General features: G+C 44.0%; 5 protein-coding genes across 5 annotated transcripts in view; 1 reads left to right on the plus strand and 4 right to left on the minus strand.

Annotated features, from left to right (window-relative positions):
* LOC310987549 (NACHT, LRR and PYD domains-containing protein 3-like) overlaps positions 1–31,181 on the minus strand; it is a 50,802-nt gene extending 19,621 nt beyond the window's left edge. Inside the window, exons 1-7 of the mRNA XM_083973861.1 lie at positions 31,105–31,181; positions 30,614–30,742; positions 20,708–20,931; positions 20,206–20,483; positions 18,245–19,989; positions 3,513–3,686; positions 1,276–1,452 (exon numbers count right to left, since the gene is read on the minus strand). Coding sequence (XP_083829987.1) covers positions 1,276–1,452; positions 3,513–3,686; positions 18,245–19,989; positions 20,206–20,483; positions 20,708–20,931; positions 30,614–30,723 — 2,708 coding nt within the window. The 5' untranslated portion in view covers positions 30,724–30,742; positions 31,105–31,181. The remainder of the gene's footprint in view (positions 1–1,275; positions 1,453–3,512; positions 3,687–18,244; positions 19,990–20,205; positions 20,484–20,707; positions 20,932–30,613; positions 30,743–31,104) is intronic.
* The window catches only part of LOC310987540 (NACHT, LRR and PYD domains-containing protein 12-like), a 427,459-nt gene extending 359,914 nt beyond the window's left edge, over positions 1–67,545 (minus strand). Inside the window, exon 1 of the mRNA XM_083973848.1 lies at positions 67,364–67,545. Within this exon, the coding sequence (XP_083829974.1) occupies positions 67,364–67,497 (134 nt within the window). The 5' untranslated portion in view covers positions 67,498–67,545. The remainder of the gene's footprint in view (positions 1–67,363) is intronic.
* On the minus strand, positions 55,510–60,860 carry LOC310987247 (NACHT, LRR and PYD domains-containing protein 1b allele 2-like; the record flags this gene model as incomplete). Its single annotated transcript, XM_083973436.1, has 10 exons — positions 60,821–60,860; positions 60,661–60,734; positions 60,260–60,474; positions 59,908–60,167; positions 57,916–58,044; positions 57,513–57,654; positions 56,831–56,860; positions 56,474–56,518; positions 55,977–56,008; positions 55,510–55,773 (listed from the first exon to the last, which is right to left on the minus strand). Exons 3-10 carry the CDS (start codon positions 60,366–60,368, stop codon positions 55,510–55,512), a joined length of 1,011 nt encoding a protein of 336 aa, XP_083829562.1. The 5' UTR covers positions 60,369–60,474; positions 60,661–60,734; positions 60,821–60,860.
* Positions 67,546–100,739: 33,194 nt separating the features above from the next.
* LOC310987963 (NACHT, LRR and PYD domains-containing protein 14-like) lies at positions 100,740–178,905 on the minus strand (the record flags this gene model as incomplete). Its single annotated transcript, XM_083974432.1, has 20 exons — positions 178,842–178,905; positions 178,354–178,482; positions 177,820–177,930; positions 176,060–176,253; positions 175,552–175,805; positions 174,433–175,467; positions 173,753–174,279; positions 158,009–158,182; positions 155,118–155,294; positions 152,890–153,063; positions 145,622–145,795; positions 143,262–143,433; positions 142,675–142,736; positions 140,260–140,433; positions 136,749–136,922; positions 110,965–111,138; positions 107,752–107,917; positions 105,313–105,434; positions 101,788–101,961; positions 100,740–100,749 (listed from the first exon to the last, which is right to left on the minus strand). The coding sequence occupies exons 2-20, from the start codon at positions 178,461–178,463 to the stop codon at positions 100,740–100,742; spliced, it is 4,158 nt and encodes a 1,385-aa protein (XP_083830558.1). The 5' UTR covers positions 178,464–178,482; positions 178,842–178,905.
* Positions 178,906–183,522: 4,617 nt separating this feature from the next.
* On the plus strand, positions 183,523–242,236 carry LOC310987580 (neuronal acetylcholine receptor subunit alpha-7-like; the record flags this gene model as incomplete). The annotated part of the gene is made up of 10 exons (XM_083973902.1): positions 183,523–183,577; positions 185,588–185,727; positions 193,255–193,299; positions 216,244–216,353; positions 219,572–219,651; positions 223,327–223,494; positions 228,021–228,215; positions 231,904–231,990; positions 232,788–232,897; positions 241,646–242,236. The coding sequence occupies 10 exons, from the start codon at positions 183,523–183,525 to the stop codon at positions 242,234–242,236; spliced, it is 1,581 nt and encodes a 526-aa protein (XP_083830028.1).
* Between the last annotated feature and the right edge of the window lie 24,530 nt (positions 242,237–266,766).

A 266,766-nucleotide genomic window follows, 5' to 3' on the forward strand; every position in this document is an offset into this window, starting at 1 on the left:
ACAGACTAACTCTATATTATCCCACTTATTACACAGTTTATGAATTAATTAATTAATTTGAGACGTAATGTTGATCAAAGTCCTTAGTCCGGTCACTTCTCCGCTGTTTGCTCCTCACCCTCCTCTCGGTCGACTCGTGTGTAGTTGTTTTCAACGAGCTTTTGATAATCAATCAGTAGATTGATGAATTATCATGTAAATGTTACGATGTGCATTTATGTCGTCCTGTCTGTCATAAGAGACTACGATACGGGACACGTTTGTGTCACAGACTCGCAGTGTCACAGACACAGCTGGTCACAGCTGTGACACTGCGCTGGCCCGTCCGCTCTGTCCGCTCTGATCGCAGGTTTGATTCCAGCAGCGGTGAGGGAGGCAGAGAGCCTCCACTCTCCCTCTAACAAGCTACAAGTCATGTTTCTAACATCACAATTAGTCTGAAGCTGGTAAAAATGAAACACAAGGTAAAAATCCTTGATAGTTCTTCTGCCCTGCTCCGCTGATCAGAGCGGCGTCCCTAGCAACGGCCCGTTTTACTTAGCAACGGTCTGTTATACAGAAATAAAAGACCCTAAATGCAGAATCAGTGAGTAATTAATAAGAAAGTAATCAAAATGCAGAATTCAATATATCCATGTTATTAAAAAAAAAGTGAATCCCCTCTTTTTGTGAGACTTGTCACAGCCCATGCTGCCACTGATAGATGCCTGCAGTCAACTATTTATTCCGTCTATAACTTTACGTCTTTTGGGATGAAATAAAACTGCAGTCCGGGGTTTTTCTGGCGACTGCTATCACAGTCAACAGCACAATATAATCCTGGCATCTTTCAAATAACGTCAATTTTCGGTCTCTTGCTGATTTCCTCCTACTACTCCACTTGTTCTGGTAACGTGACGCTGGGATCTGTGTCCAGATCGCCCTGATTCAGACACAAATATGGCGGCGCAGAAACACAGTGACGTCATGTGAATCTAATGAATAACAGCTGATGTCAGGACGGCATGGATTGTGGGGAAAAGGTGTTGCACATGTTTAAGACTTGGATCTGTGTAAACCATTGTGCATGAATGTGTTTGTTGTGAGGTTGTTGTGTGATGAGCTGTCTGAGGTGCCGACCCCCCACAGCCCTGGTCTTGGTCTGTGAGCGCCTGCCTACCCTGTCCTACAGCCTCAGTGTGGATCAGTAGAATATCAGCCTCATGTCTGCAGCTCAGTATCAACACAACTTTCACATCACATTCATCTGAGCACAGAAATAAAACAGAGTCTGACCTCAGAGTCTCCAGTCTACAGTCTGGACTCTCCAGAAAACCACTCAGATGCTTCACTCCTGAATCCTGCAGCTTGTAGTTGTAGCTCAGGTTCAGTTCTCTCAGGTGGGAGGGGTTGGACTTCAGAGCTGAGCCCAGAGAAGAACAGCTGATGTCTGACAACCTGCAGTCCCTCAATCTGAATAAAGAATAAAAGCAGTGAGTTGAGGACAAAGCTCCTTGTTGACAGCGTTCAGTGTCTCATCATCTGTTCAGAGCTGAAGAAGCTTCAGAAAGAACAAGTTTAGAAAATCAAAGTCCAACAGCTGAAGCAACAGGAAGCAGGTTAAACAGTCACATAGAGAGAAAACAGCTCATTAATATTCATGAGAAGCTGCTGCTGCTTCAACACTCATTGCGTACATGAACTGATGAAGCCTCTTGGATGAGAGGTGAAACGTCTTCCTAGACAAATAACTAAGTCTAGTTGCTTTCGATTTAATCTCCTTTGAAATACTATGACCTGGGCAAATGAGAATATGCACCGGCTTAACCCCTAATTAAAACACACACACACAGGCGCTGTCTTTCTTTTATATTTCTTGACTAATTGTATATATTTTTGGCTTTTATGCCTTTATTTGATAGCCATAGTAGAGATAGAAAGGAAAGGGGAAGCAGAGAGAGGGGGAATGACATGCAGGAAAGGTCTGCCCGACGCGGGATTCGAACTGGGGACGCGAGGGGTGAGGACTGTAGCCTCTACATGGAGCGGCCGCCTTAACCACTATGCCACGCACCGCCCCAGACTTCTTACTCTTTTAATTTATACACTTTGAGTTGGAGTTGTTATTGTAACAAAAAGAAATTTCTCCCTTGGGGATCAATAAAGTATTCTGAATATCACGAGCCAAAAAAAGTTGGAACTAACTAAGGTTAGAATGACTGCAGTTATTTTAGTTTAATTGGGAATAATTACTTTATTATTTATTTCATTATTTAGTTGATTCTGTCACGAGGCCAGCGCCATGACAGTTTGTGTTGCATGTTTGTCTGTTTTGTTTTGTCACTCTACCTGTTTGTATGTCTATGTCTCGTTCCCCCTCCCCCTTGCGCTCTGTCTCCTCTCCTGGACCTGCCTGCCTCCCACTCCACACCTGCCCTGCTGCTGCAATCAAGCCAGCTGGTTCCCATCAGCTCATCACCCAGTCCTGCCTCGACCATCAGTCTCCGCCGAATCGTCGTTCAATCCACATGGTTTGTTGTAGTCGAGTTCCAGCCGAGCCAAGCCTCAGAACCTCTGCTTGCCAGTCTGTTCTTGTTGCTGACTTGTTTTTTCCTGCTGCAGTCTCTGCCCTGCCTGCCTGCCTGCCTGCCTGCCTGCCTGCCTGCCTGCCTCCCGTCTTCCAGTCCTCCCGTCCGCCTGCCACCCCAGCCATCACCTCAAGCCCCCCTTCAGCTGTCCCCCCCCTGGATCCACGCTCCAACCCATCGCCCCCCCTTTCCCTCACTTCCCTAACCTCAAATAAACATTTCATTTTTTCAGTTGGTGTCTGTCTCTGGGTTCCTAGCAGAGTCGTGACAGATTCACCTTTACTAATGATCCAAATGTTCTATATGTTGTTATGTTGTGAAAAATAAAATAAAAGTGTTTTCATTTCAAAACTACACATTTCTAGAGCTGTAACTGCAACACCGCAACACCGTGAAACCCTGATGTTTGTGCTCAAGGTTCTCACACCGTCAGGATCTCAGAGCGGCCCATGCCTAGTTGTGGATCATCATCATGTGGCCTTCTACACACATCATCCACATGTCAGCACAGATTCACCAGCTGCTGCTGACCTCAGATCAGTCTGTCAATATACAATCAATATCTGATCAATACCTGTTGGACTAAACACTGACTACAACTTTCTGATTCAGGACTGAACTGGATCAAAGGTTAAAGGTCATCATCATCATCATCATCATCATCATCATCATCATCATCATCATCATCATCATCATCATCATCATCATCATCATCATCATCATCATCATCATCATCATCATCATCATCATCATCATCATCATCATCATCATCATCATCATCATCATCATCATCACCACCACACTGACCTCTGAGTGACCTCTTACCCTTCACCTTCTACCAGCTGCAGTAACATGGAGTCACAATCAGTCGCTGCTTCAAACTGAACTTCACACATTTGAACTGAACACAGACAAAAGTCCAACAGGTCCAGTCAGTGAACTCACCTCAGAGTCTCCAGTCTACAGTTTGGACTCTCCAGTCCAGCACACAGAACCTTCACTGATGAATCACTCAGGGTGTTGTCACTCAGGCTCAGTTCTGTCAGGTGGGAGGGGTTGGACTTCAGAGCTGAGGCCACGACTTCACAGTGACTCTCTGAGAGCCAACAACCAAGAAGTCTGTGAAGAGAGAAAATATCAAATGTGTCAGAATCACACCAGATGAAAGCTGCAGTAAAAACACAGTTGATGCATCTGATGACAGGACGTGATGATGTGATGAACATCTGAGCTTCAGCTCATCTTCTCTGACTGAGTTTGACAGGAAACAATGATCCTCATCACTCTCACAGGATGGACGGGACCCTGAAGCAAAGCCTGCTCACTCTATATCAGCCAACCCCAACAGGCGGCCCATGGGCCACATGCGGCCCGTGACGATCTGCTGGCCCTGACACACCTGTCCTAGTATGAAACTAAGTGAGCGACATGAGAGATAAGGTGTGTGTAACGGATGTGCACTCACTCCACCCATAAAAGACGTGCTAACCAACCTGCCAAGCGGTTGTCAACCTCTTGGCGAAGAGGTTAGCATCGTCGCTTCCGGTGCGGGAGGTCGTGGGATCGAACCCCACCTAGGGCAGGCCGTGAGAAACACAACGCAGAGGGCCAGATATGACATCGGCTACATGTGCACTGCTCTACGTTATTTTGATCTCAGCCCACACTGTAGGTAGACCTACGCTTGAGCGCGTAAACATGACAAACAAGACGCACCGTTCGATGGAGAGAAAATAAGGACCTAACCATGCTGTCGTGTTGTTTCACTAAACACTCAGGAATAAAGCAATAAACAGGAGTAGTCTCAACCTTCTTTACTGAGCATGCATGTTTCATCAACAACCTTCTTCTTCTCTTGCATATACACAGCACATAATTTCCTCAGTCAGGTAATCACAACAACATAGAATCGCCACCTACTGTCCTCGAGTGGACCGGGGGAGAGAAAAAATGTGTATTTCTTTTACTCTGTGGAGATCTCCCACAAGGGAGTGGGACAGTTTCGGAACAGTCGGAATGGAGAGCTGTCCCCAATGTTATAAACTGCCCCCGGAACGCAGTTAACTCATTGAGTGCCACGCTCTTTTCCAAAGTCAAGTGTACCGGCAATTTAGACCATTTGACGATTTTTGTAGAGCCACAGTGTATTCTATATTATTGCCACCAACACATACTATGGGTCATTTGAAAGGTGACAAAGGTTTATGCTTCAAATGGCCACAAACCGTTTGTCTCTACGTGCCTCCGTTCCTGAGAAAACTCAAGCTAAACATGAAAGGTGCTCTGTTTGTGCCTGTTGCTCTTCTGACACTTGCACATCTGGATCAAAGGGCTCGTGTAAGATAAATATATACAACAATTGTTGTTCTATTCACAAATCCACCATCGGGGGCAGGGGGGGGGGGGCGCCACTAAACAACAATAACACAGACGCACCGTGCCGTGTCACAGCCTCTCGCCGCGGAATGTGAGGGTCTCTGGGCCACAGCGGCTCGGGAACACCCCACCGGTGGTCGCGGTTCTTCTGTGGTACGGGTCGGTGCCGGTCTGCTTTGGCCGAGGGATCATCACATTTTACCGCGGGAGGACTTTGGGGAGGACACGGTGTTGCTCCAGATGAAGACCGGGTGGGACTGTCGACTGAGAGCTTCCTGTTCAGCTCCGAGCTGCTGGAGCCTCGCGGGTGACAGCGGAGCAGCTGCTGTATCCACATGCAGAACTTGGTTTGCAAAAGCTGAGTTATGATAAAAACTTCCAGATCCTGAGCTGTCATGAGTTTTTGATCGTCATCTATTTCATTTCTGCTCATCGTAGAGTCCCCAAATTTACACATAAGGTGTGTTAAAGCAATTCTTACCTTTCTGGCATTTCACTCAGCACAGCACAAACATTTGAAAGTCTCACCCACCTCTCCCTCCTGCCGCACCTCCACGTGCCCCCCTCCCTCCCCGCTGCATGCGTTGGCATGGCAACGGTAAACAGAACAGGAAAGCGAGTGAAACAGGAACAACACAAACAAACCGTATAAACGGACTCAGTGATGACTGATGAGTTTTATAATAAACTGTTGTTAGCCTACTGCTACTGGAGACGCAGAGGAAGCGATCGTTACAGATTACAGTTCTCAACGAGCCGGGCTGGCGGCCGGACCAGCGCCACCTGATGCGCTGGTTCAGGGCCAAAATAAATCCGCGACCGGGTCGAGTCGAGCCGCGCCGGTCCGGAGTTCAACCGGGTCCAGACCGTTGAGAACTCACAGAGCTAACAGTAGCCTAGCCGTTAGCACTGGATTAACTCACAGAGCTAACAGTAGCCTAGCCGTTAGCACTGGATGAACTCACAGAGCTAACAGTAGCCTAGCCGTTAGCACTGGATGGTTAGACCTGGTTAGACACATGTGACTTCCTGTGTTTACGTATCACTCGGGGCTGCTCACTATTAACGTTACACTATATCAGACATGAAACTCTGCGACCAGCTGCGGCTGCATAGGAAAGCAAAATCCAAGAAGAGATCTCATTGTTGTCTCTTTCATTTCTCCTAGACTCAAATGAGCTATATTTGATACAAAGGTGAGACTAAAGGCTTTTTCTCCTGCTTCTCAACTTAAACTCAGGAGAAATAAGCATAATATAGATCTCAAAGAAAACTCAGCCAAGACTCCCAAGATCTCATCATTCTTCTCAAATATGTCTCAGTTTTCTCATAGTGACCTCAGAAGAAAATAGCTCATCTGTGTCTCACTCTGATCAGACGAAGAGATCTCTAAATACGTCTAATCTCCTAAACATGAGACCATGTCAATCAAAGAATGATCTCAAAGAAAACTCAGCTATGAGACTCCCAAGATCTCATCCTTCTTCTCAAATATGTCTCAGTTTTCTCATGGTGACCTCAGGATCTACTGCTCATCTGTGTCTCACTCTGATCAAAGGAGGAGATCTCAAAATTATATTAAATGGGTCTCATTTTTTTAAATTACCAAAGACAGTTAAAGTGCAAAGGATTGTGGGAAAATTAACGGTCACTGCTGTCAGACTGCTGTATTCTTCTGCCCGTGAAGACGCTGGACAAAGGACTGGAGTTTTCCTTCATAATAGTTTGTGAACTCAACAAAAAAGGTCAGTATACTATTATACATTTTTCATTAACATATGAGATTCACTGTTAACATTTGTATTAGCCGAGAAAAAAAGTTTGAAGCTATGGTTTGAAGTTTACTAAACCTAGCTAACAAGATAGGGCTCTCAGATAGGGGCGGTGAATCTGTTCATCTTGCACTTCATTCATTCACTAACACATGCTACTGTGGCCATATAGCAAACGCCATAACCAGCCAACATAACCAACACCGTGACAAATTCCCTAAACTGTCAGGAAAGACTCATCTTGCTCTGTGTCAATCATTAAGTTAGCCGTTTGCTTCACAATCGTTAACACGCATTCACTGCCAACAAAGAAAACGCTGCTGAAAATCAGTCGTTTCTAACTTAACTGAATTGAACACTCTCAACACACTATCTGTATAACATAACAGCGAGGTTAATGTTATTAAATCATGACGTTTCACTGTCGTTTTTGTCCTATTGTTGTTTGAGTAGATCAGATTAAATGTCATTGATTTTAAGGTCGTTGGTAACCTAGCAACACGCAGACACGGCACTAGGGCAGACAGCGATCGGATCGAGCAGAGAAAAGAAAAAGAGAGAAGAGTTTTTAATTTTGCCAAAGTTTTAAACGTGTGTTAATTCCATCTAGGTTCATGGTGGACTTCTGATGGCTGGTCGTAGGTGCCCATGGTGACCAAATGAAGCCGGTGAGTAATTTATTTACGCCTACCATAAAATAATACCGGATTAATTTTTTTTTTTTACCGGCATGGGGGTGGGAGGTGGGGAGAGCTCTGTCATACAGGAAGGTTTTCAGCCTGGACTTACAAAATAGTTTTTATTGTATTGGTTTTCTCCATTGCTGTCTATAATTTCAAATCGACCTGTATCCTAGTCATTATGGAGTGGGATTTTTCTTTAGCATCTTGATTATACACTTAGACCATTAGGCCTATAGGAATGTCATTTTACAGATAACTGAATTGACATAGTATTAGTGTAATAAAATATGCTTGGAAAAAATCTAAGCCCATTTTCTCTGTTTTGTTTGCAACCTACAGTACGTGAGGCGGTGTACGACGATGGAGAACTACCAGTAGGAGGAGGTCAAGCTTAAGAAGGCCCTCATAAATAAGCCATCAGAGGGTCAGTAAAGTGACTGGCTTTTCGGTGTCACATTTACTTGTTCACCAGTAGTGATTTTTTTTTCTTCTTTTTTTTACCGTTGATTGATATGTTTTTACACCAGTGGTTCTCAACTGGTGGCTCAGGACCCAAAGGGGGGTGCCATTTTCAGTGGGTTGCAGATTCAATAATCCTTTGTAACTTTTTTCAAAATTACAACTTGTTTTTATTATGACAGTCATAATGACAGTCATAGAATTGAGAAAGATAGTCAGACTATCTTTTTTTCTACAGACAGGAACGCAGTGCATGGAGTGCTTCTTGGGTGTTGCAGAAAAGTGTATCCCTCAGGTGCTCTTCAGTTGGGGAGATCCATAAAGGGTTGCAGACAGAAAACCGAGGCACTCGTGAGGGTACGACCAATTAAAATGCCTTTATTGGTACATGGCTAATCTATTTAAAAGCGAGTCAACGCGTTTCAGCCAAACTGGCCTTCGTCAGGACAAAAGTGAAAATGTTTGTCAGTCTCAGTTCACAGTTAAGTAGGTAATTGCAGACAGCTGCTCAGTGTGAGCAGGTAGGAGGTCACATGACCTGAACAGCAAGACCTGCCAATGACAAGCAGACTCTGTACAAAAAGAAAGAAATAATAAAATCAGAGTCAATAAATCAGCATTGCACATTACATAATCAATTAAACAAATCAGAAATGCATACAATATAAGTATTGAGCCTAATAAGAGACTGAGGAACCGTCATCAGAGTCAATCTTAAAGGACAACAAAACACACTAATAGTCACAAAATATACTCACAGAAAAGGAGAAAAATCGAGTTCTCCATTCAAAAATATCTTTTTTTCTAGTCTCTTGTCAACTCGTATTCTTAAACGTAACGTTTTAATTGATGAGATCGCCTCGTAATGACTGCATTTACTGACGTTTTACATTACTGCTCCTGTAAAACTCATATTTATCAGTAATTTTAGCTTGATAAGTCATTTATGCTGTATGTGTGTGTCAACAGTGTCTCATCGCGGCGGATGTCCAACACCTGTTGCTCCGTTCACAACGTCCACATTAATATATTTTTACGGCTTAATTAATGCCACGGTGGTAAAATGTAAAGCGAGACTTCTCCAGACTCCTCCATGGTCGGTGTGTGTCGTGTGTGTGGCCTGACGGTGCAGCTGCTCCCCGTCTTCCACCGGGGCCGGAGGAAGAACCGTGGAAGTCCTCCTCCTCCTCCTCCTCCTCCTCACCGTCGTCAGTGTGTGTTTGTTCAGTGTCAGTATGCTAAATGATCACTTAAACTCATAATCATATTATTAAATTGTTCTGAAAAAAACAAACATGCTTGTGACTTTTTTCTTCTTCTACCAAATCCAACATCTGCAACTGTGTCTGGGGCATCGTGTTTAATTAAAATGTCTGGTTCTGTAACAGAATGGAACAGAGACAGAATTACAAAGAGTCTCATCCACCTGAAGGCTTAATGATGAAACTATGAACACAGCCAGTACAGACAATTATTAAAAGGATGATGCATTTGCCAAAGAGCTCTAACTTTCTTTAATCACAGTGTGGTTGATAAAAACAAAACACGTGTGACTAAGTTTATAATACCTCCACCAACATCCTGTAGATACAACTGGTGAACTGTGCAGCAAGTTAAATACTCTTCAATATAAAAAAAAAGGTAAGAGTAAAGCCCTCATTACATTATTTGAGGTGTTCTGGGGTCATCTCTGTCATGTTTAACAAAATATAGTTAATTATGATTTATTTTTTATAATGCAATAATGAGTGTGTTGCTGTATGTATAGAGGAATGTGCAATAATGAGTGTGTTGCTGTATGCAAAGAGGAAAGAGTAATGTGCAATAATGAGTGTGATGCTGAATGTAAAGAGGAATGTGCAATAATGTTGCTGTAGCAAGGGGTCAGATGGGCATCATGTTATTATTATTACTATTGTCTTTTTATTTTTATATGTATAGGTGATTTCAGGACATTGTGGGGGGACGCGCAAGGAGCTGGGGGATATGATGATGTGTTTGTTTATGGTCTTATAGATGTATTGTTTTGTGTATATGTGTTCATGGCGCCTGGAGTCTCTGGTCTGTCCACGACGAATTTCTCCCAAGGGAGACAATAAAGACAAACTAACTAACTAACATTTTCCATTGTGATGTAAGCTTACAGGTTCGGACTAACTTGTTTTCAGTGTAACATCGTATATTAATTAACTGTCAAAACGATTTAACGATCATATAAACGACCGTAGTAAACCTACGATTGGCCGTCTTTTTACTTTTTAAATCATTATCTTTGTTTTAAAGTCCGTGTGAGTCCTGTAAAAGTCTTAATACTCATTCATTAAATCCACAACTAACACACACATGAACGCGCAGCGCCAAAACTAGAACGGCGGTTGCTCGTTCTCATTGCCCCAGTGCATGATGGGAGGCCGCAGAGCATCATGGGGGGTGACTCAACTGCGCATGCTCTATGGGCCGCATAACGCGGAAGTAAACCCGGAAGTCAGAAACTTTTTCGGCGTATGCGCCAGGCGAGCAACTTCCATTGAAATGAACGGCGGCCATTTTCCGGTCCGGTATCCAGTTAATATAATACATCCATGGTCAGAGCCCACAGCCTCTGGCTGCCATGCACCCGGAGCCGGAAATACGCCACACAGACACGTGAGGAAGAACAGATGCATGGTGGGAGTTGTAGTCCTTCAAACTAAACGCTGTTTATAGTTGCAGAATCACTTTTCGCTCCGAGTTTTTCCAAGGTAAGACTGCTTTTCTGGTTGTGTTTACTAAATGCGCTTGTTGTTGTTTATCGTATTAGGCTGCTGGATCAGTGAAACTTGGTCGTAGAGGGATACAAATTGTATTTTTGGAATCTGTGTCTGCTATCGTGCTCATAGCTGTCTAGCTCTTTTTTCGGTGTTTGTTCGTGTTTTCGCGACAAATTGTTTGATCGCTCGGTGTTGTAACTGTGTTTGTTGGTCCTACGAATGGGCGTATGAGCGTTTAGCGGAGATTCTCAGCTTTCTGTTGATATGTAGCATGTCTGTGTGTGTGCTACGGGGTTGTTGCCTGTGCGGACGTTGTGTTGTCGGACAGCCCCCGGATACGGGGGCTTCAGGGAAGAAGAGTTAAACCAATAGCGGTTAGTGTTACAATAACACACTAGGGATGGAGTGATTTTCGATCGGATCGTCTATCAGCGATCGAAGGGGACGATCGTGATTTTTTTTTCAAATGGCGATCTTTAAGGTGATCTTTAATTAATTTACTGCCATAAGATGTTAAAGAAATAATCTCTAGAACCTGCGCTCTACTGTGTATTTGAAAAATGTTTCGTGGAGCAACATGTCTGCATACAGAGCCTTTGGATCTGTGCAACAGAGTGAATATTAAACACACACACACTGTTGCATCTTTTTTTTTCTTCTCACTTTTTTTCGGAGGTGCATGCCGCTGACACAGGCTGTGCGGGGGGCGGGTCATTAAAAACACTGATGATGAAGTCCAGAGTGTGTTATCAGGGGCGCGCTGATGTTGACGGGAAAGCCGGCGGAGGTGTGAGGGAACCGGGTGAGACGGCGGCTGGGCGCATCAGCAGAGCGGGGTTGAAGCAGAGAGCAGAGCGGGGAGAGTGAAGGCGGCGGCGGCGGCGGCTGCTGCACTGTGACTCTCCTCCTCACGAGCTCCACACTGACAAGCTACCGGCAACACAGCGCCTCTGTCTGCCCTTTCAAAGTAAAAAAGCCGCTGTCTGACGTTTAATTGCGGCGGGATGGGTTGTGAAAATAGATGCGGTGGGGCGGGTCAAAATACTTCATAGATGCGGGACCGGCGGGTTGGAAAAAAAAAACCGGGCCCACGCGTCATGCATGCGGCTTGTCTGTGTGTGTGGACGACAATAACGGAGAGTGAGCGCTATGCGGAGATGAATGAACGGAACTATATAACAAGTTTTTTTTTTTTTTTTTTTTTTAAAGCTGACGTAATTGCACCCCCCCCCCCCCCCCCCCCCCCCCGCGCGATTGGATCGCCTATCGGCGATCGACGGTGTCCACGATCGAATGATCTGAATATAGGGCCCGATTTCCCATCCCTATAACACACTCAACTATAATACTCACAGGCATATTTCAAAGGAGGTTAAATCGAAAGCAACTGGACTTAGTTATTTGTCTAGGAAGACGTTTCACCTCTCATCCAAGAGGCTTCATCAGTTCATGTAGCATCTGACCAGGCTGGGACTGGTCCAACTATCTGGTGTGGAGACTCACTATTTACTTTTGTGGGTGTGTGGTGTCTTGGGATGTATCAGTCTCTGTCTGAGTGTGTTGCTGGGTTTGAAATACACAGGGATACGACACAAAGATCCTCCTGAGTTTTTCTGATACTCCAGACACATATGGAATGACTATGTTGTTTCTCTTGTTTTGTCTTCCTTTCTCAACCACTTTGCTGGTTTTCTTTCTGGAAGCAGCTGCAGTTTTCACAAAGGTCCAGTTAGGGTAACCACAAGTTGTGAGGGCGCCTCTCAGGTGCTTGTGTTCTGCCCCTTGGGCCTGTGAGCTGGTGGGCACGTTATCAGCTCTGTGTTGCAAGGTTCTGATAACACCAAGCTTATGTTCCAGAGGGTGGTGAGAGTCGAAAAGTAGATATTGGTCAATTTCAAAGGAGGTTAAATCGAAAGCAACTGGACTTAGTTATTTGTCTAGGAAGACGTTTCACCTTCATCAGTTCATGTAGCATCTGACCAGGCTGGGACTGGTCCAACTATCTGGTGTGGAGACTCACTATTTAGGCCCAATCCCATTTCACCCCTTGGCCCTACCACTTACCCCTACCCCTCCGTTTTGCGCGTTCACGTGTAGGGGTAGGGGTGTCCCAATCCCCGTCAGGACAGAGGGGTAGGGGGAAGTGGTAGGGCTACATAGCCCTCCAAACGGAGATTTTTCAGAGGCACACTCCAAACGGAGGGGTATGAAAAGTTTCCCAGAATGCATCTTGCGGCAGCCGGCAGCGGTGGCTGTAAAACGAAAAGCTGTTTTATTTCTCACTGTAGCGCGGTTATTATCAAGTTTTAATATTTTTTCTTGCGAGAAAGTAACTGTTTAGGTCCCAAATGTGCGGTTAGTTTACCCAAATGACGGCGGGTTAGAAGTTTGCTCCGACGATTTTTCGGAGAAATGAAGCTCCAGGAGGAGCGGCTCCTCACAGAGGCAGCAGCCGGTCTGCAGCGCTGCTCCGCCGGCCAAATTACGTCCTCGTCCCGGTCCCGCCGGGAGAGAAGAAGGCGGTCGTTAATTAACTTATCCGCGGGTTTTTAGAGGTTTACCACCGGCATGTTAAATTCTTTTCAGCATTTAAATGTTGGTCTCATTGATGAAATCTGACAATTGTGTCAGTAACATTAGTTTATTTGGATGAAAAGTGAAGCTTCATGTGTGTATCAGACAGAGGAGCAGGCAGCGCTGCCTCTGGGCTCTGTGTACAGAAATCACCACATTTACATCAGCAAATAAATGTTTTACAATGAACTGATCAGCCTGCATTACGTTTTATCTTATTTTATTAAGTTATATGGTACACGGCTATTTGCAAAAGCTCGCCGCATCAGCTTACGTAAAAGCCAGTGAGACTACGTGATGACGTATGTGATTGTTGAAGGGGTGTCCCAATTCGGAGGGGTTGACTTTCTACCCCTACCCCTTGTAGCTCCGTTTCAAGGGGCGAGGGGCAAGGGGTAGGGGAAGGGGTAGGGGTAAAAAAGAGAAATGGGATTGGGCCTTAACCTCTTGTGTGGGCGTTCACAAGGGTGATGATGTCACTGGTTCCCTTTTGTGCTCCAACGACAGTCGTTTAAATGACTGTCTTTGATGGAAGTTGGTTTCGACTTCGTTAGTGCCCTATGTTGTTATAACGACAGTCGTTGGAGTCACTTGCCACTTGTGAACAGTGGTCGTTCTAGGCTAGATTGTTGAATCTCCTGGGAAGGGATGAAAGGGCAGCATTGTAAATTGGAGATAGGTGGTGTCTGAGACCTCCTCCCCTGTTGAGGGATGGTTCGACTCTCACCACCCTCTGGAACATAAGCTTGGTGAGTTACTATTTCCACCGTTACAACGCCATTACCGTTACCAACAATTAAATGAGGCACGTTACAAACTACTCAGTGAAGCCGTTGTCCTCCGACTTGGCTCACTCAGCCACAGAAGCTGCAAAACTGTTTTTTTTTTCCTTCTCTCCTTTGATGAGGGGAGGGGGGAGGAGGGAGGGACGAGACAACCGCATAAGTGATGATGATTGGTTAACTGTGCGTTCACACCAAAATCTTCCAAAGCTTCAAAATCGCTCGAGGGTGGGCGTCAGACAAGACAGCTTCCAAAACGGCAAATATTTTCAGCCGCTTTGGCCGCTCGTCACGTGACTGACGTCAAAGTTCGATCGCGCTGGTCATTGGGGAGCAGAAGGACAAAAAAAAGAAAAAAAAGGCAGCCGATGGACATCTCTATTCTGACAGGTTGAATACCCTAAAGTTAACCAGGGCTCAACTTCTCGTCTGGTGATGCTTTGGATGCTTTGGAAACGCGGCGGCGCATGTTGACGCTTTGGACGCTCAGTGTCACCGGGCTCTCGTTGAAAATGAATTGACTTCCGGCGTTTTGACGCTTTGGAAGCTTTAGGGTTAACGCACAGTAAGGCAGAGTAAGGTTTCATGCTAAGCCAATCAGAGGCAGTGTTCAGTTTGTACACAAACCACACACGCACGCAGACACAGAAAAGAAACTAGCAGAGCACCCGATTGAAGTTAACTGTAAAACTGCAATACATGAGGATTAAAATAATATATCTTTAAACAACAAATATGTTCAAACAACACCATTTGAAACAACATTCACACTTAGAGTAGCCATTAGCATTCCCATTAAATAGCTAGGAATAATGTCAGCTAGCCCAATGACCAATGCAAAATGTTAACAAAGGCTAACAAACTAGCATTGTTACAGCGGCAAAAATATAAAACGACCACCATCTTAAACCAATAGCGGTTAGTGTTACAATAACACACTCAACTATAATACTCACAGGCAGCGCAGGAATTTCACGAGGGCCACGAGGGCCGATCTGGCCTTGTGCCCTTGAAAAAATTATCTGCCCGAAGGCCACAGTGGCCTTGATGCCCCACCCGCATTGCTCCGGTTGATTTTGCGGTTTTCTCCTTTTCCTCTTTCCTGTAAACATGGCTTTGACACTGCGTCTTTGAAGAAAAAACAATGCGTATTTTGATGACATTCTGGCAGCAGCATCGCCAGGGGTGGGTTTGATTCGAGGCTTGCATAAACCGCTTGGGCGGGCTATAACAACAGTTTGACGACCAATCTATCACTGGCCAACCAGGTGACTTCATCAAACAGGACCAATCATGTGGCTGGAAAAGTCAAGCCACAACACGTGCTAAGTGTTTGGGCTGCTACAGCTGTGCACGTCAGCAGAGGGACACCGCCAGTAGAAAAAAAAAAAGAGTTTTGCCTCGGAAGAAAATTTTAAGGACAACTCGGATGGCTGACCGTGAAAAGATGCATGGTGCATCATGTTTACATGATCCAATTGAAACTCTGACAGGTAACGCTAAACTTTCACAATGGAGACACTGACAGTTGTGTCCGGCCGCGTTCACACAACAAACGGCCTACAGTCACGGTGCGGCCGCTCTGCTGCTGCTGCTCAGCCCAGAGCGACTGTTGTGTTCACACCGACACAAACACACCGCACTCGGGCATAAAGTTCAACTGTGCCGACCTGAACACTGCCCAGACCCAGGCAAGCTACTGTACTAACATCTGTTTTATTATGATACTGTTGTATAATGTTCATTATACAACAGTTAGTTCCGACCGGTCCCAACCGAGCAATTTGATTGGACAAGAGACGTTCCATGAGTGCTGATATACAGTATAACAGCACTGCGACTTTTAACAGACATAATCACTCCGCTGTTCAGCTGGACAGGAGCTAAGTCAGAGCCAGGCTCCCCATACAGGAGCTGCCCCATCTCTCTGCTACTACAGTTAGAAACGGACCTGAACATTAAAACCCGGACCTGACCTGGTCCGTCTAATTGGCGATAAATCTCTACTAAACCCGGCAGGAAAAAAATCGCCACGGGGGCAACTACGTTTTGACGGCGATGTGTTTTGATATTAGCGTTAGCTGTTGTTAGCCACATAGCTCAGCTACTTAGCTTCAACTGTGTTTATATTGATTACATAGCAGATAAACAAATGTAATACGGTATCGATAACGTCTCTGTGTCTTCACGCTGGTCCTGTTGCTCCGGTGCTAATCAGACACGGGCTCAGAACCAGAACCAGCACTGAAGCAGCTCGGTGGAAAAGCTTGTAGCTAGTAGCAAGCTAGTTTAATGTTTATGTGTTGCCTGGCAACAGCCTTGTCTCCCTTTGCAGAACTATTTCTGTTGGCGGAGCCAAATAAATGATTAAATAAACAAACAAATCATAATCTCTTGTAGTTTATTACTGTTCTAAAATGCGCTCGTAGCACTGTTGTATAAAAGCAATATCACACTCGAGGTCGTGCTGTTGTACTGTATATCAGCACGGTGTGATTATCTGCGGCACTCGGCCTGCGGCCTCGTGCCTACGACCGAATCACAGCCGTGCTGATATAGGGGCTGTGTCCACCAGACGCGTTTTCAGCACTCTGGGCGTCTATTTTACATTCAAACCCTATTGAGTTGGGCGCTCACAGCTCTCAGCGCCCTCGGCGGTAAAACGCCCTGGGCGCTTGCTTCTTTTTGTCGCGGCGCTCAGAGCGCTTCGAGTTGAAATCTGTTCAACTTTTAGAACAGCGCTACGCTCGTCAATGTCACTTTTCCCCGCACTGACCAATCAGAATCAAGAAGGGGCGGGACATACGTTACCGACAGCAACACAACCGGAGACGTGGCTCGGTTTATATCATGACCCACACTTGTATTGAAGGTAGGCCGACTTCAGGCTCCATGTCAAAAGCTGCCGCTAATGCTATTGTGTATTTCTGACACTCGTTGTAGTGTTTACATTAAACAAAGCAGGAACACGGAAGTGTCAGAGGACTCGTTTTGTAACCTAGCAACAGCGGCATTCTGACGAGGGAGAGAGAGAGCGCTAAGCGCTGGGAAAGCAGCGCTGAGAGCGCGCTGTCAGAGCTGAAAACGCGTCTGGTGGACACAGCCCCATACAGTACAACAGCACTCCCTCTCGTGTGATATTGCTTAATCATTACATCTGTCATGTTCAATTTTTGACATGGGGAAAAAAAAAAAATCACAAATAACCTTCTGATAACTTCAAATCCCACTTGTGACAATAAGGGAATATTTAAGCTTGACCAAAATAGTGATTTGAGTTATATCGTGATATAAATTTATGTCGACTGATATGAAAAAAAAATATCGTGATTTTTTCTCATATCGCCCAGTGCAATAGTGAACGAATAAGATAGGAATTTAAAAACATAGCCGCATAGGACTGGACCCTTGTGCAAAAAATTAAATGCATAAATGAATTTAAAGTTGAAAATTTCTAGTTTGCTTGAGCCCGTTTTATGTATTCATTTAACAGATAGTTATTAAATTCATTAAAGACGTGGATTTAAAATCATTGTTTTATTTTATGGCCTTGCTGCCCTGGCTTTTGGCCTTTGTGCCCTCAAAAAATTGGCAACACGAAAGGCCAAGTGGCCCTGCCCCTAAAATGACAAAATTCCAGGCCTGCTCACAGGCATATGTTCTCTTAACTCTTGAATTGGCACTGCTGAAGTTCGGCTGCAGACTGACTGCTTCTGCTAACATTTAACTCTCTACCTCTGTCACAGTACTACCACCTACAGGCAGAGACGTGCATGCCAGAGAGGGCAGCACACATGGGAATGAAAAATTTAAAATTACGTGGTTGGCACTCAATGAGTTAAACTGGCTATTGGGGAGAAAGTTTCACCATAATCTATCCCCATCTTCTGACTGTAACCTTGTGCTACAAATCTGGCTTTGTACTTTTCTTTACCTTCACTGTCAGTCTTAACAGAATAAACCCACTTACCCGCCACTGTTTTCATGCCCTTTGGCAGAGCAGTCAGAGTAAACATGTTATTATTTTTTAATGAACTTCTTCGTCCATTGCTTTAGTCCACTGTTTTGAGTTAGCTGACTCCATAGCTTCTTGAAATACATTGCTCTATAACAGTAATCAATGGTAAAATGAATCCCATCACTATCATTGTTGTCAGTTACAAAATCCCTTAAATGACTTGGTTTTCTCCCTTACAGGATAGCATTCACACTAATAAGTTTAAAGAAATAAAATGGCCGAACTGAATAACAACTAATTATATTGATCATGTCTGGACTCACCGAGCCTTCCTGCAGTTCCTCACAGCTGGGATCAGTCTCTGTCGTCCCTCTGGTGACGTATTGTACTTGTGCAGGTCCAACTCGTCCAGAACCTGCTCTGACATCAGCAGCATGTAGCCCAGAGCTGAACACTGGATCACAGAGAGTTTCTCCTCTGTTCTGTTCTCTGACTTGAGGAACTGTTGGATCTCATCATGAACTGACTGGTCCTTCATCTCCGTCAGACAGTGGAAGATGTTGATGCTTCTGTCAGGAGAGATTTCATCAGTCTTCATCTCCTTCAGGTTGTTGATGGTTCTCTGGATGGTTTCTGGACTGTTGTCTGTCTGACCCAGCAGACCTCCTAACAGCCTCTGGTTGGACTCCAGAGAGAGGCCATGAAGGAAGCGAACAAACAGGTCCAGGTGACCATTTCTACTGCTGAGGGATTTCTCTAAGACTGTCTTCAGGAAGTCATCCAGGGGTGGAGGACTGTTATTGATCGATGGAGGACTGTTATTGATCTGTGGAGGACTGCTATTGATCTGTGGTTGACTGCTTGCATTGAATCCCAAAAAATTCTTAATCTTCTTAAAAAAAGACTTCTTTTTTGGTTTCTCTCTCTGTCTGTAGTCTTCTTCTTTTTCTTGTTTTCCGCCGCTGCCATCGTCGTCTTCTTCTACTGAAGACAAGTGACTGAAATCATGTTCCCCAACTTGTTCTCTCAGGAACTTCTTGAGGACCTGTGTGTTCCTGTTGGTGAAACAGTGGAACATGTAGACTGCAGCCAGAAACTCCTGAACACTCAGATGAACAAAGCAGTAGACTGTTTTCTGGAAGATCACACTCTCTCTTTTGAAGATCTCAGTACAGAGTCCTGAGTTCACCAAGGCCTCTGTGACATCCAGACCACACTGCTCCAGGTCTTCTTGGTAGAACATGATGTTTCCTTTCTCCAGCTGTTCAAACGCCAGCCTCCCCAGCTTCAGAAGAACTTCCCTGTCGGCCTCCGTCAGCTCCTGTGGACTCGTCTCATGTCCTTCACTGTACTTGTTCTTCTTTCTCTTTGTCTGGACCAGCAGGAAGTGTGAGAACAGGTCAGTCGTGGTCTTGGGCAGCTCTCCTCTCTGGTCTGTGGTCAACATGTGCTCCAGAACTGTAGCACTGATCCAGCAGAAGACTGGGACTTGACACATGATGTGGAGGGTCCTGGACGTCTTGATGTGTGAGATGATTCTTCTGGACAGATCTTCATCACTGGACCTCCTCCTGAAGTACTCCTCCATCTGGGCGTCAGTGAAGCCTCGGACCTCTGTTACCCTGTCAACACATGTAGGAGGGATCTGATTGGCTGCTGCAGGTCTGGAGGTGATCCAGACCAGAGCCGAGGGAAGCAGATTCCCCTGGATGAGGTTTGTCAGCAGCACGTTGACTGATGACGTCTGTGTGACATCAGACACAACCTCCCTGTTGTTGAAGTCCAGTGACAGTCGGCTTTCATCCAGGCCGTCAAAGATGAAGAGAAGTTTACAGACAGCCAGCTGCTCTGCTGTGACCTTCTGTAATGTTGGATGGAAAACATGGAGCAGCCTGAGAAGACTCAACCGCTGATCTCTGATCAGGTTCAGCTCCCTGAACGAAAGCAGAACCAGCAGACTGACATCTTGGTTCTCCAAGCCCTCGGCCCAGTCCAGAGTGAACTTCTGCACCGAGAAGGTTTTTCCAACGCCAGCGACGCCGTTGGTCAGAACCACTCTGATGGGTCCCTGTTGGACAGGTGAGACCATAGAGACGTCCTCTCTCTGTTGGACAGGTGAGACCGTAGAGACGTCCTCTCTCTGTTGGACAGGTGAGACCGTAGAGACGTCCTCTCTCTGTTGGACAGGTGAGACCGTAGAGACTTTGTCTTTCTGTTGGACAGGTGAGACCGTAGAGACGTCCTCTCTCTGTTGGAGAGGTGAGACCGTAGAGACTTCCTCTCTCTGTTGGACAGGTGAGTCTTTAAAGATGTCGTTGCACTTGATTGTAGTGTCATGGAGGGTCTTCTTCTTGGACGATGTCTCCAGCTGTCTCACCTCATGTTGGGTATTAACCTCTTCACTCTGTCCCTCTGTGATGTAGAGCTCAGTGTAGATCCTGTTGAGGAAGGTTTCACTTCCTGTTCCACTTCCTGTTGTCTCAGCTCCTTCAGTCACTCGTTCACATCTGCTCCTCAGACTGATCTTATGTTGATCTAAAACCTCCTGCAGACCACGATCTGCTGAGAGACAAGAGACAGAGTCAGACTGAAGACAGAGAGTCTGACAATCTGATCAGATTATTTTCATCAGCTCCAGAAAAACTACAGACAACAAAGAGAAGGTTTGAATCATCATCTTAAATGTCAGTGCTGTGTGATGGAACAATGACTCTGGAGAAAACAACAGGTCCTGGTTTCACAAATGACCACATCAGCAGACAGATGTTCAGTCTCACTTTGTCCACAGCTGCTCTGATTGGCTGTCTGCAGCTCACCTCTGGTTCTGGGTCTTTGTCCACACTGGGGACAGGAGGGGGGTCCTGAAGAACCAGACTGGTCCCAGTCTGAGGTGAAGCACTGTCTGCAGAACCAGTGTCCACAGCTGGTGGAGACTGGATCCTTCAGGACGTCCTGACAGAGACCACAGCAGGACAGCTGCTGGTCCACAGAGACACCACTCCTCTTCCTCCTGTCAAGACATTTCTGGATCAACAACATGTCACAGCTCCACATCTGAGCTCTGATTGGTTAACCACCTCAAGGGGGCGGGGCTTCAGTAACCAGAGGAGCAGAGAGAGAGAAAGTAGAGGAAGACGAGTGTAGAGAGACGAGCTGAATGAAGACCTGGTCCTGAACTGGTCTGGTTTCTGTCTCTGTTTATCTGTTGACCTTAAATCTGGACTCGAAGGCCCCGTCCAGACGAATACGCGGCTTCACCGAATCCGATCTTTTTCTTAATCATTTTGAAAAAAATCTCCGTAAACACGGCATTGCTTTCAAAAATACCTGCGTCCACACGGATCCAGTGAAAACGACCCAAAACACTGTAGGACATACTCCAGGCTTGTGAGCGTGTGTTGCGCTGCAGCGCTGCCACACATAAACACTTAAAGCAGAACTATGCAGGAATTGGGCTGTAATTATTGTGGCTCAGAGTCACTGTGATGGTAGAGTGACCTGTTATGAAGTGAATGGGGTCTAGGCCAATGCGCTCACCCCCCCCACTGGCTGAAAACCGCACTTGCAAGATCAGTCGTCCGTCTCGGTGTTACAAATCTCGTCAATGGATAGAAGTATCGCGAGAAACTGCCTTACGGCAGTACGAGATAAGAACGCATATGACGTCATGCATGTCACGAATCGTGATTGGTTTGAGTTCGGAAAGTCGGAGGAAACCATGGAAACATGAAATGTTTACTGATGAAGTTCAGCTTGTGGCTAACGGGGAGCTAATGCTAACACAGATACACACACCATGGGTCTTTTATAAGATAATGTAATACATCATGACACACACACACACACCTTCGCGTTATGGAACCTTTATTCCTGTGTGTGTATGTCTGTGTCTTTGTGCCTGTGTGTGGCTGTATTAGCGTTAGCTCCGTGTTAGCATAGCGTTAGCTCGGTGTTAGCATTAGCTCCGTGTTAGCATTAGCTCGGTGTTAGCAGGGCTTAGCAAACAGCAGTAAACACAAGCACGTGTAGGGGGGGTGGAGGAGGTGGCGGCGGCAAGTTTTTTTTTTCTTTTTTTTTTACGACAGTGACATGTGCCTCCCAGAACTGCGGGGGAGCTCCGGAGAGGGAAAAAAAGAGAAACCAACGAAGGAGCGAGCTATTTCCGGCCGACTTGCAAAGTTCTGCTTTAAGACAGAGAAGAAGACGGGAAGTCCCCGCTGTAATTCAATAGAAAAAGAAGTCCCCCGCTGTATTCAAACTCAAACATGGGATTAAATGTTGACAGGGAGTCGTGTCATAGTAAATATGACGATCAGTGATGATTAAACAGCGATTCAGCCGCAGCGTCTGAGCGACCCGACGGAATCGGCCGTTGTTGTTGTTGTTACGTCCATAGACTGTGTAGCTGCTGCAGCGGTGTGTGTGTGTGTGTCTCAGGTTACAGGTAGAGTGGCGGGGGGTATGACATCATCGTTTTAGAAAAAATCCGTTTTGGCCGTCCAGACGAAAACGCTGGGGTGGCGGATTTGTGTGGACGGGGCCTAAAACAAACTCCCTGTTAGTTTGAGTCTCTTCAGTTCTGCGTTGTCTCATCTGGTTTTTACACCAAATGTGTGAAATGATTGAGAAGCTGTTGGTGGTGTTTTCCTCTTTCAGACACTGATCATGTGTTTGATGTTGGTTCTGGACTGAGTCCTATCAGCTCTTTAACTAATGAGCTCCTCATCCAGACGCTGCTGTGTGGCTCTAATCAACCTGTGTTGGAGCTCTGATCCAGTGTGAGGAGACTGAAGCTGACAACAGAAGCTTCAGCAGCTCCACCTGAGCTTCACTACGGCCCAATCCCAAACCAGCCCCTATCCCCTCACCCTATCCACTACCCCTCCGTTTGCGCGTTCACGCGGAGGTCCGCCATATTAAGGGCCGTCCCAAACCAATTACCACTGAGTGGAAGTGGCTTGTCAAGCCCTTAAATAGCGAGTCTGCACCGGTGCAGGCTCGCTGGTGGTTGCAGCAGAAATTACGTCCGGACAATGGAGGAAACGTCATTCAAGTGTAGTTCCGTCTACTTCTTCCAAGTATTTTAGATCAAACACACACCTTTATCCGTGGACGTCGGAACTCGGCTATTTTCTGAGAGGGAGGGGGGATTTTTGTTGGGAGAGTTGGGGGAGAGACGCACGCTTATCAATGATTATCTGATTTTAAGTTATTTTATAATAGCATACGGGATTACCTCAAATAATAGCCGGTATTCAATTGTTTACACAGACAAATAAAGGCCGACCCTAAATACAAGCTGGGTAAAAAAAAAAAAAAAAAAAAAAACTCAGTCGCCTGGAACAAACTGACAACGATCAGAAACTCTTTCAACTTTGTGGACTGTTTGCATGTGAAGACTGACTGGAGTAAAGCTGACCTCATCCTCTGCTTTAGAGAGGGACAAGTTGCACTATCGGACCTGGGTCTCTGCTCCTCTCCGGTCCCGAACGGACTCGGACACGGAGCGGGGGGGGGGGGGGGGAACTGCCCATTGGTCCGACCTCCCATTGGTCCGACCTCCCATTGGTTCGACCTCCCGTTACTCCGACGAAATCAACCACAAGTCGGACCAATAGGAGGTCGAACCAATGGGAGGTCCTGTTAGTTCGAACTGTCATCGCTACTTTGTGACAAGCTCTTCCATTGATAGGAGCATGCAGCTTTCTCTCTCTCTCTCTCTACGCACATCACACACATACACTCGCGGCCCAGAATATCACCATATTCAGTCAGAGAGCCAGATCATGTCAGATCGCGCACAACCATCATAAATGCTGATCAAGATGTGTAAACTGATAATCAAAGCCCCCCCTCCCGGAGTACAGAGCAAAAGAAATACACTTTTTTTTTCTCTCCCCCCCTCCGCTCGAGCACGGCTGAACCTGGCCAGCTTGAGCTCACTTCACGGGCGCGAGCCTGCTGCAGCCGCTGCTGCTGCTGACAGCAGACTGAGAGAGAGAGAGAGAGAGAGAGAGAGAGAGAGAGAGAGAGAGAGAGAGAGAGAGAGAGAGAGAGAGAGAGAGAGAGAGAGAGAGAAAAAAAGTAAATTTGGCTTTGGTTAGGTTCAGGCAATTAGTAGGAGCCCCAGGAGGGGTCCACGTGCACCCCCCTTATTTTTTTTTCTAGTCTGGATTTTTTGCATCCTTGGAACCTCTAAAATAGAGATTTGGGTGATCCCCGGAACAAAACCTGTCCAAAATGTGTTTTTTGCTATGTTTTAGTACCCCTATGATACCTGTGGAATTGTTGCCGGGAATGCCAGTCAGACTGTCTTTCAAAGACTGTAGCACGCTCAAATTTCGAGCGAGCCCAAAGATAGAGATATCAATGTATTCGGGACAACCTCAGGTTTCCAGTGTGACCAAGTTTGTTAAGCTACCTTGTCAGAAAGGGAGCTAAAAACCTAATGATTTAAAGTCAGATGAAAATTTTGTGAGGGAAAAACAGCCATCTACATGTTTTCAAATGGTCCCTTGACCTGTCACCTAGATGTATGTGAATGGAAATGGGTTATATAGGTACCCACAGGCCTCCCCTATCCAGACATACCTAATTTGTGTGAATCTAATGCAGTTTTGGGGGAGAACCATGCAGTAATTTGCATGCAGTAGCCTACAAATATGTCATTTTCGCCTATATACAAAATGGTGTATTTGACTATTTCTGCACACTGGGGGTTCATAAACAGTCACAGAATTGCATGAATTGGGTATGACTGGATAGCTGAGATGCTTGTGCATCCAATCAGCCTATTCAATTGTGATTTTAGTCCATTAAGTAGTGTATTGGCACAAATGGTGCTTATTGCTTGTCTTGAGCAATAAAGCCGATAAGAACAAGTTGAAGGATTACATGTTAAACAACAACCCCAGGCAAGTGTGGGAAGGCCTAAAACACATATTATCAGGGCAACATGGCTGGGTCTGTAAGGTCATTTTAACAGAGGAGCTAAACCACTTCTTTACCCGCTTTGAGAAACCCAAAGCATTCCAGCCTCCCACACACCGCTGCCCATAGTTTCCTCTGAGCATATCCACGCACACTCTCCCTCAAAGAACATCAGGTTCACAAGTGTGTTTAAGTCAGTGAATCAGAAGACAGCTGCTGATCCTGACGGAGTTCCTGGCAAAGTATTTTAAGTGTGTGCTGATCAGCTGTCTACTGTATTTACAAAAATATTCAACCTCTCACTGACATAAGCCACTGTCCCTCACTGCCTGAAATCAGCCACCATAATCCCTGTTCCCAAATCCACCACCATCAGCGGCCTCATTGACTTCAGACCCATCACCCTAACACCCGTGGTCACTAAGTGCTTTGAGAGGCTGGTCCTAAGGCACATCAAGGACCGCTTCCCATCAGTTTGCCTACAAGACAAGCAGGTCCACCGAGGACGCTACCTGGAACATCCTTGGACTTCTGTTACAAATACGAATACAAATTACTTAACAAATTAATTTGTCTGTGATCGACCATTCGCAGAAGAATCTTCTGACAATTTGCAGAAGAGAAGACTCTTTGTAGCTACCTTCAGCCTGATGGCTTTCTTCGTCCTGCAGTGAAGACAGAGGAGCCGTCCACCACCACTGCTTTCCTGGTCCATCAAGGTGTCATGAAGAGGATGATCCAAGTTATTCAGAATGGCCTCCTCCATCTTCAGTGTGCATCTCTCCACCACATCCCCCAGTGAGTCCACCAGGGAAACGTCATTGAGGTCAGTGCCTCAGGATGTTTGGCCTGTATCCTAGCAACGACTGCATGGAAAACTTTGCATTGAACTTGAGCAGCAGCCGTTGGTGGGATGTACACAATTGTTATGATTTTGAAACAATCTACTTTCTGAGTCCAATATCTCCGGCTCATCACTCTTGATGGGCAGGGAGTTGACATTTCCCTTGATAATTGACGGCAGAAAGGACCCAGTTCATCTCCACTTCCAGGCCTTTAACCTTTACTCCACTAGCATGGCAACCACGAAAGCACATCTTCATCTAGGGTGGCATCCTCCACACTTACTCAATTTTCAGGAAAAGTTAGGATGCTTTTCGACTACAGCTCGGCATTCAATACCATCATACCAGACAAGCTGGTCACACTAAACCTCCCTCCTACCACCTGTGCTTGGATTAAGAATTTTCTTTCTAACCATCCACAGTCTGTTAAAGTTGGTGACAAGAGCTCTTCCATCCTGACTTTTGGAGGCACAAGACTGACCCCCCCCCCCCGCCCCCCCCCCCCTCCTGACCTTGCGGAAAGGGTTTCCACCTTTAAGTTTGTAGGGATCCATATCTCAGAGGATCTATCGTGGTCAGCTGACATAACTGTCCTCGTCCAGAAAGCCCAGCAACGTTTCCCCCTCCGAGGGTCTTGAGATGGAACAAACTGCAGGAAGACCTTCTCATCTCAATTGAGAGTTTGCTGGTGTATGCCATGCCATCTGTATGGTATGCTGGCTGCACTGTGACTGACAGGAAGAGACTGCAGAGAGTGATAAGGTCTGCAGAAGAAGTGATCAGCTGTCCACCTCCCTCCCTGGACTATATTGCTAGCTCTGTTGCCTCTCCAGAGCTACAGCAATTCTCAGTGATCACTTCCATCCAAACCATCACCTGTTCAGCATGCTGCCCTCTGGGAGCAGGTACAGGTCCATCAGGTCCAGGACAAATCATGAACAGTCATTACTCTAAACACACAGTAACTTAACACAATAATATCCTCAAGAGCTCATGTATGAAATGCAATAACTAATGGTATAGGAGGAAGAAAAATTGCAAACATAAACTACTGTAGGAACCAGGGACATGTCCCATACATAATTCCTCTTGCAGAGGAAGCTTGATTTTAGTATTCCTCTTTATCATCAAAAGTCTCTGCTTCAATGGTCTCATCTTGTTGTTCTTCCTCTTCTTCGCTATCTGCCTCCTGTGTGAATATGTCAACCAGAGATGGAGGCATTATCGGTCCAGCAGTCCAAGGTAGCTGCCCGCTTGTAACCTGCAACTCTATGGTTGCAGCGATCAATGTGGGTGGAGAGACAGCACTGTGGTGGATGGCGACAGCATTGTGATGGTGGGAGGTGTCTAAGGTCCACTTCAGACTTAACTGAGAGGGACTCATCCTCTCTGACCATCTTGTGTATCATCTTCACATGCACTGCATTAACTTTCTTTTGGAGTGGCAGGTTACAAACAGGCAGCTACGCCCATCTCTGAGCAGCCTAAATGACCTACATCTGGTAAATAATATTATATTGTTAACTGTGTTTGCTTTTTTATGTATAACAAGAACATATATTACAAAATGATTTTCACCAGGGATGAGAGAAGAATGAAGATGGAGTACTGTGGAGTACTATGGAGTACTATGGAGTAGTGTGGACTGCTAGACCCATAATGCCTCCATCTCTGGTTGACATACTCACACAGGAAGCAGATAGTGAAGAAGAGCAAGATGAGACCATTGAAGCAAAAATGTATGATGATGAAGAGAACTACTAAAACCAAGCTTCCTCTAGAGGAATTCTATAGGGGACATGTCCCTGGTTCCTACAGTAGTTAATGTTTGCAATATTTCTTGCTCCTATGACCATAAGTTATTGCATTTCATACATAGTTACTAAATGGATACATTTGGTGAAATTACTGTTTAGCACACGTGAATATATCCTCCAATGTTCATTTAAAAGAGTGATTGAAAGCACCATTTGTGCCAATACACTACTTTATGGACTAAAATCACAATTGAATAGGCTGATTGGATGCACAAGCATCTCAGCTATCCAGTCATACCCAATCCATGCAATTTTGTGACTGTTTATGAACACCCAGTGTGCAGAAATAGTCAAATACACCATTTTGTATATAGGCGGAAATGACATATTTGTAGGCTACTGCATGCAAATTACTGCATGGTTCTCCCCCAAAACTGCATTAGATTCACACAAATTAGGTATTTCTTGATAGGGGAGGCCTGTAGGTACCTATATAACCCATTTCCATTCACATACATCTAGGTGACAGGTCAAGGGACCATTTGAAAACATGTAGATGGCTGTTTTTCCCTCACAAAATTTTCATCTGACTTTAAATCATTAGGTTTTTAGCTCCCTTTCTGACAAGGTAGCTTAACAAACTTGGTCACACTGGAAACCTGAGGTTGTCCCGAATACATTGATATCTCTATCTTTGGGCTCGCTCGAAATTTGAGCGTGCTACAGTCTTTGAAAGACAGTCTGACTGGCATTCCTGGCAACAATTCCACAGGTATCATAGGGGTACTAAAACATAGCAAAAAACACATTTTGGACAGGTTTTGTTCCGGGGATCACCCAAATCTCCATTTTAGAGGTTCCAAGGATGCAAAAAATCCAGACTAGAAAAAAAAATAAGGGGGGTGCACGTGGACCCCTCCTGGGGCTCCTACTAAATGAAGAAAGGAGTTGGTTAAGTTTAGTAAAAACACCAGGTAGAGGCTAGACCGGCTGGAAGCATAATGAGCCTTATATGTTATTAATATGAAGTGCTTGTTTTGCAGTTAATTATGCACATGATCCGTTTGATCCCAGAAAGGAAAAAAGGATCAATGCGCAGTCTCTGTTTCCTTTCTGATTGCGTCCGTCTGTCTGTTCGGAGTGGGAGAGAGAGACAGAGAACCCAATCCACCTGTCTGTATACCTGTCTGTAATGTAAGTTTGATTTGATATGAGTGTCAAGGTTTAATTATGGACACTAATGAGCGCGCAGCAGTGCGTAAAAGTCGTGCGTAATGACAGCTCCTCGTTGGTGAAACACAATAAACTGCACCTCTTCTTCCACGTGTGTCTTATTGACAGGTGGAGCCTATGAATAATGATATAAATGCATAGTGAACGGTAAGAATGGAGAGTTTGACTAATAACTAGTCCAGTTCGATCTAATGAGGACCTCCCATTAGTTCGAACTCTCATTACTCCGATTGTCGGACCAATGGGAGTTCGAACCAATGGGAGGTCGGACCAGTGCCATGGACCCGGGGGGGGGGGGGCTACAGCGCAACAGTGACAGAGCTGCAGGTCCGACAGCGCAGCGAGGACAGTACGTGAGGATGAAGATGAACTAATGAACGATGAGCTTGGTCACTAATGTGTAAAAAATAAACTGAGGGATTTAGAAATTGAAGGCTGAGCTGTCACGCTGATGCAGGCTGCTGTATAGAGCCAGGCACCAGCAGGCTGCATATCACATCAAAAGCATAGATATATGCATTAGATGAAATAAATGTTAGTCAGACAAATTGAGTTTAAATTCAGATTCTTTCTTTTCTTTTTTCTTTTTTTAAGCGTAATGCTGTGGGTATAGGGAGGCTGATTTTAGGTTTTATGTTATTATGTTATTCTTGAGTTAACCCATTCCAATTCCTATGTAAATATTTTGTCCTTCATATTGCACTGTTTTGCTTCTACCCTCTGTCCTCATGTCTGTTCTTAATTTATATAAAGCACTTTTAATTGTCTTGAGTTTAAACTGGTAAACGGCATGACAGCTGCAGCACAGGCAACGCGTCTCCATGATAACGGTTCTTTCCTGTTTCCGGTAAGGTAGCGAGGGCGTCCCACTTGTTTGGCTTTACGTTTATACCCTCCCCCTTAATCAGGAGTGCCCTCCGCAGCTGGGAGTGGAACTCCATTTGGAGTGACACTCGTAGTGAAGTGGTAGTGAGTAGGGACTAGTTTGGGATTGGGCCTACATGTTGTGGAGAAGCTCAGACAGTCACAGACAGGAAACAGGAAACACTGATCACTCCTGTCTGGTTCCTGACTTTTCAAAATAAAAGTCTGTGTGTATCAGCTGCTTTAATCTCTACTGTGACTTCAGTTTAAAGGCTCAGACGTGTGGATCATTAAAGTGTTGGTGCAGCAACGTTCACACTGACTGAGGCTGATGACACAGGAACATGAGGACGCTGTGCTTCATCAGTCTGATGGACAGAGTGTGTGTGCATGTTTCTGTCTCTGAGGTTTGTTGTGAACCTTCAGAGTCTGATGGATCTGGTTCCTGGTTTCTCTCTGTTTCCTTCACATGAGTCTAACGACTGAATCATCTTCAGCTCAGTTTATACTAGAAACTGTCTCTTACTGTGACTCTGAAGGTCCAGGTCCAGGGCTGAAGTCTAGTGGTAGATCAATGGACCGGTCACTCTGACAGATGGATCCTGGAGACTCTGCTCTCAGTCTGCAAACACAAACATGTTTTTATTCACATCACATTGATCACTGATCAGTTCTCTGATCACTGATGCATTGTGGGAAGTCTCCAGTGACGTCAGCGTCCAGCACCACACACTGTAGTGAAGGATGGAAGCAACACAGCAGCATCATAAACAACAGTGTAGAGTCAGTCAGTCATTAACTGTGTCCAGTGTCCAGCTGCTGAACATCTGTCTCACATCAGCTCTACACAGGATCACACACACACACACACACACACACACACACACACACACACACACACACACACACACACACACACACACACACACACACACACACACACACACACACACACACACACACACACACACACACACACACAAACAAAGAAGAACCAGGAAGTAATTTCCTGTTCACTAACATCACACACACTCAGGTTCAGGTTTTTTATCAGCTCTCTTACTGTGAGTCTGGAGGTCCAGGTCCAGAACTGAAGTCTGGAGGTTCTCCTTTGGTACGGTGACTCTTCAGAGACTTTGATCTGTTCTCCTGTTCCTCCACATTAACACTCATCTTCAGGACTTCAGTCAGTCTGAGAGGGAAACCAGTAACACACACACAGAATTAAGACACACCCAAATCCATCGAGGACAAACTCTAATCACTTCCTTGTTTGATCCAGTTGTTGACCTCCACCACTCATAGTACTTTGACATTAAATCCATGTTCATCCAGTCACCGTGACCTTTGACCTTTGGTGTTTGTTCTGAGTTTGAAGAAGTTGTGTGGAGGTGAATCTGAGAGAATGTGCTGACGTATGTACGGACTACGTCTGACTCTTCTTCCCTCCACAGTCCACACAGACACACTGACTCTCACACTCTGACACAACAACAACAAAAACAACAACAACAACAACAATAATATTAATAATAATGTTGTGTCGACACTCACTCGTCTCAGACTTCAGTTTCTCTCCTTCTGCTCCGTTCACTCTAAAATGGCATCTGAACATCTTTACTTCCCCTTCCTGACTCTACGTTTACAGGAAACCACAATAAACCATAAACTTTAAACTGAGCACGACGCTGACACCATGAATAAACCGTGAGCTGAGATCCAGCTGTGGTAGAAGAGCTGCTGAGAGATTTAAAGACACTCCACTACAAGTTACAGCTCAGTCTGTTCTCTGTCTTATTCATCACACATGTTGTCATCAACTTTGTGTCTAAGTGTTGTAACTTCAACTTATAATGGAATTGTAGCCTACATTTTTGCAAATACAATTAAAAAAAGGACAGACTTATAAACTCTTAATTTTGAGTTTAAAGTTGAATTAAATGTCAAATGAAAAATTAACTGAAATTGAAGGATTGAAGGATGAAGCTGCAGTTCTCTGTTTCTCCACCAGGTGGCAGCGCAGCCTCAGTGAATTTCCTTCACGTCTTCTCAGTGTTAAACATGAACCTGCTCCTTATGTTCCAGATGTTGACTTGATTTGAGCTGCAGATGTTTGAATCTGTTTCTGTTCTTCTTCTTCTTCTTCTTCTAGTGTGTGTGAGCAGGCTGAGGGTGTGTGCGTGCAGCCTGCTAGTGTGTGTGAGCAGGCTGAGGGTGTGTGTGCAGGAGCATCAGGCTGGAGGCCAGTGGCGTCTCGTAGGAACAGTAAACGTAAAATCACGGCGCAGGGGGAGGGAGGAGCGAAGGCTGTACGGCTGGAGGTTGGTGTGGCGGCTGCTGCGGATGTAGACAGCAGCGACAGTGAAACCTCCATGTCAGACGGCAGTGACCTCGCCCTCTCACAGACGCAGACAGTCACTGGTGGTCAGGTGAAAGAACTTTACACATCTCAGATGGTTAAGAGTTTTCTGCAGAGAACAAAAGGTGTTAAAAACCTCAACTTTGATCAACATTTCCCTGACAAGTTTACCTTTTTCCTGACGGCCAAGCACGTCATAAAGCACAGAGCATCATCTGACTTAACTGATCAAGAAATCTTTAGGTTAAGAAAACATATGTTAAAAGTCAGAAAACAACTACATCTTTGAGTATGATGATGCGTTTTGTGTTCCCATTTTTTATTATTTTTTGTATTTTTTACTTTTCCTTTATCTCCCATATGAATGGTTTTAGAGTAGGAACGCTGAATGTGAATGGAGCGCGGGAGGTGAAAAAGAGGGCACTTGTGTTGGACACAGCAAGGAGTAAACGTATTGATGTGTTATTTTTGCAAGAGGTTCATAGTGACCAGGGTAATGAGGGGCACTGGGAGAAAGAATGGGAGGGGCAGGTGGTGCTAAGCCACCACACCACACTGAGTGCTGGTGTGGGCATCCTCCTCTCTAGGAGGTTCATTCCTTCCTCCGTAGAGGTGGAGGAGGTGGTAAAGGGGAGGTGCCTTCTAGTCAGAGCCAAATTTGATACTTTTACCCTGGTTTTTATAAATATTTATGCGCCAAACAATGGAAATGAGAGAAAGAGCTTTTTTACGACAGTGAATTCCGCACTTAACTGCTGCAGCTCGGAGGATTTTTTATGTTTGGGCGGGGATTTTAACTGTACAGAGGCTGATCTTTTAGATCGCAATCATGCAGAGCCGCATCCAGGTTCCCAGCACACCCTGAAGCAGCTGGTCCACTCCCATGGCTTGGTGGATGTGTGGAGGAGGATGCACACAGACTGTCGTCAGTACACCTGGTCCCACCTGAGAGAGGGGGGGGTCTCTCTAGCCAGGCTGGATAGGTTGTATTGTTTTAAGCACCATTTTAATGTGGTTAAAGAATGTAGGATAGTGCCAGTCGGTTTTACGGATCATGCTTTGGTGTTGTGTGATGTGTTTTTTAAGGATGTTGTACCAAAGAGTGCGTACTGGCATTTTAATTCTGCTTTGGTTTTAGATAAAGGTTTTAAAGAGGTGTTAAGTTATTTTTGGTGTGGTTTTAGAGAGAGAAAAAATGAGTTTGATTGTCTTAGGCAGTGGTGGGACCATGGGAAAGTGCAGATAAAGCTTCTTTGTCAGCAGTACACTCTCAATGTCACACAGCACATGTGTAGATCTGTTAAGGACCTGGAGAGTGAAATAGTGGAATTGGAAGCATTTAGCTATTCCACAGGAAATCGAGGCCATATTGAGGTCCTCAACACCAAAAAGATGGCTTTAGCCAACCTGCTGGATGCTAAGGTACAGGGTGCGCTGGTCCGGTCCCGGGTTCAGAACATCACAGAGATGGATGCTCCCTCTGGCTTCTTTTTTGGTCTGGAGAAGAAGCGAGGACAGAGGAAGATAATCCACGCACTTCATTCTGACACAGGGCAGGAGTTGAGGGAACCAGGGCAGATCAGGAACAGGGCCGTGCAGTTTTTCTCCTCGCTTTACTCGTCAGAGTACGAGGAAAACATAGAGTTGGAAGGAGAGTTTTGTGCGGAGCTGCCACAGGTGTCGGAGGGCACTAGTGGTCAGCTGAGCACAGCGCTCCAACTGGAGGAGCTGGCAGCCGCCCTGCAGGGCATGCAGGGTAGGAAAGCGCCAGGTATTGATGGACTCACTGTAGAGTTCTACAAAGAGTTCTGGGACATCCTGGGCTCTGATTTGCTGCACGTGTTGAACGAGAGTCTGGCCTGTGGTTCCCTCCCCCTCTCCTGCCGCAGGGCGGTGGTGACCCTTCTCCCCAAGAAGGGAAACCTGCAGGAGATAAAAAATTGGCGCCCTGTGTCGTTGTTGTGCGTGGATTATAAGATTCTGTCCAAAGCCTTGGCCTCCAGACTAAGGGGAGCCATGGAGCAGGTCATCCACCGGGACCAGACCTACTGCGTACCAGGCAGGTCTATGGTAGATAACATCTACCTAATTAGGGACGTTTTGGAGCTCTCCAGCTCATTGGACTGTAATACTGGTCTCATTTCGCTAGACCAGGAGAAGGCTTTTGACCGGGTTGAACACAACTTCCTCTGGAGGGTGATGGAGAGGTTTGGGTTCAGCCCTGGTTTCATTGCCATGATCCGTGTGCTGTATACAGACATTGAGAGTCTACTGAAGTTCAACGGCAGTCTGTGTGCTCCTTTCAGGGTGCATAGAGGTGTCCGGCAGGGCTGTTCCCTGTCCGGGATGCTCTATGCACTCTCCCTCGAACCCCTCCTCTCAAGGATACGCAGCAGTGTTGAAGGACTGTTTTTACCAGGTTTTAGCAGCAACATTGTTTTATCTGCTTACGCAGATGACCTTATCGTGGCAGTTAAAAATCAGGATGATGTCAACATGTTAATCGAGTTGACGGACAAGTACAGAAACCTGTCCGCTGCAAGAGTAAACTGGTCTAAAAGCGAGGCAGTTGCAGTTGGGAAGTGGCCTAATGGCCTCCCAACACTCCCCCAGAACCTGGCCTGGAAGAGGGAGGGCTTAAAATACCTCGGCGTCTTCCTTGGAGGTAAGGCCATGGAACAAAAAAATTGGGAGGGAGTAGAGGAGAAAATCGGTGACAAGATGAAGAAATGGAAGTGGCTACTGCCACAGATGTCCTACAGAGGAAGAGTCCTGGTTTTAAACAACCTGTGTGCATCTCTACTGTGGCACCGCCTGTCCTGCCTGGACCCACCCAGTGGGCTCTCAACAAAGATCCAGGAGAAAATTGTAACTTTTTTTTGGGACGGCTTACATTGGGTGCCACAGGGGGTGTTGTTTTTACCGAGAGAGGAGGGGGGGCAGGGCCTCATCCACCTGGCCAGCAGGACGGCAGCGTTTAGGCTGCTGTTCCTTCAGAGGTACATAGCTGGTCCAGCAGACTTGGTGTGGAGGGGAGTGGCCAGCGGCATCTTCAGAGGGGTGAGTAATCTGGGACTGGATGCTGCTCTGTTTTTTACTGATTTAAAATTTCTAAATTTTAACGGGGTTCCTCCTTTTTATCAGAGTATTTTTAAGGTGTGGGCTTTCTTTAAGAGCAGCAGGGAAAAGGAAAGCTCTAGCTCTCTGTTCTGGCTACTGAAAGAGCCGCTGATTCATGGAGCCAGGCTGGACATCTCCAGTGCAGCTACGCCTGGGCTGACGGCGGCGCTGCGCCGGGCCAGGACGGTGGACCTGCAGAGCTTGGTCCACGCTGCAGGGCCCGCCCTGATGGACTCGGAGAGCGTGGGGCGTGTGTTGGGCCTCCAGTCCCGCAGGATGGTCCAGAGGTTGTTGCAGCTCTGGAGGGAAAAACTGACACTGACAGAGAAACAGCTCCTTAGGGAATTTGGCAGAGGGGAGGAGCCGGACCCTACAGACCCCCCCCCTGGGATCCAGCTCAGCCCACAGACTGATCAGGAGGGTCCTCTGGTGAGAGGGGCCGCCTTCAGCCTGCACACAGTCCATAGAAAGACTCTTTACAGAGCTTGTGTGCAAGCTCTAAATAAGAAAACTCTGGGGGGCAGAGCACCATGTGCATGGGCTGACAGGTTTGGAGGGGCGTCGCCACAGTGGAGAGTCCTGTACAAGCCCCCCCTGAAAAAGAGGACTGGAGACCTACAGTGGAGGGTTCTCCATGGTGCTATTGCGTCTAATTCGTTTACATCTGTTATTAATGCTGCTGTGTCCAACCAGTGCCCTTATTGTGGAGTGAGGGAGACGACGTTCCACATCTTTAGCGAGTGTGGGCGGCTCTCTGCGTTTTTTACTCTATTGACAAGTGTTTTTAGCCTTTTTAGTCAGACTTTTACAACTGCAGTGTTTATTTATGGGGCGGGATATAGAAAAGAAAATAGGGCAATGTGGCAGCTGTTAAATTTTATCGTGGGGGAGGCGAAAATGGCAATCTACATCTCCAGGAGAAATAAAATGGAAGACCAGGCAGGTGTAGAGGCGTCCGCAGTGTGGCGCTCTAACGTCCGCTGTAGGATTAGACTGGAGTTCACATTTTATAGATTGATGGGAGACCTGGGAAGCTTCTCTGACATTTGGTGCCACAATAATGTCCTGTGTGCTGTGTCAAACAATGAACTTGCTTTTACCAGTGTGCTGAAAAACTGACAGAGTATCTATTTATTTATTTATGGGTTGATTGATTGATGTGGGGTTGTTTGTGTTGATGTATGTATGTGTGTTTATTGGTGTGGGTTGTAAATAAATAGATGAGTCTGTAGTTGGGTAGAAGGAACAGCTGATAATTGTCCTGTTATTGGTAAATAAAGTGTGGTTGTAAAAATCAAAAAAATCTTCTTCTTCTTCTTCTTCTTCTTCTTCTTCTTCTTCTTCTTCTTCTTCTTCTTCTTCTTCTTCTTCTTCTTCTTCTTCTTCTTGACATTAACAGGATTTCCTGGAGCATGAAGTTGCTGATACTTGCAGACTTGACTCCTTTGTGTTTGTGTGTGGTTTTCTCTCATCAGCGCTGCAGGCAGGGAGCTGGCACCGATCTGCAGAGAGAGCAGAGCATGCTGGGAAACATTGTTGAGTATTAAAGCCATCTGTCTCGGCACGGTGTGACGGCGTCATGGCCGCCAGGTAAACACACAACCACGGAGCCGCTCGGTGAAGCCGCTGCCAAACATCTGACGTGTTCCCGCTCCTTCTGCTGATCGTCAGCGACGTCTCTAATGGAGACGATCGTTAAGAAAACGAGCTCATTATTCAGCTCTAATTAGCTCATCAATCATTAGTTGAGATCATGATCAGCAGAGATCGGCTCAAATCTGCTGCTCTAGTCAAAAGTTTTTACACATCACGGCCTTCTGACCTCCACAGTTTTCAGTTTTCATACATGTGAGGAAACTATGTCACATGACTGTCGGTTCAATTCACATGTTTCACTTTTATATATTATACTTTTCCGCCATTTTTATTTTAGACAATTTCACATGTGGATTTCAGACAGTATTGATTTTCCGTATTAAAATATGAAATAGCCTCTCTGCTGTTTTAATTTGGTCGGCTCCAAATTCCTCCTTCTGATGCCCCTCTCAAGGACCTGGACCTCCTTCTGATGCCACTCTCAAGGACCTGGACCTCCTTCTGATGCCCCTCTCAAGGACCTGGACCTCCTTCTGATGCCCCTCTCAAGGACCTGGACCTCCTCCTGATGCCCCTCTCAAGGACCTGGACCCCCTCCTGATGCCCCTCTCAAGGACCTGGACCTCCTCCTGATGCCCCTCTCAAGGACCTGGACCTCCTTCTGATGCCCCTCTCAAGGACCCGGACCTCCTCCTGCCTCTCAAGGACCTGGACCTCCTTCTGCCTCATGTTAAACCACAGTTTCTCATGGTGGAGTGAAGCTGGACAGAGATTTATAACTGGACCAACACATCAACTCTGTCGTCAAAACCAGTTTTTATCGTCTGAGGCTTCGATCCAAGATAAAAGACTCTGTTCTGTCTCTGAGAGATTTAGAGATTCATGCTTTTAGTTCTACACGTTTGGACTCCTCCTCCTCCTCCTCCTCCTTTTCCTCCTCCTGTTCCTCCTCCTATTCCACTTTCTCCTCCTCCTCCTGTTCCTCCTCCTCCTCCTCCTCCTCCTCCTCCTCCTCCTCCTCTTCCTTTTCCTCCTCCTTCTTCTCCTCTTCCTATTCTGCCTTCTCCTCTTCCACCTCCTCCTTCTCTTCCTCCTCCTCCGTCTCCTCCTCTTCCTCCCCCTCCACCTTTTCCACTTTCTCCTCCTCCTCTTCCTCCCTCTCTTCTTCCTCTTCCTCTTCTTTCTCCTCCTCTTCCTCCTTCTCCTCCACTTCCTCCTCCTGTTCCTCCCTCCTCTTCCTCATTCTCCTCCTCCTCCTCTTCCTCCTTCTCTACCTCCACTTCCTTCCCCTTCTCCTCTTCCTCCTCCCTCCTCTTCCTCCTCCTTCTTCTCCTCCTCTTCTTTCTCCTCCTCCTCCTCTTCCTCCTCCCTCCTCTTTATCCTCCTTCTTCTCCTCTTCCTATTCTGCCTTCTCCTCTTCCACCTCCACCTTCTCTTCCTCCTCCTCCGTCTCCTCTTCTTCCTCCCCCTCCACCTATTCCACTTTCTCCTCCTCCTCTTCCTCCCTCTCTTCTTCCTCTTCCTCCTCCTCCTCCTCTTCCTCCTCCTTCTTCTCCTCTTCCACCTCCACCTCCTCTTCTTCCTCCTCGTCGTCCTCCTCCCTCCTCTTCCTTCTCCTTCACCTCCTCCTCCTCCCCCTCTTAGTCTCTCCCCTCCTTCTCTCTCTCCTCTCCCTCTCTCTTTCTCCCCCCTCCTCTCTCTCTCCTCCCCTCTCCCCTCTCTTCTCTCTTCTCTCTCCTTCCTTTACTGTAGTGAAGTTGTATTTTGATGATGTTTTATTGTCCAATCACGTCCCATCGTTTGTAGCTCATTAACAGCGTCACATGTAAACGACACTAATAACCATTAAACATTAATGATCTAGATCTAATAACTCTGAGACCAGATTGACACAGTGAAGTCAGTGATGTGTAAAAAGCTGCTGTAACTCTGATCGACCACCAGGTGTCGCTGTGTTCACATGTCTGAAGCTTCGTCAGGTTTTGTGAATGAGTTTGTGTCCTGGTTTAATAACTCGTGACTCTTCAGGCTGCGTTCAAGGAAACCGTTTTTTCTCAGACTCCAGTGAAGTGGATCTTCTCCTCCGTCTGTTTCAGTGCACGTTGGTGACGGTGAGGACGACTCACGTCACGTTCAGGTGAGTCAGGAGATCTGACGCTGCTCGTCTCCTGACGTCGGATCAGACCGAGGCTTCATGTGTGTGTGTGTGTGTGTGTGTGTTCTTGTTCTTACTACGTTGTGAGGACCGGAGAGAGTTTTTCACCAGAGTGACGACATTTATTTGAAAGATACAAGAGTTTGTTTGTGTCCTCCTCCTCCTCATCTTCTTTCTCCTCCTCCACCTCCTCCTCTTCTACCACCTCCTCCTCATCTTCTCCTCCACCTCCTCCCCCTCCTCCCTCCTCTTTCTCCTCTTCCTCCTCCTCCTTCTCCCCCTCCCCTTCTCCCTCCTCTTTCTCCTCCTCCTCCTCCTCCACCTCCTCCCTCCTCTTCCTCCTCCCACCTCCTCCTCCTCCTCCTCCTCCAGTTCCTCCTCCTTCTCCTCCTCTACCTCCTCCCTCCTTTTCTCCCTCCTCCTCGCCCTCCTCCCTCCTCTTCTCCCTCCTCTTTCTCCCCTTCCTCCACCTCCTCCCTCCGCTTCTCCCTCCCCCTCCTCCCTCCTCTTCTCCCTCCTCCTCCTTCTCCCCCTCCTCCTCCTCCACCTCCTCCTCTACCTCCTCCCTCCTCTTACTCCTCCTCCTCCACCTCCTCCTCTTCCTCCTCATCCTCCACTTCCTCCTCTTTTTCTTCCTCCTCCCCCTCTTCATCCTCCTTCTCCTCCTCATCTTTCTCCTCCCTCCTCCTCCTCCACTTCCTCCCTCCTCTTATTCCTCCTCCTTCTCCCCCTCCTCCTCCCTCCTTTTTCTCCTCCTTCTCCTCCTCCCTCCTCTTTCTCCTCTTCCTCCTTCCCCTACTCCTCCACCTCCTCCCTCCTCTTCCTCCTCCTCATCCTCCACCTCCTCCCTCCTTTTCTCCTCTTCCTCCTCCTCCTTCTCCCCCTCCTCCCTCCTCTTCTCCCTCCTCCTCCTCCACCTCCTCCGTCCTCTTCTCCCTCCTTCTCCCCCTCCTCCCTCCTCTTCCTCCTCCCCCTACTCCTCCACCTCCTCCCTCCTCTTCTCCCTCCTCTTCCGCTTCCTCCTCCCCCTCCTCCACTTCCACCCCCTCCTCTTCCTTGTCCTCCTCCTCTTCCCCCTTCCACCTCCTCCTCCTCCAGTTCCTCCTCCTCCTCCTCCTCCTCCTCCTCCTCCTCCTCCTCCTCCTCCTCCTCCTCCTCCCGTTCCTCCTCCTCCTCCAGTTCCTTCTCCTCCTCCACCTCCTCCTGACTTTCTCTCTGAGCGTCTCCTCCTACAGGCGTTCAGCTGAGGGAATTCGCTCCTCACCTGTTGAGCCCAGCGTCAGGAGCTCATTATGGGATGTTTTACTTCTCTCTACAGTCTATGGAGGCCACTGAAAGAAGCTGAGCGCTCGCAGCAGGACAGATAATCAGATGGATAATCAGTAAAGTTAATAACTTCACTCTGATGTGGACAAGAATAAACTATTTCAGTGTTTCTCCTGTTGTGTGGCCGTGTTGCCCAAACACAACTCTTGAACAGGTCTACGCTGTGTTCACAGTTAAAAAGCTCTGCGGTGCAGTGGTTAAGGCGGCCGCCCCATGTAGAGGCTACAGTCCTCAACGCAGGCGTCCCCGGTTCGAATCCCGCGTTGGGCAGACCTTTCCTGCATGTCATTCCCCCTCTCTCTGCCTCCCCCTTTCCTGTCCATCTCACTAGTCTACCAAATAAAAGGCAAAAAAGCCAAAAAATATACTTAAAAAAAAAAAGCTCTTTGTTGTCATTGTGCAGAGACAATATGAGACATTTTTTTTTTAAATGTTTCTTTTATTTTACTTTTATTTGCTCTTGCATTTAACTCTGTTTTTATTGTTTTGTTTGTTTTTATTCTGTCTTATGCTTCTTTTTTTTAAAAATGTTTTGTCTTTATGTAAAGCACATTGAGTTGCCTTGGTATGAAATGCGCTATATAAATAAAGATGCCTTGCCTTGCCTTGCCTTGCTTGTACAGCAGCTAAACCCACTGCAGCCCGTCTTCACAGCACATCCAGCCTCGCTGTCAATAAAACACACTCAGATTCTATAACTGCAATCAGCAAAATATATGAAAACAATATAAAACACAATTTAAAAATGACAGTTGTTGTTGCTCTAGTTTATTTTTGTTTAAATTTAAAAATGATTTAGCCTAAAAGCAGCTCAATGTTCAGCTGTCAGAAATGGAAAGCAGCCTCCTCTATTGTTATATGTGCAGCAACACTGACGCTTCAGGCTGCGATCATGCTTTTTTGTGTCGCTCATCCTCTCTCCAATCAGCCAGTTGTCGCTCAATCTTTTGCTCCAGTAGAATCATATGACGCCAAACGCCTCCTTTGATGTGAACGTGCACAGAGCACAAAGCTGAGACCCGGACTTAACAAACTAAGTTGATAACCAGCGTTGCACCTTGTTAACTCTGACCGGGGCTGGAGGTTTAGTTGAGCTGGAACATGAACACAAAGCCTTGCTGTGTTGAGCCTAACTTTGTAGTACAGGCCTCAGGTTACTCATCGATCAGTCTCCATGGTAACGGACCAACGCAGCATCTCACTGTGTCTTCCAGCGTCTGTAAAATGACTTTTGTTTTCAGAAAAGATGCTGAGTCATGTTCTTTATTTCTATTGTCACAAACACAGATAAAGGTACAATGAACCATGGGATATATCAGCTGGGTAAGACCATCTCACACACACACACACACGCGCGCGCACACACACACACACACACACACACACACACACACACACACACACACACACACACACACACACACACACACACACACACAAAACTTTGTGTTCAATAATGACATAAGAAGAAAAATGATAGAAGTCGTCATCATTGTGGTAAAATACAGCCCCCTCTTTGTTTTACTAAGAACGTTTAAGTACTGATTTCTAAAATAAATGTTAAAGCAGAAGTAAGCGATCCGGTCGTTTTGGCTAATGCTGCGTTCCAGGCAGGCTTTTGAAACCGTAAATTACAGCTTCAAGTCACGACTTACGACTTTGTAGCGTTCCAGGCAACCCACTCGTGTTTTTCCGACCTGTTTTACCTGTGAAAGTCACTATAACGGCCACTCGTAACTTCTGACCGGTGAACTCGTACCAGATCGAACTGGTACCACTTCACAGGTCGGAAAAAGACGAGTGACGGGTTGCCTTGAACGCACCATAACAGTCCTCGTCCCTACGTCACCACATTCACGGCGTCCCTTGGCTGCACACACAGCCCTGCATGCCGTTCTCTCTCCTCATTGGATAAAAATTGTAGGATACGAGAAAAGTTTTCTCCTGGGCTCAGAGCAGAGCAGAGTGACTGACAGACCCGTGTTTCAGTCCAAACACTCTATGTAAGTGATTGCTGTCGGAAGATACAACTATTTAAGACTTATATTAACACAAAAATATCGCTTACTTCTGCTTTAAGGAAAAACATAAAATACTACAAAATGAAATGTTTTAATTTCATAATGATAAAAAAATAATAATAATAATAATAATAATAATGGAATCACTATTTTATTTCAGAGAAAACTGAAGCTATGTAAACGGACATAATGAATCCCCTGAGATGACAATGGCAAGCCAATAGGGTCATAATTCACCTGCTTCAGTTCATTTAACACCTTTCTGAACTACACTAGATGGATAATAAGCACTTGATAAGTGGTGTTGCTTAGTCAATTAACACCATTGTGGTGTTTAGAATGGATTTTGTGAGTGTGTGGTGGCTTTTATTGAGGTGTTTACCATACATCAGACACGGTCTGAAGCAGGCGATTTGTGATCCTGTTGGCTTGCCATAGAGGACATACATGTGCTATATTCAAATCCAGATAGATATTAAAAGGAAACTACCTGTTTCCACCATAGACTGTACAAGAAACACTGGTTTGTGGAAACAGTAAGTTTCCTTTTCCACCTGCAAACTTAACACAATACAGCTCCAAGACAAGATTTCAACATTTTTATAATTCAAATGTAAAAGACAATTTAGGTTTTAATGTTGCAAAAGTTTGCGCATAAAGAACAGAAAAACTGTTTGACAGTTTGTGCTCGCACTGTGCAACAGTTCATTAGTAATACACACTAAAAACAGTTGGGTTAAAAATTAACCCAATTTTAACCCAACTGCTGGTTCAAATAAGGACGAACCCCTTTCTTGGGTTATTTTAACCCAACGGGTTGGGTTAATCTTTTTGACCCAACTTTTGGGTTGAATATTCAACCCAAGAGTTGGGTTATGCTAACTACAACGTTGGGTTATTTTTTGGGTCGTGTATAAAGCACTTGCTCGACCCAATAGTTGGGTTAAAAATAACCCAATGTTGTAGTGCGCGGACAGCATTTTTCAAATGAACCGGCCGGTTAAGTCACAGAATTACCCAACCCAACCCAACAAATGGATTACTCACTGAAAAATAACCCAATTACTTGCACAACCCATGAATTGGGTTAAATTCATAGCCCTATAACCCTGAAAATGGGTTAAACTCTGGAAAAACAACCCAAAAATTTAACTCAACACCAATAACTCAGAAATTGGGTTACAGAGATAACCCAACTTTTTTTAGTGTGTAGAAAGCAAAAGTCACACAATTATTGTTGTTGCCAGGTGCTTTTTTTTTAACATGGTGAATTACATTTGCTTTTAAATGAATTATTCCAACATAATTATACATACTATCTATACATGTTGACTAATTGCTTAGTTTCTTGACTAACATGAGTAAAAAAAAAAAAAAAACAGAGGAAAAATGATTATCTTACACACAACCTGCTCTACATCTGAGCAACCATGTGAGGTTGATATATCTGTTGGATGCTGTGTTGTGTCATCTGTCTGAAGTCTCTGTAGAGATGTGTCACTTCCTAGTGGACGCCATCACGAGCGGTGATCTTCTGAGGAGTATGGACACGACAAAACATCAGATCCTAATAAATATTTATCAATGTCTTATAGAACAGAATAGAATAGAATAGAATAAAACTGTATTGATCCCCTGAGGGGGAAATTAAAGGTGTCACAGCAGCAACAGATACAAAGACAAGGCGCACAAAGAAGGTAACATATCAATGTTCCTCTGTGCAACATTCACAATTAATAGAATAAATAAGATTAAAAAAACCTCTGTGTTGTTAAAGTGCTAGGATCTGTGTGTGTGTGTGCGTGCATGCATATGGTAAATGGATTGTTGATCTTGTCCTTTATCCTCTTCTCCGCTACACTGCCTTCAAACTGTCCAGTTTGCGTCCCACCCCACTGCTGGCCTTCCTCACCAGCCTGTTGACCCTATTCCGCTCTCCCTCCTTGATGCCTCCACCCCAGCACACACCACAGCAATGAACAAGACACTGGTCACCATGGATTGGTAAAAAGTGCCTAACAGTTTGCTACACACATTAAAGGACCTGAGCCTCCACAGGAAGTACATGCAGCTCTGTCCCTTCCTGTATACAGCATCTGCGTTATACTTTCAGTTCAGCCTGTTGTTGACGTCGCCGCACCATACCACCGCACCTGACGTCTCCCGGGCGTCATAGACTACCGTTCTCAACCAGACTCGGTCGGTCTGGCTCCAAGTTTGAGCAAATAAATGAGCAAAGACCCGACCAGGTCCGACCAGTGTTGAAGCCTGGACCCTAGACCCGACGCAGTCAGACTGACGAGCCTTTATTTTTTAATTAATTCTGCGCCGGACCGTGGCAGAAAAACTAAAAGAACCCCATAGTTGTGTTAGAGACGTGACAGGTGTGGCACGACAAGCTGGTGATCAGCTGTGGTCACTTGTTAGATTACACTACAGTAGGTCATTTCAATTTGCGCATCTGTGTTTTTTCCTTTTTATTTTTTTAATAACATTTGTATGCGCATCGAGAACGAGTGAGCGAGTGAGCAAGCGAGAGAGAAATAGCGGGTGCACCAGATGACTAACAAGCAAAAACTGAAATGAGACGGACGGTTAAAGAGAGAAAAAACACAGAATTGTATATGTCCAAAAGATTTGTCCCGTCGTCACGACGTGAACAAGGGAGGATCTGATGGTGGCCCAGGTTTAGTGATGAGGAAACTGTCACTGTCAGCTGCACATCTGTCAAAACAAACAGACACGTCACTAACTTTATTTTGAAGGGACAGATTAGATGTTGATTTTGTTAACAGTGACTTTGTTGCACCCAAACATATATCGGGTGCTGTCCGGTACAATCGACCTCCTCCCTCCTCCCTCCCCCCCCAGCCGCCCTCAGGAGACCCCTCTCGCCCCCCTCCCCACAGTGCGGCTTGAAAACTCCTCTTTCTCCAAAGCGGGAGATGACAGAAAGAGCCTGAGAATTACTGTAACTACTGTAACATCGAAGCTACATTGTTGCGAGTTGGCTCCAGCGGAAGCTCCGCGCTTTGCACACTGTTTCCGCTGCCTATTTTGTCATAGTTGATCAACGTGTTTTCGTCATTCTTCATTAGGATAATGTTAAGTTAATTTTGTGGTGGGGACAAAATTGTTCTTGACAAAAAGTGGTGGGGACATGTCCCCAGCGTAAATGACGCCTATGTCTCCACCTCCCCCCCCTGGATGGTAATGGGAGTTGGGGGCCTCCCGTGCCTCCAGGAATCAATCATCAGCTCTTTGGTTTTGGTTATGTTGAGCCTGAGATGGTTCTCCTCTGAACAGCGGACAAGTCTCTCCACCATACCTCAAACTCCTCCTCATCGTCCTCGCTGATACAGCCAACAATAGTCGTCAGAGAACTTCTGAAGGTGACACTTCCTGGAGTTGTGTCTGAACTCCGAGGTGTAGATGGTGAAGAGGAACAGTGACAGCACCGTTCCCTGGGGTGCACTAGTGCTTCCTGTCACCACACCGGACAGTGTTGACTGCATTTTGACATATTGTGGCCTGCCGGATAGGTAGTTAGTTATCCAGGCCACCATGTCATGGTCCATCTGCATGGCATGGAGCTTCTCTGCTAACAGGGAGGGCTGGATGGTGTCAAATGCACTGGAGAAGTCGAAGAACATCAGTCTCAATGAGCTCCCCGACTCCTCCAGGTGTGAGACAGCCCTATGCAGCAGGAAAATGATGGCGTCGTCCACACCAACTTTGGCCTGGTAGGCAAATTGTAGAGGGTCAATGGAACTGCTCACCAATGACCTCAGCTGCTGCAGAACCAGTCTCTCAAAGACCTTCATGACCTGTGAGGTCAGTATAGGAGTATAGCAGTATAGGTATTTTTTTTTTTTTTTTTTTTTTTTTTATTCAAAATTTTTCCAGTTTATAGAAACAAGACAGAACATAAACCAAACACACGCCAGGTACATAGACAGGACAAAATCACACACAAAATAAAAATGGGGGGGGGGGGGGGGGGGGGGGTACATGATACTCCAAAACAATGTCCGGGGAAACACAAAAACACAACGAAAATACGATACTGGAAGGACCAAATCTAATTCAAATATAATTCAAATATCTCCTAATAACATCCCATTGTCTCCCAAGACCCCTATCAAAATCTTTCAGGAGACCGGCTGCTCTTTCCATGTTGAGGAGATCTAAGTATTCCTCCAGCCATACTTCCTTAGAAAAGCAGGCCGGCTTTCGCTCCTTCCAATTACAAAGGATCAACCTTTTGACTGTGAGGCAGCCCAGCGCCCATAGACGATTGATAATGGGGCAGGTTATATTGTCAGGCTTACAGCCCAAAATGCATACCATGGGAGACAGGGTGAAGGTGACATCAAGGATCTCTGTCATAATTGCATGCATCTCCGACCATAGGGTTTGGACCGCTGGACATTCCCATAAGAGATGTAATAATGAGCCACGAAGGCCACAATTATGCCAGCACAAATCATCAACATTTTCCGACATCTTTGCTAGTCTGACAGGAGTCATATAGGCTCTGCATAAAATTTTATACTGAATCATCTTGTATCTTACACATTTAGACAAATGTATGCCGGAATTCCAAATAAAGGTCCACTGTGCAATTGACAGAGATAATTTAAGGTCACCCTCCCATGCCACTTGAGTGGGGATATACAACTTATAACAATCAGATGACAGAAATTTGTAAATACAGGAGACAGAACGTCTCGATCGAGTAGCTCTCGCGAAAACTTCATCCTGTTCTTGGCAAGAGGCAGGCTCTGTCCCCTCAATGTGCTTTTTTTTCAAAATAGAAGATAACTGAGCATATGTCAAAAAGAACATATCTGATAGGTCAAATCTTTCCTTCATCAATTCATAAGGTATAATCTTACCGTCATAAATCTGACCAATTGTATTAATGCCACTTGTCATCAATTGTTTACTACTGAGCGTGCCTCTTCCAGACATAAGAGCAGGATTATTCCAAATAGGACACGAGGGGAAACATAGTCCATTATTAATATTAAACCTTTTGTGTAAAATTCTAACAATGGAGCATGAGAAATTGATAATACAATTATCCAAAGCAATAGGAGGTTTGGGGTGGTACCATAAGGAAGCTAAGGATCTATCTTTATATTGAGCTATTAAAGATTCCTCGAGCTGTTCCCAGCTGCCTGCCTGATAAAGATCCTTATATGCCCATGAAAGTGGATACCTTGCGTTAAATGAGATATAGTAATTAAATAAATCTGGAACACCTAGTCCACCTTTAGATCTGGGGATGCAAAGCTTTTGATATGAGATTCTGGGTTTATTGTCACACCATAAAAACTTAATGAAAAGGTGACGTATTTCTTTAAACCAAGAATCAGGGAATTTAAGAGGGATGTAAGAGATTATATATGTAAGTCTAGGCAAAACATTCATTTTCAAAAGTTCAGCCCTGCCCCATAAGGAAAGTGGTAGGCTGGACCATCTCTCAAGGTCATCGTGAGCTGACGTGATCACGTGAGGTGATAGGCGAACATGGCGCACTAGACGCGGCGTCTGCCTCCCAAACTTTTTCAACTTAAGCCCTTATTTGAGGATGGAGTGACGGGAGAGAGAGGGGAAAGGAAAGGAAAAAAGTCCCCTTTATAAAACTGAACTCTGTGGTATGGAAAGGAAGACAGCGACTTCTAACATTGACCGAGCACAGACGAGGAGCAGCAAGAAGAAAGACGAACACATGTCTGCCACAGACCAGCCATGCAACCTCGCTGCTCAACACCACGCCGAGGAGACGCAGGTGGACGATCCTCCCAGGTGGGCAACAAACCTAGCGCTGCAACTCTCTGAGATCAGAAATGATTTCACAATTAGAATGGACAGCATGGTCAACTCTATTCATGCGCTTAACAAAGACACAAGAGCTGCGCTCCACAGGCTGGCTAATGCAGAAAAACGTATCGGGGACCTGGAAGATAAAGTGGAAAAAACCTCCAGAGAGGCGTCTGCAACTGCTAAAAAGACGCAAACCCTCCTTCAGAAAGTTGAGGAGCTGGAGAACAGAAGCAGACGAAACAACTTGAGGCTGGTAGGTGTGAAGGAGGGCCTGGAAGCGGGCGACATCTACACCTTGGTGGCGCGGATCCTATGCTTCATACTACGGCTCCCCCAGGACCACGTTCCCCCGGACATCGACCGTGCGCACCGGGTGCCCAGACCACAACCCAACCCCAACCAGCCCCCTCGACATATTATCCTACGCCTTTCAAGGTGGAGGGATAAGCAAGATATTATAAGAGCGGCAGCGCAGAGGAAAGATCTGGCCTGGGAAGGTCAGCGTTTCTCGGTGTACCAGGACTTTTCTGCTGAGGAATCCCGGAGGCGCGCGCAGTACAACGACCTGAAGAAACCGCTGCGTAAAGCTGGCGTGAGGTTTGGTGTGGTTTATCCTGCCACTCTTATCGTCACCATTGATGAGCAGAAGTATACATACTCTTCTCGTGAAGATGCCGAAAAAGAGCTGAGGCAGCGTCTTCCACGATTCTTTGATTCCTGACATGACTGTGGACTGAAATGTAGTCTAAATGGGTCCCAGAGCAGTGCGCAGGACATCAGGTAATTCGATGGAGGTGCCCGGTTTCATGGGTGTGCATTACCTGTATTTGATACATTTGCAATATACCGTGAGACCCATGTGGGAACCCCCCCACCTCTGAATGAATGAGTGTTTCTTTTCTTTTTCTTTCTCTCTTTTTATTAGTTTTATTTTTTCCTTAATAATGGGCTCGAATTTAGTTTAATTTATCTTGGGTAGGGCAGAGCGACTCCAGCTGTGCCTACGCCACACTTTCACGGATATGGGATGTTTATGTTGTGTATCTGGCCTTATTGCCAGACAGGCGTGCTGCCATTTCTGTTGTTATTGTTGTATGTTTGTTAGCTTTTTATGTGTATATTTGTATGTTAACCCCTCCCCTTTCTTTGTTGGTACATGGTTAGAGCACAAGTTGAGTATTAAAGGGGTTGGAATGTATTTTCTCAACGATGGATAAAAGTTTAAATACGATTAAAGTGGTGACTTTGAATGTTAACGGTATCCAGAATAAAATTAAAAGACACAAGATCCTTACTTATCTAAGGTCCCTTAATTGTGATATTGCTATGTTACAGGAGACTCACCTAAATGCAGAACAGTCGAAAAACTTAAAACAGCAGTGGGTGGGGCAAGTTTTCTCCTCCCCTGGCAGTCAGGCTAGTCGGGGGGTGAGCATTTTAATCTCCAAAAATATAGCATTTAAATTGAGTAAGATCCATACTGACCTTGAGGGTAGGTATATAATAATCACTGGTCTTTTTCAGAATCAAAAACTTACACTGGTGAATATTTATGCACCCAATATATTTCAGTCTAATTTTTTATCGGCCCTTTATCCAGTGATTTCCTGCTATATGGAAGGACCGCTTATCATTGCAGGAGATTTCAATTGTGTGCCAAATGCATTGTTAGATAGGTCGAATGGTCCTCTTCCATCTGATAGACGAAATTCAGCTGCAATGCATGAGTTTCAGACGCAGCTATCAATCAGTGATATTTGGCGCATGGTAAATTCAGATAGTCAAGAATATACCTTTTTCTCTAACCCACATAGCTCCTATTCTAGAATAGACAGCATCCTCATGTCCTCCAACCTTACTCAAAATATAATTAATTCTCAAATTCATAGTATTCTTGTGAGTGATCATGCAGCTGTATCTGTTTCTTTTGTTCCACCATCTAATCTTTATAGATCCAAGCAGTGGCGATTAAATACTTCTCTTCTTAAGAGTACAGATTTTGTTTCATATATTAGAAACAAAATCTCTGAATTTTTTGAGATAAATTTGAATTCAGTATCAACTGTGTCCACTGTATGGGAAGCCTTTAAGGCTACATGCAGAGGATGGATCATCAGTTATGCAACTGCTGAGAAACGTAAAAAAATTGAGAAAAAGTTAAATTTAAATGTTAAACTAAGGAAACTGGAGGAACAGCATATGGCTGACCCTTCAAATTTAGATCTTAGAAAATCTCTCACTGCTACTAGGGCAGACCTACAGAGGATTTTACATGAGGAAACAGCCTATGCTTTATTTAGAACACGAAGATTGTATTTTGAGTCAGGTGACAAGGCAGGGAGGATGTTGGCGAACAGAATAAAACAGATAGAGAATAGGCAGTTTATTCCAGCAGTGAGGGATGAACAGGGTAGACTACAGTGTGAGGTTAAGTCAATCTCCCAAATTTTTAAACAGTATTATTCTAAATTATATGGAACAGAGGGTGGGGCCAATAAAAAAATGATGGATGCCTTTTTTGAGCACTTTGAGCTCCCTTCTGTGGAGAGGGAGGATAAACTTAAGTTAGACACCTCCTTGACAAGGTCAGAGATTGAGTTTGCGATTGGGAAGATGGCTTGTGGGAAATCTCCAGGGGAGGATGGTTTTGGTGCAGAATTTTATAAATGTTTCAAAAATCAGTTGTCCCCCATATTACTTTTACTTTATGAAGAAATCATTGAACGTGAGACCATGCCTCCCTCCATGTGTAAAGCTGTCATATCCCTATTGCCTAAAGCTGGAAAAGACCCCACTTTAGCAGGGAATTATAGGCCATTAAGTCTTCTTAATAGTGACTACAAGATATTGGCAAAGACACTTGCCCTTCGTTTAGAAGGTGTAGTCCCTTCTATAATACATGTAGACCAAGCTGGTTTTATTCCGGGCCGCCTAGCTGCTAACAATATGCGCAGGCTTTTTCATGTTTTGCTGGGCGCTGATTCTCTTAATGAGCCTGCAATAGCTGCATCACTTGATGCAGAGAAGGCCTTTGACAGAATTGAATGGCCTTATCTTTTTTATTCTTTTGAAAAGTTTGGTTTTGGTCCGAGGTTTATCAGTTGGGTTAAGGCCCTTTATTGTAATCCAATCTCAGCTGTCAAAATTAATGGCCTTATTTCTGATTTTTTCCCCCTGCAACGTGGAGTGAGGCAGGGATGTCCGGTCAGCCCTCTTCTTTTTGTCATTTCCCTGGAACCCCTGGCCTGTGCAATTCGCGCTTGTTCAGACATACATGGTGTTAATTTATTTGATTATGATTATAAACTGGGCTTGTACGCTGATGATATTTTACTGACATTGTGCAGACCAAGGTCTTCCTTACCTGCCGTTTTAAACTTGGTTAATACTTTTGGTGGTTTTTCAGGGTACAAAATAAATTGGAAAAAAAGTGAGGTGATACCTCTTAATTCTAACACATTCAAGTCTGATCTTGGGGATGTACCGTTTTTGTGGCAGTTTAAAGGAATGAAATATTTAGGAATTACTATTAAAGCCCCAGTTACAGAGATATTTAGTTTGAATGGCCCATCTGTCCTGCGTACAGTATAGCAGTATAGGTATAATGCAGGAGGTCTTCTACAGCTGGGGAATTCTACTCAGTTCCAGAGAGAGGCTGAACAGGTAGTGGAACACCTCTGCCAGCTGTCCTGCACATGCCCTGAGCAGTCTGGGGTCAATGTGGTCTGGGCCCTTTGCCTTCTTGGCCCTGAGCTTGGATAGCTCCCGTCTCACCTGGCTCGATGTAAAAAGTGGCCTGGGGGGGTGGGGAGGGGTCATCAGGATGTTTGGGTGGGAGGGGGCTGTGCCACCGTCTGTCCCCTGCAGCAGTTACAGCGAGAGCGGAGAATGAGGGGGAAGAGGGAGAGTAGGAGCAGCCAAAGCATGGGTGGGGGCAGGGGGGATGTGGCTTGGGCTGTATGGGGAGACCTGTCCCGCCAATCTCCTGATTGTGTGGGCTGAGTCAACCCTGTTGAAGTGCTGGTTTAGCTCGTTGGCAAGGTCTTGGCTCACCTCCACAGCTGGACCAGATGAATTTAGCCCCATTGTCTCACACCTCCTTGGCATTGCCCTGCTGAAGCTTACTCTCTAGCTTCCCTTTATAGCTGTTCTTGGCCCTTCTCAGCTCTCTCTTCAGCTCCTTCTGGACTGACCTCACCTCCTCCTTGTCTCCTGCCATGAATGCCATCTTTTTCCTGTTAAGTAGGATCTTAACTCATTGAGTGCCACGCTCCTTTCCAAAGTTTTAGTCAAGTGTACTGGCAATTTAGACCATTTTTGACTTTTTATGTAGAACCATAGTGTATTCTATATTATTGCCACCAACACATACTGTGGCTCAATTGAAAGGTGAATCTTTATGCTTCAAATGGCCACAAACCGTTTGTTACAAAAATCCCTCCTTTTTTTCTAGAAAAGGAGATAGAGCGTCTTTTATGAAAGGTGCGCTGTTTGTGCCTGTCGCTCTTCTCACACTCGCATTTCTGGATCAAAGGGCTCGTATAAGATAAATATATACAACAATTGTTGTTCTATTCACAAAACCACCATCGGGGGCGGGGGGGGCGCCACTAAACAACAATAACACAGACGCACCGTGCCGTGTCACAGCCTCTCGCCGCGGAGCGTGAGGGTCTGTCGGCCACCGCGGCTCGGGAAGACCGGTCCCACCGGTGGTCGCGGTCCGTCTGTGGTACGGGTCGGTGACGGTGGTCTGCTTTGGCCCAGAGACCATCAGATTTTACCGCGGGAGGACTTTGGGGAGGACACGGTGTTGCTCCAGATGAAGACCGGGCGGGACTGTCGGCTGAGAGCTTCCTGTTTCTGCTCCGAGCTGCTCGAGCAGCTGGAGCTGCAGCGCGGGTGAGAGCAGAGCAGCTGCTGCATCTGCATGCAGAACTCGTTTGCAGAAGCTGAGTTATGATAAAACCATGTGGTGTCTCCATGTTTTTACGTTCCGTGGCAGCTGACGGTAGGAACACACGGAAACTCACCGGAGACACCGGAGCTGTCGGCTCAGGTCGAGGTGGCGTCTGTGAAAAGTCACCGTGGTGCAGAGAAAGCCGGTAAAATGTGTGTCAGGTAAACAATACGACATCGCCGTGACAACATATTGTCACGTGTATTGTTTTGCCTCGTGCTGACGGACCACTTGTTTAAATAGATGCTTGTTTATGCCGTTACGTACAGCGGCTTTGTCCGTCTGCCTTAAGCCCGATTTCACGTGAATGCAGCATGAAAAATACGACTGAGTTGCTTGCGATCTACAACCGCACCACTAGATGGGAGTAATTCTTACACAATGTACCTTTAAGGGAGTGAACAGACTTTTTTCACCTCCAGGCGCCATAGAAAGGCCATAGGAACACATAGGAAGGACCGCTACAAAACCAGTAGAAAGTGGATTTTGCATAATATGGGCCCTTTAACAGTCCTGGTGGTGACTGGCTGAATCAACACAGGTTGGTATGTTGGTAAGAGGTGTATCAGGTTGTGGTCTGATCTGCTCAAAGGAGGGAGGACATGGGAGCTGTATGCCCCCTTCCAGTTTGCATACAGCAGGTCTAACGTTGTATTCCCCCTTGTTTTACAGTCCATGTATACTGTGTGGAATTTGTCAATGCTTTTGAGATGGAAACATGGTTGAAATCCTCGTTTATTAAAATAAATGCTCTGGGATGCTTGGTTTGTAGTTCTGTGACAGTGGAGTGGATGACATCACAGGCGCGTGCCGCCACCGCACTCGGTGAAATGTAAACAATAACAGTGACAACATTGGAGAACTCACGGGGCAGGTAGTATGGTCTCATTCCCACAGCCAATAGCTCTATATGCGGGGTACAAATTCTCTCTCTCACGGTCACATGTTTAGTGTTACACCATTTGGAGTTGACAAAGACGGCAAGACCCCCTCCTTTCCTCTTACCGCTTTGCATTCCTCTGTCCGCCTGCACCAGCGTAAAGCCAGGTATCTCCACCGCACAGTCTGGTATGTCTGTATTCAGCCATGTCTCCGTGAGACACAGCAGGCTGCATTCACGGTATTCCCACTGGCTATTCACGAGTGTCGTGATCTCATTCAGCTTGTTGGCCAGCGATCTCACGTTTCCCATGACGACTGATGGAAGACAAGGTTTATATCTCGTCCGGTTCCTCTGCCGTCTTTCCCTTGTCTTTACATCGGCTCCTTTCCCACGTCGACACCGCCGTAGCTCCGTCGGAATATCCATCAGAATATCCGTTGCCGGTGGCCCAGTGTGGGCTCGACAGTCAAGTATCTCTTCCCTCATGTAGGGGAGCCTTGTCATGATAATCGGTCCGTGCGTACAATTAGCACACACAGAACAACACGATAGTCCACAGCACAGAACTGAATTAGTACCCAAACATACAAGAAAAAGTTAAACATGAAACACTGCTGCAACAGGCTGCCACACGTCAAGCGTCATCTTTGACCATGTTTACTATGTTTATATAGTTGCTGAAAAAAGGGTTAAGGAGGTTAGGTTCGAGTTTGGGGGTGGGGACAGGCAGGTATGTATATGTTAAAGGGATAGTTCACCCAAAATTCAAATTTCACTCATTATCTACTCACCCTCATGTCGACTAAGAGCTGTGAGAATTTTCAGAGTCCTCCGTCCCTTCTCTGAGTTACGGGGGGGTCCGTGCAGCAGTATTTGTCCATATAATGGTTGTGAATGGATACCAACTTTCTTCGTCCAAAAAGACACACCAAAAAACATCCAAATACCTCCATACTGCTCGTCTGTAATGTCCCTCTTGTATTGAAGCCCCGACATGAGAAATTGTTCCACCGGTCAGTGCAAATCACGAGAGATTTGCACTGACACAGGAAGAGCAGTGAACTGAGACACTGGGAGCTTCCGCTACAAACAAGCTTAAAATATAGACTTATTAAATTTTTTTCGAAACAGTTTCTCATGTCGGGGCTTCAATACAAGAGGGACATTACAGACGAGCAGTATGGAGGTATTTGGATGTTTTTTGGTGTGTCTTTTTGGACGAAGAAAGTTGGTATCCATTCACAACCATTATATGGACAAATACTGCTGCGCGGACCCCCCTGTAACTCAGAGAAGGAATGGAGGACTCTGAAAATTTTCACAGCTCTTAGTTGACATGAGGGTGAGTAGATAATGAGTGAAATTTGAATTTTGGGTGAACTATCCCTTTAAGTTAGATGATTGTGATAATTGCTGCTAAAGAGAAGTGTAAAAAGAAAGAAGAAGGCATGATGTGTTTTCTTTGTGGCTGTACCAGACATAGAATTTCATAGATATTTCAGTTATTCGGTCTTAATGAATGTGGGGGAAACACACACACGCTCTTTGTGCCAGATCAGTGAGCGTCTGATTAATCCTCTAAATGAGTATTGGCCTCAGATGATCAGACCGATTTATTACAGGCCTGAGGGTGTGCTGTGATCATGAGTATGTTCTTGTGTTGTTTTTGTCTTGTTTGTTTGTATGGTTTCATTGTGTACCTGTGGATCATGAGCTGCTCCTTGACAACATCTCCACCAGATCAATCCTGTTCATCTTACTGTAGATGTCCTTGGTTACCTCCACAGACTTTTGGCTGTGGGTCTGTACTATCAGAGCCACCACGTCTGTCATGCTTGAGTTTTCCAGTTGGCTTTTTGGGATGCCCCTGTCCTCCAGGTACCATTTGAATGTCTTGAAATCTTCCTCTTTCAAACATGTCAGTGTGCACAAAAGCCTCTCTCGAACCTTTGATTGACCACTGATTGTTGCCTGCATTCAATGAAAGAAAATGAAGAGATGCAATTGTAGTTTTAATGTTACAACTGGAAAGCTCCCCCACATGCATAATAACTTATGTGAGACCCAATATAACCATGAGATTGGTCTGCATCATCATTTTAAATCCTGAATCATTTCCAGCATCCCATTAAAATGAAAGCTGCGTTGTATCAGGTCAAACGGATGAAACTCACTTTCTGGACCAGTTCAGGCAGGCATTCATCCACTGAGAAGAACAGACAATGCAACTCATATTGAATTAAAGTCTGACAGTATCATCTGAGTTCACATTTACAAAACAATAATAAATCCAGACATGAAACACACATACATCTCTAAACTGTCATTTATATGGTGATAAAAAAATGACCCACAGCCAGATTTCATGTTAAAGTGCAGGGCAAATTTGTCGAGGTATGATCACCTTTCTAGTGGCTCAGGAGTCTTTTCCTAAGTTACATAACATCCCTATTCTCTAGTCAGTCCTAAATATCAGTATCAAATTCAGGTCCTGCTGGTGTCATTTTTGTCAGCATTGTACATACAAGGAAGTGAGTGTAAAAATATTTGGGCAAACCAGTGAAAATGTCTCTAGCTGCCACTGACCATGGCTCTCATGTATTAAAAGGACACATGTTGCTGACTGGAGGTCATGTTGGCTGTGAAATTATTATTTTTGTAGTGTACCTACCTTGTTGTGCAGCACCACAGCATGCTCCAGCTGCTGACTCTGCAGCTGTAACACATGGCACGACAATTGCATGATAAATACTTTATTCTATGCATTAACGACAACAGAACCACTGCAGGTTAAACAAAGTAAAATAATACTACAGCAAGTAGCAGCCCTTGTTCAGCTCTGTTAGGACTGTTTGAAATGTGTGACAAAACAAAAGACATGGACACTCAATAGTGGAGTCTGATATCCTACAATTGTCTCTGCAACCAGAGATATCACCAGACATAAGTGAATTCCTTCTACCTAAAAAAAAACCCACAGCAGGTGTGAGAGTATTCTTCTAAATACTAATCATGTGTGGTTTCTTACCTTTTAAATGATCAGAGATCTGATAGTCATCTGAAACAGAGTGTAGAACCAAACAAATGATGGATAGTTATGGATATAACACTGTACGTACAGTATATTTTTCTTAAATCATTTGCACAAAACAAGAATGTCTTTTTATTTTCACCTTGCTTTTCTTTTTTATTTCTGCTGCTGTAACAAGTAAATCTCCCTTAAGTGGGATCAATAAAAGTCTCCTGTGGTTGTGCGCAGGTCGGCAGGGTGGACTTCTTGCCTCTAGACAAGAAGGTTCTGAGTTTGATTCCCAGGCCTGGGGCAGTTTGTATGTCATCCCTGTGTCTGTGTGGGTTCTCTCTACATTTTCCAGTTTAGCTGTAGTGTGTGAATGTGTGTTTGTGTTTTTGTGTCTACATATGTGGCCCTGTGATTAGACTGGTGACCTGTCCATGGTGTCAGCTGGAATTGGCTCCAGTGACCCTGCATGGGTAAGCAGTATAGATGATGGATCAATACACACCACCAGGTGGCGCCCACATGATCCTACTCTGTTGTGTGTTGGGTCTTTGATCGAATGATCTTGGACTCTTGCACATATAGATTTCTGAATCACACAAATTGATGTTGTTCCATTTTATCAGGTAAAAACATCCTACAAGATTTTATAAAAGATTCTTTTTCATTACATTGTTGAAAAATCACTGACCTTTTCGAATTTCACAGGTCCATACTGATTCTTCCTGATTTGTGGAGGAGTATGAGAGTGTGAGGTAGACGTTTCTCTCTGGATTCTCAATGAACACTTCATAGAAATTTGGGTCCTGGCTGTCATATCTGAGAGTCAGTTTCTTTGTAAAACATATGACATAAAACAGAAGGGAGTTAATTTACACACTATGTGAAAAGTCAAGTTAAATCTTACACAACAACAAAAAAGATTAAACAAGAACTCAAGAGATAATTAGTGTTTATTTGTTAGGATGCAGAGGTGTAGCTACTGTAAATCAACTTTTGTCACAAGACTCTGATCCCTCCATATTTCACACATGTCTGAACCTCAGTTCACTGTGTTCACATGTTTAACTGTTGACAAACGGTACAAACTGAACCTTGGGGTGGATGCGAGCTGTTTCATTGTCTGTTGTGAGGCTGAAGCGCTGCTTCATTCTCAGGTACTTGTCTGGATGTGGCTTCATGATCATTTTGTACTGGTTGGAGATTTGCTTCTGTTCTACTGCCTGGAAAAAGAGCAAAACAGTATGAGAGCAAGCAATATGAGTATTATGACCACAGGTGGGTAAAACATTCAAATGTGGGCTTTCAAAAAGTAATCATACTGAGATAAATGCAAGTTGTAAATTTGTGAAGTCATAACATTTTGAAAATACTTACATTTTGAGAAAATGCAACTAAAATGAGGGACACACTGAAATTCAAATTATATCGAAAAACCAGTGTAGGAGCAGTTAATGTGCCACATGGGCAGATATGTTGAAATAGCCTACTTTAAAATAACCGGATAGCTTTTTAGATGTATACCTCTCTTAGCCTTTACAAGAAAAAATATTTACCTCAGCTGCTGAGGAGAAATGATATGCCCTTCATCTTAAACTAAATATATGAGCTACTTTTATTGTAAATCCCTACAACATAAGATTCCTAATATATGTTTATTTGTTTGGACATTTGGTTGATTTCCTGTTTTTATTTTCAAATGGCTGCCTTCTCTGATGAGTCTCATGGATATTTGACTTGCTCCTCCTTTGTGATGGTCTGCTCCTCTGTGTTCTAGTCTCTGTGCTCCCTCTTGTCCTCATCAGTTCAACTCTGTTGAGGTTTATTAGGCTGTCTTTACACTGCAGGCCTTGATGCCCAATTCCGATTTGTTGCCTATTTCCGACGGTCTATTTACATGTTCTATCAGAAGTGACCCATATCTGATAATCTGCATTTACACCTGCTGTGCTTGCATGAAACAACCCGCTGGAAATAAACTAGTGATTTCAGGAAATTGTCACGTAATAATATAATAATATTTTTAAACAAAGGTGAGTTTGGTGTTCAGAGTTTATATCCGACACGTCACTTACAAAGTGAACGTTACAAAATAACGTTAGTGAAGTGGCTGCGTGGAGCGGAGCTGCTGTGAGATGAGACAGCGACGGTGACGGTGACGGTGACAGTTGTGCCACAGTTTGATCCTTCGTCGCTCACGTCGTGAGGACGGGGACAGCCTCACACATTTGTATACAATGTTTGTTTTTCCTCTCTTGATTTCTTATCGGCTCGGTGAAATCTGGTGTTTATCTCGCGCTATCGCTTGCCCTCGTATCGATCCGCATAGAAATTAATTTCACTGTAGGCCTATATGAAAACAAGAACTAGTGAGGGGGAAAAAAACAGACGCGCAGACACCACAAAAATTAAACACTGTAACGCCTGTGACAGTGGCCACAGCTGACCACAGCTGGCCACGGTAGTCCAGGTCAGCCTCACGTGTCAATCACAGGCTACAGAGGTTCAGCGAGACGCGTGAGCATTTTAATTAATATTATCATTGATGACGTATGACACGCATTGCCAGGGAAGATCCGATCTGTCTGTTTAGACTGCAGACGCATTGGCAGATATCCGGTTTGTCTGATTTATTTCCACATATAACGGGGGCCTGAATCTGATCTGACAATATCCGATTCCATGCGCATTTTTCCCGTTTACACATTCATGTTACAGATCCGATCTGAGCCACTTGAGAGGAAAAAATCGGAATTGGGCCACTTGAACCATGCAGTGTAAAGACAGCCTAGTGTCTCTTGCTTTTCTGTTTTCCCCAAGATTGCAATTGTTAAGTTTACCTTCTGTCTGCTCCTATTCCTCAAGATTTTAGACTTTCTGGATCAAGATCTTGTTATCACTGAAATATATTGTGTTACCCACACCTTTTTGTGTTAGGGTTAGGGGTCTACTTTCTGATGTTTTTTTGTGTCTGTATTTTTGAGCGCACATACACACACACACACACACACACACACACACACTGGCTGACATTTGTCTTATGTTACATAATGTTGTGCATTGGTGACAGTAAAATATTCAGTAACCTTTTGTAGAGCAGGATCTTTTGGGATCACGTAGACATGCAGCTTCAGGAACTGTGTGTTGGGTTTATAGTATATTAATACGTAACAGGCTATTTTAGCAGAAACGGCTTCTTTCAAGAGCAGCAGGGCGGCTCTTGGAGAAAAAACTGGTTCAGACAACTTGACATGGGACGATGTGACCTCAGATACTTTTTCCACAACATCCCCACAGCCATCTATGTGCAGGACTGCAAAGTTGTCTGTTACTGTTGGGTTGTCATCTGCATAAAATACAAGCACACAGTGAGGAGGATCCGACTGCAGCAGATTTGTTGTTCTCTTGTGCAGTGAGAGATGTACAAAGTCCACTGACCTATGCAGATCCAGTGTGGCAGGTAGACTTCATCCAACCTCCCTGCATTGACTATGATGTTCATCAGAGGTCCTGCAGGCATGTACTGTCTGCTCTCCATCCTCTCCATGTGGTCCTCCCAAGAGTTAAATTGGTACTGGAGGCTGACCGTCTCCTTACAGACCCAGCGTAAAGCAGAGACACTGCACTCAAAGTGTCCTGCCTCAGACTGTAGACTAAATCAGACCAAACAGGTCAGTTTGTGTTTGTGCATAAAACTCTATATTAGAAACACAGTGAGAATAATCTGCCTTGACTTTATTCAGAGTTAAATGTAACATTGTCAATTTACTTGTCATGTTGATTTGCTATAAGCAGTAACAGCACAGAGAGAGATGCAGTTTTCAAATTGTTGTTTTTACCAGTAAGTTGAAGCCTCATCTGCTTCTGTACTGTTCACCTCAGGTTCAAGTTTAGTCCAGTCGCTGGACTGCTGCTGCAGAGGACAGTCAGAAAAGTCAGCTGTCGTCTAAATGAGCACATGAAGGGATGAATCATGAATGAATAAAAGAAAGGGATTACCGTAGTGCTTCCACAGCTCTCAACCTCCAAGCTCCTTGAATCTCCTTGACAAAGCACAACAACGTTTGAAACTAGAAAAAGATAACCTACTGGAAATTTAACTGCTGAAAGCAGCTGAATGTCATTGCTGAAGAAATGCTGAATGAGCTGAAGAACTTGTTGAAACAATGCTGAATTAACTGAAGAAACCATTGAAGCAATGGTACAAAAGTGTTAAAAAGGTAGAATAAGCTGTTGAAATACGGTATATGTAACAGGGACAAAGACTGCAAATTAGCTGAAGCTAGACGTCACATTTTGCATTTTTTGTGTATCGACAACATCAACAACAACAGACAAAACAACAAACAAGAAAAAAGAAAGAAAGAGACGGAGAGGGGTAGATAGAAAGAAAGAAAGAAAGAAAGAAAGAAAGAAAGAAAGAAAGAAAGAAAGAAAGAAAGATAGAGGGGGTGGATAGATAGAATGAGGTTGATAGAGATAGAGAGGGAAGAAAAGAAAGAAAGAAAGAAAGAAAGAAAGAAAGAAAGAAAGAAAGAAAGAAAGAAAGAAAAAGACAGAAAGGGGGTAGATATAAAGAAATACAGAAAGAGAGAAAGAAAGACAGAGACAGAGAGAAGGGATAGATAGATAGATAGATAGATAGATAGATAGATAGATAGATAGATAGATAGATAGATAGATAGATAGATAGATAGATAGATAGATAGATAGATAGATAGATAGATAGATAGATAGATAGATAGATAGATAGATCTAATGTACATTAGTACATTATTATAGGGCTTATTGAGTGTCAACGGTGATGGTGGTGGGGTGGGGGGGGGGGTCATCATCACCACCACTACTTCAAAAAATCCTAGCGGAAACACTGTGTACTCCGTGCTCCTCTCTCCCTCGCACACTGCAGTTCTCATCGCCAATTGACCTTTCGCAAAAGCCCCGTCCCCCCTTAGTTAGGGCCACGGGCAATCGCACCGGGCACTTCTGTTATTGTGTGGATTTTTTCCTAGTTATTAGGGCCACGGGCAATCGCACCGGGCACTGATCCCAGGGGACCAGTGCCCGGGCGAAGTGATCTGTGTTTTGTTCTGATAGGAGTTACCGTTTTGTCACAGTAAGCCTAAATGTGAGACCGGTGCAGAGGCTAGCCCGACAAGCTTCTCGACGCTGCCCGAGTGTCAACAGTGTTTTTATTTTGAGCGTCTTGCTCAGAGGCATATGAGCACTATATTATGAATATTAATAATCACTTAACAACCTGACACCACTGCAAAATTGCGTGGTCACAATGTAAACATAATGGTGATCAAAATACGGCTTTCATCGATTCATAAATTGCATCATGTAGTGCAAGTCTGGTCACTTCCCTGCTGTTTTGCTAAACCTCCCCCTCGGTCCTGTGCATGTATTTTCAACGAAGCCTTTCATAATCAATCAGTGGATCGATGAATTATCATATGTTACGATGTATAGTCTTATTTGTCATAAACAAGAAAATACGGGACGTGGTGTTTGTGTTGCGGACCGAGACCAGAGCTTTTTCTTTTCTTTTTTTCTCCCCACTGAGAGGAGAGCTGTGAAACCATTCAATAAGTGCACTAGTAGGCCCTACAGTGTTTCCTCATACGTACAGCTCCTTCTATTTTTTTTAATTGTCGCATACACCGCTGCATGTCTTCCGTTAATCTCCTCATAGCGCTGTTTGTTATTGGCATTCACACACAGAGAGAGAGAAGCGCATGCTGCAGCAGTGCGTGGTGAAAGTGAAAGTTGTATCCCCCCATCCATCCATCCATCCATCCATCCATCCATCCATCCATCCGACAGCCGCTACTCCTTAAAAAAAAAAAATCCTAAAGGAAACACTGTAGTAGTGAGTGATTTCGGATACAGCCCTAGTCCTGCTAGCTTACCTTGGAATAGATGTAGGCTAAGTAGGCTATTCTTGTTTATTTTCATGACATTTAGCTGGGAGGGGGAGAAGGGTCCGGCTGCGGGGTGGGGGTGGGGGCTTCCACACGGTTTGACCCATTGTAGGCACCTCTCCTGTTGTGTTTTCAGCTTTGGGAAGGGAAAGAACACTCCCCCACATGACTCCCCCAGCCAAACTCTTCGGGTAACTACTGTCCGACAATACACTTTGCTTGTCGGAGGTCTGAAGCTTGACGGACCTTGTTTACATAGTAACGGTTGCTAGGATGTCTGATTGGACAATGACCGTTCGGGGGCGTGGTTTTGCGAAAGGTCAATTCCTCCTGTTCTTTAAAAAGGGTGTAATTCCGGTACACCGTGGTCAGAATTGTAAATGTACGCACTTTTTCCTGCCAGGTTTTAACTTGATAGATTCCAAATTTGGCGGAGAAAAGTGCGTAAACACAAAACGGGGGAAAGAGGGTGTAAAAAAAAAGGTGTATCCACAATGATAAATGAGGCCCTGACAGATGTTCACTCTCACTTTGTACACAGCTGCTCTGATTGGCTGTCTGCAGCTCACCTCTGGTTCTGGGTCTTTGTCCACACTGGGGACAGGAGGGGGGTCCTGAAGAACCAGACTGGTCCCAGTCTGAGGTGAAGCACTGTCTGCAGAACCAGTGTCCACAGCTGGTGGAGACTGGATCCTTCAGGACGTCCTGACAGAGACCACAGCAGGACAGCTGCTGGTCCACAGAGACACCACTCCTCTTCCTCCTGTCAAGACATTTCTGGATCAACAACAGGTCACAGCTCCACATCTGAGCTCTGATTGGTTAACCTCCTCAAGGGGGCGGGGCTTCAGTAAGCAGAGGAGCAGAGAGAGAGAAAGTAGAGGAAGACGAGTGTAGAGAGACGAGCTGAATGAAGACCTGGTCCTGAACTCAGCTGGTTTCTTGAAATTAAATCTGGACTCTAAAACAAACTCCCTGTTAGTTTGAGTCTCTTCAGTTCTGCGTCATCTCGTCTGGTTTTTACTCCAAATGTGTGAAATTCAGGGGTGAAAGTAGTTTTAAATTATTTCCGGTACTATTACCAAAAGTAATTTTTCTCTGCGTTATTGTTATTATTACTGATTTTAATTGGGACATTTTGCAACAAACGTTAAACGTGTGATTAGGCCTGGGACGATAATCAATAAATCAATTAATCGCACGATAAATGAAAATGAACTCGACAGTTTTTCCGGCCTCGATAAATGGCCATGTGCATGCGCACGTATTTGTTTTAGTCTCTGGCCTCCAACCAGGCTGGATGACAAGAGGCTTCACTCTGTGCATCGGTCTCAGCACCTGGGCCGTTTGTTTTGCAGAATGAAAGGAGTGAACCCTCTTCTCAGTCATCCAGGATCTTTGTTTCCCAGAATGCATTTGGCAGCAACCCGCAGCGCTAGCTGTAAAGCTAAGCAGCTAAAAGCTATTTTGCCGTAATTCTTGCTGCCGCGCTGTTAACACGTCACTTTTTAAAGTTTTAATATTTTTTCATGCAAGAAAGTCACAGTTTAGATCCCCAGTCTGTGGTCAGTTTATCCACACATCGCCTGTTAGGAGATTTCCTCCGATGTTTTTGGAGCTAATGTGGTAGCAGCGAGCAGGAGGAGCGGGGCTTCCCACAGCCTGCAGCATGGATGTATTATGGTCTGCAGCAGCTCACGGGCCGGTCAACCTCCGTCATTGGGGGAGAAAACGACTAAGAAAACTTATCAGCAGGTTTTTAGAGGTTTACCGCCGGCTGGTTTAATACTTTATAGGAGATAAATGTTAGTCTCATTGATGAAATCTTACATCTGTGGAAGTGACATTAGTTTGTTTGCAGGGCCGTCCCTGACCAAAATGGGGCCCTAAGCGAAAAAATTTCGTCGGGCCCTCCTATAATCGATTATAATGCAAACTACACTAATACTGGCAGTTTAGCAGTTATATACTTATACTAATATTAATTTAAAAAAAACAATTGCTATCGCTATCTATTATTACTATTATTGTCATTATTATCATCATTATTATTATTATTATTATTATTATTATTATTATATAGGCTACAACTACAATCCTAATAAAACATACTAATTCAGTACCAAAGAGACTGATATTTCAAAATGTAGCTACATTCAAATTTAGTTCCTTCTGTCAACCAAAGTATCAAATACACTCATTTCTATCAATATTTATCTCTAATATCTCCTCCAAAGCCGCCTGTCATAGATTAAATTCACCAACAGATCCTTGTGTGGAGATAAAATAGATTATAAAGTTTAGCCGAAAATACGACCAACAACTGATAAATTTACCACTGCCTTTCAACAGAGGTGAATATGCAGACAAAGGTGTTAACAAGACATTTAATAAATGATAAGGGCCGCTGGAAAATGACTTTCATCTCCAGACCACAGTCCACATGGAGGCTAGCAGCATCTCTCCTCCTACCTGCAGCAGCAGCTGTGCTGAGCATGGAGGTTTAGTGCTTGCTTATGCCACAAAGTTTTACATTTTTACTAGTGCTGGCTTTAACACCATTAGCAGCGTTGACGGACATTAACCCAGCCCAGCACTAACTTCAACAAATGCCCACCTTCGAGAGAAGCACGAGTTTCTTGTTTTGGTTTTTTCCCCTCTTGCTCGCGCCTGACTCGTTCTTTTCGAAGCCGTGATCATGTCTTCACCTGCAGCTGCTTGACAAGTGCCTGCAGCGCATCTGACCAGTGATTGGTCAGATCGACGCGTGACGGCGCGTGCGGTGTCAGATTACAAAAAAAAGGGTCTCTTCTCCCTCTTCTCCTGCCTCGCGCTGACAGCTGATCTAGTAGCGCGCACCACGGCTGTGCATATGCGCATCCTTTGTGCAAAACGGGGCCCCTATTGGATCGCGGGGCCCTACGCACTGTGCGTGATCTGCGTGTAGGCAGGGGCGGGCCTGTTTGTTTGAATGAAAAGTGGAGCTTCAGGTGTGTAACGTTATTGGACAGAAGAGCTGCACTGCACTGTTTATTATTTTCTGTTTATTAATTTTTTTTTAGGATAGTAGCTATATAAGTTCTTGTCATTCCTATTACAATGGTTAAAAGAATACTCATGAGAAATAAAAGTTTATTGCATTTAAAAGGGTCTACTTGCATTATTATGAAATATTATTATTATTATATTAGTGGTTAATTTGTTCTAAAAAATAGTGTCAATAATATCGTTTATTGTCAATAATTTGTGGGACAATATATCGTCCAGCAAAATGTATTATCGTCCCAGGCCTACGTGTGGTACACGAGTCAGCTGTAGACAATAAGGGAATTTTGAAGATCACTGGCCCCACCATTCTAACCACTGGCCCAGGACAATGTCAGGTATTGATCCCCATAATAACGAAAAAGAACATATCACAGCCAATTCCTGCGGTCTCGCCATCAAGGCTGGAGCTTTCTTATATACTGATACCAATACCAATACTAGTAAATTTCCACAATTCTCGATACTTATTCAATAACACGATTTAAGAAGAAGAAAAAAAAACATGTGCTTCTAAATTAGGCTAATTTATTTAATAAATAAATAAATTAACTGTTTCACATCAAACTTGTATTTAAGATCCACTGTGGTTTAACAATGAAGTAAAAACAGAGTTAAAATGGTAAATATGCCTCAACACAAACGGAAAGTCATGTAGTCATTACTTTTATCTTCCAGTAGTTCAATGATACAACTGTTGTTCTCATTCATTCCCTTTTAGGCTGTTTCCACAGACTGGTGCAAAATTGACTCATTGTTTCATTTTTCAGCTCTGTTTTCATGTTTACACACGTTTGTTTTTTCTCCAAACCATCATGGATGTATTATGGTCTAAACTTGCACCACCGCTGTGGCGCACACCGAGCAGCTGGAGCCACGTTCACATAAACGGGCCGCGAGCTCGACTGTAGCCGCACCGAGACCCAGCGCGTGCTCTGGCCCGCGTGTAACGACACAACGTGCTGAGGGAAAAGTTTCACGGTACCGAAGGAAAAGGTTCTTATCAGTTCTCGTGACAGCCTTCAATCAGCAGCAGTGAGTGAGCTGCACGCGTTCCGTGGGAGCGGGCGAGCTGTGACACTGCAGTTGCTTGCAGGTGGTGTGGATGTAGATGTCTCTGTCTTTGATCGGGTCGGGATCTCCTAACACTGTGTGTTAGCGGTAATTACACTTTTCACTACATGTTGTGGAGAAGCTCAGACAGTCACAGACAGGAAACAGGAAACACTGATCACTCCTGTCTGGTTCCTGACTTTTCAAAATAAAAGTCTGTGTGTATCAGCTGCTTTAATCTCTACTGTGACTTCAGTTTAAAGGCTCAGACGTGTGGATCATTAAAGTGTTGGTGCAGCAACGTTCACACTGACTGAGGCTGATGACACAGGAACATGAGGACGCTGTGCTTCATCAGTCTGATGGACAGAGTGTGTGTGCATGTTTCTGTCTCTGAGGTTTGTTGTGAACCTTCAGAGTCTGATGGATCTGGTTCCTGGTTTCTCTCTGTTTCCTTCACGTGAGTCTAATGACTGAATCATCTTCAGCTCAGTTTACAGTAGAAACCCTCTCTTACTGTGAGTCTGAAGGTTCAGGTCCAGGTCCAGGTCCAGGTCCAGGTCCAGGTCCAGGTCCAGGTCCAGGTCCAGGTCCAGGTCCAGGTCCAGAACTGAATTCTGGAGGAAGCTCTTTGGACCGGTCACTCCTCATGGACAGACAGATGGATCCTGGAGACTCTGCTCTTAGTCTGTGGTTCTGACCTCTGCAAACACAAACATGTTTTTATTCACATCGATCACTGATCAATACTCATGTTAAGTTATGATTTTCTTGAGTGTTACCAAATACATGACTGACATTTGGAAATCAATCAGTCCACCTTAAATGTCAGTATGAACATTTGTTTGAGCTCTCTACACTTCAGACACTTTAGTGATGATCAGATCTTCAAGTGCTTCAGTCCCTCTCTATGTTTCAGTGAGTTATGTGAACTGTGAATATTTGATTTCATCACTTCCTGAATACAAGTTTCAGAGTATTGATCGATGGCTGCAGCTGATCCATATCTACCACTGTCACTGACATGACAGCAATAAAGTTCACAGTGTAGAACAAACAACTGAATAATTAAGTTCAGGAGAGACGGTCCTAGTTCTCAGGGTTTATCACAGCAGCTTTCTGATATTTGGTCAAGACTAAATGTACTGTCTTTAAGGGTTAAAAGTTAAAATGTTAAGTTAAAGTTAAGAAGTTAATAAGCAGGTCTAAAAAGTATATGTGCTTTGGTTCAGAGAAACCGTGTCAGAGTGAGCGCTCGGCTCGTCAAGTCCAGCTATGCTGTGTGTTTGTTGCATGCTCAGGTGAGAAAAGTGAGTACAGACAGCTAACAGACTGCTGAAATCTTATTGTTTTCCTACACTTTTTGCCTTGGAGAATATTTATCTTAAGTATTATTTGTGAACAGTGTTTTGAGTTTATTTCCCTGCAGGTTCACCTGGGGTCTTCTTCATTGGTGGTGATTGGTGTTTACAGACCCCCATCTGCCAGTGTTACTTCTTTAGATACATTGGCAGAACATATCTAACGTATGTAAATTTCGAAATGATTGTTGTGGGTGATTTTAATGTGAACTGACTGAGCGGCACCTCAGAATATATGAGAGATGTATTTCTTAACTTTAATCTAACTCAATTTATCACTGAACCTACAAGATCCAATACGAAGGACCAATCAAAATCAACCTTAATTGATCTTATTTTCTCTAATAGAGTTGATAAGATAGTTGGTACTGGAGTTTTTGTGCTGGGTAGCAGTGATCACTGCCCCATAGCATGTGTGAGGAGTGCACTTAGTCTTAAGACTTTTGATGAACAACTCTTCTGTGAAGATGTAGCATATGTTTTTGCCAGTCTTGCAGAGAACAACAGTGATGTTCAGGTTGCTCTTCACTCCTTTGCCAATACCTTTATTTCAATTGTTGATAAACATGCCCCTCTCAAGAGGCTTAAAATCAAAGAAAGGATTGCACCCTGGTTTAACAAAGAGCTATCAGCCTTACTCTGTGAGAGGGATAAAGACTGGTCAAGAGCAAGGCATTCAGGTGATCCTTCACACTGGTTACACTTCAGACAACTTAGGAATAAATGTACTTCAGCCCTGAGAAAATCAAAATCCAATTATAGCTGCTGCGCAGCAATGGTCGGGGCCGGGCTAATTTTTTTTATAGACAAAATTAGGCAATTTTAAAGTGAAAGTTGCAAAGCCGTAGCACATATGGTTGATATGTTATGAATTTATTTTCAAAGTTTTTAAATTTAGATACGTGCTGTAATGCCACCATCAGGACTATTGTCTTGTGTTACTAGTTGACAACATCTGGCATTTTGAAATGTCATCATCATCACTCTTGCTGGGGCTTGAACCCAAATCCTCTGGCACCAAGAACCAGCTCCTAACTCACTGAGCTGATTGTCTGGAAGTGAGCCCTGATGCGTGGCTTCTCAAATAGATTCAGGCTACGTTTACATGGAAAACGCAAAAGTGGCGTTGCGTTCTCACTTTTTATTTCGTGTTTAGACAAGCATTTTTGGGGTGGAAATCTGTGTGCATACGGTGATGCAAAAATCTGTGGAATTCATGCATGCCAGGCGCCTAGGTGGCAGTGTGCCACACAACACCACCAAGTCTGCACGCCTGTGTACAACCAAGAATTTTTTCATCTTTTTGATTTCTGGCAAGGCAAGGCAAGGCAAGGCAAGGCAAGGCAAGGCAAGGCAAGGCAAGGCAAGGCAAGGCAAGGCAATTTTATTTGTATAGCCCATTTTTACAAACAGTTTGTCTCAAAGGGCTTTACATTCCATCGTAACAACATCCTCTGTCCTTAGACCCTCACATCGACTGAGGAAAAACTCCATGGAAAACCCTTTTAACAGGGAAAAATCAGAGAAACCTCAGGGTGAGCAACAGAGGAGGGATCCCTCACCCAGGACGGACAGACGTGCAATAGATGTTGTTACAGACAAGAAAACAGTTTACAGTTTGTCACAGAATGTCACAGAATGTGGGAAACAAGCCTGTATGCCGGCCATCGTAAATCTGCCCTCCGTGCCCTCCTAAGGTCATAGCAATCGCTAGTTTTTTTCACTGATTATGCATGGAAAGTAGGACTTCCTAAGAAGAAGAAAGAAGAAGAACATTGAGGAAAACAATAGGGTCCTGGCAGCTGATGCTGCCCGGACCCTAATTATTATCTAAATCTCATCACTAGCTCCTCCTCAAACCCCGCAATGTTTTGGAAAGCAGTAAATATGGATAAAAATAGAAATAAGATATCCAAAATCCCTCTACTAAGCAATGCAATGGGTAACCCGGTCACACTAAATGATTCTGAAATATGCCATATCTTAAACAAACATTTTGCAGAAGCTGCAAGAAGGTATTTGATAAGGAGTATCCGGAGCTCCACCTCGATAACTCTGATTCAGGCAGTTGTACTGCTAATAATATCAAGTCTCCCAAGGGTCATATTTCTTGTTTCTCCTTCCACCCATTCACATGCAGTGAGGTGTTTGATACATTACACGCTATAAATCTATAAAGTGCTCTACCAGTGAGGACAATCTAGATTCCTTTTTCTTAAAACTTGCAGCAGCAATCATCACCCAGCAACTAACGGGCGCATGACGTCTGTCCGACTACCCATTTCTCCGACCATACATTTCTTTATTTTTGCGTCCATTAGTCCGACCTCCCACTTCCCCGACTTAAGTAGCCCTAACCCTTAACCTCACCCTAAACCTAACCTTAACACTGTAGAATGGGTAGTCGGAGAAATGAGCCGTCGGAATTTTGGGCAGTCGGACTGATGTATGCTCCCCGCAACTAACAGACATGTTTAATCCATCCATCTCAAGTGGAAAATTTCCAATACAATGGAAATCAGCACATGTGGTCCCCTTACATAAAGGTGGAGAAAGAGATAACTTGAATAATTATCGCCCTATTTCCAAATTACTCTGTCTAGCAAAAATAATGGAATCCTTGGTCAGCTCTCAATAAGAGAGATGTTCCTACACCCTACTTTCCCAGACTTCCTTCTGCAATTGTAAATTCAAGTTCCTTTACACTTAACCATCTGTGATGCCCATCTTCCCACTTCCTAATTCACACTCAAACCCCTTTGTATTTTAAATTGTATCTCTTAACTCCATACCTCGGGAGACCGGTGATGATACCTTCAAAGGTGAAGGTGTGAAAACACAATCAGGGAAGGGGCCGGCCAAAGGACATACACACCCCAGAAGTGGACCTTCCCTCAGCTATAAATGTTTAGGTTTTCCCTTTGTTCGGAGTCTTTTCTTTACCATCACCTGCTCAGGTAGAAACTGACCTTTCCTTGCAAGGAAATAAAAATAATGTCGGCCGGCGAAGTCTCTATTTCATTATTCACCAACAGCAAACAGCTAAGAATTTCCACGACACTACTCACTTTTAAATCCTTTTCAGTCTGGTTTCAGGGCCAACCATAGCACAATCTCAGCAATCACACTGGTGACAAACAACATCATATCGGCATTAGTACAACTACTGCTTAATGCAAAGCAGTAGTTTATGTTTGATTAATGATAAATAAATAAAAATGGGCATGACAGCCAGCGTTAGTGGAGTAAAAGTACTTCCTGTACTTGAGTGACAGGTGAACCTCATTGTTCCTGTTTGACTCAACACCTTTACCTGTGACTGGATCACTGATGATTGACACATCGACTGTGTTTACATGCACTTCAGTACCCCGGTTTTAATCAGGGTTTTTTAAGTACCCCGTTTTTTGATCAAATGCGGGGTATGGTGTTTACATGAACTTAAAAAAACCTGGTTATTCAGTATCGCATACGTGATAAATACAGTATCACAGTTTCTGATTACTGCGCCGAGCAGCTCAGGAGACGGGGTTGCTGTCTCTGTCATGTCCCGGTCACAGCTCACACACGGGGAGCTTCACTCCTCCGAGAAACATCGTAGCAAGTTTGTAAACAGCCGTCATTTGGATAAACCGACCACACATTGGGGATCTAAACAGTTATTTTCACGTATGAAAAAATATAAAAACTAAATAGTCTCCTTGTCGCTCCAGAAATGCGCTCTTGTTGTTGCCGCCGTTTTGTTAGTAATGTATCTATGGTAACAGTTACGTCAGTTGGCTGAGCGGCTTTCAGATATCGGGGTACGGTGTTTACATGCTCCAATATCCTGGTTTCTTTCAGAAATCAGGTTTATCAAAATCAGGATATGGGCTTATCCCGATTTCTGGAATTGGGAAATGGTGTTTACATGCGCAAAAAACAGGGTACTTAATAGTGCTGCACGATTAATCTAATCGCAATCGCGATGTCACGCCGTGCGATTACGTAATCGCACGAAAGAGTGCGATTGGCGATTTAAAGTACATAAATGTGCGACCGCGTGAGCCTGTAAACGGGACTTTAACTCCTGTAGTGTGTAGAGCAGAGCCGCTGTGTGCAGCATAGCAGACTCCGTTAGTAGTCATGTGACCAGCAGGTCTGATCACGTGACTACCCAGCTGGCAGACAGCGCTCCGTGTGCTGCAGGACCGTCTCCGTGATTACAGCAGGTGTGGAGCTGCAGCGTCACGGAGCGAACTGTGTTTTCCTCCGCAACATGTGCAGTGCGTTTAAAAAACGAGGAGGTATATGCCTGTTTGGGCGAACGACCAGAAAGCTCCGGTGTTTGGTTTTCTTTTAACTGTCTTTTTTATTTATTTTTTATTTTTATTTTACGGTAACAGCCACACTCATTTGCCGTCTCCTCTCGTCTCCTCCGTTGTGTGTGTGTGCGCGCGCGTGCGTGCGTGTGTGTGTGTGTGTCTGTCTGTCTCTGTGTTACCTGTGTACCTGTGTGCTGTGAGAGGAGGGAGGGGGGAGAAAGGCATTGTAATAAATGATGGCATCGCAGTAGACTATGAAACTGCACAAAAAGTTACCTATTTTTATTTAATACAAAGATACTGTAAGGAAACACTTATTATTTGAGAAATACACTCCTAAAATATGGTTATTTCCTGTGCTGTGCTTGATAATCAAGCAAATAGACTCCTTACAGCATTAATTTACAATATCGTAATCGCAATCGCAAATCGCAATATTTTCCACCATAATCGCAATCGAACATTTTTATCAAATCGTGCAGCACTAGTACTTAACTCATTGAGTGCCAACCACGTAATTTCTCGTTTTTCGTTCCCATGCGTTGAGTGCCAAAAACGAGATTTTACGTTTTTTTATTTTTTATTTTTTATTATGAAAGTAGACACTTTAACACACCTTTATGTGTAAATTTGGGGACTCTACGATGAGCAGAACTGAAATAGATGACGATCAAAGTCTCATGACAGCTCATGATCTGGAAGTTTTTATCATAACTCGGCTTCTGCAAACGAGTTCTGCATGTGGATGCAGCAGCTGCTGCTCTGCTCTCACCTGCGCTGCTGCTCCAGCTGCTCGGAGCAGAAACAGGAAGCTCTCAGCCCACAGTCCCGCCCGGTCTTCATCTGGAGCAACACCGTGTCCTCCCCAAAGTCCCCCCGCGGTAAAATCTGATGGTCTCTGGGCCAAAGCAGGCCGCCGTCACCGACCCGAACCACAGAAGGACCGCGACCACCGGCGGGACCGGTCTTCCCGAGCCGCGTTGGCCGACTGACCCTCACGTTCCGCGGCGAGAGGCTGTGACACGGCACGGTGCGTCTGTGTTATTGTTGTTTAGTGGCGCCCCCCCCGCCCCCGATGGTGGTTTTGTGAATAGAACAACAACTGTTGTATATATTTATCTTATACGAGCCCTTTGATCCAGAAATGCGAGTGTCAGAAGAGCGACAGACACAAACAGCGCACCTTTCATAAAAGACGCTCTATCTCCTTTTCTAGAAAAAAAGGAGGGATTTTGGTGAAACCCAGCCATGTTTAGCTTGACTTTTCTCAGGAACGGAAGCACGTAGAAACAAACGGTTTGTGGCCATTTAAAGCATAAAGTTTCACCTTTCAAATGAGCCACGTATGTGTTGGTGGCAATAATATAGAATACACTGTGGCTCTACAAAAATCGTCAAAAATGGTCTAAATTGCCGGTACACTTGACTAAAACTTTGGAAATGAGCGCGGCACTCAATGAGTTAAAAACCCTGAATAAAATCGGGGTACTGAAGTGCATGTAAACACAGTCACTGTAGCTGCTGCAGCGTTTTCTGAGTCTGTGATGTCATAGATGATGTCATATGTGATGTCACATCCTGACAGGTTCACCTGCTGCACTTTACACTTTATTTCACTCCCACAGTCTCATCAGCTGTGGAAACAGCTACAGATCAGACTCACTCCAGAGTCTCCAGTCGAAAGTCTGGACTCTTCACAAGATCATGAAGATGCTGCAGAGCTGAAGAACTCAGGATGTTGTTGTAGCCCAGGTCCAGGAGTCTCAGGTGGGAGGGGTTGGACTTCAGAGCTGAGACCAGAGAAGAACAGCTGATCTCTGACAACCTGCAGTTGAACAATCTGAATAAAGAATAAAAGAAGATGATGAAATGAAGACACACACACACACACACACACACACACACACACACACACACACACACACACACACACACACACACACACACACACACACACACACACACACACACACACACACACACACACACACACCTGCTTGTTATGGGATGTTGTCTTTGAATGTTTCACTATAAACATCACAGAGCCTCAGGAAAGAGGTGGAGCCAGCAGCTATTGATTATAGATCAGTTATTGTCTGATACATCACATGTGTTTCTGTAGTGGAGGTGAAACATGAAGAGAAACAGAGACTGGACTAAAAACCAGTGAGGTGCAGTCAGGGCTTTGATTTATTCACTTCATCTAAAGTTGGATTCTTTTGGACTTTCAGATAACTTTACTGCAAGTTCAATGTGTCAGAATGTGGTGATTTTCATGGTCTAATAAAAGCCAGTAAACAGAGCTAGCTTCTGTCCAGGCAGCAGCTGCACAAACCACTCAGCCATGTGTAGTATTACAGAGCAAAGGCCCAGAGCTGCTCTGCCTCTTCTGTCAGTACGGTGTGTATGTGGCTGTTTGCACATGTGCAGTAAGTTCCCACAGAGAGTTCACATGGAGGTGAAAAGGCACAACGCTACGCTGTCTCTTAACTTAACTGCACCATGTCTGAGCTGCACTTCTGTTCACGTTGCCTTGGTGAATGGTCAACACACAGACGTGTCCCCTGGCTTTTTAGCCTCCAGCTAATTCAACTGCAGTGATGCTCCACTGGAGAGGTGAACACCTTAATGAGCTTTCATCTGAAGAACAACAGCAGCTTTTATCTGACGGGAGACCAACGCCTGAGCTACGGTGGCTAACAGTTAGCAAGTTTTAACCTACTCTCTCTCTGACACTTACACACTTTTACACACACACACACACACACACACACACACACACACACACACACACACACACACACACACACACACACACACACACACACACACACACAACACACACACACACACACACACACACACACACACACACAGCCCAGGTTGTGTGTCTTCTCTGTTGTAAACCTTGTAATAACAGCTTGTTGTGTACAGTTAACATCCTTGTTGCTCAGGTTTGAGTGTGGATTTTGTTAAAGGTTTGTTGTGTGATGTGAGCGGTGCTCCAACATGTGATCCTGTTATTGATCTGAGTTGTGTGTTATAGATGATTTGGTAAAACAGTGTTACAGTTCAGCACAACACCATAGATCACTTGTAAAAGCGCATCTCTCTCTCAAAACAGTTCACTCATGTGTCAAAACTAAATTTAATTCCCATACAAATAGCCAGTGCCCCCAAAATGCATCCTCTCTTTGGCAATGTGTAAGCACTGCAAGTCAAAATGTTTAGATGTTTTGTCACTATGGCAGAAGACCACTGAAGGCCGTTATCCCGGTCCCACCCACATCAAATGAAATAAACCAATAAAACATAGGCTGTAGTGCAGCCCAGTAAATAGTCTCAATTCAAGTCTCTCCGGCCATATGGTGCCAACGTGAATGCACAGCTGAGCGGAGCTTCTCCAGCTTCCGTCGTCCTCCCTCCGCTTATTATTGTCACCTTCACCTTCGTCACCTTCTCATCCTGTTGGCTTCATCCACAAACACTGTGGACCAAGTGCACCATCTCAAAAAGTGCAACTTCTGCTCTGCCAGTGAGCGAAGGGAAGTTTACTTTGAAAAAATGCGAGGAAAAGATGAATTAACCTGATTAGGACGTGTTAATAGCCTAGTTCAGATTTGGTTATATGCCTTTAGTTATTATCAATTCCAGGTGTTTTACAGTTGTTACAGTTGTTTCACCTGGAGATGACGGAGCCTACACACCCACAGAGACAGGTGATGAACCGGACAGCGGCGAGAAATTTATGACGTTACGTAATTCAATAATCAATATTAACGAGGGCGAGTATGTGCTGCTTATTTCCAGCATGTCACTGTCTGTTTACAAAACCAACATCTAGCTTATTCCTAAAGTATGTGAAGTGTGGAGCGGTCGAGCGGACCTGCTGACAGATGTGCAGCTGACAGCCATGACATCATTAAACCTGAGCCACCAGCTGATCCTCCCTCGCGCACATCCTGAGGACGGGACAAAGTCTCCTGGATATTATTTTTTCTTTTCCTTTATTAATTTCTAACTGGCTCCTTTTTGCCAGTAAAAACCATAACTTGTGAGAAAAAGAAGAGACGCGCGAAAACAACAAAATGGAAACATTGTAATAACTCCTGTGGCCACAGCTGGCCCGAGTGGTCTATAACAGCTGTCTATATGAAGCGAGCACAGTCACGGACTGAGACAAAGTTATTTAGCTACATAAAAGTCCAAACGTCTGTCTTAGCAGGCGTTGACCTTAAGCATTGTTCCTATTATTAAAACATGAATGACGAGAATAAGAGGTGAAAAGTAGCCGCTGCAGACTGATGCGCCACAGACCTGAGTGCTCATAAACTGTTACAGTAGGCTACTTCGGCTTTTACAAAGGCTGATTTTCTGCTAGATCCATGATGATTAATGTACCTACAGAAAAACTAAATGCATGGTAAAAGTAACATTACTAATATTTTAGAGATCTCAAATTCACAAATGATGTTTTCTATTGTTAAAATTCTGATTAAAAATTGGGTCAGGTCGGACCACGGCCTTCTTTTATTTTTATTTTTTTATTTTTTGCCGTGGTCCAGCCGAGAGACTGCTCGTGAGTCCGGCTGCATCAGGTCCAGGCTTCAACACCTGGATCGGACCGGGTCGAGTTTTTGAGAACCTAGCAGTTTATAGAAACTGCTCAAACGGGCTTTAAGAGGTGTATTCACAACATTTTATTTACTCAAACCTGCAGCAAGACCAGCACAGGAGACCGGAGTACAGGGCTTTCTTTTTTTCTTTTTCTTTTTTTGATAAATTATAGGCATGACGGTCTGGTACGCATTATGCTAGTATTACGCATCACGGCCGGACGCTACAATATGACTATTGCACCAACAGTGAGTGTGTAAATCTATGCCCCGTAACAACCGAACCTCCATGGCCCTCCCACCTCTAAAATGAATCCGGCGCCGCTGATCCCTACTGTCAAGGAAAGGTAGCATTTTTTATTCACACATAAAGTAACTTCCATTAATCAGAATAAGAAAATGTAATCAGCATAATATACTGTAATATAACCACTTAAAGAAAAATGAGGAGAATGATATAGCTTACAGTGCTGTAAATAAATATATGGTATTCATGGTTTTATGTTCTTGACTAATTTTGACAATTGAACAGACTGTTGTGCATGTGATGACTTATAGAATGAAATGAGGCTGATGTGTTTTGGAGAGAACAACCATTAGACTGAAAATCAACAATCAGTTTAGATCGACAAGATCTATTCACTTGGACACTGTGCTACTGCAGCTACCTGTACTTAATCATTTGCAAAGATGTATGAAGACATTTGCAATTTGATGAAATGAATGAGAAATACAATTCTGTTGTGAACAATTGCTAAGTGGTTTGCAGGTTTTGTCCATGTTGTTTTGAGAATGTAATATCTGTTTTGAAAAATGAGCCAAACGAACGGAGAAAAACTGTAATAACAGCTGATGTCAGGACTGCATGGATTGTGGGGAGAAGGTGTTGCACATGTTTAAGACTTGGATCTGTGTAAACCATTGTGCATGAATGTGTTTGTTGTGAGGTTGTTGTGTGATGAGCTGTCTGAGGTGCCGACCCCCCACAGCCCTGGTCTTGGTCTGTGAGCGCCTGCCTACCCTGTCCTACAGCCTCAGTGTGGATCAGTAGAATATCAGCCTCATGTCTGCAGCTCAGTATCAACACAACTTTCACATCACATTCATCTGAGCACAGAAATAAAACAGAGTCTGACCTCAGAGTCTCCAGTCTACAGTCTGGACTCTCCAGAAAACCACTCAGACCCTTCACTCCTGAATCATAAAGGTCGTTGGAGTTCAGGTTCAGGTGTCTCAGGTGGGAGGGGTTGGACTTCAGAGCTGAGCCCAGAGAAGAACAGCTGATCTCTGACAACCTGCAGCCCCACAATCTGAATAAAGAATAAAAGCAGTGAGTTGAGGACAAAGCTCCTTGTTGACAGCGTTCAGTGTCTCATCATCTGTTCAGAGCTGAAGAAGCTTCAGAAAGAACAAGTTTAGAAAATCAAAGTCCAACAGCTGAAGCAACAGGAAGCAGGTTAAACAGTCACATAGAGAGAAAACAGCTCATTAATATTCATGAGAAGCTGCTGCTGCTTCAACACGGACGCAGTGACTCCGCCTCTTCACCTGTCAGCTCCACCTGTGGCTCCATCCAGACAAACTCATGTTGTGCAGCCACATTGACCAGAGATTTACTGACCATGCTCAAGACAACAAACATGTGAGGCTGAACTCTGTTACCATGACAACTAACGTGTAGAAACACATGTTGAATAAAGCTCAGAGACAGAAAAACCTGAAACCAGCTTATTATGGGATGTTGGCTTTGAATGTTTCACTATAAACATCACAGAGCCTCACTTAGACACTTTTACACACACACACACACACACACACACACACACACACACACACACACACACACACACACACACACACACACACACACACACACACACACACACACACACACACACACACACACACACACACACACACAGCCCAGGTTGTGTGTCTTCTCTGTTGTAAACCTTGTAATAACAGCTTGTTGTGTACAGTTAACATCCTTGTTGCTCAGGTCTGAGTGTGGATTGTGTTAAAGGTTTGTTGTGTGATGTGAGCGGTGCTCCAACATGTGATCCTGTTATTGATTTGAGTTGTGTGTTACAGTAATTCATGGGTTGCAGTGACGTCACGTCGAAGGGACCGCCGCCATATTTGTGTCCGATTTGACAGGTCTCCTCATATGACAGCATCAAACCTCAGGATGGAAATGACAGTTTCTTGACAAAATGACAGAGTTTCATACATCCTGTCTGGGTTTATATCTCTATAACAACAGACTAACTCTATATTATCCCACTTATTACACAGTTTATGAATTAATTAATTAATTTGAGACGTAATGTTGATCAAAGTCCTTAGTCCGGTCACTTCTCCGCTGTTTGCTCCTCACCCTCCTCTCGGTCGACTCGTGTGTAGTAGTTTTCAACGAGCTTTTGATAATCAATCCGTAGATTGATGAATTATCATGTAAATGTTACGATGTGCATTTATGTCGTCCTGTCTGTCATAAGAGATTACGGTTACGGGACACGTTTGTGTCACGGACTCGCGGTGGCACAGACACAGCTGGTCACAGCTGTGACACTGCGCTGGCCGTCCGCTCTGTCCGCTCTGATCGCAGGTTTGGTTCCAGCAGCGGTGAGGGAGGCAGAGAGCCTCCACTCTCCCTCTAACAAGCTACAAGTCATTTTTCTAACATCACAATTAGTCTGAAGCTGGTAAAAATGAAACACAAGGTAAAAAATCCTTGATAGTTCTTCTGCCCTGCTCCGCTGATCAGAGCGGCGTCCCTAGCAACGGCCCCTTTTACTTAGCAACGGTCTGTTATACAGAAATAAAAGACCCTAAATGCAGAATCAGTGAGTAATTGTAATAAGAAAGTAATCAAAATGCAGAATTCAATATATCCATGTTATTAAAAAAAAGTGAATCCCCTCTTTTTGTGAGACTTGTCACAGCCCACGCTGCCACTGATAGATGCCTGCAGTCAACTATTTATTCCGCCTATAACTTTACGTCTTTTGGGATGGAATAAAACTGCAGTCCGGGGTTTTTTTGGCGACTGCTATCACAGTCAACAGCACAATATAATCCTGGCATCTTTCAAATAACGTCAATTTTCGGTCTCTTGCTGATTTCCTCCTACTACTCCACTTGTTCTGGTAACGTGACGCTGTGATCTGTGTCCAGATCGCCCTGATTCAGACACAAATATGGCGGCGCAGAAACACAGTGACGTCATGTGATTCTGATGAATAACAGCTGATGTCAGGACGGCATGGATTGTGGGGAAAAGGTGTTGCACATGTTTAAGACTTGGATCTGTGTAAACCATTGTGCATGAATGTGTTTGTTGTGAGGTTGTTGTGTGATGAGCTGTCTGAGGTGCCGACCCCCCACAGCCCTGGTCTTGGTCTGTGAGCGCCTGCCTACCCTGTCCTACAGCCTCAGTGTGGATCAGTAGAATATCAGCCTCATGTCTGCAGCTCAGTATCAACACAACTTTCACATCACATTCATCTGAGCACAGAAATAAAACAGAGTCTGACCTCAGAGTCTCCAGTCTACAGTCTGGACTCTCCAGAAAACCACTCAGATGCTTCACTCCTGAATCATAAAGGTCGTTGTCGCTCAGGTCCAGGTGTCTCAGGTGGGAGGGGTTGGACTTCAGAGCTGAGCCCAGAGAAGAACAGCTGATCTCTGACAAACTGCAGCCCCTCAATCTGAATAAAGAATAAAAGCAGTGAGTTGAGGACAAAGCTCCTTGTTGACAGCGTTCAGTGTCTCATCATCTGTTCAGAGCTGAAGAAGCTTCAGAAAGAACAAGTTTAGAAAATCAAAGTCCAACAGCTGAAGCAACAGGAAGCAGGTTAAACAGTCACATAGAGAGAAAACAGCTCATTAATATTCATGAGAAGCTGCTGCTGCTTCAACACTCATTGCGTACATGAACTGATGAAGCCTCTTGGATGAGAGGTGAAACGTCTTCCTAGACAAATAACTAAGTCCAGTTGCTTTCGATTTAATCTCCTTTGAAATACTATGACCTGGGCAAATGAGAATATGCACCGGCTTAACCCCTAATTAAAACACACACACAGGCGCTGTCTTTCTTTTATATTTCTTGACTAATTGCTCTTTTTTTTTGTATATATTTTTGGCTTTTATGCCTTTATTTGATAGCCATAGTAGAGATAGAAAGGAAAGGGGAAGCAGAGAGAGGGGGAATGACATGCAGGAAAGGTCTGCCCGACGCGGGATTCGAACCGGGGACGCGAGGGGTGAGGACTGTAGCCTCTACATGGAGCGGCCGCCTTAACCACTACAACACGTGTAACCCGGGTGGAAATACCCTTTGAGTTCACTCCTTTTCGGTCTCTTACGCACGCTACGTCATGAAGTCACGACGTCACGCCGTCACGTCGTCACGTGACGGAAGCGCGTTCGGTAGTAAAGCCGGCCGGTAGTTGGGAAGAGGAGCACGCCGGTCAGAGGGTTGCTACAGGTATGTCCTCGCATCGCTCGTTAATATTAACATCATGAACCGCCGAGACTGAAATGTAAACACTGTTTTAAACTTAGGAGCCGAATACCGGAGCCGGGGAGCATATGAAGTAAGGCCGTGTGCCGCGTTGTACCACGGAATCGGTGAGTGTGATTGTTGTTAGCCTAGCCGCTACCTGGCTATTGTTTGCAGTCAGCCACCTGGCTTTTGTGGGTCGTTAGCTTAGCTTAGCTTAGCCTAGCCTAGCCGCTAGTTGTCCACTGCGGTGCGGCTGCTAGTGCTTTATATGCCTCTTTCTGTGAAATATGTCCGACTTGAATATGAATGTGAAGCACTTTAATAGTTAAGCACTTTAGAGCCAGATTGCTCATATGTATTTGTTATGTATATGCATTTGTCGTTGTTGTTATTTAGCATAGCATCCTTCAGTAGCCTACTAGCAGCCAGTTAGCCACTGGTGCTGCCCTGCACATGGGTCTGTTCTGATGCTTGTGTTGATATTGATGAAATGTATTGTATTAATGTGATTAGTGATGAATATTTATGTGATGAACATTAAGTAATATAACAAACACTATGTTAATTATTCACATTGAATAACTGTTTGATTTATCTTGTACAAGATTTGAATGTATTGTTATTTAGTTAATGCAGCTAATTACTTAAGAAATTGTGTACACACTGAATTGGTCCTGTTTCTACTTCAGGCCAAGTGATGGCGAGCTAGAGCCCAGCCTGGTTACATCAGTCTCGAGAGTTGTACCAGGGACAGAACCGGGACCTCCACTGCTCAGTCCGGGCCGGTAGGAGGCTCCTTTGCAGCCGCTCCTCTTTCCCCACTCTGCCCACACACCACACACACGACCCACACACACATCCACTCACTGCCCAACTGGACTATTTCCCCCTTCCCCTGGACATTCACACATACTGGGTCGTGGACTGGTTAGAAGTCCTGCTTCGGCAGGTGAAGAGCTTTACTCTTTCCCCTTTTGGGCAGGTTATAAACAATAAGAGCGTGGCTAAGTCAATCCTTTGATTGACGAGCGAACTGTACATATTGTGCCTTTTTGGGTCAATGGCCATTTGAATAACTGTGCTGCATCTTTACTACTGTTCTTATTATTACTGTCTTTTTACCGTGGGTTTTTTGTACACAATAATATATGGTGTTTACCTAAACGTAGTTCTGTGTCCTGCGTCTAATTCTCCACTCCTTGAGCCTAACTTAGACTTCTGGTTCTAGTCCAGAGTATCTTATTGAGCTAACTGTAATGCAACTGCACTTTAATTGCATCTACGTGCAGGTTACATAAAGTGGCGAGCTAGCCAGGAGTGGAGAAAGACCTGAATATATTTTTTTCCTTTCTTTTTTGGGTACCTATACTTGTGTAAAAATGGACATATTTGAGAAACGTGGCATTAAGATTCCAAATTCAGTTTTGATAAAGGAAGCGACAAAAACGGAAACAGATGATGAGGTAATCGAGTTTTTACAGCAGTATGGTTCTGTTTCAAATATGGAACGTATTGATGAGCCCGAATCCGTTTTTCACCGGTCGATCGTGGTTGAATATGATTCGGGCGCTGCATTAGCTGAGTTGCGTCCAAGCTTACCATATGTATATGAGTGTAAAGGAGGTGAGGTTACTTATAAGATCTTTGACCTATCTACAGTCTGCGCGGACGAGGTAGGGAAGTCGCAAACTAAGAATTACCTCTCTGAATTACAAAAAGTCGCGAAGTTGACCGGCCAAGATTTTGCGGTTGTTCTTAACGGGGTGATGTCTCTGCTTGGTCAGTCAGTCTCCCAGCTCAACCCCGCTGCCACTGATGTTGAGTCTCCTTCGGAGAAGGATGAAAAGCCACCGCCTGCTGCCACAGTCAGTCTGCAAACCCCACCATTGCTCTCTGCTACCACCTTTGGTCCTCCAGTGGGTCCTGCTGCTTCGGACCAGAGCACTGAACCACGGCCAAGGGTCCAGCCAGACCCTCCAGTCCAACACGCCTCGAGACCCTCTTTGCCAGCCATGTCACACGCCAGCCTCAATCCACCTGAAGTTCAACGCTATGTGGTCGAGCATATTGTCAAGAATGACGACAGTGCTATGCATCCCACACAGCGTCTCAGAGCCTTCTCTGGAAGATCGCCCAGACCTCAAACCGAGTCAGACTACGACACATGGCGTTCCGGAGTTGAGTTGCTGTTACAAGATCCTGCAGTGTCCGACCTACAGCGCTAACGTAAGATCTTTGACAGCTTGTTACCACCTGCTGCTGACATGGTTAAGCACCTGAGACCCGACACTCCACCAACAGTGTACCTACAGACACTTGACTCAGCGTACGGCACGGTGCAGGATGGAGATGAGCTATACGCCAAATTCATGGACACATTCCAGGATGGTGGAGAGATGCCGTCCCATTATCTGCAACGTCTGCAGGTGGCGCTGAATCAAGCTGTGAAACGAGGCGGAGTTTTGAACAAAGACTTTGATCGACACCTACTGACTCAGTTCTGCCGTGGCTGTTGGGACAACTCTCTTATTACAGAACTCCAACTGAAGCAACGTAAACATAACCCCCCATCGTTTGCTGAATTTCTGCTTCTTCTGCGAACTGAGGAAGATCGTGAAGCTGCAAAGGCCATCCGCATGAAGCAACATCTCGGATCATCACGACCCAGAGCTGCAGCCCACGCGCAGTATGCCTACCCCGACAGTGCAGAGAGAGGAGACATTGCTGCACTCACCAACATCACGCAGCAACTCGCTCAACAACTGGCCGATATACAGAAGCAGCTTGCCACTCTCACTGCTGCCCAGTCAAGCTCAAGCTCAAGTCAAGCCGCTGCTTTCAAGGCCACACCGGGCAGCAAGTGGGGTGAGGGGCAGAGGGCGGGCAAGCAATTAAAGAACCCGTCTTCTGTTCCCAAGCCCGGCTACTGCTATCGGTGTGGTGAAGACGGCCATATAAAGACCCACTGTGACAATCCCCCGAACGCTGCGCTTGTTGCCGCAAAGAAGAAGCAGTTCACCGATAAGCAGCAAAGATGGCAGAAATCGGACATTCCTTCAAGACGTCCTTTAAACTAAAGTCAGTTCCAGTTGTGGGGCGAACCGGAACTGTTGTGGACCCACAATGTCCCAACCAAAGAAACCATGTTGAATGTCATGAAGTAACCCAGACCACCCCCGCTGTTCCAGCTAGATTGCCCAAAGGCTTGGTCGGATCCCGCTGCACAGCCAACATTAAAATCGCTGGTGAAGAATTTGATTGTCTGTTGGATACGGGGTCGCAAGTTACTACGATCCCGGTGTCATTCTATAACCAGCATTTTGCGGACCAACCGGTGAAATCCTTGTGTGATTTACTGCAAGTGGAAGGAGCTGCAGGACACGCAATTCCTTATCTTGGATATGTGGAGATGGTGGTCACATTCCCCAGTGAGTTCCTGGGAGTTGATTTGGATGTTTCCACGCTGGCACTTGTTGTTCCTGACGTCGGAGCCCATCAGTCCCCAGTGTTAATTGGCATGAACACTCTGGAACCACTCTACAACCAGTATATGGGGAGTGAATACGCCAACTTCCAGCCGACTGCCCATGGCTACAAAGCAGTGCTTAAACTGCTGCAGATCCGCCACCAGCAACAACAGGTGGGCAGCGATGAAGTGGTGAGGTTAGCCAGCAAGTCTCCCATCTGCATTCCTGCTGGTCACACCACCCTCATAGATGGCTCCATCCACACCAGCATGCTGTCTCCTGGTCAGTGGGCGCTTGTGGAGCATCCAGCCTCACCACTGCCAGGTGGGCTGTGTGTCAAGAACTCCTTGGTGATGCTCCCAAGCCAGTCCCATAAGAAGATCCCAGTCATCCTCAGCAATGAGTCGGACCAGGATGTGACCATCCCACCTCTCTCCACCGTCGCTGAACTTGCAGTTTCACCCCAGATCTTATCACACACTGTGTCAACGAGCCGTTCACCATCGGAATCTCCCCCTGCTCTGAAGTTGGATTTTGGAGAATCATCTATCTCGCCAGAGTGGAAGAGGAGAATCACTGAGAAGCTCAACAAGATTCCTGATGTTTTTGCACTCAGTGACATGGATTTTGGATGCACAGACAAGGTAAAACATCACATAAAGTTGCATGACGAAACTCCATTCAAGCACAGAGCCAGGCCCATCCACCCTCAAGACATCGAAGCAGTTCGACAACATCTAAGGGACCTTCTGGAGGCTGGTGTCATTCGTGAATCGGAGTCGTCATTTTCATCACCAATTGTCGTGGTCCGCAAGAAGAATGGTGACATACGGCTGTGTATTGATTACAGGAAACTGAACCTACAGACGGTTAAGGACGCCTATCCTCTGCCAAACCTGGAGGAGTCTCTGTCCGCTTTGTCTGGGTCCAAATGGTTCAGTGTTCTCGACTTAAAATCTGGGTATTATCAGATTGGAATGAACGAAGAAGACAAAGTTAAAACGGCTTTTGTGACACCCATTGGATTTTGGGAATTCAACCGAATGCCCCAAGGGGTAACAAACGCTCCATCTACGTTCCAGCGGTTAATGGAGAAGAGTATGGGAGATCTCCACTTGAAAGAAGTTCTGGTTTTCCTCGATGATCTTATTGTCTTCTCAGACACGCTGGAGGAACATGAGCGGAGGTTGCTGCTGGTATTACATCGCTTGAGAGAATACGGTCTGAAGCTCTCTACCGAGAAATGTAAATATTTCCAGACGTCTGTTAAATACCTGGGACACATTGTTTCGGAGAAGGGAGTCGAGACTGATCCGGATAAGATCCTTGCTCTAAAGTCCTGGCCAGTTCCAAGAACCCTGAAGGAGCTCAAGTCGTTCCTAGGATTCGCTGGATACTACCGGAGGTTCATAAAGGGGTACTCCGCCATTGCAAAACCTCTCAATGATTTGACGCGGGGCTATGCACCTACCTCCAAGGCCCAGAAGGGGTCCCGTCCAGTAGGGATCCAGGATCCGAAAAAACCCTTTGGGGAGCGATGGTCCCCCAGCTGTCAGCTTGCATTTGAAACACTGATTGAGAAGTTGACCAGTTCCCCAGTTCTTGGTTTCGCTGACCCAAAGTTGCAGTATGTTTTGCATACCGACGCCAGCACCACCGGGCTCGGAGCAGCTTTATACCAGGAGCAGGAGGGTCAACTGAGAGTAATCGCCTATGCCAGCCGTGGTCTGTCAGTGAGTGAGTCGAGGTATCCTGCCCACAAGTTGGAGTTTCTTGCGCTGAAGTGGAGCGTGTGTGAAAAGTTCCATGACTACCTGTATGGGGCCAGCTTTGTGGTGGTGACTGATAACAACCCGCTCACTTACCTGTTAACAACAGCGAAGTTGGATGCCGCCAGTCACAGGTGGCTCGCCGCTCTGTCCACCTACACTTTCAAGCTGCAATATCGAGCTGGGAAGCAGAACCTCGACGCTGACGCTCTATCTCGCCGCCCTCACAGCCACTCTGCTGAACTGACGGAACAGAAAGATTGGGACCTGATCAACAAGTTTACTGCAGAGCACGTCATGGGATCTGGTGAGTTGGAAGAACTCGACACAGACATCGTTTCTGCTGTCTGTCACCGCTGTCTTGTCACCTGTCAGCCCAGCAGTCCGGCAGGAAGTTCCATCGCTCTGGTTGAGTCCCTGAGCCTGTCGGCAAAAGCTGTTCCTGATTGTTATGCCAGCGAGGACCTCCATGGTTTACCAGTTGTTTCCCCCCTGTCACATCTGGACCTCAAGGAAAAGCAACGTGCTGATCCAGTCATAAGGGAGGTTATCCACCAGATGGAGACTGGGGAGAAAGTTCCCCCTACAGCAAGGCAAGAACTTCCAGATCTGGTATTGTTGCTGAGGGAGCTGAATCGCCTCGAGCTGCAAGAGGATATCTTGTACCGGAGGAGGCAAGACGGAGAACAAGTCTCGTTTCAGCTGGTGTTACCGGAGGAGCTGAGGTCAGTTGTGGTTACAAGCTTGCATGATGACATGGGGCACATGGGCATCGAGCGGACCTTGGACCTTGTACGCTCCCGGTTCTTTTGGCCTCGCATGGCAGCTGACATTGAAACCAAGATCAAGACCTGTAACCGTTGTGTGAGACGCAAGGCACTCCCAGAAAGATCAGCACCACTTGTTAACATCAAGACTACTCGTCCCTTGGAGTTACTCTGCATGGACTACCTGTCACTTGAACCAGATCAAAGCAATACAAAAGACATTCTCGTCCTCACCGATCACTTCACAAAGTTTGCAATAGCCATCCCCACAGCAAACCAAAAGGCGAAGACAGTGGCAAAATGTCTATGGGAGAACTTCATAGTGTGCTATGGGATACCAGAACGACTCCACACAGACCAGGGGCCTGACTTTGAGTCGAAGCTGATCAAGGAGCTTTGCCAACTCGCTGGGATTGTGAAAACCCGAACGACCCCTTACCACCCTCGGGGGAACCCAGTTGAGCGATTTAACCGGACCCTGCTCAGCATGCTTGGGACGCTGGAGCGCAAGCAGAAGGCCAGGTGGAAAGATTACGTGAAACCGTTAGTACATGCTTACAACTGTACACGGAATGATGTCACCGGCTTTACGCCATACGAATTGATGTTCGGTCGTTCACCGCGTCTTCCAGTGGATTTGGCTTTCGGTTTGCCTGTGCGGGAACATCAAGCTACTTCCCATTCCCAGTACGTTGAGGACCTGCGGTCCAGACTTGAAGAAAGCTTCCAACTAGCTTCGAAGAATGCTGTAAAATCTGGTGAACGAAATAAAGCCCGCTTTGATCAACGAGTCACTCCGTCGAGTCTGGAGGAAGGTGATCGAGTTTTGGTGAGAAATGTGAGACTTCGTGGCAAGCACAAACTCGAGGACAAATGGGAGCGGGATGTGTATGTCGTTGTGAAACGTGCTGGAGACCTGCCTGTGTACACAGTGCGGCCTGAGAACAGGGCAGATGGACCGACTCGCACGCTACACCGGGATTTACTTCTTCCATGTTCCTTCCTACCATCATGTGGTGATTCAGATCCGGCGCCAGTTACACCTCCGCGTCGTCCTCGAACCCGGAGCCAGAAACCAGCCAGTGTTGATCGCACTGACGACCTGGTTGAGGAGGAAGATGAATGGAATGTGCATGAAGTCCAGATTCAGCCAGCCACATTCCAGTTCCAAAGTTTACCTGTTGAACCCTCTGCTGGATTCAGTTCTCAGCCTTTACCCAGGGCTGTTGGCTCACCTGTGTCCTTGGAGGAGCCTGTGGTCTCTGTTCCGGAAATTGTGTACTTACCTGCTGATGGGGAGTCCTCTGCTGAGTCCGAAGCTTCTCTACCTGCAGGAGAAGAGGAGTTTGAGCCTGGTGAAAACTTATCTGAAACTGAAGAGTTACCACTTACCTGTGTTCTTGAAGATCTACCTGTTGAAGAGCCAGTGCTCCCTGACCAAGCAGAGACGCCCAGCCGAAGTGAGCAATTGCTCAGTCCACCTTCGAAATCGGTTGAAGCCACAAACTTACCTGATCCAGTCGTTGAGTCGATACCTGTCGCCAGACGTTCTAGTCGGCAGCGTCAACCCCCTAATCGTCTTCAGTATGGGGCGTTGGGTAACCCACTTATCTCGGTCGTACAGTCGTTATTTCATGGTTTTGTTGATGCCTATAGCGAAGCACTTACTACAGCTGACCTCGTGCAACCTCGTGTTTATAATGTTTAGCATGCACCAGGAGTTGCATGGTCTAAAGGGGGGAGGATGTAACCCGGGTGGAAATACCCTTTGAGTTCACTCCTTTTCGGTCTCTTACGCACGCTACGTCATGACGTCACGACGTCACGCCGTCACGTCGTCACGTGACGGAAGCGCGTTCGGTAGTAAAGCCGGCGTCAGCTCGCGGCCGGTAGTTGGGAAGAGGAGCACGCCGGTCAGAGGGTTGCTACAGGTATGTCCTCGCATCGCTCGTTAATATTAACATCATGAACCGCCGAGACTGAAATACACTGTTTTAAACTTAGGAGCCGAATACCGGAGCCGGGGAGCATATGAAGTAAGGCCGTGTGCCGCGTTGTACCACGGAATCGGTGAGTGTGATTGTTGTTAGCCTAGCCGCTACCTGGCTATTGTTTGCAGTCAGCCACCTGGCTTTTGTGGGTGGTTAGCTTAGCTTAGCTTAGCCTAGCCTAGCCGCTAGTTGTCCACTGCGGTGCGGCTGCTAGTGCTTTATATGCCTCTTTCTGTGAAATATGTCCGACTTGAATATGAATGTGAAGCACTTTAATAGTTAAGCACTTTAGAGCCAGATTGCTCATATGTATTTGTTATGTATATGCATTTGTCGTTGTTGTTATTTAGCATAGCATCCTTCAGTAGCCTACTAGCAGCCAGTTAGCCACTGGTGCTGCCCTGCACATGGGTCTGTTCTGATGCTTGTGTTGATATTGATGAAATGTATTGTATTAATGTGATTAGTGATGAATATTTATGTGATGAACATTAAGTAATATAACAAACATTATGTTAATTATTCACATTGAATAACTGTTTGATTTATCTTGTACAAGATTTGAATGTATTGTTATTTAGTTAATGCAGCTAATTACTTAAGAAATTGTGTACACACTGAATTGGTCCTGTTTCTACTTCAGGCCAAGTGATGGCGAGCTAGAGCCCAGCCTGGTTACATCAGTCTCGAGAGTTGTACCAGGGACAGAACCGGGACCTCCACTGCTCAGTCCGGGCCGGTAGGAGGCTCCTTTGCAGCCGCTCCTCTTTCCCCACTCTGCCCACACACCACACACACGACCCACACACACATCCACTCACTGCCCAACTGGACTATTTCCCCCTTCCCCTGGACATTCACACATACTGGGTCGTGGACTGGTTAGAAGTCCTGCTTCGGCAGGTGAAGAGCTTTACTCTTTCCCCTTTTGGGCAGGTTATAAACAATAAGAGCGTGGCTAAGTCAATCCTTTGATTGACGAGCGAACTGTACATATTGTGCCTTTTTGGGTCAATGGCCATTTGAATAACTGTGCTGCATCTTTACTACTGTTCTTATTATTACTGTCTTTTTACCGTGGGTTTTTTGTACACAATAATATATGGTGTTTACCTAAACGTAGTTCTGTGTCCTGCGTCTAATTCTCCACTCCTTGAGCCTAACTTAGACTTCTGGTTCTAGTCCAGAGTATCTTATTGAGCTAACTGTAATGCAACTGCACTTTAATTGCATCTACGTGCAGGTTACACACGCACCGCCCCAGACTTCTTGCTCTTTTAATTTATACACTTTGAGTTGGAGTTGTTATTGTAACAAAAAGAAAGTTCTACGGTGGCTAACAGTTAGCAAGTTTTAACCTACTCTCTCTCTGACACTTAGACACTTTTACACACACACACACACACACACACACACACACACACACACACACACACACACACGCACACACACACACACACACGCACACACACACACACACACACACACACACACACAGCCCAGGTTGTGTGTCTTCTCTGTTGTAAACCTTGTAATAACAGCTTGTTGTGTACAGTTAACATCCTTGTTGCTCAGGTTTGAGTGTGGATTTTGTTAAAGGTTTGTTGTGTGATGTGAGCGGTGCTCCAACATGTGATCCTGTTATTGATCTGAGTTGTGTGTTATAGATCATTTGGTAAAACAGTGTTACAGTTCAGCACAACACCATAGATCACTTGTAAAAGCGCATCTCTCTCTCAAAACAGTTCACTCATGTGTCAAAACTAAATTTAATTCCCATACAAATAGCCAGTGCCCCCAAAATGCATCCTCTCTTTGGCAATGTGTAAGCACTGCAAGTCAAAATGTTTAGATGTTTTGTCACTATGGCAGAAGACCACTGAAGGCCGTTATCCCGGTCCCACCCACATCAAATTAAATAAACCAATAAAACATAGGCTGTAGTGCAGCCCAGTAAATAGTCTCAATTCAAGTCTCTCCGGCCATATGGTGCCAACGTGAATGCACAGCTGAGCGGAGCTTCTCCAGCTTCCGTCGTCCTCCCTCCGCTTATTATTGTCACCTTCACCTTCGTCACCTTCTCATCCTGTTGGCTTCATCCACAAACACTGTGGACCAAGTGCACCATCTCAAAAAGTGCAACTTCTGCTCTGCCAGTGAGCGAAGGGAAGTTTACTTTGAAAAAATGCAAGGAAAAGATGAATTAACCTGATTAGGACGTGTTAATAGCCTAGTTCAGATTTGGTGATCTGCCTTTAGTTATTATCAATTCCATGTGTTTTACAGTTGTTACAGTTGTTTCACCTGGAGATGACGGAGCCTACACACCCACAGAGACAGGTGATGAACCGGACAGCGGCGAGAGATTTATGACGTTACGTAATTCAATAATCAATATTAACGAGGGCGAGTATGTGCTGCTTATTTCCAGCATGTCACTGTCTGTTTACAAAACCAACATCTAGCTTATTCCTAAAGTATGTGAAGTGTGGAGCGGTCGAGCGGACCTGCTGACAGATGTGCAGCTGACAGCCATGACATCATTAAACCTGAGCCACCAGCTGATCCTCCCTCGCACACATCCTGAGGACGGGACAAAGTCTCCTGGACATTATTTTTTCTTTTCCTTTATTAATTTCTAACTGGCTCCTTTTTGCCAGTAAAAACCATAACTTGTGAGAAAAAGAAGAGACGCGCGAAAACAACAAAATGGAAACATTGTAATAACTCATGTGGCCACAGCTGGCCCGAGTGGTCTATAACAGCTGTCTTTATGAAGCGAGCACAGTCACGGACTGAGACAAAGTTATTTAGCTACATAAAAGTCCAAACGTCTGTCTTAGCAGGCGTTGTCCTTAAGCATTGTTCCTATTATTAAAACATGAATGACGAGAATAAGAGGTGAAAAGTAGCTGCTGCAGACTGATGCGCCACAGACCTGAGTGCTCATAAACTGTTACAGTAGGCTACTTCGGCTTTTACAAAGGCTGATTTTCTGCTTGATCCATGATGATTAATTTACCTACAGAAAAACTGAATGCATGGTAAAAGTAACATTACTAATATTTTAGAGATCTCAAATTCACAAATGATGTTTTCTATTGTTAAAATTCTGATTAAAAATTGGGTCAGGTCGGACCACGGCCTTCTTTTATTTTTATTTTTTTATTTTTTGCCGTGGTCCAGCCGAGAGACTGCTCGTGAGTCCGGCTGCATCAGGTCCAGGCTTCAACACCTGGATCGGACCGGGTCGAGTCTTTGAGAACCTAGTAGTTTATAGAAACTGCTCAAACGGGCTTTAAGAGGTGTATTCACAACATTTTATTTACTCAAACCTGCAGCCAGACCAGCACAGGAGACCGGAGTACAGGGCTTTCTTTTTTTCTTTTTCTTTTTTTGATAAATTATAGGCATGACGGTCTGGTACGCATTATGCTAGTATTACGCATCACGGCCGGACGCTACAATATGACTATTGCACCAACAGTGAGTGTGTAAATCTATGCCCCGTAACAACCGAACCTCCATGGCCCTCCCACCTCTAAAATGAATCCGGCGCCGCTGATCCCTACTGTCAAGGAAAGGTAGCATTTTTTATTCACACATAAAGTAACTTCCATTAATCAGAATAAGAAAATGTAATCAGCATAATATACTGTAATATAACCACTTAAAGAAAAATGAGGAGAATGATATAGCTTACAGTGCTGTAAATAAATATATGGTATTCATGGTTTTATGTTCTTGACTAATTTTGACAATTGAACAGACTGTTGTGCATGTGATGACTTATAGAATGAAATGAGGCTGATGTGTTTTGGAGAGAACAACCATTAGACTGAAAATCAACAATGAGTTTAGATCGACAAGATCTATTCACTTGGACACTGTGCTACTGCAGCTACCTGTACTTAATCATTTGCAAAGATGTATGAAGACATTTGCAATTTGATGAAATGAATGAGAAATACAATTCTGTTGTGAACAATTGCTAAGTGGTTTGCAGGTTTTGTCCATGTTGTTTTGAGAATGTAATATCTGTTTTGAAAAATGAGCCAAACGAACGGAGAAAAACTGTAATAACAGCTGATGTCAGGACGGCATGGATTGTGGGGAAAAGGTGTTGCACATGTTGAAGACTTGGATCTGTGTGAACCATTGTGCATGAATGTGTTTGTTGTGAGGTTGTTGTGTGATGAGCTGTCTGAGGTGCCGACCCCCCACAGCCCTGGTCTTGGTCTGTGAGCGCCTGCCTACCCTGTCCTACAGCCTCAGTGTGGATCAGTAGAATATCAGCCTCATGTCTGCAGCTCAGTATCAACACAACTTTCACATCACATTCATCTGAGCACAGAAATAAAACAGAGTCTGACCTCAGAGTCTCCAGTCTACAGTCTGGACTCTCCAGAAAACCACTCAGATGCTTCACTCCTGAATCATAAAGGTCGTTGTCGCTCAGGTCCAGGTGTCTCAGGTGGGAGGGGTTGGACTTCAGAGCTGAGCCCAGAGAAGAACAGCTGATCTCTGACAAACCGCAGTTGTACAATCTGAATAAAGAAAAAAAGCAGTGAGTTGAGGACAAAGCTCCTTGTTGACAGCGTTCAGTGTCTCATCATCTGTTCAGAGCTGAAGAAGCTTCAGAAAGAACAAGTTTAGAAAATCAAAGTCCAACAGCTGAAGCAACAGGAAGCAGGTTAAACAGTCACATAGAGAGAAAACAGCTCATTAATATTCATGAGAAGCTGCTGCTGCTTCAACACTCATTGCGTACATGAACTGATGAAGCCTCTTGGATGAGAGGTGAAACGTCTTCCTAGACAAATAACTAAGTCCAGTTGCTTTCGATTTAATCTCCTTTGAAATACTATGACCTGGGCAAATGAGAATATGCACCGGCTTAACCCCTAATTAAAACACACACACAGGCGCTGTCTTTCTTTTATATTTCTTGACTAATTGCTCTTTTTTTTTGTATATATTTTTTGGCTTTTATGCCTTTATTTGATAGCCATAGTAGAGATAGAAAGGAAAGGGGAAGCAGAGAGAGGGGGAATGACATGCAGGAAAGGTCTGCCCGACGCGGGATTCGAACCGGGGACGCGAGGGGTGAGGACTGTAGCCTCATGGAGCGGCCGCCTTAACCACTACGACACGCACCGCCCCAGACTTCTTGCTCTTTTAATTTATACACTTTGAGTTGGAGTTGCTATTGTAACAAAAAGAAATTTCTACGGTGGCTAACAGTTAGCAAGTTTTAACCTACTCTCTCTCTGACACTTAGACACTTTTACACACACACACACACACACACACACACACACACACACACACACACACACACACACACACACACACACACACACACACACACACACAGCCCAGGTTGTGTGTTTTATCTGTTGTAAACCTTGTAATAACAGCTTGTTGTGTACAGTTAACATCCTTGTTGCTCAGGTTTGAGTGTGGATTTTGTTAAAGGTTTGTTGTGTGATGTGAGCGGTGCTCCAACATGTGATCCTGTTATTGATCTGAGTTGTGTGTTATAGATCATTTGGTAAAACAGTGTTACAGTTCAGCACAACACCATAGATCACTTGTAAAAGCGCATCTCTCTCTCAAAACAGTTCACTCATGTGTCAAAACTAAATTTAATTCCCATACAAATAGCCAGTGCCCCCAAAATGCATCCTCTCTTTGGCAATGTGTAAGCACTGCAAGTCAAAATGTTTAGATGTTTTGTCACTATGGCAGAAGACCACTGAAGGCCGTTATCCCGGTCCCACCCACATCAAATGAAATAAACCAATAAAACATAGGCTGTAGTGCAGCCCAGTAAATAGTCTCAATTCAAGTCTCTCCGGCCATATGGTGCCAACGTGAATGCACAGCTGAGCGGAGCTTCTCCAGCTTCCGTCGTCCTCCCTCCGCTTATTATTGTCACCTTCACCTTCGTCACCTTCTCATCCTGTTGGCTTCATCCACAAACACTGTGGACCAAGTGCACCATCTCAAAAAGTGCAACTTCTGCTCTGCCAGTGAGCGAAGGGAAGTTTACTTTGAAAAAATGCAAGGAAAAGATGAATTAGGCTGATTAGGACGTGTTAATAGCCTAGTTCAGATTTGGTGATCTGCCTTTAGTTATTATCAATTCCATGTGTTTTACAGTTGTTACAGTTGTTTCACCTGGAGATGACGGAGCCTACACACCCACAGAGACAGGTGATGAACCGGACAGCGGCGAGAGATTTATGACGTTACGTAATTCAATAATCAATATTAACGAGGGCGAGTATGTGCTGCTTATTTCCAGCATGTCACTGTCTGTTTACAAAACCAACATCTAGCTTATTCCTAAAGTATGTGAAGTGTGGAGCGGTCGAGCGGACCTGCTGACAGAAGTGCAGCTGACAGCCATGACATCATTAAACCTGAGCCACCAGCTGATCCTCCCTCGCACACATCCTGAGGACGGGACAAAGTCTCCTGGATATTATTTTTTCTTTTCCTTTATTAATTTCTAACTGGCTCCTTTTTGCCAGTAAAAACCATAACTTGTGAGAAAAAGAAGAGACGCGCGAAAACAACAAAATGGAAACATTGTAATAACTCCTGTGGCCACAGCTGGCCCGAGTGGTCTATAACAGCTGTCTATATGAAGCGAGCACAGTCACGGACTGAGACAAAGTTATTTAGCTACATAAAAGTCCAAACGTCTGTCTTAGCAGGCGTTGACCTTAAGCATTGTTCCTATTATTAAAACATGAATGACGAGAATAAGAGGTGAAAAGTAGCCGCTGCAGACTGATGCGCCACAGACCTGAGTGCTCATAAACTGTTACAGTAGGCTACTTCGGCTTTTACAAAGGCTGATTATCTGCTAGATCCATGATGATTAATGTACCTACAGAAAAACTGAATGCATGGTAAAAGTAACATTACTAATATTTTAGAGATCTCAAATTCACAAATGATGTTTTCTATTGTTAAAATTCTGATTAAAAATTGGGTCAGGTCGGACCACGGCCTTCTTTTATTTTTATTTTTTTATTTTTTGCCGTGGTCCAGCCGAGAGACTGCTCGTGAGTCCGGCTGCATCAGGTCCAGGCTTCAACACCTGGATCGGACCGGGTCGAGTCTTTGAGAACCTAGCAGTTTATAGAAACTGCTCAAACGGGCTTTAAGAGGTGTATTCACAACATTTTATTTACTCAAACCTGCAGCAAGACCAGCACAGGAGACCGGAGTACAGGGCTTTCTTTTTTTGATAAATTATAGGCATGACGGTCTGGTACGCATTATGCTAGTATTACGCATCACGGCCGGACGCTACAATATGACTATTGCACCAACAGTGAGTGTGTAAATCTATGCCCCGTAACAACCGAACCTCCATGGCCCTCCCACCTCTAAAATGAATCCGGCGCCGCTGATCCCTACTGTCAAGGAAAGGTAGCATTTTTTATTCACACATAAAGTAACTTCCATTAATCAGAATAAGAAAATGTAATCAGCATAATATACTGTAATATAACCACTTAAAGAAAAATGAGGAGAATGATATAGCTTACAGTGCTGTAAATAAATATATGGTATTCATGGTTTTATGTTCTTGACTAATTTTGACAATTGAACAGACTGTTGTGCATGTGATGACTTATAGAATGAAATGAGGCTGATGTGTTTTGGAGAGAACAACCATTAGACTGAAAATCAACAATCAGTTTAGATCGACAAGATCTATTCACTTGGACACTGTGCTACTGCAGCTACCTGTACTTAATCATTTGCAAAGATGTATGAAGACATTTGCAATTTGATGAAATGAATGAGAAATACAATTCTGTTGTGAACAATTGCTAAGTGGTTTGCAGGTTTTGTCCATGTTGTTTTGAGAAAGTAATATCTGTTTTGAAAAATGAGCCAAACGAACGGAGAAAAACTGTAATAACAGCTGATGTCAGGACGGCATGGATTGTGGGGAAAAGGTGTTGCACATGTTTAAGACTTGGATCTGTGTGAACCATTGTGCATGAATGTGTTTGTTGTGAGGTTGTTGTGTGATGAGCTGTCTGAGGTGCCGACCCCCACAGCCCTGGTCTTGGTCTGTGAGCGCCTGCCTACCCTGTCCTACAGCCTCAGTGTGGATCAGTAGAATATCAGCCTCATGTCTGCAGCTCAGTATCAACACAACTTTCACATCACATTCATCTGAGCACAGAAATAAAACAGAGTCTGACCTCAGAGTCTCCAGTCTACAGTCTGGACTCTCCAGAAAACCACTCAGATGCTTCACTCCTGAATCATAAAGGTCGTTGTCGCTCAGGTCCAGGTGTCTCAGGTGGGAGGGGTTGGACTTCAGAGCTGAGCCCAGAGAAGAACAGCTGATCTCTGACAAACCGCAGTTGTACAATCTGAATAAAGAAAAAAAGCAGTGAGTTGAGGACAAAGCTCCTTGTTGACAGCGTTCAGTGTCTCATCATCTGTTCAGAGCTGAAGAAGCTTCAGAAAGAACAAGTTTAGAAAATCAAAGTCCAACAGCTGAAGCAACAGGAAGCAGGTTAAACAGTCACATAGAGAGAAAACAGCTCATTAATATTCATGAGAAGCTGCTGCTGCTTCAACACTCATTGCGTACATGAACTGATGAAGCCTCTTGGATGAGAGGTGAAACGTCTTCCTAGACAAATAACTAAGTCCAGTTGCTTTCGATTTAATCTCCTTTGAAATACTATGACCTGGGCAAATGAGAATATGCACCGGCTTAACCCCTAATTAAAACACACACACAGGCGCTGTCTTTCTTTTATATTTCTTGACTAATTGCTCTTTTTTTTTGTATATATTTTTTGGCTTTTATGCCTTTATTTGATAGCCATAGTAGAGATAGAAAGGAAAGGGGAAGCAGAGAGAGGGGGAATGACATGCAGGAAAGGTCTGCCCGACGCGGGATTCGAACCGGGGACGCGAGGGGTGAGGACTGTAGCCTCTACATGGAGCGGCCGCCTTAACCACTACGACACGCACCGCCCCAGACTTCTTGCTCTTTTAATTTATACACTTTGAGTTGGAGTTGTTATTGTAACAAAAAGAAATTTCTACGGTGGCTAACAGTTAGCAAGTTTTAACCTACTCTCTCTCTGACACTTAGACACTTTTACACACACACACACACACACACACACACACACACACACACACACACACACACACACACACACACACACACACACACACACACACACACACACACACACACACACACACACACACACACACAGCCCAGGTTGTGTGTTTTATCTGTTGTAAACCTTGTAATAACAGCTTGTTGTGTACAGTTAACATCCTTGTTGCTCAGGTTTGAGTGTGGATTTTGTTAAAGGTTTGTTGTGTGATGTGAGCGGTGCTCCAACATGTGATCCTGTTATTGATCTGAGTCGTGTGTTATAGATCATTTGGTAAAACAGTGTTACAGTTCAGCACAACACCATAGATCACTTGTAAAAGCGCATCTCTCTCTCAAAACAGTTCACTCATGTGTCAAAACTAAATTTAATTCCCATACAAATAGCCAGTGCCCCCAAAATGCATCCTCTCTTTGGCAATGTGTAAGCACTGCAAGTCAAAATGTTTAGATGTTTTGTCACTATGGCAGAAGACCACTGAAGGCCGTTATCCCGGTCCCACCCACATCAAATGAAATAAACCAATAAAACATAGGCTGTAGTGCAGCCCAGTAAATAGTCTCAATTCAAGTCTCTCCGGCCATATGGTGCCAACGTGAATGCACAGCTGAGCGGAGCTTCTCCAGCTTCCGTCGTCCTCCCTCCGCTTATTATTGTCACCTTCACCTTCGTCACCTTCTCATCCTGTTGGCTTCATCCACAAACACTGTGGACCAAGTGCACCATCTCAAAAAGTGCAACTTCTGCTCTGCCAGTGAGCGAAGGGAAGTTTACTTTGAAAAAATGCAAGGAAAAGATGAATTAGGCTGATTAGGACGTGTTAATAGCCTAGTTCAGATTTGGTTATATGCCTTTAGTTATTATCAATTCCAGGTGTTTTACAGTTGTTACAGTTGTTTCACCTGGAGATGACGGAGCCTACACACCCACAGAGACAGGTGATGAACCGGACTACAGCGGCGAGAGATTTATGACGTTACGTAATTCAATAATCAATATTAACGAGGGCGAGTATGTGCTGCTTATTTCCAGCATGTCACTGTCTGTTTACAAAACCAACATCTAGCTTATTCCTAAAGTATGTGAAGTGTGGAGCGGTCGAGCGGACCTGCTGACAGATGTGCAGCTGACAGCCATGACATCATTAAACCTGAGCCACCAGCTGATCCTCCCTCGCGCACATCCTGAGGACGGGACAAAGTCTCCTGGATATTATTTTTTCTTTTCCTTTATTAATTTCTAACTGGCTCCTTTTTGCCAGTAAAAACCATAACTTGTGAGAAAAAGAAGAGACGCGCGAAAACAACAAAATGGAAACATTGTAATAACTCCTGTGGCCACAGCTGGCCCGAGTGGTCTATAACAGCTGTCTATATGAAGCGAGCACAGTCACGGACTGAGACAAAGTTATTTAGCTACATAAAAGTCCAAACGTCTGTCTTAGCAGGCGTTGACCTTAAGCATTGTTCCTATTATTAAAACATGAATGACGAGAATAAGAGGTGAAAAGTAGCTGCTGCAGACTGATGCGCCACAGACCTGAGTGCTCATAAACTGTTACAGTAGGCTACTTCGGCTTTTACAAAGGCTGATTTTCTGCTTGATCCATGATGGTAAATTTACCTACAGAAAAACTAAATGCATGGTAAAAGTAACATTACTAATATTTTAGAGATCTCAAATTCACAAATGATGTTTTCTATTGTTAAAATTCTGATTAAAAATTGGGTCAGGTCGGACCACGGCCTTCTTTTATTTTTATTTTTTTATTTTTTGCCGTGGTCCAGCCGAGAGACTGCTCGTGAGTCCGGCTGCATCAGGTCCAGGCTTCAACACCTGGATCGGACCGGGTCGAGTCTTTGAGAACCTAGCAGTTTATAGAAACTGCTCAAACGGGCTTTAAGAGGTGTATTCACAACATTTTATTTACTCAAACCTGCAGCAAGACCAGCACAGGAGACCGGAGTACAGGGCTTTCTTTTTTTCTTTTTCTTTTTTTGATAAATTATAGGCATGACGGTCTGGTACGCATTATGCTAGTATTACGCATCACGGCCGGACGCTACAATATGACTATTGCACCAACAGTGAGTGTGTAAATCTATGCCCCGTAACAACCGAACCTCCATGGCCCTCCCACCTCTAAAATGAATCCGGCGCCGCTGATCCCTACTGTCAAGGAAAGGTAGCATTTTTTATTCACACATAAAGTAACTTCCATTAATCAGAATAAGAAAATGTAATCAGCATAATATACTGTAATATAACCACTTAAAGAAAAATGAGGAGAATGATATAGCTTACAGTGCTGTAAATAAATATATGGTATTCATGGTTTTATGTTCTTGACTAATTTTGACAATTGAACAGACTGTTGTGCATGTGATGACTTATAGAATGAAATGAGGCTGATGTGTTTTGGAGAGAACAACCATTAGACTGAAAATCAACAATCAGTTTAGATCGACAAGATCTATTCACTTGGACACTGTGCTACTGCAGCTACCTGTACTTAATCATTTGCAAAGATGTATGAAGACATTTGCAATTTGATGAAATGAATGAGAAATACAATTCTGTTGTGAACAATTGCTAAGTGGTTTGCAGGTTTTGTCCATGTTGTTTTGAGAATGTAATATCTGTTTTGAAAAATGAGCCAAACGAACGGAGAAAAACTGTAATAACAGCTGATGTCAGGACGGCATGGATTGTGGGGAGAAGGTGTTGCACATGTTTAAGACTTGGATCTGTGTAAACCATTGTGCATAAATGTGTTTGTTATGAGGTTGTTGTGTGATGAGCTGTCTGAGGTGCCGACCCCCCACAGCCCTGGTCTTGGTCTGTGAGCGCCTGCCTACCCTGTCCTACAGCCTCAGTGTGGATCAGTAGAATATCAGCCTCATGTCTGCAGCTCAGTATCAACACAACTTTCACATCACATTCATCTGAGCACAGAAATAAAACAGAGTCTGACCTCAGAGTCTCCAGTCTACAGTCTGGACTCTCCAGAAAACCACTCAGATCCTTCACTCCTGAATCATGAAGGTCGTTGGAGTTCAGGTTCAGGTGTCTCAGGTGGGAGGGGTTGGACTTCAGAGCTGAGACCAGAGAAGAACAGCTGATCTCTGACAAACTGCAGCTCTTCAATCTGAATAAAGAATAAAAGCAGTGAGTTGAGGACAAAGCTCCTTGTTGACAGCGTTCAGTGTCTCATCATCTGTTCAGAGCTGAAGAAGCTTCAGAAAGAACAAGTTTAGAAAATCAAAGTCCAACAGCTGAAGCAACAGGAAGCAGGTTAAACAGTCACATAGAGAGAAAACAGCTCATTAATATTCATGAGAAGCTGCTGCTGCTTCAACACAGATGCAGTGACTCCGCCTCTTCACCTGTCAGCTCCACCTGTGGCTCCATCCAGACAAACTCATGTTGTGCAGCCACATTGATCAGAGATTTACTGACCATGCTCAAGACAACAAACATGTGAGGCTGAACTCTGTTACCATGACAACTAACGTGTAGAAACACATGTTGAATGAAGCTCAGAGACAGAAAAACCTGAAACCAGCACACACACATCTGCTTATTATGGGATGTTGGCTTTGAATGTTTCACTATAAACATGACAGAGCCTCACTTAGACACTTTTACACACACACACACACACACACACACACACACACACACACACACACACACACACACACACACACACACACACACACACACACACACACACACACACACACACACACACACACACACACACACACACACACACACACACAGCCCAGGTTGTGTGTCTTCTCTGTTGTAAACCTTGTAATAACAGCTTGTTGTGTACAGTTAACATCCTTGTTGCTCAGGTCTGAGTGTGGATTGTGTTAAAGGTTTGTTGTGTGATGTGAGCGGAGCTCCAACATGTGATCCTGTTATTGATTTGAGTTGTGTGTTACAGTAATTCATGAGTTGCAGTGACGTCACGTAGAAGGGACCGCCGCCATATTTGTGTCTGATTTGACAGGTCTCCTCATATGACAGCATCAAACCGCAGGATGGAAATGACAGTTTCTTGACAAAATGACAGGGTTTCATACATCCTGTCTGGGTTTATATCTCTATAACAACAGACTAACTCTATATTATCCCACTTATTACACAGTTTATGAATTAATTAATTAATTTGAGACGTAATGTTGATCAAAGTCCTTAGTCCGGTCACTTCTCCGCTGTTTGCTCCTCACCCTCCTCCTGCCGACTCGTGTGTAGTAGTTTTCAACGAGCTTTTGATAATCAATCAGTAGATTGATGAATTATCATGTAAATGTTACGATGTGCATTTATGTCGTCCTGTCTGTCATAAGGGATGACGGTTACGGGACACGTTTGTGTCACAGACTCGCGGTGGCACAGACACAGCTGGTCACAGCTGTGACACTGCGCTGGCCCGTCCGCTCTGTCCGCTCTGATCGCAGGTTTGGTTTCCAGCAGCGGTGAGGGAGGCAGAGAGCCTCCACTCTCCCTCTAACAAGCTACAAGTCATTTTTCTAACATCACAATTAGTCTGAAGCTGGTAAAAATGAAACACAAGGTAAAAAATCCTTGATAGTTCTTCTGCCCTGCTCCGCTGATCAGAGCGGCGTCCCTAGCAACGGCCCCTTTTACTTAGCAACGGTCTGTTATACAGAAATAAAAGACCCTAAATGCAGAATCAGTGAGTAATTAATAAGAAAGTAATCAAAATGCAGAATTCAATATATCCATGTTATTAAAAAAAAAGTGAATCCCCTCTTTTAGTGAGACTTGTCACAGCCCACGCTGCACTGATAGATGCCTGCAGTCAACTATTTATTCCGCCTATAACTTAAAGGTACAGTATGTAAGAAATCTAAAGCAACTGGCTGTAAAATCGTCCTTATATGTAACAGAGACTCAGGAATAATGTTCATATAACATACTGAACTCACCAACAACAATCCTACAGCCAAGATATTCGCATTAAAAAAAAATTTTGCGGACCGCAAATCATGTTTATGTTTTGAATTTCTATGGTTGGCTTGTGTCGCCACCCAGCGCTCTCTCCCTGTCACAGCGTCTGTGGCATTTCAGCCTCCGGGTTGCCAGTTAGCTTCCACTGAGCTGCAAATACGGCTGGGAGATAAAACGAGATCATGAAAAAAAAGATTGTTTTCTATTATCGGTTATTGGTCATATTTGCTTGATATCACACGGTAGAAGCGGCTTGTCGCTCTGTCGTTTAATAGGCTACACAGCTTGCTGTTGTGAGCATGTAGCCTAGTTAGTTTGAGCTGCTGCTAACGCTAAAGCTAAAGGGAAGAATTACAAAGTGAAAGTTAGAAAAGAGGGAGGAAATGTGGCGAAATGGAGCCGATGGTAAATGAAGTGATTGTGAACGTGTGGAGCGATTCATGAGAGGAGTCTGTCCCTGTCAGGTCGCCTGTCTCCGGTCCTCATGTTTTATGATCCGACGTCAGAAAGTGGAGGAGAACCGGAGCGGCTCGCGTCGTTTATTCTGCGGTAAGACGTCTCATATGTTGGCTCATCTACGGCGCGATTAACACGCACTACGGCTCCGGTAGATGCGGGGTTACAGCGTGTGTGTCTGTGTGTGCGTGCGTGCGTGTGTGTGCGTGCGTGCGTGTGTGTGTCAGCGCTGCAGACACAGCGTTGGAGCGGTGAATGTAACAACAACTTGCAGATCACCTGAGTGACGTGAACTCCGCTCGTAGTTACTGTGAGTCAGAGCAATAAAACAGTGAGGTTGTTGATGAATATTGAGCTTTTTACTCTGCTTTGAGACTGACTGAGTGAGCAGAGCGGAGGTTAGCGCGTCGCTGTCTGGCAACCTGGAGTCTGGTGGGTAGGGGAGGGGGGACAACGCGCTGCTGTGTTTTGAATTTGACTGCAGCAACAATTTTGGCCACATTCTTACATATCGTACCTTTAACGTCTTTTGGGATGGAATAAAACTGCAGTCCGGGGTTTTTTTGGCGACTGCTATCACAGTCAACAGCACAATATAATCCTGGCATCTTTCAAATAACGTCAATTTTCGGTCTCTTGCTGATTTCCTCCTACTACTCCACTTGTTCTGGTAACGTGACGCTGTGATCTGTGTCCAGATCGCCCTGATTCGGACACAAATATGGCGGCGCAGAAACACAGTGACGTCATGTGATTCTGATGAATAACAGCTGATGTCAGGACGGCATGGATTGTGGGGAAAAGGTGTTGCACATGTTTAAGACTTGGATCTGTGTGAACCATTGTGCATGAATCTGTTTGTTGTGAGGTTGTTGTGTGATGAGCTGTCTGAGGTGCCGACCCCCCACAGCCCTGGTCTTGGTCTGTGAGCGCCTGCCTACCCTGTCCTACAGCCTCAGTGTGGATCAGTAGAATATCAGCCTCATGTCTGCAGCTCAGTATCAACACAACTTTCACATCACATTCATCTGAGCACAGAAATAAAACAGAGTCTGACCTCAGAGTCTCCAGTCTACAGTCTGGACTCTCCAGAAAACCACTCAGATGCTTCACTCCTGAATCCTGCAGGTCGTTGGAGCTCAGGTCCAGGTGTCTCAGGTGGGAGGGGTTGGACTTCAGAGCTGAGACCAGAGAAGAACAGCTGATCTCTGACAAACTGCAGCCCCTCAATCTGAATAAAGAATAAAAGCAGTGAGTTGAGGACAAAGCTCCTTGTTGACAGCGTTCAGTGTCTCATCATCTGTTCAGAGCTGAAGAAGCTTCAGAAAGAACAAGTTGAGAAAATCAAAGTCCAACAGCTGAAGCAACAGGAAGCAGGTTAAACAGTCACATAGAGAGAAAACAGCTCATTAATATTCATGAGAAGCTGCTGCTGCTTCAACACAGACGCAGTGACTCCGCCTCTTCACCTGTCAGCTCCACCTGTGGCTCCATCCAGACAAACTCATGTTGAGCAGCCACATTGATCAGAGATTTACTGACCATGCTCAAGACAACAAACATGTGAGGCTGGACTCTGTTACCATGACAACTAACGTGTAGAAACACACGTTGAATGAAGCTCAGAGACAGAAAAACCTGAAACCAGCACACACACATCTGCTTATTATGGGATGTTGGCTTTGAATGTTTAACTATAAACATCACAGAGCCTCACTTAGACACTTTTACACACACACACACACACACACACACACACACACACACACACACACACACACACACACACACACACACACACACACACACACACACACACACACACACACACACACACACACACACACACACACACACACACACACACACACACACACACACAGCCCAGGTTGTGTGTCTTCTCTGTTGTAAACCTTGTAATAACAGCTTGTTGTGTACAGTTAACATCCTTGTTGCTCAGGTCTGAGTGTGGATTGTGTTAAAGGTTTGTTGTGTGATGTGAGCGGTGCTCCAACATGTGATCCTGTTATTGATTTGAGTTGTGTGTTAATTCATGGGTTGCAGTGACGTCACGTCGAAGGGACCGCCGCCATATTTGTGTCTGATTTGACAGGTCTCCTCATATGACAGCATCAAACCTCAGGATGGAAATGACAGTTTCTTGACAAAATGACAGGGTTTCATACATCCTGTCTGGGTTTATATCTCTATAACAACAGACAAACTCTATATTATCCCACTTATTACACAGTTTATGAATTAATTAATTAATTTGAGACGTAATGTTGATCAAAGTCCTTAGTCCGGTCACTTCTCCACTGTTTGCTCCTCACCCTCCTCCTGTCGACTCGTGTGTAGTAGTTTTCAACGAGCTTTTGATAATCAATCAGTAGATTGATGAATTATCATGTAAATGTTACGATGTGCATTTATGTCGTCCTGTCTGTCATAAGAGATTACGGTTACGGGACACGTTTGTGTCACAGACTCGCGTTGGCACAGACACAGCTGGTCACAGCTGTGACACTGCGCTGGCCGTCCGCTCTGTCCGCTCTGATCGCAGGTTTGGTTCCAGCAGCGGTGAGGGAGGCAGAGAGCCTCCACTCTCCCTCTAACAAGCTACAAGTCATGTTTCTAACATCACAATTAGTCTGAAGCTGGTAAAAATGAAACACAAGGTAAAAATCCTTGATAGTTCTTCTGCCCTGCTCCGCTGATCAGAGCGGCGTCCCTAGCAACGGCCCGTTTTACTTAGCAACGGTCTGTTATACAGAAATAAAAGACCCTAAATGCAGAATCAGTGAGTAATTAATAAGAAAGTAATCAAAATGCAGAATTCAATATATCCATGTTATTAAAAAAAAGTGAATCCCCTCTTTTAGTGAGACTTGTCACAGCCCATGCTGCCACTGATAGATGCCTGCAGTCAACTATTTATTCCGCCTATAACTTTACGTCTTTTGGGATGGAATAAAACTGCAGTCCGGGGTTTTTTTGGCGACTGCTATCACAGTCAACAGCACAATATAATCCTGGCATCTTTCAAATAACGTCAATTTTCGGTCTCTTGCTGATTTCCTCCAACTACTCCACTTGTTCTGGTAACGTGACGCTGTGATCTGTGTCCAGATCGCCCTGATTCAGACACAAATATGGCGGCGCAGAAACACAGTGACGTCATGTGATTCTGATGAATAACAGCTGATGTCAGGACGGCATGGATTGTGGGGAAAAGGTGTTGCACATGTTTAAGACTTGGATCTGTGTGAACCATTGTGCATAAATGTGTTTGTTGTGAGGTTGTTGTGTGATGAGCTGTCTGAGGTGCCGACCCCCCACAGCCCTGGTCTTGGTCTGTGAGCGCCTGCCTACCCTGTCCTACAGCCTCAGTGTGGATCAGTAGAATATCAGCCTCATGTCTGCAGCTCAGTATCAACACAACTTTCACATCACATTCATCTGAGCACAGAAATAAAACAGAGTCTGACCTCAGAGTCTCCAGTCTACAGTCTGGACTCTCCAGAAAACCACTCAGATGCTTCACTCCTGAATCATAAAGGTCGTTGTCGCTCAGGTCCAGGTGTCTCAGGTGGGAGGGGTTGGACTTCAGAGCTGAGCCCAGAGAAGAACAGCTGATCTCTGACAATCTGCAGTCCTCCAATCTGAATAAAGAATAAAAGCAGTGAGTTGAGGACAAAGCTCCTTGTTGACAGCGTTCAGTGTCTCATCATCTGTTCAGAGCTGAAGAAGCTTCAGAAAGAACAAGTTTAGAAAATCAAAGTCCAACAGCTGAAGCAACAGGAAGCAGGTTAAACAGTCACATAGAGAGAAAACAGCTCATTAATATTCATGAGAAGCTGCTGCTGCTTCAACACTCATTGCGTACATGAACTGATGAAGCCTCTTGGATGAGAGGTGAAACGTCTTCCTAGACAAATAACTAAGTCCAGTTGCTTTCGATTTAATCTCCTTTGAAATACTATGACCTGGGCAAATGAGAATATGCACCGGCTTAACCCCTAATTAAAACACACACACAGGCGCTGTCTTTCTTTTATATTTCTTGACTAATTGCTCTTTTTTTTTGTATATATTTTTGGCTTTTATGCCTTTATTTGATAGCCATAGTAGAGATAGAAAGGAAAGGGGAAGCAGAGAGAGGGGGAATGACATGCAGGAAAGGTCTGCCCGACGCGGGATTCGAACCGGGGACGCGAGGGGTGAGGACTGTAGCCTCTACATGGAGCGGCCGCCTTAACCACTACGACACGCACCGCCCCAGACTTCTTGCTCTTTTAATTTAGTTGGAGTTGTTATTGTAACAAAAAGAAATTTCTCCCTTGGGGATCAATAAAGTATTCTGAATATCACAAGCCACAAAAAGTTGGAACTAACTAAGGTTAGAATGACTGCAGTTATTTTAGTTTAATTGGGAATAATTAATTTATTATTTATTTGAAGTTGATTCTGTCACGAGGCCAGCGCCATGACAGTTTGTGTTGCATGTTTGTCTGTTTTGTTTTGTCACTCTACCTGTTTGTATGTCTATAGCCCTATTCGCACGGGATTAGTTTTACCTGGGGACCTCTGGTAATTTGTAATAATTGCGGAGGACGTCTGTGATCTTAATCCCGTGCGAATGCGCCATGTCAGTAAAAAAGTAAGTAAAAATTCCCCCGCAAATTACCTACTATATTTCACCAAAGACCGACGTCCCGTGGTAAAACTAGTCCCGTGCGAATCTGCATCTCAGTAATTGAGGGGCATTTTTTGTTGTATCTGTGTTTTTAAGAGCCAAGTCACCACCACACACAGCTTCACTGCTGCCGATAACTGCTGCATTTCGATTTGAATTCGTGAGTCTATCAAGTGCATTGTTTATCAATACGTCATGCCTGTGAATCTGTGAACGCGCACGTATAAAAGGCGGATTCAAGGCAGCAGAGCAGACAAATCACAACCAGGGCACCGCAGAGAGTAGCGAGGTGAGCGCAGCGCACGCCTTATTTCTCCTGTGATGAAGAAAAAAAAAAGAAGCCTAGAAGTTTAATTGGTGCTGATACGATTCTTTCCTTATATTCTGACTCTTTTAAACAGTGGCCAAACAACAGAACCATTTTATTATATTAGACTATAGCCTATATTTTCCATCTTTGCTGAGCATATAAAGGTTTGTTCTAAATTAAATAAAAGCCTGTCCCATATAGACGCGTGTCTCTCTAGACGGGTCCGCTCGGCGCGCACACACACACACCCTCCCAAAAAAAAAAAAAAAAAAAACTATTGGCAGAAGTCCGGGCTGTGAGAACCGGCAGCCTACCCCTCTACCGCTTGACTTGAAGTTATGCCCCCCCCTTGTCCAGATGCGTTCCGCGGTCCATGCAGCAGCAGCGGATGTTACGACGTGCACAGCTTTGACGTCATATCGGAGCCTTAATGTCAGTAAATTCGAGTAAAAATACAGACTTCACTTATCCCGTGCGAATGCACCGCGAGAAACACAGACGTGGGGGGGTAATTTACAAATTACCAGACGTCCTCAGGTAATACTAATCCCGTGCGAATAGGGCATATGTCTCGTTCCCCCTCCCTCTTGCACTCTGTCTCCTCTCCTGGACCTGCCTGCCTCCCACTCCACACCTGCCCTGCTGCTGCAATCAAGCCAGCTGGTTCCCATCAGCTCATCACCCAGTCTGCACTTCAGTCCTGCCTCGACCATCAGTCTCCGCCGAATCGTCGTTCAATCCACATGGTTTGTTGTAGTCGAGTTCTAGCCGAGCCAAGCCACAGAACCTCTGCTTGCCAGTCTGTTCTTGTTGCTGACTTGTTTTTTCCTGCTGCGGTCTCTGCCCTGCCTGCCTGCCTGCCTGCCTGCCTGCCTGCCTGCCAGCCCGTCTTCCAGTCCTCCCGTCCGCCTGCCACCCCAGCCATCACCTCAAGCCCCCCTTCAGCTGTCCCCCCCCTGGATCCACGCTCCAACCCATCGCCCCCCTTTCCCTCACTTCCCTAACCTCAAATAAACATTTCATTTTTTCAGTTGGTGTCTGTCTCTGGGTTCCTAGCAGAGTCGTGACAGATTCACCTTTACTAATGATCCAAATGTTCTATATGTTGTTATGTTGTGAAAAATAAAATAAAAGTGTTTTCATTTCAAAACTACACATTTCTAGAGCTGTAACTGCAACACCGCAACACCGTGAAACCCTGATGTTTGTGCTCAAGGTTCTCACACCGTCAGGATCTCAGAGCGGCCCATGCCTAGTTGTGGATCTTCATCATGTGGCCTTCTACACATCATCCACACGTCAGCACAGATTCATCAGCTGCTGCTGACCTCAGATCAGTCTGTCAATATACAATCAATATCTGATCAATACCTGTTGGACTAAACACTGACTACAACTCTCTGATTCAGGACTCAACTGGATCAAAGGTTAAAGGTCATCATCATCATCATCATCATCATCATCATCATCATCATCATCATCATCATCATCATCATCATCATCATCATCATCATCATCATCATCATCATCATCATCATCATCATCATCATCACCACCACACTGACCTCTGAGTGACCTCTGACCCTTCACCTTCTACCAGCTGCAGTAACATGGAGTCACAATCAGTCGCTGCTTCAAACTGAACTTCACACATTTGAACTGAACACAGACAAAAGTCCAACAGGTCCAGTCAGTGAACTCACCTCAGAGTCTCCAGTCGACAGTTTGGACTCTCCAGTCCAGCACACAGAACCTCCACTAATGAATCACTCAGGTCGTTGTCACTCAGGTCCAGTTCTGTCAGGTGGGAGGGGTTGGACTTCAGAGCTGAGGCCACGACTTCACAGTGACTCTCTGAGAGCCAACAACCAAGAAGTCTGTGAAGAGAGAAAATATAAAATGTGTCAGAATCAAATCAGATGAAAGCTGCAGTAAAAACACAGCTGATGCATCTGATGACAGGACGTGGTGATGTGATGAACATCTGAGCTTCAGCTCGTCTTCTCTGACTGAGTTTGACAGGAAACAATGATCCTCATCACTCTGACAGGATGGACGGGACCCTGAAGCAAAGCCTGCTCACTCTATATCAGCCAACCCCAATAGGCGGCCCATGGGCCACAAGCGGCCCGTGACGATCTGCTGGCCCTGACACACCTGTCCTAGTATGAAACTAAGTGAGCGACATGAGAGATAAGGTGCACACTGCTCTACGTTATTTTGATCTCAGCCCACACTGTAGGTAGACCTACGCTTGAGCTCGTAAACATGAAGACGCACCGTTCGATGGAGAGAAAATAAGGACCTAACCATGCTGTCGTGTTGTTTCACTAAACACTCAGGAATAAAGCAATAAACAGGAGTAGTCTCAACCTTCTTTACTGAGCACGCATGTTTCATCAACAACCTTCTTCTTCTCTTGCATATACACAGCACATAATTTCCTCAGTCAGGTAATCACAACAACATAGCATCGCCACCTACTGTCCTCGAGTGGAGCGGGGGAGAGAAAAAATGTGTATTTCTTTTACTCTGTGGAGATCTCCCACAAGGGAGTGGGAGAGAAAGCAAGTGGGACAGATCTGCCCAGTCCCTGAGCAGCGTGCGTTTCACTGACAAGCCACAACGCAGATAGATAGATAGAAACAACGTCACCTGGTTCAGCACCGGATAGCTGCGGGCGGAGGGGGGGGGGTTGGAACAGCATTTTTTTGGAGGGGGGGGGGGTTTCGGAACAGTCGGAATGGAGAGCTGTCCCCAAAGTTATACACTGCCTCCGGAACGCAGTTAACTCATTGAGTGCCACGCTCTTTTCCAAAGTCAAGTGTACCGGCAATTTAGACCATTTTTGACGATTTTTGTAGAGCCACAGTGTATTCTATATTATTGCCACCAACACATACTATGGGTCATTTGAAAGGTGAAACTTTATGCTTCAAATGGCCACAAACCGTTTGTCTCTACGTGCCTCCGTTCCTGAGAAAAGTCAAGCTAAACATGGCTGGGTTTCACCAAAATCCCTCCTTTTTTTCTAGAAAAGGAGATAGAGCGTCTTTTATGAAAGCTGCTCTGTTTGTGTCTGTCGCTCTTCTGACACTCGCATTTCTGGATCAAAGGGCTCGTGTAAGATAAATATATACAACAATTGTTGTTCTATTCACAAAACCACCATCGGTGGCGGGGGGGGGGCGCCACTAAACAACAATAACACAGACGCACCGTGCCGTGTCACAGCCTCTCGCCGCGGAACGTGAGGGTCAGTCGGCCACAGCGGCTCGGGAAGACCGGTCCCGCCGGTGGTCGCGGTTCTTCTGTGGTACGGGTCGTGGTTTACCGGTCTGCTTTGACCGAGGGATCATCACATTTTACCTTGGGGAGGACACGGTGTTGCTCCAGATGAAGACCGGGTGGGACTGTCGACTGAGAGCTTCCTGTTCGGCTCCGAGCTGCTGGAGCCTCGCCAGTGAGAGCGGAGCGGCTGCGCTGCATCCACATGCAGAACTCGGTTTGCAAAAGCGGAGTTATGATAAAAACTTCCAGATCCTGAGCTGTCATGTGACTTTGATCGTCATCTATTTCATTTCTGCTCATCGTAGAGTCCCCAAATTTACACATAAGGTGTGTTAAAGCAATTCTTACCTTTCTGGCATTTCACACAGCACAGCACAAACATTTGAAAATCAACAGCTCCACCTCCCTCACAAGTCTCACCCACCTCTCCCTCCTGCCGCACCTCCACGTGCCCCCCTCCCTCCCCGCTGCATGCATTGGCATGACAACGGTAAACAGAACAGGAAAGCGAGTGAAACAGGAACAACACAAACAAACCGTAAACGGACTCAGTGATGACTGATGAGTTTTATAATAAACTGTTGTTAGCCTACTGCTACTGGAGACGCAGAGGAAGCGATCGTTACAGATTACAGTTCTCAACGAGCCGGACTGGCGGCCGGACCAGCGGCACTTGATGCGCTGGTTCAGGGCCAAAATAAATCCGCGACCGGGCCGAGTCGAGCCACGCCAGTCCGGAGTTCAACCGGGTCCGGACCGTTGAGAACTCACAGAGCTAACAGTAGCCTAGCCGTTAGCACTGGATGAACTCACAGAGCTAACAGTAGCCTAGCCGTTAGCACTGGATGAACTCACAGAGCTAACAGTAGCCTAGCCGTTAGCACTGGATGAACTCACAGAGCTAACAGTAGCCTAGCCGTTAGCACTGGATGAACTCACAGAGCTAACAGTAGCCTAGCCATTAGCACTGGATGGTTAGACCTGGTTAGACACATGTGACTTCCTGTGTTTACGTATCACTCGGGGCTGCTCACTATTAACGTTACACTATATCAGACATGAAACTCCACGACCAGCTGCGGCTGCATAGGAAAGCAAACTCCAAGAAGAGATCTCATTGTTGACTCTTTCATTTCTCCTAGACTCAAATTAGCTATATTTGATACAAAGGTGAGACTAAAGGCTTTTTCTCCTGCTTCTCAACTTAAACTCAGGAGAATTAAGCATAATATAGATCTCAAAGAAAACTCAGCCAAGACTCCCAAGATCTCATCATTCTTCTCAAATATGTCTCAGTTTTCTCATAGTGACCTCAGAAGAAAATAGCTCATCTGTGTCTCACTCTGATCAGACGAAGAGATCTCTAAATTATATTAAATACGTCTAATCTCCTAAACATGAGACCATGTCAATCAAAGAATGATCTCAAAGAAAACTCAGCTATGAGACTCCCAAGATCTCATCCTTCTTCTCAAATATGTCTCAGTTTTCTCATGGTGACCTCAGGATCTACTGCTCATCTGTGTCTCACTCTGATCAAAGGAGGAGATCTCAAAATTATATTAAATGGGTCTCATTTTTTTTAAAATTACCAAAGACAGTTAAAGTGCAAAGGATTGTGGGGAAATTAACGGTCACTGCTGTCGGACTGCTGTATTCTTCTGCCCGTGAAGACGCTGGACATAGGACTGGAGTTTTCCTTCATAATAGTTTGTGAACTCAACAAAAAAGGTCAGTATACTATTATACATTTTTCATTAACATATGAGATTCACTGTTAACATTTGTATTAGCCGAGAAAAAAAGTTTGAAGCTATGGTTTGAAGTTTACTATACCTAGCTAACAAGATAGGGCTCTCAGATAGGGGCGGTGAATCTGTTCATCTTGCACTTCATTCATTCACTAACACATGCTACTGTGGCCATATAGCAAACGCCATAACCAGCCAACATAACCAACACCGTGACAAATTCCCTAAACCAGGGGTCGGCAACAGGCGGCCCGCGGGCCGAATGTGGCCCGCCGGACCTTCCAATGTGGCCCGCGACTGAGTTCTAATAGTTTAAGTACTGTATTTCTCGGTCTCTGTGCCTACGGCGCCTGTAAGTCAATGCGCTGGGACACGGAAACACGTGTCTCAGCCTATGGTCCCAGCGCATTGTTTGTGTGTGCCTGTGAGCCCCAGCACTGGGCTAAGGAAACCGCCTTGCAGCCGGCCGCAGCCGTTGGGGAGCCGGCTGGACTGCATGGTTTTCCCTGCCTGTTGCAGACACGAAGGTGTGTGCTTCGTGTGTGCATCATGCATGGGGGGCCGTTCAGATGGAGACGCTCTCAACTCAAAAGCTGTAGCGGCGCGCATTTGATGCAACGCGGTTTTTTTTCCGTGCACGTCCGCGGCGCACAGCTGCACGCGGTTGCACGGACCTGCTTCTCCCCCGGTGTTGTGTCCCGGTGCCTTCGGCCTGTGTCTCTCCTAAAGTTTCCCACTGAGCTCTGCCTCGTTTGAAAGGTGAAGGAAGCCCGTGAAAGACGTCGCCTCTGAGATGTAGAATGTGTGTTATAGAAGAGAAACACACGTGTCAGGACCAATGACTTGTATCATGAGAACAGACCTGATGGTCAGCCTCCTTTCTTATTTAAACTGAAAATCACAGGGCATGTCTCAGGATACAAGCCAGCAGTGTAAATGATGATATGATGGGCTATGTCAAGATTTTTAATTTTATATCATACAAAACAAAACACCAAAGATGTGTATAAATAAAAAATGATGTGCACAAGAGAAATAAAAATATAAAATATAAACAACCAAATTATTAAGTAAAAAGGTGAATTTAATTTCAATCTAGGCCTATTTGAATGTCCGGCCCTCGGGGTGTCTGTTGAGAAAAATTCTGGCCCTTCGACAAATATAGTTGCCTACCCCTGCCCTAAACTGTCAGGAAAGACTCATCTTGCTCTGTGTCAATCATTAACTCATTGAGTGCCAACCACGTAATTTCTTGTTTTTCGTTCCCATGCGTTGAGTGCCAAAAACGTAATTTAATGTTTTTTGCTTTTTTTTTAAATTATGAAAATAGACACTTTAATACACATTATATGTAAATTTGGGGACTCTACGACGAGGAGAACTGAAATAGATGACGATCAAAGTCACATGACAGCTCATGATCTGGAAGTTTTTATCATAACTCAGCTTCTGCAAACGAGTTCTGCATGCAGATGCAGCAGCTGCTCTGCTCTCACCCGCGAGGCTCCAGCTGCTCCAGCTGCTCGGAGCAGAAACAGGAAGCTCTCAGCCGACAGTCCGCCCGGTCTTCAGCTGGAGCAACACCGTGTCCTCCCCAAAGTCCCCCCGCGGTAAAATCTGATGGTCTCTGGGCCAAAGCAGACCGGCATCACCGACCCGTACCACAGAAGGACCGCGACCACCGGCGGGACCGGTCTTCCCGAGCCGCGGTGGCCGACAGACCCTCACGTTCCGCGGGGAGAGGCTGTGACACGGCACGGTGCGTCTGTGTTATTGTTGTTTAGTGGCGCCCCCCCCGCCCCCGATGGTGGTTTTGTGAATAGAACAACAATTGTTGTATATATTTATCTTACACGAGCCCTTTGATCCAGAAATGTGAGTGTGAGAAGAGCGACAGACACAAACAGAGAACCTTTCATAAAAGACGCTCTATCTCCTTTTCTAGAAAAAAAGGAGGGATTTTGGTGAAACCCAGCCATGTTTAGCTTGACTTTTCTCAGGAACGGAGGCACGTAGAAACAAACGGTTTGTGGTCATTTGAAGGATAAAGTTAAACCTTTCAATTGAGCCACAGTATGTGTTGGTGGCAATAATATAGAATACACTGTGGCTCTACAGAAATCGTCAAAAATGGTCTAAATTGCCAGTACACTTGACTAAAACTTTGGAAAGGAGCGCGGCACTCAATGAGTTAAGTTAGCCGTTTGCTTCACAATCGTTAACACGCATTCACTGCCAACAAAGAAAACGCTGCTGAAAATCAGTCGTTTCTAACTTAACTGAATTGAACACTCTCAACACACTATCTGTATAACATAACAGCGAGGTTAATGTTATTAAATCATGAAGTTTCACTGTCGTTTTTGTCCTATTGTTGTTTGAGTAGATCAGATTAAATGTCATTGATTTTAAGGTCGTTGGTAACCTAGCAACACGCAGACACGGCACTAGGGCAGACAGCGATCGGATCGAGCAGAGAAAAGAAAAAGAGAAAAGAGTTTTTAAGTTTGCCAAAGTTTTAAACGTGTGTTAATTCCATCTAGGTTCATGGTGGACTTCTGATGGCTGGTCGTAGGTGCCCATGGTGACCAAATGAAGCCGGTGAGTAATTTATTTACGCCTACCATAAAATAATACCGGAGTAATTTTTTTTTTTTTACCGGCATGGGGGTGGGAGGTGGGGAGAGCTCTGTCATACAGGAAGGTTTTCAGCCTGGACTTACAAAATAGTTTTTATTGTATTGGTTTCTCCATTGCTGTCTATAATTTCAAATCGACCTGTATCCTAGTCATTATGGAGTGGGATTTTTCTTTAGCATCTTGATTATACACTTAGACCATTAGGCCTATAGGAATGTCATTTTACAGATAACTGAATTGACATAGTATTAGTGTAATAAAATATGCTTGGAAAAAATCTGAGCCCATTTTCTCTGTTTTGTTTGCAACCTACAGTACGTGAGGCGGTGTACGACGATGGAGAACTACCAGTAGGAGGAGGTCAAGCTTAAGAAGGCCCTCATAAATAAGCCATCAGAGGGTCAGTAAAGTGACTGGCTTTTCGGGTGTCACATTTACTTGTTCACCAGTAGTGATTTTTTTTTTCTTCTTTTTTTTTTTTACCGTTGATTGATATGTTTTTACACCAGTGGTTCTCAACTGGTGGCTCAGGACCCAAAGGGGGGGGTGCCATTTTCAGTGGGTTGCAGATTCAATAATCCTTTGTAACTTTTTTCAAAATTACAAATTGTTTTTATTATGACAGTCATAATGACAGTCATAGAATTGAAAAAGATAGTCAGACTGTCTTTTTTTCTAGTCTCTTGTCAACTCGTATTCTTAAACGTAAAGTTTTAATTGGTGAGATCGCCTCGTAATGACTGCATCTACTGACGTTTTACATTACTGCTCCTGTAAAACTCATATTTATCAGTAATTTTAGCTTGATAAGTCATTTATGCTGTATGTGTGTGTCAACAGTGTCTCAACGCGGCTGATGTCCAACACCTGTTGCTCCGTTCACAACGTCCACATTAATATATTTTTACGGCCTAATTAATGCCACGGTGGTAAAATGTAAAGCGAGACTTCTCCAGACTCCTCCATGGTCGGTGTGTGTCGTGTGTGTGGCCTGACGGTGCAGCTGCTCCCCGTCTTCCACCGGGGCCGGAGGAAGAACCGTGGAAGTCCTCCTCCTCCTCCTCCTCCTCCTCCTCCTCCTCCTCCTCCTCACCGTCGTCAGTGTGTGTTTGTTCAGTGTCAGTATGCTAAATGATCACTTAAACTCATAATCATATTATTAAATTGTTTGGAAAAAAACAAACATGCTTGTGACTTTTTTCTTCTTCTACCAAATCCAACATCTGCAACTGTGTCTGGGGCATTCGTGTTTAATTAAAATGTCTGGTTCTGTAACAGCTGTATTAGCGGACACTGATATTCTGCGTGTTGTGGAAATATTGTAAGGTTAAACTGTTGAATTACAAAGAGTCTCATCCACCTGAAGGCTTAATGATGAAACTATGAACACAGCCAGTACAGACAATTATTAAATCTGGACTCTAAAACAAACTCCCTGTTAGTTTGAGTCTCTTCAGTTCTGCGTCGTCTCGTCTGGTTTTTACTCCAAATGTGTGAAATGCAGGGGTGAAAGTAGTTTTAAATTATTTCCGGTACTATTACCAAAAGTTATTTTTCTCTGCGTTATTATTATTATTACTGATTTTAATTTAATTAATTGATTAATTTTAATCAAACGTTAAACGTGTGGTACACGAGTCAGCTGTAGACAATAAGGGAATTTTGAAGATCACTGGCCCCACCATTCTAACCACTGGCCCAGGACAATGTCAGGTATTGATAACGAAAAAGAACATATCCCAGCCAATTCCTGCGGTCTCGCCATCAAGGCTGGAGCTTTCTTATATACCAATACCAATACCAATACTAGTAAATTTCCACAATTCTCGATACTTATTCAATAACACGATTTAAGAAGAAGAAAAAAAAACATGTGCTTCTAAATTAGGCTAATTTATTTAATTAATAAATAAATTAACTGTTTCACATCAAACTTGTATTTAAGATCCACTGTGGTTTAACAATGAAGTAAAAACAGAGTTAAAATGGTAAATATGCCTCAACACAAACGGAAAGTCATGTAGTCATTACTTTTATCTTCCAGTAGTTCAATGATACAACTGTTGTTCTCATTCATTCCCTTTTAGGCTGTTTCCACAGACTGGTGCAAAACTGACTCATTGTTTCATTTTTCAGCTGTTTTCATGTTTACACACGTTTGTTTTTTCTCTGCGCCAAACCATCATGGATGTATTATGGTCTAAACTTGCACCACCGCTGTGGCGCACACCGAGCAGCTGGAGCCGCGTTCACATAAACGGGCCGCGAGCTCGACTGTAGCCGCACCGAGACCCAGCGCGTGCTCTGGCCCGCGTGTAACGACACAACGTGCTGAGGGAAAAGTTTCACGGTACCGAAAGAAAAGGTTCTTATCAGTTCTCGTGACAGCCTTCAATCAGCAGCAGTGAGTGAGCTGCACGCGTTCCGTGGGAGCGGGCGAGCTGTGACACTGCAGTTGCTTGCAGGTGGTGTGGATGTAGATGTCTCTGTCTTTGATCGGGTCGGGATCTCCTAACACTGTGTGTTAGCGTTAATTACAGAGACGATTTCACAGAAATCATTTCAAACCACAGGGAATTCATGTGAAATTAGATTTATTACATTTTCTACTTGTTGTCTTTTTTATCTCTCATGATCTTCCTGGTACTGAGTACCACCTCTGAATCTTTAAGTAGTACGCAGTACCGGACCGCACCGACTTACTTTCACCTCATGGTGAAATGATTGAGAAGCTGTTGGTGGTGTTTTCCTCTTTCAGACACTGATCATGTGTTTGATGTTGGTTCTGGACTGAGTCCTATCAGCTCTTTAACTAATGAGCTCCGATCCAGACGCTGCTGTGTGGCTCTAATCAACCTGTGTTGGAGCTCTGATCCAGTGTGAGGAGACTGAAGCTGACAACAGAAGCTTCAGCAGCTCCACCTGAGCTTCACTACATGTTGTGGAGAAGCTGAGACAGTCACAGACAGGAAACAGGAAACACTGATCACTCCTGTCTGGTTCCTGACTTTTCAAAATAAAAGTCTGTGTGTATCAGCTGCTTTAATCTCTACTGTGACTTCAGTTTAAAGGCTCAGACGTGTGGATCATTAAAGTGTTGGTGCAGCAACGTTCACACTGACTGAGGCTGATGACACAGGAACATGAGGACGCTGTGCTTCATCAGTCTGATGGACAGAGTGTGTGCGCATGTTTCTGTCTCTGAGGTTTGTTGTGAACCTTCAGAGTCTGATGGATCTGGTTCCTGGTTTCTCTCTGTTTCCTTCACATGAGTCTAATGACTGAATCATCTTCAGCTCAGTTTACAGTAGAAACCGTCTCTTACCGGGACTCTGAAGGTCCAGGTCCAGGTCCAGGTCCAGGTCCAGGTCCAGGTCCAGGTCCAGAACTGAATTCTGGAGGAAGCTCTTTGGACCGGTCACTCCTCATGGACAGACAGATGGATCCTGGAGACTCTGCTCTTAGTCTGTGGTTCTGACCTCTGCAAACACAAACATGTTTTTATTCACATCGATCACTGATCAATACTCATGTTAAGTTATGATTTTCTTGAGTGTTACCAAATACATGACTGACATTTGGAAATCAATCAGTCCACCTTAAATGTCAGTATGAACATTTGTTTGAGCTCTCTACACTTCAGACACTTTAGTGATGATCAGATCTTCAAGTTCTTCAGTCCGTCTTTATGTTTCAGTGAGTTATGTGAACTGTGAATATTTGATTTCATCACTTCCTGAATATAAGTTTCAGAGTGTTGATTGATGGCTGCAGCTGATCCATATCTACCACTGTCACTGACATGACAGCAATAAAGTTCACAGTGTAGAACAAACAACTGAATAATTAAGTTCAGGAGAGACGGTCCTAGTTCTCAGGGTTTATCACAGCAGCTTTCTGATATTTGGTCAAGACTAAATGTACTGTCTTTAAGGGTTAAAAGTTAAAATGTTAAGTTAAAGTTCAGAAGTTAATAAGCAGGTCTAAAAAGTATATGTGCTTTGGTTCAGAGAAACCGTGTCAGAGTGAGCGCTCGGCTCGTCAAGTCCAGCTATGCTGTGTGTTTGTTGCATGCTCAGGTGAGAAAAGTGAGTACAGACAGCTAACAGACTGCTGAAATCTTATTGTTTTCCTACACTTTTTGCCTTGGAGAATATTTATCTTAAAGGGATAGTTCACCCTAGAATGATATTTCGCTCATTATCTACTCACCCTCATGTTGACTAAGGGCTGGAAGAATTTCCAGAGTCCACCGTCCCTTCTCTTAGTTACAGGGGGTCTCGGCGTAGCAGTGCATTTCAATGCAACGGTTGCAAAGGGACACCAGAGCTCTTCGTAAAAAAACACACACAAAAAAACATCCAAATACCTCCATGATGCTCGTATGTAATGTCCGTCTTGTGCTGAAGCCCCAAATTGCGTAATTGTCCGGAAAAAAAATTAAATAAGTCTATATTTTAAGCTTGTTTGTAGCGGAAGCTTCTCGTCTTCTTCTTCTTCTCCTATTCCTGGTCCGTCCAAATATCGCGTGATTTGCGCCGGCGTCATTGCGGTTACTGCGAATCACGCGATATTTGGACGGACCAGGAATAGGAGAAGAAGAAGAAGACGAGAAGCTTCCGCTACAAACAAGCTTAAAATATAGACTTATTTAATTTTTTTCCGGACAATTACGCAATTTGGGGCTTCAGCACAAGACGGACATTACATACGAGCATCATGGAGGTATTTGGATGTTTTTTTGTGTGTGTTTTTTTACGAAGAGCTCCGGTGTCCCTTTGCAACCGTTGCATTGAAATTCACTGCTACGCCGAGACCCCCTGTAACTCAGAGAAGGGACGGTGGACTCTGATAATTCTTCCAGCCCTTAGTCAACATGAGGGTGAGTAGATAATGAGCGAAATATCATTCTAGGGTGAACTATCCCTTTAAGTATTATTTGTGAACAGTGTTTTGAGTTTATTTCCCTGCAGGTTCACCTGGGGTCTTCTTCATTGGTGGTGATTGGTGTTTACAGACCCCCATCTGCCAGTGTTACTTCTTTAGATACATTGGCAGAACATATCTCAACGTATGTAAATTTGGAAATGATTGTTGTGGGTGATTTTAATGTGAACTGACTGAGCGGCACCTCAGAATATATGAGAGATGTATTTCTTAACTTTAATCTAACTCAATTTATCACTGAACCTACAAGATCCAATACGAAGGACCAATCAAAATCAACCTTAATTGATCTTATTTTCTCTAATAGAGTTGATAAGATAGCTGGTACTGGAGTTTTTGTGCTGGGTAGCAGTGATCACTGCCCCATAGCATGTGTGAGGAGTGCACTTAGTCTTAAGACTTTTGATGAACAACTCTTCTGTGAAGATGTAGCAGGGCCGGCCCGTGGCATAGGCCGTATAGGCAAATGCTAAGGGCGCCGTCCATCCAGGGGGCGCCAGCGCCACAAATGGGAAAGAAAAAAAGTGTAACTTTAACTATTTTTATAACTAGTTGGTACTATTATTTCTTAATACAAAAAATAATCCCACATTAATTTAAATGCAAAGCAATACCTATTAAAAAGTAATAATATAATATGTTACAACATGACTTGTAACATGACTTGTAACAACCCCCCCCCCCCCCCCCCCCCCTCTCTCCCCCACATGCCCGTTGGTACTGCCCTCCGCTCTCCCCGCAGTCACACACACAGCAGAGGTACCTGTCTGCAGTAGGAATGCTTTCAAGCCGTTTTCTTGTTAGAAACGCCACATTTTTAATTAGATGTGTGGATACTTGGTTGCATTAATCCTCAAAGTCGGAGCAAATGCCGCGCGACCGTCTCGATATGTTTTTGTTTATATTTTGGTCATTTTACGCCGCCCTGACGACCTGTCAATCAAAAGAACAGCTGTGAAGCGCTTCGAACCCGCAGAATCGTTAGGAGAGAGAGAGAAGCAGTGAGGAGGATGAAGGCGCTTCAGAGGCTGAAAGTTCTGACTCATTTGATGAGGAAGATATTGAAAAAAGAAGATAGTTGAGACTTCAGCCTGCTCAGACAGCAGGGCCACAGCTCCAGCTCTGTATACAGACCTGCTGAGCTCTCAAACCATTTTTTTTTTTTTTTTACCTCTCAAACAGCAGCACAGTGACAACACATGGAGGGTACATTATATAGGTTAAATATTGTAAATGTTGTGTTTTTTGTCTGTTTAGTTGATATTTTGTTTGGAGAAAAAAAGCTAATTTCTCATTTAGGGCTACACACATCTCATGAAGTTTGAAATGTAATGTTAAGTCAATATTTAGCTTCTTTTATTTTACATTTGAGACATTTGGTGAAAATAGAATGACAGATAACATTTATGCTCAAAAAGCAATTTCACAAAATTTCATTTTAACTTGTTTTCCACACGTATCTACAGTATATTCCACTGCTTTTGTGAAGCTAAGACTTTCGAATGCCCATTTCAAGCATCACAACAGGTTATTCTCATGACTGTAGACAAATTTTTTTCATGTCTTCACCCAGGATTTACTTAATGAAATTTTACTGATTGTTGTGCAAGTTGTGTATCTCAGGGTCAGAGAGGACATACAGATACACTGCTACGTTATCATTATAATCATTATTGATCATTGTCGGGGGGGGGGCGCCTGGGAGTAATCTCGCCTAGGGCACCTAAATGGCTAGAGCCGGGCCTGAGATGTAGCATATGTTTTTGCCAGTCTTGCAGAGAACAACAGTGATGTTCAGGTTGCTCTTCACTCCTTTGCCAATACCTTTATTTCAATTGTTGATAAACATGCCCCTCTCAAGAGGCTTAAAATCAAAGAAAGGATTGCACCCTGGTTTAACAAAGAGCTATCAGCCTTACTCTGTGAGAGGGATAAAGACTGGTCAAGAGCAAGGCATTCAGGTGATCCTTCACACTGGTTACACTTCAGACAACTTAGGAATAAATGTACTTCAGCCCTGAGAAAATCAAAATCCAATTATAGCTGCTGTGCAGCAATGGTCGGGGCCGGGCTAATTTTTTTTATAGACAAAATTAGGCAATTTTAAAGTGAAAGTTGCAAAGCCGTAGCACATATGGTTGATATGTTATGAATTTATTTTCAAAGTTTTTAAATTTAGATACGTGCTGTAATGCCACCATCAGGACTATTGTATTGTGTTACTAGTTGACAACATCTGGCATTTTGAAATGTCATCATCATCATCACTCTTGCTGGGGCTTGAACCCAAATCCTCTGGCACCAAGAACCAGCTCCTAACTCACTGAGCTGATTGTCTGGAAGTGAGCCCTGATGCATGGCTTCTCAAATAGATTCAGGCTACGTTTACATGGAAAACGCAAAAGTGGCGTTGCGTTCTCACTTTTTATTTCGTGTTTAGACAAGCATTTTTGGGGTGGAAATCTGTGTGCATACGGTGATGCAAAAATCTGTGGAATTCATGCACGCCAGGCGCCTAGGTGGCAGTGTGCCACACAACACCACCAAGTCTGCACGCCTGTGTACAACCAAGAATGTTTTCATCTTCTTGATTTCTGGCAAGGCAAGGCAAGGCAAGGCAAGGCAAGGCAAGGCAAGGCAAGGCAAGGCAAGGCAAGGCAAGGCAAGGCAATTTTATTTGTATAGCCCATTTTTACAAACAGTTTGTCTCAAAGGGCTTTACATCCCATCGTAACAACATCCTCTGTCCTTAGACCCTCACATCGACTGAGGAAAAACTCCATGGAAAACCCTTTTAACAGGGAAAAATCAGAGAAACCTCAGGGTGAGCAACAGAGGAGGGATCCCTCACCCAGGACGGACAGACGTGCATTAGATGTTGTTACAGACAAGAAAACAGTTTACAGTTTGTCACAGAATGTCACAGAATGTGGGAAACAAGCCTGTATGCTGGCCATCGTAAATCTGCCCTCCGTGCCCTCCTAAGGTCATAGCAATCGCTAGTTTTTTTCACTGATTATGCATGGAAAGTAGGACTTCCTAAGAAGAAGAAAGAAGAAGAACATTGAGGAAAACAATAGGGTCCTGGCAGCTGATGCTGCCCGGACCCTAATTATTATCTAAATCTCATCACTAGCTCCTCCTCAAACCCCGCAATGTTTTGGAAAGCAGTAAATATGGATAAAAATAGAAATAAGATATCCAAAATCCCCCTACTAAGCAATGCAATGGGTAACCCGGTCACACTAAATGATTCTTTTTTTTTTTTTTTTTTTATAATTTTTTTTTATTTTACATAATGAACACCAAAGATAACAAACAGGTACAGCAACAACAACAACAACAACAACAACAAGAGAAAAAAAACAAAAAAAACAAAGACAAAAAACAAAACATGAATGAAAGTTCATGAATACATTCATGAGTCACCCCAACTACACATACACTCACACACACACTCACACACACATATAACACAGATGGAGTGGTCCCGTTCTGAGACTGGCGGGGCTGGAGACATAACCCACCAGGACCGGGCACCACACAGAGAGTGCTGAGAGGGATACATTGAAGCATCATTCTGCCTGCTCACAATGAAATGCAACATTTTAACATTAGGAAACATTTAATCCTGTTCTCCTCCACCTATAGCGCGAGAGGATCTCTTCAGAGAAAAAGAGAAGAGAAAAAAATAAATATATAAAAATAAAATTAAAATAATAATACTTTTTTTTTTCCCCTCTTTCTTTGGAGTAATATGACAGGTACCACCAAAGAAACCATAACAACAACAATAATAATAGTAAATAACTCAATAAAATTTCAATAAACAAGAGTGAACAAAATGGCTCATCATTGTCAGTGTTGTATCAGGATATATCCTCATCAATTTGATTTTCTTTCAAGAGTGACATGATTTGACTCAGAGAATCTGTGTGGTCACTGCCCAGATCTTGCAGGACAGAAGCTGCTTGTTCCATAGAAACAAGTTCCAGAAAGTCTTTCTGCCAGTTAACTATATCAAAACAATTTGGTTTCTTCACTTTCCAGTTCATAAGGATTAACCGTTTAGCTGAAAGGAAGGCTAGGTCTAATAAATATTGAATTTTTTTTGTGGTTGCTCCCTCTATTTGTTTTCCTAGAAGACCCACTGCTGGTTCTAAAGGAAAGTTGATTTTAAATAATTTACATAGATAATCTCTGATTTTTAACCAAAATGTCTGTGTTTCTGGGCAGTGCCACAGTAAGTGGATAAGAGTTCCATTCATTCCACACCCATGCCAACATTTATCTGTAACACCATTATTCATTTTCTTAAGTTTATGTGGAGTGATATATGATCTGAACAGAATCTTAATTGGTATGATTTTATACCTGACACATTTTGAAAGATTATTTGAGCGGCTCAAGATAGTTTCCCATTGTTCTGATGTTAAATGTATGCCCAAATCTTTCTCCCATTGTGCTTTTATAACTTTAGCAAAGGTGCAAGAAGAAGTACAACATAACAGTTTATAGATTTTAGATACCTTTCCACTGCCAGAGACTGCATCCCTGAACTTAATATCAAAAGAGTCATTATCTGCTAATATGACATTTGCAAAGCTTTGCATGATGGACTTAATTTGAATGTACTGGAATGTATCCGAGTTATTCAAACCAAATTTCTTCCTGAGTTCATTGAAGGAGAGCATTTCTCCGTTGCTTCCCAGGATATGACCTAGGTTGGTGATGCTTTTTTCTTGCCATGATTCATTACTAATAGGTTTCCCACCGGCCTTTAGTGCTAGGTTGTTCCATATGGGGCATGAAGGTAAAACTAAACCATTAATTTTGAGTTGTTTGTGTATTTCATTGACAATTCTACACGAGAATGAAATTATGGGATTTTTTATGATTTTATTACATTTGGTGTGATACCAGAGTGAGGCTAAGGAGACATTCTTATAATTCACCTCGACAAGTTTCTGCTCCAGCCATCTCCAGCTACCCATAGCTGCCTGCTCCTTCTCATACGCCCAGAATAGGGGATAAATACCATTGTACGCCAAATAATAAGTATGAATGTCTGGTATCCCTAGTCCACCCTTTTTCCTGGGGATAGATAATTTTTTCAGACTTATTCTAGGTTTTTTACCTTTCCATAAAAATAAAGAAAATAGTGTGTTAATTTCTCTGAACCATCTCTGGGGGACTTCTAATGGGATGGCGGAAAACAGAAAAGCTAATCGTGGGAGCACATTCATTTTGAGCACTTCTGCCCTCCCCCATAGTGATAAAGGTAGGTTTGTCCATCTGTTCAAATCGTCCCTCACAGTTTTCAATAATTTGGGGCCATTTAACTCAAAAATTTTATCAATCGGGGATGTAATATTAACACCAAGATATCGCATACCATCGGTTTTCCAAACAATAGGTGTTGAACTCAAATGACCTGAGTGTGTGAGACGATTCAGGGCGATGGCCTCGCTCTTTAACCAGTTGATCTTATAACCACTAAACACACCAAAATCACTGATTAGTTTAAGCAGATGGGGCACAGAAAGAGCAGGTCTAGACAATGTCAATAAAATGTCATCCGCGTAGAGATTAGCTTTAAAGTCATAATTAAAAAGTTTGATACCTGTTATACTCTGATTTTTCCTGATAGCACAGGCAAGAGGCTCAAGTGCTAGAGTGAAGATAACTGGGGAGGCTGGGCAGCCTTGTCTGGTGGATCTAAAAAGGTGAAAAGGGGGTGAGATTAAACCATTAGTTTTGACACATGCGACCGGATTGTGGTAGAGGGCCTTAATCCATTGTATGCATACTGGTCCAAAGCCATACTTAGTCAGAATATGGAACAGATAAGACCACTCTATCCGGTCGAATGCTTTCTCAGCATCAAGAGAAATTGCAACTGCAGGATGTTGAAGAGATGCAGCCTCTGACATTACATGGAACAGTCTTCGCATATTATGGGCAGAATAACGACCAGCAATAAAACCAACTTGGTCCAGATGGATTAGTGATGAGATGACTTTCTCCAGACGCATTGCAAGAGTTTTAGCGAAAATTTTATAATCGTTATTTAACAAACTTAGGGGGCGGAAATTGCCCATTTTCGTGTGATCTTTGCCCGGCTTTGGCAATAGTGAGATAACAGCCATATTCATACTTTGGGGCATGGATTGAGTTGCAATAATATCCCTGTACAACAAGGTCAAGAATGGAGATAATACTTCCTGAAAACACTTATAGAAATCAACACTAAACCCATCTTGACCTGGAGCTTTACCAGCAGCGAGAGCTTTAATGGCTGCCTTAACCTCCAGTTCCTGGACATATTTGTCCAGATATGTCCTTTCGTCCTCTTTCAACTGGGGGAGAGGTGCACTTCTAAGAAAGTCATCAATCGTATCAGGATTAAATCTACATTCTGATTCATACAACTTTGAGTAATATTCTTGAAATGCCTGGTTTATTTCTTTCTGCTCACATACTAAAGATCCACTCTGATCATCTATAGCCGTTATGGATGAGTTACTCTCAATTTGTTTTAATCTTAGTGCGAGCATTCTGCCAGCTTTGTCGCCTGTTTCAAAATGTTTCCTCTTCAGTTTATATAATGCAGTAGAGGTTTCTTCATGTATAATTGACTGTAGCTCTGTTCTCGTGAGTAACACCATTGTTTTTAATTTCTGATCATTAGGATCTCTCATATGCTGCATTTCCAGGTTCTTTAGCTCTAACATCAATTCATTTTTTCTTTGACTTCTTTCTCTGTGTTTTGCAGAGTTATAACTAATACACCAACCTCTACATGTGGCTTTAAAAGCCTCCCAAACTGTCTGAACGGATACAACAGAGTTCATATTCATCTCAAAAAAATCAGATATTCTTACATTAATCATAGCAACGAATTTCTTGTCCCATAGAAGCATGTTATTAAACTTCCATTGTTTTGTTTTATGCACATTAAAGCAAGGTGAAAATGTAACAGAGATGGGAGCATGATCTGAGATTAAGATGGTGTGAATCTCTGAATTTATCACATTTCCTGTTATTGAGTTTGACAGGAGCAGGTAATCTATTCTAGAGTACGAATTATGTACTTTAGAATAAAAAGTATATTCACGAGAGAGTGGGTTTACACATCGCCAAACATCAGTTACCCCCAACAGCCTTTGAAGCTCATCTAAAGCAGTGGAGAGAGCAGCATCTGTCGGTAGGGGGCGACTTGAACGATCTAACAGTGGATTATTTACCAGATTCATATCCCCACCAAGTAGAATAGGATCCCCCACAAACTTTGATGCAAGAAGAGCTAACTTTGAAAGGAACTCAACTTGCCCAGAATTAGGGGCATAGATGTTTATGAGTGTAATTTTTCTGTGTTGAAGGATACCAGATACTATGATATACCTGCCACTGTTATCCACAATCACATCAGTATGATGAAAGGATATTTTTTTTGGTATCAGAATACTTGTGCCTCTTGATGCTCCATTCCCTGGCGCAGAGAATACCTGGCCAACCCATCTTTGCTTTAATTTTAACGATTCATTTTCATTCAAATGGGTCTCCTGTAGCATGGCTACATCACATGAGAGAGACTTCAGATGTGAAATTATTTTATAACGTTTAACTTTATTGGAGACTCCATTAATATTCCAACTGACAACCCTTATGGCATTAGAACTTGACATATGAATTTATAATCCCAGTATTTAAGAGCATCTTACATATGATTTCTAAACCCCACTCTGCAACTCCAGGGAAATGACAGGGGATGACGAACATACACACACATACACATTCACACACACGCACGCACACACAATAGCCAGTAGGCAAAAAACTAAACAAAAAAAACAAGAGAAAGAACAATGTCCCTCCTCTATCCATGATCCAACGGAGCAGGCTGCAGGTCACACGAGGCGTCCAACAGTCAGAAATTAGTGTCAAATTGTTCAACCTTCAAACTTAAATTACCCCTTTTCCTTTCCAAGAGGAAGAGGGAGAGACAAAAGTCAGCGTCATGAATGTAATGAACTCATAATCATACCTTTTGATCTTTACCCAAACACAGACGGGAGGCGAACTCTCAGGTCCTTGATAGCTTCATTAGGTGTTGTGTAAATACACTGCTCTTCACCCACGGTCACAATGAGTCTTGCGGGGAACAGCAGGCCATAGCGAATCCCCGCTCCACGCAGCTTCTTCTTGATGTCTCCGTACTCTGCGCGCCTCTGTTGGATATCAGCTGGAAGATCTTGAAACACACGGAAAGATTTCCCTTTCCATGTGAGCTTTTTCTTCTTTGCCGCAGCTCCTAGAATGAGCTGTCGGTCACTCCATCTCAGCATCCTCACAATGTATGGTCTCGGCGGTTCTCCTGGGTTCGGGCGTGGGCGAAGGGATCTGTGGTGTCTGTCCACCTCCGGTGCTGGGTCCGTTTCACGCCGGTCAAGAATATAGCGGAATATTGCAGCCAGCTCTTTACCTGGGTCCGCTGCAGGATTACCGGTCTCCAGCAAGCCTTCTTCCAGGCCCACGATAATCAGGTTGTTCCTTCTGCTGTGCGACTCCAGGTAAGAAACTTTGGCTTTCAAGTTTCTTATCTCTTTTGCGTTATCTTGTATGGCTTGCTGCTGAGTTGCTTGTTTATCCTCCAAGAAGCCGATGCGTTTTTCGGCATTCCCCAATCTTGCCACCATGGCCCGTGTGTCTTTTTTAATTTCCTTCATTGAATTGCTCAGCTCATCCAGCGTTTGTTGGAATGAGACTCTGATTGATGTAACCTGTGTCAGTAGCTCTTCAGCCCAGGCAGGTGGATCTTCATTGTCTCCCATGCTCTCTTTGATTGAACGCCAGGCAGCCTGACGCTGTTTTACCGTCTGTCTCGTCTCCCGCGGAGGGCCTTGACTTGACATAAAAAGTTCTTCTTTGTTTGGGAGATAGATTCCTAGTTTTGTTCTTAAAACCTTAAGTTTTTAAAGGTGTTCAATAGTTAGTTCTCTGACATGCGGACGCCAGGTGACTCAGTCCGCCATGCTGCCTTGTCACGTGATTTCTCCACACTAAATGATTCTGAAATATGCCATATCTTAAACAAACATTTTGCAGAAGCTGCAAGAAGGTATTTGATAAGGAGTATCCAGAGCTCCACCTCGATAACTCTGGTTCAGGCAGTTGTACTGCTAATAATATCAAGTCTCCCAAGGGTCATATTTCTTGTTTCTCCTTCCACCCATTCACATGCAGTGAGGTGTTTGATACATTACACGCTATAAATCTATAAAGTGCTCTACCAGTGAGGACAATCTAGATTCCTTTTTCTTAAAACTTGCAGCAGCAATCATCACCCAGCAACTAACGGGCGCATGACGTCTGTCCGACTACCCATTTCTCCGACCATACATTTCTTTATTTTTGCGTCCATTAGTCCGACCTCCCACTTCTCCGACTTAAGTAGCCCTAACCCTTAACCTTACCCTAAACCTAACCTTAATACTGTAGAATGGGTAGTCGGAGAAATGAGCCGTCGGAATTTTGGGCAGTCGGATTGATGTATGCTCCCCGCAACTAACAGACATGTTTAATCTATCCATCTCAAGTGGAAAATTTCCGATACAATGGAAATCAGCACATGTGGTCCCCTTACATAAAGGTGGAGAAAGAGATAACTTGAATAATTATCGCCCTATTTCCAAATTACCCTGTCTAGCAAAAATAATGGAATCCTTGGTCAGCTCTCAATAAGAGAGACGTTCCTACACCCTACTTTCCCAGACTTCCTTCTGCAATTGTAAATTCAAGTTCCTTTACACTTAACCATCTGTGATGCCCAACTTCCCACTTCCTAATTCACACTCAAACCCCTTTGTATTTTAAATTGTATCTCTTAACTCCATACCTCGGGAGACCGGTGATAATACCTTCAAAGGTGAAGGTGTGAAAACACAATCAGGGAAGGGGCCGGCCAAAGGACACAAACACACCCCAGAAGTGGACCTTCCCTCAGCTATAAATGTTTAGGTTTTCCCCATGTTCAGAGTCTTTTCTTTACCATCACCTGCTCAGGTAGAAACTGACCTTTCCTTGCAAGGAAATAAAAATAATGTCTCTATTTCATTATTCACCAACAGCAAACAGCTAAGAATTTCCACGACACTACTAGTGAGTTTAAAAGTGTTTAAATCCTTTTCAGTCTGGTTTCAGGGCCAACCATAGCACAATCTCAGCAATCACACTGGTGACAAACAACATCATATCGGCATTAGACAGAAGGTATCACTGCGCTGCTCTTTTTATAGATCTATCAAAAGCGTTTGATACAGTCGATCATTATCTGCTCTTGAGAAAATTAGATGCAATGGGGTTGGATGTTAATGCGTGTGCATGGTTTCAGAGCTACTTGACCGACAGGCGTCAATGTGTTAAGCTTGGCCATACAATATCTAATTTTCTGTCAGTTAGTGGAGGTGTACCTCATGGCTGTCATGCCCATTTTTATGTGGACAACACAGTTTTGTATTGTACATCGCATAAACTACTGCTTAATGCAAAGCAGTAGTTTATGTTTGATTAATGATAAATAAATAAAAATGGGCATGACAGCCAGCGTTAGTGGAGTAAAAGTACTTCCTGGACTTGAGTGACAGGTGAAACTCATTGTTCCTGTTTGACTCAACACCTTTACCTGTGACTGGATCACTGATGATTGACACATCGGGCCCTAGTTTGGTGGCGCAGCGCAGGTGGCGCAAGGTAGCGCAGCTGGTCTAATGCAAGTTTCGACCAGCGCAGCCGAGCGCAAAGTCAGATTGGAAGATTGGCAGATCGCGCTGCGCTGAGATAGGCGTGGCCGCGCAGCAGGGGGAGGCGTCACAGATTAAGCTTGGTGCAGTGGAAGTTTTGTGGGAAAATGTCTCGCCGAGGTTGCGCTGAAAGCTCGCCACCTCCAACCAGGTCTACTCTCAGCGCAGGGCGAAGCGCAGCAGGTGCAGTGGAAGTTTGGCTGACTGACCTGCAGTGCACACACGTCACCAAGACCTCACAGGCAGATCTCCACAGTTCCAGGCACATTTCAATGCAATAAATATCCACAATAACCACTATTTAATGCAACTAACGGAATCAACACGTGAATTTATATCTATATAGATTGTCCCGTCACATCTGACGTCAGATCAAAGCAGAGATCAAAGGCTGTGGCACGCGTAATGGAAACTCCACCTGAATTAACACAGCAGGGACGAACTGGCACTGAAAAGCAGCTGTGGATGTCCCAAGCAGGACTGAGGGTGGATGACTGCATGTCGCTGCCGTGTTGAGATACCACTCTGCCCTTGTGATGATCGCTTTATTTATTTACTTTACTTATTAATTCATTAGCGCATCAGGCAGCCGTAATGAAAAACAAAACACAAATCTTCATCTCTCTTAGTCCACCACAGCCTCGGTATCTGATAGTCAGTATATAGCCTACTACAGTATGCATCTCTATCACAGAAAAAAAAGAGAAAAAAAAGAGACGGACAGAGAGAGAGAGAGAGAGGAGGACAGAGAGAGAGAGAGAGAGAGAGAGAGAGAGAGAGAGCGCGTCCTTTACGCTGATTTCATCCGTTACGCATGGTGTTTGTTTATGTTGTGATTAGTGTACACCTCTCATCTTGCTTAGCCTACATAGGGTTTGAATAAATGTGAGTTTCTTTATTAGTTTATTAGTTGTTTCTTTCATTGGGCAGGGGTTCTCAGTGTATCAGATCAAACCTGATTAAGGATTTTTGTATTATTATTAGTAAACTCATTATTGGTCACTCTGAGCTCGGACCTCCGGGGAAACAGCTGTTTCCTCCGGGGAGAGGTTCGGCCTCTGGCGTCGCTGTTTCCTCCGTCCATGTCCAAGTATAAAATGACAAACTTGCAGCGCGCATCGCCCTCCGCGCAGTTAAAGGTGAGGAGAGGAGCTCATTTGATTGGTGAAGATCTGACTCGGCTGTGTCAAACCCACTCCACGCCTTTCTCTCCTCCTCCTGTCTCCCTCCCGCCCTCTCTCCTCCCTCTTTGCCGTTTGCGCCGGTGGGAGGGACGAGGGGAGGGTTTACGCTGGTCTAAGTCTGACTGCGCGGCCCACCAATCTTGCGAAATGGACCTGGGCCACACCCCGTTGACGTGGCGAAGCTGCGCTGAACTTAGACTTCGCTCGGTCAAGGAAACTAGGGCCCATCGACTGCGTTTACATGCACTTCAGTACCCCGGTTTTAATCAGGGTTTTTTAAGTACCCTGTTTTTTGATCAAATGCGGGGTATGGTGTTTACATGAACTTAAAAAAACCTGGTTATTCAGTATCGCTGTATACGTGATAAATACAGTATCACAGTTTCTGATTACTGCGCCGAGCAGCTCAGGAGACGGGGTTGATGTCTCTGTCATTTCCCGGCGGTCACAGCTCACACACGGGGAGCTTCACTCCTCTGAGAAACATCGTAGCAAACTTGTAAACAGCCGTCATTTGGATAACCCGACTGCACATTGGGGATCTAAACAGTTATTTTCTCGTATGAAAAAATATAAAAACTAAATAGTCTCCTTGTCGCTCCAGAAATGCGCTCTTGTTGTTGCCGCCGTTTTGTTAGTAATGTATCTATGGTAACAGTTACGTCAGTTGGCTGAGCGGCTTTCAGATATCGGGGTACGGTGTTTACATGCTCCAATATCCTGGTTTCTTTCGGAAATCAGGTTTATCAAAATCAGGATATGGGCTTATCCCGATTTCTGGAATTGGGAAATGGTGTTTACATGCGCAAAAAACAGGGTACTTAATAGTGCTGCACGATTAATCTAATTGCAATCGCAATCGCGATGTCACGCCGTGCGATTACGTAATCGCACGAAAGAGTGCGATTGGCGATTTAAGGTACATAAATGTGCGACCGCGTGAGCCTGTAAACGGGACTTTAACTCCTGTAGTGTGTGGAGCAGAGCTGCTAATGTGTGTAGCATAGCAGACTCCGTTAGTAGTCATGTGACCAGCAGGTCTGATCACGTGACTACCCAGCTGGCAGACAGCGCTCCGTGTGCTGCAGGACCGTCTCCCCGTGATTACAGCAGGTGTGGAGCATTAGCGTCACGGAGCGAACTGTGTTTTCCTCCGCAACATGTGCAGTGCGTTTAAAAAACGAGGAGGTATATGCCTGTTGGGGCGAACGACCAGAAAGCTCCGGTGTTTGGTTTTCTTTTAACTGTCTTTTTTATTTATTTTTTATTTTTATTTTACGGTAACAGCCACACTCATTTGCCGTCTCCTCTCGTCTCCTCCGTTGTGTGTGTGTGCGCGCGTGCGTGCGTGTGTGTGTGTCTGTCTGTCTCTGTGTTACCTGTGTACCTGTGTGCTGTGAGAGGAGGGAGGGGGGAGAAAGGCATTGTAATAAATGATGGCATCGCAGTAGACTATGAAACTGCACAAAAAGTTACCTATTTTTATTTAATACAAAGATACTGTAAGGAAACACTTATTATTTGAGAAATACACTCCTAAAATATGGTTATTTCCTGTGCTGTGCTTGATAATCAAGCAAATAGACTCCTTACAGCATTAATTTACAATATCGTAATCGCAATCGCAAATCGCAATATTTTCCACCATAATCGCAATCGAACATTTTTATCAAATCGTGCAGCACTAGTACTTAACTCATTGAGTGCCAACCACGTAATTTCTCGTTTTTCGTTCCCATGCGTTGAGTGCCAAAAACGAGATTTTACGTTTTTTTATTTTTTATTTTTTATTATGAAAATAGACACTTTAACACACCTTTATGTGTAAATTTGGGGACTCTACGATGAGCAGAACTGAAATAGATGACGATCAAAGTCTCATGACAGCTCATGATCTGGAAGTTTTTATCATAACTCGGCTTCTGCAAACGAGTTCTGCATGCAGATGCAGCACAGATGCAGCAGCTGCTCTGCTCTCACCTGCGCTGCTGCTCCAGCTGCTCGGAGCAGAAACAGGAAGCTCTCAGCCCACAGTCCCACCCGCTCTTCATCTGGAGCAACACCGTGTCCTCCCCAAAGTCCTCCCGTGGTAAAATCTGATGGTCTCTGGGCCAAAGCAGACCGGCATCACCGACCCGTACCACAGAAGGACCACGACCACCGGCGGGACCGGTCTTCCCGAGCCGCTGTGGCCGACAGACCCTCACGTTCCGCGGCGAGAGGCTGTGACACGGCACGGTGCGTCTGTGTTATTGTTGTATAGTGGCGCCCCCCCCCGCCCCCGATGGTGCATTTGTGAATAGAACAACAATTGTTGTATATATTTATCTTACACGAGCCCTTTGATCCAGAAATGTGAGTGTGAGAAGAGCGACAGGCACAAACAGCGCACCTTTCATAAAAGACGCTCTATCTCCTTTTCTAGAAAAAAAGGAGGGATTTTGGTGAAACCCAGCCATGTTTAGCTTGACTTTTCTCAGGAACGGAGGCACGTAGAGACAAACGGTTTGTGGCCATTTAAAGCATAAAGTTTCACCTTTCAAATGAGCCACGTATGTGTTGGTGGCAATAATATAGAATACACTGTGGCTCTACAAAAATCGTCAAAAATGGTCTAAATTGCCGGTACACTTGACTAAAACTTTGGAAAGGAGCGCGGCACTCAATGAGTTAAAAACCCTGAATAAAATCGGGGTACTGAAGTGCATGTAAACACAGTCACTGTAGCTGCTGCAGCGTTTTCTGAGTCTGTGATGTTATAGATGATGTCATATGTGATGTCACATCCTGACAGGTTCACCTGCTGCACTTTACACTTTATTTCACTCCCACAGTCTCATCAGCTGTGGAAACAGCTACAGATCAGACTCACTTCAGAGTCTCCAGTCGAAAGTCTGGACTCTTCACAAGATCATGAAGATGCTGCAGAGCTGAAGAGCTCAACTTGTTGTTTCTCAGGTCCAGGAGTCTCAGGTGGGAGGGGTTGGACTTCAGAGCTGAGACCAGAGAAGAACAGCTGATCTCTGACAACCTGCAGTTGAACAATCTGAATAAAGAATAAAAGAAGATGATGAAATGAAGACACACACACACACACACACACACACACACACACACACACACACACACACCTGCTTGTTATGGGATGTTGTCTTTGAATGTTTCACTATAAACATCACAGAGCCTCAGGAAAGAGGTGGAGCCAGCAGCTATTGATTATAGATCAGTTATTGTCTGATACATCACATGTGTTTCTGTAGTGGAGGTGAAACATGAAGAGAAACAGAGACTGGACTAAAAACCAGTGAGGTGCAGTCAGGGCTTTGATTTATTCACTTCATCTAAAGTTGGATTCTTTTGGACTTTCAGATAACTTTACTACAAGTTCAATGTGTCAGAATGTGGTGATTTTCATGGTCTAATAAAAGCCAGTAAACAGAGCTAGCTTCTGTCCAGGCAGCAGCTGCACAAACCACTCAGCCATGTGTAGTATTACAGAGCAAAGGCCCAGAGCTGCTCTGCCTCTTCTGTCAGTACGGTGTGTATGTGGCTGTTTGCACATGTGCAGTAAGTTCCCACAGAGAGTTCACATGGAGGTGAAGAGGCACAACGCTACGCTGCCTCTTAACTTAACTGCACCATGTCTGAGCTGCACTTCTGTTCACGTTGCCTTGGTGAATGGTCAACACACAGACGTGTCCCCTGGCTTTTTAGCCTCCAGCAGTTTAGCAGCTAATTCAACTGCAGTGATGCTCCACTGGAGAGGTGAACACCTTAATGAGCTTTCATCTGAAGAACAACAGCAGCTTTTATCTGACGGGAGACCAACGCCTGAGCTACGGTGTTAGCAAGTTTAGATGTTTTGTCACTATGGCAGAAGACCACTGAAGGCCGTTATCCCGGTCCCACCCACATCAAATGAAATAAACCAATAAAACATAGGCTGTAGTGCAGCCCAGTAAATAGTCTCAATTCAAGTCTCTCCGGCCATATGGTGCCAACGTGAATGCACAGCTGAGCGGAGCTTCTCCAGCTTCCGTCGTCCTCCCTCCGCTTATTATTGTCACCTTCACCTTCGTCACCTTCTCATCCTGTTGGCTTCATCCACAAACACTGTGGACCAAGTGCACCATCTCAAAAAGTGCAACTTCTGCTCTGCCGGTGAGCGAAGGGAAGTTTACTTTGAAAAAATGCAAGGAAAAGATGAATTAGGCTGATTAGGACGTGTTAATAGCCTAGTTCAGATTTGGTGATATGCCTTTAGTTATTATCAATTCCAGGTGTTTTACAGTTGTTACAGTTGTTTCACCTGGAGATGACGGAGCCTACACACCCACAGAGACAGGTGATGAACCGGACTACAGCGGCGAGAGATTTATGACGTTGCGTAATTCAATAATTAATATTAACGAGGGCGAGTATGGTGTCTGCTTATTTCCAACATGTCACTGTCTGTTTACAAAACCAACATCTAGCTTATTCCTAAAGTATGTGAAGTGTGGAGCGGTCGAGCGGACCTGCTGACAGATGTGCAGCTGACAGCCATGACATCATTAAACCTGAGCCACCAGCTGATCCTCCCTCGCGCACATCCTGAGGACGGGACAAAGTCTCCTGGATATTATTTTTTCTTTTCCTTTATTAATTTCTAACTGGCTCCTTTTTGCCAGTAAAAACCATAACTTGTGAGAAAAAGAAGAGACGCGCGAAAACAACAAAATGGAAACATTGTAATAACTCCTGTGGCCACAGCAGGCCCGAGTGGTCTATAACAGCTGTCTATATGAAGCGAGCACAGTCACGGACTGAGACAAAGTTATTTAGCTACATAAAAGTCCAAACGTCTGTCTTAGCAGGCGTTGTCCTTAAGCATTGTTCCTATTATTAAAACATGAATGACGAGAATAAGAGGTGAAAAGTAGCTGCTGCAGACTGATGCGCCACAGACCTGAGTGCTCATAAACTGTTACAGTAGGCTACTTCGGCTTTTACAAAGGCTGATTTTCTGCTAGATCCATGATGATTAATTTACCTACAGAAAATCTAAATGCATGGTAAAAGTAACATTACTAATATTTTAGAGATCTCAAATTCACAAATGATGTTTTCTATTGTTAAAATTCTGATTAAAAATTGGGTCAGGTCGGACCACGGCCTTCTTTTATTTTTATTTTTTTATTTTTTGCCGTGGTCCAGCCGAGAGACTGCTCGTGAGTCCGGCTGCATCAGGTCCAGGCTTCAACACCTGGATCGGACCGGGTCGAGTCTTTGAGAACCTAGCAGTTTATAGAAACTGCTCAAATGGGCTTTACGAGGTGTATTCAGAACATTTTATTTACTCAAACCTGCAGCAAGACCAGCACAGGAGACCGGAGTACAGGGCTTTCTTTTTTTCTTTTTCTTTTTTTGATAAATTATAGGCATGACGGTCTGGTACGCATTATGCTAGTATTACGCATCACGGCCGGACGCTACAATATGACTATTGCACAAACAGTGAGTGTGTAAATCTATGCCCCGTAACAACCGAACCTCCATGGCCCTCCCACCTCTAAAATGAATCCGGCGCCGCTGATCCCTACTGTCAAGGAAAGGTAGCATTTTTTATTCACACATAAAGTAACTTCCATTAATCAGAATAAGAAAATGTAATCAGCATAATATACTGTAATATAACCACTTAAAGAAAAATGAGGAGAATGATATAGCTTACAGTGCTGTAAATAAATATATGGTATTCATGGTTTTATGTTCTTGACTAATTTTGACAATTGAACAGACTGTTGTGCATGTGATGACTTATAGAATGAAATGAGGCTGATGTGTTTTGGAGAGAACAACCATTAGACTGAAAATCAACAATCAGTTTAGATCGACAAGATCTATTCACTTGGACACTGTGCTACTGCAGCTACCTGTACTTAATCATTTGCAAAGATGTATGAAGACATTTGCAATTTGATGAAATGAATGAGAAATACAATTCTGTTGTGAACAATTGCTAAGTGGTTTGCAGGTTTTGTCCATGTTGTTTTGAGAATGTAATATCTGTTTTGAAAAATGAGCCAAACGAACGGAGAAAAACTGTAATAACAGCTGATGTCAGGACGGCATGGATTGTGGGGAGAAGGTGTTGCACATGTTTAAGACTTGGATCTGTGTAAACCATTGTGCATGAATGTGTTTGTTGTGAGGTTGTTGTGTGATGAGCTGTCTGAGGTGCCGACCCCCCACAGCCCTGGTCTTGGTCTGTGAGCGCCTGCCTACCCTGTCCTACAGCCTCAGTGTGGATCAGTAGAATATCAGCCTCATGTCTGCAGCTCAGTATCAACACAACTTTCACATCACATTCATCTGAGCACAGAAATAAAACAGAGTCTGACCTCAGAGTCTCCAGTCTGCAGTCTGGACTCTCCAGAAAACCACTCAGATGCTTCACTCCTGAATCATGAAGGTCGTTGGAGTTCAGGTCCAGTTCTCTCAGGTGGGAGGGGTTGGACTTCAGAGCTGAGCCCAGAGAAGAACAGCTGATCTCTGACAACCAGCAGTTCACCAATCTGAATAAAGAATAAAAGCAGTGAGTTGAGGACAAAGCTCCTTGTTGACAGCGTTCAGTGTCTCATCATCTGTTCAGAGCTGAAGAAGCTTCAGAAAGAACAAGTTTAGAAAATCAAAGTCCAACAGCTGAAGCAACAGGAAGCAGGTTAAACAGTCACATAGAGAGAAAACAGCTCATTAATATTCATGAGAAGCTGCTGCTGCTTCAACACAGACGCAGTGACTCCGCCTCTTCACCTGTCAGCTCCACCTGTGGCTCCATCCAGACAAACTCATGTTGTGCAGCCACATTGATCAGAGATTTACTGACCATGCTCAAGACAACAAACATGTGAGGCTGAACTCTGTTACCATGACAACTAACGTGTAGAAACACATGTTGAATGAAGCTCAGAGACAGAAAAACCTGAAACCAGCACACACACATCTGCTTATTATGGGATGTTGGCTTTGAATGTTTCACTATAAACATGACAGAGCCTCACTTAGACACTTTTACACACACACACACACACACACACACACACACACACACACACACACACACACACACACACACACACACACACACACACACACACACACACACACACACACACACACAGCCCAGGTTGTGTGTCTTCTCTGTTGTAAACCTTGTAATAACAGCTTGTTGTGTACAGTTAACATCCTTGTTGCTCAGGTTTGAGTGTGGATTTTGTTAAAGGTTTGTTGTGTGATGTGAGCGGTGCTCCAACATGTGATCCTGTTATTGATCTGAGGCCTAGTCCACACGAACACGGGTATTTTTGAAACCGAACTTTTCTGGACCCCGGTTAAAAAAAAATTCGCGTCCACACCACCGGTGTGATAAAAAATAACTCCGTCCACATGAAACCGCAAATCCGTCTTCATGTGCATTCCAAAGCAGTAGGTGGTGATATCACTCCTAACAGGAAAGCAGCTGTAACTTGTACAGAGAGAGTGGAGGCTCAAACAGCTCAAACTGACCGGCACCGCGAGTCCGCGCTACTAACACGTAATCTCTTGTTTATGACAGATACGAAAATACACAAATACACACATCGTATCGATAATCCATCGATCCACTGATTGATTCTGAAAGGCTTCATTTAAAACAAATGTACAGGACGGAAGGAAGCAAAACAGTGGGGAAGTGACCGCAATTTACAATTTGATAAAAGCCTATTTTAGCCATATCAGCATGGTGGGGTCCGCCCGCTATTCCGACATGTCTCTATTTAGACATCCCGCTATTAGACGACATCCCTCTATCTAGACATGCCGGTAGTCCGACACTTTTTGATACCGCTATTCCGATTTTTTTTTTTTTTTTTTTTTTTTTTTACAGCTGCGATACCCAGGCGCGTCTCTCTCTCTTTTCTTTTCAGCATACCTGTCACCGGTTTGATGAGGGAGTGATGTTCTTAATTTCAACAACTCAACTATCAAGTCGCAAACAAAACTAACACACATGATAAACAAACAGAACTATGCTGCAGTTTGTTTGTCAAGTTAACCTGTCACCTTCAGCACCACGGACAGCGGAGAGCTGCATCTGTGAGCGTCTGGGCTCTGGGCTTAGGGCCTGGGGCCTCATTTATCAAAACTGTAAGTAAGCAGTGTAAAACTGCTGCTACTAAATGTTTTGCTTAGGCCTACGGAGAAAAGACACCCAAGATATTTACACCTTTTTCAGATCTATCAAACTGTGCATGCACAACTCTCCGCAATTTCTCTTGGATAAATCAAACTGGACACAACCATATATGGTCAGCACGTGCATATTAATTAGCCATGTGCGCTCTGTGAAGCAGCAACAAAGTTATTCTCTCTTCAGCGACTTCAGTGACAGAATAATAACAGTCTCAGTAGCTGCAGATCAGGGGTGCTGCTGCCGGTGTGTTTTTAAACTTGGAGGGTTTGTTTATTCTTCTCTCTTATAGGCCTATGTATTTGTGTATGAGAAACAGTGTCTCAGATGAAGAAAAAAAATCAGGACAGGTCTGACTATAACGTAGCCTAATCAATCAATGTCGAAAGCGGAATGTTTGAAAAATAGTAAAGTGCCCCTACTCCGACAATGAAAAAAAGAATCTAGGAATAGTGGGACGCTTGAAAAATAAAATTAGAAGTCAATGTCGAAATAGCGGCATGTCGGAATAGCAGCATGTAACCACATATGGTGACCACGCGGTTTTGTATTAGTGTCCGCATGTTTAGTGATTATTGATATTCACAGGAGCGTCTGAGTGGTCAGCGCATGGTCAGCGTCGAGAACTTGACGTGCTAGCAACAGTAACTAGGGAGGGCAGGGATTTCTGAAAAATGTCCGGTTTTCCTGTCCACACGTGAAGCTGAAACCGGAGTTTTCAAAAAAGTTCACCCTGGACTCCGGTTACAAAAAACTCCGGTTTCAGGAGCCCAGTTCTGCGGTTACGTGTGGACGAAAGGCAAAACCGTGTAGAGAAACACACGGTTTCAAAAATACCCGGGTTCGTATGGACGGGGCCTGAGTTGTGCGTTAATAACAGCTGATGTCAGGACGGCATGGATTGTGGGGAAAAGGTGTTGCACATGTTGAAGACTTGGATCTGTGTAAACCATTGTGCATAAATGTGTTTGTTGTGAGGTTGTTGTGTGATGAGCTGTCTGAGGTGCCGACCCCCCCACAGCCCTGGTCTTGGTCTGTGAGCGCCTGCCTACCCTGTCCTACAGCCTCAGTGTGGATCAGTAGAATATCAGCCTCATGTCTGCAGCTCAGTATCAACACAACTTTCACATCACATTCATCTGAGCACAGAAATAAAACAGAGTCTGACCTCAGAGTCTCCAGTCTACAGTCTGGACTCTCCAGAAAACCACTCAGACCCTTCACTCCTGAATCCTGCAGCTTGTTGTTCTCACTCAGATCCAGGTGTCTCAGGTGGGAGGGGTTGGACTTCAGAGCTGAGCCCAGAGAAGAACAGCTGATCTCTGACAACCAGCAGTCCTCCAATCTGAATAAAGAATAAAAGCAGTGAGTTGAGGACAAAGCTCCTTGTTGACAGCGTTCAGTGTCTCATCATCTGTTCAGAGCTGAAGAAGCTTCAGTGAGAACAAGTTTAGAAAATCAAAGTCCAACAGCTGAAGCAACAGGAAGCAGGTTAAACAGTCACATAGAGAGAAAACAGCTCATTAATATTCATGAGAAGCTGCTGCTGCTTCAACACAGACGCAGTGACTCCGCCTCTTCACCTGTCAGCTCCACCTGTGGCTCCATCCAGACAAACTCATGTTGTGCAGCCACATTGATCAGAGATTTACTGACCATGCTCAAGACAACAAACATGTGAGGCTGAACTCTGTTACCATGACAACTAACGTGTAGAAACAAATGTTGAATGAAGCTCAGAGACAGAAAAACCTGAAACCAGCACACACACATCTGCTTATTATGGGATGTTGGCTTTGAATGTTTCACTATAAACATGACAGAGCCTCACTTAGACACTTTTACACACACACACACACACACACACACACACACACACACACACACACACACACACACACACACACACACACACACACACACAGCCCAGGTTGTGTGTCTTCTCTGTTGTAAACCTTGTAATAACAGCTTGTTGTGTCCAGTTAACATCCTTGTTGCTCAGGTCTGAGTGTGGATTGTGTTAAAGGTTTGTTGTGTGATGTGAGCGGTGCTCCAACATGTGATCCTGTTATTGATTTGAGTTGTGTGTTACAGTAATTCATGGGTTGCAGTGACGTCACGTCGAAGGGACCGCCGCCATATTTGTGTCTGATTTGACAGGTCTCCTCATATGACAGCATCAAACCACAGGATGGAAATGACAGTTTCTTGACAAAATGACAGGGTTTCATCCTGTCTGGGTTTATATCTCTATAACAACAGACTAACTCTATATTATCCCACTTATTACACAGTTTATGAATTAATTAATTAATTTGAGACGTAATGTTGATCAAAGTCCTTAGTCCGGTCACTTCTCCGCTGTTTGCTCCTCACCCTCCTCTCGGTCGACTCGTGTGTAGTAGTTTTCAACGAGCTTTTGATAATCAATCAGTAGATTGATGAATTATCATGTAAATGTTATGATGTGTGCATTTATGTCGTCCTGTCTGTCATAAGAGACTACGGTTACGGGACACGTTTGTGTCACAGACTCGCGGTGGCACAGACACAGCTGGTCACAGCTGTGACACTGCGCTGGGTCCGCTCTGTCCGCTCTGATCGCAGGTTTGGTTCCAGCAGCGGTGAGGGAGGCAGAGAGCCTCCACTCTCCCTCTAACAAGCTACAAGTCATTTTTCTAACATCACAATTAGTCTGAAGCTGGTAAAAATGAAACACAAGGTAAAAATCCTTGATAGTTCTTCTGCCCTGCTCCGCTGATCAGAGCGGCGTCCCTAGCAACGGCCCGTTTTACTTAGCAACGGTCTGTTATACAGAAATAAAAGACCCTAAATGCAGAATCAGTGAGTAATTAATAAGAAAGTAATCAAAATGCAGAATTCAATATATCCATGTTATTAAAAAAAAAGTGAATCCCCTCTTTTAGTGAGACTTGTCACAGCCCATGCTGCCACTGATAGATGCCTGCAGTCAACTATTTATTACGTCTATAACTTTACGTCTTTTGGGATGGAATAAAACTGCAGTCCGGGGTTTTTTTGGCGACTGCTATCACAGTCAACAGCACAATATAATCCTGGCATCTTTCAAATAACGTCAATTTTCGGTCTCTTGCTGATTTCCTCCTACTACTCCACTTGTTCTGGTAACGTGACGCTGGGATCTGTGTCCAGATCGCCCTGATTCAGACACAAACATGGCGGCGCAGAAACACAGTGACGTCATGTGAATCTAATGAATAACAGCTGATGTCAGGACGGCATGGATTGTGGGGAAAAGGTGTTGCACATGTTTAAGACTTGGATCTGTGTAAACCATTGTGCATGAATGTGTTTGTTGTGAGGTTGTTGTGTGATGAGCTGTCTGAGGTGCCGACCCCCCACAGCCCTGGTCTTGGTCTGTGAGTGCCTGCCTACCCTGTCCTACAGCCTCAGTGTGGATCAGTAGAATATCAGCCTCATGTCTGCAGCTCAGTATCAACACAACTTTCACATCACATTCATCTGAGCACAGAAATAAAACAGAGTCTGACCTCAGAGTCTCCAGTCTACAGTCTGGACTCTTCAGAAAACCACTCAGACCCTTCACTCCTGAATCATAAAGGTAGTTTCCACTCAGGTCCAGTTCTCTCAGGTGGGAGGGGTTGGACTTCAGAGCTGAGCCCAGAGAAGAACAGCTGATCTCTGACAAACTGCAGCGCTCCAATCTGAATAAAGAATAAAAGCAGTGAGTTGAGGACAAAGCTCCTTGTTGACAGCGTTCAGTGTCTCATCATCTGTTCAGAGCTGAAGAAGCTTCAGAAAGAACAAGTTTAGAAAATCAAAGTCCAACAGCTGAAGCAACAGGAAGCAGGTTAAACAGTCACATAGAGAGAAAACAGCTCATTAATATTCATGAGAAGCTGCTGCTGCTTCAACACAGACGCAGTGACTCCGCCTCTTCACCTGTCAGCTCCACCTGTGGCTCCATCCAGACAAACTCATGTTGTGCAGCCACATTGATCAGAGATTTACTGACCATCCTCAAGACAACAAACATGTGAGGCTGAACTCTGTTACCATGACAACTAACGTGTAGAAACACATGTTGAATGAAGCTCAGAGACAGAAAAACCTGAAACCAGCACACACACATCTGCTTATTATGGGATGTTGGCTTTGAATGTTTCACTATAAACATGACAGAGCCTCACTTAGACACTTTTACACACACACACACACACACACACACACACACACACACACACACACACACACACACACACACACACACACACACACACACACACACACAAAGGTTTGTTGTGTGATGTGGGCGGTGCTCCAATATGTGATCCTGTTATTGATTTGAGTTGTGTGTTACAGTAATTCATGGGTTGCAGTGAGGTCACGTCGAAGGGACCGCCGCCATATTTGTGTCTGATTTGACAGGTCTCCTCATATGACAGCATCAAACCGCAGGATGGAAATGACAGTTTCTTGACAAAATGACAGAGTTTCATACATCCTGTCTGGGTTTATATCTCTATAACAACAGACTAACTCTATATTATCACACTTATTACACAGTTTATGAATTAATTAATTAATTTGAGACGTAATGTTGATCAAAGTCCTTAGTCCGGTCACTTCTCCGCTGTTTGCTCCTCACCCTCCTCCTGCCGACTCGTGTGTAGTTGTTTTCAACGAGCTTTTGATAATCAATCAGTAGATTGATGAATTATCATGTAAATGTTACAATATGTGCATTTATGTCGTCCTGTCTGTCATAAGAGACTACGGTTACGGGACACCTTTGTGTCACGGACTCGCGGTGGCACAGACACAGCTGGTCACAGCTGTGACACTGCACTGGCCCGTCCTCTCTGTCCGCTCTGATCGCAGGTTTGGTTTCCAGCAGCGGTGAGGGAGGCAGAGAGCCTCCACTCTCCCTCTAACAAGCTACAAGTCATTTTTCTAACATTACAATTAGTCTGAAGCTGGTAAAAATGAAACACAAGGTAAAAACTGTTATATATTGGGTTGTTTAATGTCCTCTTACGGACACCGTTGATCTGCAATGACATGTTACATAGAACTGTCACTAGAGGGCACTCCTGTACCAGAGTTGAGATCGAGTTCAATAAACGAAGATCTGCCTAGTGAAACAAGAAGTGGTCCGTGGTTATATTGGTCTTATAGTATAAGTTAGAGTAATACCTATCAAGATACAATAAAGTGGCGACGAGGATAAAGCGGCGGATGCGTGTATCCTGTGCTCATTGCGAAGAGGACTTTGAGCCAGCCGGTGTTTGTTTTTCCGACCCTTTTTGCCGTGCCTGTCGGAGGTTAGCAGGAAAGCTAACTAGCTTCACCGTCAAGGACGCAGCCTGGCAGTAAATGAAACGAAGGAGCCGTGAGTACAGTAAAGGAAAAAGGAGCAGTAACTTGCAAATAAAGCTAAAATGGCTGGGCTGGTCGGCAGTGTTGGTCCCTATGATGAGAGGGAAGAGCAGTGGAGCTCTTATACGGAGCGTTTTGATTGCTTTGTCCAGGCAAACGACATTGAAGATGACAAGCTTGTGCCAACATTTTTGAGCGTGGTGGGGCCGAAGACATTCAACTTGCTGCGTTGCCTGGTTCAGCCCGCAAAGCCCGTGACCAAAAGCTGTGAGAGCATAGTGGCTACTTTAGCAGCTCACTTCGCACCGAAGCCCCTGTTAATTGCTGAACGTTTTCGTTTCCATAAGAGGAACCAAGAGGAAGGGGAGTCTGTAACAGTGTTTGTGGCTGCATTAAGGAAACTAGCAGAACATTGTGAGTTTAGGGATGTGTTGAATGACACAATCAGAGACAGACTCGTGTGTGGGCTGAGGAGTGAAGCGGCGCAGAAACGTTTGCTAACTGAAAGTGCACTTACCTTGGAAAAAGCTATTGAAATCAGCGTGTCCATGGAGTTAGCCGCCAAGGAATCTCATCAGCTAAATTCAAGTGCAAAACTCCACAAGGTCTCCACAGAAGAAAAGGGAGCACAGGGCAAATGTTACCGATGTGACAAAAGTGGACATTTTGCTGCAGAGTGTTGGAGTAAGGACATTAATTGCAGGGAGTGTGGAAAAAAGGGGCACATTGAACGTGCTTGTAAAAGCAAGGGAGCTGACAAGAAACCAAAACAATACAACCAGCCAAAACACAGATTTAAAAAGAGACAGTCTGTACATAACATGCAGCAAGGCCACACCACTGCTACGGGCAGCAGCTCATCAGATGAGGCAGCAGTGTATGTATTGTCAGTTACTGGAGGACAAAATGGATACTGGGTTTCTCCAGTGCTGGATGGACGGCCAGTGCGCATGGAAATCGACACAGGTTCAGCAGTCTCCCTCGTGTCTGAGACTGTTTATAAGGAGACTTTGCAGCACATTCCCTTACAATCCTCCAGCCTCACCCTGAGAACCTACACTGGGGAGCCAGTACCAACAAAGGGGCGAATCAATGTCACAGTCCAGGTGAATGGCCAAACAGCTAAGCTACCACTGTATGTGGTTAAAGGAAATTTCCCCTCACTGTTGGGCCGCTCGTGGCTTGAGAAGATCACATTGGACTGGCCTGCAATTCACTTGCTGTGCAGAGGAGATACAAGTCTGTCGGCTATTCTTAGCAAACATAGGGAAGTGTTCAAGGAAGAACTAGGGAGCATGAAAAACATCACAGTCAAAGTGAACGTTAAGCCTGATAGCAGACCCAAGTTCTTCAAGGCAAGACCAGTTCCCTATGCAATAAAACCAAAGATTGAAGCAGAGCTGGATTCGTTGATCAAGAGCGGAGTGCTGGAACCTGTAAGCCAGAGTGACTGGGCCACCCCAATAGTGCCGGTCATGAAAAAGGATGGATCTGTGCGGGTATGTGGAGATTTCAAAATTACAATCAATCCGGTACTGGAAGCTGAACAGTACCCACTGCCCCACATTGATGATCTGTTTGCTGGCTTGGCAGGAGGAAAAAAATTCAGCAAGATTGACCTTAGCAAAGCCTACCTCCAGATGCATGTGGATGAAAAGTCAAGAGAGCTGCTTACAATAATCACCCACAAGGGCCTCTACCGGTACTGCAGACTACCATTCGGAATTACATCGGCCCCAGCTGTTTTCCAGCGTGCAATGGACCAGATATTGAGCGGACTGTCTGGAGTCCAATGCTATCTGGATGACATACTTGTCACGGGAAAGACAGACGAAGAGCATCTAACAAACCTGGATGCCACACTGCAGCGATTGGAGGACTACGGACTCAGGGTCCACAAATCCAAATGTGAATTCTTCCAGAATTCGGTTGAGTATTTGGGCTATGTGATTGACTCTGAGGGTTTGCAAAAGGCGCCATCCAAGGTCAAGGCGATCGTGGACGCTCCAGCGCCTGAAAATGTGAGTCAATTGCGCTCTTATCTTGGACTCCTAAACTATTATGGAAGGTTCATTCCAAGTTTATCCTCTCTGCTTAACCCACTGCATCAGCTATTGTGTCACAATAGACCCTGGAAATGGACACCGCAGTGTGAGAGGGCATTCGTTCAGACAAAGACTGCATTGTTAGGGTCCGATGCCCTGACTCATTTTGACCCCAAACTGCCTTTACAACTTGCATGTGATGCATCTCCCTACGGGGTGGGGGCAGTTGTTTCCCATATCATGGCTAATGGGGAGGAGCGCCCCATAGCGTTTGCTTCACGTACCCTCAGCAAAGCAGAGAGCAGATATGCGCAAATTGAACGTGAAGCGCTGGGGATTGTCTTTGGGGTCCGAAAGTTCCACCAGTATCTTTTTGGGAGGAAGTTCATTCTTCTGACAGACCACCGTCCCCTGACAACAATCTTCGGGCCCCACACAGGCATTCCGTCTTTGGCTGCTAGCCGCATGCAGCGATGGGCCTTATTGTTGTCTGCTCACACCTATGGTATAAAGTACCGGAAGGCGGAGTTGCATGCTAACGCAGATGGCCTGTCCAGGCTCCCCCTACCTGTGGATCATGGTGGGTCACAGCAGGCCGACATCTTCTACTTCAGGCAAGTAGAGGAAGCTCCTATCACATCTACTCAAGTGAGACGACAGACCAGGAGGGACCCAGTGCTGTCAAAGCTGCTAGATGTGGTTATGAATGGAGGATTTGGGGATCTCCCAGAGCTAAAACTCTACATGGCAAGACAGAGCGAGCTGTCTGTGCAGGCAGGATGTCTTCTATGGGGACACAGAGTGATTATTCCACCAGTGCTGCGGAAAAGGCTACTGCAGCAGCTGCATACAGGCCACTGTGGTATCGTTCGCATGAAGGAGCTTGCCAGAAGCTACTTCTGGTGGCCAGGTCTTGATGGGCAAATTGAAGAAACAGCCAGAACATGTCCATCATGTCAAGCAGTCCGCTGCATGCCACAACCCGCCCCTCTTCATCCCTGGGATTGGCCAGGGGCACCCTGGCGACGCCTTCATGTTGACTTTGCTGGCCCATTTGAAGAGAGGATGTTCCTCGTGGTAGTGGATGCACATAGTAAGTGGCCAGAAGTGTCAATAATGAGATCAACGACAGCAGAGAAAACCATTGAGAAACTTGGTGAGATGTTCAGTCGATTTGGCTTTCCTGAACAACTGGTGAGCGATAATGGGCCCCAATTTATCTGACAAGAGTTCGAGAGATTCCTCGAGGCAAATGGGGTGCAACATATTCGCTCTTCTCCCTATCACCCCTCTACAAACGGACTAGCAGAGAGATTTGTTCAGAGTTTGAAGCACGCTTTGAAGGCCTCACAGGGACAAGGCTCCCTTCATCAGCGGCTGAACAGTTTCCTGCTGTCCTATAGGAATGTCCCACACTCAACCACAAAAGTTGCTCCTGCGGTACTTCTCATGAAGAAACAGCTCCGTACCAGTCTCGACCTTCTGAAACCACCTGACACTAAAGAGACTGTGCTACAAAAGCAAGAAGCCCAGGTTGAGAGACGCAAACCAAGATCAAAGGGAAGGATTTTCCACCCAGGTGATCAGGTACTTGCACGCAACTACACCAACGGCCCAAAGTGGGTTCCTACTACTGTCATAGCACAGACAGGCCCTGTGTCTTATACAGTCAAAACCTGTGAGGACATTGTCTGGAGGAGACACGTGGACCAACTGCTTGCTGGAGCTACAGCACCTGAGGAAACTTGGCCAGTGAGTTGTGCTGGACTTGGCCAGCAGGTCAGTACAACTCAACTCACACGCACCCAGGACGTAGCACGCGCTGGGGAGCCCACTCTTTCTGGTGTTCCACCAGCGGATCCACAAACTGAACTGTTTCCATCCCTGACACCAACGTCTGTTCCTGACACAGCCAGTGGGGGTACGCCAGATGGCAGTGCTACCCGCCACTATCCACAAAGAGAACGGCGGCCTCCTGAACGCCTAACTCTGTAGTGTGACATACCCAGGAGTATGGGGCAGAATAATCCCCAGGGTTATGTCAGGGTCTGAGTAGTCCACCTCATTCCCTTAGAAAGAAAAAGAAAAAGAAAAAAAGACGGACATTTTAAGTTGTGTATGATATGTGATAGCATGGCTGTATAGTTAAATGTTTTGTAATTGTGTTTACATACTTTTACAGTATTTGAGAATTGTTTATTTCTAGAACGCTCACAGCGACATGCTAAACAAGTTGGCGTACTGGAGGTGCTTCGTAGTTCTGTTAATGGTACCATACATGACATAACACCTTATGAGGTTGATGTTTGATTTAATTATTGTATGCAGGTGAAGTTGTTCATTAAGTGGGGAGGAGTATGTTATATATTGGGTTGTTTAATGTCCTCTTACGGACACCGTTGATCTGCAATGACATGTTACATAGAACTGTCACTAGAGGGCACTCCTGTACCAGAGTTGAGATCGAGTTCAATAAACGAAGATCTGCCTAGTGAAACAAGAAGTGGTCCGTGGTTATATTGGTCTTATAGTATAAGTTAGAGTAATACCTATCAAGATACAATAAAAACCCTTGATAGTTCTTCTGCCCTGCTCCGCTGATCAGAGCGGCGTCCCTAGCAACGGCCCGTTTTACTTAGCAACGGTCTGTTATACAGAAATAAAAGACCCTAAATGCAGAATCAGTGAGTAATTAATAAGAAAGTAATCAAAATGCAGAATTCAATATATCCATGTTATTAAAAAAAAGTGAATCCCCTCTTTTAGTGAGACTTGTCACAGCCCATGCTGCCACTGATAGACTGCCTGCAGTCAACTATTTATTCCGCCTATAACTTTACGTCTTTTGGGATGGAATAAAACTGCAGTCCGGGGTTTTTTTGGCGACTGCTATCACAGTCAACAGCACAATATAATCCTGGCATCTTTCAAATAACGTCAATTTTCGGTCTCTTGCTGATTTCCTCCTACTACTCCACTTGTTCTGGTAACGTGACGCTGGGATCTGTGTCCAGATCGCCCTGATTCGGACACAAACATGGCGGCGCAGAAACACAGTGACGTCATGTGAATCTAATGAATAACAGCTGATGTCAGGACGGCATGGATTGTGGGGAAAAGGTGTTGCACATGTTTAAGACTTGGATCTGTGTAAACCATTGTGCATGAATGTGTTTGTAGTGAGGTTTTTGTGTGATGAGCTGTCTGAGGTGCCGACCCCCCCACAGCCCTGGTCTTGGTCTGTGAGCGCCTGCCTACCCTGTCCTACAGCCTCAGTGTGGATCAGTAGAATATCAGCCTCTTGTCTGCAGCTCAGTATCAACACAACTTTCACATCACATTCATCTGAGCACAGAAATAAAACAGAGTCTGACCTCAGAGTCTCCAGTCTACAGTCTGGACTCTCCAGAAAACCACTCAGACCCTTCACTCCTGAATCATAAAGGTAGTTTCCACTCAGGTCCAGTTCTCTCAGGTGGGAGGGGTTGGACTTCAGAGCTGAGCCCAGAGAAGAACAGCTGATCTCTGACAAACTGCACTCCTCCAATCTGAATAAAGAATAAAAGCAGTGAGTTGAGGACAAAGCTCCTTGTTGACAGCGTTCAGTGTCTCATCATCTGTTCAGAGCTGAAGAAGCTTCAGAAAGAACAAGTTTAGAAAATCAAAGTCCAACAGCTGAAGCAACAGGAAGCAGGTTAAACAGTCACATAGAGAGAAAACAGCTCATTAATATTCATGAGAAGCTGCTGCTGCTTCAACACAGACGCAGTGACTCCGCCTCTTCACCTGTCAGCTCCACCTGTGGCTCCATCCAGACAAACTCATGTTGTGCAGCCACATTGATCAGAGATTTACTGACCATCCTCAAGACAACAAACATGTGAGGCTGAACTCTGTTACCATGACAACTAACGTGTAGAAACAAATGTTGAATGAAGCTCAGAGACAGAAAAACCTAAAACCAGCACACACACATCTGCTTATTATGGGATGTTGGCTTTGAATGTTTCACTATAAACATGACAGAGCCTCACTTAGACACTTTTACACACACACACACACACACACACACACACACACACACACACACACACACACACACACACACACACACACACACACACACACACACACACACACACACACACACACACACACACACACACACACACACACACAGCCCAGGTTGTGTGTCTTCTCTGTTGTAAACCTTGTAATAACAGCTTGTTGTGTACAGTTAACATCCTTGTTGCTCAGGTCTGAGTGTGGATTGTGTTAAAGGTTTGTTGTGTGATGTGAGCGGTGCTCCAACATGTGATCCTGTTATTGATTTGAGTTGTGTGTTACAGTAATTCATGGGTTGCAGTGACATCACGTCGAAGGGACCGCCGCCATATTTGTGTCCGATTTGACAGGTCTCCTCATATGACAGCATCAAACCGCAGGATGGAAATGACAGTTTCTTGACAAAATGACAGGGTTTCATACATCCTGTCTGGGTTTATATCTCTATAACAACAGACTAACTCTATATTATCCCACTTATTACACAGTTTATGAATTAATTAATTAATTTGAGACGTAATGTTGATCAAAGTCCTTAGTCCGGTCACTTCTCCGCTGGTCACAGCTGTGACACTGCGCTGGGTCCGCTCTGTCCGCTCTGATCGCAGGTTTGGTTTCCAGCAGCGGTGAGGGAGGCAGAGAGCCTCCACTCTCCCTCTAACAAGCTACAAGTCATTTTTCTAACATCACAATTAGTCTGAAGCTGGTAAAAATGAAACACAAGGTAAAAAATCCTTGATAGTTCTTCTGCCCTGCTCCGCTGATCAGAGCGGCGTCCCTAGCAACGGCCCGTTTTACTTAGCAACGGTCTGTTATACAGAAATAAAAGACCCTAAATGCAGAATCAGTGAGTAATTAATAAGAAAGTAATCAAAATGCAGAATTCAATATATCCATGTTATTAAAAAAAAAGTGAATCCCCTCTTTTAGTGAGACTTGTCACAGCCCATGCTGCCACTGATAGATGCCTGCAGTCAACTATTTATTACGTCTATAACTTTACGTCTTTTGGGATGGAATAAAACTGCAGTCCGGGGTTTTTTTTGGCGACTGCTATCACAGTCAACAGCACAATATAATCCTGGCATCTTTCAAATAACGTCAATTTTCGGTCTCTTGCTGATTTCCTCCTACTACTCCACTTGTTCTGGTAACGTGACGCTGGGATCTGTGTCCAGATCGCCCTGATTCAGACACAAACATGGCGGCGCAGAAACACAGTGACGTCATGTGAATCTAATGAATAACAGCTGATGTCAGGACGGCATGGATTGTGGGGAAAAGGTGTTGCACATGTTTAAGACTTGGATCTGTGTGAACCATTGTGCATGAATGTGTTTGTTGTGAGGTTGTTGTGTGATGAGCTGTCTGAGGTGCCGACCCCCCACAGCCCTGGTCTTGGTCTGTGAGCGCCTGCCTACCCTGTCCTACAGCCTCAGTGTGGATCAGTAGAATATCAGCCTCATGTCTGCAGCTCAGTATCAACACAACTTTCACATCACATTCATCTGAGCACAGAAATAAAACAGAGTCTGACCTCAGAGTCTCCAGTCTACAGTCTGGACTCTCCAGAAAACCACTCAGACCCTTCACTCCTGAATCCTGCAGCTTGTCGTTCCAGCTCAGGTCCAGGTGTCTCAGGTGGGAGGGGTTGGACTTCAGAGCTGAGCCCAGAGAAGAACAGCTGATCTCTGACAACCTGCAGTCCCTCAATCTGAATAAAGAATAAAAGCAGTGAGTTGAGGACAAAGCTCCTTGTTGACAGCGTTCAGTGTCTCATCATCTGTTCAGAGCTGAAGAAGCTTCAGAAAGAACAAGTTTAGAAAATCAAAGTCCAACAGCTGAAGCAACAGGAAGCAGGTTAAACAGTCACATAGAGAGAAAACAGCTCATTAATATTCATGAGAAGCTGCTGCTGCTTCAACACTCATTGCGTACATGAACTGATGAAGCCTCTTGGATGAGAGGTGAAACGTCTTCCTAGACAAATAACTAAGTCCAGTTGCTTTCGATTTAATCTCCTTTGAAATACTATGACCTGGGCAAATGAGAATATACACCGGCTTAACCCCTAATTAAAACACACACACACAGGCGCTGTCTTTCTTTTATATTTCTTGACTAATTGCTCTTTTTTTTTGTATATATTTTTGGCTTTTATGCCTTTATTTGATAGCCATAGTAGAGATAGAAAGGAAAGAGGAAGCAGAGAGAGGGGGAATGACATGCAGGAAAGGTCTGCCCGACGCGGGATTCGAACCGGGGACGCGAGGGGTGAGGACTGTAGCCTCTACATGGAGCGGCCGCCTTAAAGGGATAGTTCAACATTTTTGAAAATTGGCCCATCGCCATGATCCCCCTAGTAATAGCAGTAGGTTCGTTACCTTTAATTGTTGGTCCAAGCTGCTTTTAGATCGGGGGAGAAGAATACCGAGCGGCGCAGCTACACTACGGAGGATAATGGAATTTCTTGGTTTTGCTCATCAAACTCAGCAAATACACAACCAAAAAACTCAAAAACGCTGTGGTGGACAAGTTGTGACCTGCACATTCACCACGCTATGAGATAATAGCGGAAAGTTAAGAGAAGTGAAGCAAATACTCGGAACTACTTTCTTCAGTGAACCACTGGTCGGAGGGACACAGTGTGCGCACCTCAGCCAGTGCCGTAGTATACGGACGTATCTGCAGTAAACAGGCGCTTTTGAAATCACTCCGCCGAGCAGCCGTCTAGAGTGTAAAGTCCGACTTTGCCTCTAAAACAACTCCATCTCGCAACTTTCCGCTATTATCTCATAGCGTGGTGGATGTGCAGGTCACAACTTGTCCACCACAGCGTTTTTGAGTTTTTTGGTTGTGTATTTGCTGAGTTTGATGAGCAAAACCAAGAAATTCCATTAGCCTCCGTAGTGTAGCTGCGCCGCTCGGTATTCTTCTCCCCCGATCTAAAAGCAGCTTGGACCAACAATTAAAGGTAACGAACCTACTGCTATTACTAGGGGGATCATGGCGATGGGCCAATTTTCAAAAATGTTGAACTATCCCTTTAACCACTACGACACGCACCGCCCCAGACTTCTTGCTCTTTTAATTTATACACTTTGAGTTGGAGTTGTTATTGTAACAAAAAGAAATTTCTCCCTTGGGGATCAATAAAGTATTCTGAATATCACGAGCCAAAAAAAGTTGGAACTAACTAAGGTTAGAATGACTGCAGTTATTTTAGTTTAATTGGGAATAATTAATTTATTATTTATTTGAAGTTGATTCTGTCACGAGGCCAGCACCATGACAGTTTGTGTTGCATGTTTGTCTGTTTTGTTTTGTCACTCTACCTGTTTGTATGTCTATGTCTCGTTCCCCCTCCCTCTTGCACTCTGTCTCCTCTCCTGGACCTGCCTGCCTCCCACTCCACACCTGCCCTGCTGCTGCAATCAAGCCAGCTGGTTCCCATCAGCTCATCACCCAGTCCTGCCTCGACCATCAGTCTCCGCCGAATCGTCGTTCAGTCCACATGGTTTGTTGTAGTCGAGTTCCAGCCCAGCCAAGCCACAGAACCTCTGCTTGCCAGTCTGTTCTTGTTGCTGACTTGTTTTTTCCTGCTGCAGTCTCTGCCCTGCCTGCCTGCCTGCCTGCCAGCCAGCCCGTCTTCCAGTCCTCCCGTCCGCCTGCCACCCCAGCCATCACCTCAAGCCCCCCTTCAGCTGTCCCCCCCCTGGATCCACGCTCCAACCCATCGCCCCCCTTTCCCTCACTTCCCTAACCTCAAATAAACATTTCATTTTTTCAGTTGGTGTCTGTCTCTGGGTTCCTAGCAGAGTCGTGACAGATTCACCTTTACTAATGATCCAAATGTTCTATATGTTGTTATGTTGTGAAAAATAAAATAAAAGTGTTTTCATTTCAAAACTACACATTTCTAGAGCTGTAACTGCAACACCGCAACACCGTGAAACCCTGATGTTTGTGCTCAAGGTTCTCACACCGTCAGGATCTCAGAGCGGCCCATGCCTAGTTGTGGATCTTCATCATGTGGCCTTCTACACACATCATCCACATGTCAGCACAGATTCATCAGCTGCTGCTGACCTCAGATCAGTCTGTCAATATACAATCAATATCTGATCAATACCTGTTGGACTAAACACTGACTACAACTATCTGATTCAGGACTGAACTGGATCAAAGGTCCAGATCCATCATCATCATTGTCATCATCATCGTCATCGTCGTCGTCGTCGTCGTCGTCGTCGTCATCGTCATCGTCATCATCATCACCACCACACTGACCTCTGAGTGACCTCTGACCCTTCACCTTCTACCAGCTGCAGTAACATGGAGTCACAATCAGTCGCTGCTTCAAACTGAACTTCACACATTTGAACTGAACACAGACAAAAGTCCAACAGGTCCAGTCAGTGAACTCACCTCAGAGTCTCCAGTCGACAGTTTGGACTCTCCAGTCCAGCACACAGAACCTCCACTGATGAATCACTCAGGTCGTTTTTACTCAGGTCCAGTTTTGTCAGGTGGGAGGAGTTGGACTTCAGAGCTGAGGCCACGACTTCACAGTGACTCTCTGAGAGCCAACAACCAATAAGTCTGTGAAGAGAGAAAATATCAAATGTGTCAGAATCAAACCAGATGAAAGCTGCAGTAAAAACACAGTTGATGCATCTGATGACAGGACGTGATGATGTGATGAACATCTGAGCTTCAGCTCATCTTCTCTGACTGAGTTTGACAGGAAACAATGATCCTCATCACTCTCACAGGATGGACGGGATCCCGAAGCAAAGCCTGCTCACTCTATATCAGCCAACCCCAATAGGCGGCACATGGGCCACATGCGGCCCGTGACGATCTGCTGGCCCTGACACACCTGTCCTAGTATGAAACTAAGTGAGCGACATGAGAGATAAGGTGCACACTGCTCTACGTTATTTTGATCTCAGCCCACACTAGGTAGACCTACGCTTGAGCGCGTAAACGTGAAGACGCACCGTTCGATGGAGAGAAAATAAGGACCTAACCATGCTGTCGTGTTGTTTCACTAAACACTCAGGAATAAAGCAATAAACAGGAGTAGTCTCAACCTTCTTTACTGAGCACGCATGTTTCATCAACAACCTTCTTCTTCTCTTGCACACAGCACATAATTTCCTCAGTCAGGTAATCACAACAACATAGCATCGCCACCTACTGTCCTCGAGTGGAGCGAAGAGAAAAAATGTGTATTTCTTTTACTCTGTGGAGATCTCCCACAAGGGAGTGGGACAGTTTCGGAACAGTCGGAATGGAGAGCTGTCCCCAAAGTTATAAACTGCCCCCGGAACGCAGTTAACTCATTGAGTGCCACGCTCTTTTCCAAAGTCAAGTGTACCGGCAATTTAGACCATTTTTGACGATTTTTGTAGAGCCACAGTGTATTCTATATTATTGCCACCAACACATACTATGGGTCATTTGAAAGGTGAAACTTTATGCTTCAAATGGCCACAAACCGTTTGTCTCTACGTGCCTCCGTTCCTGAGAAAACTCAAGCTAAACACCTGTTTAGCTTGAGTTTTCTCAGTTACCATGTGCATTTATGTCGTCCTGTCTGTCATAAGAGATTACGATACGGGACACGTTTGTGTCACAGACTCGCGGTGGCACAGACACCGCGAACAGACGAAGAGCTCCGGTGTCCCTTTGCAACCGTTGCATTGAAATGCACTGCTACGCCAAGACCCCCTGTAACTCAGAGAAGGGACGGTGGACTCTGAAAATTCTTCCAGCCCTTAGTCAACATGAGGGTGAGTAGATAATGAGCGAAATATCATTCTAGGGTGAACTATCCCTTTAACTCACAGAGCTAACAGTAGCCTAGCCGTTAGCACTGGATGAACTCACAGAGCTAACAGTAGCCTAGCCATTAGCACTGGATGGTTAGACCTGGTTAGACACATGTGACTTCCTGTGTTTACGTATCACTCTGGGCTGCTCACTATTAACGTTACACTATATCAGACATGAAACTCTGCGACCAGCTGCGGCTGCATAGGAAAGCAAACTCCAAGAAGAGATCTCATTGTTGTCTCTTTCATTTCTCCTAGACTCAAATGAGCTATATTTGATACAAAGGTGAGACTAAAGGCTTTTTCTCCTGCTTCTCAACTTAAACTCAGGAGAAATAAGCATAATATAGATCTCAAAGAAAACTCAGCCAAGACTCCCAAGATCTCATCATTCTTCTCAAATATGTCTCAGTTTTCTCATAGTGACCTCAGAAGAAAATAGCTCATCTGTGTCTCACTCTGATCAGACGAAGAGATCTCTAAATTATATTAAATACGTCTAATCTCCTAAACATGAGACCATGTCAATCAAAGAATGATCTCAAAGAAAACTCAGCTATGAGACTCCCAAGATCTCATCCTTCTTCTCAAATATGACTCAGTTTTCTCATGGTGACCTCAGGATATACTGCTCATCTGTGTCTCACTCTGATCAAAGGAGGAGATCTCAAAATTATATTAAATGGGTCTCATTTTTTTTTAATTACCAAAGACAGTTAAAGTGCAAAGGATTGTGGGAAAATTAACGGTCACTGCTGTCAGACTGCTGTATTCTTCTGCCCATGAAGACGCTGGACAAAGGACTGGAGTTTTCCTTCATAATAGTTTGTGAACTCAACAAAAAAGGTCAGTATACTATTATACATTTTTCATTAACATATGAGATTCACTGTTAACATTTGTATTAGCCGAGAAAAAAAGTTTGAAGCTATGGTTTGAAGTTTACTAAACCTAGCTAACAAGATAGGGCTCTCAGATAGGGGCGGTGAATCTGTTCATCTTGCACTTCATTCATTCACTAACACATGCTACTGTGGCCATATAGCAAACGCCATAACCAGCCAACATAACCAACACTGTGACAAATTCCCTAAACTGTCAGGAAAGACTCATCTTGCTCTGTGTCAATCATTAAGTTAGCCGTTTGCTTCACAATCGTTAACACGCATTCACTGCCAACAAAGAAAACGCTGCTGAAAATCAGTCGTTTCTAACTTTCTAACTGAATTGAACACTCTCAACACACTATCTGTATAACATAACAGCGAGGTTAATGTTATTAAATCATAACGTTTCACTGTCGTTTTTGTCCTATTGTTGTTTGAGTAGATCAGATTAAATGTCATTGATTTTAAGGTCGTTGGTAACCTAGCAACACGCAGACACGGCACTAGGGCAGACAGCGATCGGATCGAGCAGAGAAAAGAAAAAGAGAAAAGAGTTTTTAAGTTTGCCAAAGTGTTAATTCCATCTAGGTTCATGGTGGACTTCTGATGGCTGGTCGTAGGTGCCCATGGTGACCAAATGAAGCCGGTGAGTAATTTATTTACGCCTACCATAAAATAATACCGGATTCATTTTTTTTTTTTACCGGCATGGGGGTGGGAGGTGGGGAGAGCTCTGTCATACAGGAAGGTTTTCAGCCTGGACTTACAAAATAGTTTTTATTGTATTGGTTTCTCCATTGCTGTCTATAATTTCAAATCGACCTGTATCCTAGTCATTATGGAGTGGGATTTTTCTTTAGCATCTTGATTATACACTTAGACCATTAGGCCTATAGGAATGTCATTTTACAGATAACTGAATTGACATAGTATTAGTGTAATAAAATATGCTTGGAAAAAATCTGAGCCCATTTTCTCTGTTTTGTTTGCAACCTACAGTACGTGAGGCGGTGTACGACGATGGAGAACTACCAGTAGGAGGAGGTCAAGCTTAAGAAGGCCCTCATAAATAAGCCATCAGAGGGTCAGTAAAGTGACTGGCTTTTCGGGTGTCACATTTACTTGTTCACCAGTAGTGATTTTTTTTTTCTTCTTTTTTTTACCGTTGATTGATATGTTTTTACACCAGTGGTTCTCAACTGGTGGCTCAGGACCCAAAGGGGGGGGTGCCATTTTCAGTGGGTTGCAGATTCAATAATCCTTTGTAACTTTTTTCAAAATTACAAATTGTTTTTATTATGACAGTCATAATGACAGTCATAGAATTGAGAAAGATAGTCAGACTATTTTTTTTTCTAGTCTCTTGTCAACTCGTATTCTTAAACGTAACGTTTTAATTGGTGAGATCGCCTCGTAATGACTGCATTTACTGACGTTTTACATTACTGCTCCTGTAAAACTCATATTTATCAGTAATTTTAGCTTGATAAGTCATTTATGCTGTATGTGTGTGTCAACAGTGTCTCAACGCGGCTGATGTCCAACACCTGTTGCTCCGTTCACAACGTCCACATTAATATATTTTTACGGCCTAATTAATGCCACGGTGGTAAAATGTAAAGCGAGACTTCTCCAGACTCCTCCATGGTCGGTGTGTGTCGTGTGTGTGGCCTGACGGTGCAGCTGCTCCCCGTCTTCCACCGGGGCCGGAGGAAGAACCGTGGAAGTCCTCCTCCTCCTCCTCCTCCTCCTCCTCCTCACCGTCGTCAGTGTGTGTTTGTTCAGTGTCAGTATGCTAAATGATCACTTAAACTCATAATCATATTATTAAATTGTTTGGAAAAAAACAAACATGCTTGTGACTTTTTTCTTCTTCTACCAAATCCAACATCTGCAACTGTGTCTGGGGCATTCGTGTTTAATTCAAATGTCTGGTTCTGTAACAGCTGTATTTAGTGGACACTGATATTCTGCGTGTTGTGGAAATATTGTAAGTTAAACTGTTGAATTACAAAGAGTCTCATCCACCTGAAGGCTTAATGATGAAACTATGAACACAGCCAGTACAGACAATTATTAAAAGGATGATGCATTTGCCAAAGAGCTCTAACTTTCTTTAATCACAGTGTGGTTGATAAAAACAAAACACGTGTGACTAAGTTTATAATACCTCCACCAACATCCTGTAGATACAACTGGTGAACTGTGCAGCAAGTTAAATACTCTTCAATATAAAAAAAAAGGTAAGAGTAAAGCCCTCATTACATTATTTGAGGTGTTCTGGGGTCATCTCTGTCATGTTTAACAAAAATATAGTTAATTATGATTTATTTTTTATAATGCAATAATGAGTGTGTTGCTGTATGTATAGAGGAATGTGCAATAATGTTGCTGTAGCAAGGGGTCAGATGGGCATCATGTTATTATTATTACTATTGTCTTTTTATTTTTATATGTATAGGTGATTTCAGGACATTGTGGGGGGACGCGCAAGGAGCTGGGGGATATGATGATGTGTTTGTTTATGGTCTTAGATGTATTGTTTTGTGTATATGTGTTCATGGCGCCTGGAGTCTCTGGTCTGTCCACGACGAATTTCTCCCAAGGGAGACAATAAAGACAAACTAACTAACTAACATTTTCCATTGTGATGTAAGCTTACAGGTTCGGACTAACTTGTTTTCAGTGTAACATCGTATATTAATTAACTGTCAAAACGATTTAACGATCATATAAACGACCGTAGTAAACCTACGATTGGCCGTCTTTTTACTTTTTAAATCATTATCTTTGTTTTAAAGTCCATGTGAGTCCTGTAAAAGTCTTAATACTCATTCATTAAATCCACAACTAACACACACATGAACACGCAGCGCCAAAACTAGAACGGCGGTTGCTCGTTCTCATTGCCCCAGGGCATGATGGGAGGCCGCAGAGCATCATGGGGGGTGACTCAACTGCGCATGCTCTATGGGCCGCATAACGCGGAAGTAAACCCGGAAGTCAGAAACTTTTTCGGCGTATGCGCCAGGCGAGCAGCTTTCATTGAAATGAACGGCGGCCATTTTCCGGTCCGGTATCCAGTTAATATAATACATCCATGGTCAGAGCCCACAGCCTCTGGCTGCCATGCACCCGGAGCCGGAAATACGCCACACAGACACGGGAGGTAGAACAGATGCATGGTGGGAGTTGTAGTCCTTCAAACTAAACGCTATTTATAGTTGCAGAATCACTTTTCGCTCCGAGTTTTTCCAAGGTAAGAATGCTTTTCTGGTTGTGTTTACTAAATGCGCTTGTTGTTGTTTATCGTATTAGGCTGCTGGATCAGTGAAACTTGGTCGTAGAGGGATACAAATTGTATTTTTGGAATCTGTGTCTGCTATCGTGCTCATAGCTGTCTAGCTCTTTTTTCGGTGTTTGTTCGTGTTTTCGCGACAAATTGTTTGATCGCTCGGTGTTGTAACTGTGTTTGTTGGTCCTACGAATGGGCGTATGAGCGTTTAGCGGAGATTCTCAGCTTTCTGTTGATATGTAGCATGTCTGTGTGTGTGCTACGGGGTTGTTGCCTGTGCGGACGTTGTGTTGTCGGACAGCCCTCGGATACGGGGGCTTCAGGGAAGAAGAGATAAACCAATAGCGGTTAGTGTTACAATAACACACTCAACTATAATACTCACAGGCATATTTCAAAGGAGGTTAAATCGAAAGCAACTGGACTTAGTTATTTGTCTAGGAAGACGTTTCACCTCTCATCCAAGAGGCTTCATCAGTTCATGTAGCATCTGACCAGGCTGGGACTGGTCCAACTATCTGGTGTGGAGACTCACTATTTACTTTTGTGGGTGTGTGGTGTTTTGTCCTTGGGATGTACCAGTCTCTGTCTGAGTGTGTTGCTGGGTTTGAAATACACAGGGATACGACACAAAGATCCTCCTGAGTTTTTTTGATACTCCAGACACATATGGAATGACTATGTTGTTTTCTCTTGTTTTGTCTTTCTTTCTCCACCACTTTGCTGGTTTTCTTTCTGGAAGCAGCTGCAGTTTTCACAAAGGTCCAGCTAGGGTAACCACAAGTTGTGAGGGCGCCTCTCAGGTGCTTGTGTTCTGCCCCTTGGGCCTGTGAGCTGGTGGGCACGTTATCAGCTCTGTGTTGCAAGGTTCTGATAACACCAAGCTTATGTTCCAGAGGGTGGTGAGAGTCAAAAAGTAGATATTGGTCAATTTCAAAGGAGGTTAAATCGAAAGCAACTGGACTTAGTTATTTGTCTAGGAAGACGTTTCACCTTCATCAGTTCATGTAGCATCTGACCAGGCTGGGACTGGTCCAACTATCTGGTGTGGAGACTCACTATTTAACCTCTTGTGTGGGCGTTCACAAGGTTGATGATGTCACTGGTTCCCTTTTGTGCCCCAACGACAGTCGTTTAAATGACTGTCTCTGATGGAAAGTTGGTTTCGACTTCGTTAGTGCCCTATGTTGTTATAACGACAGTCGTTGGAGTCACTTGCCACTTGTGAACAGTGGTTGTTCTTTGAGGCTAGATTGTTGAATCTCCTGGGAAGGGATGAAAGGGCAGCATTGTAAATTGGAGATAGGTGGTGTCTGAGACCTACTCCCCTGTTGAGGGATGGTTCGACTCTCACCACCCTCTGGAACATAAGCTTGGTGAGTTACTATTTCCACCGTTACAACGCCATTACCGTTACCAACAATTAAATGAGGCACGTTACAAACTACTCAGTGAAGCCGTTGTCCTCCGACTTGGCTCACTCAGCCACAGAAGCTGCAAAACTGTTTTTTTTTTCCTTCTCTCCTTTGATGAGGGGAGGGGGGAGGAGGGAGGGACGAGACAACCGCATAAGTGATGATGATCAGTTAACTGTGCGTTCACACCAAAAGCTTCCAAAGCTTCAAAATCGCTCGAGGGTGGGCGTCAGACAAGACAGCTTCCAAAACGGCAAATATTTTCAGCCGCTTTGGCCGCTCGTCACGTGACTGACATCAAAGTTCGATCGCGCTGGTCATTGGGGAGCAGAAGGACAAAAAAAAGAAAAAAAGGCAGCCGATGGACATCTCTATTCTGACAGGTTGAATACCCTAAAGTTAACCAGGGCTCAACTTCTCGTCTGGTGATGCTTTGGATGCTTTGGAAGCGCGGCGGCGCATGTTGACGCTTTGGACGCTCAGTGTCACCGGGCTCTCGTTGAAAATGAATTGACTTCCGGCGTTTTGACGCTTTGGAAGCTTTAGGGTTAACGCACAGTAAGGCAGAGTAAGGTTTCATGCTAAGCCAATCAGAGGCAGTGTTCAGTTTGTACACAAACCACACACGCACGCAGACACAGAAAAGAAACTAGCAGAGCACCTGATTGAAGTTAACTGTAAAACTGCAATACATGAGGATTGTTATGATTAGATGTTATTACATGTTTGACCGCTAGGCGGCAGTACTGGTTAGTAGTCAGCTTACCGTACCACATAACGTGGTAGAGCAAGACTGCATGGAGCCACATGTATGCTGTTAAGAACGTGGGACATTAAACTAAGTTACTTGCTATCAACACGGCCTCATCCTTGGAACACGAACATGACATGGTACCAGGAGTAAACTCGAATGGGCGACATGGATTTAAAACCACCGGAAAGTTTGAAACTGACGGGGAATGTCGACGAGAACTGGCGCACCTTCAAACAGCGGTTTCACCTTTATGTTGCTGCTATGGGACTCGAGGCAAAGCCAGAAGCAAGAAAGGTAGCGCTGCTGCTAACGATAGCAGGGCCACAGGCCATAGAAGTATTTAACACGTTCGTGTTTGACAGTCCTGAAGATAATGAAAAGTTGGATGTAGTGCTTAGTAAGTTTGATACTCACTGTTCTCCGAAGAAGAACGAGACGTACGAGAGGTACGTGTTTCGGTCTCGTACACAGCTGCAGCATGAGCCATTTGATAGCTTCCTGACGGACTTGCGGCTAAAGGCGCAGTCCTGCAACTTCGCAATGCTGAAGGACTCCATGATCCGGGACCAGATTGTATTCGGCGTGGAAGATAAAAAGGTCAGAGAGAGGCTACTACGGGAGATGGAGCTGACGCTGGCAGGAGCCATTAAGATCTGCCAGGCCAGTGAGCTGTCCCAAAGGCACGTGAGGACGTTCAGCGAGATGTCTGCAGTCGCCTCGGCGCAGAGCGACAGCGCGGCAGCGGTTGGAGCAGTGTCGTATCAGCGGAGACGGCGCACACAGACCCGGCCTGCACAGCAGCAGGAGGACGTGATAATAAACTGCAAGCGCTGCGGCTCACAGCACAAGCCTAGACAGTGTCCAGCGTTTGGTAAGCAATGCTCCACTTGCCAAGGCAAGAATCATTTTGCTAAACAATGCTTCTCCAAACGGAAAGAGTGGAAAAAAGAAAAAACTGTAAACTTAATAGACGAGCCTGATCTAAGTGACACGTTCTTTGTTGGAATTGTGAAAGTGAACAAATAAATAAGCCAGACAATGTAAATGATGTCACTACAGAAGATAAGTGGATAGCTCCTCTAATGATAAATGGGACTGTAGTCACCATGAGATTGGACACTGGTGCAAAAGCAAATCTCATAAGCATGTGTGATGTGAAGGCAATGAAAAATAAGCCACAAATAAAAAGAAAAGAATCTGGACTGAAAGACTACAATGGGCGGCCAATCAAATGTTTGGGCACATGCAGGTTGAGTGTCACAGTTAAAGGAAAAGTGCACCACCTATTCTTCTTTGTTGTGAATGAGGGACGTGAATCACTTCTGGGTGACAGGGCCTGTGAAGAACTGGGGCTTGTGAAAAGAGTGTATCGCATCATCCCAGCCATAAACCCAACAAATGACTCTATGGACACAATTGCTCAGAACTTTTCAGATGTTTTCAAGGGTTTTGGTGTTTTGCCCTTCACATATAAAATACAGTTGAAAGAAGGAGCCCATCCAGTTGTGCATGCAGCACGCAGAGTTCCGGCGCCACTGAAAGACTGCCTAAAGAAAGAACTCGACAGAATGATCATGCTAGGAGTGATCAAAAAGGTTAATGAGCCTACGGACTGGGTCAACTCATTGGTCATCACAAAGAAAAAGAATGGTGAGTTGAGAATATGTATGGACCCTAAAGACTTAAATGAGAGCATAAAGCGTGAACATTATCAAATACCTACACGTGAAGAGATCATCAGTGAAATGTCAGGTGCCAACTACTTCACAAAGCTTGACGCCTCACAAGGCTTCTGGCAGCTGAAACTGGATGAAAGCAGCACCAAGTACTGTACCTTTAATACGCCCTTCGGCAGACACTGCTTTCTCAGACTGCCTTTTGGAATCAAGTCAGCACCTGAAATATTTCACAGAGCGATGGAGCAGATCATCGAGGGCTTGGATGGAGTTCGAGTCTACATTGATGACATCATCATATGGGGGTCCACAGCCCAAGAGCACAACGAGAGGCTGAACAGAGTTAAGGAACGCATACAAAAGTATGGACTGAAACTCAACCAGAGTAAATGTGAGTTTGGCGTTCAAGAGATCCTCTTCCTGGGAGACAAGCTGTCTGCACGTGGTGTCCAACCGGATAAAGACAAAATACATGCAATACAGAACATGCCAAGGCCCACAGACAAGACAGGGGTGCTACGCATCATGGGGATGGTGAATTTCATAGGTAAATTCATTCCCAATCTGACAGCAAAGACATCATGCATACGAGAGCTTCTGCACAGGGACTGTGAGTTTAAATGGACAGAGAAACATGAGCATGAGTGGCAAAAACTCAAGGACACACTGAGCACAGCACCTGTGTTGTCATTTTATGACCACACGAAGAGGATAAAAGTGTCTACAGATGCTTCCAAAGATGGTATTGGTGCCGTTCTACTCCAGGCTGAGGGTGAGCACTGGAAACCGGTAGCCTATGCATCTCGGGCTATGACAAAAACTGAATGCCGATACGCTCAGATCGAAAAAGAATGTTTGGGACTGGCGTATGGTTTGGAGCGGTTTCATAGCTACGTGTACGGCCTGCCGTCTTTCACAGTCGAAACTGATCATCGACCGCTGGTCGCCATCATCAAAAAGAATCTGAATGAAATGTCTCCACGGATTCAGCGGTTAATGATGAAGATGCAAAGGTATGATTTTGAACTGATATATACTCCAGGTAAACACCTAGTCCTTGCTGATGCCCTATCCAGAGCAACTACAGGCGACAGTGTGAGTGCAACAGACGAGGACATACAGTGTCACGTGAACATGGTGTCGGCTACACTGCCTGTGTCGGACACAAAGTCAAGACAAATAGCGGAGGCTACAGCAAAGGATGCTGAGCTACAGCATGTCATGCAGAACATGGATGAGGGATGGCCAGCTGGTTCGTGTCCACAATTTTACCATGTTAGAGGTGAGCTTAGTACTGTGGATGGTCTGCTGTTAAAAAAGGGCAGGATTGTTATTCCACAGGCTTTGAGAATGGACATGTTGCACAGGATACATGAAGGCCATCTCGGCATCGAAAAGTGCAAAAGGAGGGCGAGAGACACGGTTTTCTGGCCCGGACTGAACAAAGACATTGAAACACTTATAAGTAAATGTGAAACATGCCAGAAACACAGGAACAAGCAGAGCAAAGAGCCTATGGTGGTAGCTGAGGTGCCAACAGCACCATGGCACAAAGTAGGAATGGACTTGTTTCATCTCAGAGGTAAAGACTATTTAGTGGTAATGGATTACTACTCAAACTTCCCTGAGATGGCGCTACTAACAAGCTCAACATCAACTTGTGTCATAACACATGCTAAATCTATCTTCGCCAGGCATGGCATCCCACACACCGTGGTGAGCGACAATGGCCCCTGCTTCAGCAGCAAAGAATGGCAGAAGTTTGCAGAGCAATATGATTTCAAGCATGTGACGTCAAGCCCACACTATGCACAGTCAAACGGGCAAGCTGAAAAAGGAGTTCACATTCTCAAGCAACTCCTAAAGAAAGCAGCTGACAGTGACTCGGATCCGTATCTGGCTTTATTGAGCTACAGAGCATCACCTCTTCAGTGCGGCCTATCACCAGCTGAACTGCTGATGAAGAGGAAGCTACGAACAACATTGCCGAGTCATCACAACGACAAATTAAAGCAAAAGAATCACTCAAAGATTGAACATAAGCTACGACAACAGAAAATGATGCAAAAGTCATTCTATGACAGAACAACCAAGCATCTCCCTCCACTGACTACCAACAACTCAGTCAGGATTGAGGATGCTGATGGATGGAGTACAAAAGCAACTGTCCTGCAAGAAGTTGCTCCACGATCATACACAGTGAAAACTGATGATGGACAAATCCTCAGACGCAATCGTCGCAGTCTGTTAAAGACTCCTCAAGGGACTGTTGGTGAGCTCAGTGTAACCTGTGGTGAATCTCAGGTAACTCCCACACCTGCTATGGACTGTAACACTGACTCTCACACACCTACTCCAAGTGAATCTGAGTTAAGAAGGTCCACAAGAGAAATCAGAAAGCCTGATAGACTGAACTTATAAACAAAGACAATTCAATATGCATGTTAAAGATGTTGAACAAAATGTATATTGATTGATGTTGTGAATGTGTTCTAAATGGTCTAGTGTTGGCTTAGATATGAGTTATGCAATCTGATATAAGCTGTTATACTGCTTATATGTTGCAGAGTTATGCTGAATGTGAAATGGTTAAAATAACTGACACAGCTAATGTGATGATTCATGTTAATGCATTTTACCTTAGAAAAGGGGGGATGTTATGATTAGATGTTATTACATGTTTGACCGCTAGGCGGCAGTACTGGTTAGTAGTCAGCTTACCGTACCACATAACGTGGTAGAGCAAGACTGCATGGAGCCACATGTATGCTGTTAAGAACGTGGGACATTAAACTAAGTTACTTGCTATCAACACGGCCTCATCCTTGGAACACGAACATGACAAGGATTAAAATAATATATCTTTAAACAACAAATATGTTCAAACAACACCATTTGAAACAACATTCACACTTACAGTAGCCATTAGCATTCCCATTAAATAGCTAGGAATAAAGTCAGCTAGCCCAATGACCGGTAGCTCAATGCTAATATACAATGCTAACATACAATGCAAAATATTAACAAAGGCTAACAAACTAGCATTGTTACAGCGGCAAAAATATAAAACGACCACCATCTTAAACCAATAGCGGTTAGTGTTGCAATAACACACTCAACTATAATACTCACAGGCAGCGCAGGAATTTCACGAGGGCCACGAGGGCCGATCTGGCCTTGTGCCCTTGAAAAAATTATCTGCCCGAAGGCCACAGTGGCCTTGATGCCCCACCCGCATTGCTCCGGTTGATTTTGCGGTTTTCTCCTTTTCCTCTTTCCTGTAAACATGGCTTTGACACTGCGTCTTTGAAGAAAAAACAATGCGTATTTTGATGACATTCTGGCAGCAGCATCGCCAGGGGTGGGTTTGATTCGAGGCTTGCATAAACCGCTTGGGCGGGCTATAACAACAGTTTGACGACCAATCTATCACTGGCCAACCAGGTGACTTCATCAAACAGGACCAATCATGTGGCTGGAAAAGTCAAGCCACAACATGTCAACACGTGCTAAGTGTTTGGGCTGCTACAGCTGTGCACGTCAGCAGAGGGACACCGCCAGTAAAAAAAAAAAGAAAAAAAAAAGAGTTTTGCCTCGGAAGTAAATGTGAAGGACAACTCGGATGGCTGACCGTGAAAAGATGCATGGTGCATCATGTTTACATGATCCAATTGAAACTCTGACAGGTAACGCTAAACTTTCACAATGGAGACACTGACAGTTGTGTCCGGCCGCGTTCACACAACAAACGGCCTACAGTCACGGTGCGGCCGATCTGCTGCTGCTGCTCAGCTGCTGTTCACACCGACACAAACACACCGCACTCGGGCATAAAGTTCAACTGTGCCGACCTGAACACTGCCCAGACCCAGGCAAGCTACTATACTAACATCTGTTTTATTATGATACTGTTGTATAATGTTCATCATTACATCTGTCATGTTCAATTTTTGACATGGGGAAAAAAAAAAATCACAAATAACCTTCTGATAACTTCAAATCCCACTTGTGACAATAAGGGAATATTTAAGCTTGACCAAAATAGTGATTTGAGTTATATCGTGATATAAATTGATGTCGTGAAAATATCGTGATTTTTTCTCATATGGCCCAGTGCAATAGTGAACGAATAAGATAGGAATTTAAAAACATAGCCGCATAGGACTGGACCCTTGTGCAAAAAATTAAATGCATAAATGAATTTAAAGTTGAAAATTTCTGGTTTGCTTGAGCCCGTTTTATGTATTAATTTAACAGATAGTTATTAAATTCATTAAAGACGTGGATTTAAAATCATTGTTTTATTTTATGGCCTTGCTGCCCTGGCTTTTGGCCTTTGTGCCCTCAAAAAATTGGCAACACGAAAGGCCAAGTGGCCCTGCCCCTAAAATGACAAAATTCCAGGCCTGCTCACAGGCATATGTTCTCCTTACTCTTGAATTGGCACTGCTGAAGTTCGGCTGCAGACTGACTGCTTCTGCTAACATTTAACTCTCTACCTCTGTCACAGTACTACCACCTACAGGCAGAGACGTGCATGCCAGAGAGGGCAGCACAAATGGGAATGAAAAATTTAAAATTACGTGGTTGGCACTCAATGAGTTAAAGGGATAGTTCGGGTCTTTTGATATGAATCTATATGGCATCCCCATCATCAGTTACGTGCTGTGACGGTGACTTTCCCCGGACTGTGTCCCGTGAGCGGAGTTCCGGCCTGGTTTCGGTGCTGACGAATGTAGTCCGGCTAGTTGGCTGGGGTCACGAAAATAAAGCGTTTTTCTTCTCAAAACAATATGCATTCAAAAGAGTGATACATTTGCACCACAAAACCGTTGTCCACGAAAAAGTCTGACCTCGCAATCGCTTGGCGCTATTTTCTCTCCCTCCGTATCACTGCGCGCTGCCGCCTGTAGACGGCTGTGCGCGTTTCTATAAGCTGTTTCACGGAGTTTACTGCTCGGATAGTTCACATAAACATTTCTGATTATGACACAAGTGATGAAGCCATCCCTTGTTTTAGCACAGAGCTAAAGGGAGAGCTTTATGAACCTGATGTGATGCTGAACTTCGTCAGATGGAGTTAAAACGAGCAGACAGAGAGAGGATGGACAGCAGGGAAGACCACAACTGTAGCTGTGACGGACAGGGTGATGATCAGTAATGCAGCGCAGTCCGTTATGGAAGATCTGAGGCTCCTCTGACAGCTGCAGGTGAGCCGCAGGTGAGCTGCACGTCAGCTGGCTGGAGAGTAGCCTAGTGCCGTTCTTTTTTTTTCTTTCTTTTTTTTCCAGCAGCACCGTCCGGTGCAGGTGATGCACGCTGTCTGTGTATGTTTGTAGGTCTGATCTTCCACCATGAACTGCGCTGCAACGATCACCCACCTCTTTACCTAACTCCATCTGACGAAGTTCAGCATCACATCAGGTTCATAAAGCTCTCCCTTTGGCTCTGTGCTAAAACAAGGGATGGCTTCATCACTTGTGTCATAATCAGAAATGTTTATGTGAACTATCCGAGCAGTAAACTCCGTGAAACAGCTGATAGAAACGCACAGCCGTCTACAGGCGGCAGCGCGCAGTGATACGGAGGGAGAGAAAATAGCGCCAAGCGATTGCGAGGTCAGACTTTTTCGTGGACAACGGTTTTGTGATGCAAATGTATCACTCTTTTGAATGCATATTGTTTTGAGAAGAAAAACGCTTTATTTTCGTGACCCCAGCCAACTAGCCGGACTACATTCGTCAGCACCGAAACCAGGCCGGAACTCCGCTCACGGGACACAGTCCGGGGAAAGTCACCGTCACAGCACGTAACTGATGATGGGGATGCCATATAGATTCATATCAAAAAACCCGAACTATCCCTTTAAACTGGCTATTGCGGAGAAAGTTTCACCATAATCTATCCCCATCTTCTGACTGTAACCTTGTGCTACAAATCTGGCTTTGTACTTTTCTTTACCTTCACTGTCAGTCTTAACAGAATAAACCCACTTACCCGCCACTGTTTTCATGCCCTTTGGCAGAGCAGTCAGAGTAAACATGTTATTATTTTTTAATGAACTTCTTCGTCCATTGCTTTAGTCCACTGTTTTGAGTTAGCTGACTCCATAGCTTCTTGAAATACATTGCTCTATAACAGTAATCAATGGTAAAATGAATCCCATCACTATCATTGTTGTCAGTTACAAAATCCCTTAAATGACTTGGTTTTCTCCCTTACAGGATAGAATTCACACTAATAAGTTTAAAGAAATAAAATTGTGGGTTATAACAACTAATTATATTGATCATGTCTGGACTCACCGAGCCTTCCTGCAGTTCCTCACAGCTGGGATCAGTCTCTGTCGTCCCTCTGGTGACGTATTGTACTTGCCTAGGTTCAACTCGTCCAGAACCTGCTCTGACATCAGCAGCATGTAGCCCAGAGCTGAACACTGGATCTCAGAGAGTTTCTCCTCTGTTCTGTTCTCTGACTCCAGGAACTGTTGGATCTCATCATGAACTGACTGGTCCTTCATCTCCGTCAGACAGTGGAAGATGTTGATGCTTCTGTCAGGAGAGATTTCATCAGTCTTCATCTCCTTCAGGTTGTTGATGGTTCTCTGGATGGTTCCTGGACTGTTGTCTGTCTGACCCAGCAGACCTCCTAACAGCCTCTGGTTGGACTCCAGAGAGAGGCCATGAAGGAAGCGAACAAACAGGTCCAGGTGACCATTTCTACTGCTGAGGGATTTCTCTAAGACTGTCTTCAGGAAGTCATCCAGGGGTGGAGGACTGTTATTGATCTGTGGAGGACTGCTTGCATTGAATCCCAAAAAATTCTTAATCTTCTTAAAAAAAGACTTCTTTTTTGGTTTCTCTCTCTGCCTGTAGTCTTCTTCTTTTTCTTGTTTTCCGCCGCTGCCATCGTCGTCTTCTTCTACTGAGGACAAGTGACTGAAATCATGTTCCCCAACTTGTTCTCTCAGGAACTTCTTGAGGACCTGTGTGTTCCTGTTGGTGAAACAGTGGAACATGTAGACTGCAGCCAGAAACTCCTGAACACTCAGATGAACAAAGCAGTAGACTGTTTTCTGGAAGATCACACTCTCTCTTTTGAAGATCTCAGTACAGAGTCCTGAGTTCACCAAGGCCTCTGTGACATCCAGACCACACTGCTCCAGGTCTTCTTGGTAGAACATGATGTTTCCTTCCTCCAGCTGTTCAAACGCCAGCCTCCCCAGCTTCAGAAGAACTTCCCTGTCGGCCTCCATCAGCTCCTGTGGACTCGTCTTATGTCCTTCACTGTACTTGTTCTTCTTCCTCTTTGTCTGGACCAGCAGGAAGTGTGAGAACAGGTCAGTCGTGGTCTTGGGCAGCTCTCCTCTCTGGTCTGTGGTCAACATGTGCTCCAGAACTGTAGCACTGATCCAGCAGAAGACTGGGACTTGACACATGATGTGGAGGGTCCTGGACGTCTTGATGTGTGAGATGATTCTTCTGGACAGATCTTCATCACTGGACCTCCTCCTGAAGTACTCCTCCATCTGGGCATCAGTGAAGCCTCGGACCTCTGTTACCCTGTCAACACATGTAGGAGGGATCTGATTGGCTGCTGCAGGTCTGGAGGTGATCCAGACCAGAGCCGAGGGAAGCAGATTCCCCTGGATGAGGTTTGTCAGCAGCACGTTGACTGATGACGTCTGTGTGACATCAGACACAACCTCCCTGTTGTTGAAGTCCAGTGACAGTCGGCTTTCATCCAGGCCGTCAAAGATGAAGAGAAGTTTACAGACAGCCAGCTGCTCTGCTGTGACCTTCTGTAATGTTGGATAGAAAACATGGAGCAGCCTGAGAAGACTCAACTGCTGATCTCTGATCAGGTTCAGCTCCCTGAATGAAAGCAGAACCAGCAGACTGACATCTTGGTTCTCCAAGCCCTCGGCCCAGTCCAGAGTGAACTTCTGCACTGAGAAGGTTTTTCCAACGCCAGCGACGCCATTGGTCAGAACCACTCTGATGGGTCTCTGTTGGACGGGTGAGACCATAGAGACGTCCTCTCTCTGTTGGACAGGTGAGACTGTAGAGACTTTGTCTCTCTGTTGGACAGGTAAGTCTTTAAAGATGTCGTTGCACTTGATTGTAGTGTCATGGAGGGTCTTCTTCTTGGACGATGTCTCCAGCTGTCTCACCTCATGTTGGGTATTAACCTCTTCACTCTGTCCCTCTGTGATGTAGAGCTCAGTGTAGATCCTGTTGAGGAGGGTTCCACTTCCTGTTCCACTTCCTATTCCCTCAGTTCCTTCAGTCACTCGTTCACATCTGCTCCTCAGACTGATCTTATGTTGATCTAAAACCTCCTGCAGACCACGATCTGCTGAGAGAGAAGAGACAGAGTCAGACTGAAGACAGAGAGTCTGACAATCTGATCAGATTATTTTCATCAGCTACAGAAAAACTACAGACAACAAAGAGAAAGTTTGAATAATAATCTTAAATGTCAGTGCTGTGTGATGGAACAATGACTCTGGAGAAAACAACAGGTCCTGGTTTCACAAATGACCACATCAGCAGACAGATGTTCAGTCTCACTTTGTCCACAGCTGCTCTGATTGGCTGTCTGCAGTCCACCTCTGGTTCTGGGTCTTTGTCCACACTGGGGACAGGAGGGGGGTCCTGAAGAACCAGACTGGTCCCAGTCTGAGGTGAAGCACTGTCTGCAGAACCAGTGTCCACAGCTGGTGGAGACTGGATCCTTCAGGACGTCCTGACAGAGACCACAGCAGGACAGCTGCTGGTCCACAGAGACACCACTCCTCTTCCTCCTGTCAAGACATTTCTGGATCAACAACATGTCACAGCTCCACATCTGAGCTCTGATTGGTTAACCTCCTCAAGGGGGCGGGGCTTCAGTAAGCAGAGGAGCAGAGAGAGAGAAAGTAGAGGAAGACGAGTGCAGAGAGATGAGCTGAATGAAGACCTGGTCCTGAACTGGTCTGGTTTCTGTCTCTGTTTATCTGTTGACCTTAAATCTGGACTCGAAGGCCCCGTCCAGACGAATACGGCTTCACCGAATCCGATCTTTTTCTTAATCGTTTTGAAAAAAATCTCCGTAAACACGGCATCGTTTTCAGAAATACCTGCGTCCACACGGATCCAGTGAAAACGACCCAAAACGCTGTAGTACCTACATACTCCAGGCGTGTGAGCGTGTGTGCCGCTGCAGCGCTGCCACACATAAACACTTAAGACAGAGAAGAAGACGGGAAGTCCCCGCTGTAATTCAATAGAAGAAGTTCCCCGCTGTATTCAAACTCAAACATGGGATTAAATGTTGACAGGGAGTCATGTCAGAGTAAATATGACTATCAGTGATGATTAAACAGACGCGATTCAGCCGCAGCATCTGAGCGACCCCACGTAGTCGGCCGTTGTTGTTGTTGTTACGTCCATAGACTGTGTAGCTGCTGCAGCGGTGTGTGTGTGTGTGTCTCAGGTTACAGGTAGAGCGGCGGGGGGTATGACATCATCGTTTCAGAAAAAATCAGTTTTGGCCGTCCAGACGAAAACGCTGGGGTGGCGTTTTCAAAATTTCCCACTCTGGGACCCGTTTTCACCCCCCGAAAACGCCGGATCCGTGTGGACGCGAGGCCAATCCGATAAAGTATTTATCCGGATAAAAAAAAAAACGGATTCGTGTGGACGGGGCCTAAAACAAACTCCCTGTTAGTTTGAGTCTCTTCAGTTCTGCGTCGTCTCGTCTGGTTCTTACTCCAAATGTGTGAAATGATTAAGGAGCTGTTGGTGGTGTTTTCCTCTTTCAGACACTGATCATGTGTTTGATGTTGGTTCTGGACTGAGTCCTATCAGCTCTTTAACTAATGAGCTCCGATCCAGACGCTGCTGTGTGGCTCTAATCAACCTGTGTTGGAGCTCTGATCCAGTGTGAGGAGACTGAAGCTGACAACAGAAGCTTCAGCAGCTCCACCTGAGCTTCACTACATGTTGTGGAGAAGCTCAGACAGTCACAGACAGGAAACAGAAAACACTGATCACTCCTGTCTGGTTCCTGACTTTTCAAAATAAAAGTCTGTGTGTATCAGCTGCTTTAATCTATACTGTGACTTCAGTTTAAAGGCTCAGACGTGTGGATCATTAAAGTGTTGGTGCAGCTACGTTCACACTGACTGAGGCTGATGACACAGGAACATGAGGACGCTGTGCTTCATCAGTCTGATGGACAGAGTGTGTGTGCATGTTTCTGTCTCTGAGGTTTGTTGTGAACCTTCAGAGTCTGATGGATCTGGTTCCTGGTTTCTCTCTGTTTCCTTCACATGAGTCTAATGACTGAATCATCTTCAGCTCAGTTTACAGTAGAAACCGTGTCTTACCGTGACTCTGAAGGTCCAGGTCCAGAACTGAAGTCTAGTGGTGGATCATTGGACCGGTCACTCTGACAGATGGATCCTGGAGACTCTGCTCTCAGTCTGTGGTTCTGACCTCTGCAAACACAAACATGTTTTTATTCACATCACATTGATCACTGATCAGTTCTCTGATCACAGATGCATTGTGGGAAGCATCCAGTGACGTCAGCGTCCAGCACCACACACTGTAGTGAAGGATGGAAGCAACACAGCAGCATCATAAACAACAGTGTAGAGTCAGTCAGTCAGTAACTGTGTCCAGTGTCCAGCTGCAGAACATCTGTCTCACATCAGCTCTACACAGGATCTCACACACACACACACACACACACACACACACACACACACACACACACACACACACACACACACACACACACACACACACACACACACACACACACACACACACACACAAACAAAGAAGAACCAGGAAGTAATTTCCTGTTCACTAACATCACACACACTCAGGTTCAGGTTTTTTATCAGCTCTCTTACTGTGAGTCTGGAGGTCCAGGTCCAGAACTGAAGTCTGGAGGTTCTCCTTTGGTACGGTGACTCTTCAGAGACTTTGATCTGTTCTCCTGTTCCTCCACATTAACACTCATCTTCAGGACTTCAGTCAGTCTGAGAGGGAAACCAGTAACACACACACAGAATTAAGACACACCCAAATCCATCGAGGACAAACTCTAATCACTTCCTTGTTTGATCCAGTCGTTGACCTCCACCACTCATAGTACTTTGACATTAAATCCATGTTTATCCAGTCACCGTGACCTTTGACCTTTGGTGTTTGTTCTGAGTTTGAAGAAGTTGTGTGGAGGTGAATCTGAGACAATGTGCTGACGTATGTACGGACTACGTCTGACTCTTCTTCCCTCCACAGTCCACACAGACACACTGACTCTCACACTCTGACACAACAACAACAACAACAACAACAACAACAATAATATTAATAATAATGTTGTGTCGACACTCACTCGTCTCAGACTTCAGTTTCTCTCCTTCTGCTCCGTTCACTCTAAAATGGCATCTGAACATCTTTACTTCCCCTTCCTGACTCTACGTTTACAGGAAACCACAAAAGCCTCGCTCTGTCACCATAAACTTTAAACTGAGCACGACGCTGACACCATGAATAAACCGTGAGCTGAGATCCAGTGGTAGAAGAGCTGCTGAGAGATTTAAAGACACTCCACTACAAGTTACAGCTCAGTCTGTTCTCTGTCTTATTCATCACACATGTTGTCATCAACTTTGTGTCTAAGTGTTGTAACTTCAACTTATAATGGAATTGTAGCCTACAATTTTGAAAATACAATTAAAAAAAGGACAGACTTATAAACTCTTAATTTTAAGTTTAAAGTTGAATTAAATGTCAAATGAAAAATTAACTGAAATTGAAGGATTGAAGGATGAAGCTGCAGTTCTCTGTTTCTCCACCAGGTGGCAGCACAGCCTCAGTGAGTTTCCTTCACGTCTTCTCAGTGTTGAACATGAACCTGCTCCTTATGTTCCAGATGTTGACTTGATTTGAGCTGCAGATGTTTAAATCTGTTTCTGTTTTCTTTTGTCTTCACTTCTTCTTCTTCTTCTTCTTCTTCTTCTTCTTCTTCTTCTTGACATTAACAGGATTTCCTGGAGCTTGAAGTTGCTGACACTTGCAGACTTGACTCCTTTGTGTTTGTGTGTGGTTTTCTCTCATCAGCGCTGCAGGCAGGGAGCTGGCACCGATCTGCAGAGAGAGCAGAGCATGCTGGGAAACATTGTTGAGTATTAAAGCCATCTGTCTCGGCTCGGTGTGACGGCGTCATGGCCGCCAGGTAAACACACAACCACGGAGCCGCTCAGTGAAGCCGCTGCCAAACATCTGACGTGTTCCCGCTCCTTCTGCTGATCGTCAGCGACGTCTCTAATGGAGACGATCGTTAAGAAAACGAGCTCATTATTCAGCTCTAATTAGCTCATCAATCATTAGTTGAGATCATGATCAGCAGAGATCGGCTCAAATCTGCTGCTTTAGTCAAAAGTTTTTACACATCACGGCCTTCTGACCTCCACAGTTTTCAGTTTTCATACATTAGAGGAAACTTTAACACATTTAATCTGCAGTGACATAACATGAAGACTTGTTTGTTTAAAGGAGAATTGGTGTCTCAACCCTGAAGACAAAACTATGTCACATGACTGTCGGTTCAATTCACATGTTTCACTTTTGAGTTTTTTCGGGATATTTCTGCCTTCTTTTTTATTTTGAGACAATTTCACATGTGGATTTCAGACAGTATTGCTTTTCAGTATTAAAATATGAAATAGCCTCTCTTCTGTTTTCATTTGGTCTGCTCCAAATTCCTCTGCTGCTCGTTAGAGCAGTTGAAAATAGAAAAACGCTGCTTGCCTCCATTAACTTCCTGTTCCTGTAGAATGTGGAAACAATTCCCCTCTCCTCTGAGCTGGAGGAAGAGGAGGATTCATCACAAAGTTTGTAGTTTTTCTGTTTGTTTGTTTCGTCCTGAGTCGAGTTAGTCGACATCGGAGCTCCAAGGGGTCATCCCTATGTTCCCCGGGTCCTATGTTCCCCACTTTTTCCCCACTTTTTATGTGGCTTTTTCCCAAAAGGGTCCTATGTTCCCCACTGTGTCCAGACAGAACATAAACCGAAACTTTCCCCAAAACCGGACCAGGGAACATACAACTATGTTCTCTGCTTTTCCTCAAAACTGGACTGGGAAACATGAGACCCTTTTTCTAAAAAAGGATCTTATGTTCCCCGCTTTTCCCAAAAAAACGGACCGGGAAACATAGGATCCTTTTTCTAAAAAAGGGTCTTATGTTGGCATATTTTTACCTATTTTTGAGTGAGAAGTTGAGTTGTGACTTTGAGTGAGTAGAGTAGAGTAGAGTAGAGAATACTTTATTCATCCCTAGGAGGGAAATTCAAATTAGTCCAGTAGCTCACACGACAATGACACAAAAAATAAAGAAAGATGGAGCAGGGCCGCCGGATGGAGCAGGACCTCTGGATGGAGCAGGACCACCGGGTGGAGCAGGACCTCTGGATGGAGCAGGACCACTGGATGGAGCAGGGTCGCCGGGTGGAGCAGGACCTCTGGATGGAGCAGGGCCACCAGGTGGAGCAGGGCCGCCGGGTGGAGCAGGACCTCTGGATGGAGCAGGGTCGCCGGGTGGAGCAGGACCGCTGAGTGGAGCAGGACCTCTGGATGGAGCTGGACCACCGGGTGGAGCAGGACCTCTGGACGGAGCAGGACCACCGGGTGGAGCAGGACCACTGGGTGGAGCAGGGCCGCCGGGTGGAGCAGGACCACTGGGTGGAGCAGGACCACCTGGTGAAGCAGGGCGTCGGGTGGAGCAGGACCTCTGGATGGAGCAGGGCCACCGGGTGGAGCAGGACCTCTGGATGGAGAAGGACCTCTGGATGGAACAGGACCTCTGGGTGGAGCAGGGCCGCGAGGTGGAGCAGGGCCACCGGGTGGAGCAGGACCTCTGGATGGAGAAGGACCTCTGGATGGAGAAGGACCTCTGGATGGAGCAGGACCTCTGGGTGGAGCAGGGCCGCGAGGTGGAGCATGACCTCTGGACGGAGAAGGACCTCTGGATGGAGCAGGGCCACCGGGTGGAGCAGGGCCTCTGGATGGAGCAGGGCCACCGGGTGGAGCAGGGCCACCGGATGGAGCAGGGCCGCCGGGTGGAGCAGGGCCACTGGATGATGTTTTCGCTAATGCTGCGTTCCAGGCAGGCTTTTGAAATCGTAAATTACAGCTTCAAGTCACAACTTACGACTTTGTAGCGTTCCAGGCAACCCACTCGTGTTTTTCCGACCTGTTTTACCAGTGAAAGTCACTATAACGGCCACTCGTAACTTCCGACCGGTGAACTCGTACCAGATCGAACTGGTACGACTTCACGGTCGGAAAAATACGAGTTTCCTTGAACGCACCATAACAGTCCTCGTCCCTACGTCGCCACATTCACGGCGTCCCTTGGCTGCACACACAGCCCTGCATGCCGTTCTCTCTCCTCATTGGATAAAAACTGTAGGATACGATAAATGTTTTCTCCTGGGCTCAGAGCAGAGCAGAGTGACTGACAGACCCGTGTTTCAGACCAAACACTCTATGTAAGTGATTGCTGTCGGAAGATATAACTATTTAAGACTTATATTAACACAAATATATCACTTACTTCTGCTTTAAGCAGTTGCCATTGGGTGGGATGTACACTTTGGCTTATAAACATATAAGCCAAAGTGACAGAGGAAACTCATTCATCAAAAGCCTGATGAGATTTTTTATTTTTATTTAATTTAAATATTAAACAGAAAACCCCATGAAGACGTTGGAGAAACATTTTGTGTCTGTGTGAAGTGAACAACGTCAAATGTTCTCACATCAAACATCAACTCAGATTTATATCTACAGGGATAGTCAGAGGCTGTGTGTGTGTGTGTGTGTGGGTGTGTGTGTTTGTGTCAGTCATCCAGCAGGTCACAGTGTCCTTGTGTTTCCAGTGCTTCAGTCAGCAGAACAGTGTAAATGGGTCTGAAGGTGTTTTCTCTGTTCGTCCCTCCGGGAGTTCAGTCTGTTCGAGTGTGAAAAGTTCAACTGAGGTCGAACGAGCGGCGGCGACACGAGCGCTGGTGATGTCACTTCCTGTTGTGACTCATAAAGTGAGAAAACAACAAAACTGCAGCGACACAATCAGACGCTTCTCTGAAGTTTACATCAGAGGTAACTAATCTACACCTGCTACCTACATTACCCACAATGCAACATATCATTGAACACCACAGTCAGATGTTTAAACGTGTGTTAATAGAGATGTTATCAGAATAAAACACTCAGAGAAACCAAATCCTGCAAGTTGTTGGATGGTGGGTCCAGGTGGTGGTGAGGGGGCGGGGCTTTGTTGTGACATCACAAAGTGACAGGAAGTCCTGGCGGCTGGTTTTAAGGCTCAGTTTCTGAATACAGGCTGTGTGAATTTCTCTGTGGACTGAGGCTTTGATACTTTCACAGTATTAATATAGAACCTAGAGCTGCTTTATAATCACACTACACATGGACATCTACCTTTATACTGTATGGAGCTTTAACACAAACATCTACCTTTATACTGTATGGAGCTTTAACACAAACATCTACCTTTATACTGTATGGAGCTTTAACACAAACATCTACCTTTATACTGTATGGAGCTTTAACACAAACATCTACCTTTATACTGTATGGAGCTTTAATACAAACATCTACCTTTATACTGTATGGAGCTTTAACACAAACATCTACCTTTATTTTGAAGGAGCTTTAACACAAACATCTACATGGAGCTTTAATTATTTTCACAAACTTGTCCTCTATTAGAATAAAATGTGAGTGACTGTGAATATTTGGATTATTGATTTTCAGCAGCTTCGAGTATTGACCTTAAAAAAACAGAAACATCCGATAAATCATCAACACACACACACACACGGACACTCTCTCTCTCTCTCTGCAGCTGCCGAATATTTTTCAGTGGATGTTTTTTGGGGGGAGGAGCATTTTGTTCTTCCCCCTCTCCATTTATCCTCCTCTCTCTCTCTCTCCCTCTCTCTCTGCCTCTTCAGGAGGAACTCCACTCGCTCTCTCGTCTCTGCTGAGGATGGACGCTCGGATCTTCACCCTGCACGTCCTGACGCTCTGCTGCCTCATCCACGGTAGGATGATCAACACACACACACACACACACACACACACCCTTGTCTTCACCTGTCACTGCATCAGTTGCCGTGGTTCAGTTTTATCTCAGTCTGAGCAGCAGGGAACAGATGGTAGAGACTAAAATATTCAGTAATACTGTAATTCTGATTATCATTTATAGATTATTTGAAAATGGAAGAAAAAAAATCAAAATGATTGATGAAAGTCACATTTTTCACATCTTTATATTTAGGATTATTAGAATATTATTCTAAAAACAAAGATTACTCCAAAACGTCAGAGTAAAAAAAAATAAAAGTCAGAAATCAGCCTGTTTGAAAACATCTGATGTGACTCTGATTGTTTCTATTCTACTGATTATTGATCAGACAGATGTGTTTAAATAAAGTGTTTAAACTGAATGAGCAGAGGAAAAACAGCTGAGTGGCCAATAAACCAAAGAAGAAGATGAAGAAGAGTTAGTGACGTTACATTTCTGTTGTGTGTTGATGTGAGGAAGGTTTAATCATCATCAGTGTCATCGCTGCAAAAAACGGCTTGATGTTTTTACCTGAAGCTTGAACTTTTGTCATATTTAATTTGTTTAAATGTACATTTTATCTCTTATGCCCTCGGCTGTGAGAACATGTGTGAATCAACGACACAGAGGAGTCGTGTTTAATTTAAAAGTCACATGTTGGATTTGTTGATGTTATTACTGTTATTTTATGTTTTTATTAGTATAACCATTATTATTTAAATCCAGACACTTCAGGGCTTCTGTCTGTACAGAGTCAGTGAAGTGAGAGCTGAACTCACCACCAGAGCTGCTGTTAGCCCCCCCCCCCCCCCCCCCCCCCCCAACCCAGCACCTGTCAATCATCCTGACAAGCTTTCATCTCCACTGAGGTTGATGAGCTCGTGATGCTTTGAGGCTCCGCCCCCGCTCACATGAAAGGTGACGAGTCTTTGAACCGTTGAACTTCACAGATAAAAGAAAAAGAAGAAGACAGAGATTTACCACCTGAAGTTTCCTACTTTAAGGTTTAATTTCCCCTTAGCTGAGGGAGGAACTTAAGGGTGACGCACTGAAACTCTTTAAGTTATTTGCAGCAATGAAAGACATTTTACAGCAGCAATAATCTACTGTTTCCAGTGTTGTTTTGAACTTTGGTCACTAAGTTTCTTTCTTCAGCTGTTGAAGTGGTTTTTTGAAGTGTCCGATTGAGATAAGGAGAAAATATTACATGTTTAAGGAGGAATACTTTATTTTTGTGCAGCTGGTTGTATATTTAAGGAAATCATCACTCAGATTTTAATCGAAGTTTAAGGTATCTTGTTAAATGATCCCTGAAGTTTTAAACTAAGATAATCAGATAATCTTAAAGACTTGAGGGGAAACATTAAGGAGATAATCTAAAGTCAGTCTTTAAGGAAAAATCTTAAATTAAGGTGTTTGGTCTGTGATTCCTTAAGTTTCTAAGATGAGGTAAAACTTTAAATGCTTGAGAGGAAATTAAGGAAAAGACTACACTTTTTATTTTAAGGGAAACTTTAACTCAGTTAAAACAAAAAGAAAAAAGTCTAATCTAAGTTTCCTCAGTCCAAACCGGCCAATCAGAGAGCAGCGTGGGTCAACACAGAGACAGAAACCAAGGGAGCTGATGAAGCACCGTCAGTCATCACTCGACCTGATGACCTCACTGTGATGTAACAGAACCTGACAGAGGCCCAGACTCCGCCCACGCTGTGACCTCATGAGACCTCATGAGACCTGCTCGCTGTCTCAACACTGTCTCCGCTCTCCGGCAGTAACAGGATTAAAATTTACATTTCATGCAGCGACTCGGAGAGAAAACGACATCACTACAAAACAGCAGAGAGGGAGAGAGAGAGACTCCGCTGAATACTTTGTGTGTGTGTGTGTGTGTGTGTGTGTGTGTGTGTGTGTGTGTGTGTGTGTGTGTGTGTGTGTGTGTGTGTGTGTGTGTGTGTGTGTGTGTGTGTGTGTGTGTGTGTGTGTGCAGGCTCTCTGCAGGGCGTGTACCAGCGGCGCCTCTACAAGGAGCTGATGAGGAACTACAACCCGTTGGAGCGACCGGTCAACAACGACTCCCACAGCCTCACGGTGCACTTCAGCTTCAGCCTGCTGCAGATCATGGACGTGGTGAGAACACACACACACACACACACACACACACACACACACACACACACACACACACACACACACACACACACACACACACAGACGTAGAGCTAATGAAAACGTTACGTTACCCACAATGCAACCTGTGTATCCAGATGAGATGTAGCGGGTAAAACCCTCGGGAGGGGAAACCGCCATTCCGACATCCCACCAGTCCGATATAGACCTCTAATTGTCTAAATGGCAACACTTAATTTTCTATCAAATGTCCCATCATTCCAACAATTTTGCCCCCTATGGTCGGAATTACGATATTTTTTTTCCTTTTTTTAAACATCCTGCCTTTCCGACAATTCCTTTAATAGCGTATTTTTTCCCCAGAAGATTTTGCACTGGTTGGGCTCAGGCAATGAAGAAAGGAGTTGGTTAAGTTTAGTAAAAAGAGCAGGTAGAAGCTAGACAGGCAGACTAGTCCCTGTCTGCGCTCTGCTGCGTAATTACACACAACCATGTGGGTATTCCTCTATCAGCATGTCTTAAAGAAGGGAGGTACCTGTTGAGTGAATTTAGCATCAAACTTAATCCATTAACTCACTAACAACAAATGCAAACAATTAGCACCAAGCTAAAGAGTTCTGGCTAAGTTTTGGAGTTGCTACCGTTAGCATTAGGGTTAGCATCAGAATTCTTCCATTTTTCTTCCATTTTCTCCAGAGGTGGAAACAAAGCTAATGAACTCTTTTTTTTTTATCTCACATCTACTCTTCTCCTAAAGTTAGCATGCTAACCAGCCATCATCACTCTATTTAGTCATTTTCCGATAGCGAGTCACTGCAGCCTCCAGTCTGTCCTGAAGTTGGACGTACTCTAACATTTTTAGTTTTGTAAACTCAAAGACATCTGAAGCTGAAGCTGTCGTGAAGCGACAGAGAAAACACACTAACACCTTCCTTTCATAACCTGATGTAAACTTTGTTTTTGTAGCGTCTCGTTTCATCTGTAAACATCCGTCAGCCTGTTTCAAACCCGTTTCCCGTCGTCTCGTCTCATCTCTCGCTTCATCTCGATTTGTCTCATCTCATCGGATGTCGTCTTTCATGTTGTTCTCTCCTCCGGCTCCTCCAGTCTTCACCCCGCCCACTCTCTGTCGGCTCTCTGACAGCCTCTCTGCTGGGGGAGAACTTCCTGTCATCCACACTTTCCCTCCCTGATCTCCACCTGTCTGAGCAGCTCAGGGTCGGGTCGGGAGATTCGACCCAACAGCTCCTCCAGGAGGAAGCAGAGAGGAAGAGGAGGATGAGGCAGTCAGCATCAGTCTCTCCATGTTGATGAACGCTCTTGATTAGTTAAACGAGTCAATTACGGCTCCTCTCGCTGCTCCACAGAACAGAGTCAACAGATTTTGTGGGGGCTCGACAGAGTCGCTGATCAATAGAGGTGACTCAGCTTCTACTGACTCTAACTTTTGGCCTCTAACTTCACCCCAACTGCAGTTAATACTCAGTTTGTAGTTTTAGTACAGTATTTAAGGTCCCATATTGGATAACATTATTTTTCTACTTGTTCTTCTGTTTTTTTAAGGGTTGATCCATGAGAAGATGTATAAACCATCTCAGTGTATTTCTCCATCTCCTCTCTCAGCTTCTCTCTGGAGCTCTAGTAACAAGAGGTCAGTGTCAGCCAATCAGAAGAGAGGAGCTCCGAGGCTCTTTTCTGATTGGCTGACTGTGATCCAATAAAAACAGAGCAGATTTCAGAAGGAAACACTCAGAGAAACCAAATCCTGCAAGTTGTTGGATGGTGGGTCCAGGTGGTGAGGGGGCGGGGCTTTGTTGTGACATCATAAAGTGACAGGAAGTCCTGACGGCTGGTTTTAAGGTTTTATGACATTTATGAACATGGAAATCTACCTTTAATATTGTGGAGATGAATTATATCTAACAATTATATCCCATTGTCTTTTCATTTATAATCATAATAATTATTTTGCTCGTCCAGTCTTCTTATTCTTATTATTTTCACCTCTTTTTCCCTGGTCTCCATCTTTCTTCATCCTCGTCCTCACATTACTGGTCCTAATTCTCATTTTTTCTTCGCCGTCTGTATCTGTCACTTATTCATCACATGCTCTGATCTGTGTCTCATCATTAAAGCGTCACTTTGGATCAGTTTGTGTCTCTGAGGCCTCAGAGCTTCACTCTCTCTGTTTTAATCCTGATTCATTACTGAGCCTCACGCTTCATTAGTTATTAATGACTGATAATGACACAGATTCACATTCAGCAGCTCTGCCCTCTGTCGTCTCTCAGCTCCTGGAGGATTTCAACTCCTCTGATCTCAGGTGAACCCCCACCTCCACCACCACCACCTCTGATGGTGCATTCATAGACAGTCCGACTTATGTAGGATGCAGCATCAGTCTGGTGGCTGCAGAGTCAACGCTCAGACTGTTGTGGGAAAGCGTCGTCACTTCAGGGAGTTCCCCACTGCGCTCTAATCAGTTCCCACACTGTATTAAAGTGGGAGGACGTTGGTGAGGACGATAGAGTGGACATTAACAAGGACGTTGGTGAAGATGTTAGTGGTAAGGACATTGGTGAGGACGTTGGTGAGGACGTTAGAGTGGACATTAACAAGGACATTGGTGAGGATGTTATTGAGGACAATAGCTGGGACGGTCAGGAGGTTGCTGAAGACGTTGGTGAAGATGTTAGTAGTAAGGACATTGGTGAGGACGTTGTGACATTGATGAGGACGGTTGTAAGAACAGTGTTGAGGACATTGTAACGTTGGTGAAGACGTTGTAAGAACAGTGGTGAGAACGTTGGTGAAGACGTTGGTGAGGACATTAGTGAAGAATTTAGTGAGGACGTTGGTGAAGATGTTAGTGAGGACGTTGGTGAAGAAGTTGATGAGGACGTTGGTGAAGAAATTGGTGAGGACGTTGGTGAAGATGTTAGTAAGGACGTTGGTGAAGACATTAGTGAGGACGTTGGTGAAGAAATTGGCGAGGACGTTGGTGAAGATGTTAGTGAGGATGTTGGTGAAGATGTTAGTAAGGACGTTGGTGAAGACATTAGTGAGGACGTTGGTGAAGAAATTGGTGAGGACGTTGGTGAAGATGTTAGTGAGGACGTTGGTGAAGATGTTAGTAAGGACGTTGGTGAAGACATTAGTGAGGACGTTGGTGAAGAAATTGGCGAGGACGTTGGTGAACATGTTAGTGAGGACGTTGATGAGGACGTTGGTGAAGATGTTAGTAAGGAAGTTGGTGAGGACATTAGTGCGGACTTGGTGAAGAAGTTGCTGAAGACATTGGTGAGGACGTTGGTGAAGACGTTGGTGAAGACATTGGTGAAGACATTGGTAAAGAAGTTGGTGAAGACATTGGTGAAGACATTGGTAAAGAAGTTGGTGAAGACATTGGTGTGGACGTTATAGGACATTAGTAAGGACGTTGGTGAAGAAGTTGGTGAGGACGTTGGTGAAGATGTTGGTGAGGACGTTGGTGAAGATGTTGGTGAAGATGTTGGTGAGGACGTTGGTGAAGATGTTGGTGAGGACATTGATGAGGAAGTTAGTGAGGATGTTGGTGAAGAAGTTTCAACTTTCAACTTTATTGTCCCCAAAGGGAAATTCATGTTGCAGAAAGGCAAAAAACACAGAACATATAGAGCACATCCACACAGACTTTACACAACATTGAAATGGCAAGTACCCCAGAGGGCAAACTGGGAGCTGTTCCATACAACTGTACAAAAGTTAGTGAGGAAGTTTGTGAAGACGTTGGTGAGGATGTTAGAGAGGACGTTAACTCTTTCGCGACCATTGACGAGTTAACTCGTCACAGCCTGCCGAACGTTCACGACCATTGACGAGCAAACTCGTCAAAACCGTTTTTTTACAGATTACGATAATAGACACTCTGAGGTACCCTGTGTGTGAATATGGTAGTCCTCTGATATGTAAAACTGTTTTAAACTAAAATCAAAACATAATATTTTTTATAAACTGTGTGATCTTGGTTTTGTTTGAGTAATCGTTCTCCTTGAACGCTGCTCTGTGGACAGCGTGCAGCGCTGTGCGGCTGTCGGCTACAGTGTTGCGACTTTCTCGCTGAATCTGGCGACTTTCCAAACCCTCTTTTGACAAAAGCGACCGACGACAAATGTGGCAACTTTTACCGGTGCTGTTACAAACGTTTATGGTTTGGAGACTCGGATCTGAAAGCCCGTTATCACGGCTGTTTTCACGGCGCTGTGCAGCAGAGCGGGGCTCTGCAGCGGGGGCTGTGACCGGCCGCCCCCGTCCCAGAGCACTCATCGCCGGCCAGTCACACAGCAGTGTCCCGGAGCTGCTGCGCTGCGGCCAGAGACCCACACCGCTGCACCGCTGCTCTCCAGGCTGCCACACCCCCCAGATATGCCTACAAATATATTTATTTAGCCGTAGAAATGATTTGGGAGACATGCCACACTGCAGAGTACCGGTAAAATGAGCAGATTGCCACTTGACACAAAAGTGCGGTTTTCTCTGAAACTAGAGCGGGAGCTCCGTTTTTGGAGAAACCCAGCTCTCTTCTTCTACTTCGTCCTCACGAACGAAACGGCGGAAAAACTCGCCGTTTTTTCGTGGAGCACGTTGTAAAGTCACTCTTCAATCACGTGAAGACCGTTTGTTTCTAGGTGATGTATAGAGTTCGGTTCGACGTGAGATAAAAGGTAAACAAATAGCCAAAAACATGTGGTCCTGAGCGGATGTGCTGAGGAATTAGTGTGGTCGCGAAAGAGTTAACAAGGACATTAGTGGTGAGGACGATGGTGAAGACATTAGTGGGGACTTTAGAAAGGACGATAGTAGTGAGGATGTCCCAGCTCACCAGGAGACGAAAAAACCATCCTGTCACACAACATGACGACCAATGACTTGATGTTTGAGTTCATGTTTTCGTCCAATCATGTGACTGAAGACACTACACAACGAATCACGGCAGCTTTAGCATGTAGCACACTGAGCTAACAACAGTTAAAACAGTAGATTGTATAATCTGGAGTTATTCATGGAGACATCTTACTTTATTCTTGACTTGGAATCTGTTGTGTTTTACAGCAGCTGTAATGAGGACATCTGTTTTATTATTCATTTATTTTCCACTCAGCTGCTCCAACAAGAATTTACCAATTTGAGATCAATGAAATGTGTCAACTATTCATCCATCCTTTCAACCACCTGTCCAGCCTTCTGTCCATCCATGCATCCATCCATGCATCCATCTGTCCGAAAGTCTCAGTAAGTAAAGGAGCTGATGGAAACTTCTCTTCGTTGTAATCCAAATTGGAATAACATACATCAGACATGTTTGGTCTCTTGATTGAGGGTCATGGTTTTTGCAGTTTTCCTGTTGGTGGAGCGGCAGGTTAACGAGACAGTGAACTAACCACAGCTACAGAGTCTCTGGTGTCGACGGTGAAGCAGCAGCTGCTCATCACGACACGCTGCATTAACTGGCGACTCATAAAGAGACATTTTTCTGTGGAGGCCCAGATTGTCCTCCCAGAGTCTGCAGGAGGACGAGGAGGAGGAGGAGGAGGAGGAGGAGGAGGAGGAGGAGGAGGAGGAGGAGGCTCTGGGCGGGTGGAGTTATCAGCTCCGATCAGCTCAGCTGCTCCACACGGTCACAGCTGCTGCTGCTCTGCCTCATCGCTCCGGAGGTTTGAATTTGGACAAACAGGTTTTGTCTCCAGCTGAAGGTGTCGCTCTGTGGCCCCCAGGTGAGGCCTCCTCCTCCTCCTCCTCCTCCTCCTCCTGCTGCTGCGACACGGTGATGAAACACCGGAGCTCACGGTCAATACCTCCGCAGAGAAATAATTTATCGCATCATTTCTGTACTTTTAGTCGGGCAAATACTTTGTCACGGCGAGAGAGCGTCGTCCATCAGAGGAGGTTTCCAGCAGCAAACTGATTAACATCAGAGCCCAGGAATCTCTCATCAATTCACTGTCACAGTGGGGACCGACTCCACCGTGAAGCTGCACGGATCAATCATTTATATCAATAATGATTCAGATCGCCACAGGTGATGATCAGCCTGGGGTTCTTATCCATACACACACTTTCTCTCCTGAGTTAAATAAAAGTTAAAGCAACACAGCCTGGATTCAGAAACTGATCCTTAAAGGGATAGTTCACCCAAAATTCAGATTTCACTCATTATCTACTCACCCTCATGTGGACTAAGGGCTGGGAGAAGTTTCAGAGTCCTCCGTGGCTTCTCTGAGTTACAGCGGGGCTCTGTGTAGCACTGCATGTCCATATCAGATTCATATTCAGATATTTTTATTCATGTATTTTGCAGGAGAGAATATATTACAGATTTACAATTACGACAGATGTACATGAAAGGGAACCCCAGGGAAGCAGAAACTGCTTATAAATAGGGGACCATATGATGGTAGCGAATGGAGCTCACTTTTCTTCGTCCAAAAAGACACACCAAAAAACATCCAAATACCTCCATAGTGCTCGTCTGTAATGTCCCTCTTGTATTGAAGCCCCGACACGAGAAATTGTTCCGAAAAAAATTAAATAAGTCTATATTTTAAGCTTGTTTGTAGCGGAAGCTCCCAGTGTTGCTCTGCCGGAATCTCGTGTGATTTGCGGAGCCGTGAACTGGGTGTCAATGCAAATTGCACGAGATTTGCACAGACAAAGGCAAAGCAGTGAACTGAGACACTGGGAGCTTCCGCTACAAACAAGCATAAAATATAGACTCATTTATTTTTTTTCGGAACAATTTCTCATGTCGGGGCTTCAATACCAGAGGGACATTACAGACGAGCACTATGGAGGTATTTGGATGTTTTTTGGTGTGTCTTTTTGGACGAAGAAAAGTGAGCTCCGTTCGCAACCGTCATATGGACATGCAGTGCTGCACGGAGCCCCGCTGTAACTCAGAGAAGGCACGGAGGACTCTGAAACTTGAATTTTGGATGAACTATCCCTTTAAAACCAGCCGTCAGGACTTCGTTTGACTTTGTGACGTCACAACAAATCCCTGCCCCCTCACCACCAAATGGACCCACCATCCATCCAACTTGCAGGATTTGGTTTCTCTGAGTGTTTTATTCTGAAATCTGCTCTGTTCTTTTTTGAAGCAGATGTAAAACTAAGAGACAGAATAAGAAGAACAATATGTTTAGTTGTGACATTACACATCGTTTTGCGATGTTCAGGTCTTTACAGGAGCAAAACTGCAGCTCACAGCAGAACTAAGTGAACTAAGCGAAGGTCAGTCTTTATTGTTTATCTCTTTATGTCCTTCTCTCTCTTTAATTCCCTCTGAACGCTCGGCTTCCAGTGAATACATTAGAGAGGCCGGACATTCATCAAAGTGACGTTATTCATATCCATCCTCTCTCTCTCTCGCTGGCTCGATGAAAGGAGCAGTGCGAGAGGGCGGACGGACTCGAACCAGTGACTCCAAAAGAACAGAACACACACACTGACTGGTCTCTTCTTCTTCCTCTTCTTCTTCTTGTTCATCAGGATGAGAAGAACCAGGTGCTGACGACCAACATCTGGCTGCAGCTGGTGAGTTTTCATCTCCATCAAAGACGTTTGTCCTCCTCCAGAGAGGAAGTGTTCCTCTCTCACTCTTTTTTTCTCCATCCACTGAGCTTCTCTTCTGTTGTTTCAGCTACAAAAAAAACCCCTCTTTTATCTACAAACCTAGTGTAAAATATTAGAGTATATTACAGAGTAAAGGAACGTCTCCCCAGAGCTGCTGAGCCAGAGGATCCAAAGGAAAAGCAGCTTTGATCCTCCCGAAAACTTTGAAATAACTGAAGTTATATACAGTGTATATATATATAAAAAAAAGTCTAAAAACTAAATGGAAACAGCTGCATGTGTTTTAATTAAGTCTGTGGCCTGAAGCTGTTTATTGGATGATTTAAATACTCGATGTGGCCAAACATCTGCAGGATCGGTCAGTCGAATCAGAGCTAACTAGCATCACATCACTCTGGATGTTGTGTTGCTACGGTTACACGTCATTCAACTAGACCAGTGGTTATGAAACTTTTTTACATTAACTGACACAAATTACACTGCAGACCCCAATGGACAAAAATTTGAAACAAACGCCAGAAACACACACATAACTCTCTTAGGCCGGGTTCAAACTACAAGATTTTTTTTTATCTTTCACGTCAGATTAAATGTTCACAGTGACATAAATTCTTGTTCATTTTTAACATTCAATTACTACCTTTCGAAATGGCAGAACTTATTTCAGGTTCGGAACGGCGGCCCTTTTTCTAAAATAATTAAGAGCCGGCATTACAAAACATGAAAGAAAACGTTCGGAATGACGGCCCTTCGGAATGCCGCACTGGACCCAATGGCGTTGGACAAAGCTCACTGCAAAACACACACCATGAAACATCCAGATACCTCCATACTGCTCGTCTGTACAGACCCAAGTGTCCTGAAGCCAAGACATGAAAAAGTTGTTCTGAAAAAATTAATGTGATCTCTGTTTTTATCCTTGTTGTAGCAGTAGCTCCTTGAGTTAAAGTTAGTCCCTCAGAAACTACACTAATTTTGTAGCCTGACAAGCCAGACTATATCATTAAAATGTCTAGTCTGGCAACGAGCGGTAGACCTCGGCTCAATCCAGGGGGCGGGATGAAGGCTGTCTTTCAAACTGCCTCTGCACCAATAGGGTAGCGCTACGACCAATCAGAGCAAAGAGCAGGATGACGACGTCGGTAGATTAAACTTTTCCCATATCCCGTCGGCAAAACACCAAATACATCCTTCTTCAAATGAACGACTTCAGTGCAGTTTCTTGCTCAACTTTTAAAGAAAATGACAAGTTTACTTCTTTCAAAGTTGATGCCAACGCCGATTCAAACGATTCCTTTGCCAAAGCCATCTTGTCATGTTTTTCACCGTCGCAAGTATGTCGTCATGGCGTTAAGCCCGCCCAACGACTCTCTAAACAGATAGAGCGCTGTGATTGGTGAACACAAACGGTGTTCGAGACTCAAAAAGTTCCTATGGCTCGTTTCTAGACCCACCTACGGAGCAAATAGATTTGCTGCCGCTAGGGTGCAGCTAGATTTCTAGCTACTAATTTTGTGTAATTTATTCTGAAGTGTTACCCACTGCGGCTAGTTAGCATCATCTTCTTTCTTCTGTTACACATTTTGTTCGACTTGTCTAAGCTATTTTAAGGCTGTATCTGTATCTGTATGTCACATGACGACCCCCCTCTGTGATGCAGCTGCTCCAGATGTGGTGTATTAGCTCCTCTTCCTCCTCCTCCCGGGCCGTGAGCGAGGGCGACCCCCAGATCAGAGACTCCCTCAGGCCGTGGGACTGAACCTCGACTCTGGTTCCTCTGATGGAAAATCCAGTTAATCCTGATTTATCTATAATTGTTCCTGTGGTAGAAACCGGCTGCTCTGATTATCTCTCTGAGGAGGAGGAGGAGGAGGAGGAGGAGGAGGAGGAGGAGGAGGAGGAGGAGGATTTCTGGAACCAGCCTCTGGTGGCTATTAATAGTCACTTTGCTTTTAATCCAGACAAAAAACCAAAGTGTGAAAACAACAGTTTGGTCTTTGTGATTAAATTTGTGACAGAAAAGTGTTTAAGTCTGACGCTGCAGAAACAATTAAGTCTCAGAGACAAAGAAAAAAACAACATCAAACATCGTTAGAGGAGCTGGAAAATGGATTTTATTCACCCTGCGCAGACTGTTTACAGAGTTGATGCTAAGCTAAACCAACCAGCTGCATGTTTTCTTACTCTCCTGTCTTTTATTTTGAAGGGCTGAGCCATGAGAAGTGTAGTTTTCCATCTCCTCTCTCTCTCAGCTTCTCTCTGGAGCTCTGGTAACAACAGGTCGGTGTCAGCCAATCAGAAGAGAGGAGGAGGTTCTGAGCCTCTCTTCTGATTGGCTGACTGTTTTCTAAAGCATCCAATAACAAAATAGAGTAGATTTCAGAATAAAACACCTAGGGAGACCAAATGTTGCAAGTTGTTGGATGGTTGTGGGCGGGGCTTTGGGTGACTGCTTTGTTGTGACATCACAAAGTCACAGGAAGTCCTGACGGCTGGTTTTAGGCTTTAATACAAACATCTACCTTAATTTTGAATGAGTTTTAACAGAAACATCTACCTTTATTTTGAAGGAGCTTTAATACAAATGTCTACCTTTATTTTGAAGGAGTTTTAACAGAAACATCTACCTTTATTGTGAAGGAGCTTTAATACAAATGTCTACCTTTATTGTGAAGGAGCTTTAATACAAATGTCTACCTTTATTGTGAAGGAACTTTAATACCAACATACATTTATTTTGAAGGAGCTCTAACAGAAACATCTACCTTTCTAAAGCGATCCATAAAAAAGAAAAATAGAGCAGATTTCATAATAAAACACTCAGAGAAACCAAATCCTCCAAGTTGTTGTCGGATGGTGTTGTCCAGGTGGTGAGGGGGCGGGGCTTAGTTGTGACATCACAAAGTGACAGGAAGTCCTGACGGCTGGTTTCTGATCGATAAGTTATTATAATACAGATGTTGATGTAAATGATGAACTGGTCCGGTCCGGTCCGGTCTGGTCTGGTCCAGCTGTTGCAGATGTTTGAGGTGGTATGAAGTGAGTCCATGTTGGTACCCGTCTCCATGGAAACCTGCAGCAGCACCGTCCCGTCTCCTCTCAGTCTGAATCCCAGAGAGACGGAGGAGTTTGACCCAGATTAGTTTCCTGTGATGGAGACGAACCGGATCAAAACTTCTCTACACAGACTCTTGTTCTCCTCCTCCTCCTTCTTCTTCCTTCTCCTCCTCCTCCTCTTCCTTCTCCTCCTCCTCCTTCTTCTTCTCCTCCTCTTCCTCCTCCTCCCTCTTTTCCTCCTCCCCCCCTCCTCTTCATCCTCCTCCTCCTTCTTCTCCTCCTCTTCCTCCCTCTTTTCCTCCTCCCCCTCCTCCTCTTCCTCCTCCTTCTCCTCCTCTTCCTCCTCCTCCCCCTTCTCCTCCTCCTCCTCTTCATCTTCCTCCTCCTCCTCCTCTTCCTCCTCCTCCACTTCCCCTCTCTTCTTCCTCCTCCTCCTGTATCTTCTCCTCTTCCTCCTTCCTCCTCCTCCTCTTCTTCCCCCACCTCCTCCTCCTCCTCCTCCCCCTCCCTCTCCTCCTCCTCCCCATTCTTCTTCTCCTGTTTCTCTAACTCTTCCTTCTCCTCCTCATCTTCCTCCTCCTCCTTCTCCTCCTCTTCCTCCTCCTCCCTTTCTTCCTCCTCCTCCTCCTCCTTCTCCTCCCTTTCTTCCTCCTCCTCTTCCTCTCCCTCCTCCTCATCTTTTTCCTCTTCCTCCTCTTTCCTCTTCCTCCTCCTGGTCGGTGAACCCTCTCCTCCTCTCTTGATGTCTTCTCTTCCTCCTCTTTCTCCTCCCCCCATCCCCCTCCTCCTCCTGCTCGGTGAACCCTCTCCTCCTCCTTTGTCTCCTCCTCTGGTGTGAATGTCAGAGCAGTTTCCTCCTGATCTCGTTTCATGCGTCTGTCCAGATTTAATTATCTCTGGTTTCTGCTCCGGAGCGTCAGTGTGTTTGTAACGTGGTGAAGCACTAATCCGCCTTAATCTGCTGCTCCCGCCATCGACACGGAGGAGGAGGAGGAGGAGAGGGAGAGGGAAAAGGAGAAGGAGGAGGAAAAGGAGAAGGAAAAGAGAAGGAAAAGGAAAATAGAAGGAAAAGGAAAAGGGGAAGTAGAAGGAAAAGGAAAAGGAAAGGGGGAAGGACAAGGAAAGGGAAAGGAGAAGGAGAAGGAAAAGAAAAGGAAAAGTTGAAGGAGAAGTAGAAGTAAAAGGAAAGGAAAAAGAGAAGGACAAGGCAAGGGAAAGGAGAAAGAAAAGGAGAAGGTTGCTTCCTCCCTGGAGGAACTTCCTCTCCTCCTCTGCAGCTCCTTCCATCAGACCAGACACAGTTTTACCTTTATTTAAAGGGACAACGAGGAGTTTCTATTTGGTTATAGAAAAGTCTGATATTAATGTGGATGAATCTCCGTTACCACTTGTTAATGGTCCATTTTAGATAAATCTATGGTTTTGTCTCTATGGTTATTTTGTTATTATTAGTGGTGGTGGAAATGCTGGGCGAGCCGACCAGCGTTTCTTTACTTTCAGTTTCGTGGCGAGTCATGAGAATAACGCCGCCGAATCTCCGTTTATGGTGGGAACTACGACGGTATGTGATCGTCTTCCAACCTCTGACTTTAAATCTTGATGAATGAAAACATGAGTCTGTCTTGCACCGGTCAAAGAATTTCACGGTGCGGAGGCTCATAAATGTAGTGTGGAAACACTTCGCTTTTACAAAACTCCTCGTTGTCCCTTTAATATAATCTGTAGAGTGCCTCACCCCCCTCCCCCCCCCCCCCTCCTTCTCCTCTTCTTCCTCCCCCCGTCTTCCTTCCTCTCCCTCCTCTTTCTCATCTTCGTCTACCTTCCTCCTCCTCCCCCTCCTCCTCCCTCTCATTGTGTGTTTCTTTAGTGAATGTCTTGAAGCGAGAGGAAACATTTCAGCAGCAGGTTGTGTGTGTGTGTGTGTGTGTAGTTTTTTAATGTCAAAGTGCTGGAAGTTTTTTCTCCTCCTGAACTTCATCTCTCTGAGAACAGAAACAGCCTCGGTATCGACATTTCCAGAGCAGAGAGAGTGTGTTGCCTTCAGGGGCGTCAGGATGAGCTCCGATTTTTACAGCGTTGTCGATCATTTTCAGTTTTTTTTCTTCTTGTTTCAACTCAACTGCTCAAAAAAAAATGGTCTCCTCTGATTGGCTACAGGAAGTTCATCTGTGCTGCAGCCAATCAAGTCCTTGTCCTGGTTCTAGTACCAGTTCTGGTCCAGGTCTTAGGGTGTCTTCACACATGTTTAGTGTGGCTCCAAATGTTAAAATGATACATTGTTTCATTTTTCAGTTAGTGCGGTTGCTTTCACACCTGCTTTTTGTCACTCGGGACCAAACGCCGCAGTAGCTACTTGGAGAGCGTTATGTCTACATTAGGGTTGTATATCTCCACCACTGAGGCCGATTCGATACGCATCTCGATACGCTGCCACCGATACGATACATTAACGATACACTGAAGCTCCTGTCGATACGATGCGATACGATTCACTCCTGTTCACGATGCGATGCGATTCAAATGCGATTTGATAACGATATGACTTAATTACAAAGAGATTTGGTTCGATATGATGTTTGATACAGTTGTGATATGAGAGTTTCTTCCCACATCAAGTTTATTACCTCAATTCCATTCTGCTTTCTCTCTGTATCAATTTGAAGGATGTAGCCTATATTTGGCTAATTTTTACAGGGCAAACCAATAAATCATATTTGAAAGGTACAGTCTAGAGGAAATAAATGGTAGAAATTAAATCCAGCTTAATCATATGGGCTAGTCTTGTGTGGTGGCACCTCTGCAGTTTGGTCTTTTGCTATATTATAATAATAATAATAATAACTTTATTTATATAGCACCTTTAAAAACACAAGTTTTCAAAGTGCTTCACAAAACAACTTAAAAGAGACAAGTCACAGATGTTTTGTTGTGCACAGGACATTTCTGGGTGGAGAGTCTGTGTTTTCTCTCCAGCCAGTGCTCACAAAGCTCAGGTGTAGGTCCGTGCAGCAGAGTAGGAGAGCTACTGTACTAGCCCTGCAAGCTGTCCGGATGCTAACCGCTACCGCTAACTAGCGGTTAGCATCCGCGGCTACCACCGCTTCCCAGCTCACTACAACCAGAGCCACTACCAGAGACGTTACCACGGCCCTTCTCCTAGTTACAGCCGCTGACGGCCGAGTATTGACCCACCGCTTCACTCGGGACTGTTTACTTCTCTTGGCGGCTCTGACTACAGCTGCTGCTGCTGCTGTCAGAGCAGGGCAGGAGGCTGCGCACGGGCACGGCTTCCACGATGGTGCGTTCAGGTTGCCTCGGAAAATGAAATGATCGATTTAACCATGGAATTTACCGATGTAGAAGGCTAGAAGAGATGCATCGCAAATTCAACCATAAATTATGTCCGATGTAGCCTGAATCTACCGGTGCAGTCGCATCGCATACGTTTATATCGGACCACCGATATGAATCGGTGAATCTCCACATCCCTAGTCTACATGACTACCGGTTGAAATCTGGAAGCATTAGCTTAATTAAACCAGAGATGAATTGATAAAACTTTCATGGAGACTCAAGAGCCGGTTGTTAGTAGCTCTGGTCATTTATTTCTATATTGATTGATGTATAACTCTTGGCAAACGATAGTTCCGATCTACTTTTCTAGTTTGGTACTTCCGGCTGGTTTCCGGTTGCGTTCACCCAGCTCGGTCCTGTTAGTTCCCGGTTAAACGTTAAACACGGCGGACCTCGATCTGCTGCTGCTCAGTAACCAGCTGCTCCGCGGACCCGAGGGACGGACCGCCGACCTGTCTAATGTCTGAGCGACTCAGCGGACATGCACCGACCGACTGCCCTGCTGCTGCTGCTTTGTTTGTGGGGACAGAGCTGCGTCTCCCCGTTGCGTTAACCCGTTGTCAGTGACTACGGGAGCCCTTTTAGCTCAAACGTGTTGAGTTCGTCTGGCAGTTGGCTCGCACCAGAGTTCAGCTGGAGCCGAACCGAGACCACCTCCTCAGGCCGCACTAGTTTTGGTGCATTAGAGTGCGATGGTGCTTTCACACTGACCCAAACGGGACCAGGTCCAGATTGTGAAAAACGGAAATTATCCTTTAACACTGCAGGTGTTAATTATCCTTTAACACCTGCAGTGTTAAAGGATAATTTTTACAATCTGGACCTTATTTCTAGCATAAAATCTGATCATTTCCTCCCCCAGATAACTTTGGTGTCATTACAAGTCGTTCAGATGAAATTATCTCCAGCCGAGAGCCGCGTATATCCGTATAATGGAGTCTACAGGGCAGCAGAATGCAGCCTCTAAATAACACATTATCTGCAGAGAAACTCCTTCATTTCACCAATATTTAGTTCTGATAGGCTAGTGCTATTCCCCTCTGAGTCCGGGGTTAGCTGTTATCAACATCCGGGGTCTGTAGGTTGACCTACTACTTGTCCCAGTTCTGGTAAGGGTTACAGTCCTGGTTCCAGTTCCTGGTCCCGGTGGTGGTCCAGAGTCCTGTTCAGGTTCCAGTTCTGGTTATAAATCCGGTTCCTTACTACCCGGTCCTGGTTCTGGTCCCGGTTTCTGGTTCTAAACCGATTCTAATCAGAACATCTGGCTCCGTGTGAACCCACATAGTGTGAAGAGGGATTCAAGATGCTCCAGAATCAGACCTCCAACCTCTAAACACCCAGGACCGGTCGGTCTCTGGCTTTCTCATCGTGTCTCCACATGTTTACACGAGTTGTTGTTTTCTCACGGTACGACGGCGTTGTCATGGCGAACAAGGCATCTCAGACTCCTCCGTGTCTCCCGGGGCGACGGTGGGTCTGTTTGTGTTAAATCCTGTTTGTGCAGCGGAGGAGAGTTTAAAAAAGCAGCAGCAGCACTGGTCCAAACGTGGACAGTTAGAATAATAATAATTATAATAATAATAATAACTGTGTCAGGGCCGATAATCTGGTTAAAACTGGACACAGAGTTTTATCCGAACACTGACTCTGGATCAGATCTTGTTCCAGCGGGACGTCTCCAGTCTCTTTGTGTGTTTCTCATCCTCATTAAATCCTCTTGAACTTTTTTTTTTTTTTTTGCAGCGTTGCGTCACTCTCAGGTCTCTTTTTGGTCTTTTTTTTTTTTTTTTAGGTCTTTTTGGTCTCGTCCTCTTTGAACCAGATCAGTCGACTCGTCCTCACCTGCTCATCGAAATTACACGTTCACACAGAAACACTTTCACATCTGTCCTCTGGTCCTTCATCCTCCTCCTCCTCCTCCTCCTCCTCCTCCTCCTCCTCCTCGTCTTCTTCTCCTCCTCTCTCTGTGTCTCTGTGGTGATTTCATGATGTTGCTGCTCTGACTGGAAGCAGACTGATGTAATTCAACAACTGAGGTTTCTATTATGTTTTTTTTATTTTTTATTTTATTTTAATGAAACAGAGGATTAAAGTGTAAAATGTTGCAGGAAACGACACAAGACACAAAGTGAAATCATTATAATGGAAGTTTAGTGTTTTAAATACTGATAGTTACTTAGCTAATTACAGAAAGGCAACTTAATTACCCTAAAAAAGGTAGATGTTTGTATTTAAGCTCCTTCAAAATAAAGGTAGATGTTTGTATTAAAGCTCCTTCAAAATAAAGGTAGATGTTTGTATTAAAGCTCCTTCAAAATAAAGGTAGATGTTTGTATTAAAGCTCCTTCAAAATAAAGGTAGATGTTTGTATTAAAGCTCCTTCAAAATAAAGGACGATGTTTCTGTTAAAGCTCCTTCAAAATAAAGGTAGATGTTTGTGTTAAAGCTCCTTCAAAATAAAGGTAGATGTTTGTATTAAAGCTCCTTCAAAATAAGGTAGATGTTTGTATTAAAGCTCCTTCAAAATAAAGGTAGATGTTTGTATTAAAGCTCCTTCAAAATAAAGGTAGATGTTTCTGTTAAAACTCCTTCAAAATTAAGGTAGATGTTTGTATTAAAGCCTAAAACCAGCCGTCAGGACTTCCTGTGACTTTGTGATGTCACAACAAAGCAGTCACCCAAAGCTCCGCCCACAACCATCCAACAACTTGCAGCATTTGGTCTCCCTAGGTGTTTTGTTCTGAAATCTGCTTTATTTTGTTATTGGATCATTTTAGAAAACAGTCAGCCAATCAGAAGAGAGGCTCAGAGGCTCCTTCTCTCTTCTGATTGGCTGACACCGACCTGTTGTTACCAGAAGCTCCAGAGAGAAGCTGAAAGAGAGAGGAGATGGAAAACTACACTGAGATGGTTTTTACATCTTCTCATTGATCGGCCCTTCAAAATAAAAGCACAGGAGAAGATTAAGAAAACATGGAGCTTTAATGTGAAGTCAGCATCTCTCCAGTCCGACCGGTGGAGTCAGACTGGGTCCGTTTCCTTGACGTCCACACTGAAGTGTTAAATGCTGCATTTTCCCAAAGGAAACTCTGAATCGTTGCCATAGTAACCGGATGGGTGAATATTTTTCAGATCCTCATCAGCTTCACGTAGAGTTGGTTTCAGAAACATCAGCTGTGTGTGTTCAAACATCCAGGTCACCGACGTCTGACGGAGAGACAGCACACACACACACACACACACACACACACACACACACACACACACACACACACACACACACACACACACACACACAGCTGACACTAATTAAAAAGTCATTTTCTGCTTCTTTACGTGTTAAATTCAAACAGATTCATCGCAGCGTGGTGATAAAAGAGAAACATCAAACACGTTTGTTACAAGTTTGTCACAAATACGAGATGAGATCGTCACACTTCAGAGTCTGTGTGTGTGTTAGTGTGTGTGTGTGTGTGTCTGCATGTCTGCATGTGTGTGTGTGTGTGTGTGTGTGTGTGTGTCTGCATGTGTGTGTGTGTGTGTGTGTGTGTGTGTGTGTGTGTGTGTGTGTGTGTGTGTGTGTGTGTGGCCGATCCGACGTATAGCTTCCAACAGATTCCTCAGGGAGAAACGTCTGAGCTCAGTGACAGGAAGTAAACAAGGATGGAGGACGATGAGTGTGTGTTTGTATCTGTATGTGTGTGTGTGTGTGTGTGTGTGTGCAACCTCCAGCCATTGCAGCCTCACATCGACACACACACACACACACACACACACATACACACACACACACAGAGCAGAGATCTCAGAGAGGATCTGAAGTGTAATGAGGGCCGGCAGAGCTGTGTATGCAAATCAACACACTCCTATGTTTCTTGGCAGCACACACACACACACACACACTAACACAGACACACAAACACACACACACTTCTCTGTAACAATGCCTCTTACATAAGTGTTTGTGTGTGTGTGTGTGTGTGTGTGTGTGTGTGTGTGTGTGTGTGTGTGTGTGTGTGTGATGGGTGTGAGCAGCTGGAACGTGCTGCAGCTTTATCAGCTGCACTCAGACGATACAAACACACAAATTACCTCTGTTGTTTATAGAGACCCACTTCCTGTCTGTTGTCGCTTCCCTCTGTGATTTAAACAACGACCCACAAACTGCACAAATATATATAAAAAAAAATAAAAACAGTTCAATGTGCAGGAGCAGCAGCTGTTTAATCCACCACAACAACAACAAAAAGTTTCTGCTCAGTTTACCCTCAGATGACCCCTCAGTTTTTACCACCTGGACAAAAATGTCCACCTATAGTGAGAGACATTTAACATCAGTTACTCCCAAAATATGTGTGATACATAACTTATAGGGCTAAACATGAAGATCGCTTTTGACATGGGTTTCAAAAATGTTCCTGGCCAGTTGTTTTTGCAGCAAAAACACATGATTTCTCATACTATGTATTTTTTTTTTTTTTTTTTTTGTATTATTATTTTTTATTCCTGTCTCTATTCTGAAGGTTTTTACAGAGGGGATTGTTGATATATCATTCATACAACATTTTATTCCAAAAAACAAAAACAAAAAAAGCGATATCTGATTTTTTTTTTATGGCTGGTGACTATTTTAGTGATAAAAAGAGATAAAATCCCAAATCCCCTTGGTGAAAACGTCTGACTCTAATGTGTCAACAAAATAAAACAAGAATTTTGAAAGTAGCTTTATCCATTGTTCAGATTTCTGTTCTGGAAATGTGTGCAAATTAGCGCATATTTAATTAGATAATGCCCCATTTTACACATTTGAACATTATATTTGACAAAACTTGTAATACCAAAAATATTTGTCTTAATGTGAGTGATAAATTTGGGAAGTTTCATGGTGATATCTTTTTACCTTAAAATACATAAAATAAAATAAAAAACCATAGGTGGAGGTGGACATTTTTGTCCAGCAAAGGGTCATGGATGTTGTAAAAATGCATTACGAGTCCAAAAAATGGACTTTCATTCTGAAATAAGCCCCCAGTGACCTTTCATTTGACCGTCGGGAGTTGGGAAAGTGTGAGAGGTGAACGACAAAAATGTCCAGGGGTCATCTGAGGGTAACAAGTGCAGATGTCTGTACTAAAGGTTGAATATGTAGAATCTTTATTAAAAGCTATATTTTTTCAAAAATAATACACCCACGAGGTGTTAGAGGGGTGCAGAATGAAAGTATTGTTTTTCCATAAAAAAGTATATTTAATCTGAATTAATTATTTTAACATGTTTTTACCGGGTTCGACAGTGACTTTCTGTTTACATCGTACCTGCAGTCGCCGCCATTGTGGCTCAATTCTCCGCTGTTTTCCTCCCGGTAGTTCGCATTTGTTTTCCAACGAAGCCTTTTTAATAATCAATCGGTGGATCAATAGATTATCATATACATGTTACGATGCCTGTATTTGTTTAGTCTCATCTGTCATAAACAAGAGATCCTGTAACAAGTTACACACTGCAAAAACTCAAAATCTTACCAAGAATATTTGTCTTATTTCTAGTAAAAAATAAATCTAATTATAGGCTACTTAAAATAAGACTCATCACATTAAAAAGCAGCTTGTTTTTAGACACTTTTTACTTCTTTCAAGCAGATTTTCACTTGAAATAAGTAGAAAAATCTGATAGTGGAGCAAGTTTTTCTTTCTTATTACAAGCACAAAAAACTTGCTTTCATTTTTCTACTTATTTCAAGTGAAAATTAGTTTGAAACAAGTAAAAATGATCTAAAAACAAGTTGATTTTTAGGTGATGAGTCTTATTTTAAGTGTAAAGAGATTAGTTTTGACTAGAAATGAGACATTTTGACAAGAAATAAGACAAATATTCTTGGAAAGATTTTGAGTTTTTACAAGTCATCATTTATATCAATAATGATTCAGATCGCCACAGGTGATGATCAGCCTGGGGTTCTTATCCATACACACACTTTCTCTCCTGAGTTAAATAAAAGTTAAAGCAACACAGCCTGGATTCAGAAACTGATCCTTAAAGGGATAGTTCACCCAAAATTCAGATTTCACTCATTATCTACTCACCCTCATGTGGACTAAGGGCTGGGAGAAGTTTCAGAGTCCTCCGTGGCTTCTCTGAGTTACAGCGGGGCTCCGTGCAGCACTGCATGTCCATATCAGATTCATATTCAGATATTTTTATTCATGTATTTTGCAGGAGAGAATATATTACAGATTTACAATTACGACAGATGTACATGAAAGGGAACCCCAGGGAAGCAGAAACTGCTTATAAATAGGGGACCATATGATGGTAGCGAATGGAGCTCACTTTTCTTCGTCCAAAAAGACACACCAAAAAACATCCAAATACCTCCATAGTGCTCGTCTGTAATGTCCCTCTTGTATTGAAGCCCCGACACGAGAAATTGTTCCGAAAAAAATTAAATAAGTCTATATTTTAAGCTTGTTTGTAGCGGAAGCTCCCAGTGTTGCTCTGCCGGAATCTCGTGTGATTTGCGGAGCCGTGAACTGGGTGTCAATGCAAATTGCACGAGATTTGCACAGACACAGGCAAAGCAGTGAACTGAGACACTGGGAGCTTCCGCTACAAACAAGCATAAAATATAGACTCATTTATTTTTTTTCGGAACAATTTCTCATGTCAAGGCTTCAATACCAGAGGGACATTACAGACGAGCACTATGGAGGTATTTGGATGTTTTTTGGTGTGTCTTTTTGGACGAAGAAAAGTGAGCTCCGTTCGCAACCGTCATATGGACATGCAGTGCTGCACGGAGCCCCGCTGTAACTCAGAGAAGCCACGGAGGACTCTGAAACTTCTCCCAGCCCTTAGTCCACATGAGGGGGAGGAGATAATGAGTGAAATTTGATTTTTTGGTGAACTATCCCTTTAAAACCAGCCGTCAGGACTTCGTGTGACTTTGTGATGTCACAACAAAGCCCCGCCCACCACCAAATGGACCCACCATCCATCCAACTTGCAGGATTTGGTTTCTCTGAGTGTTTTATTCTGAAATCTGCTCTGTTCTTTATTGAAGCAGATGTAAAACTAAAAGACAGAAGAAAAAGAACAGTATGTTTAGTTGTGACATCACACATCGTTTTGCGATGTTCAGGTCTTTACAGGAGCAAAACTGCAGCTCACAGCAGAACTAAGTGAACTAAGCGAAGGTCAGTCTTTATTGTTTATCTCTTTATGTCCTTCCCTCTCTTTAATTCCCTCTGAACGCTCGGCTTCCAGTGAATACATTAGAGAGGCCGGACATTCATCAAAGTGACGTTATTCATATTCATCCTCTCTCTCTCTCGCTGGCTCGATGAAAGGAGCAGTGGGAGAGGGCGGACGGACTCGAACCAGTGACTCCAAAAGAACAGAGCTCTGGTAACAACAGGTCGGTTGAGAGAGAGGAGGTTCTGAGCCTCTCTTCTGATTGGCTGACTGCTTTCTAAAGCATCCAATAACAAAATAAAGCAGATTTCAGAATAAAACACGTACGGAGACCAAATGTTGCAAGTTGTTGGATGGTTGTGGGCGGGGCTTTGGGTGACTGCTTTGTTGTGACATCACAAAGTCACAGGAAGTCCTGACGGATGGTTTTAGGCTTTAATACAAACATCTACAGTACCTTAATTCTGAAGGAGTTTTAACAGAAACGTCTACCTTTATTGTGAAGGAGCTTTAATACAAATGTCTACCTTTATTTTGAATGAGTTTTAACAGAAACATCTACCTTTATTTTGAAGGAGCTTTAATACCAACATACATTTATTTTGAAGGAGCTCTAACAGAAACATCTACCTTTCTAAAGCAATCCATAAAAAAAAAATAGAGCAGATTTCAGAATAAAACACTCAGAGAAACCAAATCCTGCAAAGTTGTTGGATGGATGGTGTTGTCCAGGTGGTGAGGGGGCGGGGCTTAGTTGTGACATCACAAAGTGACAGGAAGTCCTGACGGCTGGTTTCTGATTGATAAGATGTTGATGTAAATGGTGGTCTGGTCTGGTCTGGTCCAGCTGTTGCAGATGTTTGAGGTGGTATATGAAGTGAGTCCATGTTGGTACCCGTCTCCATGGAAACCTGCAGCAGCACCGTCCCGTCTCCTCCCTCAGTCTGAATCCCAGAGAGACGGAGGAGTTTGACCCAGATTAGTTTCCTGTGATGGAGACGAACCGGATCAAAACTTCTCTACACAGACTCTTGTTCTCCTCCTCCTCCTCCTCCTTCTCCTCCTCCCTTTCCTACTCCTCCTTCTCCTCTTAATTCTCCCTTTCCTCCTCCTTCTCCTCCTCCTCCTCCTCCTCTTCCTCCTCCTCCTCTTCCTTCTCCCTTTCCTCCTCCTTCTCGTCATCTTCCTCCTCCTCCTCTTCCTCCTTCTCCTCCTCCTTCCTCCTCTTCCTTCTCCTCTTCCTCCTCCTCCTCTTCCTCCTCCTTTCTCCTCCTTCTTCTTCTCCTCCTCTTCCTCCTCCTTTTCCTCCTCCTCTTCCTCCTCCTCCCCATTCTTCTTCTTCTCCTCCTCTTCCTCTCCCTCCTCCTCATCTTTTTCCTCTTTCCTACTCCTTCCTCTTCCTTTTATCCCCCTCCTCCTCCTGCCCAGTGACGTCTCCTCCCTCCTCCTCACCCTCCTCCTCCTTTCTCCTCCTCCTTCTCTTCCTTCTCCTCATCTTCCTCCTCCTCCTCTTCCTCCTCCCCCTATCCTCCTCCTCTCCCTGCCCAGTGAACCCTCTCCTCCTCTCTTGGCGTCTCCTCCTCCTCCTCCTCAAATTCCCCTCCTCCCCTTCCTCCTCTTCCTCCTTTCTCCTCCTCCTCCTCCTCCTCCTCCTCCTCCTCCTCCTCCTCCTGCTCGGTGAACCCTCTCCTCCTCCCCCTCCTCTCTTTGCGCCTCCTCCTCCTCTCCTCCTCCTTTGTCTCCTCCTCTGGTGTGAATGTCAGAGCAGTTTCCTCCTGATCTTGTTTCATGCGTCTGTCCAGATTTAATTATCTCTGGTTTCTGCTCCGGAGCGTCAGTGTGTTTGTAACGTGGAGAAGCACTAATCCGCCTTAATCTGCTGCTCCCGCCACCGACAAGGAGGAGGAGGAGGAGAGGAAGAGGGAGAAGGAGGAGGAGGAGGAGAGGGAGAGGGAGAGGGAGAGGGAGAAGGAGAAGGAAAAGGAGAAGGAAAAGGAGGAGTAAAAGGAGAAGGAAAAGGTGAAGGAGAAGGAAAAGGAAAGGGAGAAGGACAAGGAAAGAGAAAGGAGAAGGAAAATGAGAAGGAAAGGAGAAGGACAAGGAAAAGGAGAAGGAAGAGGAAAGGAAAGGGAGAAGGACAAGGAAAGGAAAATGAGAAGGACAAGGAAAGGTGAAGGAAAAAGAAAGGGAGAAGGACAAGGAAAGAGAAAGGAGAAGGAAAATGAGAAGGAAAGGAGAAGGACAAGGAAAAGGAGAATGAAAAGGAAAGGAAAATGAGAAGGACAAGGAAAGGGAAAGGAGAAAGAGAAGGAGAAGGTTGCTTCCTCCCTGGAGGAACTTCCTCTCCTCCTCTGCAGCTCCTTCCATCAGACCAGACACCGTTTTAGCTTTATTTAATATAAACTGTAGACCGCCTCACTTCCTCCTCCTCTTCCTCTTCCTCCTCCTTCTCCCTCTCATTGTGTGTTTTTTTAGTGAATGTCTTGAAGCGAGAGGAAACATTTCAGCAGCAGGTTGTGTGTGTGTGTGTGTGTGTGTGTGTGTGTGTGTGTGTGTGTGTGTGTGTGTGTGTGTGTGTGTGTGTGTGTGTGTGTGTGTGTGTGTGCGTGTGTGTGTAGTTTTTTAATGTCAAAGTGCTGGAAGTTTTTTCTCCTCCTGAACTTCATCTCTCTGAGAACAGAAACAGCCTCGGTATCGACATTTCCAGAGCAGAGAGAGCGTGTTGCCTTCAGGGGCGTCAGGATGAGCTCCGATTTTTACAGCGTTGTCGATAATTTTCAGTTTTTTTTTCTTCTTGTTTCAACTCAACTGCTCAAAAAAATAAAATAAATGAATAAAACACATCAGTGATTTAAAGACACAGACAACGGTCGCGTCTGATTGGCTACAGGAAGTTAATCCGGTTCCATGCCACCCGGTTCTGGTTCTGGGGCCAGTTCTGGTGGTCATGGTTCTGTCCTGTTCCTATTATACCGCAGGTCGTTTTTCCTCTTTCTTTTTTGTCCGAGTCCGGCCACCACGGGTTCGAGCCGAGAATAAATGCTCATGAGCCGCATCGAGTCCGGGTTTCAACACCTGCGGGTCCGGTCCGGTTAGATTTACGATACAACTGTTGCGTTCCTTTTTGGGGGCCGTTTGTGTTCACACACGGTAACGGTAACAGCTCCAAAGTTATGAACAAATGCCATGTGCTAACAAACTCTCTCTTATAATAAATACATTTTTAAAAAATCCATGGAGGAGAGGTCTCAATGGGGCTGAAAATTAAAATCTTAAAGTATTTTGTGTAACCTATATTTTCATCCCTAATCTGACCCGAACACAGAAAGAAAAAAAGAAGGAGAAGAAGCCGACCTGAGCGATCCGCGACCAGAACTAAACCACTAAACTAAACCAGCAGCCTGGTCGTTGAGAACCACTGAAGCTCAGCAGCGTGTTGACTTGTAGTCAAGACCGCCTGAACCGAGACCAAGACACTACCAAGACCAGAGAGTATCAAGACCAAGACCAAGACCAAGACCAAGACAAGACCAAGACCGAGACCAAGACCAAGACAGACCAAGACCAAGACCAAGACCAAGACCAAGACCAGTTGAGCTCAAGACCGAGACCGAGAACGAGACTAAAAAAAACCCAACTAGTTTCACCATATTTTGCTATTCCGCATGAGTTGTAGAACGCGAGAGGACGAGTGCCAACACGTCTGTGTCACAAAATACATGTTTGGTCCCACTTGAATGAAATCCCCCCAAAAAGCATGCCTACCTGGATATTGTAGGCTACAAATCCCTTCGAGACCGTTCTGCTAGTCCGAGACATTGTGAGACCGAGACAAGACCGAGACCACAAAAAAGTCCAAGACCGGTCTCAAGAACTACAAGTCTAGCAGCCTGCAGTGTGTTGTATCGGTTTCTGTGTCGATTACATTCTCACTGCAAACGAACCGCTCCAGTGCTCGATTGGAAACGAGACGAGACCTCCTCTTCAAGCGATCTCGGTCCACTTGTTTAGTTCCGCATCCGAGCCCGAGTCCTGTGTGTTCACATAGGAACCAAACGAACCGATCTCTGGCGTAAATCGCTCCCTGTTTCGGAACAACGTCTCCAATCGATCCAGGTGTGAAAGCTCCTTTAATGTTCAGGCCCGTTGAGAACTCGAGAAATCCAAACATCCTGCGACTGATCCCAGATCAGATCTATGGTCTGATCAGCTCAGTAGTTGTTCTTTGTTTTGACTCTTTCATTCAAGCATTTGAAGTGAAGAAACGCCACTAGACATTTCAGTTTCACCGTTTACATGACACACTTTTCATTTCTTTTGGTTTGAGAAAAGGTCTATTCCACCTCTCTGGGCTTGTTTTTATTCTGATTGAGCCTTTTATACGGAGCATTTTCATTGGATTTGGACTCTAAACCGATTGTAATCAGAACATTTGGCTTCGTGTAAACCTACACGGTCTGAACAGGGATTCAAACTATTCAGTAAAAGCTGCTCCAGAATCAGACCTCCAACCTCTAAACAAACAGGACCGGTCGGTCTCTGGCTTTATTATCGTGTCTCCACATGTTTACACAAGTTGTTGTTTTCTCCCGGTACGACGGCGTTGTCATGGCGAACAAGGCATCTCAGACTCCTCCGTGTCTCCCGGGGCGACGGTGGGTCTGTTTGTGTTAAATCCTGTTTGTGCAGCGGAGGAGAGTTTAAAAAAGCAGCAGCAGCACTGGTCCAAACGTGGCCAGTTAGAATAATATAATAATAATAATACTAATAATAACTGTGTCAGGGCGGATAATCTGGTTAAAACTGGACACAGAGTTTTATCCGAACACTGACTCTGGATCAGATCTTGTTCCAGCGGGACGTCTCCAGTCTCTTTGTGTGTTTCTCATCCTCATTAAATCCTCTTGAACTTTTTTTTTTTTTTGCGGCGTTGCGTCACTCTCAGGTCTCTTTTTGGTCTTTTTTTTTTTTTTTAGGTCTTTTTGGTCTCGTCCTCTTTGAACCTGATCAGTCGACTCGTCCTCACCTGCTCATCGAAAATTACACATTCACACAGAAACACTTTCACATCTGTCCTCTGGTCCTTCATCCTCCTCCTCCTCCTCCTCCTCCTCCTCCTCCTCCTCGTCTTCTTCTCCTCCTCTCTCTGTGTCTCTGTGGTGATTTCATGATGTTGCTGCTCTGACTGGGAGCAGACTGATGTAATTCAACAACTGAGGTTTCTATTATTATTATTTTATTATTTTTTATTTATTTTTTTACTTTAATGAAACAGAGGATTAAAGTGTAAAATTACTGATGTTACAAATGTACTTAGTACTAAGTGCTAATTACAGAAAAGCAACTTAATTACCCTAATAAAGGTAGATGTTTGTATTAAAACTCCTTCAAAATAAAGGTAGATGTTTGTATTAAAACTCCTTCAAAATAAAGGTAGATGTTTGTATTAAAACTCCTTCAAAATAAAGGTAGATGTTTGTATTAAAGCTCCTTCAAAATAAAGGTAGATGTTTGTATTAAAGCTCCTTCAAAATAAAGGTAGATGTTTGTATTAAAGCTCCTTCAAAATAAAGGTAGATTTTTCTGTTAAAGCTCCTTCAAAATAAAGGTAGATGTTTGTATTAAAACTCCTTCAAAATAAAGGTAGATGTTTGTAATAAAGCTCCTTCACAATAAAGGTAGATGTTTGAGTTAAAACTCCTTCAAAATAAAGGTAGATGTTTCTGTTAAAGCTCCATTAAAGCCTTAAAACCAGCCGTCAGGACTTCCTGTGACTTTGTGATGTCACAACAAAGCAACCATCCAACAATTTGCAACATTTGGTTTTTCTGAGTGTTTTATTCTGAAATCTACTCTATTTTGTTGTTGGATCATTTTAGAAACCTGTCAGCCAATCAGAAGAGAGGTTCAGAGCCTCCTCCTCTCTTCTGATTGGCTGACACCGACCTGTTGTTACTAGAGCTCCAGAGAGAAGCTGAGAGAGGAGATGGAAAACTACACTGAGATGGTTTTTACATCTTCTCATGGACCATCAGCCCTTCAAAATAAAAGCACAGGAGAAAAAGAAGAAAACATGGAGCTTTAATGTGAAGTCAGTCTCTCCAGTCCGACCGGTGGAGTCAGACTGGTCCGTTTCCTTGACGTCCACACTGAAGTGTTAAATGCTGCATTTTCCCAAAGGAAACTCTGAATCGTTGCCATAGTAACCGGATGGGTGAATATTTTTCAGATCCTCATCAGCTTCACGTAGAGTTGGTTTCAGAAACATCAGCTGTGTGTGTTCAAACATCCAGGTCACCGACGTCTGACGGAGAGACAGCACACACACACACACACACACACACACACACACACACACACACACACACACACACACACACACACACACACACACAGCTGACACTAATTAAAAAGTCATTTTCTGCTTCTTTACGTGTTAAATTCAAACAGATTCATCGCAGCGTGGTGATAAAAGAGAAACATCAAACACGTTTGTTACAAGTTTGTCACAAATACGAGATGAGATCGTCACACTTCAGAGTCTGTGTGTGTGTTAGTGTGTGTGTGTGTGTGTCTGCATGTCTGCATGTGTGTGTGTGTGTGTGTGTGTGTGTGTGTGTGTGTGTGTGTGTGTGTGTGTGTGTGTGTGTGTGTGTGTGTGTGTGTGTGTGTGTGGCCGATCCGACGTATAGCTTCCAACAGATTCCTCAGGGAGAAACGTCTGAGCTCAGTGACAGGAAGTAAACAAGGATGGAGGACGATGAGTGTGTGTTTGTATCTGTATGTGTGTGTGTGTGTGTGTGTGTGTGCAACCTCCAGCCATTGCAGCCTCACATCGACACACACACACACACACACACACACACACACACACACACACAGAGCAGAGATCTCAGAGAGGATCTGAAGTGTAATGAGGGCCGGCAGAGCTGTGTATGCAAATCAACACACTCCTATGTTTCTTGGCAGCACACACACACACACACACACTAACACAGACACACAAACACACACACACTTCTCTGTAACAATGCCTCTTACATAAGTGTTTGTGTGTGTGTGTGTGTGTGTGTGTGTGTGTGTGTGTGTGTGTGTGTGTGTGTGTGTGTGATGGGTGTGAGCAGCTGGAACGTGCTGCAGCTTTATCAGCTGCACTCAGACGATACAAACACACAAATTACCTCTGTTGTTTATAGAGACCCACTTCCTGTCTGTTGTCGCTTCCCTCTGTGATTTAAACAACGACCCACAAACTGCACAAATATATATAAAAAAAAATAAAAACAGTTCAATGTGCAGGAGCAGCAGCTGTTTAATCCACCACAACAACAACAAAAAGTTTCTGCTCAGTTTACCCTCAGATGACCCCTCAGTTTTTACCACCTGGACAAAAATGTCCACCTATAGTGAGAGACATTTAACATCAGTTACTCCCAAAATATGTGTGATACATAACTTATAGGGCTAAACATGAAGATCGCTTTTGACATGGGTTTCAAAAATGTTCCTGGCCAGTTGTTTTTGCAGCAAAAACACATGATTTCTCATACTATGTATTTTTTTTTTTTTTTTTTTTTGTATTATTATTTTTTATTCCTGTCTCTATTCTGAAGGTTTTTACAGAGGGGATTGTTGATATATCATTCATACAACATTTTATTCCAAAAAACAAAAACAAAAAAAGCGATATCTGATTTTTTTTTTATGGCTGGTGACTATTTTAGTGATAAAAAGAGATAAAATCCCAAATCCCCTTGGTGAAAACGTCTGACTCTAATGTGTCAACAAAATAAAACAAGAATTTTGAAAGTAGCTTTATCCATTGTTCAGATTTCTGTTCTGGAAATGTGTGCAAATTAGCGCATATTTAATTAGATAATGCCCCATTTTACACATTTGAACATTATATTTGACAAAACTTGTAATACCAAAAATATTTGTCTTAATGTGAGTGATAAATTTGGGAAGTTTCATGGTGATATCTTTTTACCTTAAAATACATAAAATAAAATAAAAAACCATAGGTGGAGGTGGACATTTTTGTCCAGCAAAGGGTCATGGATGTTGTAAAAATGCATTACGAGTCCAAAAAATGGACTTTCATTCTGAAATAAGCCCCCAGTGACCTTTCATTTGACCGTCGGGAGTTGGGAAAGTGTGAGAGGTGAACGACAAAAATGTCCAGGGGTCATCTGAGGGTAACAAGTGCAGATGTCTGTACTAAAGGTTGAATATGTAGAATCTTTATTAAAAGCTATATTTTTTCAAAAATAATACACCCACGAGGTGTTAGAGGGGTGCAGAATGAAAGTATTGTTTTTCCATAAAAAAGTATATTTAATCTGAATTAATTATTTTAACATGTTTTTACCGGGTTCGACAGTGACTTTCTGTTTACATCGTACCTGCAGTCGCCGCCATTGTGGCTCAATTCTCCGCTGTTTTCCTCCCGGTAGTTCGCATTTGTTTTCCAACGAAGCCTTTTTAATAATCAATCGGTGGATCAATAGATTATCATATACATGTTACGATGCCTGTATTTGTTTAGTCTCATCTGTCATAAACAAGAGATCCTGTAACAAGTTACACACTGCAAAAACTCAAAATCTTACCAAGAATATTTGTCTTATTTCTAGTAAAAAATAAATCTAATTATAGGCTACTTAAAATAAGACTCATCACATTAAAAAGCAGCTTGTTTTTAGACACTTTTTACTTCTTTCAAGCAGATTTTCACTTGAAATAAGTAGAAAAATCTGATAGTGGAGCAAGTTTTTCTTTCTTATTACAAGCACAAAAAACTTGCTTTCATTTTTCTACTTATTTCAAGTGAAAATTAGTTTGAAACAAGTAAAAATGATCTAAAAACAAGTTGATTTTTAGGTGATGAGTCTTATTTTAAGTGTAAAGAGATTAGTTTTGACTAGAAATGAGACATTTTGACAAGAAATAAGACAAATATTCTTGGAAAGATTTTGAGTTTTTACAAGTCATCCAAAGCTGTTTAAAGAAGGTAAAAATGAAACACAAGATAAATATCCTGCATAGTTCTCCTCCTCTGTGTCCTCTGGTCAGAACAGCATCCCTAGCAACGGTGGTTTTTACATAGCAACGGTCTGGCAACCGACTGCTAGAATTACTTTTAAGTTGTTGTTGTTGACTATCTTGATCTGGTAATTCTCCATATTCAACCTCTAATGCCAGTGTGTGTGTGTGTGTGTGTGTGTGTGTGTGTGTGTGTGTGTGTGTGTGTGTGTGTGTGTGTGTGTGTGTGTGTGTGTGTGTGTGTGTGTGTGTGTGTAGTATTGGACAGACTTCTACCTGCAGTGGAACACGTCCGACTACCCAGGTGTGACCAACGTCCGGTTCCCCGACAGCCAGATCTGGAGGCCGGACATCCTGCTGTACAACAGGTAACCAGCAGAGTTACTGTTACTAGTTACTTTACACAAAAAGTAACTGAGTTGAGACATTATAAAAGTAACAAATTAACTGGAAAAAGTAACTCTTGTCTTACTTTTATTATGAATTGCTCAAATATGTTGAATTAATTGGACTCTGCGTACGTTTAAAAAAAAAAAATCGTTTTAGCATTTCATCCAAACAGAAACTAGCAATGGAAACATCTACATCTTGGAAAAACCTCCCAAATATTGCCAAAACATTTTTACGCTCTCATCAGCCGGTTTTTCATATGTGTCGATATTTAAACACTTTTTTTTCATATGGTAACACTTTATAATAAATACACACTATTAAGCTTTAGTTAAGCATTAATAAATACTGAATTATTCATGTATAACACATGAATACTCATCAGTATGTAATTTATAAATATAGTTTGTTCTTATCAATGAAGAGTAAAACATTTTTAACTGTGTTTTCATTGGTGTCCGTTGGGTGAATGCGATGTATGATGTAAAAGCGCTTTGGGTATCGTTGCAGGTATAAAGCGTTATATAAATACAGACCATTTACCATTTGAGGGTTATTTTAATAAAACTTAGGTGTGTGAGGTCCAATCATCCAACTCAGTCTGATAACTCAGGCGGTGTCACACAGTAACATGTCTGTGTGGTTAACCAAACAATAGTTCCTTCTGTTACTAGACTTTACGAAAACTACGGCTCATTCACAAAAACTCCTTTCAATGGAAACCTGCACACCTGCAAACAGGAATTGTACTTTTTCGAAAATGTAGAAATCTCGCTTTTAATTTGCAAAAACCTGTGATGGAAACGCAGCTACTGAAAGATAGATGACTGATTGATTGATGGATGGATGGACGCCCAACAGTGTGAGGCTCCGCCCACTTTCTCCTGCAGCTTTAATTCTTGAACCATCGCTGCTGCGTTTAAGCTGCATCATTACTGCTAAAAATCATATTGTATTGTATCACTTTAACATTCAGTTTCATCTCTGCAGTTTAACTTCCTCCACTTCTAAAGAGAAACGATCGATAAAGTTTCTCCTTTAAAATGTAAAAAAAAAAACGTCAGAACAAAGAACAACAGGATCCATGTTTTCTCTTCCCTTTCCCCACGGATCGATGGAGTTGAACCGAGGCCTCGTGTCGGACCGAGGAGGTTTTTATCCACAAACGCTGGAGACGACTCACTTTGCTCCGTCGTCACGGTTTATTTCCGTCGCCTCGGCGCTGATTCAGCTAATTCCCTTCCTGTTATCGGCGCCAAAGATAGGTTCCTCTCTCTGTCAGGATTAACACCTCAGTGTGAGCTCACATCAGAGCTGGGGGGGGAGGAGGGGGGGTGAGGGGGGGTCGGGGGCTCTCTGCTGGATGCTAAACAGCGTTTCAGCTCATTAACTGAGCAGCAGCGTTCAGGAGCAAAGTTTGATGTTGGTGGGAAGAGGCCGGCTGTTAGAGCAGGACTGTGGGTCTGGTGGTCATTAATGAGGAGGAGGAGGAGGAGGAGGAGGAGGAAGGTGGGGGCTGGGGGGGGGCAGATACACAGACTTTGAATTATTATCAGGCACAGAGTCAAGTTTTAAAACAAACTTGTGTGTTTTCACTTCTTGAACAAACTCTCAGAGGAAACGGCAGCGCTGCTCTTCTCTTGGTGCTGGCTGGTTTTTCACTTTCAGTTTCAACACCACACTGCAAAAACTCAAAATCTTTTATTTCCAAGAATATTTGTCTTATTTCTTGTCAAAATGTCGAATTTCTACTCAAAACTAATCTCTTTCCACTTAAAATAAGACTTATCATCTAAACGTGATCTTGTTTTCAGATAATTTTCACTTGTTTCCAACAAATTTTCACTTGAAATAAGTAGAAAAATCTGCCAGTGAAAGTTAGTTTTTTGTGTTTGTAATAAGAAAGAAAGACTTGCTCAAATTTTCAAGTGCAAATCTGCTAGAAATAAGTAAAAAAGTGTCTAAAAACAAGCTGCTTTTAATGTGATGAGTCTCATTTTAAGTAGAATGAGATTTGTTTTGACTAGAAATGAGACAAATATTTTTTGCAGTGTAGGTGGGTTTACATGGACATTTTTAAACGGTTTCAATAGGTTTGGGAGACCAAACTGATTGAAAATGCTTCATATAAACACCTCAAACCGTCTCAATTACCTCAAACTGATTGAACTTCCAATGGGTTTGAAGGATTTAGTTTAAACCTTTTCTAAAGCGTTCTGTCTGTCATGTAAACCTTGAAGCGGGTTGATTTCTGGCTGCGCTCGTTCTCCACATGCTCAGGACTTGACGTACTAACACATGCATGAGCATGCTCAGGAGCTGTGCCTGGCTGCCACTCGAGAAAATGTCAAGCAAGAAATCCTCCGCCCAAAGATAGATGTAACAAGATGTGGGTGTTGCTCTTTTTTTTAATGAAGAAAAGATAATCATTTGGTGCATCATGTAACTACGTGTTACAAAATGTGATATTGTGTTCAAAATTTTATTACAAAATGTGGCGTTCTTACATAATGCGGCGCTACAGGCACTTTGGAGATCATTTGATCTTCCACTTGCTGAACTGTTCACATTAAAGGGACAATGAGGAGTTTGCTTTTGGTTCTAAAAGAGTCTCATGAATGTGGATGAATCTACGTTACCACTTGTTAATGGGTCCATTTTCAATAAATATATCGTTTTGTCTTTATAGTTATCTTGCTATTATTATTTAGTGGTCAACTCACCCAGCATTTCCTAGTTTAGTTTTCCCGGACGCTGCCCGGCGGCTCATGGGAATAACGACGCCGGATCATCGTTTATGGTCTGAAGTACGACGGTATGTGATCGTCCTCGAACCTCTCGAACTTTCATTCTTGATCAATGAAAAGATTCTTGGCAAATGTTTCGCTTTAGTCCGTCTTGCATCGGTCTAAGAATTTCGCCGTGCGCGCTGAGGCTCATGGGAAATGTAGTGAAAACACTTCGCTTTCCAAAACTCCTGGTTGTCCCTTTAACAGAAACTTTGGACCAGCGGCTGAGGGTGGCCACTTGTTTCCAGCTGTTTGTGTGTGTGTGTGTGTGTGTGTGTGTGTGTGTGTGTGTGTGTGTGTGTGTGTGTGTGTGTGTGTGTGTGTGTGTGTGTGTGTGTGTGTGTGTGTGTGTGGCTGCAGCCATGATGAAGCTCTGACATCATCATCATCATCTCTCTCTCTCTCAGCGCTGACGAGCGGTTCGACGCCTCCTTCCACACCAACATCCTGGTCAACTCCACCGGATACTGTCAGTACCTGCCCCCAGGTAACACACACACACACACACACACACACACACACACACACACACACACACACACACACACACACACACACACACACACACACACTCAGATACTGTAGATCAGAGGTGGGTAGAGTAGCCAAACATTTTACTCAAGTAAGAGTATAGTTACTTTAGAATAATATTACTCAAGTAAAAGTAAAAAGTAGCCAACGAAATATTTACATGAGTAAGAGTAAGTAAAGTAAAGTACTTATTAGTGAAAAAACTACTCAAGTACTGAGTAACTGCTGAGTCATCTCTGATTTATTGGGTAATGATCAGCGCATGAATCAAATCAAATCAAATCAAATACACAAAAATACAAAATAGCAATGAACAAATTCAGACATTGCCAACGAACAACATTTAACAACTAAAACAATAAATTAAGTAACATTAGGTAAGGCAAATTAAGCCAGAATAACTTCACGTCACCACTTGGATTTAACTAAACTTTTAGGTTAGATAGGCTATGTCAAGATTTGTAACAATTTATATAATACAAAACACCAAAGATGTGTATAAATGAAAATGATGTGCACAAGTAAAATAAAAATATAAGATATGAACAACCACATTATTAGGCTAAAAGGTGAATTTAATTTTTATTTTTTATTTTTTTAATTTGAATGTCCGGCCACCAAGGGGTCTGTTGAGAAAAATTCTGGCCCTTCGACACATAAAATTGCCTACGCTATCGGTCAGAGCATCCTATTGGATTATTATTGCATGGATTATTATGTTTCACCTGGCAACAACTTGTTTAACTCTAACTTATGCAGCCTCATTTCTTAAACAACCATGTTGAAGACACATCCTGTGGTCGTATAAGATGTTAATCTCTTTCTGAATGGTCACATTTTTCGAATCAAGCAAATAAAACATCTAAGGAGATTGCTGAGACTAGAACTGGGTTAAAAACTGTCCAACACATTATTAAAGACTGGAAGGAGACTGGGAAACCATCATGTGGTCCAGTGTGACCACAGAGTCCAGACCTGAACCCACTGAGAGTCTCTGAAACATTAATGCAACTCTAGATGGAAATAAATGTTGTGACGTTGCAGAAACTCATTGAAACGATGCCACAGTGAAAACATGGCGTAATCAAAGCTACACACTGCAAAAACTCCAAATCTTCCCAAGAACATTTGTCTTATTTCTTGTCAAAATGTCTCATTTCTAGTCAAAACTAAACTCTTTTCATGTAAAATGCGACTCGTCACCTAAAAAATAACTTGTTTTTAGATCATTTTCACTTGTATCAAACAAATTTTTACTTAAAATAAGTAGAAAAATCTGCCAGTGAAAGCTTTTTTTGTTCTTGTAATAAGAAAGAAAAACTTATCAGATTTTTCGACTTATTTCAAGTGGAAATATGCTTAAAAGAAGTAAAAAGTGTCTAAAAACAAGCTGCTTTTAATGTGATGAGTCTTATTTTAAGTAGAATGAGATTTGTTTGGACTAGAAATGAGACAAATATTCTTGGTAAGATTTTGAGTTTTTGCAGTGCATGCAGTCCAACGAAATATTAGAGTGTGAATTTTGTTTTGGAGTCATGTGACAGAGCCTCTGTTGGAGGTATCTTTGTCAAAACATAAACACACAGATCACGCACTGGATTGATAAAAAGAGGTAGCGAGTAGGATGTAGCTGAATGTAACGGAGTAAAAGTAGTAGCTTCTTTCACAAATATAATCAAGTAAAAGTAAAAAGTATGCTGCGTTAAAACTACGCTGATTCGTACAGTTTATCCAAATAGTTACTGAGGTAAATGTAACAGAGTAAATGTAGCGCGTTGCTAACCTCACACCTCTGGCTGTAGACTGGAAACAGATTAGAAAACACTTTTATCTGCTGTTCATCACAGACTGAAGAAGATTCATCTGTTCAAGGCCACACACACACACACACACACACACACACACACACACACACTGAGGGGGGAGGGGAGTCATCAGGAGGTCGAGGGGTCGACATGAGGAGGTCAGGAGGAGTTATGATCCTCATCCTCATCACCATGATGGACGTCCACTCGTCTTATTCCTCATCTCATCTCGTCGTTTTGTTTTATATTTTATTTATTCATTTGTGTTGAAACAAACTTTAATATCTAGAAAAAAATTATATATATTTAAAAAATATATATGAATATGAATGTAAAACTGTGTGTGGAGACAGTTGAACCATCGTGAGTGAATCAGACTCAGACTTCAGTTCTGTCAGTGAGAGGAGAGAAACTCATCAGCTGATCGGTGATCAATAACCAATAAAATGTGGTTAACAGCTCCATTACTGCTGACAGCTGGCATTGATCACTGCTCATCAGGAGGAGGAGGAGGAGGAGGAGGAGGAGGAGGAAGAGGAGGAAGAGGAGGAGGAGGAAGAGGCTTCAACAGGAGATTTAATGTGATGTAATAAAAATCAAAACAGAGAATTTCACAATTTCCTCTTTTTTTCATTTTTTTTCGTCGTCACCTCGGCTTCTCTTCCTCTTCGTGGCGTTATTTATGGTTGCACCTGAAGGTCACGTCGTGGTTGTCATGGTCGTGGTCGTGGTCGTTATCGTGGTGGTTGTCGTGGCGATGTCTCAGCTGTGTGGTGATTTATCCCGGGGCTCAGGTGTCGGCTGCTCTCAGATCAGATTGTTTTTCTCTCCTGCTCAGAGTTAATGGAAACTTCTTCTGTTGATGTTGTTGTTGTCACACCAGCACTGGACTCTTCCTCTTCCTCCTCCTCCTCCTCCTCCTCCTCCTCCTCTCTGTCCTCACTGCTTTTGCCTCTCCCTGCTCCTCTTCATCCTCCTCCTCCTTCTCTTACTCTACTTCTCCTCCTGAAATCATCCTCTTTTTCCTCCTTCTGCCTCATCCTGCTCCTCCTTCTCCTCCCTCCTCTTTCTCGTCCTACTTCTTTTTCCTCCTTCTCCTTCCTCCTCCACAACCTTGTCCTCCTCCTTCTCCTCCTCCTCCCTCCTCTTCCTCCTCCTCTTCTCCCTTCTGCTCCCTCCTCCCTGTCCTCACTGCTCCTTCTGTTTGGTTCTCCTCCTCCTCTTCCTCTTCCTTCTCCTCCCTCGTCCTCTTCCGCTTCTGCCTCTTCCCTCCTCCTCTTACTCTTCCTCCTTCTCCTCCTGAAATCATCCTCTTTTTTCTCCTTCTCCTCTTTCTCCTCCTCAACCTTGTCCTTCTCCTCTCCCTTCTCCTCCCTCCTCCTCTTCCCCTTCTGCCTTATCCTACTCCTCTTCCTCCTCCTCCTCCTCTTACTCTTCCTACTTCTTTTTCCTCCTTCTCCCCTTCCTCCTCTTCAACCTTGTCCTCCTCCTTCTCCTCCTCCTCCCTCCTTCCCCTCCTTTTCCTCCTCTCTGTCCTTCTGCTTTTATTCCTGAAGTCAGAGAGTCTGAAATCCTCCTCCTCTTTTCCCTCCTCCTCTTCTTCTTCCAGCTTGTTATTTATTTTCTGCATGTATTTTTTGATAACGATCTCCCGCTGACACTCACAAACACAAACAGTCATTTTCTGTTTCTCGCTGAGCTCCTTTTTCCCTCCAGTGTTACTAATCTTTGTTTACTTTTATTTTTTTGCTGCAGTCTTTATCTTCCTCCGCTCAGCCGTCGCCTCCTCCTGTGTGTTTGTTTAATATTTGTGTCATATATTTCAGGGATATTTAAAAGCACCTGCTACATCGACGTGCGCTGGTTCCCCTTCGACGTGCAGCGCTGCGACCTGAAGTTCGGCTCGTGGACGTACGGCGGCTGGAGCCTGGACCTGCAGATGGTCGAGGCCGACATCACCGGGTACATCGCCAACGGAGAGTGGGACCTCGTGGGTAAGAGACGGAGAAAATGAGTGGTCAACAGCTGCAGAGAAGTTCAGATTAGTTTAGTTTTTAGTTCATCTGGGGTCATATTTTCTCAAAATATTACCACTTTATTCCCTGAAATATTACATTATTTTCCAGAAATTTCTCTTACATTTTTCCAAAATTCACTAATTTGAATGTACATTAACTTGTACAATATCTCAGAACAAATATTTAGCCTATGTATTTCTGATGTTTGCTTCAAAACTTTGTCCTCAAGACCTGCTGCTGCTGCTGGTCTCTTAAAGGGGGCGGAGTCACGGTCTGTTGGTCTCCTAAAGGGGGCGGAGTCGCGGTCTGTTGGTCTCCTAAAGTGGGCGGAGTCATGTTCTGCTGGTCTCCTAAAGGGGGCGGAGTCACGGTCTGCTGGTCCCCTAAAGCGGGCGGAGTCACGGTCTGCTGGTCTCCTAAAGGGGGCGGAGTCACGGTCTGCTGGTCCCCTAAAGTGGGCGGAGTCACAGTCTGCTGGTCTCCTAAAGTGGGCGGAGTCACGGTCTGCTGGTCTCCTAAAGGGGGCGGAGTCACGGTCTGCTGGTCCCCTAAAGTGGGCGGAGTCACAGTCTGCTGGTCTCCTAAAGCGGTGGTTTGAACATTTGATCGATCTGATTCGACAGCACAGGTCACATCTGATGGAGCAGAGGATCAATCTCACCTTTTTTTTTTAATAACTGGCCTGAGATCAGTGAGTCATGATGCAGGTGATGACCACATGCTCTGGTTTAGTGATAATGTCTCATTTCACAGGTGGACGGACATGAATGAGACGTGTGATTGGACCATCTGTCTGGATTATATGTGATAGACTGGACACACAAACACACACACACACACACACACACAGGACAGGAGAAGAAAAGATGTTTTTTTTTTGTTCTTTTCCAACCGGGGAGACATGACCGGCCTTTGAATGCAGCCTTTCTGAAAGATGCATGATGCCGTTGCCATGGAGACGGGAATAACACAAACAGAGTGGAAAAGGAAAAGACGAGAAAGGAAATGATAATGATGAAAATTAAAAAAAAAAAAAACACCCCATCTGGTCTCTTTTTATCATCAATAATCAATCATCAATAGGCAAGGCAAGGCAAGGCATCTTTATTTATATAGCGCATTTCATACCAAGGCAACTCAATGTGCTTTACATAAAGACAAAACTTTTTTTTTTTTAAAGAGAAGCATAAAACAGAATGAAAACAAACAAACATTAAAAACAGAGTTAAAAGCCAGAGCAAATAAAAGTCAAATAAAAGAAAATAGATCAAGTTAAATGTTCTTAAAAGGAGTTCAGCTAAAAGCACGTGAAAAGAGAAATGTTTTTAACCTGGATTTAAAAGTGCTCACAGTTGGAACTGATCTCAATAGGACACACATTTGTTCCTGCCTCACAGAAGTTCAGGAAATAAGTTTATCTCTAACCAGGTCCAGAACCAGGTCCTGAACCAGAACTGGAACCAGAACCAAAACTAAGGGCACACTCACACTAGGGCCAGTTGATCCGTGCCGTGCTGAAGCCCGAATGCCCCCCCTCCCCTGTCCCCCGCTGGCCTGCACTCACACTACCTTGAACCCAAGCGTGCTGAAGCACAGTTGCCTCCGACACATACGTCATCACGTTGATGTACCAACACGGCGGATGCGCTCTGACTGCAGAAAGAACGGCGCTTTGACCGGTTGTCATGGTTATCTTGAAGTTTAATCAAAGCGATGTTAACTAGCGATGTTTACGGCGCGACGTAATCGTTAAGTGACTGTTGTTTACATGCGGTTGCAGACACATGGTGGAGAACGAGCCCACAGCGCATTACGTGTGCGCATTCCTGGCCAAGCGTACCGTGCCCAAGCACACCTCTCCCAACCGTGCCGGGCCAGGGAAGTGTACCGTACTCAGGTACGGAACACTTGCACTCACACCAGCAATAGAATCCGGACTTTAGGGGGCAAACGTGCTTGGGCACGGTACGATTGCCTGGTGTGAGTGCGCCCTAAAACTGGTACAAGAACCAGAACCAGAACCAGTACTAGAACCAGAACCAAAACTAAGGGCGCACTCACACCAGGCAATCGTACCGTGCCCAAGCACGTTTGCCCCCTAAAGTCCGGATTCTATTGCTGGTGTGAGTGCAAGTGTTCCGTACCTGAGTAGGGTACACTTCCCTGGCCCGATAACCATGACAACCGGTCAAAGCGCCGTTCTTTCTGCAGTCAGAGCGCATCCACCGTGTTGGTACATCAACGTGATGACGTATGTGTCGGAGGCAACCGTGCTTCAGCACGCTTGGGTTCAAGGTAGTGTGAGTGCAGGCCAGCGGGGGACAGGGGAGGGGGGGCATTTGCGCCCTAAAACCGGTATAAGACCCAGAACCAAGTCCAGAACCAGAATGAGGACCACAATCAGAACCAGTACCAGTACCGGTACCAGAACCAGAACCAGAACCAGGACTAGGACTAGGAGCTCCTGTTAGACCAGAACAGGAACAAAACCAAAACCAGAACTGAGTCGACTTCAGCTGTGGATCCTGACCTCACTGTTCACACCTGTTCTGGTTCTGGTTCTGGTTCTGACCCGACGGAGGACTGTGAGGGAGGAAGATGAGGACGAGGACGAGGATGAAGATCTTCTCTGGTGGAATAAAGGATGAAATGAACAGAGAGTTACTGTAAAGACAAGTGTAGAGGAAGTTTCTCAGCCAATCGGCCGTTCACAGGAACTTAATTGAAAATCTCAGCAGTTTGTTTCACATTTACCCCCCAAACCCCCTCCTCCCCCTGCCCCCCCCTCCCCCCTCCTCCCCCTCCACAGATTGAAACCAGTGTACTGAACGATGTAGCCACGTGTCGGCTAATGAAAAGCAGCCGGGCGTACGGCGCCGAGCACTGAGGATAAAACAGGAGCAGGAGGAGGAGAGGGGGGGGGGGGGGGGGGGGGTTATCTGCTGCGTCGTCCAGTAATTAATCAGTAAAATAACCAGAAAGAAAGAGAGAGGGAAGAAGAAGAGGAAGAAGAAGGTAGAGAGGGAAACTCTGAGCTGAGGCTAAAACACTGACAGAGGAGGCAGGACAGAGTCAATTCAAGAGACTTTATTTGTCTCTAAGAGCAAATAATGTGCACAAGCAGTAGAACAAATTCGGTTTCACATTATTAAATAAAATATTGAAATCAATTTATGGTCGCATGACAAGTTTGCCTTGTGCTAAGCTAAGCTAATTGCCTCCTGACCTGCTCTGGTTCGTATTGAAAAAGTTTCCCCTTAAACACGGCGTTGTTTCAACAAATTGTTTCACTGAAAACGATTCCAAACGCTGAGGTAGAAATGCCGTGCAATGTGGGTTCTTTGTCTTTAATAGAAGGGTATCGACTATTTTGTCTATTTAAGTTCACTCAATGTTGACAGGGAGTCGTTTCAGTGCAAATATGGCGATCAATGATGATTTAATAGAGAGATTCAGCTGCAGTGTCCAACAGTACAGTAGTCAACTGTTGTTGTTGTGTTACGTCCATAGACTGTATCGTCTAGAGGTGTAAACGTGGCTCAGGTTACAGGTGACTTTCACTTCCTGTTTCAGTGCCCTCTGTATAATGAACTGATGAAATCCATGTTTGAAAAAGTTCAGGTGAAGAACCCCGACTTAGAGTACTGTATGTTGGGCTGGATTTTCAAGGAGGATTTCTATGTCTTAGCCAGATTTATTGAAAAAGCCTGAACTCTGAGACAGAAAACATTACATCTAGTGCAGCATGGCATTTTTCATCAGAATCATTCACTTGGTGATAAAAGCATGCAAATTTACTCACTAAATACTCACTGGCCACCCAAAAAAATCCAATATGGCGGCCATTTTTCAAGATGGCTTCCGGGTATTGTACCAATATGTCCGATATCAGCATGTAATCATCAAAATTAATTCATTTTGGTCTAAAGTTTTTTATGTGACCATCGGAGAGTATTCATACCAAGTGAACGATTCTTGCCACAATCTGCTTCACTAATTGTCTAGTGTCTAGTAAACCCATGTGGGCAGTAATGTGAATGACACTTTAAATCAATTGTTTCATAAAAGATCCACTTTGGATGTCTACATGAAAACCCTGGGGCGGTGTTTTCAGATTTTCCCATTCTGGGACCCGTTTCCAAAAATACTGTTTTCGCCGAAACAATAAATAACTTATGCTGATTCATTTACACTCGTGTCCTTGTGGACGAGCTCTTACTTTCACTTTCATCAGATGGAAAAAAAAATAAAAAATTCTCCAGTGCTGCGTTGAAGAAAACTCAGTGTTTGTTTTTCTCTCTTCTAATCTGTGAATGGATCAATGTTAAACTCTCACCACTGTTTTTAAAATGCAACAAGACGAGAGAAGTTCAAGAAAGTGAAGGAAAATAAAATCACACCGTGCAGATTAGAAGGAAAGGTCAGGAAGTTAAACGACTGAGTGAACTTTCTGTCGACTCCTCGTTGATGTTGTTATGTTGTTGATGTTGTGTTGTGTTCAGAGGTGCCCGGGCGGAGGAACGAGCGTTTCTACGACTGCTGCAAGGAGCCGTATCCTGACGTGACCTTCACCGTGGTGATGAGGAGGAGGACGCTCTACTACGGCCTCAACCTGCTCATCCCGTGCGTCCTCATCTCCACGCTGGCGCTGCTGGTCTTCCTGCTGCCGGCCGACTCCGGGGAGAAGATCTCGCTGGGTCAGTCTGTGTGAATCTTTATTGACGCCGACAGTCTTATTGCAACATATTTAAATGTCAAAGTATGACAGTTTCCAGTTGTCGTCTTCAAAACCGATTGATTTGACCCTTCAAAATAAAACAAAGTCACCTTTTCATGTCAATGAAAAGTGATTTTTTAGGTTTTTTGACTCTGAAGACGTAAAACTCTGACTTTTCTGCTCCTTAATCAATTACACCTCCCTAAAAATGCATGTTCTTCTTCTCATGTCTTTTATTTTGAAGGGTTGATCCATGAGAACATCTAAAAACCATCTCCTCTCTCTTTCAGCTTCTCTCTGGAGCTCTAGTAACAACAGGTCGGTGTCAGCCAATCAGAAGAGAGAGTTTCTGAGCCTCTCTTCTGTTTGGCTGACTTTCTGAAAATAAAAGATTTTAGAATAAAACACTCAGAGAAACCAAATCCTGCAAGTTGTTGGATGGTGTTGTCCAGGTGGTGAGGGGGCGGGGCTTAGTTGTGACATCACAAAGTGACAGGAAGTCCTGACGGCTGGTTTTAAGGCTCAGTTTCTGAATACAGGCTGTGTGCATTTCTCTGTGGACTGAGGCTTTGATACTTTCACAGTATTAATATAGAACCTAGAGCTGCTTTATAATCACACTACACATGGACATCTACCTTTATACTGTATGGAGCTTTAACACAAACATCTACCTTTATACTGTATGGAGCTTTAACACAAACATCTACCTTTATACCGTATGGAGCTTTAACACAAACATCTACCTTTATACCGTATGGAGCTTTAACACAAACATCTACCTTTATACTCTATGGAGCTTTAACACAAACATCTACCTTTATACTGTATGGAGCTTTAACACAAACATCTACCTTTATACTGTATGGAGCTTTAACACAAACATCTACCTTTATACTGTATGGAGCTTTAATACAAACATCTACCTTTATACTGTATGGAGCTTTAACACAAACATCTACCTTTATACTGTATGGAGCTTTAATACAAACATCTACCTTTATACTGTATGGAGCTTTAATACAAACATCTACCTTTATTTTGAAGGAGCTTTAACACAAACATCTACCTTTATACTGTATGGAGCTTTAACACAAACATCTACCTTTATACTGTATGGAGCTTTAACATTAGACCTACAGGAGGAAACAATTTGGGGGCTTTGATTTACAGTGAAACTACAAAATAAAAGCCAGTCAGAGTTCAGTTGCAGCAGCTCCGTCCTCAGATGACCGATGCCTCCGAGTCGATTCCCATCGGCCGTAAAACATCCTGAAACAGGAAGTTAAAGCTGCTGAGACGCTTCCTGTCTCCGACACCAGACACTAGAAAATGAATTTACGCTCTCGATCAAACCTGGATGTCAGCTGGGGCCATCACTCTACAGCCCCTCCCCCTCCTCCTCCTCCTCTTTTATTTCCCTCCTTGTGTTTATTTGTCACCGTCAAGGGGACGTAGATGTTGATGACACACAGCTGATCAATAAACCAGTTTTATGACACACACACACACACACACACACACTTAACGTGATGATGCTCAATTAACTTTCCTTTGTGTGTGTGTGTTTCTGTTGATGATCTTTTCCTCTGTGGTTTTGTTGCTTTTATTGATCCGGTTTGTTTTTATTGGGAGGAGGCAGAGCCGCGGCGTGTAAAGCCCTGACCTTTGACCTCTTCACCCCATCACAGCTGTAACACTGGTCATCAAAGAGTTACTTCTGTCCGGCTGTTTTAATATAGTCAGAGGTGTTCGCTTATAGCTACTGAGGTGGCGTCAGATAAGATAAGATAAAATATTTTATTTCTAATATCTTTGCAGGATTTGGTTTCTCTGAGTGTTTTATTCTGAATTCTGTCTAATGTTTCACTTTTTTTGCAGGATTTTCAAAATAATAGCTAAAGACAAAAATGTGCTGCTAAGGGTGAATCGTCCATTTGTTTTATTTTGAAAAAAGACTCAATTTAGCCATAATTCACTGCACCACAGTTGGACCTAATAGTCAAGAATTTTCTTCTTTTGAAACTAGCCTCCTCTCTTCTGATTGGCTGACGCCGACCTGAGAGAGGAGATGGAAAACTGAGCCTTAAAACCAGCCGTCAGGACTTCCTGTCCCTTTGTGATGTCACAACTAAGCCCCGCCCCCTCACCACTGGACCCACCATCCAACAACAACTTGCAGGATTTGTTTCTCTGAGTATTTTATTCTGAAATCTGCTCTGTTTTCTTTTTTAATTGGATCACTTTAGAAAACAGTCAGCCAATCAGAAGAGAGGCTCAGAGCCTCCTCCTCTCTTCTGATTGGCTGACACCGACTAGAGCTGTTGTTACTTGAGCTCCAGAGAAAAGCTGAAAGAGAGAGGAGATGGAAAACTACACTGAGATGGTTTTTAGATCTTCTCATCGATCAGCCCTTCAAAATAAAAGACAGAAGAACAAACATGGAGCTAGTCCATACTGGTCCATACTGGTCCAGTGTCTGTCCCAGTCATAGACTGTAAAAAGAATGGACGTAGCACTGTGACGTCACCCATTGGTTTGGGGGAGTCTGTTTTGTGCCGCTACTACTGGGATTTGAACTGCGCCGCCATCTTGGATTTTAGGTGGAGTCTACTTGCCATATTTGGAGAGGTGCAGCGGTTAGCCGCCTGAGAACCCGCCCACTGAACTCAGAGCAACCAATTAACGGCCGGTAAACTGTCTGTGAACCTGTCACTCAACGTAATTTATGCACGAATTTGAAGCCTAAACACTAAAACGGTTGTGGTACAAAAAAATTCACCCCCAGTATTTGGTATCGATTTCAAAGGAAATATCAGCAAATTTCTGGATAAACTGTTCTGAGATAATAGAGAGAAGAAGTCACAAAGATCATTCAGAGTTTTCAGTGACGTGACTCGCGCAGGAGGATAAAACATCTGTTCAACGACACGACTGGACAATGTACAGAGCAGCAGTAAGGACCGGTAATTTTACCATCTATCAACCCACCAAGACTTAGGTCATCTCACTGGTCATGAAACGTTGTCAAACTGCAAGTTTTTGGGCGATTGTGAACCACATACAGCTTTCGCTGCTGTTTTTTTCTCCCACCGCTGTATCAGTCAGTGAAAGCAGTCCCTGCCTGGAGGATCCCTCGCCTAAAAGCCCAGGTAAAAGCCCTAACAGCCCAGGTAAAAGCCCTAAAAGCCCAGGTAAAAGTCCTAAAAGCCCAGGTAAAAGCCCTAAAAGTACAGCTGTCATTTCGGAGGTGAACATATGGTTATCCCCGTATTTACACTTGCTCAAGTCGAAAAAAAAGTCCGCTCGTATCTGAACATCTCTATATTGCTGCCGCCGTCGCCGTAGCAGTAGCAGCAGCAACAACATCCTTCTCTACAAACAAATGTTTTTCGTCCTAGTCTCAAAATGTGTCCACAAAAGCAAACGTAATGACTCACTGCGGAAAGCTTGCCAGGCCTATAGTTACGGTTGCTAACGTAGGATTGGACAATAGCCGTTTGTGGGAGGAGTTGGCGAAGGGTCAATTGGAGTTGCTCCCTTCTGGTCCCAGCCCCCAGAGGCCGGACGGAGAACTGCAGCTTTTTGAACGCGGAAGTGGTCTTCACTTGGAGAACCCACAACTCCCCCCTTGGTCCCAGTGCAGTAACCCTCCTCTCTGTCCTCAGGCATCACGGTGCTTCTCTCTCTCACCGTCTTCATGCTGCTGGTGGCTGAGATCATGCCGGCCACGTCCGACTCTGTTCCTCTGATCGGTGAGAGCTGCATCACTGTATCATCATTACATCATTGCTAAATTCTCATTTGTCTATCAAGGTGCGGCGCTGTGGAATGATATAAAACATTTTTTAGAATCATGTTTCTCTTTAAATACATTTAAAACCAAGCTCAAATAATACTTACAGACCTAGTCACATCTTTGCATCATTGGGTTTTGTATGTACTATTTTATTTTTTATTTTGCTATATATACTAATGTTAAATGCTGTATTTATACATCTGTGTATGAGATGAAGATATGCACTTATGTGCTTGTGCATGTGTGATTGAGGAGGGGGGGTATAGGGTGGGGAGGAGGGAGTAAAGTCTTGGGAAAAGTTATTCATAGGTTTAAAAGGGGAGGCCGCTTATAAGCCCCTCGGGCTTTATGATCTTTCCTGCACAATACATTTTGTTTTTTTTAACTGTCTTTTACTGATCTTGTACTTGTACTTGTACTGATTGTATGTCTGTTAGAGCAAACAATAAAATACAAAATACAATCATCACTTCATCACACGTCTCCTCCTTCATCCCTCCATCATCACCATCTGCAAAATCTGCACCATGAGGGAAACGGTGTAAAATGTCATCAACCATTTTTTCTGACTGAATTCAACTTCATGTCTTGATCTTTTCTCAGTTTGTTTACGTCCAGTGAAGCTGCAGCTGTAGGTAGAGAGTGAGTGAGGTAGACATGTTGTGAGGAGCTTCCTGTGACCTCTGACCTCTGACCCCTGTGTGTTTGACCTCTGACCTCTGACCTCTGACCTTTGACTTCTGTGTGTTTCAGCTCAGTACTTTGCGACCACCATGGTGATCGTGGGTCTGTCGGTCATCGCCACCGTCCTGGTTCTACAGTATCATCACCACGACCCGGACGGAGGACACATGCCCCAGTGGGTCAGTCTACATCTTCCTCCTCTCCTCCTCTTCATCCTCCTCTCTCCTCTTCTTCCTCCTCCTTTTCATCCTCCTCTCCTCCTTCCTCCTCTACTTCCACCTCCATCCTTCTTCCTCCTCTCTTCCTTTTCCTCCTCTTCTTCCACCTCTTTTCCACTTCCTCCTCCTTTCTCTTCCTCCTCCTCTTCTCCTCCTTCCTCCTCCCCCCTCTTCCTCTTTCTCCTCCTCCTCTTCCTCTTCCTCCTCTTCTTCCACCTTCCTCTTCTCCTCCTTCCTCCTCTTCTTCCTCCTCCCCCTCTTCCTCCTCCTCCTTCCTAATCTTCTTCCTCCTCCTTCCTAATCTTCTTCCTCCTCCTCGTCCCTCTTCTTCGTCCTCCCCCTCTTCGTCTTCCTCCTCCTCGTTCCTCTTCCTCCTTTTCTTCCTCCTCCCTCCTCTTCCTCCTTCTCCTCCTCCCTCCTCTTTCTCCTCCTCTACTTCCTCCTCCCTCCTCCTTCCTCCTCTTCTTCCACCTTCCTCCTCCTCTCCCTCTTCCTCCTCCTCCTCCTCCTTCCTCCTCTTCTTCCTCCTCCTCCTCTTCCTCTTCTTCTTCCTCCTTCTTCTCCTCTTCCTCCTCCTCCTCTCTCTGTGTGTCCTGGTTCATCCATGTTTCTCTCTGATCTGCTGACTCATCTTTCAGTTTCCTTAACGAGCTCCTAACGAGCCGACGCCCGTTAACGTGTCCGTCCTGTTTATTTACATGAGATTTATTTATTTTACAGCAGCTTGAAAAAAAAAACAGCTTTTACACTTTACACACACACACACACACACACACACACACACACACACACACACACACACACACACACACACACACACACACACTCGAGCTCCGCTGGGAACCTGAACAAGAGAAATTCCATTAAGGTGGGATTTAGTTTGAAGGTCAGAGCTCTCACCTGAGTATGTGTGTGTGTGTGTAGGCAGGGATGATGGACAAGTCCTCTTAGCCTCACACACACACACACACACACACACACACACACACACACACACACACACACACACACCCACACACACACGCACACACACACACACACACACACACACACACACACACACACCGTCTCCCCGGCTCAGATCGGTCCTGACAGTTCAGAGATTGAACCGTCGTCGTCGTCGTCTCTGCTGCGTCTGAAGCTTTGAAGCCACAAAGTAAAAGAAACATCAAGAGTGAACTCATTTAGACTCAGATTCACACCTGGCCGCTGATCCAGGACCAGTTTGCTGTTTGATTCTTATCAGAGACGCTGCCTGAGCTGCCGTCGCTGCCTCTGGGCCTCTGACACAGTGAATATAATATAATATTCTGTCTGCAAACAACAACAGGAGGAGAAGTCACAGATTTTTATTTTTATTTTGCAGCTTTATGTTAAAGCTATTAGGGCTGGGACGATATGCTTTTCTCCCGATTCGATTCTTCTACGATTTTTTGGATGGCGATTCGATTTAAATTGCGATTCTACGATATTGCCGATTATCTGTCATTATTATAACCTAATAATAAATAATATCTTATTTTTAGTCTACATTTTTAACATTTATCTGCACACAAATACTGTAGGAGCCTGTAAATGAACATACTCCATTATAAAGTGAACTTAAACCCTTTTCAAAACCTGGACTCTCTGTATGTAAAAAAGGCGAACAAATGCACATTGCACAATATTTAAAACAAATTCAAAAAAGAACCCCCCCCCCCTGATAAATCGCAAAAAAAATCGATTTAAAAATCGTCAAAAAAGATATTGCAATATTTATGTGAATCGATTTTTTCTCCCACCCCTATAAAAGCTATAGTGCGTAACTTGTACGGGTCTGTAAATCTCCATTTCACCCAAGCCACTACAAGAGGAGATGATACAACGCTGATGAAGCCGTTCTGCTCCTCTAACACCTTGCCGTATTTTTCAGTATTTGTTCTTTTATTAGATATTTTTGCAAATTAATTGAAAAAGAAAAACTGAAATATCACCTGAACATAAGTACTCAGACCCTTTGCTGTGACTCTCCTGCAAATGAGTAATGTAAGGTCTTATTTAAACAAATCATGTCCAAACTATTGAATAAAACACAGCTAGACTCCGCTAGATGAAGGTGTAGAATCATCTCAAAGATGAATAAAAGAAAGTGACGGCACCTGAATGACAAACAGGAGAGTCACAGCAAAAGGTCTGAATACTTGTATATGTTCAGGTGATATTTCAGTTTTTCTTTTTTAATTAATTTGCAAAAATGTCTAAAATTCTGGGTTTGTGCTGACATGATGAGGTGGTGAGTGTAGATTGAAGACTTTTTTTAATATTAACATAAAGCTGCAAAATAGGATATTGACTTGTTTCTGTCAGGACGTCTCATTCTGTTCTGATCTGAAATCTGAAATTAAAACATTTAACTGAGTGAGGAGAAGCTGTGACATTGATGAAGATAATTACAGTGATTTTTCACAGTGAGATGACGAGTCGGGAGTCGGACAACGGCAAGAAAAGAAATAAAAGAAGACTAGAATTAAAATAAACAACAGGAAAATAAAGGATAAAGGATAGAGTTATAGTCTACTTGCCAGCCCATAGGGCCCCATTGTGAACCCGGAAATGTTGAGTACCCCAAAGTTTTATGTTAGAAATATATAGTATGGGTCCCCAGTTTTCAGAAACTGCCGGATGCTAACTTATATATATTGGGCAATTAGCATAACTGACATAATTAGCATAAATTAGCATAATTGCCTATATGGGCAATATTTCAACAAAATTGACTTGGCTGATCTGGGCAATATTGGAGTGGTTTTAGGGGTTATTGATGATGCTAAATCCATTTCTGACATTTTAAAAATTCAAAATGGCTGTCTAAACCGGAAGTGACCAGATTTTAACCGCCAGTGGGCCGATTTTGATGGATTTCAAAATCTGGTCACTTCCGGTTTAGACAGCCATTTTGAATTTTTAAAATGTCAGAAATGGATTTAGCATCATCAATAACCCCTAAAACCACTCCAATATTGCCCAGATCAGCCAAGTCAATTTTGTTGAAATATTGCCCATATAGGCAATTATGCTAATTTATGCTAATTATGTCAGTTATGCTAATTGCCCAATATATATAAATTAGCATCCGGCAGTTTCTGAATACTGGGGACCCATACTATATATTTCTAACATAAAACTTTGGGGTACTCAACATTTCCGGGTACTCATTGTTGGCAAGTAGACTATTAAGTAATTTAAGCAATTTCAGTAAAACATAGAAAAGAAAGAAAGAGAAGAGAAAGAAGAGTTAGAAAAGGAGAAAATGAAGAGGAAAGAACAGAGGAAGGAGGCAAAAATTATACAAAGACAGAGAGAGAAGAGAGAGAGAAAAGACAAGAAAACAACAATGTGATGTAAATATGAGAAAGGAAAAGTAATCCAAGGAGAACAAAGAATGGAAAAAAATTACAAAAAAACAAAGAAAAGGGAATTTTAGAAAAGAAAAGAAAAGAAAGAAAAGCTGCTACGTTCCAGGAAATAAAAGGAGAAAAAGAAACAAAAGGAGATGAACGGAACAGAAACAAAACAATAGAAAAAAGCAAATGAATGAAACTAAAACGAAGCCGATTAGACAAACACTCAGTTAATGAAGTTAATTAATGTGACGGTGAGGAAGAGGAGGGTGAAGCGGCGTGATGAAGGACGAGTCACAGCGACGACGACGACGGCGACGGACGAGTGTGTGATGTCGAAACTGTCAAAGAGTCGACGACGCTTCAATATTTAAAGGTACGATATGTAAGAATGTGGCCAAAATTGTTGCTGCAGTCAAATTCAAAACACAGCAGCGCGTTGTCCCCCCTCCCCTACCCACCAGACTCCAGGTTGCCAGACAGCGACGCGCTAACCTCCGCTCTGCTCACTCAGTCAGTCTCAAAGCAGAGTAAAAAGCTCAATATTCATCAACAACCTCACTGTTTTATTGCTCTGACTCACAGTAACTACGAGCGGAGTTCACGTCACTCAGGTGATCTGCAAGTTATTGTTACATTCACCGCTCCGACGCTGTGTCTGCAGCGCTGACACACACACACACGCACGCACAGACACACACGCACGCACGCACGCACAGACACGCACACACAGACACACACACAGTAACCCCGCATCTACCGGAGCCGTAGTGCGTGTTAATCACGCCGTAGATGAGCCAACATATGAGACGTCTTACCGCAGAATAAACGACGCGAGCCGCTCCGGTTCTCCTCCACTTTCTGACGTCGGATCATAAAACATGAGGACCGGAGACAGGCGACCTGACTGGGACAGACTCCTCTCATGAACCGCTCCACACGTTCACTCAATGTTCAATCACTTCATTTACCATCGGCTCCATTTCGCCACATTTCCTCCCTCTTTTCTAACTTTCACTTTGTAATTCTTCCCTTTAGCTTTAGCGTTAGCAGCAGCTCAAACTAACTAGGCTACATGCTCACAACAGCAAGCTGTGTAGCCTATTAAACGACAGAGCGACAAGCCACTTCTACCGTGTGATATCAAGCAAATATGACCAATAACCGATAATAACACAATCTTTTTTTTCATGATCTCGTTTTATCTCCCAGCCGTATTTGCAGCTCAGTGGAAGCTAACTGGCAACCCAGAGGCTGAAATGCCACAGACGCTGTGACAGGGAGAGAGCGCTGGGTGGCGACACAAGCCAACCATAGAAATTCAAAACATAAACATGATTTGCGGTCCGCAAAAAAATTTTTTTAATGCGAATATCTTGGCTGTAGGATTGTTGTTGGTGAGTTCAGTATGTTATATGAACATTATTCCTGAGTCTCTGTTACATATTAGGACGATTTTACAGCCAGTTGCTTTAGATTTCTTACATACTGTACCTTTAATGAGCCGAGTGTGAAGAGATTCAACTGGAAGGGCACACACACACACACACACACACACACACACACACACACACACACACACACACACACACACACACACTTTATTCATGCTCCATTTTCATCATCAAACACACACACACACACACATTGTCACACACAATAATTCCAGCTCTGTTTTCCACATCAACTCTGCGTTTCTGCATAAATGAATTTTGATCGACCTGTTTTCATGTAAATACTTTTGACTCGTACTTTGTAAAGTCAACTTCCTGTTAGCGACACGACAGATCTTCCTCCTCCTCCTCTTCCTCCTCTGCAGCCATCTGCTCCACAAACTCTTTCCTTTATTATTTTCACTCAAATATTTGTTCCTTTATTTTATTTTCTTGGCCAAAAGTGAAGTTGATTTTAAAAGCAAAAGTTTGTAACTTCGTAACAACGTGAAGCTGCAGTTCCTCTCCTGACCACTAGAGTGAGTCAGTCTCCATAGACTCAACATGTTTACAGCCTGGAACAGAAACTTCCTGTTTATACAACTCATCTGTTTACATTTAACCAGTGATGGGAATAACAACGTTATAAAACAACAGCGTTACTAACGGCTAGCGGTGTACCCGAACCCAAATACGTATTCGGATCCAGAATAGTTTTGCTCTCCGAAGTTTCTCCTCATAATTCGGGAGCTTTTTTCTAAAGAAAAAGAAACGTTTGGATCAGCAACAGCAACATAACCAGGTGATTCTGGTTCACACTCCAACACAGTAGTTACTGTTCACCCCGTTATAACGCCGTTACCGTTACTGACTATAAAACTGTGCGTTTTTTGCTCCCCCCAACACTGGGTGACCATCAGGAAAACGATTTAGGGGTCAAAAATGGCTGGAATTCTCCTTTAAATGATAATAACTTTCCAAACAGAACAATGTGTTCACTGTCAGATTAAAATATTGGCTAAACCTTTGTCTGGCTTTGCTAAGTGACGCTGTTTCCCTCCATCTTCCTCTTCTTCTTCTTCTTCTTTTATTTTTTATTTTTTATTTTTGTATAGTTTATACTGTATTATTCCTTTTTTTATTTCACTCTTGATCATTATTAATTATTTTTTATATGCAATGTAGCACTCTAGTTTATTAATGTACTGTTGGCTTTATTCCATTGGTTTAGTTTTTCTCTATGTCGAACCACAGCGCACATAGCACTTTAAAGCAGAAGTCAGCGATCCGGTGGTTTTGTCTAACTTCCTGTCAGCAGATGGAGTTAGCAGTCCCCGCCCTCGTCCCTACGTCACCACATTCACGCGCATCCCTTGGCTGCACACACAGAGAGGACTGCCCCTTTATGCCGTTCTCTCTCCTCATTGGATAAAGGTTGTAGGATACAAGGAAAGTTTTCTCCTGGGCTCAGAGCAGAGCAGAGTGACTGACAGACCCGTGTTTCAGACCAAACACTCTATAGAAGTGATTGCTGTCGGAAGATACAACTATTTAAGGCTTAGATTAACACAAACATTCAGCTTACTTCTGCCCCCTGTCTCTGATGTCGCCAACGTCAACCAACCCACGTGTCTCTCCGTCTGTCAACACTTCCCCAAAGTCTCTGAGTCTGACGGTCGTAACTCTTTAAAAAAAACAACCTTCCTCACATGACGTTTTATTTTGAAAATCACTCAGTCGTTTCCTTCAACACCTGGTTTCTGCAGGTTTTTATCAAATGTTCCCCCAAACAGCAGGAAATGATGAATTTTGTTGGGACTATTTTCAGCAGCGTATGAATCCTTATGTGTTAGCTTCATCATAAACACCTGCTGGTTGTTGACCAGTCAACTAAATGGTCAATCAAAGAAACAGGAAATGGGCGGGGCTTCAACTTTGATACTTAAATTGACCAATATGGTTTAATGCTATAGATAATTGACACATTTGGAACCAAATTTCAATACCTAATGGAAGTAGATGAGTAAATCTCATTACCATCAATCAATGAGCCAATCGGTTTACAGCATGTTTGGCCCAAGGATTGGCTGCGTATTAACACTTTATTTTACATATTTGTGCTAAAATATAAAATTAAAACTAATAACCATGTACTTGAATGTGCATTGGAATCTGATTAGATACATTTTGTTCTGAAAAACCTGATATTGATGATAATAACCAGCCCTAAACTGCAATAATTTGATATTTGGGGAAACACTTGTTGTCCGAATGAGAAGGTCCAAATCACTCCCATCCATGTCTGAGTGACTACTAGTGTGTGTTTTTAGGTGAAATATCCCTTTAAATGTGATGAACAGTGTCCTGTGTGTTTAGGAGCTCTCAACACCTTGTCATGGTCTTCATGCAGCGAATGGAGGAGGTTCAGGTGACCATGGTAACAGGTGCTGCTGCTTGAAGAAGAGTCCGTTCGCTGCATGAAAACGACTGCAACCATAAATCTCCTGCAGCTGCTCAGTGTCAATATGTAGAACAAACTTTATTGAGTGTTGTGTAAACTGTTGGGAGAAGATGTCACAGCTCCACGTTCCCCTGTTTCTTCTTATACTGTCTTTTATTTTGAAGGGTTGATCCACGAAAAGGTCTAAAACCCGTCTCAGTGTAGTTTTCCATCTCATCTCTCTCTCTCTCAGCTTCTCTGTGGAGCTCTAGTAACAAAAACAGAGCAGAAAACACTCAGAGAAACCAAATCCTGCAAAGTTTGTTATTGGATGGTGGGTCCAGGTGGTGGTGAGGGGGCGGGGCTTAGTTGTGACATCACAAAGTGACAGGAAGTCCTGACGGCTGGTTTTAAGCCTCAGTTTGTGAATACAGGCTGTGTGCATTTCTCTGTGGACTGAGGCTTTGATACTTTCACAGTATTAATATAGAACCTAGAGCTGCTTTATAATCACACTACACTTTATACTGTATGGGAACCTTTAATAATAAAGCCATACATTTATTCCCATGTGAAAATAATAAAAGTGAAGTTGATTTTACTGTAAAAGCAAAAGTTTGTGACTTTATAACAATGTGAAGCTGCAGTTCCTCTCCTGACCACTAGAGTGAGTCAGTCTGCATAGACTCAACATGTTAACAGCCTGGTACAGAAACATACACTTGATCTCTACTCATTACTTCCTGTTTAGAGAACTCATCTGTTTACACTTAACCAGTGATGGGAATAACGACGTTATAAAACAACAGCGTTACTAACGCCTAGCGGTGTACCCGAACCCAAATACGTATTCGGAAGCACACAAATAGCGCTTTGATCCCGAATAGTTTTGCTGGCCGAAGTTTCTCCTCATAATTCGGGAGCTTTTTTCTAAAGAAAAATAAACGTTTGGATCAGCAACAGCACATAACCAGGTGATTCTGGTTCACACCACAACACAGTAGGTGGCGCTAATGCTCACCGATACTTGGGTCACCGTTCAACAACTTAGCATTTTTCTCATAGACGATAATGGGAAAAGAAGCTAGCGGCTATAAAGTAGTGTGACTGGTGAGAGAGCGCATGCTTGTGGCAAACCAACATGCATCAAAGTCTCAGCTCCACACTGGCTCCTCCTCCTCTTTGCCCATATTCTGGATCCTGCTTTAAAGGAGAATTCCGGCCATTTTTGACCCCTAAATCGTTTTCCTGATGGTCACCCAGTGCGTTTTTTGCTCTCCCCAACACTGGGTGACCATCAGGAAAACGATTTAGGGGTCAAAAATGACCAGAATTCTCCTTTAAATGATAATAACTTTCCAAACAGAACAATGTCTCACTGTCAGTTAAAATATTGGCTAAACGTTTGTCTGACGCTGTTTCCCTCCATCTTCTTCCTCTTCCTCTTCCTCAGACTCGTGTGGTCTTGTTGAACTGGTGCGCCTGGTTCCTGAGGATGCGTCGTCCCGGCGAGGAGAAGGTCCGCCTGGCGTGTCACAACGCCAAGCGTCGCCGCGGCAGCCTGTCCAGCCTGGAGCTCAGCGTCAGCCAGGGGTCGCTGCGGCACCACCCGCAGCAGCAGGTAACCAACGGCAACCTCCTCTACGTGGGCTTCAGGGGCATGGAGGGGCTGCACTACGCCGCGGCCGCCGAGCCCGAGCTGCTGTGCTCGCGGCTGATGGGCGGCGGCGGTATCGGTGCGGCGGAGGAAGACGCCATGAGAGCAGCGGGAAGAGGAGGAGGAGGAGGAGGAGGAGGAGCGATGGGGAGCTCGACGCTGGAGGCGGAGCTTAACCAGATCCTGGAGGAGGTGCGGTACATCGCGCAGCGGTTCCGCGGCCAGGACGAGGAGGAGACGGTGTGCAACGAGTGGAAGTTCGCGGCGGCGGTGATCGACCGCCTCTGTCTGGTGGCGTTCTCGCTCTTCACCATCCTCTGCACCATCGGCATCCTCATGTCGGCGCCCAACTTCGTGGAGGCCATTTCCAAAGACTTCTTCAGCTAAAGGAGGAGGAGGAGGAGGAGGAGGAGTCGACCCACAATTGACCCTTTGTTGGCCTTCTGATTGGTCTGCTGATCCACCAATCAGAGCGCTTCGTTCTCCCTGTGTCACGTGTTGCGCAGCGTTCTAAGGTTGGACAACCCTGGCATGAAACCTTATGAAACCAGATAAGTTTAGACTGGGTCATTCCTATGTTCCCACATTTCTAACTTTTGTTGTCACTAAAAATTAGGCCCTATGTTCCCACAGCCCTTTGGTCCCACCATTGGTTGGGTTTAGGCAATGAAGAAAAGAGTTGGTTAAGTTTAGTAAAAAGACCCGGTAGAGGCTAGACAGGCCAGATAGATAGAGTCCAGTGGGAACATGGGGCCTCATTTTGAGAAAAATCTTATAACTGTGGGAACATAAGGCTGTGGGAACATAGGCAGGTAGACAGCAAAAACTACTTTATCATTTTTCAATATGGTTAAAATGTGTGGCTGGGATACCTGCAATAGCGACTTACGATATCTGGAACGTATTCCCGGAGCCATTTTTATCCCATTCCCCACACCCAAGACATCAATAAACATACTTAGACTAGGCTATACTACTTTAACCTTCAAAGTTATCTAGCAAACGCAACATTACCGCTGCTAATGTCTTTTGAACTTAATGAAGTTTTACAAGGAGAAACGGGAGATCGGCGGAGATTAAGCGTTAGCTTGTAGCTAACGTTAGCTAGCGTCGGTAGCTACTAGCTAGTGAGCGACCAAAACAAATGATTTTTCCCCAATTTTCAGAAAACAGACACCATTTTTCTGATGTATAAGTTAATTAAAATTTTCCTTAGAAGCAAATTTAAATCTGCCTAATTTTCAATGGTTTCCAATGGGAGTTAACCCTTCCGTGACCATTGTTTGTCCAACCTAGCAACAGTAACCGTGGAGGGCGGGACTTGACAAAGGGTCAATCCCCCCTGTCTCTGATGTCACCAACGTCAACCAACCCACGTGTCTCTCCGTCTGTCACCACTTCCTCTAAGTCTCTGAGTCTGTTGGTCGTAACTCTTTAAAAATAACAACCTTCCTCACATGACGATTTATTTTGAAAGTCACTCAGTCGTTTCGTACAACACCTGGTTTCTGCAGGTTTTTATCAAACGTTTCCCAAAACAGCAGGAATGAAATGATGAATTTTGTTGGGACTATTTTCAGCGATACCTTTGTTAGCTTCATCATAAACACCTGCTGGCTGTTGACCAGTTAAAGGGTCAATCAGAGAAACAGGAAGTGGGCGGGGCTCCAACTTTGATACTTAAATTGACCAATATGGTTTAATGCTATAGATGATTGACAGATTTGGAACCAAATTTCAATACCTAATGGAAGTAGATGAGTAAATCTCATTACCATCAATCAATGAGCCGATCGGTTTACAGCATGTTTGGCCCAAGATCTAAAACTGCTGCAGATTTGCTGCGTATTAACACTTTATTTTACTTATTTGTGCTAAAATATAAAGTTAAAACTAAAAACCATGTCCTTGAATGTGCATTGGAATCTGATTAGATAAATTGTATTCTGAAAAACCTGATGTTGACGATAATAACCAGCCCTAAACTGCAATAATTTGATATTTGGGGAAACACTTGTTGTCCGAATGAGAAGGTCCGGATCACTCCCATCCATGTCTGAATGACTACTAGTGTGTGTTTTTAGGTGAAATATCCCTTTAAATGTGATGAACAGTGTCCTGTGTGTTTAGGAGCTCTCAACACCTTGTCATGGTCTTCGTGCAGCGAATGGAGGAGGCTCAGGTGACCATGGTAACACAGGTGGTCAAATATGGAGGTGATGATGAGAAGAGTCCGTTCGCTGCATGAAAACGACTGCAACCATAAATCTCCTGTAGCTGCTCAGTGTCAATGTGTAGAACGAACTTTATTGAGTGTTGTGTAAACTATTGGGAGAAGATGTCACAGCTCCACGTTTCCCTGTTTCTTCTTATACTGTCTTTTATTTTGAAGGGTTGATCCACGAAAAGGTCTAAAACCCGTCTCAGTGTAGTTTTCCATCTCATCTCTCTCTCTCTCAGCTTCTCTCTGGAGCTCTAGTAACAAAACCAGAGCAGAAAACACTCAGAGAAACCAAATCCTGCAAAGTTGTTATTGGATGGTGGGTCCAGGTGGTGAGGGGGCGGGGCTTAGTTGTGACATCACAAAGTGACAGGAAGTCCTGACGGCTGGTTTTAAGGCTCAGTTTCTGAATCCAGGCTGTGTGCATTTCTCTGTGGACTGAGGCTTTGATACTTTCACAGTATTAATATAGAACCTAGAGCTGCTTTATAATCACACTACACTTTATACTATATGGGAACCTTTAATAATAAAGCCATACATTTATTCCCATGTGAAAATATTAAATAATTCAGACCCAACATCTGGTCTAACTGGACCCATCATCATCATCATTATCATCATCATGCTCAGGCGTCTACAACAGTTTTAATTGGCAGCTATAGCAGCATTGAAGTGTCAGAATTAATTAGACGACTTTCTATAGTCATACTTCATCCTGTTGTGGAGAAATGTGCAAAAAATATATTGAAGACTTTCTTAAAAAAAAAAAAAACAATCTACACCTCAGAGGAGTGTGACAGCGATTCCCTGTTGTGCAGCAGCTGCTGATCTGAGCCTGACAGACAAACATCAGCCGTTTGTTAAACGTTTAACTGTTAAATGTGTTGAAGCTCCTGTCACGAAGGAGGCGACCTGCAACATGTGATCGAGTGACCGACACTGTGAAGTCTGACCATCAGCTGACTGACTGACAGCTGACAGGTGTTTGTTCAGGTGAGGCCTTCAGGCACAGTCACAGTCCACGCTCTCTTCACTCTGCTCTTTGTAAATAAACCTATTTTCCTACAAACCAGACTCCGATGTTGATCCTTCATGAACATAGTTCAAAGTTCAAAGTTCAAAGTTATCTTTATTGTCCCAGTTGGGAAATTGATTTGCAGCCAGGATGTCCAAAATACATAAAAAACATACAATACCAATAAATACACATAAAACACACACACAGAGCAATCAACCTCTGTTAGGAAAAACAGCGCATAAAGCAACACATAACAACACATAACAACACATAGAACACATAGTGGGCAGAGTAATTCATTTCCAAGTGCATACAGAGACAAAGTGCATTCAAGTGCATTCAAACAAGGTGAGATAAAACAGACTGTGTGGTCAAGACAGCTGTCAATTATCTCACTGTTTAACACTACATATTTCCACATATTGGCCTCACTAATCGATAATCTGTGGACAAATATACTTTTAATTAACTAATAGCTAGTTCTGATACCACTTCTCATATCATTTAAAAACAGCAACATGGCGTCAATTAAAGGACAGTAGTGAATTGGACGCCATATCTCTCCTTACATCTGATCCCAGGACAGCTTTCTGTTCTGTAAAGGCTCTAATACCTCTGTTGGTTCATTATGTAGCTAATTTTCTTGTGGCAGCAGCTTGTTGTTATCTCTGAAACTACTGTAGTTTGATTTTCTTCCCTTGTGGAGTTTGTCAGCTTGAAATGATAGTTTGGACAAAAGTGTTGGGGATAATATAAATATATAAATGGGAACCTTTTTTTTTTAAAACGGTTATAAGCAGCAAAAAATATGAACAGCACACATAGAAAGTCAGAACAATGATGATTGGGGGGATGATGATTTAAAAAAAGAAAAGAATCAGAACTGTAGAAAATGAACTATAGTATAGTAAACGAAGATAGCCTAAATACTTTAGGCTTCTCAACTTTCCACTGTTTTAAATCAATATTGTTTTTGACTATTATTTTTGAAGAGATTTTGTTTCTTCTATAAAAAACTATTTTCTTTTAATTGGGTGGAGGTAAAACGCAGCTTTTACAAGTAAGCAAGCTAATCACATTGTTTGATCACCTGTGTGTGAGATCAATAGTGAGGTTTAGACAGGGACATTGTTAAGAAAAACAGAGCAGGTGTTTTCAGGTAGAGATGACGTCAGTTGTTTACAAAGCTGGAAAAAGGAGAAAATGGCGGTTGGGGCTGAGCTAGCGAGCTAGTTAGCGGTTAGCAGCATAGCTCTGAATGTAGCATAATATCCCATAATAATATCTTACAGGAGCAGATTAGGTTGTTAGCAGTGATGGGAATAACGGCGTTACTATCTGCACTACTTTTTTCAGTAACAAGCAACGTAAGTAATAGCCTAAGTAAAAAGTAACGCAATTACTCTCCATTTTATTCATTACTTTTATCAAGTAGCCTAGTAGCCTAGCCTAACTCACTTTTCGGGGGAAGGTAGCCATAACTAATTAGCTACTTTTTCAAAGTAACGTACCCAGCACCGCCCGTTAGCAGTTAGCCGTTTAGTTCAGAACATTGTGTCCTACGTTCTTACGTTTTTGCTTCAACTTGAGTCTGCAACGTTAGCAACACACAATAAGCTAATGTGCTAACGGTTCTAACGTGCTGACGTTAATAAACAAAATAAATGTACCTTGCTCTCCATTTTATGTTAGCATCTTAACAAGTCAAATAAAGTTTATTTGTATATCACCATCACATTATCGTTCGTACCCAGAGGTCATTCAATGTAACATTTATAAATTTAAGAAGCTTATGAAGAGAAGTAAAACGTGTAATGAGAAAGGGCAGATAACAACTGAGATAATATCTCATTAAAGCACCGGATTAAAAGATTAGATGGAGGCAGAGGAGCATAGCTCGAACTGATGAGAACATAACACATCAACTTTTGGGTAAATATATCTTTTTTTCTTACATAATTGTGGATCTACATGAAACATTCAACCTCAGGGCTTCATCAGCTACAACTCTAGATGACATAAGATGACGAGATGCCCCTGAACGCACCACGGAGCCCGGAGCCTCATATCACTGCACTCGTCCGCAGACAAGTGGATAAACACGTGGACAGTCATTGTTTAGCATGGTGGTGTTAATTAGTGCATGAATGATCAGTTTCACAATGAAGCATGAAATAAGACGCTGTGGAGTTTTTACTTCCCCACAGGGCTCCATGTTACACAAGATCAGAGAGGGAAACACAAAATACTTAGAGAGGATTCAAGCTGAAGTTAAGTCCTGGTCTGACCTCACTGTCCTTGTCCTTATGTGGACTAGAAGAGGGGACACCGTCACACACACCAGAACTAAAGGTAAATGCTCATTTAACCCTGGGACTGGGGCCCACAAGCCAAAAATGTACACGGTAATAAAAATGGCCATAAAATCATCATACATTGATATTTATTTCAGCTTTTTTTTTGCATAAATCTCTTAAACCACTTCAGTTCTGCCCAAAACTGCCAAATGTTCAATAATTTTTAGCATTTTAACTATTTAAATGCCAGTTTGGGGATGGGATGCCAGTTGTTTTATTGAAAAAACAACACAAAATATGAGATATTTCCTATATAATACATGGTGGAGGGATGTGTCATTGCTTTATATCAGAGTCTTGGTAGTGTCAAAGATTAGCAATAACATTAATTCCATAGTATTAGTAGTTTTTGCACAGTTTAAAGTTTAGGACATTAGGACTCTCATGGCAAAAAAAAAAGCCCTTACATTGAAAACCACATTTTATCAATGGACTAGAAGAGGAGATACCGTCATACACACCAATACTAAAGGTAAATGATAATTAAACCTTTGTAGACTGGGACCCACGGAAATAAAAATGGCCATAAAATCATTATACATCAATATTTATTTCAGCTTCCCCCCCCCCCATAAATCTCTTAAACCACTTCAGTTCTGCTCAAAACTGCCAAATGTTCAATAATTTTCAGTATTTTAACTCTTTAAATGCCAGTTTTGGGATGGGATGCCGGTTGTTTTATTGAAAAAACAACACAAAACATGAGATATTTCCTATATAATACATGGTGGAGAGATGAGTCATTGTTATATATCAGAGTCTTGGTAGTGTCAAAGATTAGCAATAACATTAATTCCATAGTATTAGTAGTTTTTGCACAGTTTAAAGGGGTCTGAGGTTTAAGATGCTGGAAATGAGCTCCTCTCTTCAGGACCATGGACAGCTCCACTCAGAAAGACAGAAACATGATACACAAAATCCCCCCCCCAAAAATGTACACGGAAATAAAAATGGCTATAAAATCATCATACATCAATATTTTTTTCAGCTTTTTTTTTCATAAACCTCTTAAACCACTTCAGTTCTGCTCAAAACTGCCAAATGTTCAATCATTTTCAGCATTTTAACTCTTTAAATGCCAGTTTTGGGATGGAATGCCGGTTGTTTTATTGAAAAAACAACACAAAACATGAGATATCTCCTATAATACATGGTGAAGGGATGCGTCATTGCTTTATATCAGAGTCTTGGTAGTGTCAAAGATTAGCAATAACATTAGTTTTTGCACTGTTTAAAATTTAGGACATTAGGACCCTCATGGCAAAAAAAAAAAAAAGCCCCATTGACTTACATTGACAACTTCAGGACCATGGACAGCTCCACTCAGAAAGACAGAAACATGAGACAGTTCTTTCACAATAAAAGCCCTGTTTTTGATCATAGCACCGATGTTACACACCACGATAGTGTTAGTACAATAGGACAATACAAAAACATTTAGCACGGTATACAAAACGTCTGTTACATCTTTAAAACCAACCATAAGTAGTGCACTTTATCATTTAGACAGGAACAATACACACAATCCAAACTTTACCAAGAAGAGTTCATATTGTTTTCCCCCTTTTTCCTTTGTCTTACTTTCATTTACACCTCCATGTTTATTCTGTGTCAGTCTGTTTGTATATTTACACCATGGGGCCTGTTGTTTGGATCTGTTTTTATTCAGTTCTTGAAAATATTCTCCTCATTATCATCATCTCTTCGCTCAGATTACCAACTCATAAACAAACATGTGCTGAGCTCGCTAGGGAAACGGTGCTGACAGACAGCAGAGGAATTGTGGGAACTGATGAGTGGACTCTAACAGGCAGAAAGTCAAATAAATGACTTATGTTAAGGAATTAAAGGTTTGTTTCCTCCAAAACACTAGTATGATTATTATTAAATAGTATAATATACATTGTCAAACACAGTGGAGATGTTGTGTTTGTTCCTGTTTGCTCCAAATCATTTTGAAAGGGGCGACAAGTCGACAGCCAATGAGAAAAGGCCGGTAGTACGTGTGACTTCATCATCATGACTCACAGTCAGACATCTGTAAAGAATAAAACTAAAATGTTTGAGATGAGCTGTGTTGACTCCCTGTCCCATAATTATGATTTAAGTGGAACATTTAATCATCTCTTTTCCTCGGCTGTGATGAATTCCTGCCTCCGGTTTAAACTCCGGCGATCCAGGAAACATCATTTATATCTGTGCAGTTGGAGCTGTTGTGTTTATTTATCACAGTGAAACCTCTCTCTATCACGGCTCCACAGGACAAAAAAACGGAGAGGTGATGTCTTCCTCACACGAGTCGACCTGCAGCTTCAGATGATCGATGCTCCACACACTAAAAACAGTTGGGTTAAAAAATAACCCAATTTTAACCCAACTGCTGGTTCAAATAAGAACGAACCCCTTTTTTGGGTTATTTTAACCCAACGGGTTGGGTTAATCTTTTTGACCCAACTTTTGGGTTAAATATTCAACCCAAGAGTTGGGTTATGCTAACTACAATGTTGGGTTATTTTTAACCCAACTATGGGGTCGTGTATAAAGCACTTCAGTACTTTCAGTGAGTAACCCATTGAAACCCATTGAAAAATGCTGTCCGCGCACTACAACATTGGGTTATTTTTAACCCAACTATTGGGTCGAGCAAGTGCTTTATACACGACCCCATAGTTGGGTTAAAAATAACCCAATGTTGTAGTGCGCGGACAGCATTTTTCAATGGGTTTCAATGGGTTACTCACTGAAAAATAACCCAATTACTTACACAACCCAGGAATTGGGTTAAATTCATAGCCCTATAACCCTGAAAACGGGTTACACTCCAGAAAAACAACCCAAAAATTTAACTCAACACCAATAACTCAGAAATTGGGTTACAGAGATAACCCAACATTTTTTAGTGTGCACCTGGAAAACAAACAAACAAACAAACCCGGATGAATCCGGCTCTTGGCAGCGAGGCCGACAGGAAGCAGCAGATGTTTCTCTCAGACGGTTCAGATAAAAACTCGTCCTCCTCCTCCTGTGAGGAACAGAGTCGTTTTCCTGATTGTTCTCCGGGGAAATCGGCTCATTTCTCCTCTTTTCTTTCTTTTTCTTTCCCTGATTTTGGCCCGAGCTCTGGAGGCCGGCGCTCCGTCATTCAGCCGGCGTCCAAACTGGAGCCAGAGATGATGATGCTGCCTCCTCCTCCTCCTCCCCCCCCCCCCCCCTCGGTTTTTAAAAGGGGCAATCAGCGATGGTTTTACAGCTCAGTCAGTGGCAGAGACGGGAACATCTGCCAGCCTTCACCATCTGCTCACACTTCAGTCTGCAAGCTGGAAAACTGGTCTGGATTCACGTTCAGAGGTGTGAAGCAGGAACGAGCTGCAACACACACTAAAAAAATTAAGTAAAATTAAAGGGATAGTTCACCCAAAATTCAAATTTCACTCATTATCTCCTCCCCCTCATGTGGACTAATAAGGGCTGGGAGAAGTTTCAGAGTCCTCCGTGGCTTCTCTGAGTTACAGGGGGTCTCGGCGTAGCAGTGCATGTCCATATAACGGTTGCAAATGCATACCAACTGTCTTCGTGACAAAAAGACACACCAAAAAACATCCAAATACCTCCATGCTGCTCGTATGTCACGCAAGATTTGCACTGACACAGGCAGAGCAGTGAACTGAGACACTGGGAGCTTCCGTTACAAACAAGCTTAAAATATAGACTTATTTACTTTTTTTCGGAACAATTTCTCATGTTGGGGCTTCAATACAAGAGGGACATTACAGACGAGCACTATGGAGGTATTTGGATGTTTTTTTGGTGTGTCTTTTTGGACGAAGAAAAGTGAGCACCACTCTGAAACTTCTCCCAGCCCTTAGTCCACATGAGGGGGAGGAGATAATGAGTGAAATTAGAATTTCGGGTGAACTATCCCTTTAATCAGGAATTATAGGATCAAACATCTTTATCAAGACTGATTGATAGATAAGATGTAAAAAGAAAAAAACAAACGTACGGATCAGACAGAGAGATAAATAATAGAATAAATCATATAAACACTGATCAATAGATGAATAGAAGCATGTGTTTAAATAAATCACAGTCATCAGTGATACATTAACAGTGGGATCGATGAGTCAGGTGCAGCTGACAGAATTATATACCTTGAATTATAGATGTCATTGATCACTGATAACTGATCACCCTGACAGCAGCAGCGTGACGTCGCCCCCTGGAGGCTGAAACACTCACCACACCCCAAAAAACGAAGTGAACGTGGATATATTCATTTAAAATTAAAGTGGCTCCAACACAGAAGTATATACAGTATCTACACACACTATATATGGTTACAACATCTTATACCAAATAAAATTCATCATATAGATCAGAGGTCTTTTTTCAGACCAAGGAAATTGAATTGAAAAGGAATGGATGGAGAGATGGAGCAGGGACACCTACAGTATTGTATAAACGTATGTATTATATATTAGACTGGGCCCAGTGCCATGTATAAACATATCTTGTTATTGTGCATTCAATACTAAACTTTTCAAATAATAAAGATATGATAGTCATGCAGACAAGCTATTCATTCGTTTTTATTTGAAACAGAAACAGGATTCCCACATGTCCTTCAAAACCTTGAAAAAAGGTTGAGCAATTTTCCAGTCATGGAAAACATATGGAAAGTGAGAATAAAAGAAGTCAATATATATACTGGAAAAGATTGAGTTGTCCTGGAAAATGATTTATCACATCATGACATCAGCTACCAGAGCTCTGTTTGACTTTTCCAAATGAGTACCTATAGCGATAAAACTAGCGACTTTTATTTGGGTTGATCAAAAGTTATCGTATAATGTCTAAGCATTTAAGAGATTATTTCATAAGTTAGAGCCATAGACTGCACAAAAATCTAACAATATGTAGCTATAATGATAATACAATACTGTAGTAGCTGAAAATGTGCTGGGAAATCCTATTTAAAACCTCTCATATATGTTGTTAAATTGTTCTGTACATGTTGTTTCTGTAGGTTATAAAGAGATACATAAGACTACATCACATATACAGGGACATATATGTTATGTATTGTTTTGTTTTTGTGCTGAAAGCTCCAGAAGAATCCAGTAAGAACCCTTTAGTGTTGAGGAGCAGATCTCGATGGCGCCTCCACCTCACAGCTGCTCAGATTGACTTCAGACCAGGTTATTGATTATCGATGAGGTTTCAGCAGCTGCACTGGTTAAAAATGTATGAACTCCGACCTGCAGGTGGAGCCAGAGGGAAGGTCACGGGGTCGATGGAGAGCACAGTGTGTGTGTGTGTGTGTGTGTGTGTGTGTGTGTGTGTGTGTGTGTGTGTGTGTGTGTGTGTGTGTGTGTGTGTGTGAGCTGCTGAAAGTTTAAACAGACTCAGAGTGACCAATCAGTGGTCCGATGCAGCAACAGGCAGTAGAGAGGTGGTCTCCAAACGTCGGGAGGAAGCAAAAGTCAAAACGAGAGGAGGCTTGTGCTTCACATATGTTGTGTGATGACTACTTAACTTTGAAGTTATTTTTTATTTGATTTGTTCTTACTTGATTTGTTTATTATATTGTTGTGGTCTTCTATTTCTTGTTTTTATGAGGTGAGATTTCCTTTATAAACCCTGTTTCTTTAATCTCACCTGCACATCTGGTTTGCTGTTTTGCTTTTGTAAAATTGTGCAAATTCGTTAATAAAAAAATGATAAATGTGGTCGTATTAAAGGGCATATCTTTATACGGTCATTTTGTAACTATTACACATTTGGAATTGGGAGAGTTCGGCCTTGTAGTATATTATCCACCTGAAACTCTTCACTTCTATGTTCTGAATTATCTTACTTTCTTCTATAGGTGTGTTCTTTTCTTACCTAAGGAAAATGACCCGTTATAATGTGAACTAATGCTTTGTTTGGCCTAAAGGCTAAACACTTAGCTTATGTGACTTTTCTGGACACCCTTATTATTATTCTGGTTTGGCCAAGAGGTTAAATGCCAGAGGGTAAATTGTGCAGGTTAGATATTGTCTTTATGACCATCAGGGTCAGATTCATTCTTCTCTTTTGAGAAGAGTTTTGGAGTTAGAAAACATATAAAAGGACAGAACTTTGAGCTGAAGGAGAGAGATCTCACATTGGCACTAGAGATTCTCCAGGATTCTGCATTTTTGTGACATTGTTCTGTCTTGTAATAAACTCTTTTTGAATACAAGAAAAGACGTGTCAGCCTCCAAATAAAACTCTGCTTCAGGCCCCAGTTTGGCCCTAAGCTGCCTCTGTGGCCTTTAAATGTTTCTCTGCTGCTCTGGTCAGTTCAGTTTTTACCTGCATCATGTTGTTGTTCACCTGTTTTCTTGTCTGTAACAACATCTATTGCATGTCTGTCCGTCCTGGGTGAGGGATCCCTCCTCTGTTGCTCACCCTGAGCTTTCTCTGATTTTTCTCTGTTAAAAGTGTTTTCCATGGAGTTTTTCCTCAGTGGATGTGAGGGTCTAAGGACAGAGGATGTTGTTGTGATGCCATGTAAAGCCCTTTGAGACAAACTGTTTGTAAAAACGGGCTATACAAATAAAATTGCCTTGCCTTGCCTTGTGATGTGATTTCATTCACTCTCTGCATTGATGCTGCTTTAGATCCTGTAGACAGGAGGATGCTGCCCCCTGCTGGGCAGCGGTGGCTGTGCAGACAAATCCAGGCTTTTAACAGTTTTCTGGTTTTAGTATTGATAGTACGTGTTTCAGTAAAATGAACACTTGTGTTTTATTCTACAAAACTACTGACAACATTTCTGCCAAGTTTGAAATAAAATATTGTTATTTAGAGAATGTATTTGTTTGCATAAAATGGCAACTGGTCAAAATAGATGCATTGTTTTCAGACATCGAATGAAAATGCAAAAGAAAACATGTTCATGTTCATTTTTAAACTTAGGAAGGGTTCAGAAATCAACAAAGGTGGAATAACCCCAATTTTTAATCGCAGCATGATCTTCATTAAAATATGATTTGGTTCAGGTGATCACCTTACGGACTGATATGAGCTTGTAATTCAATAGACGTTGGAATCGAACAAAGTTGAACCATTAAGAACATTTTGGAGTCGTCTCTGAGGTGACTTAGTCAGATAGCTCATATTTCACCTTATATATAAATCATCAATTGACTTGAGCAACTAAATATTGCATATAAACATATCAAATGTAAATTAATATAAAAAACACAGATGTATACATTTATATCAGTTTACTTGAGCAGCAGCAATGTGAGTAAGAAATACTGAACTTTATTTCCACCCCCTTAAACAGCTGTTTTTGTTGTTGTTGTGTCTAAAATCTAAACCTTTATTTTGGCGGGGTCTGACTTCCTCCACCTGCAGGTAACAGGACGGTTACTGTAACTAAGGAGGAGGAGGAGGAGGAGGAGGAGGAGGACAGGTGTCACGTTTCACCTCTTCTCACCTGAACATCTCTCTGTTTCTCTCTGTCTGTCAGCGGTCAGGATGGGCAGCGGCGCCTCGGCCAGCGACGGCTCCCGACTAGAGAGGCTCGAGCCCGGGGAGGCCGGACCAGAACCAGGACCGGGACCAGGACCAGAACCAGGACCGGGACTACAAACAGAACCAGGACCAGTACTAAGACCAGGACCAGGACCAGTACTAAGACCAGAAACAGAAACAGAACCAGAACGACCCTCCACACCTGCAGGACGGAGCGATGACACGCTGCAGGTTCGTTTTTTTTTTTTTTTTTTTACTTTATTGTATTCAGATTTACATACACTTTCAACAGGAACATATGTTGCATTCTTTTTTCCAGAAGACATTCATTTTCGTACAATAAAATAGAAAAATAAATCTACAAGGCAATACAGAATATGAAAATAGCTACTTTTAAATATGTGTGTATATAGCCTACACCGCTCAAAAAAATAAAGGGAACACTTGAACAACACATCTTAGATCTCAATTAATGAAATATTGCAGTTTAAAATTGTTATTCAATATATAGTAGAGTGTGTCGAGAACAACATAACATAAAAATGATCAATGTAAATCAAAATGATCATCCCAGGTTGATTTCACATGGGTGTGATATACTTGGAGTTACAATGTGTTGTTTTTAAGTGTTCCCTTTATTTTTTTGAGCAGTGTATATATATATATAAAGAAGAAAAAAAATATAATAAAAGGTATCACACAAATTGAAGGCACTGTAGGCTACTCATTGGGACTCTTCGCAAATAAACACTGAATTGCAATTTTCACCATTTTTTTTTCATTTCCATCCGCCAGTAAATGTAAGGAACTAAAATATTTGTTTAACTCTTTTTTGAAACATGCTATTGATGGGGAGTTATTTATTTTTCCATATGCAGGAGTGTGTATATGGTATTTGCCCAACAGTATTACGATATTTAACAAACTTGACATTTTTGAGGGGGAATCATCTTAGAATAAAAGAATTTGATGCTGCAGGTTAGTGTGTGTGTTGGTGACAGGAGTGTGTGTGTGTTTCAGGTGGAGGAGGAGGAGGAGGAGGAGGAGGAGGAGGGGGAGGGGCGGTCAGCGATGGCCGACAGTCATGTGATGGAGGTCCGGTCGTTAAAGAGCGAACAGAACTACACACTGAGGAAGGAGGAAGAAGAGGAGGAGGAGGAAGAGGAAGAAAGAACCACACACACTGTCCTGAACCCGGCTGGGACTGTGAGCTGCACACACACACACACACACACACGCTTGTAATGCTACCGTTGTGAGGACACTCATTGACATAATGTGTTCCCTAGCCCCTTACCCTAACCTTAACCATTACTCTTAACCTAATTTAAACCTAACTATAACCTAAAGTCTTAACCCGTCCAAAATGTCCTCACTTGGTAAAAATGTCCTCACTCTGTGGGTTAAAAACTCTCGACGGTCCTCACAACTTAGTAAATACAAGAACACACACACACACACATTATCTGACAATATGTCAATTCATGTCACGTCATTCAAGACAACCCATGTTTTTAATTGAACAAAATTAAAAATGTAGCAACTTTTTTGGCTCACATTTTCATTTTTATTTTTTCTGAGCACTTCACAATAAAAGATCAGTTTTATTTTGAAAAATAAAATAATATTATATTATTTCATTTTATTTAATTTGATGGAGAGGGACAATGTACATTAAAACACATTTTAAAATAAAATGCAAATGTACCCAATTCTAGCTACCAAGCTCATTTCCATTGCCAGTCCCCCCATGCTAAAATAGAAACAAGCAGGTTAAGAAAAGGAAACCATAAGTACAAGTACAATATTTTTGTTCAGACTCAGGAAGCCGTGGCCGAAGGTGAAGAAGTGTCTCTGGACTTTGAGAGTTTCCTCCACAACAACGGGATGCTCTACAGCTGCTTCAATCACCACGGCAACAGAGTCTACGTCGACGAGGCGCAGGTAACCGACGTTCAGCATGTGGACATATTTTAAGTGGAAGTTTAATTCTCTGTAATCTGTAATGTGTTTTTTGACCTCGTCTCCAGAAGCTGCAGCCGTTTCCTCAGGAGTGGTACAACCAGGGTCGATTCCTCACCGCCGGCTACGAGGTGTGTGTGTGTGTGTGTGTGTGTGTGTGTGTGTGTGTGTGTGTGTGTGTGAAGGTTAGTTTTTCACCCCAGACCTAAAAGTTGTGATGAGTTGATGCAGGGTTCCTACAGCTTACGCCAAGTTAAATTTAAGACTTTTTAAGACTTTTTTAAAGCCACTTGAAATGAAATTTAAGACCGACTTCATAATAAACACAAATGCAGAAAAAAGAAAAAAAAACACCACATCAATTACATAGGGTTAGGGACAATTTGACCCACTTTCCTATGTGATCCAAGGTAAAGTGACTGCTACATGAACACTGGATTGTGTCTCTTTCCAGCTGTCCTTTCAAAATAAATGCATAAAAAGTCCGAAAAAAAAAAAAAAAAACACTGACTTGGGAGCTGGTGACGGCCGCCACTAACTTCTCTATGTCGTAATGTTACCAATTATTTTGAGATTTGAGACTAATTACAACCATAAAATACCACTTACTATGTGTTAACATTTTTAAGACGTTTGAAAAATTGATTTAAGACATTTTAATGCCAATTAGGGCCTTATTTTTAGATTAATGAATTCAATGCCTTTTAAGACTTTTTAAGGATCCGTAAGAACCCTGTGATGTGTTTCCTCCCTCAGACTCAGCTGCAGACGTCGCCCAGCAGCCAATCAGCCGTCAGGGAGGACGACCGCACGGCCAGCGTCTACATCCAGGGCCGGGGAACCGTCATGACCTACATGTTCGAGGTGAGAGGAGACGAGGAGACGAGGAGACGAGGAGATACAGTCCTCAACACAGGCGTTCCCGGTTCAAAAAAATCGATTCACATATATATCACAATATCTTTTTTGACGATTTTTAAATCGATTTATTTTTTCAAAAATCGATTTAAAAAAAAAAAATTAGAAATTTTTTTTAAACTGTGCAATGTGCATTTGTTCGCCTTTTTTACATACAGAGAGTACAGGTTTTGAAAAGGTTTTAAGTTCACTTTATAATGGAGTATGTTAATTTCTAGGCTCCTACAGTGTTTGTGTGCAGATAAATGTTAAAAATGCTAAAGACTAAAAATCGAGAGAATCGGCAATATCGTAGAATCGCAATTTAAATCGAATCGCCATCCAAAAAATCGTAGAAGAATCGAATCGGGAGAAAAGCATATCGTCCCAGCCCTAATAAACTTTGTCACATTTTGTAATAAGTAGCAGTCTGCCTCCCCCTTTCCTGTCTATCTCACTATCCAATAAAGGCAAAAAGGCCAAAGAATATACGAAAAAAAAAAGAAAAAGATGTGAACGTTTGATCCTTTCTTCTCCTCCAGGAGCGCGTGAACGTCTGCAGGTTCTGGGATCCTCACGCTGGCGTCTGGCTGCTGCTGCCGCTGCAGTGGGAGATGGACGTGGAGTTTGTCAAAGCTCGAGTCCAGAGAGTCATGGTGAGGAAGATTAAAATATAACTAAACATAAAACATTAATCAATGATGAAAACATAAAAGATAACAAAGGCTTAACTTAGAAAATGGACAAGATAGTGACGGACATTTCAAAATATACATCAATTACTCATGTTTGATTTCTTGTTTGTCATGAATTTGAGCGACTCTGAATAATTATGTTCAACATTGATAAGAAACTATTTAAATTATGAATGAATTAATGAATACAACTCATACAAACCAGGACCAGAGTACACCATCAACACATCAAATAGGAAAACAAAGAAAAATACAATTAAAACAGCCAGATCCTCAGGAGCAATCAGCTCATCTACGGAGTTCAAAACCATTATTAAAAAAAAAGAAAAAAAAGAAACAACACCAAGCTTTGAAGGATTGATCAAAGATTAATTCAACAAACTATCCTGTCTAGCAGCTTTAAACACATCAAAATTAAACAACCAGTCCAGTTTTTGCTCATCAGAGCACCAAAATAATAACGATAATGAAGGTTTTGTGTATTTTTGTGTATAGATTACACAAAATAATACCTCTCTCAAATGATCATACTTTGTACAGCACAGAAGGAAATAGAACTCGCTTTCCACACCTGTCATCCTCGGGAATATTTAAGATATTTTTCCTTATGAATATGAAATGTAGCTTGTAAAATTGGGAGGTAAATGATGAGAAACAGAACATTCAAAATGATTTTTCTGACTTTGTGATGTAAAAAGCCACTTCCTGTGTGTGAACCAGTCCACGCTGCCGGGCCTGGTGGACCAGAAGGAGATCACGGCGGCGCTCCGACAGTGTAACTACGACCCGGACGAGGTCGCCTCCGTCTACCTCACCATGTTTGGAGAAATCCTGCTTCATGCGCCGCCGGGTGGAGATCACAACTACGCCGACCTCAACTCCTTCAGGTCCGAAGCAGCAAACACAGTTGAAGGGATACTTCATCCAACATCGATAATTCACCAATTTTGATACCACTTCTCATCATGTTACCTCTCTGATGGTACCAACTCATAGGGTTGGGCACCGAGAATCAAGACTCCAATGGAACAGGTTAAGAAGTTTTCATTTCTATTCCCTAAACAATTGTTAAAGGGATACTTCACCCAAAGTCACCAATCATCTCCTCCCCGTCATGCCAAGGAAGGGTCTGGAGAACTTTCAGAGTTATCAAAACTGTCCCGAACAACTTTTCCATGTGGCGGCTTCAGGACACTTGGGTCAGTAGGACGAGCAGTATGGAGGTATCTGGATGTTTCATAGTGTGTGTTTTGGACCATTGAAAAGTGAACTCTATCCGCCGGCATTATATGAAAACCTGTCGCCAGCCGGACCCCCCCCTGGAACTCCTAAAGAGTTTTGATGACTATGAAAGTTCTCCAAACGCTTCCTTGGCATGACGGGGAGGAGATGATTGGTGATTTTGGGTGAAGTATCCCTTTAACAATTGTTTAGGGGAACCAAATTAAAACTTCTTAACCGGTTCCATTGGATTCTCGATTCTCGGTGCCCAACCCTACAGAGAGGTAACATGATGAGAGGTGGTATCAATCCAAGTTAAAAGGATAGTTCAACATTTTGGTAAATTGGTCCATTGCCATAATCCCTATAGTCATAGCAGTAGGTTTGTTACCTTTAATTGTCGGTGCAAGCTGTTTTTAGAACGGCTTGATGAAAAACTGTCCCTGAAGGCAACGCGCATCAGTGGTTTTGCATGAATTTCCCTCTAAAACAACTCTGTGTGGTAACGTTGTGTTATTATCTCATAGCGTGGTGAATGTGCAGGTCACAACTTGTCCACCAGAGCGTTGTGGAGTTGTTGGATTGTGTATTTGATGAGTTTGATGAGGGAAACCAAGAAATCCCATTAACCTCCATATCGTAGCTCTGAGTCTCCGCCGTTCTAAAAACAGCTTGCACCGACAATTAAAGGTAACGAACCTACTGCTATGACTATAGGGATTATGGCAATGGGCCAATTTGACAAAATGTTGAACTATCCCTTTCACGTTTTATTGGCAAGCAACAACAGCTAATAACATCCTTGCTAGTATAGTGTGCTCCTACTACGACAATACCGTCTACAATGTGTTTGTTTTGTCTTCTGGCCCAATCAGAGCGCTGCTGGAGCGGGACCGGGTCATCGAGGAGCTGAGGCAGCAGCTCCAGACCAAAGAGAAGGACGTGGACACCCTCCTCCAGAGGAACAGCTACCTGTCCCGGGAGCTGCGCTACCTCAACGACGTGGTGCAGCACCTGAACCAGAAGCTGGCCGAGCTGGAGGCCGACCAGCACACGGCCCGCGAGAAGATCCGCTCGCTCCTCAACCGGAGAGACACCGCCGCCGCCATCGTCCCGCCTGTCCAGAGGCGGACAGAGTCCTCCACCCCAGTATCTGAGTAAGAGGCCTACTACTGGTCAAAATGTACTCCGTTACAAGTAAAAGTAGCTCAGTCGACATGTTACTCCAGTAAGAGTAAAAAAGTACTTGCTTTTAAAGGTACTTAAAGCAGAAGTGAGTGATATATTTGTGTTAATATAAGTCTTAAATAGTTATATCTTCCGACAGCAATCACTTACATAGAGTGTTTGGTCTGAAACACGGGTCTCTCAGTCCCTCTGCTCTGCTCTGAGCCGAGGAGAAAACATTTATCGTATCCTACAGTTTTTATCCAATGAGGAGAGAGAACGGCATGCAGGGCTGTGTGTGCAGCCAAGGGACGCCGTGAATGTGGTGACGTAGGGACGAGGACTGTTATGGTGCGTTCAAGGAAACTCGTAACTCGTGTTTTTCCGACCTGTGAAGTGGTACCAGTTCGATCTGGTACGAGTTCACGGGTCAGAAGTTACGAGTGGCCGTTATAGTGACTTTCACCGGTAAAACAGGTCGGAAAAACACGAGTGGGTTGCCTGGAACGCTACAAAGTCGTAAGTTGTGACTTGAAGCTGTAATTTACGGTTTCAAAAGCCTGCCTCGAACGCAGCATTAGCCAAAACCACCGGATCACTCACTTCTGCTTTAAGTATCCAAAAGTACATGCTTTTAAATTTACCTTAAAGGGACAACGAGGAGTTTTGGAAAAGCAAAGTGTTTCCACACTACATTTATGAGCCTCCGCACCGTGAAATTCTTTGACAGGCGCAAGACAGACTCATGTTTTCATTCATCAAGAATTAAAGTCAGAGGTTGGAAGACGATCACATACCGTCGTAGTTCCCACCATAAACGGAGATTCGGCGGCGTTATTCTCATGACTCGCCACGAAACCGAAAGTAAAGAAACGCTGGTCGGCTCGCCCAGCATTTCCACCACCACTAATAATAACAAAATAACCATAGAGACAAAACCATAGATTTATCTAAAATGGACCATTAACAAGTGGTAACGTAGATTCATCCACATTAATATGAGACTTTTTTATTGTCGCAGAATTTTTCGTTCTGCTGCTGGAGCAACTCCTCGTTGTCCCTTTAAGTACAGTACTCAAGTAAATTTATTAGGGCTGGGACGATACGCTTTTCTCCCGATTCGATTCTTCTACGATTTTTTGGATGGCAATTTGATTTAAATTGCGATTCTACGATATTGCCGATTCTCTCGATTTTTAGTCTTTAGCATTTTTAACATTTATCTGCACACAAATACTGTAGGAGCCTATAAATTAACATACTCCATTATAAAGTGAACTTAAACCCTTTTCAAAACCTGTACTCTCTGTATGTAAAAAAGGCGAACAAATGCACATCATTAAAAATCGTCAAAAAAGATATCGCGATATTTATGTGAATCGATTTTTTCTCCCACCCCTAAAAAATTTTCAGAACCGCCACCAAACCGTGGGTGGACCCGGCGCGGCTGCGGACGGTGAGCGCTCTGAGCCGCGAGCTGAACGTCTCCAACAAGCAGCTCCGGTCCACGGTGGACCAGACCATGACGGACATGAGGAACCAGCTGGAGGAGCTGAGGGTCGCCGTGGAGACGCTGGCCCGGGCGGAGCGGGAGGCGGCCGGCGAGGCGGAGGAGCTGCGGTCGCTGTACCGCAGGGAGGCGGTGGAGAGGAAGAGTCTCTACAACAAACTGCTGGAGCTGCAGGGAAACATCCGGGTGTTCTGTCGCTGCAGGAAGAGTCCGAGTCCCAGCGCCGCCGCCGCCGCGTCCAGTCTAGAGACAAACGACGACCAGGAAGTGGTGGCGCTGCTCCAGAAGGGAGGAAACAGGAAGAAGTTCAGCTTCGACAAGGTCTACTCCCAGAACAGCTCACAGGTAACAGACCTAGTGATGTTAAAGCTCCTTCAGAATAAAAGTAGATGTTAAAGCTCCTTCAGAATAAAGGTAGATGTTTGTGTTAAGGTTCCTTCAGAATAAAGGTAGAAGTTTGTATTAAAGCAGTACTATAGAACTTTCAGTTTTGGTTGAGTTTGGCGGCGCCTGTGGACCAAAGCGGTAGTGTTTTGCCTGAAGGAAGACTCCATTTCCCATGAACACTAGCGTGAAGCCCTGTAAATATCCTGCATTAAAATTAACAGAAGACGTCCAAACTAAGTTTCTGTTTCCAGTGGATCATTTCAAAGTGAAAACACAAACATAATCCATTGCTAAAGTGCCGTTTTGCCTGTTCCCTCCTTGTTGGGACTCGCAAAAGTGAAAGTGAAAGTAAAGTGAGAGCCGGGTTCCTACCATGCTCCTCAAAGCTGCTTAGTGCCAGAGAAAGAGATACAGACCCCCTCAGACCACGACAGAGGTGTCATTCAACTTGTTGTAAGTCGATGTATCACCACAAAAGTTATGAAAATATTTTATGAAGGTTGAAAAGTTCCTTAGTGTTGGTTTAAAGCTCCTTCAGAATAAAGGTAGATGTTTCTGTTAAAGCTCCATTAAAGCCTTAAAACCAGCCGTCAGGACTTCCTGTCACTTTGTGATGTCACAACAAAGCCCCGCCCCCTCACCACCTGGACAACACCATCCATCCAACATCTTGCAGGATTTGGTTTGTCTGAGTGTTTTATTCTGAAATCTGCCATGTTTTTTACTGGATCACTTTAGAAAGCAGTCAGCCAATCAGAAGAGAGCCTGTTGTTACCAGAGCTCCAGAGAGAAGCTGAGAGAGGAGATGGAAAACTACACTGAGATGGTTTTTATATTAGATCTTCTCATGGATCAGCCCTTCAAAATAAAAGCTTTAAAACTTTAATATCATGATAATAAAAACTTACTAACTTACTTTTTATCAAATGAGGACTTTACATATTTCATTATACGTCTTCTTCTGTGCAGGAGGACGTGTTTGCAGGAACTCTACCCGTCATCACTTCCTGTGTGGACGGATACAACGTCTGTATTCTGGCCTACGGACAAACGGGCTCAGGGAAAACCTACACCATGATGGGCACCAGGGAAAACCCCGGAGTCAACATCAGGTTTTAACCCTTCGTTCACAGTCTGTGGCATTGTCTTCTGTATGTCCTTCTCCTGTTCTCCTTTTGTATTAATACTTGTAAAATCTCAGCCCTGTGATGCACAATCCAGTAATTTTTCTCATAAAATCATGACTTTATTCTTGTAATATTATGACTTCATGTTGTAATATTATGATGTAATTCTCATAAAATTATGACCTTTTTTTCGTAAAATTGTGACTTTTTCTCATAATGTTATGACTTTATTATGACCTTTTTTGTAAAATTATGACTTTTTCCTGATAATATTATGCTTTTATTCTCAGAAAATTATGACCTTTTTTCCTAAAATTATGACTCTTTCTCGTAATATTATAACTTCATTCTCATAAAATTATGGATTTTTGGTAAAATTATGATTTTTTTTTCATAATATTATGACTTTATTATGACCTTTTTGTAATACTATGACTTTATTCTTGTAATATTATCACTTTTTCATGGTAATATGACATTTCTTTCTCGTAAAACCATGACTTTATTCTCGAAGTCATATCTCAATGTGGCCCTAATGCTCTGTCATAATGATGGCACCGACCTCAGGTAGTTTATCATTCATTAACACAGAGAAGAAGCAGAGCTCAGTCACCTGAGCCTCGTCGCCACGGCGAGGAGTTAAATATTGAAGGTGACACCTGCAGCTGTCAGAGGACAAATGAGACTAATTGTGTCTGATCATGCGACGTGTCACCTGACGACAAACTCCTCATCAATACGAGACGAGGTGAAGAGCTGGATGGTTTACACACCGCGAGGTCGGGTTTCCTGCTCGTCAGCCAGCTCCTGTTCCTCCACACACACACACACACACACACACACACACACCTGGCTGGGATTAAATTGTGTGTGTGTGTGTGTGTTTCTCAGGTCCATACGTGAGCTGCTTCGTATCTGTGCAGAGAAAGAGAAGGTCTCCTACACGCTGAAGGTAACAGGACGATGTAATGTTTATCTGCTGTGATACTGACAGTTTGTCTGGTTGAAAACAAAGATGGACGCCACCTCTGTAACTCCGCCCCCTAATTCCTAGATAATCCCAAAAGGGGGAGGAGCCTGTGTGGAGCTGAGTCCTGTCACTCAAAGAGGCCACGCCCCCATTTCTTTATGATGTAAATCCTCTATAAAATAAACCGTGGTCACTGGTGGAGACTCCCTCTAGTGGTCGGGAGAGGAACTGCAGCTTCTTGTTTCAGCCTCAGAGGTTGAAGGTTGATGGAATTGTTGACAGAAAAGTGACAAAATGTAAATAAAGAGGTAGACTGATCAGATTTAGAATAACTAACTGATTGGATCAAATGTTTTGGGAAAAAAAAGAGTTGTTGAAACCTAAAAACAGATTCTGAGATCAGATTAGTTTGTGTTGTTCAGAACTTTTTAGTAGGATCAGGAAAACGTTCCTGAATTCACCAAACTGGTCAAATGAGTAACATTTATAATTTAGTATACCGTATGTAAATGTATTGATTTTGATCTGGTTTCTAAACCATTACAGTAAATAAAATTAAGTTTTGTTTATTCCACAAATTAAGAACTTTTCCCCAACTACTGGATAGTTAAATTAGAAATGTGAAGTTTGAATATGAAGCACATGGAAAAATATTCATGTATTGTATGTTTGCTTTTCTATTTATTTAAACAGCCTGACCAGATGGCTGTTTAAAATTATCATTATTATCCGGATTTGTAAATCTTGAAAAGTTTCTATCTGGACCAGACTGAGCCACTCCAACTTTGCTTTGAACAACTGGAATAAAAGTAGAGATGGATTAGGCTACCTGGCTGGATTTTTAAATCCGGATCATTTAGATCCAGATTAAAACCTTCTGAACTTTTTCGAACTGGGCTCAGCTGATCTGAAACTGGTTTAACATCCAATAATAATCCTCGTCTTCTCCAAGATTTCCATGTTGGAGATTTACAACGACTCTCTGAACGACCTCCTGACCAAAAGCCCCGGCGCCGGCGCTCTGGAGCTCCGGGTCCAGGGGAAGTCGGTGACGGTCCCGGGCCTGACGCAGATCCAGGTGCAGACCGAGGCCGACATCCTGGGCGTCATGGAGACGGGCGAGAAGAACAGGAAGATCGCCTCCACCAAGATGAACACCCAGAGGTCAGAGCGCAGCGTCAACGTGCGATCATCACATCCACTCACATCCGTTTGTTGTTCTCACCAATAGTATCTGTCTGCACAGTCAGACCCCTTAGTGAATGAATTAATGAATTTTATTTATTTCGGTATAGGACGAATCTCCTTGTTGGTGGGTTACAACTACTTCTGGGTAGAAAACCAGCATTCGAACAATAGAGATTGCCAGCGTGTCGTCATCATGACGTATTCCCGGCGAGGAACGCAAAGCATTGTGGGAATCTTTGGCACAAACAAACGCGCCAGACATTGAATTTGTGGAGGCAAGAACGCTAGTTTCAAATATCTACTGCTCTGGTTTGAAGATGCCGTCAACCTGCTGTGTTGTGAATTGCAACAGTCGTTCGCACGATAGACAGGGCAAAAAGTTACATTTAGTACCATATAATTATACCGTAAAACTTCAAATAATGGCCGAGTCAAAATTGCCGCCGGTCCCAATTAACCGCCGGGTGTAGCAAAATATTTTTATATTAAACGCCCATCCCAAATAAACGCCGGGTCAAACATTGTTTTTCTGGTTGCCAAAAAATATTCTATGCAAATATAGCGGGTGTCTCTAGACATTAAAGTCGGCCGAGGACCGACGAGACGCCTCTGGGCTGGTTGCTCCTGCCCGGTCTGTCCACTCCTCTCATCCGCACTTCAGCACCTGTCCCGGGCTGCACAGTGT

This window comes from Trachurus trachurus (genome assembly GCF_905171665.1).
Source record: "Trachurus trachurus genome assembly, chromosome: 6".
Lineage (NCBI taxonomy): Eukaryota > Metazoa > Chordata > Actinopteri > Carangiformes > Carangidae > Trachurus > Trachurus trachurus.